The 288,358-nt window shown below is 40.0% G+C and overlaps 4 long non-coding RNA genes across 5 annotated transcripts; 3 read left to right on the top strand and 1 right to left on the bottom strand.

The window, feature by feature from the left end:
* Positions 1–17,158: 17,158 nt before the first annotated feature.
* Positions 17,159–28,167, top strand: LOC144588503 (uncharacterized). Its single transcript, XR_013544119.1, has 2 exons — positions 17,159–26,339; positions 27,137–28,167. It is a non-coding gene; the product is annotated as an uncharacterized LOC144588503 (long non-coding RNA).
* A 4,216-nt stretch (positions 28,168–32,383) lies between these two features.
* Positions 32,384–44,024, top strand: LOC140705439 (uncharacterized). The gene is made up of 2 exons (XR_012084824.2): positions 32,384–32,443; positions 33,568–44,024. It is a non-coding gene; the product is annotated as an uncharacterized LOC140705439 (long non-coding RNA).
* A 95,965-nt stretch (positions 44,025–139,989) lies between these two features.
* Positions 139,990–206,136, bottom strand: LOC140705764 (uncharacterized). The gene is made up of 4 exons (XR_012085261.2): positions 189,777–206,136; positions 144,747–144,811; positions 142,396–142,474; positions 139,990–140,163 (listed from the first exon to the last, which is right to left on the bottom strand). It is a non-coding gene; the product is annotated as an uncharacterized LOC140705764 (long non-coding RNA).
* Positions 184,142–277,019, top strand: LOC140705766 (uncharacterized). 2 transcript variants are annotated; one of them, XR_013544117.1, is made up of 3 exons: positions 184,142–184,326; positions 274,152–274,243; positions 276,134–277,019. It is a non-coding gene; the product is annotated as an uncharacterized LOC140705766 (long non-coding RNA). The 2 variants fall into 2 exon arrangements; XR_012085263.2 differs by lacking the exon at positions 184,142–184,326 and having other exon boundaries at positions 268,652–274,243.
* Positions 277,020–288,358: the final 11,339 nt, after the last annotated feature.

Here is a 288,358-nt window from a genome sequence, read left to right as displayed (position 1 = left end):
CTGGTTTGGGGACAGATGTGAACAACTAAGCAGCTGGGTGGACGAGAGCAGCAGGCAGTTGTGGCAGGGGGTTGTTTTTCTATTTGCCCATGGGCTGTAATCTCAAATTCACCCCCGCTCATAATTTTTGAAATGTTCTTAACCCTTGGGGGGGGGGCTGACATGCAAAAAAGTGTGGTCAAGATTCCAAGGATAGGCACACTCCCACCACCACTACTCCTTTCCTGCAAAATCCCACCTGGAAGCAAATTTTGCAAGTAAGGGGGTGGTTGTCATAGTGTTCCAGCTTTTAAATGATGTACAAAATAATAATAAAAAAAGGTCTGGTATCATGTTTAATATTTATGCATATGGAACTCCAGTTCAGAAGCTACTGTGCTGATCTGAGAAGGGGCTGGTTGGGTACCTGGTAGTACACAACCAAGACCGCATCATATTGAGATGGAAGCTTCCATAGTTGGGAGTTCTGTGCAAGCATCAATCCTGGACCGGATACTGTCCGCAAAAATATTTTCAACTGTCCAAGGTGACAAAATGTTTTATTTAAAGGGTAGTGAATCAGGAATCCCTATATTGCAATCCCCACTGTGTCTACCTCTTGGATGGACAGTCTGCCCTTCTTTAAGCATAAAAGTTTCTAGGATGAGCACCCTTGCCTGCCTCTTCAGTACTGCAGTGCCTCCTGCCACTTGGTCAGAAAGAAACAGGTGGCACTCCAGTCTCAAAATTAGAGTCAAAGCCTCTTAAACGCTGAAACATGTTTGGCTTTCATACAAGATCTTGACGCTCCCCAATTTTCAAGTTAACTTTGTTTTCTTCAGGAATTGGTCACCAGAAGGATAAGTAGGGGTTCTGCCTCATGTGGAGGGGCTAGCAACCGCCCCTCTTCAGACAGCCAGCTTTCCCTAATGAAACAGACAATGGAAAAGGTGGGACTAGAATGATCCCTTAAAGTGTGTGTGTGAACACCACCTGCTTTAAGGCATAACTGAATAGAGCTACTGTCTGATGTGCTGTTGGTCCAAAACATCATCGTTTTCTTTCCCTGTCTTTTCCAAGCCACCTAGGCCCTTGTTTGCAGGTCTGGTCACAAAGCAACCTCCAGATCTTGAAGGTCTAGTTTAGTCTACCTTCAAAGTCTCTGCATTACCACATTATAATTTTGAAAATCTTGTCTGAAACATTATCACTTGGAATGGGGAGTGGAGGGATGGATATTCTGTTTTAACATCTTTCTTCCTATTATTTTAAAACAGCACCCTGAGTCACTTTGCTTTCTGTACATGCCTTGGCTCCCTTGATCCATGTGAATATCATCTTTTCAGGTCAGGTAGCAGTCATCCCCCAAATGCCTCTGCTGCACCCATACATGCATCCACAGTGAAACTAAATCAAGTGGATCCAAATCTGTGTTCTATGAAAGAGGGACCTCCAAATTTCCCCCCTTGTTATCACCTTCCTATAACAATAATTCTAGAAGGAATGGATCCTCATCTATCTAGACTAGGGGTGGGAAATATTCAGTCCCCTAAATATTGGTGAACTAGCATCTCAGCACTTATTGCCACAGATCAGTCTCGCCGAGAATGATGGAAACTGGGATTAAACATTGTCTAGAAAGCCACAGCCATCCCAGGCATGACACAGAGGGAAGGCATATGGAAAGAGAAAGAAACCTCCTCCATTAAGCCCTTGTAGTAGTTTTTTATAGACTTTGTACCTGCTGGGGGAAGAGAATCTTTCACAGCCATCTTAACTGAGTCCGGCATCAACAGTGTTAATATAGAGGAAAAATTATAGCCTCGCCAGTCCATATGTAGAGCATCTATTTTCCATGATTTGGAAAGTATACATTGCAAGTGGCCAGCGATGAGTTTTCCACAAGCAGTGTAGAGACTCGCAAACATGGTGGCTCTTTCCACTCCTACGCCCTGTGGCTCTGAGTTGCTATTCTAACTGTTTCACTGGATTTTACTTGCACTTTATCTGGATTCCCCTTGGACCTATTTACCCCATCACTTCCCCTCCTAGTCTTCACGTGCCCTACCCTATACCATTATACAGGCCAAAATTCTGTAAGATCACAAGAATCCAGCCACTGGTCTCAGGTTTGAAATTCCAAGCAAAGAACATTCACCTGGCTATGTTACCTATAATGCATTACCTCTTTGGGTAATGAGGGGAAAGCAATGGTGCTAAGTTTTAGTTTAATTTTGGGGGTTTGTTTTTTTTTGTGAAGCATGACACGGTACTGCAACAGTGTCATTTTTATCCACACAAAAAAGTAACACTGCTGTTTACTACTCCACTGTTGTGGCTTTGGAGTTGATAAGCAACAGCTAACATTAATATGTCACTTAAAAAAAAACAATGTTCCAAGTTCTACTGCTTTCTGATTGGCTCTCTGGGATGTCTGCAGGAACCAGTTCTCTTTGACTTTTCATCCCCAGGAAGTTACATTTGCATCAGCAAAAACTTTGAAAAACATTAAATCTATCATTCTCTTTTAAAAAACATTGATACTTTTAGAAGTCGTAAACACCTGTGCTTTCCGTTTCCACCAGTTAGTATAGCAGCTGCGGAGGTAGGGGCAAACTGTGATGCTGTCATAGCAGGCCTATGGGGAAAATAGTTTTGTTAACGTTGATTTCAAACATTAAAAGGCTGCCGAGGTGCAGCTTGTTCCAATTTAATCCTAAAAAGAGAAGAAAAAACACATACAAGCCAACCCAATTGTGATGAGTTCTTCTTTTTGTTGTTGTTTTGTATTTATTTATTGATGCCCTCTTTTATATTGTGTACACAAGACAATCGGCAAACAAAGGAAATGTCAAAAATGTCTCTTTTAAAAGCAGGGATAAGGAAACACTTTTAAAAGCTGGGACAAGGTAAAGGAGAAATGCTCAGATCCTGAAGGGAAAAGGAAGCCAGGTATCTCAAAGGCAGGGCAATACAGCAGGTGACAGGGAGCACATTGCCTGGGGCCACTTCAATCGGCTACTCCAGCTTTTCTCACACGTTTCTTGAATGAACGGTTTCCTCCTGAGGCGATGCTACACAGAATGAGTTAAAACCCATTTTGGAACATGAGATGGTATGTCAGAATGCTTCATGTATACTGGTGCAGCACTGCTGTGCATATAATGATTTTTCTCTGATTCATCTGCCCTGTCCAAAAATGGACATGCAAGGCCTCAGATTGCCCACTTAAGTCCCAAGGGATCTTTGCATCTATATCGATAGACTTTTGGATTATGCCTTAAAATAATTACCGCTTGTTAAATCATTTTGTAGGTCACCAGAATAGACAGGGATTTTTTAAACAGATGCCCTGTTTCTTTCTCTGACAATGTTCCAGTTGCCCTCATGGTGACCATCCAGAAAGGTTATTGGAAGCTTCTGTTTTAGTAAGGTCCCAAATGCCTCAGCTCTTATACCCAACTAGCAAAGGTTTAGAGTGGTAAAACATCTTGTCTCTTTTACAGCTCCTGTTGGTTGCAAACCAAAACAGAACATGGGTGAGTTGGGAAGGAGGGGAGGGATTGTCAACAATTCTTGGAGTACAGACAACTATTCATCACACACTCACTGCATCTTTGTATCTGCTGTGTGGTCTTTTAGTTTCTTATCCTTTAAACATTATTTGGCAGGATGATTCACAATTGCAACCAAAGTCTCTTGGGATGAAACACTCATATCAGGGACATCAACCATCTGGGATAGCACACTAAATTTGGTGTGAAGTGCTTCCTGCCACTTGATCTATGAGACAAAGATATCCCTCCCATTACAACAAGGATGCAATGAATACTTGTAAATATTCTCATCCTCAATGAAAAAGGGTGTCTCGATACATCAAGACATCTCATTCAAAAAATGGCAAATTGCTATGAGAGTTCACTCCTCTATGAGAGCAAAAAAAGCAAAATATATATATATACTGGCAATGTTGTTGTTATGTATCATCAAGTCACCTTTGACTTGTGGCAACCACATGAATGAACAATCTCCAAAATGTCCTCTCCTAAATAGCCCAGCAATTGCACTAGGAAAAACTAGGCATAAGATTTTTGGACTTCCCCCCCACACACACAATAACTACCAGAATTCAGCAGGAATTCTCTCAGCTAAAATTCTGGTAGTTTTAGTCTAAAATTCCAAGTTCTCTGAGGAGTTTCAGGATTCTCACCTGTTCTTTGCCAAGGGAGGAATGACACGTCCACAAATTTTTTTGTTTAAAAGTGCCAACATTTTCTTAAAGGCACAAAAACTCTTATTATCATATTCAGAAGGCAGAAAATGTTTGAATTACACTTTCTCACCTGTGAGAATGAAATAGAGAAAGATCTCTCTTTATTTTGCAGCAATTTCCTAGGGAGGAGGTAGCTATGTTTGAGCACAAACAGCCTTGTGGCCCCTTAAAGACTAACAAGTTTTATTTTGTATAAGCTTTTATGGACTTCTGAAGTGCACTGGAGTCCGTGAACACTGGTGCCATACAAAATGTGTTACTTCTTAAGACATCATACAACTGTTTCTTATTTTTATTCCAATAAGAAGGTCTTCAGAGCAGCACAAATGTTTTAGACAAACATTCAAAGGAATACTTTGGTGTCTTACAGAAAGTAGCATGCCCCAAGCATGGAAATGAATATATATATGACTTCTATGTTGTGTTGAGCCAACACATGGTATTTTGTAGGGAATACACCCTTAAGTGCTATATTTGTATACAGATGTTCATGCTGTGTCCCCTTGTATGAGCACATGTATCTATAGTACATCTGAACATACACACATCTGTGCCAAAGATATGAATCCTTACAGTTACCCAATGTGGTGATGTAGTAAGTAAATAAACCCAGAATGGCTAAGATATTCACACCACTTAATTTTCTTTATAGATTTACTTAATTCATGCCACATAGACCAAGTACTAAACAGAGTACAAAAACTGAACAGGATATTTCTGGACATGCAATGCATGCTGCAAAATTAAAACAAACAAAAAACAAGCCCTAAAACAAGCTGGAGATGAAATTCTATTTCAAAATACTGAAGTACTGGACAACACCAGCAATCATTATGTTAGACTGCACAGGGAAGCCATTGAAATCCACAAATACCAGCAGAGCTTCAACAAAAAAAGGAAGAAAGTTTAAAACTCAACAAAGCCTGGCTCCCAGCACTGAAAAATACAGCCTGCAAAAGGTCAACAAACTCTACCCAGCTACAAGGACCGGGGATCACTGCACACAAAAGACCAGCTAAAGACATCCATCAATCACAGTGACAGATCATCTCTCCCGTTTAACACAACAATACACCCACAACAAAAACACGTTAATCAGCATAATCACCCAATCTCCTGATTTTTTTTAAACAGGTTCCATCACTCTCCATTCTGGATGTTCCACTTAAGAGACCCACACTTATAGATCTTGTGGCTCATCTGGAGAAACGGCCTAGAAATATTTCAAGGCTTAGTGGAGGCCTAGTTCTACACTAGCTTCCTATTTAGAAAGGAAGCTTCCAGCTAGTAGTTGGGAATGACACCTATCCTAAACCTCAAAACATTCCCAGCAAGGCATTTTCTCCTGGTGAGCCACGTTTAGGTGTCTGTAGTTGCAAGTCTGTCAGGTGGAACTTCCAGAATGGAAAATATGAAATTTGTCATCAAAAAAATAAAAAAATAAAAATCCCAAATTCTCAGGCCTACTCAGCATCATGACCAGAGGCATACTAAGTACCATATATGATTGCTTCTTGGTGCCTGGAGTTTTATAGATTCTTCACATGGAGTTATTTTTGTTTGTAAATAGATACTAAGCTGAACCACAAACTCTCACTTTGTGTGCTTTTTCTGGCTTGTGAAGATCACCCTTTTTGCCAATGGAGGGGGTGGGTTGGATGGGGTAGGGGCACTAGAAAGATGAGCAGAAGTCAGCCATTCATCTGCATTTTTCCAACTGAAATTCTAGTTTATTAAAAAAAATACACTGTTAGATTTAATAAGAATTTCCCCATTCATAGGTATAGTGAAATTCTTTCCCCTCTCTGAAATTTAGAAATGTGCCCTGGAACAAGTGTAAATGTGTGGTCACTATAGGCAGTCGTAAATAAATTACTGAAGGAATGGAGAGAGAGGGGGGGAGGGAGGGAGAGGGAGAGGGAGAGAGAGAGAGAGAGAGAGCACTCCCAAACAAAGTACTGAATGAACACCTCAGCTAGACTGAACTAAATGTATATTTTGAAAACACGCACCAGAGCAGATGGATTTGGCTTTCCTATCGCTGATGAACAAAAACATTCCTGCATGTCGTCCTTTGACAATCTCTTCATCCTAATCAAATTGTAAACCCTGTAATGTGGTCAAGGTCAGTGTCAGTTTGTGTTACATCAAGCACAGGCCGGCTGGCAAGGATTGTCTAATGGGGGCACCTTCGGTTTTCAAAAAAAGGTTTGATTAGGAATGCTTCATCAACAGCTTGCAGTCCCTGCCACACACCTTAAAAAAAAACCACACACAATCCTGGCTCTTTATTTCTACATTTTCTCTCCCCTTTCTCCTGGCTTGTCTTCCACCTCGGCTCTGCAACAGAGTCATTCCTCATTTCTGCCCTGACACCTGTGGTCTTGAATAGCACTTTGTTAAAAATATCCGTCATGCCCATGGCTCACGCGGCATGATTTTTTCAGTGCACCTACCCAATAATTGACCTCGCATTGACTATCAGTTATTCATGGCCCTTGCCTTGAAGAAGATCCTAAACAGCCAATCTCAATTTAAAAGTATATTATCCTGCCTTAAGCACATTTATTCACAGCCCCTTTCACGAGTTATTGGCTATTTTCTTTCCCAGAATTAAGGATTATTGAAGCATATATAACAAGAACTTTGTTCTTCATCATAACTCATCTCTTCCAGCTACTTGCTTATGCAGCAAAGCATTATTATTTGCAGGGAGTTGCTTCAGAGGACTTGTGACTCGTGCGCCTCTTCAAAGAAGGGGACAAAGACAAGTCAAGAGGAAGAAAAACATTTACAACCTAATGAGAAGGTAAATCAACTTACATTTGCTGCAGATAACTTGATGGGAAATATCACTAATGCTACCTTTTAACTCTGAGGATAAGGCACCTCTATATGTTTTCTTTTTAATAATGATACAGTATCTCCTCTGCTTTCTAATTTAAAGAATCAGACAGTCCTTCCTTAACCCTGACTTTTGAATTTTATGCTCCTATCAAAGGCAAGTGCTAGAAGGCATTAGGTAGAGAATAAATTAATTTGGTGCTATTAACCATCCATCTATATATTTAAGTTATTTGTTTACATTTAGATTTTAGTCTACTTCCCTTCTCCTTTTGAGGCACTCGGAGAAGATAAAAATGAGAGCGCAAAACAGTCACAATTGAAATAACCATAATCCATGCTACTAATATCATGAAATATGTAGCAGAACTGAAGGCTAGATCTTACTCATACTGAGAACAGTCACATTGATTTCAGTGGGTCACCTTTAAGTATTAATAAATTTACTTCCAACTCTAAATTTATAAAGAGTATAAGAAAAAGAAATAAGGTGACAGTACGGTCAAAACCTTGTTGAACAGTATTGATATCTGTGAAGCAGTAATGGAATAGCTGGAAAGAAGGTACAATTGCAGGGCTGGCAGGTTTCATATATGGGTTGCTATGAATGGCACAGTTTCCCTGGGCTACTTACAGTTGCCCATCTGTTTAGACTCAATATGGGAAGAAGGAAGTGCTTAATCCGTTTCTGAGGAAAGCAGTGGGTCTGAAGATAAACAAAAGGCTCCCCATTGCATGAGCAAGAACAGTCTGTGAAGAAACAGCTAACCCTGGTGACAGCTCTCACCTTCTGTGTAAGAAAAAGTGGTGTTCTTTCCTCATTGAGATTTCTGTATTATGCACATAATATTTGTCCCACAATACTAGTGTCATTTCCTTTTGTGAATCGTAGTGCGCACGTGCCCCTTCCAGGGACAGATCTACTATGAAACGAATGAGGCTTAAGCTTCAGGGTCCCTAATGCCTGAGGGGCCCCAGAAGTGCCTTTAGTCCACATTTTATTTTTAAATGTGGGGATCTGTCACAGGGAAAAGAAGACAGTGGTTACCCAGACCTTGTTCAAGCTTCGGGGCCCCAAAAATGTAGGTCTGCCACTGGTCCCTCCTCACACATGCCTACAGAGCAAACATGAAAAGACTGGGTAGTTGTTCAGGATGATACACCCAACCCACCCTCTCCTCTTTTAAAAGTCCATGCCAGCCAGGCAGCAGTTATTCTACTGTGCCATGTGCACCTAAGGCATTCTTGCAGAGGCAACATCTCTTACTGAGATGACAAGAAAAAAAAATCCACCATCTCACAAGTGAGAAAATTTCTCTTTCTCTCATGCAAGAACAAGCCAAGGGAGGATTTAGGGCCCTGTTTGTGTGTGAGAGAGTGAGTGAGTGGGTAGGTGAGTGAGTGACTGAGCATATGTCAGTGTAAAGTGGCAGGAATGGGAAAGGTACGTGGATGAGTATGTACAAATGGAAAAAGTATGTAGCTTTGGCCTTGCCCATAATTGGCTGGCAGTCCCTGAAGGCTGTTCATGAGCACATGCAGCTTCTGGAGCGAAACTTGTTCCCTGACTTTAAATGCACATATATTTGTCTAGTATGCCTTTCTATGGTTTACAGAAAGTTAGAGATGGCTTATCTTCCATTCAGAGCAAGAGGAGTTAAATGCATATTTGATTTATGGAGGTTTGAAGCAGAGCTGACTGTCTTTCATGCGGAGTGTGTGTGTGTATCACCATTTGTGCCTTGAAAAACAGAATGCAATGATTTCTAAGAATTATGCAAATAGAGAAAACTTGGATAACTTCTCTTTTTATCATGCTTTCCTCATTGTTTCTGGGTTTGCATAATATATTCTGGCTATACATTTTCAGTATTTCCACAAAATTACACCATACTATGATCCTGCATGAGAGTTAACCCACATGTTCTTTGGAGGTCCACAATACCAAGTGATGGCTGATATCCTGAACTGCCAAAACTCAATACTATAGCTAACAACCTTTGGAGTGGCAAAAGCAGCTTTCGTTACATTTATTTTTTCAGGTGTTTAACAGAAAATGGCATAAAGTATGCACCTGTAGACAGTTTTGAATGACATCAGCACATTCCCAATTCTGAGTAAATGTTATTATACATGATGCATTTGGGTTCACTACAGGATCCCTAGTTGCTTCAGACAGATCTACTGGAGTATTTCCAAGAAGGAAATAAGTTGGTAAAAATATAACAGACCTCCTGCTTTCCTCAGCAGCAGAATGAAAAAAGCACCAGGTCTGATGGCCAAAGAGAACATTTGTAGCATTAAGTGCTTAACTATTTCTCTCTCTCAAGACTCTTTACTGCTCCTTCCATGAGGAAGATATGGGCCCCTGTTTGGCATAGCCTTTGAATAAGGATTTTATTCATTGTATTTTATATAATATGCATTCATGCACGTTTGAAATGCATGGATCTTATGGTCAATCAGGAACACAAGGAGAGACTCATTAATTAGCAGCAACTTGCTGCTGTGAGTTACACCATTTCTCTTCTCCTGTTGTAATTAAGCAAGAGGATTTTGGCCAAGAGATTATAAAGAGGAAAGTAAACCTGCCAGATTTCAGACTTATGTCTTTAGGGTTTGCCTTTCCAGTTTACATGCTAGGTACTCTTAAAGTTTGCTTAAAAAAACAATTGTGGATTAAAGTAATTTTGTGTCCCAGCAGATTCCATTTGTGCTCTGCATTTAGGTCAGTTTCTAAATTCACTTTACTATTCTCCAGGTATGGATCTGAACATTTTGTTTCAATCAAGGATTGGTCCAAATTAGGTCAATTTGTCCAAATTCAGTGCACAACCTTACAGTTGGGGCAGTGCTTATGTAGTTGATCCCCAGATACTATGCCTATAGGGAAAATCGTCAAAAGAAAATTGTTAGACCCAACTAGAATAGACTCATTGAATCAATTGATGAATGGCAACTCAACATTTTATGTAAATCCAATTGATTCAATGCATCTGTCCTTTTAAAGTCTAGTAATTGTACTGAGCTCATTAAACACAAAGATTTTCTTCTTACCAGCTCTCCTTGGAAACTTGGATTTTACCTTTATGACAACATTTTAGGTCCAGCTACTAGTAGCCTGAATCATTTGGGTGTCTGGTAAAATACATGGTGTGTTCAATGCACTTCCATTTTTTTAAAGTTATAATGCACAATCCAAATTAGAGATGGACCTTTCCTGAAATCTACTCATATTCTAGTAGTTTTAGTTTGGACATTGATTGTATTTTTTTTTGCCTTTATTTATTTGCTTGCATTTCTTGGTTTTTGGGAGGGGACTTTCTGTCTCTGTCTCTGTCGGTTGGGAAATTCGATTCAAAAATGAAGATTGAAAATGTAAGATTATGATATGAAAATATAAGAAAAAATGCTCTATATATCCTTATTCCAATTCATTGCCTGTATATGATAGGGGCATATGATTTGGATCTATGAAACTGAGATGGAGTAATCTTCAGAAATTCAGAGATGCCAGTACCCTCTGAGACTCCATCAGTGACACCTCCCTCTCCTTTTTTAAAAATGAAAGCCTTGGTTCCAGCTTGACTCTGTGGAGGGACAGCAACAAGAGGACAGGGCTCCGTCCCCTGGGCTGAATTTTTACCTGTTTGGGATCCCCCAGGGGGTTAAAACCACCCTGAAGAGATAGTGAAATGGGGGAGAAGCCTGTTGATCACAGGGGAACGGCAGTTACACACGTTTGACCCAGGAAACCCCCCAATCGACCAGCGGGCGGAAGCAAGCAGCTGAACTAGCTTGCTTGCAAGTCGTCGGCAGTCGAGTAAAAGAAGCAATAAATCAGCCTAATTAACATTGTGCTACAAACAGATAAGAAACATCTTTAAAAACTGCATCTATTTACTATCCCTGGATAAGACAATTCCTACAGCAGAAATAATGTCTCATAGCTCTCCATCATCGTTGACTGAGCTGCGGAGGAGCTGGAGAGAGGAGGAGATGGAGGGAGACACAAAGAAAATAAGTTGGACATTAATTAGATGCTTAATTATACTTAAAGGAAGGAAGTTCAGTATTAAAACTTAAGATTTTTTTTTCCTTAAAACACTACTGACAACAACTTTGCAAAATTAAAACCTATTTATGTCATGTCTAACAGCTATCTAAGGCACTGGCAAAACGCCTAAAATCAATGGCCTTGAATGTTCTATGACTGTTTGGAATTCCCCTTCTTTCTGAGGATAGAACTGAACTACCCTAGAAAGCCTAATTTAACCAAAGTGGAACTTATAAACTGTATCCCGGATATTGAACTGGATGGGACCTTGAGACTTTAGGCAGTGGAAAACTATGTTGGAGACTGGATTCAAGTTTAATGGAACTGGATTGATTACTTTAAGTATATGGACAACTTTAATTTGGAATACATTTTTTTGACAATTTGAACATAATGATACAACAAGGACAATTTTGGGAGGAAACAAAATCTACTCTTCAAGCAATCTTAGAAATAGTGAGATCACACAACAAAGAGGCAAATTATTCATGGTGCAGTTAAAGAAGAACTATAGTCAACAGGAGATAGGAAATAATGAACAAGGAAATGAGAGTGTGGTGGGTGGTATCTGCCAACCTAAAGAGGGGTTGGAGGAAATTAATGGGGAAAATGTAGTGGAGTCGAGGACAGTTTTAAGGGAAGATAAGGGGAGAAAATCAGCAGAATTAATTAAAAATAGCCTGGAATATCTATTGGAGATAGACCAAGTGTACAAAGATCTGTTGGAAGTAAACCAAATGCATAAAATGGCCTCAGAGGACACAAAAAAATGGCAGAATGTTTAGAAAGACAGAAACAAAAATTGAAAAAAATAGGAGAAGGAATTACTTAGAAAGGTGAAAAAGGGAAAAACAAGAAGGTGGCCCTCAGTAGGAAAGTATGTATAGACCTAACTTCTGGAATTGCAAATGGGCTTATCTTATATATTTAAAAAAGAGAATTAAACTGAAATAAGGAAGCACTAATCAGGGTAAAGGCATAACATGGTGGGTTTTTTTTTTTAAAAAAAAAGACAAGTTGAAGCTAAATATAAGGTTGGGGTAAACAAATAGTACATAATGAACATACATTAGATATGATATTGCTACAGACAGGATAGAAAATGTGGAGATAGAAATGGCTAAACAACTATACAAAGAAAATCTGTATAAATGCTCCAGATAATATCTATTATGTGTTAAGAACTTATTCAATGATCATTGGTATAAATTACAAAGTTTGACAGGTACATCATCTTAAATTATATAGATTTGGAACTGGAATTACTTTTATTAAATATGTTATTAGAGGATTTTGAAAACACTGCATACTATAAGAGTAATATAATAGCCAACATTGTATACTAAAATACATACATTGATGGTCTGAATGATCGAAAGATGTGTGGAATTTGGGGAGATAATTGGGAAGAAACCAAGACACAAAAACAAATAATTGTAAGCAACCCGTGTAGCATGATGTTTGATAAGCATGAGCCGAATGTAGATAGACTGAAAAACTAATAAAATGTAGTTTTTTAAAAAAATGAAAGCCTCCATCTCCAAGCAATGTTCAATGTTTGATGGCTTGGACCAAGCCACCAGTGACATTTCCTGCAACATTCCATGGCAATGCTGCACCTGGAACATTATGAGGAATTGAAATTGTATTTAAATCATGCATGTCTACAGTGGCTCAGAGTGCTGCTGCTTGTCATGCCCACAGCAACTTATTTAGGCTTAAAAATAGACCAGGAGAATCTCACCAAAAGGCACTTCCCCCCTTGGATCTTGCAAACCTGGGATCATTCCTGCTTGAAATTAAGGCCAGGAAATTCCATGAGACACTGAGCAGTGAGGGGGCAGCTGGTCTAACCTGAGGTACTGGAAGTATATAAGCTTGCAACATTTGATTAAAAACCAGGTGTAATGTGTTTCTGTGTGTCTATATTTGTGTCTTGCTCTCTGTGTGTGCTTAGTTATATGGCATAAAGACTATTTAATGTTAATGATTGTTAGCCATATTTTATCATGGATAGCTGCCCTGGATGTCTGCACTTTTTGTACTCAGAAAACACTGTCAGAACAATTAATTATGGCAGCAATGCATTAAGAAAATTAGATGATATCTTGTACAGGAGAAGATAACACCAGCTATTTCCATATGAAATTCCTTCCATACTTGGCTATGTTCATCAAAGTGACCCTTATGTGGTGGGATCAGAAGGAATAATATATGATTAATTTCTTTTTGGAATCCCTGTTTGAAAGGTGCTTTATTTGCATTAGCATTCCTAATTACTTAATGACAAATCAGATATGGTTCATTGCTAGTAAGTGTAGAAACATGTTGTCTGAAGGATGTAGTTTAATTAGTAGACTCCTAAAAACATGTCCCTCATGACCATTGGATGTAATCATTATTTTATGTATTTAACTGTGAAATTTATATTTACTCAGCAGGCTAGAGACCTTCTTCTTCTTCTTCTTTTTTTCTCTCCCAGAGCCACTTAATGTAGCACATTTAAGACTTTAAAGGAATCTGCAAAATCTCAACAGCAGGTACTAAATAATAAAGAAAAGAAATTTCAATAGCTATTATTGCCATGAAGCAGATGTATTCGTTTCAACAAAAATATAACAAGAATAATATTGCTCTCATAAAACACAGAGAGTGGGATACATATATAAAGAAACTCATTTTAATTCCTCGGTTAATAACAGAGATAGAGGAGATGCATATTCTCTGAGATCAATGAGGCAATTTGGGCATTCCTTTATTCTCGATTAGCAAATCTGAACATGACCTCACTCCAAGGGCACAGAACGATTTCGTGCTTCCCTCGACTGCTGTGACATATGCGCCTTTGAAAAAATAATATATATATTTTTAAAAAAACTGAGAACTGAATTAAAGACTTCCCTTCCCTCAGAATATTTGTTAGGATTTAGACTCTTTCATATAATACTTATTGAGGCCTCATGCTGTGTAAAGAAGTCGACTTGGGAGTCAGGAAGAGATGGGCATCCAATTACACACAAGCATTTTCATCTTCTAGTAGTCCTCATCTTATGTTTTGTCTTACTACCTGGAGATCCAAGGAAGAGTAACGTCCTGAGACCTGTAACCCTGTGCTCACCTATTCGTGGGCAGATTCATTTATACCAAGGTAAAATCAGAAAGAAAATAGGCCATGCTAATATACAGCTCTGGTTGGATGATAGCTCTGTGAGTTATGTAGGGGTTGGGAGTTTGATTCTTCACTGTGCCTCCTGGAAGGAAAGCCAGCCTGGAAAAGTTGCACTCTCCCAGACCAACCCAAGGAGAAGGAAACAGAAAATGACTTCATAGTACTATAACTAGAAAATCCTGGAAAGGGTTGCAGTACATTGGAATCAACTTGACAGCATGTAATTATTCAATTTACAGCTACTGACTCTTTGGTTCTCTTCTTACAAGCAGGTATTGTGTCTCTTTGGTGCACTGTATCCATTTTGCAAACTCTGCTTTTTTTACCTGTAGAAAGAAGTGTGTGTGTGTGTGTTTTAATAGTCTTGTAGATGGTCTTTCTTTTGATCCAAAGGCAAGAGAGTTTAGGTTATGGGGTGGAGGTTCTGATAGTTCTTTTTCCAGAGTTGCTCTTTTGTGCTTTAGCTCAGCAACACCCTTACAAAGTCAGAAAAGGAAGTGCAATGGCTGTGACTGATGTGTCCAGTGTGCCGTGCTTAGGTCAAATATTAATGGATGAGTTTCAATTGTTGAGACCTGAGGATGTGGACGGGGTGCTTGGATCTGTCCGTTCTACCACCACTCTGCTTGACCCTTGCCCATCTTGGCTAATTGGAAGATCTGCCAGGAGGGTTCGCACTTGGGTCCAGGAGGCTGTGAACACCTCTTTGAGAGAGGGAGTGGTCCCTACCGCCTTGAAAGAGGTGGTAATTCGACCACTCCTTAAAAATCCTAACCTGGACCCAAGGCTGGTGGTTAAGTACCGACCAGTGGCGAACCTCCAATATTTGGGCAAAGTGTTGGAGCGGGTTGTGGCCGAGCAACTCCAGGCACTGCTGGATGAAACGGATTTTCTGGATCTATTTCAATCAGGTTTCAGGCCAGGTTTTGGTATGGAGACTGCCTTGGTCGCCCTATACGATGACCTTTGCAGGGAGAGAGACAGGGGGAGTGTGACCCTGTTGATACTCCTGGACCTCTCAGTGGCTTTCGACACCATCGACCATGGTGTCCTTCTGGATAGGCTGGCTGGGTTGGGAGTTGGGGGCACTGCTTTACGGTGGTTCCGCTCCTTCCTGGCTGACCGTGTCCAGAGGGTGGTGCTGGGGGACAGTTGCTCTGCCCCATGGCATTTATGTCATGGGGTTCCTCAGGGCTCAATACTGTCCCCCATGCTGTTTAACATCTACATTAAACCACTGGGAGAGGTCATCAGGAGGTTTGGGCTGAGGAGTCAGCAATATGCTGACGACACCCAGCTCTACCTCTCATTTTCCACCAATCCAGGTGAGTTGGTTTCTGGACCTAATAATGGAGTGGATGACGGTTAATAAATTGAAACTCAATCCAGGCAAGATGGAAATGCTGTTAGCAGGTGCTTTGCTGGACAGGTTGGAGGGCCATTTCCCTGCCCTGAATGGGGTTACACTCCCCCTAAGGGACAGGGTCAGCAGCCTGGGGGTGCTCCTGGACCCCAGTCTAGAAGCCCAGGTGGATTTGGTGGCCAGGGGCGCCTTTCTTCAGCTGCGGAAATTGTACCAGCTACAGCCCTCCCTGGATGAGTGCAGTCTCATGACAGTTACACACACACAGGTAACATCTCACATAGATTACTGCAATGCGCTCTACGTGGGGCTGCCTTTGAAGATGGTCCGGTGACTGCAACTGGTCCAGAATCGAGCTGCGCGGCTGGTGAGTGGTGGGGCCTCTAGAGAACCCATCAAGCCGATTCTGTTCAAGTTACATTGGCTACCAGTTGCTTCCCCGGGCCCAATTCAAAGTGCTTGTTTTGACATATAAAGCCCTAAACAGCTTGGGCCTGCATACCTGAAGGACCGCCTCCTTCCATATTAGCCTACCCGGCAGTTAAGATCTAGCCAGGGGGGCCCTTTTGAAAGAGCTGTCCCTCAAGGAGGTAAGAGGGATGGCTTGTAGACAAAGGGACTTTTCGGCAGCTGCCCCCAGACTATGGAATGCCCTCCTGACTGAAATTTGTCTGGCGCCGACTTTGATGACATTTCGGCGCCAGGTCAAAACCTTCCTGTTCCAGAAGGCTTTTAATTGAAATAACTGTGGGTCCTGGTGGCAATTTTAACTGTATTTTAATAATTTTAATTTTTAATTTATTTTAATTGAATTTTAATTGTTGTAAGCCGCCCAGAGACCTTTGGGTAGAGTGGGCAGCATATAAGTTAAATAAATAAATAAAAATAAATAAATAAGTGAAGTCTTATCGTTATTGGCCAGACCAGTTTATATTAATAAGTGAAAAGTAAATCTTTATGGCTAAAATCCAATGTGTGTGTGTGTGTGTGTGTGTGTGTGTGTGTGTGTGTGTGTGTGTGTGTGTGTGTGTGTGTGTGTGTGTGTGTGTGTGTGTGTGTGTGTGTGTGTGTGTGTGTGTGTGTGTGTGTGTGTAGGAGAGATTTTTAAGGAGTGGATTTATCAGTGCCACCCTTGCTCATAATATCCATGGATGAGCAGAGATTCAAACCCAGGTCTCCTTATTCCTAGTCTGTGACTCTACCCACTACAGTGGACCGTTTAATGACAAATCTGCATAGTGACGCGTTTTTTGCGATCGCTAATGGCCAAAATGGCCGCCAGATGAGCAAAATGGCCGTCTGCAGCATTTTCGCACCCTGCCCTCGCTTACCGGGCAGCGAAAATGGCGGCCGGATGGGGGAATCTTTGCTTACCAGTGAGTTTCCCCCCATAGGAACACATTAAACGGCATAGCGACGAATCCGGATAGTGACGTTAATCCTGGAACGGATTAACGTCGCTATGCGGGGCACCACTGTATTCTACACTGAATACTTCTAATATTAACTTACTCTTCAGCAGTCATTTAGTGGGTTTGCTCTAGCACAGTGGTTCTTAACCTTGGGTTACTCAGGTGTTTTGGACTTCAACTCCCAGAAGCCTTCACCACCAGCTGTGCTAGCTGGGGTTTCTGGGAGTTGCAGTTCAAAAACACCTGAATAACCCAAGGTTAAGAATCACTGCTCTAGCAGACGTGTAGTTGATCTGAGATATGTTTGGTATATGGAACATAAACTGTTCCATATACCATATTACTATTGATCAGCTCAGTATATACATTCTACCATAATGCTGTGCATGCTGAACAGCATTTGGACCAAGCAGCAAGTTATACATGTCCGCTACTTTCCACAAATGAGCAAATGTGATAAATTAAATATAAATGAAAGCTAACACTGTGTGTTGAACTGAAGACCTCATCAAGTCATGTCTGGGTCAGAACCATAATCCTTTTACAATTAGGTTATCTTTCTAATCCAGAGCCAAATGGCTGGTTTAATTTATTTTTATAAATACACATAATTGTATATCCCTTGCAGTATATTCTTCTAAAATAAGATATGATGTATCCAAAGCCTATCACACCATGAAAAGGAAGGAAGGTCACAAGGTGTTGGATCAAAATGACTGGTGCCATTTCAAGGATAATGAAACGTCTGGAGATGTAAAAAAAGGGAGGGGGGTAAATTGAGACAGCTGCTCTAGGATGCTGTGTACTGACACTGACTTGAATTGAGGAGAGTAAACATTGTTCTTCATCCATGATGACTCCCCTGTCTTTGTGACTGTTCATGTTTATCAGCAGCAACCACTAGGTTGCCTCAAAACAGTTCAGTCCAAAAAGAATGGTCATCAGTGTCAATGGGGCAAGCTTAAATGTCTAGTGCAAGTAATGTATCAAGGTGCAGGCAGAAGCCGGTGGTCAGGGAGTTCAGGTCATAAATTGTTTCAAGGAGCCCAGGCATTTATGAGACAGTTATGAATGACAGGCTGCTAACTGAGGTAGCTCACAGACTATACAGCTGCCAACATCCCTGTCCAGGGTATCCAGCTGTTTCCGATTAGTTATCCAGAAACCTTGAGATGATGACACTGCTTTTACTTGAATCTTCTAAGCCTTCATCTTTTTCATGGTACTTATACCTGGCAGGCTCTCCTCATCATCTAACACCTCAATGGAGGAACTGACCTCAATCGTTCTCCCCATGGCTTTCCTGAGGGTGCTATCAGCTGGGCCTCTAAGTTCCTTCTGTTTATTGGCTTCTGTTCACCTGGCTGCAAGATGTCCTCTTCTTTTCCAAAGAACACTGATCAAAGTGTGGGATGACAATGACAGATAGTTTGCCCTGCCCTAACAACCTTGTCAAAAGCCACCAGTTTCCTTTGCCTCATAGAACTGGATGGAGCCATGGACAATTAAGTCACTCTTAGCTGCATAATTATGCCAAGATTTCCATTTCTTTGTAGGACTAAAATGGTAGGCCCATATACATGGTAACACTAGCCAAGAGCTTGTTTCCAAAGCCAGTTCAGGTTGCTGTGCTTGTTTTTAAAGCCCTAAATGGTTTGGGATACAAATACAGTGGTGCCTCGCATAGTGAACGCTTCGCTATGCGATGAAACCGCACAACGAGGGGTCCCGGGCCATCGCTGGAGCGTTCGCTCAGCGATGGCCCCTATGGGCTTTTTTCGCTATGCGATGATTGCACGGATGCGATCAAAGCATAGCGAACAGCTGATTGGCGGTTCCAAAATGGCCGCCGCTAAAACAAAATGGCGACCGCTGTTTTGCCTCGCTAACGAGGCATCCAAAATGGCCGCCACAATGGAGGAAATTCACAGAATGGTGAGTTTTAAGTCCATAGGAACATATTAAATCAGTTTTAATACGTTCCTATGGGCTTTTTTATTTCACTTAACGATGGATTCGCTGAGCGAGGGTTAATCCAGAACGGATTAACCTCGCTAAGCGAGGCACCACTGTATTTGAAGAAGCATCTCTCCTTACAGTAGGCACATGTTTTTAGAACTTTAGAGAAGACCCTTCTTTGGGTTCTTTTTCCATTTGTAAGAACTAGGCAGAAAGCCTTCTTTCTGCTGGTATGGCATCTGTATGGCATTGGTGCTCTTCCTGGTGCTGATGTCGTCATAAGCCAGTGTCAGCTTTAAAATGACTTATACACCCGGGCATTTTAAAGTTGTATGTTGGTGTATGTTGAGTTTCTGTGCTGATTTTATCCCTCTCATTTTGTTTTAGGATTGTATAGTACTGCAGAATATTCTGACTTTTTATGCCTCTTACATGTTGCTGTGATGCCCTAGGAGACATCAACCTAAGGGGTAGACAAAGGGTGTCCCATATACCATAAGATATGTCATGGGCATTTCTTTCTTTCCTGAACCCTCCATGCCCTCCAGGGCACTAAAAATATGAACTAAAAATAGTTATTTTCTATTCCTTGGGGCTTTGTTCCCGAAGGCCCCGAGGGTCCTCAGTGCCCTCCACATCAAAACCAAAGGTGGATGGCCGGTCACTTCCATTTTAATATTTTCTTTCCTCCCTTCTTATCTTCCTGTCTTTTTTTTCTTTCCCATTTTTAGGATCTATTGTGGCCCTTCAGGGTGGCTACCAGCCCTACCAGAGTTGTAATTTCCACAACAATAAGCATTGCACCAGTAAGAGCAACAGTTGCCATCATCATAGCAAAATAGTATAGTGTATTCTTACCAGGGATTTTACACACTCCTCCCCAAGTTTTATTCCAGCATGCAAGCAGCACAGCCAGGATTTCTAAACAAGAGGACAATCCAGGCACCACACATGGCTAACGTGCAGTACTCAGCTTGGTCGGCCTTGGTTTGTTGGATATGGACCACTGTCCATTTGTGCCAGTGGTCTCAAGGTGGCTTCTAACCATGTCAAAATATTCAGAACATTGATGGCGTGTAAAACAATGGCAGCAGCAACAAAAGGAGATGATTCCTGGAGCAATGTGGATGCACATTTATCTCTGGCTGTCAAATGGCATCCTGAGTAGAAAAGCATAACAATACTTTCAAAAGACCTGGGAAACTGAGCTTAGGCTGAATTCCATTGCTGCAATGCTTTCCATAACCAAGCAGCCAGGACAGAAGGCATCAAGCTGTGAGCCCTAAACTGACCAGGAACCTTCTCATAAGTGTACAGAAAGCCAGGTTGAAGGACCTTAGAGGCTTTACTTATTGCTATGGGGTGCTTGTAGGGAAATTTGTGGGAGCTGAATGTGACTGTGAATGAATACTGAAGAATAAGAGTAATATTCAGCATTATAGCTGTGCTTTGGCCTCCAGCCCCAGTGACATCAATTAACACCCATGACATTGCTCTGTGGCAAAATCCATTTGTTGAAAGCCTTCAAATACCAAAAGGTGCAAACTCTTTCATTACTTTCAGAAGCCTGGGATAAAATTAAAATGTTTATGTTTGCCTGTGGTGACAGGACAGGATGGCTGAACATGCAACTGAAAAGGTCAGAATTGTGGCCATTGAGGTCTCCGCGGCACGAGTTACTGGGGACGTTTTGCATTACAAGATATAAAAACAATTCTTGCTTTTCCAGAAGTTTTTCTATAGTGAAAAAAGGAAAATGTGCCTCTATGCACCAAGCTACAGGTTGCATGAACAGTGAAGGCTTTAGCAAGAAAAATGCAGCCCCATTGTGTTTTTCTGTCTTGGAGGAAATGAACCTCATGGGATTTGAAAAATCCTCATTGAGGTGTTTTTGTTGGAAGAAGATAGCCCTAAGTCATGATAACAAAGAAGTAAGGAGAACATTTATTTATCTAAAATATTTTACCTCACTTTTCTCCTTAAAAAGGACCCAAGGCAGCTTATATCCTTAAAAGATAGTATCTAAAGCCCACAATGGTGAGTATACAAATAGAAAAAAAAGGATCCAACAAATAACATACTGAAAAACATAAGCAACACCAAAACACAGTCAAAGGAGTAAGGTACAACGATATATTTGAAAACCTATTCAGGCAGTCAGTCACTCAGGGAAAGCTCACTTATGGTCACTGATTGGCTTATCCAGCTGTGGAGTCAAGGGCGTGAAGTTCAATTCTCCACTGTACCTCCAGGGAGAAGAACCAGCCTGTGTAGCCTTGTGTAAACTGCTCAAGAAGGAACCAGTAAACCACTTCTGAGTACTTTATACCTAGGAAGCCCTGACAAGGGTGACTATGAGTCAGAACTGACTTGATGGCCCAGAATAGTTGTTGTATGCCTATTATTCCTTTAACAGTTCCCAGCTGCATGGTGCTCACTTTTTGGTGGATTCATTGGTGTAGCAAATGCAAATCAACCCCGTCTCACCAACCATTGTACCGACAACATTCTTTCTCTCCACATCTGACTGTGCATAACTGCTCCTGCCCATTTTGTGGCTTCCCAATGCATGGCCAATGTAAACACAAATGAAAACTCTTCTATACTGTCAACCTAATAATTGGGTGGGTCAAGGTATTTATATGCCTCTAACTATAAAACTACAATGGAGCATTCCGTGGTCTCCCCTATACCCCACCTTTCGAAAATGTCATCTTCCTTCAAAATATTTAATCGAGTTAACATAAACCATATTTGCTATTGATTCATTTAACAACACTGAGAAATACTATTTTCTAATGGCATTTTTTAAAAAAAACCTCTTACAACCCATTTGTGCTCAAAAGAGAAGGATTGGTATCACTTTATAATTTTATTCTAGCTAATGTCACAGCAGATGTTCTTCTTACTCATATAATAATTGCCTAATCCTTTTCTGAGATTTGCAAAGCAATTCTCTATTATAATTCAATAATAACCTGAAGCAGTTAGTTCAACAGGTTAATTCTATGATACATTGCAATAGAGAGTATTTTATTTTATCACTTTTGCATTAGGTGGTCTCATTTCATTTCATTTTATTATTTTACTTTTGACTGGAAGCTCTCCTCATTTTATTGTAGGACACTGTCATTGTAAATGTTCCACTGTACTATCCATGCAACAACAAGGCAGTCAAACATCCATGAGTCCAGTTTAGGCTCATAATTCAACTCTGCAGCTGTTCTGTTGTTTCCTCCTTTGGTGATAAGACAAAAGATACAAGAACTGGTAACACAGTAGGGTTGCACATGGAAGGTGATGTTGTTTTGGACCCACTGAAAAATGTGATGAGTGAGGCTGGGGAATTTATTTGGGAATATCCTGTAATTCTCATTAGTGTGTCATGGCTTGTGAGGGCAGCTGTTTAATAAAACAAGCCAAGGAGAAGCTCATTCTCTAATGAAATACTGAATGGCTATTCTATACAGATTATATAACATGTGTGGATAGGTATGTAAGTGTATGTGTTATGTGTACATGAATGTGAATATAGGGATATACAGTATATGTAAGAAAGATACATCAAAACACTATAGATAGATATATCTATAGAGGCTGGATAGCCCAGTGAGTTAGGTATCTGGCTGCGGAGCCAAAGGTTGGGAGTTCGATTCCCCACTGTGCCTCCTATGAGTAAAGCTAGTCTACGAGGCTTTGGACAACCTGTACAGTCCCAGGATGTCCTCAGAAGAAGGGAATAGTAAACCACTTCTGAGTATTCTCTACCTGAAAAATTTTGGAAAGGTTCATCATAAGTTAGAATTGACTTGATGACACATGATTATTATTATATCTGCACTAGGGATCTGTACTTGACTGGACAAGAAGTGGTCATGAGCAAACAATTCATTTCAGATCTTTTTCAGCAAAAATTCACCAAAACTCTCAAATCTCTTCAAATCTGAGATGGACATAATTAGAAATATGAATGTGGGAGAAGCCAGATGTTCAGATTCATTCATTCAGCAAAGGCTTTGAGTGCTTATCCTTGAAAAGTTTGATTTTGGGCCCCTGTCTGTTTGACCACATTAGAGCACAATTAGGCGTGCTTTCTATAGTGAGACCTCTCATCTTTTGACGCTTATATTAGAGTTTTCTTCATAATTGGTCCCCCAAAAGTTTTGGGTTTGAGCTCCTAGAAGCCTCAGTCCATATGCCAATGATCAGAGATTCTGGGAGATAAAGTCCAAAACATCTAAAGGGCCAGACGTTGAGAAAAACTGACCTATTCATTTTAACACCATGTTATGAATAGGATGATGGCTGGTGTCCATTTTGATGGGGAAGCAGAAGGCATGACCATATATGGATGGAACATGGATAAGAGACAGAGCTGGAGCAAAAGGGGGCATTTCACAGTCATGTGAAAAAGAAAATATACCCACATTGAATTCTACAGTTTTATGTATCAGAAAAGAATCAAGGTGTTGCAATGGTCTAGTCAAAGTCCAGTCCTCAACTCAATTGAAATGCTTTGGTGGGACCTTACGAGAGCTGTGCATGAACAAATGCCTTCAAACCTCCATGAACTGAAGCAACTTTGTGAAGATGAGTGGGCCAAAATTCCTCCACAACAATGTCACAGACTGATAAAATCATACAGAAAACGATTACTTCAAGGTATTGCTGCTGAAGGTGGTTCCACAAGCTATTGAATCATAAGATGTACTTCATTTTACACACATGGCTTCTCCATTTTGGCTTTATTTTTGTAAAATAAATCATGACATGGTGTAATATGTCATGTTTTTGTTCATCTGAGGTTGTATTTACCTAACTTGCAGACTTGCTAAAGACCAGATGATTTTTATTATGTCCTGATGTGTAAAACCATGTAATTCAAAGAGGTGGTACTTTCTTTTTCACATGACTGTATGTGACTGGTGCTGTCAGCCTTTGTTTTCCTTGAAACTGCTGTCTTTCTCCTCAGGATGAGTTTTTAGGGGGATGGGCTGGGCTGGCATTTGAAGCCCTCATGCAGCCCAGTGGATGACACTTGGGCACAGAGGGCAGCCAATGCACATCTAAATTTGGCATCCTGGGCCAAAATCCCAGTTGCCCCATTCTTGTTACACCTCTGGAAGCCTTTCTTACAGTCTTTAAAATTGCATCTTTGCACAAGCCATGGGTGGTTCAGATTTCTGATGTGTATATGCTGTGCTGTGGAGAAGATGGGAAATCCTTGCAAAAAGTTGGTTTGCCTCTTGAGAACAGAGCTTGGAAAAATTACTTTTTTGACTAAAAATCTCAAAGTCTCTCAACCTGTCTGATAATAATGGGAATTGTAGTTTGGGAAGTTCTGTGGTTCCACTTGTGGAGGGATGGGTCTGTACATGGACAAGAATTATTGCTTAAGAAACCTCAATGCCTCCCCCTTTCATAAAAAAAGGAAGTCCTATTTAATTGGCTGAGCTCTGTTTTTTGAAAACCACATTAATAATCTCATACAGATTGTGACTGAAAATCCTGACATCTAGATTGATAGTGTTTGAAATTAATGATACATTTAAATAAATAGCTAAATTGCAGTGGAATTCCATGTTAAATCTGCATTAATAATACCCAAAGAATTATCTGTGATTAATGTTATAGGAGATACCAAATGAATTAATAATGACTGTCCACTTATGCCTAAATGGGCAACCCGTTATAATAAGTGGCAAATCACTCTTACATCCTTTGGTATTTCTTGCAATAACTTTAATCATGATGAATTCTTTTGGTATTCAGGTGGATATAATGCATGATTCCATAGAAACTCCATTATAATTGAATGTAATATTGCTGAAATGATTTTCACTTAAAGTTCGCTAATAGATGTAGTGGAAATATTAAGAAGCTGCACTTGGATCTAAAAGAAGAGGAAGAGGATACAGTATAATACGAGTTTCCATACCAATCACTGACATTTCCCCCCCTTCCTTTCCTTTTTTAAAAAGAATTTTTCTCCACTCACAGGTGGCACAGTTAAAAATCTCCAACAAAAGAGTCCACCACTCTCTGAGCTAAGACATCCCACTGTATGTTGTTCTGCTTGTACAATCAGAAATAGGTGGGGAAGCACAAGAGGCTACATGGAGAAGGATGAATGAAACCCTAATCTCACCAATTGGCAAACACGTTCCACGAAAGACACACACTTCCTAGTGGGAGCAAATCCAAGATCCCAGATGCTACGCTGGAATATTCAAGATACAGATGTACCACAAATTGTTACTTCTTCCAGTGTGAAGATACTAACATTTTTTGTGTTTTCACAAGATGGAAAGGGAGTTGTGTTTAGATGCGTCTGTATTTTGGGAGTTGCCTTTATTTGAAATAATAAAGGATTTGTTGGCAGTCAAAGGATGGGCTTCTATGGCCTCCGTCACTTAGAACAGAGTGCTCTGTTGTGTGCATATGTGTGTTTGTATGTGTTAACAAACAGATTATTATTCTACCTTTAGTGTTGACTCTCTTCAATACTAAAGTATCCAAGGAGAAGAGACTAGCCCACCAGTATAGTTTTCAAAGTAACAGGAGTTGCAGTCAGTGGATAGTGAGGGAGCATAGTAAAAAATAAAAAAAAATAAGAAATCCGGTTCCTAACCATAGAAATGCTAGCCATGATACAAAGCCACTATTGACTGCAGCCTATGATAATCAACAAAATAGTTGAGAGCTTGCTGCTCTTTAATGGTGCTCTATAATCTTTATAATTTGACCAAACTCTGGGAGGCAGTGAAAGACAGGAGGGCCCAGCATGCTCTGGTCCATGGGGTCACGAAAAGTCAGACACGACTTAACGACTAAACAACAAAATAATCTTCAGGCCCACAATTGCAGCACCCTTGCTGTTCTGACACCTACAGAGGATCCCCCGTCCTTTAAAATCCAGAGGCGCTTCTGGTTTATATATTATTTATTTATTTATGTCTTATTATTTCAGGAATCTTGAACTTCCCAATCTTCTTCTCCATGCTTCTGAGCTCCATGCAAGCCCAAATGGTTGTTTTTTGTTTTGTTTTGTTTTTGAAAAGAAAAGGATGTGAGGCAGTGAAAGCTAACAAGCAACCCCACTCCCAAAAAACCCTACAACTGTCTGGTAAATGTGGGGAGGGGATTAGGGAGGTGCATTCTGGGATGAGGGAACATTCTGCATGGGAATTGTGTCTTGTTGCTTTACATTTTGGAGTGTCTGTTTTGCCTGCTTTCATACAAAGGGATGATGTATGTATGGTGGGAGTGTTTTGTGGGTAAAGGTGCGTTGTTTCCCTTAGGGGCGATTTTTGGGAAGGTGTTTTATGAACACCATTAGTTTTTATTCTGGCAAATTGTTACTTTGATCATGTCAGTTGTGCTTTGGCCCTTGGGGCTCAAACAATGTCAGACTGCTCTTTTTGTTGTTTTGTCCTGAACCCTCAGGGCATTCATTTTGTGGTGGCATAGATTAATTTCCTACTTATTAAAATGTGTCTGGAGACTCCAAAACATTAGGAGCCTCTAGAAATCCTTTGCATCAAAATTTACCTCATTTTAAGAGGTAAATTTTAGCTAGGGGTACAAGTCTTTGTTTGTCTCATTGTCACACTGGATGACATGACACTAGCAAATGGCGCAATTCACACAATTTTGTGAATTTTGCTAACTGCACAAAATTTGAAGATTTTTTTTAAAGAATCCAAAGCAGTTGTTGTATAATTCTTAATCCAGCTTTTCTCTGCTTGTTATGTTTGGGCTATTCTTGTGAAAGGGAAACAATAGAGAAATGAGAGGTATTCTGTGCAAATTACAAATATCATGGGGAGATGATGAAAGAACAATTCAAGGAATCTATTGGGTTTAAAAAATTCTTCACTGAAGTGAATCCTCATGTCAAGGCAGCACAAATTAACAAAAACAAAGAATTTAATGAGCATTCCTTCTACACTTACCTCCAACACAGGTTACACTGTGCATTTGTGAAAGAAATACAGGTCATGTTTATTTCACTCATTCCAAAAATTTCACTGTGAGACTTTGGGCCAATCACTCTCTCTTCATCTGATCTACCTCACAGGTTCCACAGAGAAAAATCTACCTCTTCTGGTTGTTGTCAAGAGAAAACAGGGGGAGGAGAGCCATGTGTGCCCACGAGAACTCAGTGAGAGAGGGGAAGATGTAATAAAAATGTAACTAATAAGTGAATAGCTTCGACTGTTCCTGTTCCTTCTAAAAATGCTATTTGTTTCAAAGGGGTTTAAAGGGGAATCAGGCATAAGCTTGCCATATAAAATTAAAAGCTAAGAAGCAGCTGCAATGATTACTGCACAGGCCCCACCTGTGCAGCACTTATTTTGAAAAGTAATACAACCTCTCTGCGTTCATTATTGATTCCTCTCTGAAGGTTTGTTTCGCTTCTGAATTGCGCTCTTCAGAAAATAAACCTTTGCCTTTAAAAAAAAAAAGGAGACTGGGCCCTTCTAAATAAATCAAGCAAGAGAGGGCTCTTCTTCAGTAGAATGAACATTGACCTGGTAGGGGCAGCAGAATAATTTGGAATGCAGATTTCTGAGATATTTTTCTTTAAAAGACGATCTCTACAAACTCTTAAAAAATGTTAATGAAAAGTTCTTTATTCAGAGCCACCAGTGACATGGGGGTGGACAAATCCATGCTTTCTGATCTGGTAAGGTCACCAAATGGCTCTTTCTTTGTACTGTGCATTTTCTTCCCCATTCTGGAAAAGGTAGCTGATGAATTCTAATGCTTTTTACACACACACACACACACAGACACATATGTATGTATGTATGTCCCACAGTTCTTAACTTAAAAAAGAATCTCATTCTTCCCTCATAATTTGTCCAGCCTTTATATATATCCCTTTGTCACTGACAAAGCATTGAAGTCTGAACACTTTCATATTTATTGTCTGAGACAGTTAGGGCTATTCATTAAGAAAAGTATCTCTATTACCCTGACAGAAAGGTGATATTCTTGCCTTCCACCAGCCTTTTTATTTATTAATGACTCCCCGATACCATTTTCCAGTTCTGTGCACCGCAGTATTTTAATTTAATGATATAAATTAGGGACCATCCCATGCCCTGGATCTGCACTCATCGTTCTCATTGATATCAATGTTAGCTAAGTTTTATGTATGGACAGGACTGGAAGCTGTAGCGACTGGGAACACCCAAGGTAATGTCTACAGTACTTTCAAATAAGAGGGGGAAGAAGATAAGCAAAAGGCAATTCAAGTCTCATAGGTTCAGAATAATTTCTGGTTGTATTATGTGGAATATGGATAGTGTCCATTAACACACCTATTTCCCTGAAGAAAGAGGAGAACATTTTAGGCAGCATCACATACTCTCTTCAAAAACTTTCCAAGCTTGAGGGTGTGATCATACAGGGAAACAGATCACAATCTGGATTGCTTGTGGAGCAGTCCAGTGCAATCTATTACCTGGCAATCACACGACATTCAGAGAAATGTGCTCCAGCCTGACCCTGACCCAAAGCTCGATGTTTTTGGTCTAGGTATAGGGTTACTACCAGAGATGGGGCTATTCGTATACAAACACTAATATTCCCATGCAGCTGGAGTTAACGAGGGTCCTGCCCCTGGGGGCGAACTGTACACTCACACGTCCACTGCCACTGCTGGCCCTGCTCATCTTTCCAATCACTCCTGAGTGCCATTCTCTTGTCAATCATCTAGCCACTCCTGGTACAGGGAGGGAGAACGAGTCTCCCTGCAAGGCTGCCGAGTGGCTAGCTGAGCAGTGCTCTGGAGTGATTGGAAAGAAGAGGGGGCCACTGCCACCGGATGAATGGGCCAGCCCCAGGGGCCGGACTCCTATTAACTACAGCTGTGCGGGGATATTCATATTTGTATACAAATGCGAATAGCCCCACCTCTAGTTACTACATTTTGGGTAGTGGCTGGAGAGATTCCCTGGCAGGTGGAAAGATCTCTTTAAGGTAGATCACTTCTGTTAAAGTGACACTTTTTGGCACAACCAGGCAGGTGCTTTTGCAGCCATCTGATCACACCTTACCTGAACAAAATTACTTAGATTGTCTATGTCATTTCAGACTGACAGTACAAGCTTCGAACAAAAGCTATCAGAAAAAAGAACTGGCACCAATATACACTCTCTTCAGAATTTTAGCCTGCTAAGAAAATGTTAAACATATAATTAAATATAGTAACAATATAGGCTACTCCTTTGGTGATCACAGCGGCCTCCCAAGGGGGCCATTTACAATCTCAATACCAGCTTTAAAGAACACACACTTCTTTGTACAGCCTGACAACACGAATGCTCTTTGTTCTCAGCTGTGAATTGATTGCTGATGAGCTTAGAAATCTATTCTTCATTTGCTCATTAAGTCACTTGAAAAAGTATTTAAAGGTTTACGGTTGTTTCCAAAACAGACAGACACACATCTTCATATTAAAAAATTACATGCAATATATTGCTTACAATGACCAAAATGGTCATGCACCCAGTTGCGCAACTGAGACAGCACCTCATTAGTTAGCCACCTTTAGCTGTGGTAAGTCACACAAACCTTACACAAGCACCAACAGAATTCTAGTCAATATATTTAGTATTTTTTTTCCTGAGAGTCAGAGTTCTGTTTGATACTGGAAGTTCACAAATGTGCAGGTTAATTTTTAGGGAAAGATAGTAAGAAGGGCAGGGATTCTGTATCTTTAATTGTTGTGCATGAAAGAGAGTGGGGGAAGTGACAAACGTGGGACCACGTTCTTAAGGACCTAAGAAACCATTGTATCTGACCACCCTAAAGCACTTCTATGTGATAGTCAATGGTTGGAAAGGCCAAACACCAGTCCCAGGGCTGCAACACTGCATCACAGCTATTCCTCTTATGTCTACCTCTGTTCTTCTGTCTTTCTCATTCTGTTTCAGTATGTATTTACACAACACTACCTTATTATAGAATAGCTAATGTTGCTGTGTGGTCAAGGGAAAGAAAAGTGGCTGCTCTGATCACCAAAGAATTTATATTGATACCACTTCTTCTTCTTCTGTCATCAGTGAGGGAGACTGTGATCCAACACATATTTAAGGCCTCAACCAAAACTCAATTAAGTGTGTACACTGCACTGGAGTTAGTCACAACTTTATTATCCTGTGGTTTATAATCAGGAAATAATATATTATTTTGTTGTGAAACAAGCATTGAAGATGTAAAGTGACAATTCTGCTCAAAAGCAGGTCCCACTTACTTCCCTGTTTCATAAGACTGCAGCCTTAAGATGCCTTTGTAAAAAAGTAGTGTGATTCCAAATATGCATGTTTGCACAGCAAGCACAAAACAGACAGAAACCAACCAACCAACCAACCAACCAACCAACCAACCAACCAACCAACCAACCAACCAACCAACCAACCAGCCAGCCAGCCAGCCAGCCAGCCAGCCAGCCAGCCAGCCAGCCAGCCAGCCAGCCAGCCAGCCAGCCAGCCAGCCAGCCAGCCAGCCAGCCAGCCAGCCAGCCTGCCAGCCTGCCTGCCTGCCTGCCTGCCTGCCTGCCTGCCTGCCTGCCTGCCTGCCTGTCTGTCTGTCTGTCTGTCTGTCCACATTTCCCCTAAATAATTCTTCCAAGGATGATCACCTTGCAGTTGTCCACATGTTGCTAGGTTGCTGTTCTAATCCTTTAGCACTGTGGTGTAGTGGATAGAATGATGGACTAGGACTCAGGAGTGGGGATGGGAGTTTTGTGGTTACATGAAAGAATCAAAACATGAAAAAGACCTTTTTTCTTTTTCATATTCTTGCATTGATTCTTGAAACAGAGTTTCTAAAATGCAAATGATCCATATTAACAGAAGATACATGATCGTTTCATGTTCTTTCATGTTTTTCTATTTCGTTTAACTTTTATTTCACCCTTGGTATGTCAAGGCATGATATGATAAATTTTTCATCATATTGCATCTTGACAGCTATTGCACAGGCTTGGTAGTGTGATCGGTGAAGGCTGTCAGCAGCCAGTCTGAATATCCTGGGGGAAGAGCAAATGTTGAATCTGTAGAAGGACATGGAACCTCCAACCTGGGGAGCAGCTAGTTGGCTTCTCTACATATGATCAGGCATCAGATGGGATACATCACCACCTCATGTCCTCCTTACTATCCCAACTGGAGCAAATTGATGGGAGATGGTTGTCCACTGGGCAGGGGTGACTGGTTTAACTCTCACAGTTACTTCCACTGGGCCCCTGGTTATGAGTCGATGCAAAGGACACCCTAGCCCATCACCCAGATGAGTCCATGGTCTTCCTAGTGGGGCCAAGCCCCTCTTGTGGGCTTAGCCTCCCACCCTATGGGGGCTGTGCCCAAACTGTCTATTTTGTCCTTCACCTTCTCCACAACTAATCTGGAGCAGCCCATGTTCTTGCCACCTTCAATTCTTCCTCCTCCTCTCCCTTTCCTGGATCTTCTTTGTCCTCTCAGTCCATCCTTCAATTTCTCCCACTGCCACTTACACCTAGCATTTCCCTTCTCCACCTTTAAAATCTCTTGCCCTAGCTTCTTCCTTTTCTCACAGCAGAGGTATTATCAGGTCACTTGGCCAGAGGCCCAGTGCTTCTCTCAGCTTTGCTATGGAAGTACAGACCAGCCTTTTTATAACCCAAGAGCTTTTTCATAACCCAGGCCTGCATGCCCAGCTACACTTACAAAAGGGACTGTTTACTTTTTAACTCCTAACCCATTATATCTGAACTCTGTGTACACTATGATTGGGTTTTTTTTTCTGCTGCAGAAATTTTTCTTCATTTGGAATATAGCTGAACTATTCTTGTATCAAGAAAATGACCAAGTAAAGCAAGTGAACACTTTCATATTTCAATGTGATCTAAATTAAAGCTCGAGAATTTAAGTCACTTTGTTGTTCATGCAAGAAAAAAAGAGAGATAAACTGAGGGTTACTAGAGGGCAGAAGAAGAAATACAAATAACACTGAGCCCAGTGAATCCAGATTCCCTTCTCTTTAGAGTATGCTGATTGAGACATTGTATTTGTATTAGAAAGTGTCCAAAGGATGTGCATTTTAAAGGAACATTTCAGTGCTTAGAAAGCTGCTATTAGCATATTCTTACTAGATTATTAGATGGATGCATTTATTCTGCTCCTGGTATTCTGCTCCTGTGATACAATCACAAATCTATGTTTTGGGCCAATATCTCTATCAGCACCCATGCATTCCAATGTAAATCAGTTCTGGCTAATTTTTATGTATATTTCTTTCAATATACATATACATACTCATTTATTTCCTTTTCTAGAAGGTGCCATGTCTATTTAGGCCCTGGGTTTGTCCAGCACAAAGGAGGCAAGGTTAATTGGTAAGTCTGTATCACCTGATTTTCTATCTCACTTCAGAAGGCTTTTGCCCAAATTTTTCAGGAGCAGCATCTAACTGTGGAACAAACTCAACAGAGAGACTTACCTAGAAACTTCTTCATTATGGCCCTTAGGCAGCATGATGTGGTGGGTGCACTGTGTAGCAGTTAGATGACAGAACTGTTCAAGTCCCATAGGTTGCTTGCACTCTCTTCTAGCAGCCTACCTTGCTGCCTTCAAGTCTCATTATGAATAGAGAAGTCATCTGACAATCCAGTCAGTTCCTGTATTTTGAACAGGGGACTCTCCTGCCTTTTACCAATGCAACAGAATATTTTGGAGATGATCTCCACATTCTGGTCTTTTCCCAGCATTAGATACAAACTTTCTATTTTCTCAGGCATGTTAGAAAAAATGTTTTAGTGCTTTTAAATGTGAGCTAGGAAACACCCCCCCCGCCCCACATGCCACATATTTATTTTTTGTTATTTCTTTTTTAAGTGGCTTGGAAAGGCCCCTTGTGTTTTCTAGGGAGGGCAGAAGGCAAAAAATGCTTGGACAGTAGAAGTTCATGAGGGAGCTTTTTCGGCTTTAAGAAGTCTTATATAATGAAAAATATCTGTGGGATAGGAGAGCATGGGGAATGTGGTCCTCCAGTGAGTGTAGTCCTCAAATCTTTGGATGTTGCCCATCTCTCTTGTACATCTGTATGCTTTGTATTATTTTGGTTTTGTTTTCTTGCAGCTTTATCTCATCATTTTATTCTCCCACCCCCACATATTTTATTATTTCAATATATATTTGTATATCGTTCAAACAGGTGGAGTTATTGGGTGATTTTAAAATGTAAAAAAAAAGTAATGAAGAAATAAATGGGTCCACATTTCAAGATCAACCATGGTTTCCTCCTGTGACTACATATATTAATAAACTTATTAATAATGTGGGCAGCCCTAGTTCCAATTTTAATTTTGTGGCAACCAAGGGCAGTGATAGACTTGATACAAAAAGAAAACTCATGGCCAGGACCTTTCCAGAAAGTGACCCCAGCTTTACAAACTGAATGGAAAACATTTTTACCTATGTCAAGGTTGTCCTTACACCATGTTCTTCCATATATATTTAGATTTCTTGGTACTTTACCTGTTGTTACCTTTTATTGAAGAACGTCAGTCTTCAGACAAGCAAGGATGAGAACCAGCAACATTCTTCTCCTCACCACTGAAAATGTTGAGGAACTGTCTAGTTTTTAATGAAAATTAAGGTATTAGTATAATTAATAATATGAATAATTTGTACAAATGCATATTCTGTGTAAAACTGACTGTTTTTTTGGTACAGAAATGGGCAATTCATAAACTTCACAAATAGCACAAATTGACCAAAAATAAAAATGATTACTGCTTTGTTCAAAGAAAGTCCTTGTAAGGAGGGAAACACGGAAGCTAACACCCCTGTGAGTGTGCCACCCCCCTTTCCCCCCCAGAAGCAATGGGAATACAAGCTTCTAGTTGCCCCATACACATGAGGGGAGCCCTGGAGGAGGATGTCTCACTGGTGAGGCCAGAAAGCCTGGGAATAGTAGAAAGCCCAGGAAGAGAACAACAGTCCAGAGAAGGAAAAAGAAAGAAAAGGGAAGGGATAGGTAGAAAAAGGAGAAATCTGGCAGGATACTGTGGGGGATTGTTACAAAATCCTGCCCAGGTGAAGTTGAAAAGATAAAGGAACCCAGTTTACCACAGGGATGGGAGTGGGTAACCATGGTGGATTTGTGGACTGGAGAGTTGGTACTGTTCCAGATCCTTAGGGATGAAGTAAAAAGACAGTGAAGTCATACACCTCCCCAAATCCTCTTATGGGGGGGGGGGAGAGGTGGAGCAGAGAGTGTGATGCTGGAGGGCACTGGATTGAACTACTGAAAAAGACTTTCCTTCTATGTACAGACTCAAGAGAAGGGTATCTTGTCTCCTCCTTCCAAGGGGGACAGGAGGGGGTGGAAGAAATTACAACAAACTGGGCTGGGAGATGAATCTATCGTACATGCTTGCTGCCAAATCCCATGTCAGGCTGGATGGTTTCTACCCTTTCAGCCAGTTTGGGAAGACCAGAGTGGAGAAAAGGGCAGAGAACAGAAAACAAAGAATAGACTGTTAAGGAAGGAAGATAATCAGTCTCAAGAGCAGTAAGGTTGATTATGAACTGCTGCAAGTTGTTGTTGATACGTTACCCTCCAAGTTAACAAATGTTGTTGATTTAAGAAACTCATCATCTCCCTGAGTTCAAATAAGGAGGAGGGAAGATCCAGCTATCCTGTAGAGACATGTAGAGGTCACAATCTCTTTCTTAAAAAAATCAACTAGTCCTCTGTGTTTACTGTGTCAATGTTTTTTTTTTTGATAATGAGAAAGAAGGAGACTAGAGATATTTTGGGCAAATTACAGATAAACTGTGAGAGGACAAAGAGCACTTTGTCTTAATCTTGGATGGAAGCAAAAATAGATGAGAATAAGAAATTTAATTCTTGGCATCCCTGTTTATATCATTGCCATGTTCCTTCCTACAGTTATTGATGCCTGTAAACTGGCTGAACAAAACTGCCTTGTTAATGCATAGGCAGATCATGTGTGGAGAAGGGGTTCTCCTCTCAAAAGATTTTGTGGCAAACACTCCCCCAGCCCATAAACTACTGCTATTTTAGGAGTCTGCCATAGAAGCTAATTGTCTACGTATTTGTCTAAGTCTGGATGTATGTATGTTTGTGTTCCTTTAACAACACATATTTATACAATTGTTTGTTCATTTAGTGTTTCTGTTTGTAAGAAATGGTGTTGGAGGATATATTGAAGAAAACATGCAAAACTGATGTAGATGGGTGAGTGCATGTGTGTCTGGGCTACCTAGGCATCGGAAATCAAGGTCAACCCCCCATCATCACCCAGGCAGCTCCTGTTGCAAACTCTTCCATCCCCTGTCCTCCTACAGCTTGCGTCTTAGAGAAAAAATTACCTATGGAATGAACATAATAAGAGGCCCTTTTCAAATGATCCCCACAGCGTGAAAAATATATGTCTCTATCTTTACTCTCAGTTATGTCATAGACTCTTGAGAGTCCCCTGGACTGCAAAGAGAACAAACCTATCCATTCTGAAGGAAATCAACCCTCAGTGCTCACTGGAAGGACAGATCCTGAAACAGAGGCTCCAATACTTTGGCCATCTCATGAGAAGACAAGACTCCCTGGAAAAGATCCTGATGTTGGGAAAGTGTGAAGGCAAGAGAAGAAGGGGACGTCAGAGGATGAGATGGTTGGACAGTGTCATCAAAGCTACCAACATGAATTTGACCCAACTCCGGGAGGCAGTGGAAGACAGGAGTGCCTGGCGTGCTCTGGTCCATGGGGTCACAAAGAGTCGGACACGACTAAACAACTAAACAATAACAATGTCATAGATAGAAAACAGGCACATGTCAGGAACAGAGGAAGTCACTTTGCAGAGTTAGACCATTGGTCCATCTAGGCCAGCACTGCAGCTTCATCTGGCAGCAGCTGTTCCCCAGGGTTTCCTGGTGGTCTCCCACCCAAAGACTTACCAGGCTCAACCCTGTTAGCTTCCAGAGTCAGATGAAATCAGTGCATTTAGGGTAGTACGGTGGCAGTACTGGCAGTGGAATAACTCAAGCTGACAGCAGGTGAACGTAGAGCCAGAGAAAAGAGGGAAAGAGGCTTTGTCATGGTTTAAAAAGAACAATAGCCGAAGTTAAGGTTCCAATATATAAGCAGGAAAAATGGCAAAAGAAGAAAAAAAGTGAGTGGAATGGAAACTGTTTGAGGGCATTTTGAATTGGGGTAGAGGAAAGAATACATGAAGGCTAGATTGCAGAAAGGTGGACCTCTCTCATTAAAATGGAAGTGATGGAAGAAAGGCGAGCATTTAAAATAGTCTCTTTACATCAGAGGGAGAGAGAGAGAGAGGGAGACTAAACCACTGAGAAGATGCCCCCAAGTCATCTTTTTGTAACCTACATTTTTGTGGAAGTAAAAATTAAACTGGAACGATGGTATAATAGTTTTGGGGTTGTTACATACATTTGATCATCTATGTTTGTTTGCATCCTGGATAATACCAGGCACAACAACTCAATTTAGCAAGGACAAACTCTTTTCTCATGTACAAGATAAAAGTATGAAGAGCTCCTTTGCAGTGCAGAGAAAATGCACATACATATATTCATCTTTTACATTCCTATCTAAAAGCATTTCATCTGGAAGTAGAGGCTATAATTTCTTTTAAAAGAATCCCTTGTAATTTTCCTTCTCTCACAACAGTTTTGGGGAGAACAGAGGGAGGGAGAATTACAAATATATATATATATAATTCTCCCTCCCTCCCTCCCTCCCTCCCTCTCTCTGTCTCCAGAATATATTCATATTTGAAAACAATTTTGGACTTGGATCAACATGCACTTTTTGAAGGCATTACAAATTGGAGCACGGTTGTTGGTGTCCTCCAAGCTACGTTTATAAAGCCAAGTACAAGATATTCATGTGGAGCCATAAATATTAATCTGAGCCTCACGCCAAGGATATCCACTAAGAGAGATCCAGCAACCTAATGCAGATTTATGACTAGCTTTGTACACAGCTGTACTAATTTAATTACTTACATTGTAAGTAGGAAGGCATATAATAATTTAAAATAATCCACGTGCTTTTTTTGAATGTCTGCTTCCACCATTACTAATCACTATGTTGTGGGTAACGAGAGAAAGCATATAACACTGGAAAGGGGGGCATCGCTCAGGAAGTAATCTCAATGTATTCAGCTTAAAATACCTATTTTATTTCAAGGTCAAGCTTTGGGAAGCAGGGCGAATAAAGCTCTGCATCTTTCAAGTAAAAAGAACTGTGCTTTCTGCTCTGGTCTTCGCCCCTTCCTCTGAGGAAACTGAGGTATCACCTAGAATGCCAGGCTTGGACCATAGCTGTGGAATGCTTTCTGTTCATCCAGAGGTTGGGGATCAGGTTGAAGTAGCATTGCATCTAGCATCAGATAGAGGTTTAACATTATTGGCATTTGTACTGGCAGAGTTCAGTAGACTTTTGCTATGCCCTTCTGAGAGTAAGAGTAATTTTTTCTGGATGTTCTTAGTAAGCTAAAAAGCAAAAAAAGAGAGTTACATCTCTCATTTTAGGTAATCCATTCTGGAAAGGACAGGACAAAACAAAAAGGACCTAGATGTAGTTCCTGAATGACAACTCGCTTCCATGCATTGGATCGGTAGCCATCATGGGGAAAAGACCCCTACATTTGTCCATCCTTCTCTCAAAAAGGGAGAAGGAAGATTGGTTTCCATACGGAAGGAGGAAACAGGTCTGAGAGCTGCAATCTAGGGATGAAACAAGCAATTATTTAAAAGGAGCAATAGTACCTCTGCTCCTCCCCTCACTCAGTTCATTATTACAGTACTTCTTATAGCATTGCTGCTTTAATTTCCAGTCATAGGATATATGGCCCATCAGTCTTGTCAGACGCATACTAAATTTGGATGAGGCTTAGCAGCAACTTATCTGAGTCTCCATTGCCCCTTGTCATTCCTCTTTGCCAAGTGTCTCAGTATCCATCTTCATGCCACGATGTAGGAACAACCAGTTACGTCAGTATCTAATTATAGATTGCAGCTGGCTAAGGTTCAAGTTGGACTAGGGATGGACCAAGTGGGGAAAAATTCTCAATGGTCAGAACAAAGTTGGATAAGAGTTTCCCAGCCTTGATACCCCTATTCTGGGCAAAACATGAAGAAGGAATTCAAGTACCCCAACCTGTAGTGTTCATAGGAAAGAATGGTAAGTAGGTTTAGCATGGCATGCAGCATTATTCCTCTCTGTGTCCGTTGCTTAAGATAGTGCAAAATGCTTAGGCTATTCCTGGACCCTGACAAGGCATAAGAAGTTACTAAAGAAGATTTCAGATGCTGGAAACTGGCAGAAAACCAATCTTATCCAGTTGAATTACCAGGGATACTTGACGAGGTACCAAGTTGTTTACTCCAGGTGTTCTAGGGTAAGAAGTTTGAAAAGAGATAAGTCATACCCAAGTTGGACAGACTTAGTAGGTGTTATGCTTTGACATCCAACTCTGCAATCTTTTGATACCTGTTCTTTTTTTTTCCCAGTCATTTTGCCTCTCAGTGAAATATAAACATCTAAGAAATAGGATAACAGAAATGTGCTTATTGAGCATGTGCCTAGAATTTGCCCATTGCTGAGTCTCAGTGTAGACCAGACTCTGGATGGCGCTGTGCAAATGATATTTCCAGGGGCTGCCCAACATCATCCTTTCAGAGCTTCCGGCACGCAGAAGGGGCAGGAGGTTTCTCTCTACTTCCTTGTTTCCTTGCATAAGCTTTCTGCTTTACCATCTCTTGTCTCTTTATTAAACAGTTTGCTCCCTGGGTGTGATCATTATCAATTCCAAAAGAACTCTTGTCTGCCTTGAAAAGAACACAGCTTTACCTACTTTTACATGTGACTCTGGTCACTGGGTAAAGACATGGCAGAATTAGGAAAGACAACAGTGGGTAAGTGGAAGGAGGCGAGTGAAAGCCTTATTGTACTTCATAGCAAGCGCAGAAACAAGACATTTGAAAACTGTCTGACTTATGCATTACTTTCAGAGCTCATGTACAGACTGTACCTTTGTCTGAATAGCAAAACACTCGCACATCATGTCCAGTGGTATAATACCTATTTCCACTGCAGGGTTTTCTCAAAATAAACTGGAAAACAGGCAACTTGTTTGCTTCCAATCAGTGCTTTTTAGCATTGATTATAGAGGAACCTATTAGCTATTTAAATGTATCAACAGCAAATGCATGTTGTTGTACATGCATTCTGCCATTTAATCTTCCCAGGAATCGATTTATGTAAGCCAGAATCCAGTGGCGTCCTTCTGCTGGATCCAATTACGGTACTTCTCCCACAATCAGCCACCCTTACTTCATCACTTTCTTCTGCACTCCTGTGCTGCCTAAAGCCATGTTCCATATAGGGCTGGAAGCCCCACTGGAACAGAGAGGCAGTTTTTGATTTATGGTTTTCTTATTTTTCTATCTTGTGCTAGAAAGGGTTGCAGCAGGTGCAAGAAGGGAAGGATATTCCCATTTGAATGGCATTGGATGGCAAGTGTACTTTTAAAACTTGACTTTGATTTTCAAAACATTAGAGAGGAAGTGCCAAACAAGATTGCATAAGCAGTCTGAAGGCCTGCAGTTGGCAAAAGCTTATTTTATAAATATTTCCTGGAGAGAGAGAGAGAGTGCTTATTTGTTCATCCTAAACTATCTCCAAAATGGTAAGAACCAGAAACACAATGTTTTTCATGGATACCCCAGCATACACAGTTTGAAATGAATTGCCCTAGAGCAACTTTTGTTGGTTGGTTATATTTGTCCCAAAAGATCTCTAACATGGTAAGAGCTAGAAACATGGAATTTGGCATGGATACTACCAAGTCCCCACACAGATCCCTGGGCAGATAATTATGTTTTGAAACCAGTTTTCCCAAAGCTCTGTTTGATTTATTTGTGTGTTGCAGTATACTGTATTTTTCCATGTATAAGACTATACTTTTGTATAAAATCTTTAGACTAAAAATTGAAGCTCATCTTATACATGGAAGTAAGCTGAGGAGAGAACAAAAACAAGTGGAGGGGAAAGCAGGGATTAAACGATTGATCTCTTTCCCCCTACACTTGCTAAGCCCCATTTATTTTTCTTAATTTTGGATTAGAAAATTGGGGGCATCTTATACATGAGGGTGTCTTATACATGGAAAATACAGTATCTCTGAACTACAGTTCGGCATAGTTAAAATGCATGATTTTGCACAGGTATTATTGATTTCCTGACTTAAATAACTAGGTAATAACTTGAAACCATTGTCCTCAAATCTCTTTCGCTCTCTCTCTCTCTTTTCCTGCACTTTTTTAGACAATATGTATTCAGTGCTCTGTTAGTCAGTATGTATGCCATGTACAGCAGTATCTCGGTTTACAAAAACCTTGGTTTACATAATTTTTGGTTTACAAACAGAAATCCATAGAAAATAATGCTCCTGTTTACAATTTTTCCCTCTTTTTCCCTCCGCTGTATGAAAGGGTTTCCCCAGGACACGTTGTGCCTGGAGGTTTCTAGTGCCGCCCCTGTTTCTAGCACAATCCGCATTTTGGTTTATGAAATTTCGGCATTATGTAACATCCTGGAGGATGCATTAATTTCATAAACTGAGGTATGCCTGTAGTGAGTCATTCATGAAGTTAGATATTAGACTCTGTCCATGTAATCAGTCATTATTTTTCTACAACATGCTGTTTGTTTTGATCTATTCAGAACTGAGAGTAAAGGGGATTTTTAATTCTTTCTCTTGCCAGTGTCTCTGAATTAATTATTGAGACAGTAAGTGTTAGTTGAGGAGAACAAACAATAAGGGTGGTGTACTGTGGGGGGACTTGATACTAATTCTGCTCTGTAGGTCCCTGAACTTCATCCACTGTGTAGCTTGACATTTTTAGCCAAAAAAATTTCACACACTGCTGTGTGAAATGCTGCTCCAAAGGACTATTTATAATGACTGATCTTCACAGTCTGTGGGGTGAAGGCCAGCCTGATGGAAAGTCAGCATTTGAAATAGCAAATGTATTAATTCAGAGACCTAATGTGAGTGCACAATTACTGTCAATGCATAAATAGAACAGGTATTATAAATTTGTCTACAAATTTCCATTCATGTTTTCAAATGTCCATTTACATATTTAATTACTTAGCTTAAGTGTTCAGTAGTGGTAAATGCATACTAATAAGGTAGGCAATCACGTACATATTTTAGGTATTTAACCACACATGCCCAAGTTTAATTCAGATTTAATATATGTATATGTCTATCTATATATCTGTAAACACATAAACCATATATAAACAAAAACAACCCAGTGACTTAGCTGCATACTAATTGCACAAATTGTTGTTTTGCTTAACAATTTATTCGCTAAACAAAAGATCTGCTGACTGTGATATTTTCTGGTTTGTGAGACATAAATTTAATCTCTCACACTCTTTTTTGTATGATATTTGGTGATTTTCTCCTCCCCCTCCCAGTTTTCCTATGCATGCTGCCTTTTTTTCCTTACTTAAGATGGGCTGGATCTAGACTTCAAGTAAACTTACTGAATCAAGCTAAGTTAACCATGCTAATTTAAATTCAATTCATTTCAGCGAGTCTACAATTTATATGATTAAGTGTTAGGTCCAAACTAGTGGGTATATCATTTCTTGTTTAGAAACATAATCAAGGACTCATTGTCGTCATGGGAAAATCAGCCAATAAACAGATCTGAATGTTAGGATTTAAACCTAACAGTTAATAGGAAAGAGAATAAGCTCAATGAGTCTATGACTTTTTGCCTCTTTCTGTGCAGGCAGGCTGTCCTTTTTGCACTTCCTGTGTGGTGCTTGGCTTGACTAGAGAGGTTTTGTGCAGTTTGCACAAATCATAAAGGGTCGAAAAGAAAATGGCTGCCTCAGTCTTGCAGTCGGAGATGAGGCAATTTACCTTCTCGATGGCTTGAGAAGCCTCCACAGTTCTGTCCCACTCTGTCAGGACAACAACCTGTTCCAACAACAGGGGCCCATGACATCCTAAGCCAAGACAGGCAAAAGCGCCATTGAAGGCCATTGCTTCATGTTCCTCATGAGAGTTCAGAAGGACTGGGGAAATTATTTTAGAAAGGTAATCAGGTATAACTCCAAGCGCAGGATATTTAATTACAATTATTTTTAAAGTGGCTCTTTACTGTTTCTCAACAGTAGCTTAAAAAAAGTACCTCAATAAAACCATCTGAAGGCTTAAAGCTACTGGCCTGTGAAGCAAAACAGCCTCTCCTTTCTGTCTGCTTAGCACCCTCAAGAACGTATTAGGCAGCACACCTTGTGAGCCAGCACTTCAACCATGTAGAAGTTCCCTTTCCTCCCATTACTGTAAAAGTAACAAAAAAGTTAGTTACATGACAAAAGAAACAATTTTATCTCATGTTGAGTTACAGTTCTAGGTGGCAGCATGACATTGGGGACCAGAAAGAATGCGCTCTGGTGTTCAACAACAGGAAAAGGCATTGATAAGTCATGCCAGTCATTCTTGATGCTGCTGAGGAATGGGTGGCTGATGATATTACAAATGAAATATGTCTTATTTTTGTTCTATGTGGCTGCAATCCCATGGACACCTGCAAGGGAGCCACTGAGTACAGAGGGATTTACTTACTCCTGAGTAAGCATGCACAGAATTGTGCTGTAAAATTTTCCTCCCTACCATTAATATTCTCATGATCACAGTTTAAAAAAAATAATAATTTACATTGTGAAAAGGAGTGGAATAGAATAAAATCCCTGATGAAGCTTTATTACAATTTTAATTTAGCTTATGCTTCAGTTTTAAACTTAAATTATTTGCCTTACTTTCCAATACATCAGCTTTGGGGGGGAAAAAAGAGTAAAAATATGTACACTCTGTTTTGTAATACTTTTAATGGCCCTGTAAAGAGGCTGTAGATCCATCAATCAGTTTTCAGTTATTCAGTTGCTAATCAGGTTTGAAAAAACAGCATTGCAATAAACCAGGCAGCAGCCATTAACTATTCTAGCAGACACTGCCGTCTGTTGAATGGAATCAAGATGCAATTAATCATGAAGCTGCCTCTGTTATCTACAAGGATAGAAGATCACCACAACTCTGGTGATTTGAATGTACTTACTGTAAAGTCATGGGGACATTTGAGAAAATTACTTTGCTTCCAAATAAAATAAAATAAAATAAAATGTAAGCAGCCATTATTTATTTTATTTTATTTATGGTATTTTGTTTCACCATGTTTTGAAGTTTGTGAAGCAATATATGTTTATAGTTGTTCTCACAATATTTCAGGCTATAGTGGGGGTGGTCCCACTTGGGCAATCCGGAGGGGAAAGTTTCACTGCCAGCACCCTCAGAGGTCTGCACACCAGGCCCAGAAGGGGAAAGGGAGATTTGGAAGTCACCAGACATCTATTACCAGTTTTGATCTGGAGAGGCCTTTGGAGTTTGGGAAAGTAGGAGGGTGTCCATTGCTCCTTCGGGGGGGGGGGGAAGGAATGACTCCTGGACATCTCCTGTTGCATGAAAAAAATTATTTTATGGTTAAAAAGCATTTCTTCCCTTTTTGGCCTAATGGTGCACAGATGGCGCTGAGGGGTTTGGGGGCTGGGAAACAGGCTTTTGGGGCCATATGTGACTCATATCGCCCTCCCTTGATTTAAAGAGAAGACCTTAAGTACCATCGAACATAGTGCAGGGCAGGTACAAGGGTTTACCAATAGAACTGAGACTTTGCCCGTGTGGTCAGGGAGTGGTTGAATCCCTGCAGCACATGCTATTTTACTGTACTCTGTACAAGGATATTCGCCTGTCCCATCTGTGCGCTTTTCTCTCCTCCCATTCCGGATGGGATGATATGAGGAAAATGCAGCATCTTCTAAGTGGCAATATTAAGGAACTTACCCTGTCAACTGCCAGATACGTATATGCCATCATGCAGAGACGTCGTAGCACGGTCTCGCAGAATGAAGAGCCCTTAAATATGCTCTTGGCTGGCCCTTCCTACCCGTTATCCAGTGAACATTTTAGTTGTATGTTATTGTATTTGTCTGTTTTACTGTACTCAGTATGCCAATAAAGGTTTCTGACTGACTGACTGACTGAAATTCAGCAATTGAAATTATTGAAATGCAAAAAAAACCCAAAAAACCAACAACAACAAAAAAACAAAAAACTGACATACAGTTTGGTATGAGGGTGATTACCATACAATAGGCCTGTTTCTAGAGATAGAAAGGCCTAGAAACAAAATGGAAAAACAGAAATAAACAGGTTTCTTTCCCGTTTTCCCACACACAAAGCCATTCTTTTTCTGGAAAATTTGAAAAAAAAAATGGAGTGTGGAATATATTCTTTTACAATGATAAATAATATGTCTATGACATGGTATTCAAACTATATAACACGAAGACCTTAATGAAAGAGGTATGGGACTTAATGTACTTAAGTTCTCTCTAGAGATGTAAAATTTCCAAAAACTCATTTAGGGGGCACTATTTCAAAATGCTATTCTATTTTATAGGTCCCAGCAATAATGACATAAAAAAGATCAGCAGCAGGGAGCCATGGGAAATACTTATACAATTCACAAAATCGACAGTAGAGGGAAAGCTTCATTTGCTGGATAGGAGAAGAAATCCAGGTTCTCCAGCACTGCCTGCTCAGAAATACTACCTCCTTCACATACAGATCAGGCTAGATGTGCAGAGCTGAACAGTTGTCATTACATGGATCTGATCCTCATGGACACCAATGAAGTGGAGAGCAATCTGTCTCTTAATTTTTAATGTTGCAAGCCACTTACTTCTGTTTCAAAGAACTTAACAGGTTCTCTAAGAGCTGTGCACATACGCACCTACACAACCTCACACAGGGCTTTATAATTGTGAAGTTTGAGAAATGGGCCAAGCCTGGAACTATGTTTTTGTAAACATGGTACCCTACAACGAAATGGATATTTTTTGCCCTGCTTTCTTTTCATATCCAAAGAACTACAGATTAAAATACTTCTTCTGAGATGTATTCCCAGCTCATCCAGTAAAAACTAATGTATAGTTGGTAGAACTGAACCTCTGAAGACGTTTGCATATTTCTCCAGTACCTCCATTCCCTTGTAGTTCAGAGTTGAAAAATAGAAAGCATAACTCTAAACTAGACACATTTGCAGCCAGCACCTTCTGACGATAGCTTCATACAACTATGGTTGCCCCCATGATAACTGTAGCTCATTTGCAGTGGCTTATCTGTGTCAAATGTCTATCACAAACCAACTCCCACCAATAGTACTGTCTTATCATGGGAATACAGCATCCATCAATGGCAACAAGCTTATCGCTGATAACATTATCGCTTGATACATACCACCCTAGCTGATCATGGGAACTGACCCTACGTACACTTGCAAAGTTGGGAAATGAGAAAACTGTGAAACTTTCTTGCAAGGTTGAGCTGGTTAATTTAAGAGAGGTAGCAACTCATATTTAACATGTGCAGTAGCTTATTGAAATAGTGTATCATGAAGAAGTTTAATTTCACTGGAATTACAGTTGTACAGAATCACAGTGCTTGTCCAATTAACATTATTTAGTGGAAGATGCCCTGTGTTATATCTCTGTGGCTCACCATGCCTTTCTTGCTGTGTAAACACTGCCACATTTGATTTATAATTAAGTAATGTTATGCTACAAAATTGTATAAAAATGGACGAGTTCTTTCCCCCATAGTGTGCAGTCCTTGCATGTAAGAAGTGGCACGGTCTCTTGTCCTCGGCAAGGGGAGGGGAAAAGGACGGATGGAGTAGCAGTATTTCTGAAATGGATTTCAAGGGTATCGTTAACTTCCTAGGCAATTTTAATTAAACTACATGTACTTTCTCAGTTTCTCTACCGACAACATAGTTGTTGGTTATGATTCAGATGTTGAAAAAGTTACTTTTTGAATGATGCTTCCAGAAATCCTCCATTGCCAGTTGCCATATGGCTGGGGAATTTAGGGAGCTATAGTCTGAAACAATAACTTTTTGGTGCTTTTGGTTAGTGGTTCCCAACCATGGGTCCCCAGATGTTCTTGGATTAAAAGTTCCAGAAGTCTTCGCCAGCTGTATTGGCCAGGATTTCTGGAAGTTGTAGTCAAAGAACAGCTGAGTATCTAAGTATGGGAAACATTGCTTTAGGTGATGATTATGACACTAACAACAAGACAAGGGTCCCTCTTCTAGGAGAAAGGCAGGATAGAAATGAAATGAAGATGATGTAGTGTGGTCACAGTAATGGCAATAACAGTAGTAGTAGGGTATTCAAAATAAACTATGTTAGTAATGCCTGTAGGATGAGCAAGATGAGACTTCTAATGAAGGTGTCAACAGGACGCAACATAAATAAGCAGTGAAAACGTGCACTCATTTTTACAGGGCAATGGCAGTTTCAGGTTGTTAAAATCAGAGATATGTTTAGAGAGGGAAAGTAAAAGAAAAAGTGAAGAAGCTTTTTAAAGGACAAAAATAATGATGGTAGCAGACAGCAACAAGAGGGAAATTTTACAAGTGCAAGTGAAAAGTCGAGACTGGCAGAAAAGCTAGTCTGAAATTGTTAATTGATAAATATTTTCCTTGCTGTTAGACAATGTACAAAAGGTTTGTCATTTGTGCACTTTGCACTTACCGTGATGAGGAACAAGGTAAATCCCCAGCCACCCTGATTCACCCTTGGACCATTTCATGAGTATTTCTTATCGCTCAGTTGAGCATAAATTCATAGATTTTACGGTTAAGGGAGCTTGAGATGGGCTGCCGTATTTTCTGCACTTAGTCCTGCCACTTCTTATTGGACCATCTGCTGTCACCTTAAAGAGACAAGTGTATATTATCAAGGTAAACATACAAATCACTCCTGCATTTGATCTGGAGAAGAAGAGGGAGGGAAAAAAAACCTCTTAAATGTATTGATTGGAAAGTGTCAATAATGCTATGGGGATGAGTCCTTGAGAAAGAAAATAGCACGAATATTGCTCTCATGAGTTCAGGCTGGAGAGTGACGCCAAGGGAAACAGCCGCTGCTCTGCATTGGGATTTCTGTTTGATTGCTTTTAGCAGAAAGACTGGACATGAATGCAAGTCCCATTTCTTTTGAGGAAGAAGCAGTTCAGTAAAATTTAGGGTACAGGAATTTCCCCTCAACATTTGTGTTATACTTAGACAAGCCTGCGTGCTAAGTATTTTTGGAGACCTTGGACAGCAATGACTGTTCATCAAGGGATCTATCTACCAACTTTACTGAATGCATGTGCTTCTTGAAATGTTGGTCAATCCCATAATGGAGGGCATTCAAAACACAAATTCTCCCCATTTGGATTTCCTCATCCTAAAGGCTTCCAGGCCTAGCCCTATAACTTTGCATTGGAAGGTAAGCTACCATCATACCCACCATGACTGAGGCCTACTTTCCTTCCTGAAAAAAAATTACTTGACAGTAGTAGCAGCAGCAGGAAACAACTTAAAGCCCTCCCTTCCTCTTTTCCTACCCTTGTTCCTTCCCTTCTTATTCTACTATCTGAAAATGAAAGAGGGACCAGAAGCAGAACCTTACAGAGCAATGGAGGGAAGGAGGGAATGGGGTCAGAGAAAATAATCTGTACTACCACCACTATCACTATCAGTGTTGAAAATGGGGACTTCCAGGAATGTGGACGCAGAGCAGACCAAAGATATTTTGCTGACTGAGGTACATATGGTATTCCGCCCCTCCCCCACAAGAAGTGAAGCAGACCATACTGGCAGTATCCTCCGTCTCACCTGAAGTTAAGAGGTGTAAGGGAGGACATGTGAAATACACCGCACTGTGTCCTCTGCCACTCTCACCCACATGAACTATTATCTGCTGCCCAAAGTGACTACCTCACTCCATCTCACGGTAAAGCCAGCACTTTCTAGGGATTCATCTGGATGATGTACACTAGTACAGTATTAAAGCTTTCCTTCCTTCTTTTCTTCCTTCCTTCCTATCCCTTGAGAATACATGAAATGCATGAAAAGGCAAAGCTTGTGAGAACCGCAAATAGCAAATGAAAATAAATAGGACAACCTAGAGAAAATGTATCATTGTGTAAGAAATTGCCTTCTTTTTGTGTGTTACAAATCTAGGAGACATTCCTATTTTAAATAGTCTGGTCAATGATTAGGATATTTTAAGTGTTGTCTGGAACGGGTTTTTAGAAAATAAAAAATATCCCTGGGAAATTCTCAGCCACAATATAGTAATTCTACATAGGCTTCCTATGAGTCTGTTGTTAAAAAAATCTACAAAAGTATAGTCTTGTTCATGTGTACTACATTATTAATATCAGTGCACTCTAAATAAGTAGAAACCTCTTTCCAGCAGGGTTTTCTGTATAATTTGTTCCCCTGTGATAATTACAGTTTTTGTTTGAGATGAGAGACTTTTTTTCCCTTAAGCTCCTGTGCTTCACCGAAGTCCAACTGTTTCACAGAAAAGCAAATTATAAAGGCTGCACTCAAGACCAGTGAGAAGCAGTTCTCAATATCTCTATTTGAAATATCCTAGTTCACTATAGGATTTTTTTAAAAATACGCTTTTCTTGATGATACTTTGTTGGATGTGGCAGTTAATGGAAGCTATCAAGTCCCCCCCACACACCCCTGGCATCTAAATCAAGGGCAGATGTCTTTGACATGTCTAAAGGGCCCACTATGCCCTCTTGAAGTCCTGGGGACCACAGCCAATTTGGATGAGTCACGCTGAAGCAGCACCTGAGGGAGAAGGTTTCAGCCAAGCTGTTTCAGATTGTGGAGTGTAAATCGTGAAATTATTCCAGTGCTTCAACTAGTAACTGAAGAAATTGTTTGCAGCTTCTGTTTTGAGGAGTGTGTGAGAGGGCGTGTCTGTGAGGCAAGGAGGGGCATATGCTGAACAGCCATTGCACAGGGATGCCAGGCAGAAAAGAAATGGAAGAAACCAGCATCTATGTCAAAATATTAGGTGAGTCCCAGGTTTCTGCGAATGAACTTTGCATTTTAGAGTTCAAAGGACAGTAAGAAAGACATGTCGAGTCATGTGATTTTCTTCTTCTTCACCCTGATAAATGGCAGGTCAAGGAGGGTTGTATTTAATAGTATATTCCTCAATGAAATGTCACTTTTTCCTCACTGTGTCCTCTGTGTGAGCTAATTAAAATGATGTTTTACTGCAATGTCAGCACACCAAGTTGCTGACTTTCTTGTTGTCGTATACATAGCGCAAAATGAATGTTGTCATTTGATACATTCAGGATCTCAAAGGCTCTTGTCTTATGAAGCCTAATGTATGCTGCTTTATGTATGCTTTGGTACTTGCATAGTATCTCTTTCCTCCCTCTCATTTTTCCAGTGGTGCGCTTTGTGTTGTGTTCATTTTCCTTTCCAATGCCCTTCCTGTTGTCTATACTGCCAGACAAAGTGTTATATACAGGCTAATACCACAGATGCTACAGTACAGCAATGATTTAATGAATACGCCTAACATTTGTTCAATGAAAGCAAGAGAGCTGAACTCACCAAATTGTTTCCTTCTGTAGAAGCACTGTTGACCTGTCTTCAACTGTGTGCACGCTGCTAACTGTGAGCCAGACATTACACTAACATAGACAGCAACAAATTCTGCAATTCCAGACGCATTTTTCTGCAGTTGTCAGAATTGCAATAATGCCTGCTGACTCATCTTTACAATTTTCCCTCTATGTGTGACATAGGATGGTAGTCAAAAGTATACAAAGACTGTCCACTAGCCTTAAATGTATTAACTTTGAATTCATTTCATAAAGGTAATGCTAAAGCTGTTGGAAGCCTACCAATATATTCATTTTCCCCATTCTTTTACGTATGATTCCAAATATGTATTAGCATCTCACTCATTTAATCAGCAAAATTTGGTTGATCTACCATGTTCTAGCTATAATACTGAAAACAGGTGCTAGTAAGGTCTATATAAAGTCTTCCATGGGAAGCTGGCAAGAAAATGTTGGACAGCCATCTGTCTGGACCCCATGAGACACATCAAGTTATGTTTTTGAGTGAAATGTACAGGTAGCCATGTACATTTCACTCAAGCAATTCAGCTCACCCAAATGCCCTGGTTTTTACCCTGGAATAACTTGCATGGGTATGTGGTTCATCTAGGTGGAAAGGCAGAGAGGTTCAAATCCTGCCTCCCCCCCCCCCCAAGGGATGCAAAAACTGCATTGAGTTTGACAGTGTTGGTGGAAGGAATGTTCCGAATAATCTGCCTTGTCTTAAGAGTTTGCACATCTTACCGAGCATTTCCAATTTAAAAAATGCAGGTAAAACAAAGTGCATGTTTTAAAGTAGCGCTTCTCAGTGATGGTTATATGTCCCCTTAGGGGGCCCTGGAACATTTGAAGGAAGCCACAGACTGGAAACAGTTCTTCACACACCACCTTATAAAGTGCATTATGCAACTTATATAATCCTGATTTGGCCAATATTTCTCTCATATTGCATTTATGGTCATGGCCAAAAAAAAGAGAGTTGAAAATGGCTGTTTTAAAGCATGCATAGCTACAATGCATACACAACTAGAAAATGCAAACAAACCTGCTTATATCAGTGGGGAAACATTGAACAAATTAGGTAAAATGCACAAAGACACATAGGTGTGAGGAGAAAAGAAGTATTGCAACCTGAAACAAAAGAAGGATGGAATGAAAGCGAAACAGGTGTGTTTTTCCCCTCACATTCCTGCCCTTCATGCACTGAAAGAATGTGTGAGAGGAGTCACAAAATCACAAGAGTTCTGAGCAGATCTGGGAATGGGCTTGATAATAAAGTCAGCACTGATTAATGAAATGTGTTGCTGGAAATGGGACTTAGTACCTGGAAACTGGCTGCTGGCATTCCCGTTGTTTCACTAGACATATCTGAGACCAGGACTGCATATTTTGCTGCTAGTCTTTCAATGGCAGAGAAATGAAAGATTGAGAACTGATAACTTGATACTTGTTTCTCATGCTGAATCAGCAAACTCCATCTTGGCAGCTTGGTTTCAAGACCAAGGTGCTGCAGTAGAGCCAATTTTTGGACTATTTGCCTTAACCCTGAATTTTATACCATATTTGCCTGATGAAGGGTGCTAGAGCATGTGGGAGGTTTATTTATTTATTTGATTTATACCCTGCTCATCTGGTCAAATCGACCACTCTGAGCAGCTTCCATAAAAAGTATACAGTGAAGCATAAAAAAAAAATTCAAATAAAGAACACCCCATATAATAAAACAAATAATAAATGGAAAGAGAAAGGAAATTAAGTATTGACAGGAGGGAAGGCCTGAACATATAGCCATGTTTTTAGTTGATTTTTAAATATGCCCAGCGTAGGGGCCGCACAAATCGCTGGAGGAAAGTTATTCCAGAGGCGATAACTTGTTAGTGATCTAATGAGGGTCCCCAAAGTATCTCAAATCAGAACTTAGATTCTACTAGCTGTCCCAGGGAGAAGGAGCAAGAGAGATTTGTAGTTCCCTGTACTGCAACATAGCATTGATACACAACGGTGGAGAGGTCTGAGAAAGGAAACAATGGCCCAACACCTATTGAACATTTACATACATATATGAGGAAGCACAAAAGTCACCATACCTAACTGCAGCTAATTGACAAGGTGCCAGGCATTTGACAGACTCGTACTGGATCAGGCACATGATTGGGCTCAAAACTGATGTGTGAACAGCATGTCATCAATTAGCCACAGATCTGTGATTGCTCTTATGTGTATGTGAAAAATCTAGCACACTTCTGCGTCTTTTTTTTGCCAATAATTTCCCCCATCAGAAGCCAAATCATTTCAGCACAGGGATTCCCTTCTGACCATTTTGTGAGTCATTTTCTGTCACTGAGAATTATAAAGGGTTATTATTATCATACATCTTTCTATTTTCTGCGCTGCTGCTGCTGCTGCTGCTGCTGCTGCTCATGAATGCGCTGCTACTATAGGTATATTCAATGATAATTCTTCCACTCTTTTTCAGCTTATATCATCCCTTACTTTTTTCTCACCATCTTCTTAGAAAATAGAGCAAGATATTGTGTCAGTGTTTACAGCAGATGACAAAGAACAAACAGGCTCAAATGGCCTGAAGCTGCCTAACCTTTAGCTGTGATCTTGACAGATTTTACAAGTATTGGACTGGGTTGGTTCATTATTGCTAGAATAACTCCAAAGTACACCTACCTGAAAGTATGAAGGGATTTCAGAGCAGAACAAAGTCTTGCTGAGGGGATCTGACTTCAACCTATAAATGGATTGCCCCAGAATGTTGTTTAGTTGTATTTTTGAAAAGGATGTTTGGCAAATGGCTGACACCCTTGAAGGCTTCAGCTTCAGCCTCCACCACTTGTGAGTTGCTTACCTTTCCTCTGTTTTATTCATTTATTTTATTTATTTGTTCAATTTATATTCCGCCCATCTGGTATATTCTACCACTCTGGGCGGCTTACAGAATATTTATTTATTTATCAAAACAATTAAAAAACATAAAAACATTAGCATACAACAATAACAAATAGTGCAGGAATAAATAAATAATAAATAGCAAAGCAAAAGAAATCAGTAGTTGACAGGAGGGAAGGCCTGGATGTACATGCATGTTTTCAGCTGGCATTTGAAAGTACCCAGCGTAGGGGCCTCACGAATCTCCGGAGGAAGGTTGTTCCAAAGGCAAGGAGTCACCGCTGAGAAGGCCCGGCTTCGACTCTTTTCCCTCCGGGCCTCCCTCGGTGTCAGGCTCCTCAGCCTCACCTCCTGATTCATGTGGGTGATCCGAGTAGATCTTGGTGGGAGCTGGCACTCCACCAAGTATCGAGGTCCTAAACAGTTTCGGGCCTTATAGGTAAGCATTAGAACTTTGAATTCAATGCGGAAATGGATGGGCAGCCAGTGCAGCATGGCCAGAACAGGAGAAATATGTTGGTGTTTTCTCACTCTAGTAAGGAGTCTGGCCACTGCATTCTGCACCACTTGAAGTTTCCGCATCAGCCTCAAAGGCAGCCCCACATAGAGCATGTTACAGTGGTCTAATCTTGAGATTACAAATGCATGTACCAAGGTAGTGAGCACCCTAGGCAGCCGGGCAATCCGCCAAAGGTGGAAAAAGGCAGTGCGAACTACTGACACCACCTGGGTTTCCATGGTGAGCGTCAGGTCCAGGTGTACCCCCAGGCTGCGAACCCCACTCTTAGCAGCCAGGGTCACACACACCCCAAATGTGAGAGAGCCACCCAGGCCACCAACTCTAAGGGTGTCCACCCTCAGAACTTCCGTCTTGTCCGGGTTCAGCCTCAGCCCATTTTCCTGCATCCACTGCAGCACAGCCCCCAGACCGCGCTGGAGGGACAGGACGGCGTCACTTGCAGTTGGTGAAAAGGAGATGTAGAGCTGGGCGTCATCAGCATACTGGTGACACAAGGCTCCACAACCCCTGATGACCCCACCCAGCGGTCTCATATAGATGTTAAACAGCATTGGGGAGATAATCGACCCCTGTGGAACCCCACATTTGAGGCTCCACGGGGCCGAGACACTCTCCACAAGCTGTACTCTCTGGGGTCGGTCCTCCAGGAAGGAACAGAGCCAGGCTAACACCAAGCCACCTATTCCCAACTCGGAGAGCCTCCCCAGGAGGATACCGTGGTCAACGGTATCAAAGGCCGCCGAGATGTCGAGAAGAACCAACAGAGACACTTTGCCCCGTCAGTCTCTCTCAACAGGTCATCGTACAGGGCGACCAATGCCGTCTCTGTACCGTGGCATGGCCTGAAGCCCAACTGGAATAGATCCAGGGCATCTGTCTCGTCCAAGTGGGCCTGAAACTGATCAGTGACCACCCTCTCGACCACTTTCTCATGAAAGGAACATTGGCGACGGGCCTATAATTGCCAATCTCATTCACCGCCATATTAAGTTTCTTTCTAATGGGCCTAAAGAGTGTCTCCTTGAGGGCAAATGGAAACCTGCCCTCAAGGAAAGACCCATTTATTATTGCTGTGGCCCATTCTGTTGTTTTTGGCCTGGCTGCTTTGATTAGCCAGGCCGGGCAAGGGTCAAGGGAGGAGATAGTGGCTCGACAGCGATCAAGCACCTTGTCCACAGAATCAGGCATCACAGGGTGAAAGGAGTCAAAAATCACCGGGAAAGACGGAGCGCTGGACATCTCTGTTTGACTCATTGTATTTAAAAAAGGAGAGAACTCCCGGCGGATGGCCTCCACTTTAGATTTTAAAAAGGCTGTAAACTGGTCAGATGAGAAACTAGGGGGAGGCCTATCATCTGAACCAGTTCCGGATAGGTCGTGCACTATACGGAATAACTCCGCCTGCTGGTTGGACGCTTCGCTTATCCGGTTAGCGAAGAATGATTGACATGCAGCCTTTACCTTATTCAGTTAAAGGTTAGTTGGACCATAGGCAGCTCACAATCAAGCAAGGAGACTCTCCACCTAGAAATTTTGAGGTGAAATTCTGTGAGGAGAATGGATGGCCTGATACCGTCCTGGTTTGAGTGCCATCCCTTCCCACTGAGAGATGGAAGAAGCCCATAGATAGCCAAAGGGGGGAGTCCTGGACAGTCAGAAAAGTAACCATTTCCATGGGGAGAGAGAGAAGACCAGAAGGCAGATAGACACGTGGAAGGACTCCTGGGTTCAAAGCCACCACCAGAGACCCATTGTCGTTGTGGTCATATCCATCAGGACCGGCGATATGGGACACTCACCAGGCTCTTTGTTTTGGACTGTTTGAAACACCCATGGACAATCCTTTTGTTACCGAGTACTTTAACCCCTTCCTCATGCCACTGTGTGAGGAGGAGAAACTGGAGATTCCTGTTGACATTAATAGTTTTTCAGACCTTCCTGAAATAAACGTTGTTGGTTTGGAATCTGTGGATAAATTCTTGTTACTTGGCCCTAAGGAGGAATTGAGAGATGGTTCAACCCAAGAATCCAGTGAACCCTGTCAGGCACCTTGCTCTGCGCTTGGGATCCCAAGCTGCCTCTTTCTCAGGGCACATGTCTGCATATCATCGCCAAGGGTTCTCAGTGTGTATAGATGCATGGGAGAGTACATGGATAGCGCAAATCCCTGCAAGGGATCAGGGACTGTCTGTACAAATTACAAAGACCAAGGGGGGGGCACTTGTTTTACTCTCACTTAGAAATGAGACAGTCCCTGCTCAAAACTAGTATCTTCTCCCTTTCAGAAGTAAATCTCACACACATAGGGCAGTGGTTCCCAACCTTGGATAACCCAGGTGTTACTGGACTGCTATACAGGACAGCTGGTGGTGAAGGCTCCTGGGAAATACAGTCCAAGAACACCTGGGTTACCCAAGGCTTGGAAACACTGCCACAGGGCACACAAAATATGCCTTCAGTGTGTTTGCAATATGTTGTAGATCAGCACAATGCAAGGAAGCACCAGGGTGGTATAGTGGGAAAGACGAGGGGGAAGGTGGATTGTGCGCATTGACAGCTTTAGTTTGAAATCTTGGGCAAGAATCTCACCAGCACTTCCCATTCACAGCATTTGCAGGGAAGGATTGTGTGATGCCACTGAAGTCATATATTCAGTTCTGCCATGCCGTTCTTGCTTCTTTTGCTTTTCTTTAACTGCTAGTAGCAGATGATTCAAAAAGCTGCAGCAAGTGTTTTGACTGTGGTTGATTGACTTGCTTAACCTGGATCTCTTATCACTTCGCTTCCAAATATTGTTGTGTCCCTTTGAATGGCCCTGCCTAATCCAGTCTCCATCTTTCTTATTAATTTGCTTCTGCAAGTACCGATCTGTTTACTGTATGTGAATATTAATAATTTACTCATTATCACTCACCCTTTGCCCTCACCTCACTCTTATTTCCCCTCTGAGCTGGGCAAGAATCTCACTAGCAGTCTGTCATTTTTGAAAGAATTGCTAAGGTTTCATGTCAGTTTTAGGTTTACTGAATCTTATTTTCTCTTTCATCCTTTCAGTGTCCACCCTTCGATCCTTCTTTCACAATTATTTCCTAATCCAGTTCCATCTATCCATATTCTTTATGTTTATTGCTTATTTGAGTTGCACCTAAAACTGTAGCACATTTTTTCATGCTAACATTTTGGCCCAGAATTTTGATTTCAATCTATGTTACTTGGCATGCTTGTTCTACCTTCATAGACCAACTCTCAATGTGCAGGCAGTAAACATGAATCACTAAAAGTTCTTTGATGTCGAAATGCAGCCCACATATTACCAAATTTTAAGCATACTTAAGTACATTTTAAAGGTGGATAGCACAAAAACCACCAGACTAAATTGCATAATAAAAAAATACAGGACTGATTTGCAAGGAATTAACACCTCAAAAAAGACTACAGTGCCTTCAAATTTCATATGCTTGTGTGAAACATACACAAGACATGGCCATTTTTAATGATAATGGAAAAATTGCAAGCAGGAAAAAGTATTTGTCTGGATCTCTCCCTCCAGAATTTGACAGAAATAGTTCTCTCTATGGTACTAGCATGTCAATCTCATGCAAATCTATGAGAAAACAAAAAGTGGAAGGAATGAAAATTCAGATTTCTCAATTTCTGTATTAATTTTGGTCTGAATTGGACCAGATAGGCTCAAATTGGTCTGAACCAAAGCAGGATTGAATTGTAATCATAGACTTCAGTTCCATACAGAATCAAGTATGCCTGCACAGTCCTAATTAAAAGTAAAAATGTTTCTGAAGTTTTTTTTAAAATTAAGTTTGAATGGTATTCTCAGACTGTGCTTCAAAAATACAGTCTATGTTTCTCTGCGGTTTTGACCAAAAAGTCATGCATAGCAGTCCAGCATTGCTTGCCATCCATGAAACTTAATATGGCCCAACAACTGAACTGTACAATTTGAATACCATCCTACTCATGCTCAGAATATACCCATTAAATCAATGAGTCGTGACAAAATTAAGTCTACTAATTTTAGTGAGTCTTAGCATGACTAAGTTGAGTAGAGCCCATCATTTAATTCTACCTTATGCTTCTTTTGCCCTGTTTTATTGAGATATAGAATTCTGCCATTGGTCTCACCTCAACTATTCTTTGACCCAGTGGAAACTGCCAATTAAAAAAATGACACTATTGCCATATGTTCTTCTTTCATCTGCAACACATCCACCCATAATCAGCTCTGTAGATTTGGGGAACACTGCAAGAGGTCATGTGGGGAGATTTAATTGGGAGAGAGAATCACCTCTCTGTTCTTCTGATGAAAGTCTCTATTATAGCAAAGAGCATTCCAGTTCTTTCACATTTCTTGCTGTTCTAAGCAAACACGAGGTGAGGGAGCTCCTTATCTCCACTGTCCTCCATCACCAGATCTGACACCCTCTTGAACATGAGACTGAAAGGGAGGGTCTCCTGTATCCTTGAGGGCTTTCCACAGGAATTTTAATTCACAAATAAAGGAGACTGTCTCTTTCAGACTTCTCATCCTCAGCACACATGAAAGCAGTGAATGTAATCACGTGCATGCTCAACAGTATAAATAACACCCAAACAGGGCTTCCATCTTCACTCTAAACTTTAAAAGAAGAGAATTTTGTAACAGGAAGTATAAATAGAAAGACAAGCATGAGCACTTGAGCATGTGCTTGCATGAGCACATGTACACACATACACATACACGCACTTCTGATGTAGGAAACTCCTAAACTAAATTTAATGTTTCTACTTGATTTTACTGCTGCAGAAGGAACATCAACAATAGCACATCAGAGCAGATTACCATGTTTCACTAGATAATTCAGGAGGTGCTGCATAATTTTAGTTTTTTGTATAAAGCATAAAGGGTGTTGTATGCAGGAAAGGAAGAGACAAAAAGGCAAAATGAGGATCATTTGTGTTTGTAGGATCTGCTGGCACAATTGTGCCTTTCTGATGAACTCATGGCAGTTAAAAATTTTAAAATGTCGAGCTCTTAGCTTTTGATATATACAATACAGGGGATATACAAGCAAAACATTCCGTACAATACATTTGAAAACTCCCTTGGAATCTCTTTAAACTTTCATAGATGTTTTCCCTGAGAAGAAGCCACAGCAGTTGCTTTAAGTGTTGTCATAGGTGCAAGCCTGTGACAAATGTTGAGATATGTAACCTGCTGGCCCTCCAAGGAAATGTTGCTTTTTTTAAAAGTACGGCAAGGTTTCACTCTTGAGTAAGGAAAAGAGGTGACATTCATTTTGAAGTGGCAGCCCCTAGTAGATCTCCTAGAGTAGAATGAAAAAGTATCACTAAAATTCTAAAACAGAACAGGTAGAAGAATATGCTTTATTAAGATGTGAGTCAATCTAGTCCAGTGTTGTCTGACTGGAACAGTTCTCCAAGATCTCAGCCATACATTTTTCATCAGCCACAGCTGTAGGACAGAGTGCAGAAAAAAATTCACAGACATGACTAGTTGAGTTTCTTAGGTGACATGCATGTTTGTAGTCCCATCTCAAGACAGGAACAAAAAAAAAAAGAAGAAAAAAGTATCCTCCACTTTTATTTGAAGAGGCTTCCAGATTCGTCCCTTTCTCTGGAACTTCATTCCCCCCTGAATATCTGACTGGTGGTTACATTGCCATAAAGGAGTTTATATAAGTGCTGCCCCATCTTTAGGCTAAAAATATATATATATGTTCATCCCACCCTCTCCTTGATGTTTCATTTCCCTTTTTTTGTATGTCAAGGGTGACTTTCTGAAGAGATGAACTTCCTCTGTCCATGGAAGCTTTGCAAATTGTGTGGAACACTGGAAAATCTGGGTTCCAAATTATGTGGAGTGCTTCCATGAATAGGGTCTCCTCCTCTCACCAGAATGTCACCCTCCATGGGCAGAAAACGGTGGAAACAGCAAAAGAAGACAGTGGGGTCAGCACACTCTCCCCTCATATATTTAGCCTACCCACTTTTATAAGACCGAAACAGAGCCACTATCTTAATACATTGTGAGGAGAAAACCCGCCCATTGCTCCAGCTAGATTCTCAGACTGTCACTGTCTATTGAGATCTCTAAAGGCAAAATGGAAAAGGCAGGGCAGGAAAGGGTTGGATGAGGGAAAGACAGAGACAGATTCACAGGCTGAAATCTTGTTGTTTAGCAGAGTAAGTCACACTCAAGTAGACCCATTGAATCAGTAGAGATGCAAGAAATTATTTTAGAATGTATTTACCACTACAGCTAACATTAAACATCTAGTAAACAATCAGTGGGGATTTGGTGTATGAACTCCACCATAAGTTCCCTCAATTCAGATTGGCCTACTTTAGTTGTGAGTTACTTTAGCATAGTAAATCACAACTACAGTAGACCCATTTGAATCAACAGAATATATGGAGGAGTTGAGTCACCTAATCCCCAACTAAGTCAACGGGCCTGCTCTAGTGTGACCTACTATGCAAAGCAACAGGATTTCAGCCATTGTGTTAGCCGTGTCAAATCAATTCGCTTTTACATAATTTTGTTGTTTAGTTGTTAAGTCATGTCCGACTCTTTGTGAACCCATGGACCAGAGCACACCAGGCCCTCCTGTCTTCCACTGCCTCTCAGAGTTGTGTCAAATTCATGTTGGTAGCTTTGGTGACACTGTCCAACCATCTTGTCCTCTGTCATCCCCTTCTCCTCTTGCCTTCACACTTTCTTAACATCAGGGTCTTTTCCAGGGAGTCTTCTCTTCTCATGAGTTGGCCAAAGTACTGGAGCCTCAGCTTCAGAATCTGTCCTTCCAGCAAGCACTCAGGCTTGATTTCCTTCAAGGAATAGACTTTAGAGGAATAGGAAAAGGCTCTCAATCCTATTAGTGTACTTGAATTGGAGGAAAAGGTTCCATACTTTCAAGCTTACATGTCAGTCAAAGGTTTCATAAAGAAAATATTAAAAGGGAACTTCAATCCCTTTATGTACATTATCTTCCTGCCTACCTAATAAAAGGCAGCTTGTCCTTCACAAATATATGTTAATTGAAAGGGTGAAAAAAAAACTCAGAACACTCAATTAATTGGCTTCTTGTCTTCATATTCTTCTGTGAGAGTTTACACTGTTTTACTCTAAAGTTCTTCTTATAATGTAGAGTAGACATTATAGACCAATCTATTTGATGATTAAGATTTGTCTGTTAGCATATATCTGTTACATCTGCTTCTTTTTACTTGGTATTGATGGTTCTTTACATAGGTCTCTTAATGGAGTTTGGCTTCCCAACACAGTTAGCATCAGTGATTAACTCCAGAGTCCTTTCATGAGGTATGTTATCTGGACGAAAGTCTTCTACTAGAATCCTTATTTTAACATTTTCAAGGAGGTGATCATGTTAGTCTGAGGCAGCAAAACTAACAATGAGTCTTACAGGACTTTAAAAACTAATATATTTTTATTTGGCATAAGTTTTTTGTGAACTGTAGCTGCCTTCTTCGGAGACATGTAGTATAATTTCAGTTGACAGACATAGATAACAACATGGGAAGTAATTATTTTAATATATTACATCATAAAGGAGAAAAAAATTAACAATCACTTCATTAAAATTCCTTTAATCAACTATTATCAAACAAAAGGGAAATCCAAAGTAAATACAAATACTAGATTTTGATTCTTCTTCTTCAGCCCTTGTCACAACCATATACTACACTTTCATATATATTTTAATAACATTCCGTTGGAATATGAGCTGTGCATTTTATGGTATGATGCACACAATTTCTATTAAAACCTGTTTGTGTTGATATAATCTGAGGTCCAGAGGCTCTACAGCCTCCTTTCAGAAAGCTCAACATATTTTTTTTAAAAAAATTCATAGATCAAATAGTACTGTGGCAAAAGTATTCCTATTTCTTCTCCAACTACTTCTCTTTAACATTACTTTAAAAAGATAATAACAGTGTTACAGAACTTCTTTGACTAATATGAAATACCTGACAAAATAGAAGTATCTTTGTTAAGGATATGTGTTTAAGGAGATACTTGTTGATATAAGCTAAAGGCCTATGCCATGGACAGCCTCTGGACACATTTCCGAGGTAGAACCAGACAGGGAAATTTATGAATTCTGAAGTTCCCCTCACCTCAGTATCCCACTACCATTCTCATCCAAATTCTGTATCAGATTTCAAAACTTCTGTTAAATACATTTGTTCCATTGACTGTAAAGTGTTTGCATATATTGGCCAAAATCCTGTTGTTTAGTTATGCCTGCAAGAGGCAAACAGCACAACCTGCAGAGGTTTCTTGCTGCTAATTAATGAATCCTGGCTTAGATTGTTGCAAATGTTCCAGTCTGGTGAAATGGTATGCGCCCCAAAATCCAAGAGGCTGCTGCAAGTTGTTCCATTTGCAAATGGCAGGTGTTACTAGGCAACAGGTTTTTAATCATGGTTTCAATTTTGTACATTTTTTATTTGCACCCACTTCTTTGTCTCCAATTCAGGGAGAGAGAAAAAAGAAAAGAAATCACATGAGCAGGGAAGAAAAAGAATGACATTGTTTCCTCCCAATGATAGGAAGCTGAAATATTGGTACACACTTCCAATAATAGTCTTGGGAGACCAAAATCTGAGAAATGTTTAGAAACAGAACAAAAACAAAAATAAAAACACTCCAACCCCTGACTTACTGCAAATTTCATTTCTTTTCCTAGCTAAAACATGGTGCAGGCTGCCCCTAGAAGATTTCCACAGGCATAGAAGTTCATAAATAGAAGACATTCTCACAGGTAAAATGGCCTCATGCTGTTTTAGGGTAGCCTTCCTCAACCTCCAGAAATGTTTTACTATGAGTCTTGCTGGTTGGAGATTAAATGAGTTTTTGATCGACATATCTGAAGATCCTGAACCTGAACTCCTCAAAGGCAACACCCATCATTTTGGATTGAACCCTGATTGGTAGCCAATGGGACTACCAATCAAGGTTCAAGATATTATATATTTCTTTTTTTTTACTCCAAAGGCCTTAAAGAGCAAATAAAATGTGGCCTGCACTCTCTGAACTCATTACTATCAAACCTGTCATTATATCTCTCTGCTTCTTTCAGAATAGCGTAGCATTTCTTTCCCCACAGGTTATAAACTGGGCAACATGTCCATGAGGCAAGCTGTCTATCCTGTTCCATGCAAGCGGTGCCAATGTAGCTAATATTGAAGTGACAGATACTGTCTGAACAGTCTGTGGCTTAGCAAATTGCTATGCGTTCCTTTAGCCACTATGTAACTGAACAGCCAAAGCAAAAAAAGGATGAAGCAAGACTTTATTTGCAGGAGGGAAATGCTTCTCGTAACAGTCCTCATTGAAACATCTTATGCTGAATTCTCTCGTACTTTGTTGATGCTCCAGGGTCTCTTCTGTATCAGAGCACCATCTGGCTCAGAGATTATGGACACTCTACTCTTTCTATCTCTCTATAGTGCTGAAAATTGCTTGTATAAAATAGTTGCTGAAAATTGACACAGAGCAGAAGTAATAGGACAGGGCCTGAAGTCGTTAGGTTAATTAGCTGGTTAATGCAGGGCTTGTAAATGTTACTTTTTCAGACCACAGTTTGCAGAGACTCCCATGGAAGACTGTTGTAGTCATAATTTTAAAAAGTAACGTATATAAACCCTTGGTTAAAAAAGAGACGTGTCAACAACTATTCACTGTTTCTGCTGTTATAAAACAACCAACACTCCTTGAGTATCATGAAGTCATCAGCACCCTTATAAGGAAGACAGTCACCAGGAGAAAACTCCTTTGTTTTCCTTGCCTTGTACACTTGGGGATGTGGACCGGAAACTGCAATAAAGAAGCTAAGATTGAATACGTATTTTTTGGAGCAACCTCCCTTAAACTTAGTGAAACATACTTGTGAGTAAACATGGAGTGGATTGGGTTACAAATTGATGGTGTTTCTGAAAGCTGAGTGTGACTGCCGAAGTATCTGAGAATATGGCAGGATAGTCTGTGTTTTTCCAAAACGAATCCTTATAAGTACCCTTATTTCTGGTATTAGAGAGGATCAGTTTGAGGGCTGAAGGACATTCACGTAGAGGAGGAGAAATGATTAAAGATTTTAAGTGAATGTATTACCTAAACAGTTTGGCCTGTAGTGCTGGATATTTACATGCATAGTACAAGAATAACATAGAAGAAAAATCCAAAAGCTGAAAATATGGATCTAAGTATACAGCTGCAATTTTCTTAAAGCTCCCCAAACACCAGTTGATTGAACCAACCCATTTCCAAGTACCACGTCAATCAATGCAGAATCCAAGGTGAGCAGAAATCAATTGTATCCATAGTATTTTCCCCCCAGCAACTGGGAGATGATGTGAAAACTTCAGGCCCAATGTTCTCAAGGCTGAAAGTTCAAACCCAAAGGTCTTTGCTTTTCAATGATACTAGTTTTGAACACATTAAAGGGAAAAAAAACATTCCCAGTCTCATTCTCATCTGGAAACAAGAAATCACATGGGACTTGAATATTCCTTATTGTGGTATCTTGTTAACTGAGATACACCTGAAATGGATGAATTCAGAAACTGTTCTTCATGTTCTTATTGTGTCCTCTGGAGATAGGGACACATTTTTTTACGAGATGATAAACCTTTATTGGCATTGTTGTTGTTGTTTAGTGTTTAGTTGTGTCCGACTCTTTGTGAACCCATGGACCAGAGCACTCCAGGCCCTCCTGTCTTCCACTGCCTCCCAGAGCTGGGTCAAATTCATGTTGCTAGCTTCGGTGACACTGTCCAACCATCTCATCCTCTGTCATCCCCTTCTACTCTTGCCTTCACACTTTCCTAACATCAGGGGCTTTTCCAGAGAGTCTTTTCTTCTCATGAGATGGCCAAAGTATTGGAGCCTCAGGTTCAGGATCTGTCCTTCCAGTGAGCACTCGGGGTTGATTTCCTTTAGAATGGATAGGTTTGTTCTCCGTGCAGTCCAGGGGACTATGCGGACCTTTGTCAGCAAGGTGATGTCTCAGCTTTTTAAAATGCTGTCTAGGTTTGTCATCGCTTTCCTTCCAAGAAGAAGGTGTCTTAATTTTGTCGCTGCTGTCCCCATCTGCAGTGATCATGGAGACCAAGAAAGTAAAATCTGTCACTGCCTCCATATCTTCCCCTTCTATTTGCCAGCAGGTGATGGGACCAGTGGCCATAATCTTGGTTTCTTTGATGTCAAGCTTCAAAATGTTTTTTGCACTCTCCACTTTCACCTTCATTAAGACGTTCTTTAAATCCTCCTCACTTTCTGGCATCAGAGAGGTATCATCTGCATATCGGAGTTTGTTGGTATTTCTTCCGGCAATCTTAATTCCAGCTTGGGATTCCTCCAGTCTGGCCTTTTGCATGATGTATTCTGCATATAAGTTAAATAAGCCGGAGGACAATATGCAGCCTTGTCATACACCCCTCCTAATTTTGAACCAATGAGTTGTTCCATCTCCAGTTCTAACTGTTCTTCCTGTCCCACATATAGGTTTCTCAGGAGATAGATAAGGTGGTGAGGCACTCCCATTTCTTTAAGAACTTGCCATAGTTTGCTGTGGTCCACACAGTCAAATGCTTTTGCATAGGCAATGAAGCAGAAGTAGATGTATATATATATATTTGAACTCTCTGGCTTTCTCCATAATCCAGCACGTGTTAGCAATTTGGTTTCTAGTTACTCTGTCCCTTCAGAATCCAGCTTGTACTTCTGGGAGTTCTCGGTCCACATACTGCTGAAGCCTACCTTGTAAGATTTTGAGCATAACCTTGCTAGCGTGTAAAATGAGTGCAATTGTACGGTAGTTGGAGCATTCTTTGGCACTGCCCTTCTTTGGGATTGGGATGCAGACTGATCTTTCCAATCCTCTGGCCACTTTTGAGTTTTCCAAACTTGCTGGCATATTGAATGTAGCACCTTAACAGCATCATCTTTCAAGATTTTAAATAGTTCAACTGGAATGCCATGACCTCCCTTGGCCTTATTGTTAGCAATGCTTTCTAAGGCCCACTTGACTTCCCTCCTCTCCAGGATGTCTGGCTCAAGGTCAGCAACCACACTACATATCTGGGTTGTCCGGGATATCCAAATTTTTCTGGTATAATTCCTCTGTGTATTCTTACCACCTCTTCTTGATATCTTCTGCTTCTGTTAGGTCCCTACCATTTTTGTCCTTTATCAAGTCCATCTTTGCACAAAATGTACCTCTAATATCTCCAATTTTCCTGAACAGATCTCTGGTTTTTCCTTTTCTATTATTTTCCTCTATTTCTTTGTATTGTTCATTTAAGAAGGCCCTCTTGTCTCTCCTTGCTATTCTTTGGAAGTCTGCATTCCATTTTCTGTAACTTTCCCTATCTCCCTTGCATTTTGTTTCCCTTCTCCTCTCTGCTATTTGTAAGGCCTCATTGGACAGCTACTTTGCTTTCTTGCATTTCCTTTTCTTTGGGATGGTTTTTGTTGCTGCCTCCTATACAATGTTACGAGCCTCTATCCAAAGTTCTTTAGGCACTCTGTTCACCAAATCTAGTTCCTTAAATCTGTTCTTCATTTCCACTGTGTATTCATAAGGGATTTGGTTTAGATTATACCTGAGTAGCCCAGTGGTTTTTCCTACTCTCTTCAGTTTGAGCTTGTATTTTTCTATAAGAAGCTGATGATCAGAGCCACAATCAGCTCAGGTCTTGTTTTTGCTGACTGTATTTAGCATCTCCATCTTTGGCTGCAGAGTATATAATCAATCTGATTTCAGTATTGTCCATCTCATGATTTCCATGTGTAGAATCATCTCTTGTGTTGTTGGAAAAGAGTGTTTGTGATGACCAGCTTGTTCTCTTGACAAAACTCTATTAGCCTTTGCCCTGCTTCGTTTTGAACTCCAAGGCCAAATTTCCTTGTTGTTCCTTTTATCCCTTTACTCCCTACTTTAGCATTCCAATCCCCTATAATGAGAAGAACATCTTTCTTTGGTGTCAGTTCTAGAAAGTGTTGTAAGTCTTCATAGAATTGGCCAATTTCAGTCTCCTCAGCATTGGTGGTCCGTGGATAAACTTGGATTAATGTGATGTTGAAAGGTCTGCCTTGTATTCATATTGAAATCATTCTATCATTTTTGAGATTCTATCCCAATACAGCTTTTCCTTCGAGTAATAATCCAAATCTATGCCATCAAAATTTGACAATAAAGCAGTATTGGAGGGAGGCAGTGTGTGTTGTGTTTTATTTAACCTTTTCTTCCCTCTAGGTATGGATGGGTGTTTTTATTGCTAGACTGGATTTTTCCAAAATGTGAAAAGAGGGGGAAAATTCTAATATTTTTATACTATTTGGGGTAGATTTGTTGAATTTGTATTAGTGAAAGGAAAGGGGAAAGCCTCTAAACAACTATCTATATAATTTTGGAAAGGAAATCCATAATAAAAATTGTTCAGTGGGGTCCCGTGGGTATGGGGCGCACGTTATAATGTAGTTTAAAACAGCACTATTATTTGTATTTTTGTGTTTTTGTATTTTTGTTGTAATTGTTTTTGTTTTAAAATTAATTTTAATTTTTTTTAAAAAAAAAGAATGTTCTCTTTCTTGGAAGTTGGATCTGTACATGCTGCTGAGATCTGTCTTGATTGTGCTTTTTCTCTGTGCCTCTAGATCCTTTCTGCTTTTTTTCCTGGATTTTACTGCAGGGAATTTTTTTTTTTTTGCTCCCCCTCCTTTCCTTTCCTGAATTATATTTTGGTGCCTGCTGCTGCTGTGATCAAGGAAAAGGAGAGAACATGGGGGGGGGGGGAGAGAAATCCACCCCATATGCTAGTTCTTTTGGTTTCCAGAGGAAGGACTTTGACTGTGTGTTTTTGCCATTATTTACTTCCTTGCTCCTTTTTGGATTTTTGGAGGGAGGCAGTGTGTGTTGTGTTTTATTTAACCTTTTCTTCCCTCTAGGTATGGATGGGTGTTTTTATTGCTAGACTGGATTTTTCCAAAAATGCTGTTAGTTGTTTATGTACCGTGGATTGCCCATTTTGTCCTTTTTTTAAATGAAGTACTGTAGTTTTAAAGGGTTCTTTCTGCCTTGTGAATAGGTTCTCGGTTGCTTGCTTTGCCCCGGCTTTTTTTTTAGTTTAAAAATGGCTCTTTAGGGCTTTTAGATCAGTGCCAGACAGAAAGGTACCCAAAAGGTACAAACCTGAAATGAAAGAATTCCAAAGAGACAGCTTTGTTCATGTTCAACAAAAGAATATGAAAGATATTAATGTAGGCACCCCCATCCCAAAAGAATCTGGAACAAGTGAAATAAAAATCTATGTTTATTTACTTTTTTTAAAAAAAAAAAATTACTCCCAGGGTGCCTTATGACAGTTAAAAGATAATATTTAATCAATACTAAAAAACACATTTAAAAACAACAGAACACAACAATCCATTTAAAAAATCCTCTCAGCCTGCTAGTCACCAAGGAAAAGGCCACCCAAAGATATCTGGCGGACGCCTACTCCCACCAAGATCTACCCGTGTCACTCGTGCGAGTCAGGAGGTGAGGCTGAGGAGCCTAACGCCGAGGGAGGCCCGGAAGGAGAAGACAAGAAATCGGGCCTTCTCAGCGGTGGCTCCTCACCTCTGGAACAATCTACCTCCTGGGATTCGTGGAGCTCCCTCGCTGGGTATCTTTAAGAATCAATTGAAGACATGGATGTTCCGGCAGGCCTTCCCACCAGACAATTCCTGATGCTCCTCTTCTTTCCTTCTTCACTGGTTTCCTGTCTTTGTAAGCTTTTTACTATTTATGCTGCTTTATATATGTTTATTTTTATTATTTGCTGACTGTTAGCTGCCTAGAGTGGTCCAAGCTGACTAGATAGGCGGGATATAAATAAAATAAAAGAAAAAGAAAAGAAAGAAAGAAAGAGAAAGGCCTTTGCCTGCTTGTGGAAGGACTGAAAAGATGGGGCCAGCTTGGCTCCCCATGGGTGGGAGTTCCAGAATCTGGGAGCAGCAACAGAGAAGGCCCTCTCCCATGTTCCTACCAAGCATACCTGTGAAGGTGGTGGGGCCATGAGGAAGGCCTTTCCTGATGATCTTAACACCCAATCAGGCTCATAGAAGGAGATGCAGTCTTTCAGAAAGAAAATCTTTCCCCATGCACCTCCCTAATCATGACATTTTAGATGGAAGGGAAAGATGGATATGTTTTGTGTTTCTGCACAGCAATAAACTAGGAAGAACCACTGTCAGAACACGGCCAAGAAGCCCGAAAAACCCACAACAACCAACCTAGTAATCAATTTATGGTGAATCACAGAAAACCTGTTCCCGTGCCCACCTTTCAGAAAGAGGTGGTGCTTCCAAGCATTTGGCTTGTGGATCAGCATGAACCCTGAAATGTTTAATTAAAAATGTAAGTGCTGTTCACATAACATCTGCTCACATGAGCAATGTTACATATTAACCTGGTGTTCATATATCTCAATGTCAGCAAGCTCAATCCTGTCCAAAATACATCTGAGATAAACTGAGGTTTGGTTTGGTTTTGCATGTTTGAGCTACGGTCTTGTATATAATGCCTGTAATTTTTTGCAACTTTCCACCATGCAAGTTAGGTTGATGTCATCATCTTGGGGGTGTGGGGAGAGCTTTTAATTGCCCAAAACCGCCGCCAGATTGCCATCATTGGGACTGGGACTGCCAGCAGTGTTCCAGTGGTGATTTTCAGCTATGAAAGGCTACCCCTACCCCTGTCCTGAGGTTCGCAAAGGCTTTCCCAGGGCAAAAGGTATCACTAGGGAGTCTTGAAATCTGAAAGGGGAGAGACAGGAAGCTTTCAATTAAATTAAAATTTAAAATCCTGGTTGCCAGATGATGATGTCATCTGGTTTATGCAGAGTAAGTTATGCCAAGAGGATTCCCGCCCTTTTTTTGTCATGGGTGGGAAGGTTTCCTACAAGTCAAGCAAAGCATCCAAAACAGCCACAAGAAGGATTTGTAGACATAAACACTTTATTTTCTTACCGATGTCTTTTGATCCACGGCATGTGAATTGCAGAGGAAAACGAAATAAATAAATAAAGGGAGCAAAATTCAACATTGAGCCTAAACTGGGTGTCAGTGCAGCTCAAATTTCAGTAAGCAGTATTCTGCATGCTGTGTAGCAGATCACATGAGAAATTTTGGTAATGTTTGTAAACAGATGATAAAGGCTTTGGTTATCTTCATGGTTATCAGGCTGTTCATGTGTGTAATTGCTTCATACAATGCTGTAATCCTCTATGGTCAGAGAAAATTGGGAATAATGTTGCACTTTATAGGGTTTCTTTTGTAAGGGAAAGAGAGAAGTAAAAAAATGATAACGATAAAATAAATCTGGATCGTTGACCTGACAGTAGCAATCATTTATTCTCTAAATGCTTTTCCTCCAGTGAGCATTAGGAAACAGGAAGAGATGAGACTAGCAGCAAAATAATGTGGAACAGGAAGGAAGCATACATCCCTCCCTCCCATCATTCAAGAAGTTAAGTGATGCTGCTTCAAAGAATAGGTTGGGTGAAATTGGAGCTAAGTAATGTCAAGCGCTTTCTGCAGGCAGCAGCCACCGTGGTAGGAAAATGGGAGAGGTCAGAGAAATTCACCCCCCCCCCAATGAAGAAGACCATTTAAAACTTTGGGGCTTTTTTCCCTTTCTAAAGGGGGGGGGGAAAAGAAAAAAAATCAATTTAATTTATCCTATTAAACAAACACTGCAAAGGCAGCACCAAACAGAAGACAGCTTTCCTTGCTGCGCAGTGAGGAAAATGAAGACCTTTCTTCCCCGCCCCCAGCCAGAGAAGCTTTCCTGGAGGAGAGTCTAGGAGTGCTTAGATTAGGAGAAGCTGTCTTTGTGAAGGGCAGCCTCTGTAATAGTATTGATTGGCTCCAAGGCCATATTAGAGATGAAGACAGGCCTCCAGAGAGAGGTTGTTGTCACCTTGACCTTGGGTCAAAGCCGGACTACTGACCCCTGACATCCAGAACTTTGGCGTTGAGAACCGCAATGTCTTTCATGCCTACAGAGTGTGTCAGCGGGGGGGGGACATGTGTCGATGTGGCTGTTGCCAAACCAGAATTGACCGGCTGGCAGGAAGCTGGGGGGCAGTGGGAAATGTGGGTTAAAGTATGTCAATAATGTTTCACAAGAACAATTTCTCCCAAGAATTGTAGCTGTTGGAATGTTTTGACATTTATTCGGTAGAGAAAATGTAGAATGTTTTGTTGAGGCACTTCAAGAGAGCGGCTGCTAACTGCTGTGGCGTATTGATCTTTCTGTTAAATTGCATGGGCACAGTTGGGAGATCATTGAGATTCAGGCTACGGGACAGAAAGGATCGGCTGCACCCGATGGTCACTAATGGTAATTGGTTTCGATCCTCGCACTTGACGAAGCCATGATTTACTCGGTTCACAGATGAATTGTAGTCACTAAATATTTTGAAAAGGGGGAAAACATACTTTGAGTTTTCTTCTCCCCCTCCCTTGTCATTTTACAAATTATTGTCTGTGCTTCTTTGGTTTATATACAGGGGACAGATCCATAGCCCTGAATTTATTATGATTAATTTCTTTAGAAGACCCTGAATTTTAGGAACTCTTGCCAGCTGAACTCAGATCTGGGGGGGGGGGGGGAATGTAACTATTATTTGTTGGTGTTAAAATGTAAATTAGTTAAAAAAGAGAGAGAAGAGTGCTTCACTCCAAATATACTGAGGAATGTCCAGCTGGTGAACTTCTATGAATGGAAGCTACATGGTGAGCACATTTATTATGGCAGTAATAATTCAGTGGTACTTGTTCCAAAGAAGCCTGGGCAGGATTGGGACTTAAATTTCTCTAAAGATGTCACAGAGATCTACTTCTGTGTAAAAATGCTTAGGATCTGACTGCACATTATATTTAATGCATTTATAGAAATAATAGAATTCCTTGATACATGCTAATATGATTCCCAGTACCCATCTCATACAGGCTTATAGAAGCAACATTTTGTCCAATTTTGCAGTACTATATTATGCACATAATTTATTTCTTGCACCAAAGGAAGAGATGGGAAGGAGATCTGGCCTATCAACTCTGCTGTGAAACACTAGTTCCCTTCCCCGCCCCCATCCCCCAATCTTCTGCCTGATCTCTTTCCATCCTAGGAGTTGTTTGTAAGAACTCTGTGACTTTTAATACTTAGGTCTGAGGATTTGTTTTTTTCTTCCTCCCCCATCCTCCTTCCCAATCAACTTTTTCCTTTCGTGTCGTCTGTTTTAGATTGTAAGCCAGAGGGCAGTGACTGTCGTGTTGTTTTGTTTTTATTGATCTATAAACTGTTCAGGGAGCTTTTTGGCTGGAGAGTAGGATACAAAATGTCTTAAAGAAATAAAGAAATAAAATGAAATTTGCATAGATAGACACATGGAGTCAATGATGTTTTATTAGTATAAACCAGAAAAAAAGTATATGAGGGAGAAAAGCCTACTGAATATAATTATTTGAATAATACATAACTTACAGATACCAGCGTGGAATGCTCTTCTGTCTTAATTTTATTTACTATAGATAAGAGAATAGTGGTGAATGCCATTTATACAGTTGGGAGCCCCAGTGCTTTCCCATGGACTGTTGAATAAAATCCATAAGCTTGCCTGACAAACAGCCAAGAATGCCATTCATCATAATGTCTTCTAGCGCTTATTTGTTTGCCAGATTCAGCTCTGCTGCTCTGTTTAGAATGGCTGTAAATAGGCTGTGATTTCAAATTATAGTAAATCATGCATTATAGGATTTGAATCACTGAGAATGGTAATAGGGAAAATAATGGTGACTAAATGCTGTTGCGCCAAGGTATAATAGCTGTAGGTGGCTTTTGAAAATGATTACTTGCACTCTAAGTATCTGAAATATTTACAAATGCTAGAAAATAACAACCTCTAGAGAACATCTAGAATATAGGAGGTGTACAGGAGATAGCCCAAGGCAATCAGTGATGAGGTCAAACCTCAACAGTATGTGTGCTTTACATGAAAAGCCTTCTGCTAACAGCATCTTTACACATAGTATAGGGTCGAAGGATATAGCAGCAAGTAATCACTAGGGACTGAAGAGAATTTATTTACTACTTGGATCAGGATTCAGGAATTCAGCAGTACTGATGTCAACAGAATGCTATAATCTTATCACATATTAAATTTGCCCCACTGGCTTGACAACTCTCCTGGCAAGAGATTCCATCCTGAACCATTCAAAGCAATCTTTCAAATTAAAGTCCATATGATCCCCTTACAGCACAGCTCTGTATTAATCAAGCAATATCGCTGCAGGCGTCATGGCTGACTCCATTCACAATATTCTGCAGGTTGCAGAAAACATACATCTTTGAGCATGTATGTTTTTTAAGGGGAGGAGCAGAAGGAAACTGAAGCACAGAAATGGTAATTTCCTGATCAGCATTCATCTACACAGCTGCTAAAATGCAACATCTTAATAATTGTCAGTATTGAATTTCAAATGTAAAAGCCACATTTAGAAAAACTGGAGTTCTGAAATGTTGTTAGACTTCAAATACGTATAAATGTTTGCTTCTAATTCATGTTTGGAGTTGTGGCCGTGGGGGGGCAGGTAGGAGTCATGGCCCTGAACTATCACAATAATTAGATTGCTAGTCCCTCTCAAGGAGAGTCTCAGGCTGATGGTGAATAGGCAATGAGGTTGAAGTGAACAGATACAATGCAAATCAATGGGCAGGTTTTTATTTTTCTTGGGTGCTTGTGTAGCATAGTGAGGAGCATTAGCATATGTTATGGTGGTAGGGAATTCTTTAACTATCCTGCCATTTGCTAACTCTGGGCTTTCTAATATAAAGAAGCCACCGGACACACAGGGATTTCCTAGCCCAGAGAAAACATGTCAACACGAGGTGAAGAACAATAAGGCAGTGCTCTCATAACTCTTTATCATGGGCTATGCTAATTAAGCCAGATGGTAATTGTGTTCCAGAAACATCTGGAGAGTGCATTTTGCCCATGCTAGCCCCTTCTGGCCTCATTCAAGTTGACCATTCCTTTGGCAGATATGTTTTCCGTGAAGTACATATAGCAAATGTACATTCCTGCTGGACTTTTTAAAAGCCCCACAAACATTTTTAACTGAAAAATTACTCTAGGAATTAGGGATTGGAGTGGAAGAAGAATGTGGGTCACATTGCAGGCCAAGCACTACTGTCCAGATTTCCCCCCCACAAATCGTGGCCAGCACAGCTATTGGCATTGGTTTCTAGGAGTTTTTGTTTCAGAACATCTGGGGGCCCAAGGTTGGGAACCACTGCACTAGGTCCCAGTTGTTGGGGTGGCCCAAGATGTTTTGCTGTCTGAGGTGAAGAACAATAAGGCGGTGCTCCATTTATTTCATGAGCAAAAGCTGCATATATATAATGGCTCTGTGTGTTTTGCTTCCATAACACACATTTTAAAACTCCAGTTCCTTTGGTTTCTGTGAGTCATGGGGTGGCTGGGTTGGAGAAACCCTAGAAAATTAAACTCTATGACCAAAGTTATGTTACGCTGATTTTTAGATTAGATTGTTGCAAGAGACCTCCAGTCTAAGCAGCTACAGTCTTTTGAAGTTGAAAAGATTCTGACTGTATGGTTATCGTACAATCTATCCTCACAGCACCACCTGTTTCAAGAGCAATATGGAATAACAGCCATTACGGGCAGAAATGCATCAGGAGGATACTAATGGCAACGGGGGGAAAAAGTATCATCTTTAAAGAGAAAGTGAGCAAAAAAATGAGCTTGAAAGAGAACACAGTTCAAAGAGGAGGACATGCTTACTTTGATGTTACCCTCAGGTGCACATCCATTCATAATGGTAGGTCTTCCGGGAGAAGGAGAGGGGTATGTGAGTGTGTGTTCATGCATGTAATATTGGGATAGCAGCTATCACTCTCTTCCAGAAGAAACAGTTGGAAGTTCAAGGATGAGCCTGATATAATTTTTAAGTCTGTTTCAAAGCAGCAGGAATCTATAAACGGGCTTTGGTAAGTCATTTCCTTTTTAATACCCCCAGGTAAAATCTAGAAACAACCTGTCACCAATGGTTGAAGGTAAATGAATAAAAATGTGTCTTCTTACCACCATCCATGTTATGTAGTGAGTGGGAACAGTTTTTACCTGTGCTGTTGGGTTACCAGGCAGCTGCAGGTAATTAGTGGGAGTGGGGCAGTTCCTTGGGTGAGCGTTGTATGAATGTGCGTGTGTATTTTAGTAAGCGTTCCTTCATCTTTATTTTGTTGACCGGGAATGCTAGATGAAGACATGCTGATTTACTCCTTCAAGTTATGAATCCACTATTTAACAATCCACATGATGGAGATAGGTGGAGAGACAGATTCTGGAGATAGGTGTTTTACATTATGCATGAGGGTACAATTACACAATGAAATACTACTATTTCTGCATTGGGGATGGCACAACTGAAATCAAATTAGAAATCTCCAATTACACAATGTACTACTAAGTGTGTATTTTTTCGGCCATGAAGTGGGATTTTAAAATTTTTCCCTGGGGGTTGCTTATTTTTAATCAATTCTGGATGTGCGTTATTTTACTTGATTTGGCATGCGCAATCATCTGTGTCAGAGGAAATAATGTCTGTGGTATCTGAGGGATTTGCTAAGTACAATGGGTTTTGGATTGCAGAATACCATGTAGTCTGAACTCCTCCTTTATTCCTATCTTTTTCTGTTTTAATGTTGCATTGACCTAGCGCTATGCCACTTTAAAACTTATATTTTAAAAGTTATATATTTTTAAAATGGCTGTTAGAATAGATGTGGGCTGTGTTGTAGGCTTCTGATGCTGGCTTTGCTGAATAAAAGCTGTTGAGTCTGGCATCAACTTTATTAAGGAAGACAAGCTCCACCTCAAGAACAGGTTGAAGAATTAAGTTCCTGGTTCAGAGCAAAAACTGGGAAAATGAAGACCTGGAACATCAGAGCTTGCCATCAGAGTTGTTCCCTGTGGATGTACACTCCAACAAAAAAGCATGTGGCTTTAAATAGATTTCTAAAAACCCAAACCCGTTCCTGATTTAATTCAACAGTGTAGCTGCACCTTGAGTCACTCAAGCTTTATGATTCTATAATGATCCTGTGCATGAAAGGCCAACAGAATGGAGAGAAATGAATAAATAATATACCACCATATAATGGCCAATGCTGAAAAAGGAGCATACTTAACAGATCAGATCTTGTGTTCTCAAGGGGCTGGGTTCTTTCTGAACTCTGCTGCCTCAAGCAATGAAATGTGAGAAGTATGGATCAAGGTAAACCTGAAATCAAAGAAAAAAAAATTGAATGTTTAAATGGTATAATACTCTATGTAAGCAAATTAAAGTGGATTTAAAGAGGACATTTTCAATCAGATAAACACAGAGCATTTTACTCTGAAATCAACAAACTCGAAAGAAACCCCTAAAGCTACTCCAGGTCTGTAACTTTAAAACATTATCTCTGTGTCCTCAAGTGTGGAAATGAGCTTCTAGGAAACATGGCAAATAAAAAAACAATTAAAAATACAGTACTAGAAATTTTCTTTGGATGTCTCCTGGATATTATTCATACAGGCAAAAAAAATACTTGACTGAATTGTGTCTACTATCCATTTGGATGTACTCTAATGAAGCTGGATGCCATGCATGCTTCGCCATTCATGTAATGTGAGAAGTGGTTGGACCAGCCAAGATGTTATGTTCTCAGACAAGTGGAGTGGAAAAAAAAAATTAAAATGTGCCAGCTCTCTGATTTGAGTGTACAAAAGTTGCATATCCAGAATGAGAACGTTGAGTCTTAGTTGCAAATATATAAATTCCCTTACAATAGTAAAATCACATATATTTGATGGCTCAGTGACTAGGAAGCTTGTAGGCCATTCTCCACACACAGCAACCTACCTTGATAAATCTCTTGATTTTTATTCTTACTTGTAACTGCCAAAACAGGTGGGGAGGGGATGTCATCCAACTGGAAGAACTTCACATGTGACTGATGAGTAGAGTTTGAAAAGTAACTTTTTCAGGCTATAATTCCCAGAATATTCTGTCAGCATGACTACTGCCCATGCTGTCCAGAAAGTTTTGAGAGCTGTACTATCTTTTCCAAGTTCTACTTGTAGATTGTCTGGGTAACGTGCTGTCACCTCCCACCTGTTCAACAGACTTGGGCTTAGAGACCATCATTATCCAAGGCCATCAGTGAACTCTATGCTTCAGCAAACATGGAATATTAAATTTCCATGTCTGAATACTACACTGATAGTCACAGAGATAATTCTAAGATAATGATTATGCCAGTTACTTTGTGAGCTTTGAACACCTGACTTTTTATTTCAATTTGGCTGTTCACTTTTAGGAACTAGCAGATACAGTTAAACAAAGTTCAAAAGAAAAGTAATTTTGGGTTGTGGATCTTTTTGTTTCCTGCATCATCTGAGCTTTTAATCTGGTATGTCTTGGTCTTGTTCTGCTTAGGTGAATATGCCGAACTGACCACCTCAAGGTCCATTTCAAATACTTGGCCATTTGCACTCCCTGCTTCCCAATCTCCCCAGCTTTTACAGTAAGGCTGACAATTCACTAAATTATTGTTTTGAAGCATGGACATGGCACTTAAGATGAACCTTGACATAGCAATTTTGCCTTAATTCTGCTACAAATTCATATCAGCAGGATTTAGAAGCTAAACAGTTAACCTAATCAGCTCTTTTTATTGCTAATTTAGAAAAGATTTCTCTTTCCCCCCACCTGCAATACACTCTCACTTTGCTGAATTCACTGCATGTGACCTCAAGCTTTTGTCCACTACACCATTACCCACAGCTAATCCCTCTTATTTATTGATAATTGGACCAAACTGAACAACATGCCAACTCCTAAAAACTGAACACCACTAAGGGGTTCTATTCAAGGTCCTTTTTTTAAAAAAAGAGGGGGAAACTCCACCACCATCACAAAAAAGCCATGTTAGTTTCCAAGTTTTGTTCCATTGTAGACTATCAATGGAGGAAAGAGGTGCTGATTTTCTCATTGCTTAGGAATTCCATTAAGCCCAGCCTGCACATTGCATAACGTTTTGGCAAGCAGAAATGCCATAGACAAGGGGCTCAGAATGGTCTCTGGACTTTAAAACGTTCAGGCAATTTGCCATTTCAAAGTGAGTGTTAAATAGAGAGTGTTAGATTGCCCTCTGAAAGGGCTACATTTGTTTTAACAGCCTTTGCAAGGCAAGTGCCAGAGGAGTACAAGAACCAGCAAAATTTGTATTCAAATCTTCATCTGTGTACCTTTAGTCCAGCCACAAAGTTGCAGCTGTGAAAAAGTGCGTTGCTGGCATCACTTTCATTCACCAAAATATCACTGCACACATAGTGAGGCAGAGCTATTTATCACACTTAACTACGAATTACTAACACAGATTAATATAGGTGGGGCTTGCAACAAAATGGTACAGAGTATCCTCACCTTCTAACAGGAGAGTAGCCATTCAGGATTCAAATTGTGTCCTCCTCCAGAATACTGTGTTCCATTTAAGGCTTGCACATATATACACTCATCTCCACACACCCAATTTTTCCTTCTCCGTTTTCCTTTTCTATCAGACCCTCTACATACTGTGGCTGCTGAACATGCTCTTTCCTCTTTGAGATTTGGTTTAGGTTTGGTTCTTTATGCTCTTCTTAGCTGCAGTTCAGAGCAGCACACTAGAGCTCTCGGGCAGAGAATTCTGACTTCATCAGAATACAGGACTTTGCAGGATGAAACAATAATAGTTCAAAGGCTATCAAACTGCTATAACAGTATAGTATGCAGATTAGAGATGGGAATGAATCCGAAATTTTTGATTTGTGATTCATCAAGGCCAATGAATAATGAATAACAAATTTACATTTTTTTCTGACAAATCAATGACTCAATTTGTTGGTTCATTTTTGCCTTTAAATCTTATAACCCCCCCCCAAAAAAAAATATCTAGAGACACCAAATTTGCAGGGAAGCTTCCTCTGGCTCTCCCCTACAAGCTTGGTGACAGGTTTTGGATGATTAAGTTATGCATCTACAAGTAGGGCTCCCCAAGGAAAGTCCCACCCAGGCACCTAGAGACATCACCATCACAGAGAAGCTTCTCCAGACTCTCCTCTACAATCTCTTCAAGTTTGGTGAAAATTGAGTTTGGACATCTGAGTTATATACCCACAAAATGGATCCCCCCAGGAAAGTGCACTTTAGCAGATGGCCTGGGGAAACTCTATATTCACCAAACGTGGCGGGATTGTAAAGGAGAGTAAGGGGAAGCTTCTCTGTGATTTTGGTATCTCTAGGTATCTGGGAGGAGCTTTCCAGGGGGGGAACTCCTTATGGGTGCATAACTTGGAGAGCCTTATCTTACATAGTGCCATGAATATGCAATACTAATTTTTAAGAATCAGAACTGAATGTAAAATAGGGTATAATAGGGTTTAGCTCTGAATCCCCATCATCACCACCCCAGAGGTGGAAACTTTTGTTATTGCTGTTGGATTTGTGAGTCTGAGCAGCCAGAATTTCAGGGTAGGGCTTATATAATAGTATAAATTCTAAGCCGGATTGTAACAAATACTGATATAATTTCTGCAACAAGCAACTGAGAAATTGAGTAACCCTTGTTCAATGGTCAGGGAACTTGTCTGTAATGATCTCTACTTTGCTATGCAAGTGGTTATTAGCATACATTTCAACATGTATTAGATACATTTATGTGTCTTTTTTCCAAGGGATAGCCAGCTATCTAAATATAAAAGCATACATTCAAAAGCAGAAGTCACTTAAGAAGACAAAGACAGTAAATCCAAATCTAATTCCATCAGCATTGGTTGCCCATTTGTTCCTCAGCTCAATTTCAAGAGCAGTTCTTGACCTCTAAAGTCCTAAAAGTGCAATCCTTTAACTGTCCCAGAAGTAAACCCCACTGAATTAAATGGCTCCTGTTCAAGTGTGTGTTGGGTGGCAGCCTTGAGGGTATAGAGACATGTGGGCTCACGAATTACCGGCTCTTACACGAACTTCTCTGGTCTATTTCTTTTAAAAAAATTAATGCATTTATATAATTATTTATCAAATTTTCAACCCTAAGGGCTCTCTTTAAAACTTTAGTATAGAAGTATCAGAGTGCTCATTTTCTGCACTTTTTAAGAACAAGACATAAACTATATATATATTTTTTAAAAAATGTATGGTTGGATTGCTACTACAAAAAATGACTTGTGCTCCTAGACTTTCTTGGTTGTAGGATGTACAGTAGGTTCCTCAAAGCCAATGGGCTTGTTCTACTGGCATGCTTACACTTTCTAATTGCTACTGGAATACTTGTTGCTTAGACAGCCCATATATGAGTTCATGGCGGGCAAATCTGAGCTGCAGAACGTTCTCATTGGTTCTGCCATGAGTATTAATCTCTATTCCAGTGGAAATTCACTACCACTCTTTCTATTGCTAGGTAAAGTCTACCTTCAAATCAATACAGTTTTTTGAACAGGTGATTTGTTATTAGCATTGTTAACTTAACTATTAGAAGGTTTAACCCATCTGTCTTTTGAATACTTTAATGACTATTCTTCTATTATTTTAACAGACACATTAAAAACACTGTCTTTCCTTTTTTGATGTAGCTTTACAGTAAGGAACTTTCATTATTAGATTTAATAAAAACATTTGGTTCATAAATAATAAGCTAACCGGAACCAAATGTAAGCCAAAGTATTCATATACAGCTATAGATCACCAGTTTCTACTGCACAGTTCTTTGCTCAGTTACCACTGAAAGTAAAAAAAAAAAAAACATAACCCCCTTTTCTTTGCATAACATTTAATGCACTTTTTAAGGCAATGGGAAAATATTATTCTAAAATTGCAAAACTCTTTCCTCCCTCCTCTTTTGGCAGTGGTGGGCGGGGAGAGGTATTAAAATGCATTCACTGTGAGTGATTCAATCCATCACTCCAAGAGAGTACCTAGATGAAATTGGGCAGTCTGCAGAAATTGAAGGTAACTGTGGAACCAAGCATCTGACAAAGCCTGCAATACAGAGGGAGGGAGTGAAGAAGAGAGAGCACACTGCATTAAATAAATTCCTATGAGCAGATCTAAATGGAAGGAAGGAAGGAAGGAAGGAAGGAAGGAAGGAAGGAAGGAAGGAAGGAAGGAAGTCCATATAACTCCCAGAATTCCCCAGTCACCATTGCACCTGGTGAGTTGTCTTGCAAAACCAGAAAGTTTTCCAGGCTTTGCCTTGTATGTTGGGTGCTGATACCTTGTGTCATTTCCCACACTGCACTCTGCCTCTCTGGCGAACAGAGTATATATGTGGCCTGACAATGGCACATTTCATTATTCTGCATTAACGGGGAGAGAAGAATTAGAGAAGTAAGTGCAGTGTTTTGGCGACACCTAATGCGGTCCTGAATTTCATGCTGAATATTAAGCAGCAGCCTTGTTAACAGATGCCAGAGACAAAGGGACAAACACCTGCTGCCTGAGCAAAGGGAGGCAATGCTGCTTCCAAAATGGGGCTGAAAGAGTTAAAGTAGTAAAACTGTTTAACAGGGTTGCAGAACTCCTATTAAAATGGCAGTACTATAAATGTTCTAGTATTGTCAGGAATGTTCTGTTGGATGACACTAGGCTGTGATTTGTACACACAGCGGACCAGAGCTGATGGGTGAATGAAATGATCCATAACCCTCACTGACACATTTAGAGCAGTTCAGCTGCACACAGAGAACAGTCCATCATTTGCACCCTTCTGTGAAAGCTGGCTTTACCAAGTGTTTCAATGAAATATGTGCAACTTCCCATTTAAATTAGTACCACATGAACCATGAAGAGCACCACAGGTATCTGTTGTAGTACCAGCCTAATGCAAAAGTGGCCTGTCTTGTAATGCTCTAACAGGAAAGACATACAACCATTCATCTGTAACATATTAAAACCAGAAGAAATAAATTACTCTATAGATGAAGAATTATGGCTCATGGAGAGAAATGTGCAAAGGTAGTTCAAAAAGCAGCTTTTACTAAAAAATTATTGCAACAGCATTTGAATTCCTAATGCATATTAAACCTCGTTTGCATAGCCATAAATCATCTCCCTTCCCCCCCCCTCAAAAAACATTATGAAAATGTGGCTCAAACTTTTTAGAGGGCTGGCTGGCTTCTTCAGAACCATCTGAGAACTAGGATTAAGGCATATTCCACTACCAATGAATGGAGTTGTGAAAGATAAAGCATAACGGAAAGGAAAGCCACAAAACTACATGATAGTAGGTCTCTCTGGGCAACCAGGAGTGAAAACCTCAAAAATGTTTCTGATTGCTTGGCTGAATATGAGAGCGGGATTTTCAGTGTGTTTTGGCCTCTCTTTGCCATGAATGTTCTAATTATTAATTTTGCTAGTGGAAATGTGCAGCAAATCAGTCTGTTTCCAAGGAAATGTTAATTGCTGTTGTTGTTTAGTCATGTCTGACTCTTTGTGACCCCATGGACCAGAGCACGCCAGGCCCTCCTGTCTTCCACTGCCTCCCAGAGTTGGGTCAAATTCATGTTGGTCGCTTCGGTGACACTGTCCAACCATCTCATCCTCTGTCATCCCCTTCTCCTCTTGCCTTCACACTTTCCCAACATCAGGGTCTTTTCCAGGGAGTCTTGTCTTCTCATGAGATGGCCAAAGTATTGGAGCCTCAGGTTCAGGATCTGTCCTTCCAGTGAGCACTCAGGGTTGATTTCCTTCAGAATGGATAGGTTTGTTCTCCTTGCAGTCCAGGGGACTCTCAAGAGCCTCCTCCAGCACCATAATTCAAACGCATCAATAAGCAAATATTAATAGAAATAATAAATTAATTGCCTCAGCTCCTCAACTGGTGTCCTGTAACTCTCTACTCTTTGCATTGTGAAAGCCTTTCCGGGTCAACATACATTCCCTTGCCTTTGCTTCTGTCATCTTTAATTTGCTTTTCGCTGTTGCACCTCTTCTTCCAACGTCCATTCAGTTTTGTCTTACACTGTTCCCCTCTTTGTTTGAGAAGCTGGAAAGAGCTACTTTGGGCTCTGCCATTTTAAACATTCACCTCTGGAAACACAGTGCCTGATACTTAACATTTCAACAGCAACCAATCACTCTCAGATCTCTTACTGACTCTTGTTGTTGTGCATAAATAAAGCCAAAATTAAATGTATTTAATATCGACTGTTTCAAGCATTAAGCGCGTGCATAATACTGACATTGAATTCAACAGGCCTCAACATACTTGTGTATGGCTGAACTGCAGCCCCTGCTGCTTCCCAAAAATTTCCAGTAAATTCACAGAACCTCAATAAAAATTCATATAATTTGCTTATCATAAATCTGAGCTGTGGAATATTTGGCCCTCTAGATGTTGATGGGTGGCAGCTCCCATTAGCTTCAGCAGCATGACTAATAGCAAGAGTGGTGAGAGATTGTAAATCCACAACATCTGGAGGCCACTCTTGATATAAATGGTGAAAGATTATAGTTGTACTGTATTACATTGTAGTTCAGTTACAGTGAAACATTTGGGCCTTCACTGCTCTCTTTCTCTTTCAATACACTTTCTCCCCTCCTCTTGCTGTTCCACCAAGCAATGCTCTGCAGGTGATAAGTTCTACTTCTTAAATCTCATTGGGTAAGGTCAAAGTATATGTCATGACAAATGTTGAAGCATGTTACAGCTTGTCATATGTAATAGTTGACCTGGGGTAGTGTCCTTTTTCTCAGGACTATAGCATATAGTATAGGAGGGAAGAATGTCTGAGCATCGTCAGGCTTTATGATTAACACTCCCCTCCTCCAATGATATTAATAATAAATAAATAATCATACACCACCAAGTCAATTCTAACTTCTGGTGACCCTTTTCAGGAATTTCTAGGTAGAGAATATTTACAAGTGGTCTGCCATTCCAGTCTTCCGAGGAATTACTGTCTCCTTTTCACTCTGAATGTGAGCATTCTTACAGTGCTTGGAAATTCCCACCAATCTCTATGCGCCCTGCCTTAAAGAGAAAGTAGGTATTAGTATGTATTTTTCACATCCCTCCTTATTCTACTTAATTAGTACTGCTGTCAGGATCTGGCTCACACCACCCCCAGCAGCTGCAGGATCGGGGCCAGCCTGACCCAGGAATGACCTGGTTTTTGCTGGCTCAAGCCCTGGCCTGTGTAGCAGCTGCTGGGTCACTCATGAGGCTCACCTGGAAACCTGGAGGGAAGACCTATTTAAGGAGTGGTTCTGCCTTCGAAAAGTTGCCTTAGCCGAAGATCTTCACCTGTGCCATACTGGTCTTGATTACCTGTGTTTCAGTGCCTCTGCCTGCCTCTCCCCCCACCCCACTTGTCTCTGCCATCTCTATATCTGGACTCCAGTGTCCCTGTTCCTGCCTTGGTGCCCTGCTTGCTTCTGCTGGTCTCCTGTATCTCAAGTTTCTTTTTCTGGCTCCCAGTCTGGTACTCCTGCCTCTGTTTGGTCATAGCCAGCTACACATCAGTGTCTTTGGATTTGATACCCTGTGTGGTGGACTGGGTCCTGGTGCTCTTGTCCATGGTGAGAGGCTGCCTGGGACATCTTTGACTGTGAGAAGTACCAATAATTTTACTGGTAATTTCCCCTTTCCTTTTTTGTGTTTTGCAGCTTGGCTGGTGTATTGTATTTTATATTTTGGAAGGTGCCTCATGAGAGAAAGTATTTCCCAACCCTGAGTAACCCAGATGTTCTTGGACTAAAATTCTCAGAAGCCTTCATCACTAGCAGTGCTTGCCAGGATTTCTGGGATTTGTAGTCCAAGAACATCTGGAGACCCAAGACTGGGAGCCATTGCTCTGAAAAGCAGCCTGTAAGAAACACAAGTCTTACTAGGTGAAAAGTAAAATTTACACACTTCACACAAGTATAAGATGAGCCCTCCATGTTAAATCAGACCAAAAGTCTTTGAGGCCAAGTGTTCCCTTAATGGAATGGTCAACAAGATACACCTGGCAAGCCCACAAACTGGCAATTAATACAATAACACCCTCTCTCTCTCTCTCTCTCATACAAATACTCTAGCAGTGGAAAGGTCTCCAGTGCTTGAGGTAACATATATTGACTGTGTCTAGAAAATATTGATAGCCTCATCCACTAAGAATATGTTGAATCCTATTTGAAAGCAATCCAATGATCCTTTGGTGGCCATTAGGGCATCTTGTGGTGGTAAATTCCATCATTTATGTGCTGTGTGAGCTGTGTGGTCATCATCCTCATGATGGGGTATTTAGTTTGTATTGGTCTTTTTACAGGATTGAGCACAATTGCAGAGGAATCTTCACAGCAGCGGCACATGCTTTTGACAGCATCTGGTTGCTAATCTACCTCTCTGTTATGAAAGCAGGTCTGGGTCTAACTGCTTTCCTCTATCTTTGCCTCATGGAACTTAAGTTGAAAATATTTTTTTAAAGAAAGCCATTGAGATGGCTCACAGTGTCAAATCTAGAGGCACCATAGGCACCACAATGACATAATTTGGACTCTTCTGTTTCTCTGACCAATGATAACTGCAAGATGATACTGTTCAATCACTGCAGAATGAGAAACAACCCCTTTTATGTGGTGCATCTCTACCTGTTTTCTGCATCTGTAAAATGCTGGAATTTCAGTGGCTCTCCACCCCACCCCCTCCAACTTGCATATTATTATTCTAAATGATAACAAATGTTGGTATGACTCACTTTGACCCTGTGAGCTTTAGCCTCTGAGATTGTATTTGTTACTTAGTTACATCTATATTGTTATTCAAGAGAGAAACATGAGTGCAGGCCCAAGTCAAAGGCAAACCATCACTAGTTATTTCGCCAGAGACAGAGAAATAAGGTTCTAGTAAATTAATAAGCAGATTTTTCCTTTCTTATAAAGAGTGTTGTGCCCCACTTTTAGGGGAAAGAGGAATGCTATTAATAACCTGTATTTAATATATGATTGTGCCTAATAAAAATAAAGTTCACTTTGCCACTGCAAGCAATGACATTATTCAAGTACATTTGGTTACTATTTAAATCCTTTTAGCATTGTTAAGTGGCTGTTGGTAAACCTTTTTTTTAAGGCTTGCAGCTAAGATAAATGTTATGTAAAATAAGGTCTACTTAAAATGTTCTGGGCAGTATTTTGAATATCATTCTACTAGTTCTGCCTGTCCAGTGGTGTCTGAGCTTGAGGTTTCTTGAACAGCTATGAATCATGGTAAATGGCTGAAACGGAAGGCATTTCCAGATTAGTTTGGGATGCTTCCAGATCTTTCAATCATTGCTGGTTAGAACTGCATATTTCAAAATCCCCAAACCAACATGGCTGCAGAGATGGATCCTGGAGTCCAGAAAAGAGACCTTTTATAAGCTCTGGATATTGCATGGAGATTTGTGATTTCAAAGATGCAGGCCGACTGTCCCAGGTGGTTTGCTGCAACTTTTGACATCCTTAAGTAGCTGTTTGTAGCTTCTTGACCACAGGCAACATAGTTTCTGTAAAAAGAAAACTTGGGTGATTCTTTCTAGCTATCTGCTGAGCTGTACAAGCTTTCACTTTTCCTATTTTGTTATGTCCCAGGCTCTCTCTCCCAGAGTTATGGGTAATCCAAAATAACTGGGTATTTTATAAGCCCTGTGCCTTGAGTTCAAATTCACCATCACCGCCATAGTAAACTGCTGCCACCAGGTATGCTGTTTGGTTGTGCAAATTGACAAGACTTAGGTTTGAAACGCACACAATAGTGCTACAAAAAGTTAAAGGCAGCAGGAAAAGAAGGCTATATTTGAGTTGGATTGATTCCATAAAAGAAGCCACTGCCTTCAGTTTGCAAATGATAGGACATTTTGGAAGTCACTTGTTCATAAGGTTGCCATAAGTCAGAGGTGACCTGATGGTGCATATTTACCGAATACAGTCATGCCTCACTTAACGATTGCCTCGCCTAATGAGGAAATTGCTATACGATTAGCTTTTTGCGATCGCAAAACGATGGTTTAAATGGGATTTTCCCACTTTGCAATGATCAGTTCCCTGCTTTGGGAACTGATTTTCACTTTACAATGATCAGCAAACAGCTGATCGTTGGGTTTCAAAATGGCCACTGGCTGAAGAAAATGGCCCCCCGCTGTTTTCTAGGACAGATTTCTCGCTTTACAGGCACCGAAAATGGCCGCCATATAGAGGATCTTCGCTGGACAAGCAGGTATTCAGCGCATTGGAACGCATTGAATGGTTTTCAGTGCGTTTCAATGGTTTTTTTAATTTCGTTTGACGACATTTTCACTCTACAGCGATTTCTTATTCCCTGGGCCTAGTTTCCTTTATTTCACCTTTGAAATGGACATTATATAACTGATGTGCCCTCTTCATGAACTAACTTGATCCACAGCATTTTAACCTAGTTTTTCTGTCTTGCCTCATAACTCCTCTACATGTCCTCCCCAAATGAAACATCTGCTGTAAGTCTATTCAAAACAAATCCCACTGAGTTAAATAAGGCACATTTTCTTCTAAGTGGGCACTGGACTGCACCCTAGCAATCCTTTTCAGCTGACACTTCCTATCTGTCACTCACTCTGGCTCATCCAACCATCCCTTTGTTGTATGGTGGGAAAAGGTAGATGCTGCTTTCTTGTGAAGAAGAGTGCATTTGCTCTGGTTCTACATCTGTGAGGAGTGGACGTCACTCCAGCAGAGGGCCTTACGTACCTCAGCTTCCACGTCCACTTTTAATGGCCAGTCTCTAATGTGTGCATGAAATCAGAAGCTGCTACAATGAATGAGCTACTCCTGATCTAGATGGAGGGGGGAAGAAGTGTCAACAGAATGAGTAAGTATCTGCAAGTAGATCTTTGGGTAATCTGCATTAGACCAGTAAGGGTTTGTGGTTCTTGATTATCAAACAATTATAGCAAGAGGTTAGGGGCATGGTGGCGCTGCGGGCTAAACCGCAGAAGCCTGTGCTGCAGGGTCAGAAGACCAAGCAGTCGTAAGATCGAATCCACGCGACGGAGTGAGCGCCCGTCGCTTCTCCCAGCTCCCGCCAACCTAGTGGTTCGAAAGCATGTAAATGCAAGTAGATAAATAGGGACCACCTTGGTGGGAAGGTAACGGCGTTCCATGTCTAAGTCACACTGGCCATGTGACCACGGAAGATTGTCTTCAGACAAAACGCTGGCTCTATGGCTTGGAAACGGGGATGACCACCGCACCCTAGAGTCGAACACGACTGGACAAAAATTGTCAAGGGGAACCTTTACCTTTACCTATATAGCAAGAGGTTGGGGGTTTGATTCCTCGCTGTGCCTTCCTGACAGGTGCTAGAATCAATGATCCATAGGACCCATCCCTGCTTTGTAGTTCAAAGATTATGATGACAATGATGATCAGAACACCCTAATGCACCTTAAATTATACTTCTGAAGGAAAGAAAGCTTGAGATGACAGACAGCAGATTTTTGTGTTCATTTTAGCTCTGGAATTGAACTTTTATATTCCAGGGCTCAACATTCAAGTCCTAGTGCATGGCTTTTGCACTGGGGTCCTGTTAGTGGATCTTGCAATTTTACTGAAAAACAAAGTGGACCCAGTGAGCCTCACATTCTCTCCTATCTACACCATCTAGTAACAATGTCCATGATGGATAAAAAAAAGGGGGGGGGTTGTTGTCACCTACATTCATTGAAAGGAACAAGAATGGTGAAATTCGGATGATTTTTTTAAAGACTATTGCAGAAGAAAGAATTTTAAGACAGGTTTAATTAACTTTTGTTAGTAAAATTCATTTTAAAAGTTCTTTAAATCTTTAAGCTGCTATCAAATTAATAATTGGAAGATAATATTTTAGGTGCTGCCTAGCATCTCTTAGATGTCTGAGGAGAAAAGAGAGAGAGAGAGAGAGAGAGAGAATGATGAGATTGGTAAAATTATTCAATGAGTTTCATATATTTTCAGATCAGATGGTATGGGTCTTATTCCCTATTGCTTTTATAATCTCCTGTTCTGTCTTTCTCTCTCCACCCAGAATCAGGTTATTTTATATTTTTTTACCCAGAAGTGCTGATCCTATTGAATATGCATTGACTTTGGGGTATGAGGCCATCTCATTATTTCATCCAAGGACCTCTACAGAAATCTCTCCGGAATCCTTGTTAGAAAGGATTAAGCTTTTTTTTTTCCCCCTCTTGGTCAGACGAGAGTGCATTGTCATACCAACGAAAACTGCATTGGAGGCATGTTTCCATAAATATAATCTGCCACAAACAAAAACAAACAAGATATGAGATTGGAGGTCAAACATTGGCAGCAGAGCACTACGTTTGCTGAGGATGGGCAAGCTTTCCCAGGGCTCTTCAGATCAGTTGTACGCCAAAACAAACAGCAAGATATCTGCATGAAACATAAGAGGCTGATGGTTAGGCATTTATTTACACGTTAAGGTGAGAAATAAGGTGAATATAAAGAGTTGAGAATATTAACCTGGAGGTAATCCTCATTGAACTTGGTGGGGCTTACTTCTGAGTAGATGTAGCTGGTATTGTGCACCTAGTCTTGTTTTAGCAGTGTAAAATAAAATACCATTGTTAAAAAATATAGAGTGTTTAAGAGAAAAAAGAAAAAAAATCTGTATATGTTAGCAAATTTCTAAGCTATTCACTACCTTTATGTTAGTTTACCCCTCCATATTTTCCTCTTGTATTTTTATGTAGCTTTTCTGTTTTCTGCTTTGTAGGAGCTATCCATGCACATGAAGAATTCTTCATTCACTTGAATGGAAGCGGTAGATACCTATGTATTTCCTTTAAACCAGGAGTGGGGTAAGGGTGTCTCTTTGGTGGTGGTTGTACTACAGCTCCCATGATTCTACAGACAGCACAACTTGACAGTGAAGCATGCTGGCATTTGTAGCCCATCCCCTGCTTTGAACACATCAAGCAACATCTTTTTTTGAAACAGGTAGGCAGACTGGCCTTTGTTGTAACTCCATGGACCAGCACAGCAGAGTGTTTACAGTTGAAGATGAGGGAAATCATCTGAATAATATTACAGATACTTGAACCCAAAGCACAACAGTCTAATCTTGTTTCCTTTGTTCTAAAAGAAATAAACCTTGACGTGAGTTCAGACATGCACCAATATTTTTTTTCTTTTTGATACACCATGACTGAAAAAAAACACCCCATGCAAATAGGAAAAGTTCACAACATTTAATGAAGTGTAACGCTTCTTATTTTGTGTTATAGTTACTAACACTCTGATCCCGTAAATCAGTTGGGTTGGATTTAAGCTATCCAGTCCAATGAATGCTATTTATTCTTGGGTAATTGGATTTATATGACTCAGACAGATTTTGTAGTCTAAAAAACTAACTTCTCCAATCCAAGTTGTTACAGTGTCTGTGGGCGCCTGAGAGCCGTAGCCCCAAAAATAACTTTTTTTAAAGCTCTTGCCATCTAAATACCTGAGGTAAATGAAATCAGTGGAATCCATTAGCAAAGTATCAATATTATAGGAAACCCAAATTATCTATCTACAGCTTGGTGTGGGGAGAGAAAATTATCCATATGCGGTATTGCTGATTTTTAGAATGGGAAATGACTGAAAAAGGAGGATTCATATGAATCTGGACAAGATGGAAATCCTGTGGGTGAGGGCCCCTAGTGTCTGTGGTCTGGGTGCCTCCTTGTCTTTGGGGGGGGCACTCTTTCCATGAAGGATGAGGTGTGCAGCTTGGGCATACTTCTGGACGCAGCGCTATCAGTGACATCACAGGTAGTGTCTCTGGTCCAATCCACTTATTTCCATCTAAAGCGGATTGCCCAGATGTGCCCCTACCTTGACACTGGCTTCCTCACCATGCTGGTTCATGCACTGGGAGTCTCAAGATTAGACTACTATAATGCCCTCTACATGGGGCTGCCTTTGGGACTGCTATGGAGACTGCAACAGCTCTAGAACACAGCAGCCAGACTACTGACTGGGGTTAAAAAATACAAACATATTTTCCCCATCCTGACCACCTTACACTGGTTACCTATTCACTTCCATTCCAGTTTCAAGGGTTCCAGTTTCAAGGGTATTAACCTACAAGGCCCTAAACAGTTTGGGACCTTGATATCTGGCCGAGCGCTTCCTTCTAGTTAGGTCTGCCTGTCCAGTAAGATTGTCACGGGAAGGACAGCTGAGAGTATTGACTCCGAGAGAGGCCCAGAAAACAGCCACCAGAAATCGGGCCTTGGCAATAGCTCCACAACTGTGGAATACCCTCCCTCCTGAAGTTCACCTGGCCCCCTCACTTGGCACTTTTAAAAAGCTATTAAAAACCTGGCTATTTAGACAGGCCTTTCCTGAACTAATAACAGCCTGATGCAATAGTGTCTCTGATAATTTAACATTTAACTTACCACCATGCTTTTATGTTATTAAATGTAATGCACTGTACTGCATTTCACTATGTCTCCCACTGTATTTTATGGCATTTTGTTTTGCAATTTTTTAATTTATTGATGTCATACTTTGTTATTCTATTATTTTCTGTTGGCCTTGGCTGCCAGATAGGTGGTATATAAATCAAATCAAATCAGTCAATCAATCAATCAATCAATCAATAAAAATGGACTTGATCCACAACAATTCATATGGAAATATAGCAGACTTTTAAGTGCCACTGTTTTTGTTCAAATTATCATTATCAACACCATCATACCCAGCTGATTATTATTTGATTTTGTACAAGTGTGTAAACCTTTTCTGTCCCATATTTTAAGGGACAGGTGGGAAACCTAAGACCATCCAGATGTTGTAAGACAACAGGTTCCATCATCCCTGACCATTGGCCATGAAGCCAACTCCAACCATCTTGAGGGGCACCAGTCCCACAACTCTCCATTAGCCTATACTACAATCTTATACTTAGCTTGCTGAAAGTGTCATCAAAATCAAGAAATTTACTTCTAAATACACTTGCACAGGTTTTCCTCACAGCAGAGAAAGAAGATGTGATAAGGAAAAAAGGTACATGATAAAGCTTGTTGGGTACTAAACTCCTCTTGACTTTAAATAGAAACTCAATAAGCAAATTCCTCCAGTATTTCCAGCTACTACCTTCAGTAAAAAGTATGCAAAAAGCAAAGGCAGCTGCAGAGAATTTATGTAGAAGATGATGAACAGGAGTAGTAGTCCTTGTTCAAATGCTGGAAAATGTCTGGCACGGTTCAGAAGGGCTTGAAGATATGGGACCATCTATGAGATACAGACAAGAGAAGGCTAAAAAAAACCACTACAGTTTATCAAAGTCTGTGTCTTTATCGGAGCTAATGTTTTCCTCAACAGGTGGTTGTATTTCTCCCCTGCTGAATGTTAACATAATTGTTTGGTGTGTCCTTCAACACATTTTGTAATCATGATGCATTATAACCAAGTGCTCCTTTTCTAGATGTGACCATCTGTAGTCTAAGAAATTTAAAGAAATAATTGAAATATCCTTGTTGTTGTTGTTGTTGTTTTTAAATAGGCACCAGGTTCATCAGGCATTTCACAGAGTTAGTGTTCTCAAGGTTCTGTGTCTAGGAACCATCAAAGAACTGAAACTGGTTGGCACTTAGACTATAATTATGGGATTGTATATAATATAATATAATATAATATAATATATAATATAATATAATATAATTTATTGTCATTGTAAGTATATACACAGTATACCATACAACGAAATTCACAGACACCCAGAGACCAGACACATGCACACACATAACATTCCCCAAACACTCCCCACCCACTAGAAGTCCCCCACTAAAAATACAAACGTCTACACCTCAGGCCAAGTAACACAGTTCAACTAATTATTCACTACTGGTGGTCTTTAAGCTCATTATTAATTGCAATTATAGCTCTAGGATAAAAACTATTTAGAAAACGTGTGGTCCGAGTCTTAATTCTATATCTTCTGCCAGACGGTAACAGTTCAAAAAAGTTGTAAGCAGGATGGGAAGAGTCTCTCAAGATGCTGTGTGACTTCCTCAGACAGCGGGATGTGAAGATGTCATCCAGGGCTGGTAGCTGGAGCCCGATGATATTCTGGGCAATTTTAATGGTTCTCTGTAGAGCTTTTTTGTCCGCTACAGAGCTACTCCCAAACCATGCCAGAATGCCATAAGTTAGGACACTCTCAATGGTACTACGGTAGTAGGACAGAAGTAAATGCTGAGATAAATTTAACTTCCCGAGCATTCTCAGGAAATACTATTTATTTATTTATTTATTTATTTATTTGATTTTTACCCCGCCCCTCTAGACCATGTCTACTCGGGGCGGCTATCATACAGCCTCTTCTGTGCCTTCTTTATTAGCATGTTGGCATTTATAGTCCATGAGAGGTCCTCTGAGATGTAAGTACCCAGAAATTTAAAACTACCAACTCTCTCCACTTCCTCACCGTTTATGTACAGTGGTAAATGTACATTTCTCTTCCTCCTAAAATCAATTATGAGTTCTTTAGTTTTTTTGATGTTAAGTGTGAGATGATTTTCTTTACACCATAGTATCAATCTTTGTACTTCCTTTCTATGAGCAGATTCATTGTTCTTATTTATGAGTCCCACCACTGTCGTATCATCCGCAAATTTAATAATTGCATTTGTGTTATATAGTGGGGTGCCTCTGGAATGCCTAGCCGCTGCAAATACTTGCGCAGCCATCTTGTATCTATTGCTGCTTATCTGCCAGGATAATGGGGTGCCTTTGAGGCTGATGTGGAAACTTCACGTGGTGCAGAATGCAGCGGCCAGACTCCTTACTGGAGTGAGAAAATACCAGCATATTTCTCCTACCCTGGCCGCACTGCATTGGCTGCCCATCCGTTTCCGCATTGACTTCAAAGTTTTAATGCTCACTTATAAGGCCCTAAATGGTTTAGGACCTCAATACTTGGTGGATTGCCTGCTCCCACCAAGATCTACTCTGATCACCCGCGCGAGTCAGGAGGTGAGGCTGAGGAGCCTGACGCTGAGGGAGGCCCGGAAGGAAAAGACATGAAATCAGGCCTTCTTGGCGGTGGCTCCTCACCTCTGGAATAACCTCCCTCTGGAGGTTTGCGTGGCCCCCACTCTAGGTACCTTTAAAAGTCAATTAAAAACATGGATGTACACTCAGGCCTTCCCTTCTGTCAACACTTGATTTTCTTTTATTCTCTCTCTATTTATTAATTACTCTATTTTTGTACTGTATTTGTTATTGATTGTCTCATCTAATATTTCTGTTATTTTATTTTATATATGTTATATTGGAAGCCGCCCAGAGTGGTCGTATAGACCAGATGGGCAGAATATAAATCAAATAAATAAATAATAGAAATACCCCAGGTCTTGCAAATTTGCTCTGGAGGTTTGCAGATATTGGGGTCAGAATTGGGTGATACATCAGCAAGGCAGAGGAAGGAAAGCCAGAGGAATTCTCATAGAAGAAGCAGGTGTCTGGTACTATTACACTGGATATAGGCAAGTACACCCACACAGGAATTTCTCCCTCACAGTTGAGTGATATTTCCAGAATTTTATTCGAGAACATTTATTACTTGGATGTCATTTTCAGCCCTTTCTATTCTTAATTGATTCTTCCATTCCTTCAGTAGGAAAGAATAATAAACATTAAATAATGTATGTATATAATATTCACATGAAATTACAGTGTATAACAAACAAGTCACAGGAACTGTGAAATAGCTCACAGTAATAAATCTATTCCAGATTTGTTATGAATGTTAAAAGTGTAGCATGTCTTCATTGATACATGTAAGCAACTGGGAGATTATTATTTATTACTAATTTTGATAGCCTTTTTCTTATGCAAATCTTATGTAAATGCTGAGCTTCTCTCAAAATATTAACTAGCTGGAAAATAGATCATATACATTTTGTGATGTTTAATAAATATAGAACAAAACACATCAAACCATTTAATGTCTTCTTCAAAGTCTCTTCTAATTCAATAATGAAAGCAACATTATAGCAATATTCATTAAACACTTACAGGTTATTGACCTCCATAACTGAACAGAACTGAGGCAGTCAGCCTTAAAGGACAAATATATCTTAATTTTTGCCATGGTTGGATTAATGGCTTGCCTTTATATGATAACATTTTCTATTCAGCTATACAGGAGATGTACAAAACAGAACATAAGAAAAGGACTAGAAACCAAAGCAATAATAGGACTAGCTGGACACACCAGTCATTCTTTTCTGTTCCTTTATTACCCAGAAAGGATTCATTTCAATATAGTTATGTGGTGACGTTTAAGAGTCAGAGTAACATAACATATCAGCAATGTTATGTATCAAAGGCAAATTTGATTTTTCTTTGTAATCTAGCCTACATTAGTAGAATATATTTAATATAAGCACCCCGTGGAATGTTACCTGGATGTTGACAGCCACACTCAATTATTATGATGATCATCATTATCATTTAAATTTATTTCACCCCTTTTCGCTGGAAGGTAGTATTCAGTATGGCTTGCAATCATACACATAAGAAAAAGAACAGTAAAAAAAGAATCAACTAGAAAATCAAAACCCTACTTCTGCCTTCCAGTTACCTATGATTATAATAAGCATATCTTGTTTTTATATGTGATCAAATGCTGACCCTTTTCAGTCTGGTTTCAGGCCTGGCTATGGCATGGAGGGAGTTTTGGCTGTCTTTCCGGATGACCTATACTGGGAACTGGACAGGGGGAGTGTGTCCCTGTTGGTTCTGCCAGACCTCTCAGCAGCTTACATTACCATTGACCAGGGTATCCTTCCGGACTGTCTCTCTCAGATGGGACTTGGAGGGAGTGCTTTATAGTGGCTCCGGTCCTTCCTGGCAGCAGCCAGACTACTGACTAGGGCTGGTTCTAGGGAGCATATAACACCCCTACAACAACTGCACTGGCTACCAATCCATTTTGTGGCTCAATTCAAAGTGCTGGTTATTACCTATAAAGCCTTTTACGCTTGAGTTCAGGCTACCTGAAGGGCCATATCTCCTCATATGAGCCTTCTCAGCATTGAAGATAATCAGAGGAAGCCCCCTCTTGATCCCATGGCCAATGGGCATATGACAGAGGGCCTTCTCCATGGCAGTTCCCAAGTTATGGAATGTCTTCCCTCAGGAGATCAGCCTGGCCCCCTCCCTTTTATCATTTTGCCAACAGCAGACTTTTAACAATCATAATTGAGTCCCTGGATGCCTTTTTAAAGTTAAGATAGTGTTTAATGCTTACTTGCTTTTAATTATTCAATTTAATTTTAATTAGCATATAGTTTTTTAAATGTTTAACCTATTAAGTTTTTAATTCTATTCTTTTTAATATTGTCAGCTGCCTTGGGTCCCTTTATTTTATTTATTTATTTATTTATTTATTTAATTTATATGCCGCCCCTCTACCCAGAGGTCTCTGGGCGGCTTACAATAATTAAAATTCAATACAATAAAATGATTAAAATACAATTTATCGGGAGAATGATACCCTATAAATCAAACAAACACCAATTTGAATTGGGGCCCAGTGAAGTAACAGTGAAGCAATTTTTAGAGTATCTATTTTAATTGTATTTTAATCATTTTATCTTTTGTTGTATTTTAATTGTTGTAAGCTGCCCAGAGACATTTGGGTAGAGTGGGCGGCATATAAGTTAAATAAATAATAAATAATAATAATAACTGGCAATCTGTGTAGGTCTTTCAGTATCTGGGTCATATGATTGCAATTCTGGGTACCCATTAGCAGCTGAAGCACCAGATACTGCAGCTGGTCATACCTGGTGCACTAAATGGAGATATGCAATGACCTGTCTCATCACTGCTTCCCCCCCCCCCCCCGGAAATGAGACAACATAGAGAGAGGAAGCACTGCCAGACCAGGCTGAATTCCAGTCTTTATTTATTTATTTATTGGACTTATATACCGCCCCATAGCACTACAAGCACTCTCCGGGCGGTTTACAATTTAATTATACAGGCTACACATTGCCCCCCCCCCCCAGCAAGCTGGGTACTCATTTTACCGACCTCGGAAGGATGGAAGGCTGAGTCAACCTTGAGCCGGCTACCTGGGATTTGAACCCCAGGTCGTGAGCACAGTTTTTTTAGCTGCAGTACAGCGTTTTAACCACTGCGCCACGAGGCTATTGGGCCCTTACTTTTGACTGACTACACTTCCATCTTGTTAGAACTTTTCTTTTTTAGTTAATTTCCTGGGACTCCTGAGAACATGAGCAATAAATAAATGGAAAAACAGTATATTCATACATACATTTTGTCATTGCAAGAGTTCCTATACATTCTTATTTGAACTGATGTCAACCCTGACTACTCTTAGCACATGAGTTCTCCTACAGTGGATCTGCAAGTAATCAAAATAGCACTAGGGTCAGCAGGTTGGGGGAACTCCAAGATTAGGGGGGAAAGAAGACCCATCTCCCTGGAGGAAGAGAAAATCTAAAAGAGATTTACAAAAGATGGAAGCATTTTCCATGAGCATTCCTTGCTGCCTGGCTGCCATGCTACCTGGCTTATTGAAGTGAAGAAGATGGAATGGTAAAAGGTATAGCTGTGAGATGGGAATAGAACCCTTAACTATAGCATTGCACAGAGTGACATTCACTTTAATGTTGCAGTAAGAAACTATCCAGGAAGTAGTACCTGCAGAAAAATGAGTGAAATTCAAGTTCTGCAGTCATAAGGGAGTGTATTATTAATTCCCTTTGATAATGAGCGGTGGAGGATATGTTGCATTTTCACATTTGCCATTTTTCGAATGCCTGTTCTAGTTGTGTCCCTGTGCCCCTGCTAGCCTCGCGGTGCTTTCTAGCAGGAACCCTCAAGCAGCATCATGCTGATGTCCCGGTGCTTGTTCTAAATCACTGTGGAATGCTTTGACATTTTTGGCTGAAATAATGTAGGTTGCACAAATTTGAATGCCCTTGATTTGAAATGCAAGGTCAACCCTTTAAATGTGCTTCTGCATAGTTTTCTGGGTATGAGATTTCCTTCTTCTGGACCTGACCTGTAAGAGTTCACCCAAAATTGCTTGTATTTTTTACTTGATGATAGACATTTATGGCTCCTTTGCTGCATGAGCTTTTAAATATATACAGTATTTAGGCATTTTGAAAATGAACCAAGATAGGAACTGTCAATTTTTTATGCACCTGTGTATTTAGGAGCACTTTCCAAAGGAGCTCTTTGACTTGATACAACTTAATAGCTCTGTTGGAGGGCTGGAAAGATGATAAAAACTCTTGGAGCTTTTAGGGCCTGCAAAGTCTGTGAAAGCCATCGAGGAGGGACTCTCTGAAAGGATTATTACTATGATAACCTTTAATAGCCTTGAAGGTTTTACTGCTCGGAAAAAAAAGTTTGGTCCTGATTCTTCACCCATTAAAATTAATGGGAAGAATCCCATTTCATTCAATTGGAGCTGAGGAGTCCCTCCCTTAATATACATGGGTATAAAATGCTTTTCTGGGGGACTAAAAAGGAAGAAGAAAGGGAAAATAAGGCTTGGGTTTTAGTTTTAACTAGTTTGTTGTTCCCTCCACTGTGTTTCAGCACATTCCTGCACATGTCAGATGTTTGCATGGTGTGGTTAACTGTGCAAAGAAATGTCCACCTCTTAATGTTTGAAGGGAAAATGATGGGCTGCTAATCCAAGTTACTCCATCGCATCTCAGTAACGTCTAGTTAATACTCCCTGCTGACCTCCGGTTTATGAATGTGGGATATTGTGCTTCTGTACCCATCATTTAAAACACCAGGAAAAGGCCAAATATTACTGCACAATATCGTGCCTGCATTGCTGACAGGAAAAAGGGTGCCAAGCCTTACCTAACAAAGTGCAGCCTTATTGTTGGCAACACCAATGGCAGCAGTAGTCAAGACAATCCACAGGATACCCTCTTCTGCTTACTGCAATTCACAAAGTAACACCAAGCAAGGGAAAATCCCAGAAGCTGGCTCCTTTTTTTCAGCTCTTCTCACCCAAACACGGAGCAATTGTCATAGCTGTTTTTCAGTAAGGGTGAATATTTTCAAAGTTATAATTTATTTATTTTTCAGTATTGGGGAATGCCCTCAGTTTTAGCATTGCCTTGTAGAATGTTGATTTGCTCTGCTAGATAGCCCAGTGGTTTAGGTTGGTTGGGAGTTCAATTCCCTACACTGACTCTTTGACAGAGGCTGGACTTGATGATCTATAGGGTTTAGAGATGGGTATGAAATGCTGGTGGTCTGTGGTTTAGCACCCTGCCCCCTCCAGCACATGCCCACTCAGAATCAGTGCCTGGAGGAGGTGGGACAGAGAAGCCAGGGTGCTGCCTCCGAGTGGGTGCCCACTGGAGGGGGCACAGTGCCAAACCACAAATATGGCCATCATCCAAACTAGCATGAACTGCTAAACCGCTGGTTCATGCCCACTTCTGCAGTTCTAAGATGATTATTATTTATCATGGCACTCTAATGCAGTGGTAATAGAGACATCTCACGTAGGCCAGTAAACCCAATCATTACAACATTTGGGAGGATAAACTCTATGGGAAGTGAACAGGAATCCTGTATGACATCTTGTCCCATTAATCTGTCTTCATTCCAGCTTACTCAACACCACAGCCGGCACTTCCTTAGCATGCAGGGTTATGCCAAGGTTGACCTGCTGGGGACTGGAAAAGATCTCTCTCCACCCCCAAACCAACTGAATTGGCAGAAAGAATTGGAAAGGGCTTTTGGCTTCCCATCAGTTATCACCTTTGGAATATCTTAGATATGTGACTTTGTTTTTGCATATAACTATCACAGCTGGGGTGGGGGTGGGGGGAAGAGGGAGAAATTGAGGGCCACGTTTAATGAAATCAGAATGCATAATTAAGCACAATGGGGCTGGCTAGAGACCACCAGGCAGATTTTGGGCAACTACTCAGGAGGTTATACTATGCCAAATCCACTGAGGCCATCAAATTAACAATTATGGTAATTATAGTATCAATTATAACCATCCCAAGATAAGAGGTTTAGGCATGAGCCAAACACTTGAAGATTCAGCAGCCAATTGCTTTACACTTGGGTCAGCTGGAATGCATATGGAACTTGTGGTCCATATAGGAGTAAGTTTGGGCCAGATGACATGATATTTTTTATATGGCAGTGGGGCTATGCGGGATATACAGAAAGGAAAAACATAATACGAACTGTAATGTAAATTGCATCTGATTTTGGGAAATCACAAAAGTACTTAAAGCAACTTGCAAATTGGTGGGTTTTTTGTCACTTTTTGTTGCCTTTCACTTTTTAAACTTCTCTTAAATACAGGTGAACTGCTGTCTTCAAAAACAAAGAGGTGAATTATGAACCTTTGATATATTTTTTTAATAATAGTCATTGTTTTTTATCTGGCCACCTGATCAATAGTGCTTGAAATGCATGGAATTAAAATGTTATTGGAAGGAGTTTCAAATATAAAGGGCATTTACAGCCAATGCCAACGAAGGGAGAAGTTAGCATTCAGTAGTCTTCTATTAGTGAAAATTGGATTGCAGAGTTTCTTAATGTGAATGAACTCCATCCTTGCTTAGAAGCAATCAATAAACACTGCCCCTGCCTCTAACACTCCATGATACCTTTCTATGCTCTTTTTTTCTAGGAAATAAAAATTACAATATGTTTTTGATCCAGTTCACATGGAAACCATTTTTTGTTGCTGTTTCAGGGGTGCATGCAGATTATTAGGGCAAAAAAAGCACTCTTATTATGCTTAACAAAACAAATTGAATCACATGACCCAGAAATCATTACAAACAAGGTGTGCACAAATAAGGCAGCCTGCAATCACTGACTTTATTTTGCAAAATGAAATTAGTCTAGCTAAAAGTAATCATGTGGCTAAATCTTTGATACAACATCTTCTACAACTAATAAAGTCCTTTGTCTTAAATCAATAAAAGTGTCCTGATGTTATTTAGTTAGGAGAAAGGGCAGCATTTGTATATTTCAGACTTAAATTCACCCAATCCTTCTTTTCTTGTTATAGCACCATTTATGGCCAAATGTTTCGGACATAGTGATCCCTTTTTTTTAAGGACATTTTCTCACATTTTCATTGATCTTCTCACATCCATGAAAAACAAAATTTGTCTGGTCCATAAGTAAAAACAAAAATAAGATTGGGGATGCTACCTTTATTAGGAGCTGTCGGAATGACACAAATGGATGAATCTGAGCTCTCCAGAACTCCTTATCAGGCAAGATAGTACACAGAATTTGGGGGAAAGGAAGGAGTAGGAATTCAAAATCTGGCGGAATGTTTTAGCCTCTAGGTCCGGCAGCTTGATTAACTTCTGAAGGAAGGATTGCAGACTGAGTTAAGTGTGAAGGTGATCTATTTATAGCTAGTGTTGTAATCTCTCTATTCTCTTTTGACCTGTTTTGATTATGCATTTTTCTGGTAACAGAACTCATCACCTTGGATTAATCACAATGTCTCAACTGAACATAACTCGCAAGGTTATTTTCAAAGATTATTTTGAAGGCGAAAAGCAAGGAGAATCATGTATGCCCCACTGAGCTCTAGGGTGGCTCTGTGCAACAAATAAACAAAATAATTTATGATTCATCAACCGAATGACTCAGAATACCCATGGTGCGCTTCAGCGTTGCATTTATAGACTGTGAGATCAGTGCTTTCTTACCCACCATCAAGGGCCATTCTGCACTACATTTCCTGCTACATTGCTTGACACACTATCCGTAACCCATGTCTGTTGATGACTAGAAATGAACAATTGAGCTAGTGGTCCAACAAAGTGGATACCTCTTTTGTTATGTATTGCTTCTTCATTTTTCCTGGTGTATGTAATGACATCAGATAGATAGAAGTTGGAGATAACTGAGATCCATTGCACTAAGAGTAAGAGGCATATATGGATTAATGGAAAATGAATGCAAAGAATGATTTGCAATATTATACTGCATGACCAGAGACAGATGGCAATATTCAGAGCCAGTGCTTTGCCATTGCCATGAACACTTCCTCTGCTTACTTAGCTGAGGGAATCCCCTATTAAAATTTGCCCACTACTTCTCATTGTTTGGCTTAGCCTGCAAAATCTGACAGTGTACAAAGATTTGAATCTAGTCTCCTGAATCCCAGGCTGCCACTTTATCCACTACACCACACTAACTCTGTGATATATGGGAAGTTGTGGTGTGTATGTGCAGGAGTGCAGAAGAATCCACAGCAACATAGCAGTGCAGAGGGATTTGTTGCAGAGTTTTGAATTTCTGGTTAAATCCTTCTAGCCGTGCAGCAGAAGTGCAGGGATTCATAAAGCAAAATAAATTCAAGTTACCTGGATTAGTCCATCAATTTTTTCTCATCAACTGACACTGTCTCAATAATTCACTCAGAGACATTTGTAAGCGAAAGAATAAGAGGTTTCATTTACTTACAGTGAGGAAATAACAGCAAGCTAAAAACATGACTGTTTTCAGCAACAGACTTTAACAGTCTCTGGAGACAGAAAAAGCTCTGAGCTGAGAGGCAGGGCTCTCTTTGAATTCAGAGGCAGGGAAGGAACAATTGATTAGCGCTGGATATATTGACAGTCGCTCCAACCCAGAAAGTCCCTCCCAGCCAAACCTACTAAAGGCAAAATGCAAGGCTGCAAAAAATCCAACAGGTTTGTGGCAATTTGTAGTTGTAAAAGTAATTTCCACAATTTCTACTTACGTATTAACAATTCAGGTTTTGAGAGTTCTCCAGAACAGTTACTCTCCTGTGCTTTTCTGCACCTTTCAAAGGCATGCGAGCCTGACTTTCATTCTTGTTTTCCTTGCCCACAAATGCACCCAAATTGCATTGATGATAGTATGGGAGGACATCCAAATCTCGGAAAGACTGGGAAAGCATACTGAAAAATGAAGATTTCTTCTCCAAAGTTTATTATGTGTCATCAGTGGTTCAGACGCCAAGATCCTTGTGCAATGAACACTACTGGCAGACGCTGAACAGTGGGATGGCTCCCAAAAGCAGATGGAAATGTCAAAGAAATGATGGAAGAAATCTGGTAAATAACTGAACAACTCCAACACTCACTCATTGGCCTAGGGACAAGAATTTAACTAACAGATTACATGGGTAGGGCAAAGACTCTAAAAAAGACTGTATAAAGAAGCATGGAAAGGAAATAAAACACCCTAAAGGCCACACAAGTGTGTGTCAAGCCACAAACATACACATCGGGAGAGTTAACAATCTCTTATAGCCTGGTGGAATATTCCTGCCTGTGTCACACACTGTGTGACATTTAGCAACTGTTTGTTAGAATCTACAGGCTCAGTTTTGATTAATTTAGAGAAGATTAGATAAAATTGAGGATTCTGTGTTGAGCTAGTTCAATTACACGTTGAATAGCTGGCTCATGTGAGGCTGTGCACTGGCAAAAGGGGGGAAAGAAAAACTATGATGAGTTTTGCTGATTTCAGCATTGCTGCTTAGAGAGAGGCAAGGTGTATGTTGCACCTTATTTCATTTTTTTTTTTACCTCTGGTTCTTTTCCAAAAACACTTATGTGTCTGATAATGATTTTGAGGACTTACAGAAACAACGACAACAAATGTCTTAAAAATGCAAGCAAGAATATATTGCTGCCATCTCTCTTATGGAGGCCCCTTGAGGAATCCAGGGCTTCTCTGAAGAGCAGTGTGGGGTAGCCAATTTACAGTCTTATGAAAACAACTGCTGTTTGTCTTCTGCTCTGTTTGTGAATAAAGGCAGTGATATTCCTTCCCCCTCCCCTGCCACACCACCACTACCTAAGTACTTACTCCTCTCACCTCCAAACAATGCCAAAAATGCTGTAGAGATATCCCCTCTATGAATTTTTTTACAAAGAATATGGGCAACACCTCACAATGTTTACAAGGGCATTTGCCCTTGGATCCTGCTGCTTGAAAACGTATTCACAATTACCATTCATCCTGTCTAATTTCAGAAGCTACACAGGAATGGGCCTGGTTAGTCTTTGGATGAGAGACCATCATAGAGTAGCAAGCATGTTTAGATAGAGTTTAAAAAGAAAAGAAGAAGAAAACTTGTCTGAAACTCCACAAAATCACTACTGGTCAGAGTGAAGAAGAGTGGCCTAGATCAGTGGTTCTTAACCTTTGTTACTCGGATGCTTTTGAACTGCAACTCCCAGAAACCCCAGTCAGGGCAGCTGGTGGTGAAGGCTTCTGGGAGTTGCAGTCCAAAACTCCTGAGTAACCCAAGGTTAAGAACCAGTGCCCTAGATGGACCAATGGTCTTACCTTGTGGTCATGAAAACTATAGGAACATATGTACATGACAAAGTGACTTGTCATGTACATATGTTCCTGTCTTTTCCATGACCACAAGGTGGAATATCATACTTAGTTAAGACACCAGGAAGCTTGTGGACAATTCAAAGGATGCTGAGTCAGTCTTTAATGGCTTCTTGGGTTGCCAATGAGAGACACTGGCACAACCCTCTGTGGGACTCAGATCTTAGCGGATCCACAGCTCCATCTTGACTCTGACCTGGACCAGACGAGCTCTACCTACAGGGCAGTGTTGGTACTATATTTTGCAATAATAGGCCATTCTTCTTCCAGAAGGTATGAGGAGCAAATTGCCCATTAGGACAAATAGCCCTCATCTTCTTAGAACATTATCTCTTCAGAAACACATTTCCTTCTGCCCTTCACGTATCCTTTTCTACTCCAAGCAAGGCAATAATGGATTTCAGTCAGTAGGCTTCCAGGCCAAGGAAACAGTGGGGAAGGGAAAGCAGATACCACAAAGCTCACCACAGCAGAGAACCAGGCAGGGCAAATTGGGCCCACAGTTCAAAAAGCCAACAAGAACCAAGCAGACAAGATACTTCCAGCAGCTTGTCATTACAACTGAAGGCTGTTTTATAGCTGTGCTGCTGGTCCTCAGGCCACAAGAGGAAGAACTTAGTCACTGGGTTTGGCCCTTGAGTCTCCCAGGGAGAAACAGCCTACTTGTGAGAAGACCACTTTTTCATTAGGAAGCCTCCCTTGCAGCTGAGCACTCTGCCTTGGGGCCTCAAGCCAAGCTTGTGTCTCCAGCCTTCTTCATGTTCAAGGGTTGGGCAGGGCACGGCTCTTGATTCTCGGGGGGGGGGGGGTCTGGGATCTGGAAGTCCAGGCAGTTTCTCCACCTGTCGGGTTTTGGAGTGTCAATTTCCCTGAGCTCATCTTCACTGGGGGACCTTTTCTGAGGTCATGACTCTTGCCTCAGTTATCAGACATGCAAATGAATCCTGTGCTTGCTTCCAATGACCAGTCATGAAACAAAAGCAAACTAGGTTGCTGCATTAAAAACTGATGCAAATGTATACTAGAACAAACAAATTTGCTTTATCTCACAAGATTTGCTTGTATGGGTGGGATTGGAGGTTAGTTTGAGGGAGAGGTGCTCTGACATGTAGTGAGGTCCCAAAATATTTAGGGCTTCAAATGTCAACAATAGCACCTTGAGCCTGGCCCGGAAGCACATTGGCAACCAGTGTAAATATGACAGGATTGGTGAAATATGATTATCAGCTTCCTCATGCTTACACTTAAGAGGAGCTGGAGGCAGATATACGCCATCAGAATCTGTTATACAGCTCCCTTAGACTTCAGGAAGGTTAGCAACATCCACTAAGCTGACCAATACTGTGATACAACAGAAAAGTCTCATCACAGTAAAGTCATGGATTTATGTCATCATAAAGATAGTGTTATGAATTCTACCAGCAAACTGTTACAGCTAATAAGCAAGTTGCAACTTGCATTCCTAGTCACGTGACAATGTCACGACTTGGCATGCGATTAGGCACGAGTGACAATTTGTTAATTTGCAGCAATTCACCAGCATAATCTCCGCGGTTACACTTACACCAGCATAAATCCACAATAGGATTCTGGCCACTGTTTTATTACTTTCCTTTCCTTTAGAGAAACTACTATAACGTTATGTTTTAATATATAAATTAGCTGTTGCACTTCAGAATTGTCACTACTTAGAGGAATGGAATTGCTAAAATAAGAACACGAAGTCCACGTCCGATTCCAAAATATGAGACAGGAGTTTTTCTGTCTCTACAATTGGGAGTGCTGAATCAAGTTGATGGCTGACTCAGATCAGTGGTTCCAAATGCTGTTGTGATTCCTGGCTAGTCTCCAGGTTTCCTAATAGAGTCTGCCAAGTTGGCAGGCTGAGGACATCACAGTGGCAATTTTTCAAAATGGGAAGAAATGGTCCAAGGAGGAGCTGTAACTCTATACAAACTGTCTAGAACTGATGACAGGAATCTCTGCTTCAAAGGGTCTGGCCAAGAACAGAACGTACGGTGGTGTCTTGCTAATGATGGACAGGCTGCTTGTATGACATCAAGTATCTAGGGGCACTCGGCTCCAAAGCACCAGTCAAACGGGTAAGGGAATTGCAAATCTCAACATGACTCAACAGCGAGTGCCAATTTATTGTATATCCTATTAGACATAGGAGGCTAGAATCTCCGAAGAGATTTTTTAGAAAAATCTTCTTGCTGCCAGGACGAATACTAGCAACAAGCAAGGAAAGCTAAAATGTTGAAGTAAGATAAGAGAGATGGGTATTGCTTCATGCATTTTTGCCACATGTATGGATTAGCTGCAGCAGTCCAGTTTGACTCGTGCAGCAAAACTTGATGAAATCCATCACACTTGCTAAACGTTGTGACAGCCTGTTACGAAAATGTATTTGGATCTTTAACATGGAGTGCCATGTTTTCAATTAGTTATGCTCTTTGATTTTATAATTCATCAACAACAATTTCTACAGCAGGTCCTTTCAAAACCTACTGGTTTGTGAGGTCTCTCAAGGTTCTCTTTTGTCTCCTATGTTATTCAACATCTACATGAATCCAATGGGAGAGATAATCCAGAGTTTTGAGGTTCGTTGTCACCAGTATGTGTATGACACCCAATTCTATCTCTCCCTCCCATCTAAATCCGAGGAGGCTGTTTCAGCTCTAGATCAGTTGCTGATGTCAATAATGGACTGGATGAGGGTGAATAAACTGAAACTTAATCCAGACAAGACAGAGGTGCTTTTGGTCAGCCGAAAGGCAGAGCACCTTTGTACAATTAAAACTAGTCTGTCAGCTGCATTCAACCTGGAGAGGACTGATCTGGCCACATGTTTTTGTTACACTCCAGCTGCCTAGGAAAAGTGTCCAGAAACTTAAGCAGGTCCAAAATGCAGCAGCCAGATTGCTGACTGGAGCTGGTTACAGGGATCACATAACCCTCCTGTTATAGCAGTTCTCCTGCTACCTATCTGTTTCCAGGCTCAACTTGAGACATTGGTTCTAACCTATAAAGTCCTTTATTGGCTTGGGCCCAAGATACCTCAAGGACAACATCTCCTTTTCTGCATCTACTTGAGTGTTAATTAGCCTTTCTCTCAGTTCTGCCACCTTCACAGGTGTATTTGGTTGGGACATGGGAGAGGACCTTCTCTATTCCTTCTCCCAGACTTTGGAACTCCCTCCCACAAGACGCCAGGCTGAGCTCATCTTTGCTATTCTTCTGCAAGCAGGCAAATACCTTTCTCTTCAGGAAAGCTTTCCCTGAGTGACTGGCTCCCTGAGTGGATGATTTTAAATGGATGTTTGTACTTTACTGCTTTGAATGAGTTTTGGTGCTGCTTCTGTTTTTTTGTATGGTATTTGTTTGATCCTTTTAAGTATTTGTATACTCACTGTCGTTAGGTTTTCTATTGTCTTTTAATAATGTAAGCCACCTTGGGTCCTTTTAAGGAGAAAGGTGGAGTAAAAAGCTTTTAAATAAATACAAACATACATAAGCCATTTTTGTATGCTTTTTCTAGGCCTGTGAAAATTGTGCCATGCTAAGTCAAAGGCCATATCACTTCATTCCACCTCATGAGTTTGGTTACCTACTATACTGTAGTGAATGGTACATAATCCATATAAGGTTTAATAAACATAATATTGTTGCTTTCTAGTTTAACAAAACACATCAAACTTCCAGAAAGCACTTGTTGATCTGTATTTGACTTTCAGGCTCAGAAGAATATACTTCTGACTAGAGGTGTCAATTTTTGCTTCTTTTGTACTTCCAGGTGAGAATGAAAATTTCACTGGAGAAGATTATAAGAGTTTTGGTTCCTTTTTCCTGTATTAGGCCTTTTCTGTGTATGAAAAAAAACATGAAAGTGGTTTTTGCCTAGAAATTTGGTATTTGTACAAAACTCTTGTTACCTGCACAAAATGCAAGGTTTCTAATACCAAATACAAACCTCTTGTGTGAAATACATTTTTTTAAGCAAAAGAGAGAGCACAAAAAACACACACACCCTTTTTAACAGATGGTCCTGCAGACACAAAAAAAAGCTCAGTTCTTTTTACTATTGAGTATGAATGAAAATCCTGTCAGGGGTTGATTATTGTTGTTGTTGTTTCAACACAGTATCTGTCTCTATGTATCCAGACAGATTTTTTTTTATTTTTTTGTTATTGAGGAAGAGAAAATTTGCAAACATGAATTATATTCTAATTTTGGCTTTCTTAGAATATTGAGCTAGGTTTGGAACACAATTGCCTTTTGGATCATTTTTAAAATAAGAATTTAGCAAAATTTGCAAATCTCTTCATATGAAGGAAGGAAAGAACGTAAGATTAAAAAAAAATCTAATGTGGGAGAAGTTAGAACTGACAAATTTCTTGATTCAGATCCAGGATGTGTCCACTTAATATAGTCTTCTCCAAGCAGGATAAAGTTCTGTTATTGAATTTGGCCAGTGCAAATGGAGGAGTACTTTGTTCCAGCTCATTTTTATATAGCCATATTTGCAAATTTCACATTGTAAGAAATTGGGTTCAAAAAATTCAAATGTGGCAGAAAGCAAAAATGTCTTCACTTTCCCATTCCTGCACTGCATTCAGTTCTGTTCTTCCTATCCGAGTACTTCCAATGTAAGTAATCCACTAATTTTGTCTAGGATATATGTAAATGTAAGTCTAACTCTTTTATAAACATCAATGCAATTCATAATTGCATCATGACCAATTCAGTTGATGAACCAATATACTAAAGGTGAGACTGCAATGTACATTTGAACAGGTATTCATATTATACCGTAGAAGGATCTGTATGATCAATTCTTTTCTCTGCCGTAATATGACAGTAACAAATCCACGCTGATGGACATTTGTTATGAATTTTCTCATTTTGCTTTCTGCCTCTTTAAGTGTTTAAATGTCTGAAGGCTGTTTATTTAGCATCTTTTGCTATTTGCATTCATTCAAGGCATTTAATTTATGCCCCCTCCAAAAATTAGGAGAATTTCATATATATTGAAATTTAAAGTGGGCATATTTGGCAAACTTCATTTGCCAAGCTGACTTTGTATTAAATTAAGAGGAAGAGATTGCTAATCACTAATCGGAGTTATATAAAAAGATATTCCTTTCACAAATGATGCTATAATATTTGTATGATATATGATGGGTATTTATATAGACAGTTTATCTTTATTACTACTTAACACTATCTTCACGTTTTCTACACATAGCATAATCCCTGACTGACTAAACTCTAGTGTATTCAAAAGTTAATTGATTTCAGTGGGGTTGCACACATTCACATATACAAACATACATGCACACTTATGGGATTGAGGATGTTCCCTGAATTCCAAATTAATATCTGTTTGCCTTTATGCATCCTTTACTCATTTCCATTTCCACACACCTACTTCCACATCATCCATAATGTTCTGAGCTCTAGATTCAGAAACAATTCAGTCTGAGGTGCTTTGAAGGTATAGAAATAATTAATGTTAAGTGGTGCCTTTTATGGTCACACCATCATTATTATCCCCAACCCCCCCCCCAAAAAAAAAGAGAGAGAGAGATCTACTTTCAGAAAGAGCTTTTGGTCAACACAGGTGGTTAAAAAGGGGTTGGCCAGTGCTTTTAAAAATATTTCCAAATAATCTAAGGCTACTAAAATCGAAGTTGCTTTGGGTTAAACGGTATGTAAATTGCAGCAACATTAATCATTGTTAAAGGACTCTGCAACGTAAATAGAGATTGCAGCTCAAATTTAACAAAGATTATCACTGTGGGTAAAGGAAGCACCAATTAATTTCTGTTTAAGGCATCAGAACTTGCCGTCGTAATGCTACTTCTGCTTTTTCCACATAGCACACTGCGATTAGAATTACCTCTGTTTTCAATCCTGCAAATTCCTCAGTGGGCTGACTTCTGAGTGGATTTATGTAAAAATAGCTGCATATTTAAATTGTAACCAAAGAAAGCACAACTACATTTAGGTCCCGGGTACATTAGAAGCAAAACTAGCAGGCATTTAAATATATGAAGAGCTGGAAGGGGACCCTAGGGACCATCGAGTCCAACCCCTGTCAAGGAGGCACAGGGGGGAACTGTAGGAGTGGGGGAGAAATCTTATTAGTTCACTAATCCTAGGGTGTTCTAGTTGGAAGATTCCTATTATTACCAATCAAAAGACATTGTGCAACTATTTTGTTTTTATATCTTTAACGGGGTTTTTTTAATGTTAGAAATTTTGGAAATAAAAGAGAACTTCAGATAGATGATCTGACTGGAGTTACGTCTTTTGGAACCAGACATGGTGACTATATGTTAAAAGTTTCATCCGAAGTCCAATATAACACTTCTAACCAAAATTGAAAACATTACTAGGTAATGTGGTGTCCTTTTAAACCCCCTCTCTAAGACTCAAGATTTTCCTTGCTAACATATGACAGAAGTCACTAGAACAGCATCAGCTGGGTGTGGTGATGGGTGCTTCAGTGCCACTGCCCAAGCACAAATGTGCATGCATGTTTTAATAGATACAAAGCCTACATAAATGTAAAATGATTGCCCCACAGGATGGGGAACTGCAAAATCATTTTCTTTGCCCAACAAGAGGGCAAGGTATTTGTTGTTAATGAGAGAAGAGAATAAGAATGAGATCAATTCTGTGTGTGTGTGTGTGTTTGTGTGCGCATGCGCGTGTGCACGCACATGTGCACACGCATGTGCAAAATAAGAAAGATGACAACGCTGACTGTTCCGTTGAATGGACACTGAAGGATCAGAACTGTCAGAGGGAGGGGTTCTTTGCATCTTGAGTGCATGTGAGGAAAACCTGCTTTGCCTCTCAAAAGGAAAGGACACTAATTAAGAGATGATTTGTGCAAATTGCAGAGACTTTGACAAAAAAAAGTATCCTTGGCTGAAATCCAGTCACAAGTCACAACTAGAGTTGTTGTTATGTGCCATCAAGTCACATCCAGCCCTATAAACGAGTGCTCTCCAAAATGTCCTGCCCTCAACAGCCTTGCTCAGCTCCTGTAGATCCAATCCTGTAGTTTCCTTTAGGGAATCAGTCCATCTCTCAAAAGGGGACGTGGTGGCACTGCAGGTTAAACCACAGAAGCCTCTGTGCTGCAAGGTCAGAAGACCAGCAGTTGTAAGATCAAACCCACGTGACGGAGTGAGCTCCTGTCGCTTGTCCCAGCTCCTGCCAACCTAGCAGTTTGAAAGCATGAAAATGTGAGTAGATAAATAGGTACCACCATGGCAGGAAGGTAACGGTGTTACGTGTCTAGTTGCGCTGGCCACGTGACCATGGAAACTGTCTTCAGACAAACACTAGCTCTGAGACTTGGAAAACGGGGATGAGCACTGCCCTCTAGAGTTGGACACAACTGGAAAAATTGTCAAGGGAACCTTTACCTTTACCTTACTCATATCTCATATTTGATCTTCCTCTTTTTCTGCCGTCTCCCACCTTTACCAGCATTATTGCTAGAGAATCCTGCTTTCTCTTCGCACCCCCAAAGTTGGACAGCTTTCAGTTTCATAATTTTTGCCAATTACATTTCAGACTCGATTTGATCTAGGACCCAGTTGCTTGTCTTTCTGGCAATCCAGGATATCCACAAAGCTCTCGTCCAGCATCATATTTCAAAGGAATTTTTTTAAAAAAATTCCTGCCAGATTTCTTTGCTGTACATCTTTCACACGCATACATGGTGATCAGAAATACAAGAGTGTGGTTGATTTTGGACTTGGTCTGCAGTGATGCATCCTTACTGTTGTGGCTTTTAATGAGTTAAAGAAAATAGAAAGAAGGAAGTAGAAGGGGTGGGATCTGTTTCTCCTCTATATATGAGCTTTATCAAAAAGTCAAACAAAGTGGGGTATTTCCACAAAGGACTTCCAATGTTTTCTTCAAATACTTAGCTCTCCTGTAGCGCACATATAGCTTGCTTGCAGGAGACCAACTAATAATTTCCCCTCGCTCTTAAATGAAGTGAAACCTCTCCTTTATGGGAGCTGATAACAAAACAATTGAGCTATTGTGGCTTTCTTAATGCCCAAACGTTCTTTGTGCTCCCTGTTTGAAGAGCATCCTATAAATATTATTTTAGTGCACGTCCTGGACAGATGTACACCAGCACTAAGGTTTGATAGATTGGTGAGGTTTTTGTGATACAATTACAGCTTAGTCAACCTCTCCTATTATGCATCGCTATGTGTGATAAATATTATTTTGCCCTGGGTGTTTTAGTAAAGTCATTGAGGAAACTGCAGTTCTGTAAATCACCAGCTAAGCAGAAGTGCAGCAAAAGCTGCTTTGCCAGAGTTACTACCTCAGGCAAGCCAAAGTGTGGAGCATCATGGGATATGTCCAGCTCTCCTGCTTTGCTGCCAGTAAATGGGTGATCTCACATTCTTTCCTACATTGTGCCTGATGTGTTTGCATTTTATAGGAGCAGCAAAAAAAATGCCAGGACTATATGAATTTGTCATTCTAGAAACTGAATTTCTTCTGTTCTTAATACTATTTATTTTATTTTATTTTATTTTATTGTTTTGTTTACAATATTTTTACCCCGCCTTTCTCCTTAAAAGGACCCAAGGCAGCTTACAACAATTAAAAGACACTGTTTAAAAGCTAAAACCAGTACGTATCCAAATATTAAAAAGGAATTAAATAAATATTATATCAAAAAGGGTAAATAGAAACAATATTAAAAACACATTTAAGAACAACAGAGCACAACAATCCATTAAACCCCCACCCCCAGGCTGCTAGACACTCAGGGAAGGTCTGCCTGAAGAGATAGGTGTTTCATGCTGTATATTGTCAAAAATTTAGAAACCTACAAGACAGCACCTTTAGGTCTCTAAATTTTTATAGTTTCCCCACGTGGCTAACCATAAACTCAAAAGCAGGGCATGAAGGCAACAAATACTGGTTTTCCCCAGCATCTGATATTTGGAGATAGATTAGCACTGAAAATGGAGGGTCTATATCTTTGGGCTATTAATAAAATATCTTCTATTAAACATAGACATTTTCTAATTTTGTTTTAATCCCATCTGAACTAACAAACCTTGATAAATTATGTTGCAGTGAACTGAAGTACTGTTTGGGGGGGGAAAAGTCATCCCCTACTCAGTGAAATGGTTTTGAGGTATTTTTACCCTGCTAAGGCTCAACCCAGCACATTTTCTTAGAATTTGGAAAAGTTACTAACATGGAGTTGTTGAAGCTGGGTGGAAAATTTCTGGAACTATAGTCTAAGTAATATTTTTATGTGCAGATGTTTTCTGTTGGTTTAATAGGTCTTGTCCCAAAATGATGGTTTATTGGAACATATGCTGGGATAATCCTTGAGGCACTTCAAAAAGCTTGCTAAATAATTGTCTTTTGCCTGTATAGGAAGAGCTGATGGTGATGTATGGCAAATTATGCAATAAAAATGCAATGTTTATCTGGTATAAAAGGATTTGTATGAGTTTGCATTATCTATTTATTATATTTTAGTTATCTGTTTACTGTAGTTATGTCCTGCCCTTTAACATGGTGGCCGCCATAATGGGATGCATAAAATGCAAAATGGAACTTGTAACACAAATCTGTAAAAAATATAAATGTCTAAAAAAAATCACAGTGGAAATATCATTTATCTACATTTTAAAAAAACCAATTAAAAAGTCTTTAAAAACAGGAAAATAAATCTTCCTCTGAGGACCAAAAGATGTAAAGGTGGTTACCAGGTGAGGCTTGGTAGGGAGAGATTTCCAACCCTGGAAAGCAGGAAGCAGGAATGCTCTTCCTCCATGTCTCCACACCACCTTTCATTTTGCTGGGGCTTGGGCTTTGGTGAAGGCTGTCTCCAGTCGCATGGGGCAATTGGAATCTTGTTCAAAAATCCTGAAGGACTCCAATGGAAATTAAGAAAGTCTGCAAGCACAGCTCATGGTAATGTGGAGATCTATGTGGAGAACTCCTATATATTTTCCTCGCTAGATTCTGTGTGCTCTGTAGAAAGCGACACTGGTATTTAGAATATTTGTAGGCCACCCAGACCAGAAAGATATTGGTAGTCCCAGCTAGAAGAAACCCAATAAATCCAAGGGACTGACATAAGTGTTGTCTCACCATTTTACAATTGATTCAGTGCTCCAATAGGTTTAGAAATGCCCCTTTTAAAAACCAAAATTGCCAGACAGCTTGTTTTGGTGATGAAGTGCATTCAGACATATGGAATACGCACCAGGTTGAACATAAAAGTCACTTAAAACACCATTTATCAGTTAGGATGTGGAAATATAAAGATTTGGAACCATTTTTGCTGAAAGTTTGTGTGTGGGGGGGGAGAATTTCACAAGAATTTTACAATGCAATCCATTTTTATTGGCTTTCAGGCAATGTTCCTGTGTTTAAAACCTCCTTCTGCTTTGAAGATTAGAAAGTTTGGCCAGTATCCTATTGTTTGAAAATGGAGCAGAAGGGTCACATACCACGAGCACACATTCCTCCAATCCTGGCAGGCACCAAGGTATGTGCCCATTCTTGTGTTGGTTGCCAGATGGGTGATGCAACTGGCATCACAAAGGACATCATGCCAGAGGGAAGGGTTACGGTTCTTCCAACTCCATGTTTAGGCAGCAGGATACCAGTGTTAGTGTTTCTTCACCAACAAATAGTGATTATTCTCATAACCTAATCTAAGTATAGTCATGGTCTAATATAATGATTAGAGATGGGCATGAATCTGAAAAACAATGATTCATTTTGATGTGTGATTCGTTGAGAATACTGAATAACAAATTTACATTTTTTCTGACAAATCAGTGAGTCAATTTGTCGATTCATTTTTGCCTTTAAACCCTATCAAATGCCCCCCTGCACCTAGAGGCATGAAAATTATGGGGTAGCTTCCCCTTGACTCACCTCTACAAGCCCTGCAAGTTTGATGTCTAAGTTATACACTCAGAAAGAGGGATCCCCCAGGAAAATCCCTCCCAGGCACCTAGAGACACAAAAATTATAGAAAAGCTCTTTCAGACTCTCCTCCACAATCCCCCCAAGACTGGTGAAGATTGGGTTTCAGACATCTGAGTTATATACCCACAAAGTGGGTCCCCCACCAAGAAAGTGCCATTTAGCAGCTGGCTTTGGGAAACCCAATCTTCAACAAACTTGGAGGGATTGCAAACGAGAGTCAGGGGAAGTTTCTCTGTGATTTTGCTGTCTCTAGCCACCTAGGGGGCATTTTATAGCCCAACAAATTGATATATCAAAAATTACTAAAAATTCATTGGTTCATATTAGTCGAGCACTGATTCATAAGAATATGAATTCGAGATTTTTAAATGAATTTGGTGATTCATTTTTAATTCGTGCCCATATCTAATAGTGATATGCTGTGGCTCCTTTTTCAGCTTATACTTTGCTGAATAATATTAATTACCAATTACGATGCAGAACCACCCTGATATGCTCTGGAGTCAGATTAGAGCTGACCCACTCTGGATGTTTTAGGAGACATTCCAACCTACCCTATCCCCAGCTCTGTGACATAATCTCTGCATTTCTGTTAAGTGCTGTCATGGCAGAACTGACTTATAGCGATCCCAACAGGGCTTTCAAGGTAACTGAGCTATTTAAGGAGTGGTTTTATCAGTTCCACTCCCCTGGTGAGTTTTCATGGCTGAGTGGAACTTGAACCCAGGCCTCTTGAGTCATTCTATCCACTACACTATCCTGGGTATCCAGTTATGCATTTCTGGTTCTCCATTAATTTTTTAAAGAGGGCAAAGTCAAATGGTTCTAACCTGGGGTAACTATACAGCAACATCAATTTTGGTGGATGTGTTAGACTCCTTCCTCTTGAGAGAAAGGCAAGATATACGTAAGTAAATAAGTAAGTAATAAACAATGGACTGTTGTACCTTGTTGCTCTTAAATGAGGTCTTTAGTATTGCTTTTATTTACTGTTTTCAATGTAACATTTTTAATTCTTTTAAAATATTTATATTCTTGCTGTTTTAAGCTTTTAAATATTGTCTTTTATTGATGTAACCCACCTTGAGTCCTTTTTAAGGAGAACGGTGGGGTAAACATTTTACTTACTTACTTACTTACTTACTTACTTACTTACTTACTTACTTACTTACTTACTTACTTACTTACTTACTTACTTACTTAGCAAGGTAAAATAGTCTGTGTCCTTTCACAAGTATTTCTCAGGTGTCATTTTTCACCCGTTTTCTTTTAGAAACATAGGAGTGGTACAGGATTTATGGAACCACGAAAGGAATGGAGCTGCAGATAAGTCAGATGTTATCTTGAATGTCAAAGTTTTCTGCTGTAGTAGACTAATAGCTTTGTTGGTCTAGCATTCTGATCACACAATAGCTAAGCAGTTCTTTACAAGAGGCCTGTAAGATCTGGGTGTGAGTATGATGAGGGTAACAAATCAAAACATTTTGAGGAAAAACCATTCATCAGATGCTTGGTATTGAAAGTATGGACAAATAATCATTGGTTTTCAAATATTTCCTATCAATAAGTGTATTTCATTATATTTTAATAGTGCCATTGTTATCCGCCTTTAAATGTCTAAATAAGTCATATTTTATGAGTCCTAGGCATCTCAGATTCTATTTCTCTTGCAATTTATTTTTCTCATTTTTATTTTTGAAATTATGGCAATACATATGGGTAAGCTATTCTGTGTTGGTTCAATGCATGTTATCAGGCAGCAGTTAAAAAGCGAAATGACAGGCTTATGATATTTGACTTTGCTTGCTACTTAGGAAGAACTTCTGAGGGGGAAAAAGATGGATTCTAATTAAAAGTGAGAGAACAAAGGAAATAATTAAAATTTTGATCCAATGATAAATCAATAAAGAGCCAGCCTTTAATTGGGATAAATTCCTAACGGGCTCAGTAAGGGTGGACCAGAAAGAATGCTGTAGAGATAATAAATTTTAGAAAAGAACTCAGAAGGGGGCAATCCTTGCTCCTTCTATATGGTTAGTGGTGTCCATTTTGAAGCTAAGGGGAGCGTAGACTTTGCCCTTGGACTTTTCAGTTAGATTTTTCAACAGTAACATTATTCCTTGGCAAGCATTTTCTATTTTTCTTTTTGATTCTTTGCTGCTGAATTTTATGATAGGCTTTTATGATATTGTTGTCCTGATTTTTCTCAACTCTTTGGAACTGGTCTTTTAAACTTTTGCCTGGAGAATTCCTTTACAACAATGGTTGTTGTTACATGCTGCCAAGTTCTTTCCAACTTATGGTGATTCTACTATAAATGAGTGATCTCCAAAATGTCCCGTCCTCAACAGCTGTGCTCAGTTCTGTCAACTCAAACTCTGGCTTCCTTTAGGGAGTCAATTCATCTCATATTTGGATTTCCTCTTTTCCTGTTGCCTTCAACTTCTTCCAGCATTATTGTCTTCCCTTCTCATGGTGTGTCCATATTAGGACAGCATGGGTTTTGTCAATTTTTGCCTTCAGAGATAGTTCAAGCTTGATTTGCTCTAGAAATCACTTTTTCATCTCTCGGGTGTCTAGGATATCAGCAAAGCTCTTTTTGACCACCTTATTTCAAATTAATACTTTTTAAAATCTACGATCATATGCATGTTTTGTTTTGGTGTCTGATCATTTTCCTCCTGGATGCTTGCATAAAAGTTTTCAGTTTCATTTTTTGCAGCATCTGAAGTTGGAGCATTGACTTGAATGATGATTATGTTGATGAGTTTTCCCATGAGTCTGATATTATGTGGTCAGAATTTGTATTATAGTCCCTACCTATATGTGCTATATCTTGTGTCAGCATCAGAGCCACTCATTTTTTTCTGGATTTATGATTTCCAGAGTAAAACACTTTGCAGTTGTCTGACTGAAAATGTCCCAATCCAGTGCACTGAAACCAAACACCATTTCTACTCTCATGTTCCACATCCCAATTGTATGTGTTGTGCAGCATCAGACTTTCTTTTTACCTATGTGCACCTCTTTGCACATCAGCCACTAGGTATCCTTTTGGCTTTAATCTAATTGCATGATTAGTGACAGTGCCAATCATACTTGTCATTTGCTGATCTGCTGTAGCTGATTGAGTGCTTTCTGACTTGGGGATCTCATTTATCAGCACTCTCTCTTGCTTCATTTTGGTCTATCTCACCATAGGATTTTCAAGGCAAGAATGGTTCAGCAGTAGTTTATTATTGTCTTCTTCTGCACAATACTACCTGAAAGTTACCTTGAGTGACATCGCCATTCTATGTGAAAGATCAGCTACCACTGTTTCCCGGCAGCTAGCCTCCAGATATTTCTCTGCCCCACATCACCACTGGAACAGTCCATTCTCTTCTGCTCATGTGGCTCTTAGCCCTGAAGTGGGCGGATGCATCTTTGTCTGGTGTCTCAGCTGTGACCATTCTGTCTTGAGTGACCCTATTAGGAGTCCAAACTCATAATGGGGTTTGATCTCTTGCTCACAGCTTCTCTAACACGCTCAAAACCTCAAACCTCCTCACCACATCAATTTGACAGGGTTTGAGTGTGTTAAGAGCAGCAGCAGCTCTTAACACACTCAAATTATTATTATTATTATTATTATTATTATTATTATTATTATTATTATTATTATTATTATTATTATTATTATTATTATTATTATTATCATCATCATCATCATCATCATCATCATCATCATCATCATCATCATCATCATCATCATCATCATCATCATTGGAATTCTCAACTCTCCATTGCAGCCATAAACATGCCTTTTCTTTTTTACTGTCAGCTGGAATGGAGGTAATATTAGATCATGCTGGGGTTTAATATGTAATACACTTTTCCTGCATGTTTTAAGGTAGTGGCTGGTGTAAGATATTAGGAGAATTTGTAGTTATTTTTGAATTTGTTTTCACGGTATTCTTGAGTCTTTGCTTAATATATATTCATTTTATATGGTAATCAATTTTATATTATTTCATTTCTTTTACTGCCATTGTTTCCTTAGTAATCTCAGTATAACTGCTTTGTCGGCTATACTTTAAATATTATTGCTTTCTTAGCAATATGTATATGCATACCTGCCTCATTAGCTATGCTTTAAGCCTTATTATTACTATTACTCTTAACGCAATATATAGCCAATTTTCACTTTTTATGAACATGTATCACTTTTTGCCATTTTGTCTGTTCTTTTAATACATTTTGTATTGGTTTATCTTTTCATGTTTTTCTGATTTAATGGTTACTCTCTATTAAGTTCACTGGGGGGGAAATGCTGACGTTAAAAAATCCTAGATATATAGCCTAAAGTTCAACAGTAACAATGCCACTGAACAAGAGGGTAAAGCAAGTTTGTCTTGGACATCTCTCTACAGCAGTGGTTCTTAACCTTTGTTACTCGGATGTTTTTGAACTGCAACTCCCAGAAACCCCAGCCAGCAGAGTTGGTGGTGAAGGCTTCTGGGAGTTGCAGTCCAAAACTCCTGAGTAACCCAAGGTTAAGAACCAGTGCTCTACAGTATGACTATGATAATGAGATTATGATTACAGTGTGGCATCCAGTTGCTTTTCATTTATGGTGATCGCAAGAATTAATGCGCTCCCCAAACCCCTATTGTTAACACCCAGATTTGTGGCTTGCAAACTGCCTTCAATTTTTCCTAAAAGTTGCTGTCTTTTCCACTGAGGGCCTGATCACACCAGCCAAATGTTCCCCAGTTCTAATGATACATTCCATGCCTTTGCTGTACTCAATTGCTATCACGTGGTATGTATATGCAGGTGAATATTCTCATTTGTTTAACGTTACTGATTCATTTCTTCCTGTTTGAAATGTTATGGCCAGCTAAACTGTAGCACTGATTTATTTTCCGTCTTGTCTCCTGGGGCAGTGCAGCCCCTTACTTTATTTTTTAAGTAAAAAATATAAAGCCCCTAGCCCATGCCCCCTCCCTCCACCAGCAAAGGTCTGGCATACCTGCCCCTGTGCTGAGTCTCATGGAGCAGGCACACTCTCCCTTCTCCATTTTCCCAGTGGGATTGCCATTCATACATGCAATACCAGCAAGGAATGTTCCAATGCATCACTGGAACAAAATAACACAACCCCCCAGTGAGGGGGAAATAAACCACAGATATACCACTAACAGGGAAAATGATTCGATAATGGCTGTGTGTCATGTGACCAGATATTTATGCAACACTCTAACTAGGATACACTGTAACTAGGGAACATTTGGCTGGTGTAATCAGGCCCTGAGGTTTTTTTTTCATGATATGGAATATATTTCCCATATACAGTGGTGCCTCGCTTAACGGGCACCCCGTTTAACGACGAAATCACATACCAATGAACTTTTTGCGATCACTTTTGCAATCGCATTGCAATGTTTTAAATGGGGAAAAATCACTTTGCGATGATCGGTACCCTGTTTCGCTTACTGATTATCAAGCGATGATTTTCCCCCAGCTGATCGGCGGTTCCAAAATGGCCGCCGGGTAAAAAAAAAATGGCCACCCGCTGTGTTTAGGGATGGATTCCTCGCTTACTGGGCAGCGAAAATGGCCGCTGTATGGAGGATCTTCGCTTAAAGGTCAGTTTTAAGCCCATAGGAACGCATTGAAGGCGTTTCAATGCATTCCTATGGGCTTTTTTAAATCGCATAGCGACAAAATCGCTTTGCAGCGATTTTTGCTGCACTGATTAACGTCGCTATGCGAGGCACCACTGTATATAGTAATGTGGAAAAAATCCTGCCCGAGGCTGTTAGTTGTTATCTGTTACAGTGATATGCAAACACTCATGGCAGAGAAGCAATAGCTCCCAGTGGGCGTGGTGACCTCTCATTCTGCCTTTCTGCTTAGAGTTAGATCATAAGTTCAAAGACTTTCTCCGGCCAATCCTAGTGGCGATTAGCTAACTAGTATCCTATCTGAATTCTTTCAACATTATGTGTAATCGTGCTATGTTAATAAAAAGAGTTCTCAAGGTGATACTTGAGGCTCTGCTGGATCAGACATCTGTGGTTGACTCTTCTTTGTAATTTCTCTGAAGGCTAATTGCCTTCCCTTTGTTCTGTGATCACATACACAGTAATATATTATGTCTCCTGTTTCACAATTTAAAATTACAGTATGTATGTGTATGAAATATAGGTAAAATAAAGACAAATAAAAATGTTAAGTTATTTTGGACCAGAAGCAGGTTTTCTCAGCCATTTCTGGACCTTCTTTTGTGGTGGGGTATAAATTGCATGCACGTAAGTGCTGCGTTGATTGAATTTTTCCACAGTCACAGAAAATTTGTCCTATATCCAAGTAGCCCCATTTTACTTGATTATTCTTTGATCTTCCTACTTCATTTCAAAGTCTATTAAGTGACTTTCAGATGGTCCAGCTAGAGTCTTGTCTTGGTGAGATATATTTTTCAGCATTAATCTTGTTATTGCTACTAAATTACCTTACACCCCACTCTTCCTCATGAGAGCCCAAAGTGGCCAACAATTCACACCGAAAACCCAGTTAAAATTACAATTAAAATACATGTGTAGTAAAAGCAATACAAACAAGCATTAGTCCAATCCCAACTGACCACTTACATATTCCCTCAAAAGCTTATAGAAATGAGTATAGAAAAGAGTGGGAAGCAAGTGGACCTCAAGCAGAGGGAAGTTTCATAGCTAGGATGCCAAAATAGAAAAAAAAAACTGGCATGTGTTACAGCCCTACAGACTACAGAACTCAGAGAACAGCAAACAGTTTCCCTGGCAGACCTTTGGATGAGTATTGACTCTGTAAATATTTTGTGGCACCTTTGTTCCTTCAAAGCATCTTTGGAAACAAGGAGTTCCTCACCAGAGACTCCTCCCTCTTAGAATTAGAAAACATTCTGTAATGAACAGTAAACCAGTGGTGATGCATTATCATTTTTCACAGTTAAGGATGTCACCATATTAGGATCACTTCTTTTAATTTGCTTCTAATTATTCTTAAGTTTATGGGGAACAGTGAGGTGGAAACTTTGCTGAGGATTCCAAATGAATAGAAACACAAAGAGTACTTGCTAGTCTGAGGACTTTGGCCAGGTGTCTCCTCCATGAATACAGCTGGACTCATGAGTCATGACACCATGGGCATAAGAGGACAAAATGGTGGACTACCTAGATGCCTGGTCTGATCCAGTATGACTGTTCTTACATTCTTATATCTGTTAAAGATGTATCCAGTTTATTTATGCAAAATTAATTGGCATTCCCTTTCTGATACTCCAAGACAAACTCCATTTCACAAGAGAGACATCTAACAGCTCCTTTGTACACTTTTCTAGGTCGGGCATGCCCTGATACTGCCAGCCCAGATGTTTAAGCCTGAGACTCTGGAAGCAAATGATTTTTTTTTTATTTTAATGAAACAGAAATGTATGAAAACATCAGATTGTTAAAGAAAGATAGCCAATTTTTTAAAAATTTCTTTCTCTTCCCCCAGCTAGTCTTCTTCAGAACCATTCCTTTTTTTAATAGATAAGACTTTAGCTTATTGTGAGGCCACCTGGGTGCTAGACTTTGAGCAGCCTCTATATGGATTGACGGGTGATAAATTAAGCAGAACATATTATTTGCCCATGTACATTGCACTGCTATGTCCTATAAACAGTATATAAGCCCTTTTCCAATAGGGGAAGAAAGACAAGCCAAAAGAAAAGGTGAAGGAGGGGAAGAAAGTTATTGAGCAGATTCTTAAAAGGAATGAAACTGAGGTGGGGAGGGGAGCCTGGCCTTCAGAGACAAATGTAAGTTCAAATACCAAAGTTAGAGGATTTGGGATTAATTGAAATCCTCGAGTGGTGCATGGTAAGTGACTGCCTATTTAGAACCAATAGATAGGTTTCCATGAGGTTAAGGAAGCGAAAAATCCCATACGAAGCTAGTGAGATGTTAAATTCTAATTAGAAGTGTTAATTAAAAAAAAAACATTTCCAATTTCATCAGTGAGAGTGCCTTTGTTGTTCTGATTCTCTTTGCTACAGTGAATCCTAAGTATCCTAACTCATTTTGTCCCAATATTATTTACCACTTCTATAAGGTATATAAAGTAGACTCCAACTATAGGAGAAAAGATTATTAAGCTGGCACCTGCTCTTGCCTGGGCAATAAGAGGGCAGGTGCCAGCAACACTTCTGTTGCACGGTCCTATTTTCCTGCGGTTTAAAAATCAGCTGTAAAAATTCCATGCCAGGCGAAAACTTTAGCATATAAAATCTCTAAAGGAATGGTCTATAAATCGCCTTGGTCACCTCCAATTAAAGTGGAGTCAAGAGTAGGCCTTGTGCTCGCATCTCGGAACTTCACTGTGATTTACTGCAACTGAAACCAGAATGCCATCATTTAGCTTAGCTTCTTCCCCCTGCAGGCTGTTAATCTGTAGCACAGGAATCAACACACTGGAGGGGTACCCTGCCTAGATAAGACATATGGCTGCTGTCAGGCAGAACTGTGGGTACCCAACACCCTTGAAAACGTAGGTCACTGCTGCCTGTGAAAATGAGCGGCTTGCACATATGGAGGGAATTTTCCTCCTAATTAGAAGGCCGGAGTGGTGGAGGCCACTTCGAAGTACTTTCCTGAGGTGGAAGCACTTTGAGAGCTCCAGACCACGAGTTTCCATCTCCTGCACTGTCAGACGTCTTGAGTACTGTAGCAGATCCCCAGCTGATGAGATTTAGCATTATGTGGAGTAAACAAGGTTAATATGCACCCTGAGGCTGGAATACATTGAGAAGTCTCCAGACATCTCCCTCCAGCCTCTTACACCCACAATAAGGCAGAAAGGTGGCTTTAAAAAAAAAAAGTATTTTAGACTTTCTTCAGGTTACTGTCTCTTAAATCTGGGCATCATAATTTTTATATTATGCAAGATCCTAATGGGGATATAAAGGAGAATACCAGTGCTTTATGTTTTTTTATAACATTGTACGTGCACAGTTCTGTTCTACCATGTCTGTTCTGGGATTGTTGAATAACAGGCACTAAGCTAGGAGACCCCAGAAAGCTTTCCTGATTGTCTGTCTTTCAGCAAAAGATGGCAAAGTCCAAAGAGAATAAGTTAGCATTAACGAAACTGTTTCTGCTTTTCTCACAGCAAGACTATTTTACCATTAGACAAAGTCAGGAGAGGTCTCAGGTGATAAATGTAAAGATGTTATAGTGAGGTAGTGGAGATTAGAGGATTATGCATATGTTGGTGTACTGATGGGACATGTCCCATTTTCAATGCCTTTTCTAGATTTAGCTGGTAGTCCACTTGTGGACATTTCTTCAAGATTTCTTCAACTAGTCATGGAATAGGACACGGTGCCACAATGTACCTCCCTCCCAGCACCAAAATGCCTTAGGCTAACCTTGCCTCAACGTTCTCCTGCATTTCTGTCAAGCATAGACTTCTATATTTGCCTCCATAATTAACAGGGGGGGTGCATGAATGGTAGAAGCTCTAGATACATAATCCATATGTGGTAGGAGTTATACTTCTAGGAGGGAATGTATGGATAGTGACTGACCAAAGGTACCTACAGACTGAAAGATTCCATTAATAGAGTCTGGGAATGTGCACTAGTAAGGAAGTGCACTGCCTCCTTGGACTCAGTCTTTGCTCAAATAAGGGGAAACAGCTCATTGCTTGACCTGCCCTATGCCCTTTTTGGAGAAACTCTGGCCCTATTCTTGCCCAGGTCCATATTGGTATCTCTGGGCTTCTGGAGCTCCAAGAAGAACCAAATTCCCAGGAATGGGGAAATGCAATTGTCTATGATGGGACGGGGTTTATAGAGGACCATCAGAATTATTTTTGGCAGAATTATTCTTGCCTCCAGCACAAAGAATAAAAAGAAAGAAAGAAAGGAAAAAGGAGATGGTCATTATAACCTTTGGAAAGTACGTCACTGCACCAGCAATAAAAGAGAAACCATAGGGATGAAGACCAGCCTAAGCATTTAAAACTGAATTATGCAAAATCCCATTGCATCCTGTTGAAATATTGGAATCGGTTGTTTTGGTTGAGCAGGAATAACTGCATGTATGGCAAAGATTTGTTTTACAGTCCATATTTATTTATTTATTTTATTTATTTAGAAGATTTTTTTTTCCTGTTCCCTCCAAGTCAGTTCTGATTTCTGATGGCCCTTTTCAGAGTTTTTGAGGAAGACAATACTCAGAAGTGGTATACCATCCCCTTTTTCTGAGGAGGCCCAGGGACTGTACAGGCTGCCCAAGGCCACACAGGCTGGCTCTACTCACAGAAGACACAGTCGTCGTTTAGTCATTTAGTCATGTCCGACTCTTCATAACCCCATGGACCAGAGCATGCCAGGCCCTCCTATCTTCCACTGCCTCCCGGAGGTCTGTCAAATTCATGTTGGTTGCTTTGCAGACACTGTCCAGCCATCTCATCCTTGGTCGCACAGTAGGGAGTCAAATTCCCAACCTCTGGCTCCACATCCAGATACATAGGCCACTGAGCTATCCAGTCGGTTAGAACATTTATAGCTTGTTCTATATTATAAGAGCTTAATAAAACAATTTTATTTTTAAGAAAAAATTAAAAACACTTATGTATAGGCAGGCCTTCCCAACAGCTAATCCCTGACGATCTTTTTTCTTCTTATATTCTTTGATCTTTATCCTTGTTTACTTGTAATGTTTTTAAAATTTATTGTTGTTGGATTGTAAGCCGCCTAGAGTGGTCGAATAAGACCAGATAGGCGGGATAGAAATGAAATGAAATGAAATGAAATGAAATGAAATAAATAAATAAATAAATAAATAAATAAATAAATGACATACGATATTTAAAACAATTTACAACACAACCAGTATAAAACACACAATTCAAACATTAAAATTATTGGACTAAAACCTACTTAGGTCATCATCCTCAACCCCAAAAGCACTAATAAATAAATATTTTTGGCTTGGTGATGAAATGATGCCAATGTTGGCCCCATCGAGCCTCAAACGGTAAGGCATTCCGCAATTGGGATGCTACAACACAAAAAGCCCACTCCCATGTCTCCACATAATGAATTGTTCTCAATGTGTGGACACAGAGGAAAGTCTCTGCAGCAGATCTTAGTAATTGGTCAGGCTTATGCTTTCCGAAGACTGAAAAAATAAATAATATGGCCAAATAGATTCCTAAAGGAGTAACAAAGTTCCTGTATTAGTAGTCAGATTTTAAAAAAATGAATATACAGTATCTTCAAGATAACTCAGGACGTATGTTGGTCAAGGAAAACATGCCACAGTAAACATGTTTCTATAAAACTCAGTGTTTCCCCCCCTGGAGAAAGACTCAAGTAGTACAGTATTAGTTTCCCCAGCCATCAATAAGGTTCAGGAGTTTTATTTGCTTATGATGCATTTGGTGTTATCTAGTCAGCATTTCAGTCATCTTCTAATGACACAAGGTTACACTAAGCTGTCAACTTTTTCAAATGCCTCAACTCTGCTGCTGCTGCTGAGAAAGCTACCCGCTCTCACTTCCAGAAGCTCTTCCAGCTATTGTTTGAAATGCCAGAGTTCAATAGCAGAAAGGAATTTGGCTACATTGCATTTCCACCATTTGGCTGCGATGGAAAGGTCAATAAAATGACATCAAGTTTATCCCAATCTGTTGGTCAGATATCTCTGACAATGCCCTACTTTCCCAAGAAGAACTGATTTGTTGTTTCCCCAACATTTGTAGGAATTTTATAGAAAACACAAGAGAGAAACTATCATGTAATTCACAGAAGACAAATTAGAGGGAGATTATTTTTATTTTATTTTCACATACACACAAATATATGTACTGTACATATATACAAAAAAGCTGCTGATAACTAGAGATGCACCTGTACAAATATAAATTAATGGCCATCACTCTGAGCAACCAATGTCACTTGAGTAGCAACAGACTCTCAAGTCATGCCTTGGACCAGTGGTCCCCAACCTTGGGCCTCCAGATGTTCTTGGACTGCAACTCCCAGAAGCCTTCACCACCACCTCTGCTGGTCAGGACTTCTGGGAGCTGAAGTCCAAGAACATCTGGAGGCCCAAGGTTGGGGACCACTGCCTTGGACGACCTTGCCTGTTTGATCTGTTACAGTTCACAATCCTTTCAAGGGATATCACCACTTGAGGCCCAGCCTGTCTGTGACCGTACCCCTGGCCTCTGGCCCTTGATTCCTGTTTTCCTGGTCTGATGTTTAATTTCCATTCCATTTGCAATAATGTGTCTCTGGCCCATCTTGTGCCTAGGTCAGATTTGGGCCCTACTGCAGCCCATAAGCAAAACTGATCCCGAACTCTGTTCTAGGTTAGACTGTTTTGCTCCACCATGACGAGACTTATTTTTGCGATGCAGAACAATTGTTTCACCAGCAGGAACCCCACGAGTGTCCACTGGGCCGTTGCTTCCAGCAATGAAGTATATCGTCACAGTTCATATTCATAATCCTTTAAGGAATGACAGGCCCAGGCAAGAGACTTCTCAGACATTTCTTTCCTAATTTTCTAAACATGCTTTCCTGACATTGATTGTCACCGTTTAAGCTCCCAATACTCTTTTCCCCCCTTTGTACTGAACTGCTGTTACAGAAATACAATTTATTGTTAAACAAAATTGCCAGGTTTTTTCTTTTAAATCTTTAGGAACAGATAAGGAAAGTATTAAACAAATATTTAATTAGATGTCTGCAAACCCTAAGACGTCAATATTGATTCCTTAAGATTTTCTTCCAAACTTCCACTTGAATGTACTGTCAGTTACTGAGTGCAAACAAAATCATTTTGTTCTAGCTCTTATCAACTTTGATGCCTTCCTTTGCAAAAGCTCTTGAATCAGCACTCCTGCCTCTGTGATTACGGATCCTCCTGACAGGAATGCTGTGCCAGCTATTCCTGGGTGGGCATCTTATTTCCTGTGCCACTCTTTCCTAAACGCTGAATCAGAAGATCGTGCCTTATGACACAGAGACTTCAGACGTCCCAGCTGCGCTATTTCCTCCCAAAGAGCTGCTTTGGCAGATTCAAGAAGCAAGTGAATCTTATCTATACCACAAAGTATTAGAGCTGGACTCAAATTTCTGGCACAACATTTTTCCGTGGTGGGGAAAGCAATTTTTATGGGTGGAAGAAATTCTTTAAGTAGTTGATCCTTGCAGGTTGCCATAGCTTGATGAGCAGCATGGTGGTGATTGTGCCGGTAGCAGCAGTTTTGAGTCTATGATCTCTTTTTAAACCAATGGCTCCACTGTTGTAATGGTAAATCAGGGCCCTGGAAGGTCACAATTTCTCCCACAATAACAATCACATTAAAAGGATACATTTTGGTTGCTAGATGTGTACCTTGCTTTCACCTCCCTCCCAAAGAAAAGAAAAGGGGAGCTTCAAGGCAGCTTACAATTGGATGAAATGAAACAACTGCAGCTAAAAAAACATAAAACAGATTAAACAAAATGTATGGCAATTTAAAAAAAGATGAAAAAAACATCGATGAGGGATTTAAAAGCTCTATACCTCTGGAAGACCTCCACATAATCATTTAATTGGTCTAGTGTGTTGGGGAAAAGATGGTCAAACTATCTGGCCTCATGGCTGAAATCTAGTAGTAAATCACAACTAGAGTAGACCCATTGAATCACTGGAACTTACAGAGAGGTTTACTCACCAAATCCCTGCTGATGCAATGGGCCTATTCTGATTGTGACTTCTACTGGGTTATCAGTCATTGAATCTCTTTCTCTCTCTCTCTCTCATTCCTTCTAAACCTATTTCAGAGCATGGTACTGGTTACATTAGTGGGAAAAAACCCACATTTGAATCGGGTTTTGCATGTTATAGATCGATTTTTTAAAATGATGCACATGGAAGCATGGATTGTTTCAACAGGAAATTGTGTTATTTTGATTTGAAGTGGGGTATTTTCTACCAGATGGTAGTTTCTCAGATGTCAGATGGATTTAATTTGGATTGATTTGACATAGGAGAACACCTCTGTTGGTATAAATTGTGTCTGTTGGGTTTGCCACTCCTTTTCCAGCCATGTTTGTGGGATGTCTTTCTGTAACTACATTTATGTCCTTCACAAACCTAGTCAATCATGGATTTGGTCAGTTTCAGCCCCAGAGCCCTTGCTTTCTCTCCTTCTCCACCCTCTGTCTGTCGTCTGTCTGTGTGTTGGGCTGTAGGCAAACCTCTGTTTTATTTTTTTTTTCCTATCTGTCATTCTGTTCTAGTGCTATTACAGATTACCAAAAAATGATTAAAAATAAAATAAAAATGACGCCACAGCAGCTAGTGGCTGAGAAGCAGCCAGTCTGAGGGTGGGGGTGGGCACAGTAGAAAGCCTCAAATACAATGATTCTAAAAGCCTGTGTAGCCTCCTTGGCTGATATACACAGCTTAAAAACAGCATACAAAATCCATGTGACTACCATGTGATTTTAAATTAAATTTGAAAAGCCTAATCCATTACTCAATTTATTTCATTAGTGTAACTATATTCTCAGAAAACACTGATAAGAAATAATGGGACAGGTCCTTTTAACTATTCTTAGGTGTTATTATATACTATGCTTTGTTATTTTATCCCTTTGTAGCTTACTTTGGGAGCTATTGTGGTTGTGGGAAATAATTCATATATTTAGCAATAACTAAACTAAGTAGTCTGTCAATGCTACTTATTTACTCTCTGCTAGATACACAGTCCAAAATTCAATGGACAGAGCCAACTAAAGTAGATCCTTCAAATCAGTTACTGAACAGTCAGTCAATATTTATGTAAAGCCCATTTATCCAATGATTTATTCTATTTGGGAGCTACCAGTCACGTTCAGGCCTTAAATTTGTTAGCATATAAGCCCTCTAGGATAGAATCTAGAAAGTGAAACATGGAATAGGATCATAGGGGCTACGAATCACTCCAGACAGAAGCCAACACGGGGCTGTTGAGAAACCATGACCAAAGCATCATCATGCTCAGGGCAACTCCAAAGTCTGCAGAAGTTCAACCTAATTTGGGGCCAGTAAGAAGAGCATGACCAGTAGCCTCAATTTTAGCACTGGGCCAGTGGGAGTTTAGGAGATACATTATATCCTGGAGAACAGCATGATTGGCCGTTTAGAATCCCTAAAACATGAACATTTCTATTAGGAAATGTTGCTCAATGCCCTTGAAAAGAATCCACAGTGAGTAACTTGACCAAATATATGTTGGAACAGTACACAGGAGTCGTCACTTGTAATTGCTGGTAAGCAGACTGTAGAAGGAATTGTGATTCTGGTGATACCACCAGTATCAGAGTTGTGACTTGCCATGTGCTACTTGCACATGCATGTGTTCAATTACAGTACCTTCACCCCCACCTCAAGATTTCACTGTGTAAAGGAAACTAATTAATCACCCTTGATAGCTCTTTCCTTGGTTACACAGAATACTGGACTCATGTAGCAGAGGCAGATTTACCCCATTTTACAAAAATGTTATTCTTTTAAAATATGTATTTGTCTTATTGTATGAAAATAGTAGATGGATTACTACTAGTACATGGAATGGTCATAAGAAAGGTCACTTATGCTGCAATTAGTGCAACATAAAATCTTTGGTATGTTGCTCACATAAAATGCTTCTCTGAATGCAACTCGATCTGTAACCTCAGAGATTAATACAAAAAAAAGAGAGAAAGAAAGAAAGAAAAATTCTCTCGCTTTCTTTGGTTTGTTTGTTGTGGTTGCTTTTATTCCGGTGATGAAAATAGAACAAAGCAGACCATGTTCAAACAGCAGTTATTCAGTAGTCTTTACAGATATTGTCTGAATCTAATTGGATTTTAATGAAATGATATTTCCTTTGTGATAAGTACATAAAAATTATGTTTTTAATTAACATCACAAGGTATAAGCTATAGATACCAACCCTCAACTGAAATAATATTACTTTAATGTTTGCTTCATTATAAGAACGACAGAAGTAATAACAACATAGCAAGGAGCTTGTATAAACTAACTGGACGATGATTGCCACAGGTCCCTCTTCATGACAGAGACAAATAATGTCGCCACTAATGCTTGTCCTCCATTTTCATTGACACACAACTCACCAAGAAACAGAACATGGGATCAGGCATGTGTCCAATCACTTAGCATAAACCAGAGAGGTCCTATCTCTCCATTATGAACACAGGAGAAGGTTTGCCATGTAATGCAGCACTAGCCCTATTCCGGTATTCCCGAAATTGTCAGTCGGAACACGACTAAAGGGGAGCACCTCCCCCAACCATGGTTTTTGCTTGTATGGTCAGCTTCTGCAGGAGCAAATGTCACTGTTTTTAGACTCGGCGTTAGAGGAATGAGGAAAGCAATGACAGAGGGAGATGGTGCTAAGCTCTCTAAGCCAGTTCAGAATGCCAGATTCAGTAACATCAGAAGAGGCTTCTTCTGTTCCAACAGTGTCCAGCTGGTTTCCTATGGGAAGCTCACCAGCAGGACATACAGTGGACCCTTGACTTACAGACGGCTTGACTTACAGACTTTTTGAGTTACTGACTTCTCTTGCCGCAAAATTTAGGTTTGACTTGCAGACTGAGAATTGACTTACAGACCAGAAAAAAACCAAAATGGAACAAAAACGGCCTGTTACGGGATTAATCGGTTTTCAATGCACTGTAGGTCAATGGAGACTCGACCTACAGACTTTTTGACTTGAGAACCGCCTTCCAATACGGATTAAGTTCTCAAGTCAAGACCCCACTGTAAGCACAAGGGCTCCCTCCATCTTGCATCACTCAGAAACTAAATATAGAGGTACTGTATATTATGTCTGATATGGGAGGGGATATGTATCCATCCTGACTAATAGTGACTGATGAACCTAAGCTTCATGAATTTATTAATCCTCTTTTAAATCTGCCCAAGCCAGCAGCCATCCATACATCCGGAGGCTGTGCATTCCAGTTTAAATAAGGACTTCTATAGTCCCAAAGCTGACCACTTTTATTTGATGACCCAGAGTTCTATTTGGGGCAGTGGATGTACGAAGTGAGGGTGGTGATGCATCACCCTCTGCTTTGGGGGAGATGGGCAGCCACATAGATGTCCAGTATTACAGGAGAAGGAGAATTTACCAGATTAACCTGTCAGTACTTTTTCCTCTGGAAGACTGGTTACTTGTCCTGCAAACTGTGTTATATAGTGTGACATGCAGTCTGAATGAGAGGAAGCCAGATGATTTTTGCAAGATGTCCCCAAGCACCTACCATGCCCCCCTAGAAATCCACATCCCAAAAAGCTCTAAGTCCTTCCTTCCTTCTGAAAAATGTTTTTACACAAGTTGATTTATTTAAAATATTTTTACTCCGCCTTCTTTCCTCAAAAGGACCCAAGGTGGTTCACATCGTTAAAAAGCCAATAAACAAATCTAAAAACAGTAAGTGTACACATATTAAAAAAAAGAATCAAACCAATATCATATTTAAAATGGTAAATAAAATCAGTACCAAAACATTTAAAAGCAACAGAGCACAAAACCCCTCTCAGACTGCCAGGAGCGAAGGAAAAACCTGACTGAAGAGAAAGGTCAGCAAAGATAAGTTCAGCCTGGCTTCCCATGGGAGGGAGTCCCAGAGTCTGGGAGCAGCAACAGAGGAGTCCCTTTGTGCCCTCCAGGAGCTGAGGAGGTAATTTTGTCATATTTTTAGGAGTCCTCAATGCCCTGGGGCACCGATATTACCCCCAATTTTTTTTTTTACAAAAATGTTAATCACTAAAGAGTGCAGAGAGGTTTGTTGAGTTTCAAAATATATTAATAACCCACTGGGGCCAATGCCCAGGCCCTAGCAGCAGTAGAAATTCCTCCATCCACAGACACTCGGAGAGTTTCAGGAGAGGAGAACAGCAACAAAAAGCAACAGGAGAAGTGGAGAGGAAGAGGAAGTAGACCTCTTCAAACTTATAGGAGAAGGTAAGGATGGAAGAAAGGGTGGGGCTGGCAATCTCTCCTCCTCATGTGTTTATTTAACCCTTGTGTGGTACCCTTGTATAGCACTTACAAAGGCAAAAACGGTAGAGAAACAAAGAAAGGTGGCATGGTCCCATGACCCCCTTCCCCATAAGACAGCATCCTCCCTAGTTCTTCAAAAGTGTCCTTATTTAGTACTCGCTTTAACTCCCATCCTTTATTCATAAAAATGCTCCTATCATTAGACATTTTGCAGAATCATTATGTGAATTTGGTATGGCTAAGACATTTTATAAACTGCTGTGCCAGTGACACTTTTATTAAGTAAAGTGAATGCTATTTTTTCAGGAAGAGTAGTAGCAGGCCTACGCCATTACTAAAGAGGTTCTGTCCTAGGGAGAAGACAGCAGAGCTGTCACCATTGAAAGAATATTGAGGTTAACAAAAAAAATGTTTGTACGGATGCATACATTATTAGGATTACTGTGCAACAAACAAGGCTAAAAACTCTGCTAAGTGCCACTGTTTTCATCTCCTTGGATTTATACTAGGAATTAGGCTTTGGTCTGCACTCAGCAGGGGCACGGAAATCAGTTATTTGATTCCAGTTGGCAAAATTGAGGTTATCAAAGAGCCAGAGTTTGCATCTCCTCTGAAACCAACAAGTATAAATGCTCCAACCCTCTCCATGTCCTAATAAAGGCCCACATATTATTTTCTGACCCACTCTGTGCTCTTCTGGAGATAATCCAACCTAATTCTTACGCAGGTTTGTGCCAGTATTTGTGCATTTGTGGTTCTTAAGAACATCCCATCCCCATCCCCATCAAGGGGGGAATGCAAACATCAAGACCAGATTCTAGATTGAAAGATGGGGGACACAAGAGCTTCTGGCAAGGCAGCATCTGTTTGCAAAGCTAGGTGCTTATTTTATTCTGATTTTCTCCCCTTTCCCCAACTAATGGGAGAAAGCCACAGTTGGGAGTTTGATCCCCCTCTGTGTCTCCTGGGAGAAGATGCAGCTTGTGTGGCCTTGTGCCAGCTGTGCAGTCCCAGGATACCCCCAGAAGAAGGGAATGGAAGATCACTTCTGAGTCTTCTCTACCCGGAAATCCCTGAAAAGGGTTGCTTTAAGTCAGACTTGACTTAAGAGCATATTTTAACAACAGCAAAAGCAACAATATGCAGCTTGCCCAAAACCACACAGGCTGGCTCTACTTGTGGGCCCTGCAGCCAGATACCTCAACCACAGAGCTATCCAGCCATCTGCCTCTGTGATAGACAGGTACAATATGGGTGTCTTGGGTTTGAGAAGAGCTATGTCAATTGAATTTGGCCAATGCAAATGTGAGTGAAATATACATAAATGTGGTGCAATAAATTAGTAACTGTTGCTAAATACAACTGGGAAAGGAATCATTCACCTCTTTCTTAGAACTGGGAAGAAAGCTCAGTTTTTCTATAGTTTGCACATCTTCCTAAACATCAAACAGTGTGCCCCCAAACATTTTCCTTTTTAAAGGTGGACTCTGCCCAGATCAATTCATGTCTGAAGTCACCATATCAAAATAAATAAATAAAAATAAAAATTGGTACTTAAATTAGGTTTGGTTGTGGCCCAAATGAGGTTGACAGATTCTGCTGGTTCCCAGTCAGTTTTGGCTGCTTGTAAATATACCTCTCTCAGTAGGTGTCAAAGTTTGCAGCTTCCCACCCTGAACTTGGAACAGGATGATGACAGCCTGTTGCCACTTGCACAGCTATCTTGCTTTTAAAAGCTGATGGTAAATATTGAAATTCTCAAGGAACTCTTCTCTGGAACCTCTGAAACAAAATTTGCACTAAATGATGCAATCACAGACTTTTAACGTTTTTCCTCACAGATTTCCCCCACAGTTTGCTTTACCCTATACTTTGTTTATGTCATAGTTAACGACAGGGCTCAGTGTGCTGTGACAAATTTGGCATCTATCTCTGAGGCAAATCATATGCTGACGGCTGCAGCCTTGAAACCTTTTATTTCCCTCTGATCTTGAACACATGTTGGTGTCAGTCAACTGGTGCCAATGGCAAGGTGAGGATCCAGCAAGGATGGAACTATTCCAGAGGCATTTGCCATGTCATCCTAAAGGAGCAGGTGAAGGGAAACAGCCTATTGTCAAGTTGTGCCAGTCATGCATGCTTCCCACACACCCGGGTAGCATGCCCTTAACAACTTCACCATATCACCATGGTTTCTTGGGCAACTTTTTCAAGATAGTCAGTTTAATGATATCATTTATCACAAAACAAGACCCCACTCATCATCTCAGATCATTGGTAATACCACATACAGAGTGGATGCCAAAGAAGGACATATTGTGATCATGAATAACCTGGGGTACACACAAAGAGTGTGGCATTTTGTTTCATTTTGGGGGGAGTTTGGCATTTTGTTTCATTTTGGCAAAATGAGATTCTGGTACTGAACCACGAACTGAACGATGAACCAGCCCAGTTTGCATTTTCTTCTGGTTCGTGGTTCAGTTTGTGCCGGTCTCTAGTTACGAATGCATGTAGAGGGCATAGAATGAGTGCAACGTGCGTCTGAAGAAGTGGATTTTCCCCCTTCAATGTTGCCAGTATCAAATGATTGTGCATTTATTTCATGATGTGGTTAGCAACCCATCAACACACATACAGACTGTCCCAGAGTATTTGTCATAGATGAGTTATATATTCTTTTTTCTTTCAATAGGAAATGAATATTTAGATCGAAATGTAATGCTTTGTTTAATATAATGCCAGTGCATTTTAGCTTTTAATCTGTAGGAATATATTAGTAAACCGTAATATAGTGGGTACACTAGTAATAGACAATAATTGTTATATAACAGTAATAGCCACAGGAGTAATCCAGCGGCACTTTTTCTTTCTTCTCAAGCACTTCAATTTCTTCATCATTCTCTGTTTAAATCCTACTGAAAGGGTTCTAGTTTCATTGCTGGCTATCTTGAACAGACTTCAAAAGGACTTTTATATGGTTAACAAACTAAGACCATCTTCCTGCAGTGGCTCTTGTATTTTTTTTTTTTTAAAGATCACCCATCTTAAGATGAATTTTCTCTTCACATTCCACTGTTTTCTAAGCATACAGCCATCTCCTTACCTCTTTAATTCTGGGCTTTGTAAGATGTCATAACCTCAACCTTCAACACAGAGTTTGGTGTTAATTGCGAGCGTCTAACAGTATGGGCAAAGAAGAAAAACAGCCCAAGCAAAGTAACAGTCACTGCAGCATTTGCTCTTTTGTAGATTTGCCTGCTTTTTATCAGTTCTCCTTGTCTTCTAAATTAACTCTGTATTTTTGGTGCCAAAACTGTTGCTGATACGCCTAATCCTTCTTGGTTGAACTGCAGGTTGGAGCCCATGACATCCTGTTCTTAGGTCCCACTTCAGCAAAACACTTTTCACCTCAGGTCTTTAGCTGCTGACAAAGATAAGTACCCTGTCTGTAAGAGGAAGATGCCGTCTTTGACAGCATCACAGCATTTTGCTTCTTCCGAGGTATGCATGGTGGTTGACAATAGTGGTTTTATATAAAAGGAATCCATCCTTCAATGAACTTTTTATACTGGAGAGATTTGAAAACAGCCATTAAAAAAAAGAGAGAGAAGGAAATATCTGAAGGATTAATTGGTTAAAAAGAGCACCCTAATCTCCTTCCGGTTCTGGCAATGTGATAGGAATATCCCGCTTTGGAGAACAAGTGGGCAAAGAGCCCATCGTGGATAAAAGAGTGAGGAAGCAAACGGTTTTTGAAAAGTGGCTCGTCTCCAGTTGTTAGCTACTCCGATGGCAGAGGACATGCCCGAATGAACAGCCGCACATGCATTGTGAGGAAACTTGGCAGAAGGCCTCAAGGTTTATTAAATCAATAGCTAAGTGTGTAAACCGATTATAGCACTCTTTAGTCAGCAAGTAATCCTTAAAGAGTAAAACTTCCACAGGTTCCATTCTGTGCCATGGAGTCAGAGTTTAGGCCTGCAAGATGGATGGCAACAAAGACATGCCCATAAAAGAAGGCTTGGGGACAATTCAGATATTGTGGCCCACATATGGAGGCTGCTGAAAATAAAGTATTTCTACACAAGGAAAACTCTACATAGATACGTGCTACTTTCAATTCACTGAAATGATCCATATGTCTCTCTCCCACCACACTCCCTCCCCTCCATTTCATGGGAACAGTGACCGAGGGGGAGAGCAAGAAGGTCTGGAACTTGGCAAGTGTGGGCATTTTTCAGTGAAATGGCCAATGCTTTGATCATGGTATGACCAAGATCAAAGTATGGGGCAAAACTGAAATGAGAAAGGGATATTCCGAAAGGAGATACATGCAGCTAATATGGTATGAAAAGAGGAGCAAACAGTTGTATTCCTGAGGCATCTTGAATAGGCTTCAGGAAATAAAAGAGAAATCAAAAGGAGTTGGGTGAGAATTGTACTCACAGATGCAGGTTAATTTCTGTTGTGCTACACACAGAAATTGTGGCTAGGTAAACTTTCCAAAGGACAAGAAAGAGCAGTGGCCTCTTATACTGGAAAGAAATAGAACAACAGCCAATATATCACAGTTGGGATTAAAGATGCTGATTCTTACTGGGAGATAACAGAATTCTCAGCTGATTTGCATCATTAAAAAATTACCCCCCCCCAAAAAAAGCACAGAGGCAACAATCAATCTTCTGTAAAAGCAGACAACTGTACATGAGAAAGAAAAATAATCATCATTTCCATATACCTTACTCACTCATTAACCAATTCAAAAAGCAGTAAAGTATTCAAAAATTAGAAATGAAACAGCAACAGTATGAATTCAGTACCACCCAGCCAGTACAACACAGATCCTCTGGCCCTGGGTAGCACAATGGGGGTGGGGGGTGGGGGGGAAGCAAAGAAGCAACCAGCCAGCTAGACAATGGCTGGCTGCCTGGCACACACCAAAGCAAGAGCAGCAACATAAAACAGTCTCCCCAGCACCACTAACATATATACTCTTAAAAGAATAAATACAGTACATAGTCAATTAACAACATAACAGTCTTTTAAAAAAATAATAAAACAGAACAAACACCCACCACCACCACTTGGGTGAAAACCAAGAAAAGCAAGCAAGTAAAGGCAAAAAGAAACAATAAAAGCCTCCCCTTTAAGCCCCGTGGACAATTGTTGTTGTTTTGTCATTAAGTCATGTCCGACTCTTCGTGACCCCATGGACCAGAGCACTCCAGGCCCTCCTGTCTTCCACTGCCTCCCAGAGTTGGGTCAAATTCATGTTGGTAGATTTGATGACACTGTCCGTGGATAGTAGGGGGGCAGCATATCTCAAGATGGAAGGGTCCAGTATGGAGTTCAGCAACACATAGTAGTTTTGCCCACAGGGAAGGACTGTCAGCCAAAGAGAATTCTTCTTCACTGGGTTCCAATCAGTCCAAGCCTGCTTATAGATTGAAAATTACTGCTCCTCCCTCCTGGGCATTCTGAATGGCCACTGACAGAAGTCCTCATAATACTATTGGATGAAAAATTTCCCATGTGGCTTGATAGACAAAGAGACAAAGAAAGATTAAACAAATGAGAGAAACACAGAAGTACACGAAACTTTCCTGTACCTTTATTTTATTAGTGAATACAAATAATTTGTGTTTTAAGGGCTCCATTTCAGAAATCAATGAATGAACATAAAAGTGAAAGAACAAACCTCTTCTGTGTTATCATCTTTTACATAAACAGTAAAGTTTCATCCCTCATTGAAACTTGCAGTTTAAATGCATCTATAAAACGATGGTTGGAGCCCACTAGTATAAATCTAGCTGGCAAAGGGGGGCATGGGTACTTCTCCCTTGTGGGGAGGGACAAATGGGCGCAGACATGTCTTATCTTACCTAGATTGCTCACTCAGATAAGGAAGCAGGACAGGCAAGCCCATGATCCTGCCAGGGACTGGTTGAACAGCTGAAGAGGAGGAGGAGGAGGAGAGGAGTGTGCTCCAACCGGTGAGAGGGCCATTGACCAGGAAGGCAGGGAAACAAAACATGCGACACCTGTGATGCTGTATGTATGAACCAGCACGAACCTCCAAATCAAGGTCCATGCCCATCTCTAATGATAATTGGTTACTGCTGGTAGAATCATTGTGAACCATCAATTGAACAAGAAATCTTCAATCCCATGTAACTACAGGCAAATCTTGGATTTCTCCCTTCTCCAGCTCCCTCCACCCCACCCCCTTATCTGCACAAAGGATATGGTTACCAGGATTTATAAGTGTAAAGGGAGCTCTGGCTCAACAATTCTTTTTTTCCCCTCAAAGCCTCAGTAATATGCTTCTGCTAGCTCTGGGGAGGTCGGTGAACCTTTTTCCAATGGATTGTCCAGCTGTGGAGAGGGGTGTGTGGGTGACCATGTTTTGCCGGGCTGCAGTCGACACCAGAAAACTGCTCCACTCTTGGATTGAGACACATACACACCTGGCTAGACTTGCAACAAAGCTCAGGCCAGTAGTGCTTCCTTCACTTCCCTACATTTAATGACCCACTTTTTCCTCCGAAGCCTTCAGTTCCGCCAAATACCACCACCACCCTCTCAGCTTTCCTGATAACTCTCCCCAATTTGCCAACAGGGAGGCTTTCTGATGCTCTGGCTGACATTATTCCACAGGCACTGCAGCCTTCTCATGTTCCATCCAGGCCTCTGTGACACAGGGAGTGGTGCCAAGCATGGTGCCTCTTTTTGGTAACACAGCAGGCTGCTCCTGGCTTCTCTGGAGCCTGTATAATTTTCAGGTGCCTCAGGAAGGAAAGTGGGGGCCCAGGTTAGACAGTAGACGTGCCTGCTGGCTGTCATCATATTGCGCAAATATAATGCATTATTTCCACGCTCTAGGCAGCACTGGGTCAAAACTGAGGCAGTCATGTGTGTTGGTATTGTAGCCTGCTCTTAACAACAACAACAACAACAACAACAACAACAATGATGATGATGATGCAACATTTTCAGGGTTTTCTAAGTAGAGGATACTCAGAAGTGGTTTACCATTCCCTTCTTCCACAGGCATCTTGGGACTGTGCAGCTTGCCCAAGGCCACACAGGCTGGCTCAACCCAGAGGAGGCACAGTGGGGAATTGAACTTCCAACCGTTAGCTCTGCAGTCAGATGCCTAACTCACTGAGCTATCTAGCCAGCTTCTTTAGCCCCCTCCCCAATTTTGATCTCTTTTTTTCTTGGAAATAAATAAGGCGACACAGTGTCATTAGTTGAAACTTTAATGTTTTTCATGAATCACATGTGGCACAATTTTTAGCCTCAGAAATCTTCAGTTTTAACAAACTTCCAAAACAATCAGATTGGAGGGAAAGTTTTCTTTCAGCATAGCAGCAAACTCTGTGGAGACTGATGAAGTGCAGCTTGGTTCTCTTATGAATCCTAAGAGAAAAGAAGCAGAATGTATCTTTGAATTCTTTATCTTTACTGAGCTGGGCAGCCTTCCATTTCCTATTTCCAGAGGTCACACAATGCATCAGCTCCTTCACTTTGACTCACACAGCAGCAAAATATTTGCTTTTAATAAAGTTTGACCGACTTCTCATGAAACACAAATGAAGTCCTCCCTCACAAGCTCTATTGAACTAAACCAGTGAGACTTACACGAAATATCTTCCCACTGAATTATGCCCAAAGTGATTAATTTGAGCAGTTCAACAGTGGTTGAGGTGTGGAGAAAAGTGAAATGTACTTTATCTTATTGTGAAATAGAAAGATTCTCTATATAGATCATTTTTGTAAGTCATACCCTGTTCCCCCCGAAAATAAGACAGGGTCTTATATTAATTTTTGCTTTAAAAATGCATTAGGGCTTATTTTCAGGGGATGTTTTATTTTTGCCATGTATAACCATCTACATTTATTCAAATACAGTCATGTTATCTTCTGGTTGCTGCACAGTGGTGGAGGGCGGGGTTTCACTTAACTAGGGCTTATTTTTGGAATAGAATTTATACTACGAGCATTCTGAAAAATCATACCAGGGCTTATTTTCAGGTTAGGTATTATTTTAGGGGAAGCAAGCTATTTTAAAAATAGTGAATGATGGAATCATGTCATCCAGTCACACCAGGAGGCGGTTAATTGTACGATAATATGTAGGAAATTGCAGGGTTTTTCAGTTGTACAAAGGATGTTTACCTCAGATATATCTTTTCAATGAAACCCTCCAAACAAAGCAATGGAATCTGAGATATTTAGGTCTTACTACATAGGCTTCCTCAAGCTACATCTTTATATTCAAATGAAATGAGAATTACATTTTGGTGGTTCTCAAAAAGAGTTTCAAAACCTTTGCTTTTTCAGATACCAAAGTCTTAACAAGCCTTTTTGTACCTATTACTATTACTGTTTAGTGTTATTTAGTAGATTAGATTAGTTAGCCGATTTCAGAAATGCTGTTCATTCCAGCATTTCATGCTTCCTTTATCTCCTGAGGTTAAACAAATGCATTGTGATCGCCTTAGCATGTGGACAACTGCATTAGTTATCTGTAAATCAATGTATTGATTTTTGAATAGCTTGCTTATAAGGGTGTAAAGATATTGTCTACAGACAAGTTCATATCTTTATATGTCCTTTCCCGGGTGGCAACAAACAATGTGGGCCACAACAAACATTCTTGTGAGGAAGTGGAGTCCACATGTTTATCTGAAACAGAAATATTTGAAATACAACTTAACAGAGCTCATCACATGTCCAGTGCTGTAGGTAGTTTTTTATGGAGGTGTGGCCAGCCCTACCTGGCTAATCACCTTCAAACTGCCCTTTTCTTTCACCTGGCCTGCCTTAAGACCAAATCATATGAGTCCAAGCAGTTTAAATTTGAAACTTAAAAATAAAATATTTTTTGAAAAACAAAAACTTGTTAAACTGCACAGACTTTAACTTGAGGTTATATTAGTCATGCATGCCAACTTTTGCACATCAAACCTTGTTCTCCTTGATATAAAGAATTTCTCCTTTACAGCCCACTCTAAAAACACAACCTCCCTCCTTGGGAAACAAACTAACTCTTTGTAAACTCCCTCCTCCAAAACAAGTTAACCCTTCCCTTCCCCTCGTCTTCTTCTCAGTTGGTTCTCCTTCTGCCTTCTCTCATCCAATAAGTTCCTTTCTGATGTTGGCAGGTAGATTTGGAGAGGCTTCTGTCACAGGAGGCTAATGCAAACATGGGTGGTGGAGATTTGTGGCCAGAAAGTGCAGAATCAAGAACCTAGTTTTGTAAGGAGATGGTGCTTGCTAGCTCAGGAGACCCTGAGATAGCAAGGTGTAGATAGCAAGATGGCCCTTTACCTGGGCAGATGCTCTTGGCAGTTATCTCTCCTAAAAATTCTCTTAGCTGGGTCAGACTTAACAGTATTACAGCTAATGCAGACAAATATTTTTCTGCCATGTTCTCCTAAAAAAAAATAGGTGGGTTAATTGTTGTTCTAGCTGAGAACATTTTCCAAAAACTTTGCTCCAGATTAAGTATTGTCGATACCACGGTGTCTCATATCTCCTTCAACACTGTTACCCTGGCTTTACTAGACCTGGATCAAGATCTTATGTGAATCTATAATGTCAGCATTCCAGACTCAGATTAATTTATGGACTTGGAGGAAGACTTACTTTAAAATAGGAGGAGCATCCCCCTGCCTGGGCTTGAGCCATATATGATCATACAAAAGACTCATCCGTTAATCTGTTGCTATAGAGAAAGAGAACGAGATGGCACACATCAATAATGGCTGAAGAACTCATTGGTCCAGGTCATTGTATACAGTGACTCGATGTAGGCAGAAAGGCAGCAGAGAAGACACTGAGGCATTACATACCCATAGAATTGGCTTCTGTTTTATCGTTCTGTTCCAGAAGCTTTGTGAATTTCAGTAACTAAGCACAAGATATCAGAAAAAGATTGGTGGGTGCTATTTTTGAATTCAAGAGCACCATAAAAATCTAGTTTTACCAGACTGCTGCCGCGCACTGCTAAGATATCACATCACAGCACAACACCTTCTATCGTAACTGGGTATCTCCACATTAAGAGCAGAACACAGAAAATTAAATCATCCTTTTTGTTGTAAAATGAAGTAGACAAATGCACCATTGTTACTTTGAAAAAGACTGAGAGTGCAACTACACAGCAAGGAAAATGTAAATTAACTTTCATACCAGGGTATTCAGTACTCTTTTCTATAAGTGGCTACACAAGCAGAGGAAACAAAAGACTTTCCAATTGCAGTTCCATTTGAGGTGCCTGTAGGGGGTGCTATTCAAAGGAACTACACTGAGAAGGTTTTCCTTCCTCAGTCACTCATTTCATCATCCTGTCTTGTCAGTCAGTGAAAGCTGCCCACTTAGAATAAGCTGAGGAGGAAGAAAAGTGCCCATGGGAGAGGAGAGGCTTTGAGGAGAGAGAAGGCTACTGTTGCTACATATGTGTATATGTGTGTTCACAAGCCCTTTATCCTTCCTCAAGAGGCAGTAGACAAGGGGGAAAGCACTCTGCTGAAACACTTTGTGTGTGCATGTGCACATGTGCTTACTTGGTCTTTCTGCATCAGTTCAAAATGATCACATGCTTTGGACCAAAGCGAAAGGATTCAATAAAAGCAGAAGAATCTCTGATGAGGAGGAAAAACTGTGGTTTGGAGCTATGGGACTTTGGGCTAATCTGCATTTTCTTTTGCATCAACTGATCAACGATAAAAAATATGAATGAACCTGTCCCCATTTTTAACATTTCTTTCATTTTTAGCATTGCCCACATGTTTTGGGACCTCAGTACTTGCTGGAGCATCTTTCCCTAAGGACATCTATCCAAACCACCCAGTCCTCACAGGTCACGCTCCAGATTGTCACACTGAGGGAGGCCAGGAAGTCATCAACTTGAAAAAGGGCCTTTTTGGCCATGGCCCCATTCCTTTGGAATGAGCTCCTAGTGGAGCTGCACTTGGCCTCCTCCCTTTCAGTTTTGAAGAGGATGCTCAAAACAAGGCTGTTTACCAAAGCCTTGGGAGCATCCTGCTTAGTGCTAGACTGACTGACCATTACAATGTCTGTTGCCATCGGCTAATTTTTTTAAAAAAATTAGATGTGGGCTGTTTTATTTGTCTGTATGTGGCTTAGTATTTCATATATTGTTTATGCTTTAGTTCAATTTATGTCTGTTTTATTTGGATGGAAACTGTCCAGATTAGTGTTTACCACTAAAAGGTGCAGTATATGAATGAAGGAGTGAAGGAATGAACGAACGAACAAATAAATAAATAAATTTATTGTGTCGTCAGGTTCTAAGAAACTCTCTTTATGAATCAGCTTCATTTGCTGAGGAATTATTTATTTATATGTTTGTTTGTTTGTTTGTCTGTCACACATTTAGGGAAATGCTATTCTGGGTGGTGTACAACACAAATAAAAAAACCAAAATTTATATAAAACATAAATTATACAAAAATTAACTACAACAATTCATGCTCACCTACAGTATCTCTTAAGAACTCTAAGCTAGCTACAACATAAACTTTTGACAGCGGCAGACAACACATTGAGAATACCTCCCTGGACTGACAGTGACAATGGGTTGCTTTTTCACCTTTTATCTCTTGTAACAGCATAGTATAATATTACCGTTAATGTTAGAAAACCAACCTTTTAAAATAATTACATTTCTCTTTTTAAATAAGAGAGAGAACGTGAAGACAGACCCACTGTAAGAGGTATATGAGGAATAGGATGACATGGTTACAGAATGCACTCATCAGTCTAATCTGAAAAGGACTATTATCAAGAGATCTACGCTTCAGTGATCTCTTTCTCCTTTTTGTTACCATGTTTCCTTTTTATGGTTAAGTGAACTTCAAAACAATGACAAAGGAATATGCTCAGAACCACATACAGTATTACATGCAGTAGACTGCTGTATTCCATCTAACTGATGGAGAGGCTGTTAAGTTCTTAGATTTCTCTAAACTTACTTGGTTTTAAGAATCTCCTGTTGTTTTCCCTTGTCATCTGTTCTGCTACATGCACATCTCAGTAACTAGGAGGAATATATAAAGGGCCATCGATAAGAACTGGAAGAATTCAAAATCCAATCAAGAGAAAGGACCAAAGACTTAACGTGTATTGTGAAGACATTCTGTGAAAGAAGCAGCTATGTTACTGATTATTCAAGGTTATGCCAAGTGGGGCAAAGAGATCATTATAATATCTGTGAAGTTCTAATCTCTCTGTGTATGTCTATATGTGTAATAGATACATATACTGTACAAATAATCAATATCCAAGTGAAATAAACTAATTGAATCAGTGAGATCTACATAAAAGTTGACTTACCATTCAGCAGTGTATTCAGTATCCTTATTCAGAGCAAAAAGAAAATGCATTTAGGGTACACCCTTTTTTGGTGTTTCAGAATAAAATTTGGAAGCATAGGTAGAAAAGACTTAGGAATATTTCTTCACCAGCTGGGTCTTTGTTTTCACCTGCTGTTGTTTGCATTGCTCACCTAGTCTTGTCACTGATTAGAGCTCCAGGTGGGCTTTCTGACATAGATGTTAGTACCTCATTAAACTGGTACTCAGTTGCAAGCAGAATTCTTCACATTCAATCGATGCACCTTGTGGTATGTCTCTCATTCTATCAGTCAGCTCCCAACCATGCCTGATGTAAATACTTAACATGAGTATTCCAGTGTTTCTGGAAGGCATGAATTGATATATATATACACAGTGGTGCCCCACTTGACACTTACCCCGCATGACGTCGAAATCGCTTTACGATGAGTTTTTTGCAATCGCTACTGCGATCGCAAAATGATGGTTCCAATTGGGTTTTTTCACTCGACGTCGATTAGGAGCCTGCTTTGCAAACCATTTGTTCGCTAAATGATGATTTTTCTGGTTCCGCAAAATGGCTTCCCTTCGTAAAATGGCTTCCCTCTCTTCTCAAAATGTCTGCTTTCCACACCCCTGCTTCAGAAGACAGCATTTTTAAACAGATGATCGGTGGTTCTCTATGGACAATCTTCGCTGGACGATGAGGTATTTCCTCATTGGAATGCATTGACCAGTTTTCAATGCATATATATGCATCCCAATATGTTTCTGGGTTACCAAGTCATTTCCTTCCAATTCAGTAAGTGCCCTAGAGCTTCCTGTTGAGGCCATTTGGCAGAAGTTAACTGATGCATTGACACAAATGCTGCAAAAATTTGAAAAAGAGTAAAAACATTTTAAAAGAACAGGCACAGTGACAGTGGTTCCAAAAGGTTGTGATAAGATTGTTCACACATGCAGCAACGCAACATTTTAAAAAAGGTCCTCAACTAAAATGTTAAATCCTCTAGCTGAGCAAGAAATGACCCACAGTTGGCATGCTTGCCAGATGGCCATGCATCATGTGACCGCAAATATGAATTGCGAAATCAAAAGGGGAGAGCTGGAAAACATTTTATTGGTGTGATCACAGCCTGAGTAGAAATATTCCCAGTGTGGTGTACTAGACAGAGTGATGAACTAGGTCTCTGAAGAAGAGTTTGAATCCCCACATTGCCATGGAAACTCACTGAGGGTGTAGAAGTGGTGAAATCACTCCTTTTAAAAAATCTCCCTTACCTTGAAAGCTCTGTTAGAGTCTCTATAAGTCAATTCAGACTTTATGGCACCAAACACACACAAGTAGAAAGTAACCTAAGAACTAAACAAAGTAAGTTTTCATATTTTTGAAAGGCAAATTTGAACTCTTCCTCCAAGGCTGTTATTTCCTCATTAATGAAATTAGAATGGTTAAACTCTCCTTACCAATCCTGTCACCCTGATAGAAATTGCCCCAACATCCCTGCCCCTGTCTTTTGAAAATGTTTAAAGAGCCTGGTTTTCGAATGAGAAAGATTTCCCTCAACTCTTATGGAAAAGGGCGACAGAATGTAGCGTCAAAGTTCAGTAGTGTTACCAAGTCCCTAAACTTGTGTGCTTATCAGTTGTATGAATATTTGGCAAGGGAAAAGTGGGGTAGATATCTGAAAACTGACTCATCTTTCAGCATCTCCCCAATCATTTGATATCAGAATTGCCCTGCAAGCCTTCTGTCATGTCATGTGGTCCTGTTGCTGATCAGTCCATAAGGGAATAACTTCCATCTATGATGTGATTATGGATGAGAGGACTAGCCTGGCAGATATTACCAAGACCTGGTTGGACAAGGTGAATGGGTTCATCTGGCCTAGCTTTGTCTGCTGAGGTATTCAGTGCAGCACCAATATAGACTGGTGGGCTGAGGTGGAGGTGTTACCATCATCCATATGGATTCCATCTCACCCACAGGGAAAACCATCCACCTGAGCACAGTTTGGTTTTACTGTGGAATGGTGAGATGGAAAGGGTTATTTACACAATTGTCCCTAAGCATCCACTAAAATGCTGTGGCGCTTATGATGGCTTCTGGTTCACAGAAGATCTACGGGCAATGAAAGAACCCAGTCAACAGAGAGAGAACAGGTGGTGAAAACTGATGGAATTACAGGCAGTTTAACATGCAAATAAATGCGTCTTCACCTGAGAGGAAGGGCTTGTGAGACTAACATGCTGGGTAGACTGCATGACCCCCCTCCCTCTCCTGAGCAATTGGCTAACACTTTTTTCTTAGGTGTGAAAAGATGACCCCTCCCCTATCTTCAATTGTTTTACTGCCTTGGTTTTGAGAGAACTTTTTCGGATACCAGAGAAGTAGGATGCTCATTTGAGCCTCTGCTGTCCTTATGTCCACCACTTTCTCACCTGTGCAGCCTTAGAGAACCCACTTTTGTTTTTACTATTTAAACCTTTTTTCTCCATTCCCTCTATTAACCTCTGAAGCCTCTGCACTTTATCGAAGTCTTCTGCTACCAAATTCACTCCTACAACTTGCAACATCAGTGAATAAAGAGCAATTTTCTTTTTTTATCTTAAAAGCAGTGTCTGAGTAATTAATTGAGCTGGTCGAAAGCCTTGGGGTGTGTGTGTTCGGGAACTTGAGAGTAGAACCCATGGTCATCTGCTGTGACAAATTTGCCGGGGGCTTTAAGGAGAAAGACATTCATGTTTGTCTCAACTAGACACAGCCATGGTAGGAGTCCAGAGTGCCATATAGTCAGGGCTCTTGGGGTCAACTCCAGTGCTTGTAATCTGATGATGTGGACAAGATACTTGAAGCTGTCTGCTCTGCTGCTGTCAGCCGAACCCTTGCCTGTCTTGGCTAATAAGAGCTAGCAGAGATGAACTGGCCAGAGGATAGAGAGTGTGGTAAATGCCTTGCTAGGCCAGGGGCCATACTTTACCACCTTGAACAAGGCAGTGGTGCATCCTCTCTTGAAGACTGGCCCCTCACCTATCCAGTCTGGCCTATGCAACATTTTACCAAGATGAAACCACTTTAGTAATAAAGGTGCCTTCAGTTTTGAATAATACAAGTGAGGATTTTATTTAAAAAACAAAGTCTAGCCACCTAGTTTCAACTATAGGCAGACACAAGACCTATTAGAGGTTTCCTAGCATTCCCAATTGAAACTGAAAGCTTTTATGTGAGCATCCAGGAGGAAATTGATCACACGCCAAAGCAAGAGAGAAAGCAACAATGACTTGAAATGACTTCTGATGAAACTGAAAGAAGAAAGTGGCAAAGTAAGACTGCAGTTGAACATTACGAAGACAAAAATCTGACTACAAAAGAACTAGACAACCTTAAGGCTGAAAATGAAGAAACCGAAATTGTTAAAGACTTTGTATGCATTGGCTTAAGCATCAATTGAAACGGAGACTACAGCTAAGAAACCAGAAGACTGAGACTGAGAAGGGCAGGAATCAACAAATTAGAAAAGATCATCAAGTGTAAAGATGCGTCACTGGAGGCCAAGACAAAGTTCACCTACACTCTTATGCTTCTGATCAGTATGTATGGGTATGAAAGCTGTACAGTAAAGAAAGCTGATGGGAAAAATGGCTTCCTTATAAATATGGTGCTGGAGGAGAGTGTTGTGGATACCCTGGACTGCCAGAAAAACAAACAAGTGAGTCCTAGAACAAAACAAGCCTGTACTATCTCTGGAAGCAGAAATGATGAAACTGAGGCTGTCCTACTTTGGGCACATCATGAGAAGGCAAGATTCTCTGGAAAAGACAAGAATGCTGGGAAAGGTGGGAGATAGCAGGAAAAGAGGAAGACCAAATATGAGGTGGACTAACTCTGCAAACGAACCCATGGACTTGAATTTATAAGAACTGAGCTGTTGAGGAAAGGACATTTTGGCGGTTGCATGTTTATAGGGTCACCATAAGTCAGAGATGACTTGATGGTAACAACAACAGCAGCATTCCTACCAGGTAATCCTAGAAGCAGTTTTTCTGTCATTCTCTGCCATTACACAGCCACAGTAGTGAAAAGCATAGGGACTTTATTTGTATCTGCAACTATTATTTACTTGTTGAGACATTGAGCTGAATGTCTTCTAAAACAACATAAACTGAAAGAAATATCCCTGGCCCAGGAAGGTTACAATCTGATATGTGGACAGACAACAGGGGGAAGATTTATTTCTATAAACAGAAAATATAAATAAAACTGATTCACTGCTTATAGAAAGAAAGTCAAGGATTAAAAGGAAGCAAGATTTCAAAGGTTAGATAAAAGAAACCAGTAGGACAAAAATTGTATTTGAAACTCCTGGCAATGCAAAAAGGTCTTTGCTGTATTTACCAGTAAAGGCAACATTGGCGGAATTAGAGGGGAAAGGGCATAGATAAGGATGAAGAGGCTTAGGAGGGCAAACTGGTACTAGGAGGCTTTCACCATCATGAAGAAGATTCAAGCAGAGGTGAAAAATTGATCCTGTTACTTCCTTTCAGTCGCACTAAATATCTGCTGGAAGTAGTGCCTTCAGAGAAGCCTTAACTTGGCCGGTGCTGAAGAACAAAGTTGCTGAGAGGATTCTAGTGCCAAGTGGAACATCAGATTTGAGAAGTCAGTCCCCCTCAAAGAGATCTGGAAGATCAACCAAAAGGAGGATACACATGTCTAATGCAGAGTGGAGATACATAGTTGGAAGTCTGGTCCACAGAAAAGAGACCAGAATGAAGGTACTTTAGGAGAACAACTGGAGATACAGGGCATCCTACGATGGCAGTGTCCAGCTGGGCTGGAATATTCATGAATGCTAAGGAATCAAAATTCAAGGACCCACAGTCGATGGGAGGCAAAACCTGTTGCTTAAAGACAAACCACTTGTGATCAAGGAGGTGGGTGGCTGGGTTGCTTACTGTGACGTTTACCACGGGGCCCTTGCTTGTTTCACCAAACAAAGAGCTCACACTATGTCATCCCACCAGCAGATACCAATTGTGATGTTCCCTCTTTTCCTCACTGCCACCAGTGGATTTCCTTTATCCACAATGTATAAAGAACTGTAGTCAGACACTTGTCTGGTTACTGCCAACAGAACTTATTTATTGAAAGGTGTTAAACTTAATCAGAGTCACAGATGTTCTTTATTCAGTGCATACAATCAAATCATTAAAATGTCATATATCTTGCCACATAACCAATCACCACCTGCTCTATTAACCTTGACCAGCTTATCTTTATTAGTATTTGTTCTCACTATCTCCCTGACTATATGTCTATATCTCTGCAAATTCTATATCTCCCCCTCATCTCTTCTGCCAAACCTTCTTATATCTGCTGACTCTGCCCCTCCACTCCTCTCATAGGCTCATGCAAATGAGATCCTGAATATGAGTGACAAGAGTGACGTGGGGCAATAGTCACACTTGCTATTTCTTTTCCTAAAGCAGTTACTGGGGAGCAGGAGTCTGATCATACCAGTCTGATCCTACATGTTGTGCAAGTTAATCCTTGGTCCCCCTCCATTTCATTTCATGACTCTCAAAAATTGCTATTAGCAGATGGAGATTGCAGTGACGAACAGTCTATGAGAGAGGGACCAATGGTAGTTTGTAGGGTGCAAATAAATAAGGTCGAGTTGCCATCTAAGAAGCTATTTTTCTGTTTTCCAAACTTCTAACCTAGTTTAGAATTTCACAGAAAAATCAGTGGTATGAAGGTTGAATAAATGATTTCATCTTGGTGTCATCAAAGTAATTTTTTTTTTGAAAAAATGAAAAGTATATTCATGTTTGGGCTATTTATCTGTGACAATATTAAATTTTTGGATTAAAAAGGAATGAAATTGGGGACAAAAACAAATACAAATATCTGCCAACAAGTAAAGTAGTCCCCCCCTTCCTTTAATGTATAAGTGTGATGATAAAATAAGAGTAAAGGGTTTAGACAGTTTTCTCCAGGTATTTGTACCATCTCCTTAGGAAATGGAATGCACCTTCTCCTTCTTTTACTTATATCCTTTTAATTATGGTTGCCTACATCTCTTTCAGCTGGCTGGATAACTGAATGAGTTAGGCTTCTGGCTGTGCAGTCAGAGGTTGGGATTTCAATTCCTTATTAGGCATTCCAAAAAGGCAGTCTGTATGGCCTTGGGCAGCTGCACAGTCCTAGAGTGCCCCAAAAGGAAGGGAATGGTAAACCACTTCTGAATAACCTCTACCTATAAAATCCTGAAAAGGGTCACCATAAGTCGTAACTGACTTGGTGGCACATAATTAATCATTATTACATCTCTTTCAATTACTGCAAAATGTTACATTTTTGAAATAAGAGATATGTGCAAAATATTGTATGTGCTTTTTTTTTACTACATTTTGTATTTTTCAAGCCTATTTTGAATGTTACTTTCCTAAATAGCATAAACTTAATATCCACTCAATAGCTGGGACACATCAATCACTTAAAAAAAAAAATCAAAACCAGAAATTCTCCACACAGGGCATTTTATCCACACACAGATCTTTCATGTTTAATGAGTACAGAGTTATTGAGGTTTACATCCAATGTTCTTTTCAAAAGCCAACTGCTCTTAAGAATTCATCTTGAAATCTTTAAAAATCTTGAATAAATCTTTTATAAAATGAGCTTCTCTACCAGATTTCTATTGTCATTGTAGAGTAGTGGTGACACACTAAATCTTCAGACTGGGATCCTCTCACTATGTATACCTTCCGCAAATGCTCTCCTTTAAAATGAGCATCCCTTTATAAAACAAGAATCTCCCTAAAAAGATCCCTTTATAAAACAAGAATCTCCCTAAAAACCTTGAAGAAATCTTGCCAAAATCTTTAACAAAAGTGAGTTCTCTGCTGGATTTTATTGTTGCTGTTTTTGAGCAGTGTTGCATTAAATGGAAGTTTCCAACTGAGAAGCTCTTTCCTTCTAAACTTTGCTTCTGAAATATGGCAATGGTAATAACAAACCTTGTTTTTTTTTTTTTTTTTTTTTTTTGAGGTTTAAAAATGAGCAAAAGATCCCAGAGAAAACACTGGACAAAGCAAGGTAAAAGAAACACTGTAGGAATGGTAGGAAAAACACTAATAACATCAGTCAGAGCCTGTTACTTTGAGAACAGCTAATGAACCATCAAAACCCAACACTTTAAAATAAATGTTTCCAGTGCTGTGTCATCTCATTTTCACATGGGCGGCAACTGTTCTGAGACATGTCTTCCTTGCTCTCTCCTCCATTGTATTAATAACAAAGTTTTCTCAGGGCGAGTTTATCAAGAATGAATAAATAGTCATTGCTTGTATGCACTTCCTCAGTCTAATTCTCATTAGCAGGGAAGCTACATTAACCTGTTCCGGCAATGTAAAAGGGGCTTGAGGTGAGAATAAATGCAATTTGTACCCACTTTAAGGCACTTTTCCACTGCCAAAGTGGTGTCACGTTGTCTTAGTATAAATGAAAATTAGACCCACTTTGGAGCTTTTAATGTGGTACTACTCATGTTTCAGTATAGACCATTTTCCTTTTTAGCAAAATCAAGGTAATAAGGGTCTGAAAGGTGTGCAAAGCATATGGCAAATAAAGTAATTTTCCTGTGAGTCTGCGATATTGCCATTTCCCCTAACAGTCTTGAGTCTCTTTCATAATAGAAGTTGCCGAAGGCTTAGAGTACTAGGAAATATAAAATACCTATGGGACATATTCCAGTACTGTACATTAAATTTGAGGATTTTACATGTGATAAAGTATGTCAGTGTTGCTTACAGGGAATTCCAGTGATACCTCAGCTTTCTTGGACTTATTATAAATCCTTTGTTGGAATTATTGCGGCTGGTTCAATAATTCAGATTAGCCCTCATGTTTATTAATGCTCTACATCTGTGCAAACAACATGTCAAGCAGAGAGTTTATTGTAATTGCCTGAGCAAACAGAACCTGAAAGAAGCAATTTCCAGTTACAATGTGCTATGACAAGTAATGAGGTAATTGGCATTCTGTCCTGATTACTTCCACCTTCGTTTTCATCAGGTCTATATTGTGTGTGATAGATAGTTTTATAAGAAATGAAGGTGTTTGATAATATGGTTTGCTGCTGCTTTAGGTTAGTGATTAAAGACAATCATCATTTTCTCTCAGAGATCTTATTAGCTTTAGCATTATTTATTCATACGTGTAAGATGTAGACCCCAAAACCTATCTAGCATGCTTGCAACATGGAGTTAAAAATGTAAAGTCGACTGCAAAGTCAGCACATGCAAAATATGTGTGAGGTGTCCAAGGCGGGATCACAGAGCAACTTTTCAGTGATGAAATCTGTCTGAAAACAGGAGGGATAGACAGAGCACTAAATAAATATGCATAGACGCTCAACGGTGTCCTGTGTTTTATAGGTGTATATAGCATGAATGCTTCCAGTGCTATATATTGTAACAATTTCATTCATTCAGTCTCCCTCAGCCTAGGATTTGTCAGAAGATAAAACATAAATTTGGTTTCATGCCTTGTAAGACATGAGAAGGAGAATTGTCAAACAGACGAATTAACCTATTTCCGGTCCATGTATCTTCTGTTCACTCGTAGGGCCTTGGCGTCCTATTTCTACTTTAATTTCAGATTTTAAAAAACAACAACAATAATAAGTGACATTTAATAAATACATGCCGAAATATCTATTTTATAAAAACACACTTTCTTTTACAGTATGAGTTTCTAATGAAGTTATTGTCCTAAAATGCACTTTTTATATTGTGTTTTTCAGCTTAGAGCTCCATTGGTATCTTTGGGCAGTGTGAGGAATGTTGGGCGACTACATCAAGGGTAACTCCATGAAGGATAGTCAAAGTGTAGGCAAATGAGCCCACCACCAGCACTGACCCACCCACCCTTAAAAATCTATAGAAATTTGGCGAATAGCGTAATTCTACTAGTGCAAAGCTTGCACTACTTTTGGAAACTGTCAAGTCTAACTCTTCGACATTGCTTGAGCCACATTTGAAAGCCCCTGGAAGCTGTTCCTACAAGCTGTTACACATGCTTCTGCTCATTACAACATTATTCGGCCAAGTATTGCTTGTGTTTTGGAGTGCTTGTAGAATCCTTAATGGGACACCACTATTTCTTGTCCCTTTTCTTCTACTCAGGGACTCCATAAAAACCATAAATATATGCCATCTCAGCTTGATGTCTTCATATTGTGGAGCAGACTTCCTTATTGTGGTAGCCTCCTGGTGTTCTGTAGAACAGCTCCAATCCAGTGTGACCACTGGCCAGGCTGACTGGGGCTCAGAGATTAGAGACGGCTCCTTCGGAGGGTTCTAGTAGATCTTACTGTAATTACTGATCTTACTGTGATTACTGTAATAAAACGAAACTGAGAAGCTTGGCTACCACATATGTTGTCATTTTAAGTAGTCAAATCAATGCAATATCTTATTTTTCAATTACAAATGTTTTATTGTGTGCTCAAAAGAAAAACCTGTACTTATTCTGAATCAGGCTTTATTACCTCTTGGCTAAATAAGAAAGAGAGGGCTTGAAAGGAACACATTATTTGTGATTAATTCATTTCCCCAGTAACAAAGCCTTAACTAAGTTACATTATAACTTCATACGGCATGCTAACTGTAACTTCTAAATTACTTGTAGTTATATGGGTGTGTCCTCAATTGGAATACTTCATGATTTAAGCAGTGGCTTGTGCTCCCACTTTTCCTGCCTCATCTACTATTGTGGGTGTTTTATATCACAAGCTGCAGCCTAAAGCACTGAGATGTGTGAGTTTTTATAAAGTAATTAAAAACTAACCTAGTTTCTTTTCCACAACTGAACAGACTTCCTTTCCAAAATCTATAATGGGAACACACTCCTTTTTGGGGACTTGATGCTATAATTGTAACTAATTCCTTTTAAAAAGTAACTTTCCAAGCTTTGAGGGAAATATGTTACATTTCATTAATTCTTCCCTCAACTCCCTAACCCATTGGAGCCAATAGGTGAGGCCATTTCTCACTGTTCCTTAAAAATCTTCATTGTTTATGGGTCCATTTCTGAAAAGGATTAAAATACAGACACTTGTTTACCTTTACACATCACCTTAGCTTGTCATTTGGTTACCTGAGGGTTCAGTATCACCTGTTCCAATGGGTAACTTCAGGTTATTTTCCTATGGAATCATTCACTGGCAGCTGGCAAGAAGGCCATTTCAATAATAGTGCCTTTGTTTACAGAATGGTCTCCCCATGAAGGCTGTCCTGTCAGGTGGAATGCATCTATACTACACAATTATAGCAGTTTGATTCCCTTTTAACTGTCATGGCTTCCTTCTATGGGATTCTGAGAACTGTAGTGTGGTAAATTACTTAGAATTCGATCTCAGAGGGCTTCAGTGCACTGAAGTGAACTATAACAGAGAATTCTAACTACTTCACCAAACTACAGATCCCAGGATTTCACATAAAATATTCCAAGGCAATTAAAGTAGCATTTGACTGCAAGAACTGTGTAGAGTAGATGCACAACTACTGTTTGAAAATCTTTCAGTGCCAGAGGTTTTTGGGTTTTTTGCCTAAGTATTTTAATGGTTAAACTCTAAAGTGTTTTTTCCCCAGTCTTTGATCTGGTGTTTTATATTTCTTGACCAAGTTATTGTTTCTGAAATAATATTTGTTTTTATGTTTATTGTCTAAGCCGCCCCTGGAATACGTGCACTGAAAGACGGCATAGAGATTTTATTGAATAAATCCATAAACCTTCTGGAGTGTTTAGCTCCATGGCAGGTTATTAAGATAAATCAAGTTAGTTAATCAAAACAGCATCATGTTTTTCAGTTTATTAGAAGAGAGCATAAGGCAAAGGTCTCGGCTTACTCAGCTAAAACCTTTGTGAAGATATGGAAGTTTCTGTTTTTACTTTATTGGAATGATGTCTGTAGTGTTGTGTGCCAGTATTTCAGAGATTCTTGTATTTTCCCCCACAGAGTCATGGAATTCATTGTATGGTCTAGGGCTGGAAGTCATTTTTCAACTGACAATTTCACAGATAAAGTAGGAAGGGGGAACCATGCATTTCACCTAGAACTCAGAGAGGAGAGGTAGGAGTCAAATACAGCAAACAAACAATATACGATTTGATTTTGATTACTCTGCTTTCAGTGGACTCCTATGGCTTCCCAACTCCTTGGAAAGGCCACTTTTCTTAAAAGAGGTCATTCTGGCCCTTGCAGGAACTCTCTGCCCTAGCTCTGCTTCTGAGGCACCAACTGCGAGTCGAAAAGGTGGAGCCCTTTCCCTCAGCCCAAAGCAAGGCAGGTGGTCAAGGAAGAGCCTGTGGGGAAGTCCTGGGGCCAAAAGCGTGCCCTCTGACACTTCCCAAATGAGGGGCTCGCTCTTTCTAGTACCAATGACCATATTCATGAGGTGGGCAACTCAGGCCCCACCCCAGGCATCCTCATCTTGGGCAGGAGGTGATGACTCTTCCAGGACCACCCTGAGAGCCCTGCTCAGGCTATAACAGGCGGGTGGCCGGAAAGCGCCAAGCTGGTGTGCCCAGAGGCAAGTGAGTGGGCGAAGAAGCTTTTAACATGTTGAACCCTTAAGAATGTTGCACCCAGGGCAATCATCCCTGTGGCCTAGCCCACACTATGCTCCTGGTTATACCTTTATTAAGCAGAGCAGAGGGTTGATCCAGAAAATATACTAAATAAAGAATAAATCATCCAGTCCAGGACCTAGGTCTCTCTTTTTAACAGTTCCTGACCAAACTTAGATAAATGAGCTTAATATTCTGGGAAGCACGCTTAGGACTTCTTTTTCATGACTACTGAAACAATGGCACGTATTGGAACACAGGTGCTATTTGGTTTATCAAATAAATATTCGCATTTTCTTTGTAATAATTTCTAAACACGATCATATGTCTATTGAAGTCAACTAGATGAGTTCACAGTATGAAGTCTCAGAAACTAACTTCCTTTGGCTACCTTACTTTAGCAGTTTGTCTAATAATGGGCAGGAAAAATATATTTATTTATTTAAAATGTCCACAGCTCACCTTTCTCCTTAAAAAGGGCTCGAAGTGGCTTAAAAGACAATATTCAAAAGCTAAAAACAGTAACTATACAAATATTTAAAAAGAATCTAACAAATACTGATCTAAGAAATGATAAACAAGGTAAAGGTAAAGGTTCCCCTTGACAATTTTTTGTCCAGTCATGTTCGACTCTAGGGTGCGGTGGTCATCCCCATTTCCAAGCCATAGAGCAAGCGTTTTGTCCAAAGACAATCTTCCGTGGTCACATGGCTAGCGCGAGTAGACACGGAACGCCGTTACCTTCCCACCGAGGTGGTCCCTATTTATCTACTTGCATTTGCAGGCTTTCGAACCACTAGGTTGGTGGGAGCTGGGACAAGCGACGGGTGCTCACTCCATCGCGTGGATTTGATCTTACGACTGCTTGGTCTTCTGACCCTGCAGCACAGGCTTCTGCGGTTTAGCCTGCAGCGCCACCACGTCCCTCTAATGATAAACAAAGGCAATACTAAAAACCCATTCAAAAGAATAAGGTACAGCAATCCATTTTAAAACTTCTCTCAGACAGCCAGTCATTAAGGGAAAGTGTGCCTGAAGAGAAAACTTGGACTCAACCCATTTAGGGCTGTATAGGCTAAAATCAGCACTTTGAATTGTGCCTGGAAATGGATCAGGAGCCAGTGGAGTTATTGTAATGGGAGTTATGTGATCCCTGCAGCCAGCCCAATTGGTTTGAAACTATATTTTTAGAAACACAGATGTCCTTTATGTTGCTCATCAGAGGCTTTTCAGTTAAGGTAGAAAAACTGCTTGTCCAGGTTTTCTGCTCTTCGCATGTAATATACCAGCAAGTGGTGACTGGGGGATTTTTACAACATGATTTCAAGCTGCAAAGCACAACACTATGCTCCAGTAAGCCCAGACAATACTCCACTTGGCTGAGAATGCATTGTAATGTGTAGTTTTCCATGGCAGATTCAATGGAATTCCTCAGTACAAAGGGTTAAAACTTTTTAAAATTTGCAAAAAACTTGACATTCAAATCTGTGAAATGTTCTGCCCTATTGCTCAGGCAGGAAGCCCCCCCCCCCCAAGATAGCAACCTTGAACACATTGTATTGGGACGTTTATTTATTGTAACCATAAGGGACATGATTCTATACCCCCCATTGAAATGGACATGTGAAATATAGAAGTAGCCTGCTTTCCTGCCTGTAAGACTAAATGGGCCATAGGATAAACTGATTTATTCTGATTTTAAAACAACATTCTTGGTGTGCCAAACAAAGACTGATTTCACTGGCCAGGATCTTGTTAAATTCAAACTGCTTGCACATTGGGTGTAGTGCAAGTGATTTTGACTTTTACACCACTTGCACAAGGAAGTATTCAAGGCCACTGCATTTATGCTTGACAGCATTTATGCTTGACAGGGTGATAACTTACAAAAATAAGAATCTTGTGAATAATATTTTGCACATGCACTCCTAACAGTGTTTATATGCTTATATTCTTACCATCTGTTCAGCACACACGCATGGACAAATGGAGGTATCTATTATCTTAGCATGAATTGTAGGCAGGACAACATAAGACAATGAAAATGAAGGTTTAACAGTGCAATATTATGCATGAGTTGCACGGGGCATATTTCCAGAAAGGTGTGTAAAGGGCTGTGTCTGAAAGCCTGGAAGGGAAGTAAGCTTTTATGATTGATTTCAAGATGTTGAACAACCCAATCAATCATGCAGCTATGTTGTAATGGCCACTTTCTATTGACCACTGGAATTAGTAGACAAGTGGTAAGAGTCAAACTGGAAATCACAAGCACTACACCAGAATGTATTATCAGTACTGCTACTGACAATCTTTTGTTAAATTGACTGGTTTCAAAAATTCAGAGGGCCAGAAATATCTTCAGAGTAATGCATCTTTCTTGCTCCTGCAATGTGCTCTCCTTTGTTATGCATTGCTCCACAATTAGACATTCAAAAGATGGCATTGTTTCCAGATTATATCTTAACAGCATACACTTGTCCTTTTAGTGTTTTCACAATCACGACTGTTTTATAAATTGAGAGAGCACTTTTTCTAGAAATTGATTTCTCTGAAAGTGTAACCTGGCCCTGAGATAACTGCTTGATGTTTCCTTTTTGGGAGGTAGTGACTGGAGAAGAGTCTTAGCTCAGTGGTGGAGCACCCAATTGACATGCACAAGGTTCAATTGACAGCATTTACATGTAGGACTAGGAAAGACTAATTTCTGACACTCAGGAAGTGATCTTAGAAGGGCTAATGTTTTGACCTCCCTATGTCCTGTCCAGGCAATTTATGTGCAAAAAGGGGTTACAAGGTCAGTGCCAGTTAGCTTAGCTGTGATATACAGTGAAAGGAGGCAGCTTTAGATGGTTGTACATCTAAAGCTGTTTGGGACGTGGTGGCGTTGTGGGTTAAACCACAGAAGCCTCTGTGCTGTAAGGTCAGAAGACCAGCAGTCGTAAGATAGAATCCATGTGACAGAGGGAGCTCCCATCCCTTGTCCCAGCTCCTGCCAACCTAGCAGTTTGAAAGCATGTAAATATGAGTCAAGAAATAGGTACCACCTCGGTGGGAAGATAACAGTGTTCCGTGTCTAGTCGTGCTGGCCACGTGACCACGTAAACTGTCTTTGGACAAATGCTGGCTCTATGACTTGGAAACGGGGATGAGCACCACATCCTAGAGTCAGACATGACTGGATTAAATGTCAAGGGGAACCTTTACCTTTACCTTACATCTAATGTCAACCAGACATGATGGATTGTATCATCCAAGGACTCTTTGAGTTTGCCGTATTGACTTGCTTGCTTATTGGATTTTGATTTCTAATTTAATATGGCAATTCAATTAGAAATCAAAATCAAAAATCAAAAACAGGATTGTAGATGGAGCACATTGACATTAGCCCAAATCCTGTTGCAGAGCTCTGTCAGCATAGCAAGCATCATGTCACTAACAATGCCAGGTTGCCACTAATTAAAGAGTTTCTGCTTTAATTTTGGTTGCACTTGACATCATCTCATTGTGTGTGAGTGGTTTGATTTCAGGCACAACCCGAAATCAAAGCAGCAATTCTTTTATTAGTGGCAATTTGCCACTGTCAGTGATTTCAGCCCTGTTGCACTGGTGGAACCACACAACAAGATACTGGGACCTCCCCGAAGTTCTGAAAGTGCAGGCAAGTTTATACGGCGAGAGTAGGTTGTTTCAACTCACCATGCCCACACTGCATAGGGCTTTAGAGAGTTTATTGAGAACTTCTAATTGTTCCCAGAAGCAATCCAGTAGCATTGATGCTATCAGAATATGGTGGTTGTGTCCTTCCTTTAACCTTCATCACGGCATTGAGGAAAAAGCTGGAATTCGTGACTCATCCAATTCTTCTGTCCTCCCTCCGGTTGAAGAGCAATGAGGAACAAAAAGAGGAGTTTTGGCCCTCCCCAACATATTGGGACTTCGTTTGTCCCAGGGGTCAGGGAGTACAGTGGCAAGTAAGCCAGCAGCTTCCTGGATCGGGGACTCCCAGTAGCTACAGAGCCTGTGTACTCTGCCCGGAGTCCAGCTGTCCAAGAGTTTTGGGCAGATGTGCGAGCTTCCTGTAGGGGTGGGGTCAGGATTGTGAAGTTTTCACTCTGGTCCACTTGGGGTGCTTACTCACTTTCCCACACTTCTCCAGCTCTGTCTTCACTGAGGAGAGGTTTGGGTGAAAACCAACAAGAACATGCCAAACTATGATCTTCAGAATTGACAGGAAAGTGTCCTCTCTGTGGTCTTCCCCCTAGAGGCTCTTCATTTTCCAGTCATTATCACCCAAATAGAGACAGTCAGATAGTAGCAGAAGTCTTTGGACCCATTGAGTCTATCTAAGGGAAACCAGACGATAGTTATTTGCCTCAGTACAGATTCCAGTTACTCCTGTTGTCATTTAAAAGTTGTGATTATGTATCTCATGTATGTCACCATTATCTTCATTCTGGTGCAGGGAGAGAGTTGGCCTGAAAGTGTCATTCTGGCAGAATTTGACCCTGAATTGTTTTATAGCTCATTTAAGTGTGCTGACAACAAATAAATAAAAATAAAAATAAAAATTAATGTAATGGCAAGTCTTCCACTCAAGGCATGTTACTTACCTTCTTAACTATCACAAAGTACAAACCGTCAGTTAAACAAACCACTATATCGTATCCTGACCTACCATTTCAACATCAAATGCAAGACAGAAGCAAATCGACCAGATATTATTTTGTACAAGACACCCTTATTACTATTCAAACCTAACATAGCATGTGTTTAAATTCAGCATATGCTAATATGTGTAACAAAATGTTGATATTTTTCCAAAACAGGAGAATGAAACCTAGCTGCAAGAACTCACTCGATTTGGATTTCATTTTGATTTAGTTTTAGAAAACTAAAGTAATGGTCAGGATAAATCACTTGGTTTACTTGTCTGGGTTTTGTTTCACATTGTGTTGCTTTTTTTAAAATCCAAGGGGAACTTGACTGAGCACTTCTTGTAAGCACTGCTGCCACATTTGACAAGGAGATCATTGGTCAGAGCTGTAAGGGAGGGAGGCTTTCAGCTTGTAGATTTGCTACTAAAAGCACGCAAGACTCCACCAGAAACATTGCTTTAACTGACCTACTGTACAACACTTGTTGCTTCCGCTGGGACTCTTGTCCTTTTTATTATCAAAAACAGTAGGCATTTTCTCAATTGGTAGGAAGGCTGGGGCTTGTAGGTAATGGAGCTTTAAATTGAATTCTGGATTTAATCCATGCTGGATTGCCAACCCAACTCTCTGTATCCTTTGCCAGTAGCTTTGGCTCAAGTGAAAGCAACAAGCTTTGTTCTAAACTGGTGCAAATTCCTTGGTTGCTGTGATTGTAGCTTGTTCAAAGTCAGTGATCACATATGTGAGTCTTAAATAGTGCTGCGCAGAGCTTGGCAGATGCAGTTCACGAGCGGTTTAGTGAAAGTTTCTTTGGCTTCAGCTCAGGTAGCTTTGGATTAGGGACACAAAACTTCAGTAATGTCAAAGAACAGGTCTTATATGTTTATTTATTTTTCTCCCCAAATGTACCCTAGTTTGGATATCCATTAAGCAGCAGATTAATAGCTGCTAAACATATTACCAAAAATGCACACCTCACTAAATGCACTGTTTCAATGCTTGTGTTCCTCATGATTCTGCTCCTTCTACTTTTCCCTTTGGATCCTACCATTAAATATAATTGGATGGCTAATGTGTAATGTGTACTGTTTACTAGTGTGTCTGACATAATCACCAGAAATATAGGGCTGTCAAAAACCGTATGCGTTGCCAAAGCGAGCAGAAGAAAATGTAGGTGAAGGTAGCCACATTGGAAGCACCTGGTAGAGACATCCAGAGATAGCTCAGTCAGAGATAGCATACAGGAATGGTCAGACTGAAGAAGGATGCAATGAAGAAACAGGGCTAGAAAGCCTTGGAACTACTCTTCATAAAAGGCAAGGTTGGGGATCAGTGGTCAGGCCTTGGCCTGGCTCCAGTCCTTCCTGGAAGACCACCCTCAGACAGTACATCTTGGGGAGATGCTGTCCACTCCGTGGACTCACAATTGTGGGGTCCCACAGAGGTCAGTAGTCTCCCCGATGCTATTTAATATCTATATGAAGCCACTGGGGGAGGTCATCAGGGGGTTTGGAGCTTTGTGTCACCAATACGTGGATAACACTCAGCTCTATCTCTCCTTCCATCCTTCTGCAGTGGATGCTGTCCTGTCCCTTGAGCGCTTTCTGGACGCGGTGCTGGGATGGATGAGGGAAAACAGACTGAGATGAACCCAGACAAGGTGGAAATCTTGTGGGTGGGAGCCCCTTTCTTTCAGGGGAGACACTCTTTCCATGAAGGATGAGGTGCACAGCCTGGGCATAGTTTTGGCTATCAAAGTCAACCTGGCCCCCACAGTAGGCACTTCTGAAAAACTACTAAAACCCTGATTATTTAGACAGGCCTTTCCAAATAAAGTAACATCTGATGCAATAGTGCTTCTGACAATGTAATATCTAATTTACCTTCATGTTTTCATCTTATTTATTTTATTGTATTTTATTATGTCTCCTGCTGTATTTTATAGTATTTTGTTTTGCACTTTTATAATTTATTGTTGTTATTATGTTTTGTGATTCTGTTATTGTTTAGCTGTTGTAAACTGCCCAGAGTGGCTTTGGCTGCCAGATGGGCGGTATAGAAATCAGTCGGTCAGTCAGTCAGTCAGTCAGTCAGTCAGTCAGTCAGTCAGTCAGTCAAAGAAAGAAAGAAAGAAAGAAAGAAAGAAAGAAAGAAAGAAAGAAAGAAAGAAAGAAAGAAAGAAAGAAAGAAAGAAAGAAAGAAAGAAAGAAGTGTGGCAGTACTGTGATGCTAAGATGTATTGTCTGAGGTGAGACATTTACCTGGAAAAGCAGCCTGGTATATGACAAAAAGCAATGCAGAGACCATTTTGTTATTGGGTCAGAAAAATGGCTCCATCAATGACAGACTTTTTTGCAAATAAATTTAAACACCCTATTTTCAATCAGATTTGTTTGTTTCCTAATTTGGAAGGCTTAAGAACAAGGTTTTCTTCTTGTTGTTGCTGCTGCTGTTTTGAATTGAAAAACACAGTAATGATATTTTTAATATGAAAAAAATTGTATGTGCTGAGGCTGTGGTACTTTGGACACTTCATGAGAAGACAAGAATCAAAGGAAAACATAATAATAACAGGAAAATTGGATGGCAGTAGGAGGAGAAGACCCAAGATGAAACAGGTTGACTTAATAAAGGAACCAGGTCATTATTTTCTACAAAGACTGAGCAGGGCTGATAGTGATATGACCTTCTGGAAGTTATGTATCCATGGGCTTAGCATAACTGACTTTAAGGCATATACCAAAAAAATTAAATAATGAACTGCACCATAGTGGATGACTGCTTCTCCTTTTTGGCTTTATTTTTGTTTAATAAATCATGATACGGTGTAATATGTCATGTGTTCATCTGAGGTTGTATTTACCTAATTTTCAGACTTGCTAAGGATCAGATGATTTTTATTATGTCCTGATACGTAAAATCATAGAATTCAAAGAGAGTGTACTTTCTTTTCACATGACTCTCTCTGTCTCTGTCTGTCTGTCTGTCTGTCTGTCTCTCTCCCTCCCTCTCTCTCTCTCTCTCTCTCTCTCTCTCTCTCTCTCTCTCTGTGTGTGTGTGTGTGTGTGTGTGTGTGTGTGTGTGTGTGTGTGTGTGTGTGTGTGTGAGAGAGAGAGAGAGAGAGAGAGAGAGAGAGAACATTTTCTTGATTTTTAGCTCCTCATCTGTAAAGCTACATGGCTGTTGGGAACAAAATTATCTGCTCCTTGCTGGGAATAGTCATACCTATGGTATTTGGTTAGGTGAAGGTGGTCTAGAAATTCATTTGGTTTAATGTTTGACCATAATTTATCAAAATTCACAGCTCTTACATGGGAAGGCAAGAACTTGATTTTAAAAATTAGGCTTGTGGTGTGGAATTAAACTCCTCTTAAGAGTATGTTTTATTTTGCTTTAGAAATATAAAAATGTGGTTATTGGATCACTCTGCTCAGTAGCTAACTAGTTACCCATCATATACCTAACTGGCTAGAATCCCATTGGGATTCTAGTCTGCATAACTTGTTGTAGCTAACTGACAAGGTGCTAGAGTGTGTCTTGGTTGTCTGCCTGGTCAAATGCCTGATTGTGCAACCTATATGCAGCCCTGCACCTTGTCAATCAGCTGTAATTATCTGAGGTAACTTAACACAAACCTTTCTCATAACCAAGAAGATTCTGGTCATTCAGTGATAAATGACAGCAAATTTGGAAATGTACAATTCATATTCTTTCTACTGTTTGTTATCCTGAGAAGATGCTTGTCCGAAGGATGGAACATGTTGGCGACATAGCACTACCCTGCGTTCTCATTACTTTCAGATCCTTCCAGGTCGTATACATTTTGTTGTGATTCTTTCCACATATTTTCCTCTCATTAGGGAGGTCAGTGTCAGGTAAGTTTATTCCCCTGTAATTTGCAGGGCTGGATTCTACTTTTTGGTGTATTAGTTTTCCTCAGGCATAAAGGCAATTCATACCTGGACAAAATCTTTAAATTATGTTCGTAAGTTCCTGAGGCATGCACAATTATCCCTTTTGTCAAGCGGTCTCCATACTTTAAACAAAATTAGAACATGTTATGTGAATATCAACATTCCGAGCTACTGACACACAGTTACTGAGTTCTTTCATCAGTGGTTGGTATTAAAATGAAACATTATTTATTAGATATCTAACATAAGCACCCTTTTAGAAAACATAATGCAATATATTACAAATAGCATGTGTTAGTTTACATGGGCAAGCATTGAGTTATTTGAGAAATCAATAATGTAGAAACCTCATTCTATTGTTAGCGAAATGTTCAGACTGAGTAAAATTAAGCCAGCCTTAATCATTTTAACTCACTAGTCTCTCCTGATTTGTTCCTATGATATTGCTAAGTAGTTTGATAGATTGTTGGAAAATGTTCTGTTAAATAAGTAATATTTACAAGAATTTCTCTACATCCCTGCAGGGATAATGGAACATTATAACAGTTCCCACACAGGAGAAAGCTTTCTACTTTTTAACTCCTGTTTCCATCAAATCTAAATATCATTTTCCTCTCTAGAAATATCAGTTTGTTTATTCAGTGCAAAATGGTTATGAAGCCAAAGAGCTACTTCTGGTGTTCAAAACCCAAGGGGACGAATTGAAAGAGAAGGTAACTCTCTTTGAACCCACTCACACATGAAACATTCTAGAGGGCAACAGGTGTATCTTTTATTTAAATACACAGTGATACTATAAACTTGAACCTATCATGTATAAAAGAGCTATGGATTAAACCATAAAAAAATAGAAAGGCTTACATTCATGCATGTTAACCTCTAGACTCTACTACAGGGGGAAAGAGAGGGAAATGAGCTAGATTTTCAGTGCTTAACATAAAATTTATTTATTTATATTTTTTTTGCTTTTACCCCGCCCATCTAGATTCAATGCATCTAGAATGATGGAGTTGGAATAGGCCTATAAGGCCATTGAATCCAACCCCTTGCTCAGTGCAAGAATCCAAATCCAAGTATATCTGACAAATGATTATCTAATTTGTTGAGCAGTACAACAATTGAACCAATTACCTTGGGAGGTGGTGAGCACTCCACCACTGGAGACGTTCAAGAGAAAAACATCTGTCAGATCTGCTTTGATCTACTTAAATTTGGTTTTTGTCTTCCAGTGTATTATCTATTCCTCCCAATTTTGTGTCATTTGCAAATTTGATAAGCGTTCCCTGCGTCCCCTCATCCAAGTCATTAATAAAAAGGTTGAAGATGCCAGGCTCAAGAGTGAGCCTTATGGTATCCCACTTGTTACTTCTAGTTCAAGAAGAAGCCATTGAGAAGCACTCTCAGAGTACCATTCTTTAACGAATTTTGCATTTACCTGAAAGTTGTTCTATACAGCCACACCTAGTTAGCTTTCTAATGAGAATATCACAGGGCACTTTGCTTTGTCAACGGATTTGCTGAAATCAAGATATATTACATCTACAGCATTCCTTCCATCCACCAGGGAGGTTACCTGATCAATACATGAAATAACATCAGTCTGGCAAGATTTGTTCTTGACATGTTCTTCGTGTAGGCTTCTAGTAATTATGGCATTTTTTCCAATGTTCTTCCACAGTGACTGCCTTATAATCTGCACCAGAATTTTCCTTGGGATTGATGTCAGGCTGACTGGTTTGTGTTTCCCTGGGTCCTTCCCCCCTCCCCTTCTTGAAGATAGGGACATTAGTTATCTTACTGGCAAAAAAAATACCAGAAATTAGAAAAGTTAATTTTTTGAGACTGGTTTGGGGGAATGTTCCACATTGTGGCCAAAAAAGGAAATTTTCGACTTCCAACTTGATGATGCAATGAAACAAGAGTAGGAGGATGGCACTCCATCCCCTGGGCTAAATTCCGACTTTTGGGACCCCCCTCCAGGGGGTTAAAACCACCCCAAAGAGTTGGTGAAATGGGGGAGACACCTGTTGATCATGGGGGTGATGGCAGTTGCCCCTGTTTGATCCAGGAAACTCCCCAATCAACCAGCAGGCAGAAACAAGCAGCTGAAAAGCTCGCTTGCAAGTTGTCGACGGTCAGCAATTGAGAAGCGATAAACTAGCTAATTAACATCATTATCATTGGGTGAGAAATATTTATTTCTACTTTATGACCTTCCCTAGACGAGACAATCCCTATAACAGAAAACTGTCTCTTACCCTCAACACTTAAAGAGCACTGGTGAATCTGGAGAGGGGAAGAGATGCAAAGAGAAGGAAAGAAAATAAATTGGACACTAATTATACATTTAATTATACTTCAAGGAAGGACGTTTGGTACTACTCTGGCATTAGAAACTTAAGAAATGTTTCTCCTAAAATTATTAAACAACTTTGGAATTAAACTGGTTATGTTATGGCTACAGCTATTTACACCTATCTATAGCTCAGAACATTGACCTTGAAGACCTTATGGAGATTCTGACTTCTTTTTTCTCTGAGGACTGACTGAAATATAGACAAATTAACCTTCAAAAGTCTAATTCTGCAAAATTGAGGGAAAAAAATAACTGTATCCTGAGCTCTGAATGTGATTGGAGCACAAGCAAGGATAGAATTAATACAAGAATGGAATGCTTCTGGGGCTGGATTACAAAAGACATCAGGCTATGAATACAAACACTGAGGAAACTATTTGATGAGCAAATGTCCTTCAGTCTACAAGCGAGGGAAACCCTACACGTCTGAGACTGGATTCAAGTTTAACCCTAAAGATGACCAATCTATTAAAATGGACCTATAGGAGCAAATATTGATAGAATTGGACTGATTACTATTAAGCAACTGGACAAGCACTTGGAATATAATCATTTGATATCTGGGACATAATGCTAGAACAAGAAAAACAAAATCTACTATTCAAACAATTTTAGAAATAGTGAGATCCCACAACAAAGAGGTGAAATTATTCAATGAGCAGTTAAAGAAAGACTATTGGGAATAACAAAGAGTTATAATAAAGAGAATAACTATAGGGAATAACAAACAAGAAAATGAGAGGATGGTGGATGATGTATGCCAATCCAAGGAGGGGCTAGAGGGAATCAGCGGAGAAAATTTAGGAGATCTAATTCTAAACCTGGAGCCAAGGAGAATCTTCATTGTGGCAAGGGAAGATAAGGAGAGAGAACCAGAAGATTAAATTAAAAATAGCCTGGAAGATCTATTGGAGATAGATCAAGTCCAAAACATGACCACAGATGGTACAAGAGATGGAATTTTTAAAGAGAGATAAGAATAAGAATTGGGAAAAGACAAATAAGAGAAGGGGTTACTTAGAAAGATGCAAAGGTAAAAAACATTAAGGTGGCCTTCAACATTGAAAACGTGTACAACCAACTTCTGGAGCTGTAAGGGGGCTTATCTTATATATTAGAAAAGGGTATCAAATTGAAATAAGGAATAATTAATCAGGATTAAGGCATACCAAGGTGGTTTTTAAGATAAATTGAAGCTAGACATAAGAAAGAGGTAAAACAAATAGTACTTAATTAAAGGTAAAGGTTCCCCTTGACAATTTTTGTCCAGTCGTGTTCGACTCTAGGGGGCGGTGCTCATCCCCGTTTCCAAGCCATAGAGCCAGCGTTTTGTCCGAAGACAATCTTCCGTGGTCACATGGCCAGTGCGACTTAGACACGGAACGCTGTTACCTTCCCACCGAGGTGGTACCTATTTATCTACTTGCATTTACATGCTTTCGAACCGCTAGGTTGGCGGGAGCTGGGACAAGCGACGGGAGCTCACTCCGTCATGTGGATTTGATCTTACGACTGCTTGGTCTTCTGACCCTGCAGCACAGGCTTCTGCGGTTTAGCCCGCAGCGCCACCACGTCCCTAAGTACTTAATTAACATATAATATATATGATATTGATATAGACATGACAGAAAATGTGGAGATAGAAATGGCTAAACAATTATAAAAAGAAAATGCTTTAGATAAAATTTATTATGTGTTAGGAACCTATTTAGCTATTATTGGTATAAAATGCAAAGTTGGTTGGTTAAATTGCCTCAAATTATATAGATCTGAAACCAGAACTCTTTGTATTAAGTACTTCATTAGAGGATTTTGAGAACTTCATTAGAGGATTTTGAGAACTTGTACACTATGAGAGCAATATTATGATAGTAGCCAATATTGTACACTAAAATATATACATGACTGGTTCAATGTTTTAAAAAATGTAAAGATTTTGAAGGGAGAACGAAGAAGACACCAAGATGCAAAAACAAATAATTATAAACACGATGTTTAACAGGCACGAACTGAATGTAGATAGATTGAAAAACTAATAAAATGTTATTTTTAAAAAGAGGAATTTTTCCAAGTTCTGGTTAAAATCACAACTATCAACAACAGACTCAATGCTGAATTGGTGGATAGAATACTCATATTTAGAGTTGAGCATTATACCTTCATCCCCTCATTGTCACTTTTTTCACCTTCTTATACAAGAAAGGTGACAAATCTGAAAATGGACAATGACAGCTCTCCATATGTGTCAAGATATGGGATGTATTTCAGCTTCTGAATTTATTCGGAATCTGAAGCAAAGCACGGGTATGTGTCCGTTTCTGAAGCACTCTGAAACTGGGCAAGGAAGGAAGAAACAGTGTTTGAATCAAACCAAAAATTAAAAAAAAACACCTGGAAGATGAAAAGTAATACTCCTACAGAATGAGGAGGGCCAAAACAGAAGGAGAGTGACAACTGAGTCACCAATGGAAAGCCCTAGCTCTCCCCAAAACCCCAATCATGGAACTCCTGGGAGGTAATTCCTTTTTCTGTGTGACCATCAGCAATTTTGTGATGGTGACCCATTCAGAACAGAGAGTGATTTGTACTGCTTTCATTTTCAGGATCTAAGAAAGATGATTTTATTATGTTCTCTTGAGATTGCAGATCTCAGTCCAATCTACTAAGTATATGTATGTGTGAAATTTGTGTGATCGTGCTGGATTTGAATAGGGCAAATCACAGTAGCATTAGGAATGGGACTTAACTGCTATTTAAACTAAATAACTTCTAGCTGTGGACAGAGAGGAAGGAAGAAGGAAGCAGGTGTCTGTATACTGGAGAAGAAGCTGTAATTAGAGATGGGGATGAATCAAAAAATGGCTATTTGTTTTGATCCGTTATTCATCAAGGTTAATGAATCAATGAATACAAATATACGAATATTCTTTGATGAATCGATTCGTCAATTTATCTACACTTTAAATGGCTATAACACTGGCCCCCAATGACCTACAGACACTTGCAAGGAAGTTTCCTCAGTCGCTTTTCTACAGCTTCTGAAAGTTTGGTGAACATTGGAACATGGACCCCCAAGTTATATAGTCTCAAAGAGGACCCCCCTAGGAAAGCTCCCCCAGGTATTTAAACACTCCAGAATCACAACAAAGTTTCCTGTCTTTCCCCAACACACCTGCCAACTTTGGTGAAGATTGGATATCGGAACTCTGAATTATTCACTCACAAATTGGGTCACCCCAGGAGAGTTTACCACATGACACAGAAGCCCATGGCATTGAGGGAGTTATATTTAGCCCCAGCAGAATGAGAGGTCCCTTTGGCAGAGGCATGCATAAGGCATCGAGTTTGTTTTCAGCTCAGCACAGCATTACATTTGCCAGTGAAGGAGAGTTTGCCCTCAGGAGGACTGGAGGCAAGGGGGGATTTGGCAGCACAACAGGCTTTTTGGCTCCATCGGGCAATGAGGAAGTTGGCAGCAGGAAAACAGGCTGTTTTGGTTGCATCGGACACTGAGGTAGTTGGCAGCAGCAAAGTGGCATGTGTTGCCCCATCGGACACTGAGGATGTTGGCAGCAGGAAAACAGGCTGTCAGAAACAGATCAGCTCTGCAATCTGAAGCAGGGCAATGCGGAGACAAAGATGCTCATTTACACTTTAGTTGTACAAGAGCTACTATTTATTCATTTTTCTTACTGCTCAGTCTGGGTCTGCCAAGAGAGCTGGACAGCCCTCTTTGCTTGTTCGGGGGTACCGGGACCGGCTCTAGGTGTGCCAGCCAAAAGGGTTACATGGCCCTCTTGGCACATTTGGATGATGCGCAGACAGGCTTTGGGTGGGTGGGGCAGAGCCCGGTGTCATGAGTTCAGCCAAAGATCCGGAACCTGAGGGATTAACTACAGCTGAGGAGAATGCTGAGTGATTTGAAGCACAGACAGCTGAATCACCATCGGATTCTCCTCCCCGAGTAGCCAGGATAAGGGCTAGATGTTGGCAAAGACTTATGATGCAAAGGTCAGAGGATCGCTTGAATGCTGCCCGCAGAAACATCAGGTCAGCTAGTCCTGAGTGTTGATAGAATGAAAGGCTTCCAGCAGTTCAATAACTGTTTTGCTATATAATCAGCTCCCAGATGGCTAGGAACCTCCTGGAAGCAACATGGCAAATCTCTGGCTCACATCCATGCTCCTGACTACCTTGAACCTTGTTCTCTGGACCCTTGGCTTTGGACTCTGACTCCAGACTACATTGTGTGATTTGGCTTTGGGCCCTGACCTTGGCTTATGGTTTGTGATTTGGCTTTGGCATTTTGGTATTGGCTCTGCATCCTCTGAACTTCTGATATTGGACTGGCTTATTGGACTTTGCTCTTGAAACCACTGGGAATGTGACAGATTTCTTCCACCCGCACTCCCCCCACAAGATGGAGGGGGAAGCAAGCGAAGGTTCGGGTCAGCTAAATGCTGTGCTTATTCAAGTGCTGTTTCTTACACAAATGGTGGCACAGCTTCAGCAGCAGCAACTGCAATCCCAAGCCAACACTGCTTCCCAGGTCAAGTGCCCTGTGCTTCCTCCAGAAAAGTTTGGAGGAAAGGTGGAGGAGTTTCCAGCATTCCTGGCACCGTGTAAACTGTATACTGAGCTGCGCGCCAGATACTTTCCCACGGACAAAACCAAGGTATGCTTCATAGTCAGCCTTCTCAAGGGACAGGCAGCAAATTTATTGACTCCCTAAAGGAAGCCACAGCCTTGACTTTTCAAGAACTGAGCAGGGTTGCTAAGGATAGGATGTTCGTACATTACTCATTTATAGGGTCACTGTAAGTCAAAAGTGACTTGACAACACATAAGAACAACATATGAAGACCTAAAAGAGGATGCCAAATTGCATAGTTTTGATTCAAAAGACAATTCAGATCAAATTAAAACAGATGACATTTGGACATCCCTAGTCTTGCAAAATGAAGGTGCCGAAGTACATGGTGACTCTCAATGAATAGTAGAGGTCTCTCTCTACAGGTTCATTGTCTCCCATATGTAGAAGAGAAAACCCTTGTGGTACTATAAAGACTTCTATATTTTAATGTGAGCTTTCATGGGCAAGTCCACTTCCTCAGACATAAGAATCCCATTGGCCATCCCACTCTTATGTCTGAGGAAGTTGACTTGTCCACAAAAGCTCACATTAAAATACAGCACTTAGTCTTTAAGGTGCAACAATGGTTTTGTCTTCTTCATTTTTTAATATTTCTGTTGTTTTTGCCTGATATGCTAGTTCAGACTTTCTACATACGTAGAAAGGAGATTAACTGGGGAATGAAATGGGCAAGGCTATGTGTAAGCATTCTGCATGGTTTCCAGGCCACTACATCCTGATTTAGGGATTTATAAAACAGCATTTTATCTGGCACAAGGCTTCGTGGATTGTAGCCCACTAGCATCTGGTGAAGTGGTTGACAGTTTATAAGAGGTTGTGTGAAATGTAATTTGTTATTAACATGCCACAAGTCTCTCAGCTATTCTACGTATTCTTAACATCATGAGACAATATTTATTTTATTTATTTAATTCATAATATTTCCCCCCCACCTTTTCCCTTAAAAATGATCCAAGGAGGCTTACATAATTAAAAGGCAATATTTAAAAACCAAAACAATAAGTATGCAAATATCTTAAAAGAATTAAAGAAATACCACACTAAAAATGGTAAAGAATATCAATGCAAAAAACAAAACAAAAAAAAAAGCAATGAGGCACAACACTACATTTAAAAACCAATCACTAAAGGAAGGCCTGCTTGAAGAGAAAGGTTTTTGTCTGCCTGTGGATGAATAGCAAAGATGGGGCCAGCCTGGCCTCCGGTGGGAGGGAGTTTGAGTCTGGGAACAGTGGCAGAGAAGGCACTCTCCAGTGTTCCCACCAAACACACCTGTGAAGGTTGTGAGACTGAAATATGGCCCCCCCTGAGCGATGATCTTAACACCCAGGCAGGCTCATAATAGAAGATGCGGTCCTTGAGATAGCTTGGACCCAGACCATTTAGGGCTTTATAGGCTAAAACTAGGGACGTGGTGGCGCTGTGGGCTAAACTGCAGAAGCCTGTGCTGCAGGGTCAGAAGACCAGCAGTCGTAAGATCAAATCCACGTGACGGAGTGAGCGCCCGTCGCTTGTCCCGTCGAAAGTGAGAGTGAGCGCCCGTCGAAAGCCTGCAAATGCAAGTAGATAAATAGGGACCACCTCGGTGGGAAGGTAACAGCGTTCCGTGTCTAAGTCTCACTGGCCATGTGACCATGGAAGATTGTCTTGGACAAAATGGCCTGGAAACAGAGATGAGCTGGCTCTATGGCTTGGAAACGGGGATGAGCACCGCCCCCTAGAGTCGAACACGACTGGACAAATATTGTCAAGGGGAACCTTTACCTTTAGGCTAAAACTAACACTTCAAATTGTGCTGGGAAATGGATCAGGAGCCAGTGGAGCTGCTGTAACAGGGTGGGTAGTGGTGGTGATGGTGGTTATGTGATTCCTGTAACCAGCCCCGGGTGCTGGTTACAGGAATCACATCTGGCTGCTGTATTTTGGACCCACTGAAGTTTCTGAAGACATATTGAGATGGGAATTTAATTCCTTTCTTTCTCCCCTGGCACTGGAATGCAGTTTTTTTAAGGCACTCCACTGCTACTTGGGCGTATCTCAGGCCTGAATTGAGATCATGACAGGATTCTAGACATTTTGGCCCCTGCACATCAATTTTGGATTAAACCAAGCCACCAACTTCTTTTCTGATTGTGCTCTTATCATACAACACGCAGTTGTGCAGGCATGGCATCTTTCCCCTTCCTTGTGTCTATCTGTCATGAAAAGATTCATTCACAGAATGTATGGTTCTTAAAAATATAGGAGCCTTGCCAAGAAAAAAAACCTAAAGATTGGCCATTTTAAAATGAGCACAGATGTAGGTGTTCAGGATTCAGGTGACAGAGAAGTTGCATTTGCAGAGGAGAGTCTCCTTCTCAAAACTGCATGAAATCCATTGTTGTAGTAACAAGGACAAGATCCCAGTCAGGCATGAAATGCCTTGGGCAACAAAATTTTGTCAGCCTGAAGTAATTTGGCAGAGTCATTAGAAGAAGGATGCAAACAAGAACTGTAAAGCACTTGGATTCTGGAAAGGATTCCTGAAATGATGGATAACCAAAAAGAAGAGGGCTGTCATCCAGTTGAAGAGGCTGTGAGTTATATGGGTTTACGCCAATTATGGCCTGTGTCCTATTGCTACTCTCAGCTATAACAGACCAACTGATTCAGTGGGATTTAGATATGGTTGACTTACTGTTCAGCACTTGATTCAATGGGTCTTCTCTTAGGTCGGCCTAGCAATATTGTGCTGATCTAAATTTGCACAGATTTGTGTACAGTTAAGCAAACTTTAGGGGGTAAACACTTCCCCTTTTTATAAATAATTTTAAACAATACATGCCAGAGCAGGCCACAGTCTAAAAAGAGGATGATGTCCCATGCAAAAAAAGAATGGGATACTATTTCAATATGGCAGTGGACATCTCCAGGGGTTTTTTTAAGCTATATTTACATCATGCATTGTATGATGTACCGGGAGAATCTCTTTAGTTAGATATCTTAACTTTAATTTAACTGTTTCAGCCTAAAAAAAAAAATAGTGTATTTTGGTGACAGAGAGTAGGCCTATTAACTCAAAGAGATCTATGGGTTTCCCACTGCCCATGCTGGAATGTTTTGCAGGCATGGGACAGTTCTCTTCAGAGGAGGATGACCAGGACAACCTACTTTAGCAGGAGAGAAACAGAGCAGAAGGAGAGACTTGAGGAACGACCAGTTGGCAGACCCCCTCCCAGAAAATGGAGAAAGTTTCTGGCCTTACCAGAGTGGACCCAGTCCCTCCAAGAGACCATAATAGCTTGACAAATACCACTTGCCCCAGGAAATGGAGATGATTCACACTGTTAAAACAGAGAATGCAACTGAAGCAAAGTTGGGACCCTCCAAGGCCAACCACCTGTATTAGGTAATTAAGGTGAATCAGCTGGAGAAGGAAGGGATCTCACACCAAGGACAATAAATACAATTAGCCCAGCCAGCCCCAACTGCTGGAGACAACAGATGTCTCTGGCTTTGGTGTGAACTGCAGCATTCCTTGCCAGCTGAACAACCAAACTTGCTTCCCATTATGCTTCTGTCTACTCTATTTGACCTGTCCTCTGGAATATAAGCTCTATTTGACCTGTCCTCTGGAATATAAGCTGCTTGGCTCTGACCTCTGACTATTCTTTGCAAACTTTGTGAAACTCTGTTCAGGACAGCTTTGGGCTCCCTAGAACTTCTGCCCATTAACATTTGCTGACTTTAAGCATTGCAATCACAAGTTCTGCATACATAAAGCTGTAAGATTCACAGAAAGTCCCCATTTCCAACACACTTGGCAAAGACGCAAGCATGTAACTGTAGTTACTTTCTTTGTTGTAGGGATATGATGGCCATGTGCCCTACTTTATGGAAGGCAGCTTTCTGTTTAGATCCATCTTCTGTTTGAAGGGCTGTCTATTCCAAGTTCATTTTTAAAGGAAGACCAGTCTTCAATTTACCCATCATCAGTTAGCATCTGGACATCAGACTGAGCAAACACATAGGACAGTTGACCATAGTTTACATTACTATGAAGAAATTTACCGCACTACTGAAGACTGTTTTTAAATCCTCGCCTCCATCTCTATGCTGACATCAACTTTTGCTCCTTTTTGGGGTGTGTGTGTGTGTGTGATCAATTTCATTCATTCTGACATTGTGTTGTAGTCATTCCATGCAAGTCCGTTTGGTACTGAGCACACAATCCCATGAAAAAGAAACTTGTGTCTTTGTAAGCCTAATTCTTATGGAGCTAGCCAGAGATCAGCAACACAGCATATAGATATACATATTACAGTTCTTGGTTTCAGTGCCCAGCATTTCCAGGTTAAATAATCTCAAACAGCATATCTGGAAAAGAAAAGAAAAATTACCAGCAAAAAGTGATGAGAGAAATGGAGAGTGGATGGCTCTATCAATGGTCATTCACACCCAATGGTCAGCTAGAGTTGTTCATGAAAATGTCCAACCTCTGAATATATATATATATAAAACTTTGAATACCAAGCATGGCTGAACTCTCCTTTTTTAAGGCTTCCATGTAAAGTTTCAAGGTCCCTCCATCTGACTCTGGCATCACAGTGTTGGATCTGATGAATTTGTTCCAATTTACAAGGCTTCTCTAAGAGTTCAAAACCCTACCTTCCATTTATGTCCAAGTTAATTTCAATAAATTGTTTTTAGAAGTCAGGAAAATTAGAGTTGCATGCATTGTTCCTCATATGGGACTGTCCACTGGGTCACCTACATCCATCCACTGCTTGACACCTCTCAAAGCACCTTGAAAGGTTACTGAGACAGGACATACATATCAAAAGATAAATCCTAGAATTCAAATCTACATATATCGTAAAACATGATGTCCAAACGACCAATATACAACTATTTTAGAAAAGATCCAAAGGACTTATTTTATTGTATCCTCTTTTGTCCTTCTTGGTCTCCTTATTTGTCAGTTGCCTTCCAAGTTGTGTTTTGTCACTGCAGTGAGTGGATGACATCTCCCCTTCTGCCAGTGCCTCGCTTTCTTCGACTCTTCTGGAACATGTTTCATTCCTTCCTTCTTTCTTGTTTAGGCTAAATTAGCCAATGAACAACCTGACCCAGCTGCTCAGCTGTTCCCTGATCTGCATTTTACTTCTTAATGAGCTCAGAGTGACAAGCTATTTAGGCTGCTTGTTCCAGCATCAGTTCTAACTCCATCTGTAACTTTAGTGCCACTTCTTTGTCAGCAATGCCAATTACAAATATGTGTCTTTCTAATTTACAGCGTTCGAGCTGCGACACCCACACTGCACGCTTTATGTTCTTCCTTGCCTCGTGCTGCTCCTCGTCACTTTTGCCTGCCTTTGGGTTCTTGCTTCCAGCACCTACTGTCGTTTTACCATTCACCACACACTCCACAAATCAATGTCCACTTTAAGCATTCTGCTGCAAACTTCATTACTTCTTATTCTCATATTCTCAATGATCTTCAATGTATTCTATCAGCTATTGTGCCTGCTCATCCCCCTGCATACATTACTTCTGATAACTCTTACAGCATTTTGGCATTTTCCTAATATCCAAGGCCAGAGTCCTAATTTGTTTTGTTTGCTTCCTGATTCTTAAAGCCAGATTCCTGCCCCATCACTTAGGCTAGTTATCATGGTTGCTGCAGCATACAAGGCTTGTGCAAGGAGGAGCTGGACAACTCCTTGAACAAGCCCCTCCCAAAAGCTCCACTATTTGCACAACAGAGTGTTGTCTGAAATGAGAAGAGGATTCCACCCTAAGTATTTGAAGACATGTGAGGAATGTTAGAATCTGTTGTCTTTTTGGCATTACTAAAAAGACACTATGAAATTGTTCTTTTTGTTACAGAGGTGGGAGCTCAGGCAAGGCCATCAATATGCAAGGGCAAGGAATCAGATGAACCAAGATCAGCATAAAACTACTACATATTACATCCAATGTGGGTAAGTGGCTGCTGTCAAGGCCTACTATGGCAATCGCTGGTCCTGTCATTAAGCAAAATGAGATAGCTGTCTGAGGGAGCTGATTTTGGGTGTCAAGTAAGGGCATTGCAGGTATACCATGAAAGGCCCACTTCCATGCTATATGACATTTTCATGCTTGTTGTTTGTTAGGTACCATCACATTGTATCTGAATTATAATGATCCCCCCAAGAAGTCTTTAAATTTTGTGAGATATGTAAGGAATGTTTTTCCTACTGCCACCCCACAGTGAATTTCCATGGCTTGGAAAAGATTCAGGCCTGAGGTTCCTGAGTCCTAGTTCATGACACTACCCACTACATCACACTGGCTCTAAATTTGCACAGTAATTGCCCACCAAACTAGGGTGAAAACCCCATCCTTTTTGAAAAATTCCACCACCCATGGCTGAAAAACACAAGGCTGTCCTTTCATAGAAAACCCTTCCAACAAGTAGAAAAATTATCAGTAGTTATTCAGAAATTGCCTTAAAATAAAGACAAATTAAAAATACCTTGCTTTAGTATGAATATATGTGACATAATTTATGACAAGAAATTATTACTGTCACGTGCCAGCAAATTGAAATTGACTTATATCAACCCTAATAGAGTTTTTGAGGTAACTGAGATATTTCAGAAGTGTTTTTACCAGTTCCACACCTCCAATGAGTTCCATGGCTGAATGGGGACTCAAACCCATGCCTCATGAACCCTAATCCATCACTCTGTCCACTATAACACACTGGGTTCCCCCCAGGAAATGTTACCCCTTAAATTGTCATCCAGTTCTGATAAACAAGGGAGAAAATGATATAACCATTTCATGGTTTATGGCATAATAAAAATTTTGTGGGTTAATCAGAAGGTTTCTATTTGTTTTGTTTGAGGTCTAGTGTACCATGTGGGTATCCAAGGGGATGAAGGAGAAGAGGAACGGGGAAGTAGATGGCTGGACCACACTTCTCTAGACAGACACTTATTTTGGAAAATTCTCCAATCAGTACATAGTAGGAGACTCAGTACTTGTATGATGCAATTAAACCTGTGCTGGAAGATAAAACAAATGCTTAGCCAAAGAGACTATAGTGCTGCTTTCTCCACAGTGATCATTTGCTATAATAAATGTGCATCACAGTAAATGTGATCAGAAAGTAAATGTACATACTAGATGGCCTAGCTAAATTGACCAGGACGTCCTGCCCATCTTCATAGAAGCAAAAGTCAGCATGTATATAGAGGAGAGGGGGAAAACCTGTTTTTTGCCAGACAATCTACTGATTACAGAGAAGTCACAGACTTGTTTAGGCCTCCCTTTGTATTATCTCTCCAATCTATTGTTAGGATCTACAAACTACTTTCCACACAAATAGTGCACTAAGTACAGCTAAAAGACAACAACCAAACGCAGCCACTCCGTCATCCATACGCTTTCAGCTAGGATCCTCTGTAGGAAGGGGATCCACCGAGAAGGGAATGTAAAGGAGAGCCCACACTAAATATATTCTAAAACATTCAGTGGATGATTGAGCTGATAGACAAGAAGATATGGAAATATGAATATTTCAGCGTCGACACCTTTAGTAACACCGATTATTACTAATAAAAAGATCATGCCAAAAGAAAATTAATGCTCAGAAATAAGCCAGGGTGCTACCAACACCCTTATTGCTCATTGCTAAGATCATCGTGCTCTTGTTACTACCTGTTTCCTGTTGTGAAGAGTCTCACGGTAGTGTTCCAAAATAGCACACCACCATGGAGTAGTACTATAAAAAGCCAAACTGTTTTCTGACTTACAGAAATCCCATGGATACAGTTTAGACGGAGGGATCTCCATAGGCAGCTCTTTCCCCACCTGTCCCCACATCCTCATCTCACATGGGACCTATGCTGAGACTGAAAAAGCCAAATATGTCAACACAGTTTTAGGAAGCATCTTTGGATCTAATAAGCTGGTACAGCAAGAGATCTCAGTGGTAGAAAGTGTATATATTTTGCATGCGATAGGTAACAAATTCTGTTCATGGCATCCTCATAGTTAAAACATTTCATTTCTGCAACAGACCCCACACAGTCTGGGGTTAAAATGAGCAAATAGACTTTTCAATAAAAAGTAGATTTTGCTTGTAGCAAAATAACTGAACAAGGTGATTTTTTTAGCAGTAACAAAAAGAGCTATCCATGTTTGATTAGGTGGGGAAAAGGGATAAAAACATACAGGAGTTAAGTATTGGACAGTATCTTAAAATGACAGCTCTAAGTACATTCTTTTGCAGAAGTATCCTGAAAAACTAAATCAGAACAAGTGATTCTTGAGGCTGAAATTCCTGCTGCAGCTGACAATTATGGCTTTAGAAGAAGGCAGAAAGCTGTTCTCTTGGTTGTGGGGAGGAGCTGTTTCAGTACCCAGAAATTCTAAACATTTAATTTATAGTTAAAATTGTCTTCATTTAAAAAAACCCAAAAAACAAAATTAAAAAGGTTAAAAATGACACAGTTAGTGCCAGGATGAAGCCAAGTCTATATAACCTTCTTTGTGTTCTCCTGTTTTCAATAACACCACAGTTTTGTTTGCACACCTTAAAGACAGGTGTCTTCTTATGAAACCCAGAGGTTTCAAAGCAAGGTACAGAAGCTACTGAGAAAGGTACAGAAGCTACAGAAGCTCACTCCTTCAAGCAGAGAGGAGACAATGATGGGAAGAGGGTTCTTTTCTTACTGCAGTTTCCAAGATACCCCACCCACTTGGGTAATGACAGCCTTGGCTGAGGTGTTTGGGAAGTCTGAAAAAAGGAGATACTCCATCTTTCACTGGGGAAAACAAACAGGTGTAACGGAAAAGAAGCCCTGGGGGAACAAAAGGAAAACACCTTGTGTTGTTGTTTTCAGCAAGCTCCCAAGAATATCATTGTTTCATGTTGTTGTTTAGTCGTTAAGTCGTGTCCGACTCTTCGTGACCCCATATTTCATGTTCCAATAGCTATATGAAAAAGATGGCTTCTCAAAGAGTCACACTTCACTTATTTTCTATTTTGCTTAAATTTTGACTCAGTAATGCAAATGGTGCTGCATGATGCAAAGGGGTGTTTTCAAACAATAACTGCGTGGTGGCATATTTCTAATTATACACAATTTTGAAGGTTAAAAAGATCGTATAAGATTTTGACTCAGTATGTTCAGTTTTTTTGCATGTTCAATACAGAGAACTTCAGACTTAGTAGAGGACATATATGCCCCATATATCTTAGCACAAGCATGGGAAATGCACACCCTGTAGACCACATGCAGTGTAAAATACCTTATGTGCAGCTGTAAGAAGCTCAACATTTTATTTACACGAGCCTCGCCCAGCAATTCACAAAATCTATATGCTGCTGATAGCAGTTGCCAAAACCAGTCCTTCTGTCCTCTAGGGCAGTGGTCCCCAACCTTGGGCCTCCAGATGTTCTTGGACTTCAACTCCCAGGAATCCTGGCCAGCAGAGGTGGTGGTGAAGGCTTCTGGGAGTTGTAGTCCAAGAACATCTGGAGGCCCGAGGTTGGGGACCACTGCTCTAGGGGCTTTTAATAGTGTGGATGATCTGTTTAGGTGTGTGATTTTTTTAAACATGTACCTATTCAAGGATTTATTCAGTCTTTTTGGTAGTGTATGTGATAACCCGTGTGAACGTGGCAGAACTGTATGACAGGCAGTGGATGGGAGCTTGTTGTTGGAAATGAATAGGGCTATTTTGGCTGTAACCTGGGTGGAAAGGAAGAGCCAGGATGGCACCGTCTCTTGACTTGGGAGGACACTGTCCAGTTACTTCCTTTTCAAAGCTCCAACTGGCTTCCGAATTTAAGGGCTGGGTTTTCTATTGCTGGAAACATTTGGGCTATTTCTGATGCCGTGGCTGAAATGTAAATAATTATCCTTAATATCCAGATTTTTGGGTGGTGTTTTAAAATCTTCTGTGGTGTCAACTAGAACTGAACATTTACACTCCCCCAAATACACTGTAATCTGGCTCTATTGATAGGTGTGGCCCCCATTTCCTGTTTATGCTGCTTTTTCTATTTTCACAGTATACTGTATATTAATATATTTTATACTTTTAAAGTACTGGAATCCAGCCAGAGAATATATATCATTGGGAGGTCCTACACAGTGAAACACAGGCTTGGTTCTTCTGTGGTGAAGGTGGAGTATTATTTGAAGGCTCAAGGTTATAAACAACAGTTTTACGGTAACTGATCGTACTTCACCCAAAAAAAGAACAAAAAAGGATACAGAAATGGATAAGTATCATGTATGCTAATCTAAATTTATAGATATGAGTTTAAAAATAATTACTATAATGTAATAGAAATAGGGATTCCCAGGGTGGTGTAGTGGACAGAGTGCTGGACTAGACTCTGGAAAACAGGGTTTGAATCCCCACTCAGCCATGGGGGTGTGGAACAAGGAAAACCACTCCCTAAATGTCTCGCTTACTTTGAAAGCCCTATTAGGGTCACTATAAATCATCTCCAGCTTCTTGGCACAGAACACACACAAACTAGAAATACAGTATATCTCACTTAAGATGATCCATACAGATGACTTGTGTGCATGCTCAGGCTGCCATTCTGGTGCCAACTTTTGACGGACAGCTTCACAACTCTTTCTCCTTCTTTAGGATTCTCTGTCTTTTACACCAGATTCAGATTCGGCTTTTCCCATAGTGGGTGCCTAGAAATCCAACTTGTCCTTTGTATGGTAGGACACAGGCCCATGCTCCCTGATGTCCTGGTCAAAGCAAGTTTCCAGAGCTAAGATTTCAGTTCCAGTGTGTGCAATAACGTTTCTGTGTGAAGAAGATCCAGGATGTGGAAATATTTGGTGTTGTTATGGTTAGGATTGCTTAATTGCATATTTAATTTATGTGTATATCAAAGTATCAATGCCAAAGATATCCATTGACTTTCCATGGATGTTTTTGATGACTGCTTTATTTGATTGTATGTGTTGTTTGTCTCTTATTGCATTTAAGGTTTATGTTATGTTTGTTTCACTCTGGGCGCACACTGCCTTGAGTAGTGTTCACCACTAATCGGTGTGGCATACAAGTTTAAGAAATAAATGATAAATAAAATAAATATCTATAAACAGTCGGCATTTGTCCCAATACTTCACAGCTTAGTCGTTATGAAGTAATGCCCAGCATCGTGCCATTTTTGTATGACCCTCAAGGCAATTTTATATTATCTTTTAAAATCCATGCTCTCCATTCTGGGACCCCATTTCTTGCATAGAAGTGTTGAGGGGGAGGACTTGGACAATAGCTTGATTTGTTCAATCAGTTTTGGAGGCAAGAGCTTTATTAACCGTGAGCTTCTAATGAAGTTTTTTCTAATCATCAGGCCTTGATTTTATTTATTTAAAAAGTAGCAATAATTACAGCAACTGCCTGTACATGCATATGCCAAAGATGCACTCACATCATGCCTGGCCTGTTCTACCTTTTTTTTTTCTTCCAGGAGCTGTTGTGTTATTACAGTCAGCGGGCTTTGAAGAATGCCTTGCATTTTGTTTATAGTCCTCTTGGCGTTAGTCAGTTCTTCTAATAAATCAGATACAAGTTGTGACATGATGCTAATTCGATCACTAATAACCTGCTCAAATTGCAAATCTATGTCAGCAGGTTGGTGTTGATTAAGTTGTAGTCCTCGCTAACATATTGTTTTAAATGACTGATAATTTTTATTTGCTGCTGCCATAGGCCGCCTGGTCTATTCCCTCTCTTTCTCTCTCATTCTCTCTCTCTCTCTCCCTCTCTCTCTCTCTCCCTCCTTGTCTTGTAAGCTTAGAAATTACACAAATGCCCCTGAGGTGGTGAGCTGTAGGCCCTTTGCTTTCAGTGTTGCTGCAAATAGAGCTGGTAGCCACTAGAGGGGAGGAGACCGCTGGCTTTTCCAAGTGCTTCACGGTAGAGCATGAAGGTGAAGAAGCTGTCACAGCCCTGGTTGTCCAAGGGAAAGGTTTAAAATATGGTGTGAAGGTTAGTACAGAAAAGAAGCGTGTTTTTTTTCCTTAATGCGTGCAGCTATTTCTTTATCTTAACATAGGCTTTTAAAATAAATCCTAACATACGACTTGCAGTAAAGCTACAGCCTACCAACATTTCTTTTTTTTTAAAAAAAAAAGCTCTCTGTGAGAAAATGTGTTTTGTGTGCATGTGTGGGTGCAAGTGTGTGTGTCCTGTGTCTATGTCTACACACAGAGACACACACAGACGTAAATGAAGGCATGTTTGTTTCTCTGCACATATAAAACATTGAATTAAAAAGTATTTGCTTAACAGGCGGAAATGTTTGCATTTTGATGTGGAACGAGAACTCTTTTTCCAACTGTTCAGTTATATCCTCACTTTCCCAACCCAGAGTGGTGGCGTGCGTGAGTATGTAGTTCTGAAGCGGCGTGAAAATAATAATTTGAGGCAGGTGGAAATTTCAGTGTCTTTCTCAGGAGCCTTATTCCATTTTTTGACCTGTACTATACAAAACCTATCCTAAAACAGCTTGATTATCCCCCCCCTCCGCTCCCCCTGTAGATAATTGATCTGTGGTTTGGTCTTTTTTATTTGTTTATTTGTGGAGAAAAGAATATTCGCTGCATTGTTAAAGAGCTATAATGTAGAACTGTAGCTTGTTACATTTACTCTCCTGAGTGTAATTGCACTAAGATCATTCCGTTTCCATTTGGAAAGCCAGTGGCAATTACTGGAATACAATGTATCATGCATTTGCTCACTGGATATAAAACGTATATACTAATTCGCAATAAAATGTAACAGCTGTCAGTGCATTTTCTGCTCTGTTACTTCAATAAATTGGAACTCTGACTAGAAAATGGGAATATTGCATTTTTACACACTTGGTAATGTGTTTGCTTTTTGCAAATGCAATTTATTTTTTTCCTGCAACAAAAAATTGTGGCTTTGTTATTACTGCTAGTGGATAAATATTCTTATATTAGAATGAATTACATATAGAATCTGTAAAGAAGTGATAATATTTTCTGTATTTTATTGCACCTTGTTTCCAGTAAACAATATGCATGTAACCCACTTCTGTCATCCGCTAGGCTTAGTTTGTTTATATCACAGTGACAGTAAAGATGAAAAGTTAATTTTACCATACTTTCCCAGGTGTTGTGAATACCTAGTATACACTTATTATATGATGCTATTATGTATCTGTACACATATGCATTTCACTGCTATACATTATAATATACAGTGCTTAAGTGCAAATAACATTTGTGTGAATATAAACATCCCCACAAATATGCCTATGTGACTTATTCTACAAGCACAACTACAAGATTTCAGACTGAGTTTTACTTAAAATGCAATTCCTACACATTTGTGTGATTTTGTTACTTGCGGTCAGACTTTTCACAGATAATTAGCCTTTTACACACTGTGAAATCAACCTGCATTGGTTTATTTGGCTAGACTCTGTGCTTCTGTTCTTTATTTCCCAGAAGGTTAACATGCTGAAAATCTAGCTGCAAGCTCAGGATACTCTCTCTTTGTGTTGTTAATTATCCCGTTGCATAATTATTAATATCAGGAGCAGGAAGAGGAAACAAGTATACCAAATAGTTGTGAATGCTAGTGTTCTGGCAGGAAGCGAGCCCTGCATTAATAAAATGTGCCTGTGCCAATATCAGAGAAGATAGGGAGTGTTCCTTGTTAAGGATCATTTATTAACTGAGATCATCTTTTAGTTCGCCTTGGGGTAATGACTAATGTCAATGGCAAATTTCACAGTTGTCTAGAGAAATGAATTAAATTTGTAATAAAAAGCCCTTCGGCTTGTTGTACATGTTCATTTATTGGAGTAGTTGAACTAGGAGAACTGTAAGGCAACCAAGAACATCGGCTTAATTTTCCTTACATATAATAGTGACCTTTTGCTCTGCATTGGTGGGGGGGGGGGGAAGTTGCCCGTCAAATTAAAAGAGAAGTTTCTTCTAATGCAAAATAAAACTAAGAACATGTGGTTAAGTAAAATTTAAGCTTAAGACCTTTTCTCACCCAAACAACATCTTCTGCTCTATGTGTTTCTCTTGCAGAGGTGGATTGGACAGTAGGCCTAGCCAATGAAGATCCCAAATTAGTAGCCAAAGGCACAGAGGGGGGGGGAAGTTGCCAGTTTTGACAAGGTGGCATTTATGCATCCAGTTTTGGATGAGCTTCCATATTACAACAGAGCTGAGAAAATGGGATGGCCATCATTGGGCTAGCCTCCCAATAATGTATAAGAGGAGGGAGAATAAAACTTTTGCCTGTGTTAACTGTGTAAACTTTCAAGTCAAGCAGAAGTCGTATAAGAATGAGTACATCCGTGGTGTTTCCTTCGTTTCTGTGAACGCTAAAAAACAGTAGCAAATTCCCAAGTTTCAGTGTAATTAAAGGGAAGAGAAACTTCTTTGTTTCCAGTGTATGTGACAGATTGACAGCGTAATTCATGCATAACTATTTAGACATAACTCCCACTGAGTTCTAGAGGAGTTACTCCTGCGTACCCATGTGCAGGATGCACAACTGGAAGCTACGTTACTGCTGATAGTCTCATATAGGATTACACTGTAAACCAAAACAGTAGATTTTGCATGCATTGCGAGGCAGCGAGGATATCAATGTTCTAAGGTCATCCAGCACAGTGGTACCCCACACTGTTCTTGAATTATTTGACTTCAAAAGGAACCCAGGGATTATCCTTTTAAGCAGCCATAGGCAACTTCATGGGCATGAAAAAAATATGAAGGAGGAATAGATTTGTATTAATGTCAATATTCAAAGACATTATGTTCACAATGAGTGCCAGGGTCAGGATCCTGACCACCAAAATATGCATTTTGCTCACTTTATAAAATGTGTAACAATATAATCTTCCATTCTGCTCTTGAAGGTTGCTAACTCATCATTTCAACACCAGTATAATTTATTCATTTAAGTCTAGTGTCACTGGCAGGTATCTTGTGTCCAGTAAAAATACGCATGGAAATGAGTCAGTTTTTGAAAATATATTTTTCATAGCAACACAAAAAGGTTATTTTCATTATCTTTATATTTCAAAGGAAATATTACATTAATTAAGAATGATCAGTGCTGATGCAAAGTATTTTTTAGATATGTAGTTATCCAATGATTCTCCCTCTCCCCTTCACTTTAAATTTCTATAAAATTCATTTATGAAATAAATTCTGTGGGAAATAGAATTTTGGATGGTGACGGGTTGGCACGGTTATCTCCTTTTGTACTTTTCTCTATTCTGAAGATACTCCAGAAACATAATTATATGTTTATAGTTTTTGAAGTTTAGTTGGACATAAGAGCATCGATATTTTGCATTTTACTGCAAAAAAAAAAGGAAGCGGGAAAAGGTGTCATTTACATTAAGTGGCAGTACTTTTGTGTAGAATGCAGGCATATTGTGATACCAGTAAATAGAGGAAGTACAGAAAATCATGAAGGGAGTCATTGTCTTTTAAAATTAATCCTGAGTCATACCTTTGGGACATTTTCAGATGAACTTTTTGTAGTACATATTTAAGCATTTGATTGGATACCTAGGAGTTTAAGGAGATTACTTTTTTTTTTAAAAAAAGTTTCTTTTCTGTACTGCTGTAAGGCATTCCTGTATTGTGTGTGTAGATAGATAGATAGATAGATAGATAGATAGATAGATAGATAGATAGATAGATAGATAGATAGATAGATAGATAGATAGATAGATAGATAGATAGATAGATAGATAGATAGATAGATAGATAGATAGATAGATAGATAGATAGATAGATAGATAGATAGATAGATAGATAGATAGATAGATAGATAGATAATGGAATAGAATCATTTGGGGGGACAGAAAATTGGCGGTGTCAGAAAATTTATGTAAACATAAAAAACACATATGCCTGAGTTTACAGGGAGATAAAAAAAATTATGTTGGAACTAATGGGGCATATGCATGACTTTCTCTCTTTTGTGGAAGATCAGAATGCCACTATACGACAGATCTCAAAAAATGAATTCAAAACGGGATACTCCAGATGATCATTAATATTTAATCCAGACATTTCTTTTTAAATGATTCCATACTCGAGTAACTAGAAATGCATTCTGGGTATATTCCTTCCCTCTGCCACAGTGGGACCCCCCATATGCCCGGCTTTCAAAACCAGCATCTCATAAAATTCTACTGTAAGAAGCATGAGTTTAGTACACTTGAGCTTTTGAAACATTATCCCCAGGCTTACATCCCATGGCATGACTAAAATGAAGGTTGCTTTGTTTTTATTTTTTTTCCTCCCCCTCCCTTAAGTGTAATTTTCCCCATATTGTCTAATTTTGTAAAAATAATCACAGCTGCATCCACAAAAAAGAAACATATTCTTTCTAGATTTTAGAACTAGCTTCTATATGTGTCTTCACAAATGCATCCCCGTACTTCTGTCAGTGACGTTGGTTTTTCATTTACATTTTTTAGCAGTTGGGGAGCACATGCACACAGTCAACCAACAATTCCTTCTCCTACTTCTTCTTCCTCCTAGCCATATGTGTATGCTGTATGTTGACATTAAACACTTTTGTTTCTGAGTTCTCTTGATTTAATTGGACTTCTACCCAAATATCTCATCTTTAGTGTCAGCATCTTTATGATTTACAAGCATGGGAGTTTGTTCGGGTTTGATGAAAGAAAATGTATGTCTGATTCACATTGGCCCATATTTACATTATCAAACCTACTAATTCCTATGTTACTGTGCAAATTGTCTGCAGTTTCGAACAAACAGCAAATGCAACCGAGAGATGAAAGATATAATGGGACGGTAGTACTTAATTGTTCTTGTAACACAGAACTAATACTCCACAAAAGGCCTTCGGTTTCCTGTGCTCTTACCTTCACTTAAATTCTGGGCAAACTGCAAACAGTAATACCTAACACCTATCACTCATCTGTTTATCGGAATCATATACTGATTTTGCCGACAGCAGGTTTTGAATAATGCCACAGTAACATTTCTAATAGCATTTTCAGTTCATATTTTATTGCATCCTTTTTTACGTCATTCCTTTCAGTATCAATGGCAAAATTCAGAGAAACTTCCAAGACACTGGTGTCAGCGTTAAAGCTCTTTGGTGCTATATAAAAAACAACCCACTAAGTATCATTTAAGGAATCTAAAAAAAAAACCTTGGATGACTATCCAAGCTGGCCTCTTAGATCATCTTTTTCCCCTCTCTGTCAGAGGGAAATTGTAACTGACAGTATAGACTTAAAGAGTTTGTCTGTTCCAATTTTTAATGTCATTTGCTGATGCCTGAAAAATCTGGCTTAGAAAGCAAAGTGGGTATTCTCCCTGCCTCCCCCCTCATTGCAGCCAAAAAGAGCCCCTCCTATATACTTTCATACACTTTTAGAGAAAATCTTATACCTTGTGGGAAAATTTCTCCCTTTCCATGCATTTCCCAAGTCCATGAAGAATCTGTATGTACAGTATCACGCCATAAATGAAACAGCAAGGGTGGAGCGCTCCCAAATGATCCTCTCTTTTTTTCTGCTGTGCTGGTATACAATTCCCACTTATTCAGGCAGACACAGTTTTATAAATGTGGGGTTTTTTTAAATGCAGATGTGCAATGCATTCTTAATAAGAACAGGAAAAGAGTTTGCATTCCCCTTTTAACCACTCTCTCACCTCAGCCCTTTTCAGCATGTAACCTTATTCTCTGTGGGATCACTTGGATGGAAACCAATTAGGGAACTGCTCAGACAATATAAATGCATTCAGATTAGTACAGATTGAACAGTACCATTGCCAACTAATCATACAGTATATAAAGCCCTAAACAATATAGATATTAGGGAGTGATGGGGAACCGGATTTATATTGTCAGAAAACTGAGTACAAAATGCAAGCTGTACAAACTATTTATTTAAGTAATAAATAAAGTATGGGTCTGTTTTCCTTGTTTGTTCTGTGGCAGTCTTCCCATAAGTAACTAACTTTGCATTCTATGTTGCTTCATATTTCTGCATGTCTGCCTGAGCCATTTCCCTCCCTTCCTGGGAACATCATTTTGTTCTTCCTCTCACTGCCTGTCTATTCCTTGATTCAGACATTATGTTTTTTGGCATGCGGTGTCTGTGCGCACGTGTGCATTTGTGTGTAGCTACACTCCCTGTCTGTCATTGCGAAAGTATTACCAGATGTGTTCTTCTTTGTCCAAACTGACTCCTATTGAGGATGAGGGTTTTCCTATCACATGTATATGGTTATGGCTGACTATCAAAAAAAAAAAGATCTCTCATGGCTTATGCAGACCACATGTGCTACCGAGTCCCGCATGAGCAGCGTGGTCCATGTACATTTTTAGGAGCTGGTTTTGTCACAGAACAATATTTTTGGGCTCTCCTGATGTGTTTCAAGGCAGTTCTGTAAAGTTGTGTTGATGGAAATTCCAAAATGCAGCTGAATGAACAGTCTAGCAAATTAGATGATTCTGTTAGGTCCATTTTTCCCCACATTTGAATTCTTAAAATCTTTTTTCCCCATCCTGTGCATAGAGAAACTTTCAGATTTTGAAAAGTTCTTACATTTGGTTGGTTCTTACAAATCAAACCAAACTTAATTCTCAAGCAGCTACACTGACTGAATATAGAGAATACAAATATTATAGGTACGGTGAGGATGTTATACCTGCCTTTTGTATAGCTATGATAGATGGGGAAACTGTCCAAAAGAAGGAGAGGGGGAAGAAGGGAGGAAGCAACAACTCTAATTCAGCATCACAAACGTTGTTGAACTTACAGAGATTGAAACCTAGACTTCAAAACATAAACAAAATCCCTTTGCTTGGTTTTTTCCCCCAACAACATTTATAAAAAAAACTTGCCAATTTTGGGAAGTTCTTACACAAAAAGTGCACTAAATTAGCGTTCCTATTTCTGAGATGACATTGTATTCTTTATTTTCGTCTTGAGTGAAGGAACAAGCAAATACAGCACCATTTTCCTTATTTCCAGTCAGGATGTATCACACCCTATGGCAAGCCTCAAGTATCCCAAGGCTGTTTATAGGCAAAGCACTTCAAATGACTCCATTTATATCATGTCACTGGGCTGGTGTGTAAGTTCAATCATATTATGTCTCGAGGTAGAATACTGCTTGGATTGGAGATACTCCATCTCCTATGTTCAGGATGGAGAGCTTGTGCAGATTGTCTCACGGAGATTTAAATGCTATTCAGGCATCACTTTGACTGCAAATACCCAGTTTAACGTGAGAATATCAGACCCGCATAAGGGAACTCTAACTTGTCCCCATGCTGGTATCATCTCTCCACAAACAGCTAGAGTGAGTGTGAAAAACTCACGGATGGTCCAAGAGTTCTCCTATTATTCCCCCTCTTGTGTGAAGGCTGCTTGTAAACAAACTCCCATGGCCTTGGGGTAATGGAAGAACTGTCCTCAGAAGACTATGTATTCTTTATTTTTGCTCTGAGAAAAACAAAACAGCAAACAAACAACTCTAGGTAAACATTTCATGATGCTGTTGTCTGCTAATTTTACACAGCAGGTATACTACTTAGTAGGAGTGTTCAATTTCCGGGGAATTTTTTTGGGTGGGGGCTGGTCCCAGAATTCTCCAGAATTCCCAAGATATATTTTACTCACCTGAAACAGAGCCCACTCCAGGCTCTCTTGTGCCCCATTTCCTATACCAAAAGGAAAGTGGCTCAGTGCTTCGGGGCGAGAAGGAGACTGCAAGTCTTTATGGGAGATGTAGTTCTCTGGGTTTTTTTCCCCCATCTATAGAGCCTAATGGCTACACCACCCATAAAGACTTAGGCTTCTCAGAGAGCAATGGCTCAGTTTACTCATTTTAGAGGAAGCAGGCTTGAGACAGCTTGGAACAATGGTTCCCAGCCTTGGGTCCTCAGCTGTTCTTAGACTAAAACTACCAGAAACCTTCACCACTAGCTGCGATGGCCAGGATTTTTCAGAGTTGTAGTCAAAAATATCTAGGGACCCAAAGTTGGGAAGCACAGGCCTAGAATATAGAGCATGTTTCAGATGAGAGAAACTGTAGGTATGTGTCCTTGGGCAGAGTTCTCAGAATTCTGTTTGAAGGATTCTTGGAGGATTCTAGAGGACAGAATGCAAAACAAAGAATCAAATGAATGACAGAGCCCTATTCCTTAGCATGTGGTATAGTAATGGATGACCATGTGGCCTGCTTTATAGAATACAATACTCTAAGAATAATTCTGTGTTTAACTGCATATTCTGGCCAGAATCCTGTTTATCTACAGTGTTTCCCTGAAAATAAGGCAGGGTCTTATATTAATTTTTGCTCCAAAAAAGGCATTAGGGCTTATTTTCAGGGGATGTTTTATTCTTTTCATGTACAGCAATCTACATTGATTCAAATACAGTCGTGTCATCTTCTTTTGGTTGCTGCACAATGGTGGAGGGCGGGGTTTCACTTCACTGGGGCTTATTTTGGGGGTAGGGCTTATATTACGAGCATCCTGAAAAATCATAGTAGGGCTTATTTTCAGGTTAGGTCTTATTTTCAGGGAAACAGGGTAGGCATAACGTATCAGAACTCCCTAGTAGCAAGAATTGTGCAGTGCACCTGTAGAACTGGTTTTCTACCAACTCTGTCCCCTTGATGTAAGCAGAGTTGCCATGTGCATAACATTGATTTATGCACATGTAGCTCTTCAATTGGATTTCATTCTTGGAACAGCTATCTTGTCCAAAGCCAAGATAAAGAGCTAATGTAGCCAACCTAACAAAAAAGTAACTTGATTTTTCTACATCCTATGCATTTACATGTTTTAGAAATATGACTTCAGATATTTAGGACTGAAAAATAATGTAACCTGAAAACAAATTAGTATGTTCCTGTGTCCTACTTTTGCAAAGGACAGCTCTCTGTTTAAAGAACTTACTTTTAAGTTAAAGTCCAGTTTAAAGATAAAGATTTATAAGAAGGTAGAAGAGGGTCACTGAAGTTGCCAATCAATGGTTAATACCTGGATAGCAGACTGAATAGGTGCACAGATTAATTTGTTACTTTTTTTCTACAGTATGCTGGAATCATGCATTTTAGTTCTACTTTATTGGAATTATTTCAAATTTTGCATCTGAACATATACATGATCCTATGCAATTTTTGTGAAAATCTGTATCTTCTTTGTCTTGTTCAGGGAATAATTCATTTCCTCTTCTTGAATAGTGCATAATTGTATCACATAGAAAAATGATACAACAGAACAATGTCAGATGAGCATTCATTAAGTAGTGATTTAATTTTTTCTATGTAGAATTTATTTTCTATATTCCCCTGCCAAGTAATAGGTCAATTTCCTATACATCAACTGAAAAGGGAAGATGTTCCCTTATATAGGCATCCTTTGTGAGATCTTGAACTGAGATGACAAAAGAGGACCCATCTTCATCCTTTAAGACACTTCTGGCTGCTCCAGAAGTGGCTTGAACATAACAAAGTAATGATGCAAAAGCTCTCTTAGCTCTCTTTCCATTTCTGATTTGTGTTCATGCTTATTTGTAAAGGAAGAAATTCCTCACTCCATGAATACCACCTTATTTTCACGTGAGCTCGGTGATGTTTATGTTTAGCAGCTGCAAACCACATCATGTGGATGCTACCATGTCAAAGAAAGTGCTAAGTATGTGAATGAGCTCACAGAGTTGTTTGGAAAGGGAATTATAGGAAAATATTCTAACGGGACATTTCTCAGTGGACAGAGTTTGATGTGCATGAAAGTCTGAAATAAAGTATTAATTAAGAATGCAACACATCTTCAGAATTGATAGTGCCACAGTTATATTCTGTTCCTCTCCTTTCCTTTCCTCAGCTTGCTCTGCATCATGTTATGTATTAGCAGCTAAACTTATTTTATCATAGAAAGTGCCAGGATGGGAACACTTCACATAGTCTTCCTTTGACTTTGTGACATTTGCTACTAAAAAATCTATTTGACTGGTTTGGGGAGGCTGTGCTTCAGCTGCCAGACGGCTGTGGGTTAATATTTATAATGTTCTTAAACTGTTTAATTGGATCTTAGCTTAAATTTTAGTGGGATGTTGTAATTGTTTTTAATCTAGTGTTACCCACAGTGAGCCTTCCGTATGGTGTGGTCTATAATTTTTAAAGGAATACTATTGATCTTATACAGCTACAAATTCTTGAAAATTTATAAGGCCATAGAAGTATTACTCATAACCTTCTGACATTAAAAAAAAATCTTCCTGTAATATACTTCAATTATTCTGCCAGAATTATACCTCATTGTTTTATTAAATGAAGTTCTGTGTGAAACTGGACTTAACTCTTACAGTTTCAGAGGCTGGGTGAACTATTTTTCCATTGCTTATCCACAAAGGTTTAAAGCTCAATAGTTTATATTCTCTAACTTGGGAAGTAATCATTATTTTTTTAAAAAATTAGCTGAAATGGAAGACATGAACAAAAAAAGATGAGTCACAGCACCATGAAAATTTCTCTTAGCTACTTAAAAAAAGTCTTTCAGCAGTGTTTATAATTTTTTTTCCCCAATTCTAAAACTGTTTACTACAGCATTCAGGAAAAGGCTAATTATGCACTAACTCTATACTATTTGCAGTCTTTTAAAAACATGTTTCAAGAAAAACAGAGGCAAGTAACATGTGCTACAGTTGTATTGCGTCTTTTTACTCTGATTATATTTCACTTGAGAAATTGATTGGTACCTGAAGTGGTAGGTTCTCAATCTGAGTCTGCCAGCACCTGTTGGTTAGGAATGGGGTGTGTGGTAATCACAATATGAATCAACTAAATATAAATCCACAGCACGTCCTTGTAAATACTGGTGACCATTTAATTATATGAAAAACTCACTACCATGCCAGGACATTGAAATATGTCCTGTTGAACGATGAAAATATTTTACTTCTGTTTCCTCTTAGCACAGAGCTTAAAAGATGCTGACTGTGTATTATCTTGGTGAAGGGATTTCTGATTCTACATGGGGTTTTGCTTGGTGGTTGTGGCTGCAGCTGACACCGCCTTTGACTGTCAAGTGTGCCCTGCAGTTATGGTGAGGATGTCATTCTACTGCCTTTGTGTGTTCTTGTTACTTTAGTTGAAATGCTGGGAGGACATAAATGGCTCACATGCTCTCATATGTAATCTTCTAGTGTATGACCACCTGATTTGTAGAAGCAGCCATTCATCCATTGAAGCACACCCATCCTTTTTATAGGATCAGAATGCGGCTTTAACTAACTGGACATAACCAGCTAAAATTGATCCAAAAGGGTGATGTATGAACCCCAGGGAGTCAGGCTGAAGTACAGGCCTGAATAACTAACTGGTGACCCATCAAAGCAGATATAGAAAACCAGACATGCATTGTGGCTTGACAATCTCCTGACATGTGGCATTCCAGGCTAATAATAAAGGAATAAGGTGAAGTCACCTACTATATAGGATTGGCAGCATGGGCAGCTCATGGCTGGTCCAAAGCAGGTCACTGTACCTAAAAGTTTGGGAAGATAGTTCCCCAACGTGGTCCATGGGTTGACCCTAATTGTAAGTTTGTAAGTAGCCATGCATAATCTCTGACAATGTAATCCTATGCACAGCTACTCAGCATTAAGTTTATATTAGTTCAATGGGTCTTATGTCTAGGTAACATGTATTTATTTATTTTATTAATTTATTCTATTTATATCCCGCCTATCTGGTCTTGCGATCACTCTAGGTGGTGTAATGGACCCTGTTATTTTAATTACTGATATGTTATCTAGTGCATTTTTTTCAGTGTTTTCAAATGCGTTTTATTTGACTGTTCTATTTTTGTTATTTTACAGTATGTCATAGTAGTTGCAATTAGTTTGGCCTTACCCTTTTTATACTAATGTGGTGTTCGTAAAGAGGAAGAGTGTGAGTCTTGAAAATATGTTAAATGAATAAATATTGCTTGATTAGCTGATTGATTGATTAGAAGCAGTGACTCCCAGCTTGTGAACGTTCTACAGAAGAAGAATTTGGAAAGTGTTATTTGAGGAAATGCTTTGATCTCCAGCAAAGTTTAAATTTAGATACAAGTCATGAAAATGTAATAGCTCCCCAAATTTCTGTTCATGCAGTAGGACAGAGTTAAAACCTCATGATTCCTTTACGGTAGTTGTAAACAGAGACTGATTTTTCTCCCCGAAAATGTTTTTACAGAAGAATAAAATATATACCATACATTTCAATAGCAAGGTTGCAAAACCACACCTCCTTACTGGATTGCTTGCTTACTGCTGTAGGTTTCTGAACTGGTTTTCTTTCTGCAGAGGCACATTTAGGATTGTGCACTAAAAATATGTCGTAAATCAAAACCGAGGATGCCAGTGCTAAAGTCAAATGCTGAGCTTCATTAAATAGCATATGAGAGTTTTGACTAAACCAATGTTCTTGGCATTAAAACTGAGCCATAGTAGCACTGGTTTGCCAATATTTTGGTGAAGCATGAAGACCATTTGTGTGTTGCCTCTCAAAGCAGAGAGAGCAGTTCCTTTATTTGACACAGTAACAGGGGCCTCAGAGCTATAGAGGCAAAGCATCATGAGTCCTGTTTCTAGTACTTTTATGGAAGAGGAGATTCCTGTTCTAAGGCAGAATGGTGACAGCTGGGATGCCTCTGTCTGCTGTTTCTTTTCATTCCCTGCCATTGCACAGCTTAGAGAAAGACTATAATGTTCCAAAATTTGAAGATAAGAGCTCAGAGGCATCTTAGCTCCGAAGTAACACTGACTACACCTTCACACATATCCATGTGTCATGTGTGTTTCTTGATCATTTCACAGAATCAAGAAGGAAAAAAAAAGAAGCACCTTCTTTATCGCTACTGTAAGATGGGTATCACATGGTTGGCCACCCCTTCCGGAGCAAAAAAGCAATTAGACAATAAGGGTAGCAATTAATTTAAAATCACAGTGTAATAATTATCAGGCAAATGCATTTGTAAGCCAGTAAATTCCAAGTCATAGTATTACCTCTAACCTCAACTCTGACCTTGAGTGCTAACTCTTTCTTTAGCTCAGCCCCATGTGAATCAAAGGCAACGGTTGTACTGGCAAAATGATGTGAGTGTAGAACTCACCCCTGAACCCTGAGCACAGCACACACGCTCCAATTGTTTGAGAGGAGTTTCAGTTCTTTGACAGCAAATGAGAAAATAATCTGTCCTAAACATCTGTTTCAGTATATTTCACAGACTAGGGTATTTCAACATCTGTATCTAATTTTTGTGGAGAAGAAAAGGTAAATTTGCATGTTGGATAGCCCTGTGGTTGGAGAAGAATGCATGCTTGAAGTTAGTAGTATGTTAGGAGGGGGAAAACCTGCTCTAACGAGTATAATTTGGTCATACATTCCTCTCTTTTTTTGCTGGTTTCATTAATCCTTTTTTTTTTTTTTTTGGGTTAACATTGTCCAATTTTTTCAGAATTCCCATTATCTGTTTCTGGTAAATAAGGGTGCAGTGTCTGAAAACGTAACCCAAAGACTCACACATCAAGTACTACAGATGGGATTTTTGAAGAACATTAATGCCAACTAACTTGTTACAAAATGAAAGTCAGAAGATTATCAATACTGAACGTTGTGGGTCACTGAAATACAGAGAGGGATTGTTGTACATGCTTTGAGGATGGGGAGAATAGTCTTTCTTCTCCCACCTCAGATTCCATGAAATGATTTCTTGAAAAGGAATTTCTGTTCTGGAATGAACTTTCACTTTCAGTAATTATAGAAATAAGAACTAAAATAATAATAAATACCATTTTATTACAGTATCTATGGATTTTCAAAAATCCCAGTTTCAATTTCTAGTTCAGTTTCTAGGCAATGCTGATAGATTACACAGACATTATAATTCAGATACATGGTTTTGTTTGTGTATGTGCTTCAACTTTATATGACATTGTTGTCATGGAGTTCTACTCTTTCTAAGGTGTAATAATGACCATAGTTTCATGTGTATGGTCCAACTGGTAATATTTAAAAGCAGAGAGGGGATGAGCTAAAGGGAAATGAAACTGGTGTCTGGTGATGGGAGAAACTGGTTTTGCTAAGAAACTGCTGCTATTGTAAGTCACTTTGAAAAATAATACTTGAATCCTGATACTTATGAATGCTAGAAAGAATGCTTGCAAATGTTCTGATCCCTGTCAGGCAAAGATAAAGCAGAATTTTTACTTTGTCTAATCAGTTACCCGCTTCTTGTTAGAGAATACCTCATCCATGTAACAAACTATATCACATTTCTATTTCCACTCTACTCTTGACCCCAATATACAGGCACTTACTGGTACCTTCAATATCAGATTCAATCTTAGCCATTCAAAATTTGTATAAAAATAACAGATTCAATCATCCTCCAAAAAGAGCCTCTGACCCAGAGAAGATAGAATTGCCAGCAGGAGACAAAAGAGAAAACCGGGATCTGCCTGTGGCTCTATAGAGGCAATGTCTGTGTTCATGCGAACCTATGAACCAAACCAAGGTCTGGAGGATTCGGGAGCAAACCTTGTGCTTGCTTGCATCCTTCCTAGGTCCTCCTGATTTGTGAGCAGAGGATGTTGTGAGTAATTCAGGAGGTAATTCAGTGAGATGTGTTAAGGAGGAGGAGGGAAGTGGGAGAAGAAGGAGCAGATGACTCATTTTGAGACTCTAAACAATTCTTTGTCTCTAATCTGGGATGAATAATATGTAGTCCTCCAGATGTTGGAATGCAATCAATGGCTTCATTCACCTTTGTCTATGCTGGGTAGAACTGATGGAAGTTGGAACCCAACAATGTCGGCAGGGACATATACACTACACCCCCTCTCTAAACCATAGTTTGATGGTTTATCTGACAATCAACATTAGCTTATAACATCTACATACACAACATCAGTATAACAATATTGTTGTTCTTTGTGCACCTGACAATGTTACTTCCAGTCCTACTGTAAACAGATTAAACAGACTTTCTGGCTAGGCTGTGGTCTCTTGCCCAAGCAGAGTGGTGGATTTCTTCTCTTCTATAATATGTGGTGAGAAGAGGCAATGAAACATTTCAGAATTCTCTAAAGCAGCCGTTCCTAACGAGGGAGAGGTACATTTGAAGGGAGCCGCAGATTCATCTGTTCATTTTATATCCTTTTTGCACACAGCCAAATTTTGTTTGATGCTGCTCTAGAGACCTGAGAAGAGCTCCTAAAAGGGACATGGCCTAAGAGAATGGCTGCTCTTAGACACCATTTTCCCAAGATCAGACTGTGCATTAAAAGAAGTGCTTATTCCCTGAGATTAATCCCATTGATGGGACTTTCTTAGAAAAAGTGCATCAACAGACCTGTTAATTCAGACCTTGTTTACTCTCCATTGACCAGTCCAAACAAAAAGTGCAACTAAATATACAGAGATGAAGAAAATCACAAACATCTTCTGTACACAAGGGAGGACTGCTAAATACATGCAAAATATATCTTATCATTAGACCCACCCAGCCCCACCTGTAGTACTGAGGATAATATTTTCTCTTGCATTTTGAGTAAGGTTGTGAGTTGTGACTCCATTTGGTGGCTGAGTAGAGAGGAACAATGACATGTCTTCACTCGGCCTGAAATCGCTTTATATTTCCAAACTTTCTAGCAATGCTAAGTGAACAGCAGAATCCCTTCTGGGATACCATGCTTTGAAACATGAAGATGCAAAAGACTCTGAATAAGGATAATGACTACAGAAGGGCATGATGATTACAGAACCACCATGCTTCATGACATCTAAAGTACTGCTCATTGTACAACAATCAAAGGCACCCTGTTTCAAATTGTGAATGGCCTTGTAAAAAGAAAGTGGCGCTAGGTGAGTAGTGTTTACCCTGGTGAGCAATTTGGTGGCAATATAGATTACTGGAAGGTTATCTGGAGTTAGGATCCATAGTTTGCCATTGCTTCAATGGACACCAATCCAAATGCCACAAAGAAGTGTGATATACAGTGGTGCCTCACTAGACGATGATAATCCGTTCCACTGAAATCACTGTATAGCGAAATCATTGTCTAGCGAAAAGCATTTCCCTATTGGAATGCATTGAAACCTGTTTAATGCTTTCCAATGGGGAAGAATCGTCGTTGTCTAGCAAAGATCGACCATAGGAAAGCCGGTTTGTGAACTGCCAATCAGCTGTTTAAATAGCTGTCTTGCAAAGCTTAGGTCCCGAAAACACCTGTTTTGCGAGCACGGAGGGAGCTGTCAAAATTGTTGTCTAGCGAAAATCGGTTTGTGAAGCACGGACCAAACATTGTCCAGCGAAATTCCCCCATAGGAATCACAGTTTTTCCGAATCGCTATAGCGATCGCAAAAAGTCAATGTCTAGTGAAAAAAACTGTCCTGCAGGGTAACTGTCTAGCGAGGCACCACTATAGTTTGTTACTAGGCAAGCTTTTGAGCTCTCCTGACTTAATATCTTGATTTCAGTATGATTTGGATCTGGGTGGAAACCCGAAAGCAGCTCGGGATAGAGGCAGACCAAGCCCCTCATTTCCACCTGGATTGTAGAAGCCCCACGAGAGTGTTTCCACAACAAGCATTTGCCTTGTATAGGAGTAAGGAAGAGATTCTTGCATTTGTTTGCACTGCATTTTTATGACATTTAAAAGGCATCCGAAAGGTGTTACACTGAGGATGTGCCTTCTTTAAGTATTTGCTTTCTTTAGTTTGAGTTGCAAATCAAGTTATTGTTTGCTTGTGCATCCACTTAGGGACTTCAGAGACAGAGACCGAGGGAGATGCTGTCTCCTTCCACAGAAGACTTTGCAGGGATTTTGTATTCAATTATTTCACTTCCTCCAGCATTTCCCTTGGTGAGAATTTGGATTTAGCTAAGGATCAAATTATACTTCTTTCCCTCTGCATTTAGATTGCACAGAGGCAGAGAATGGTAATTTTGCTTCCATCCTGATACCATACAAAGTAACCTCGTCATAGGAAGATAGCTTTGTCATTTTTTTAAAAGGCATTTGTAAAAAAAAAAAGAAAAAAGGGGGACACAGAGGTCAAAATCAATATGTATCCAAAGCGTTTGCAGCAACAAAAGATGGAAGAAGTGCTTTGAGAAGGAAAAAAAAATTAAAACAAACACTGCAATTAGCTTTTATTTAGTCTTTTAAAAGAAAGACAATGATTTTCATTTCATATGGAAATGTAGATTTCTTCAGAGTAATTTCATGTTCTTTTTGGTTTAAAGGAACTTTTCTCCTTTGATTACTGAGATATGCAGTTCTGCCTGTTTAACACGTAATGCAAAATCAACGCACTTCCTCCTCCTCCTTTTTTTACCCTGCAAACAGTCAGCAAAAAATTGTCTTTACCAAATGCCCGGAGCACAATAGCATCGATCTCAGCTTAAGTTGAGAGTTGCTTCGTGCCACCTTCTCCTTGTCACTTTCTCTGCTGTCATTTGTTAAAGATATCAGCTCTAAATTATTAAACCGTTTTATGAGTATAAATAATTCACTAGTCCACAAATAAAAGTGACAGCTAATTAATCAGTTTCTGAACATTGCTAAGGTGCCATGCCTTAGTCCATGTTGGGGCGCGAATCCTGCTGAGGTCCACATGTCTACCACCTCTTCTTTCTTTCTTTCTTTTTTTGTCGCATAAAAAGCTTCCTACTTTTTCCTATAGGCTTCCTGATTAAATGAAGGGCCTGCATCCTTGCTTGTTTTACTTGACAACTTCTCCCAGGGCTTGGGAGGAAGGGAGAGGTGAGAAGAAGGTCTAATTGGCCGTTGGTATAATCTTTGACCTGGGTGGCAGGGCAGGGCTGTCTTGGGTGGAGAAAGGGATTGGCCACTGGTCATGCTGCCTAGGGATTCTGGGAAATGGAATCAGAAAGGTAAAATTTCCAGGCCCTGTGGTGCCCTTGGTACACCCCCACAGAGTACAGTGTGCTGCCTATATATCGGCCCATAGTATTTAAATTGATGTTGATTCACCATTGCCTCTAGGTTTATTTTGTTTTGGGAGGTTGTTGTTATTGTTTGGATCTCATTATTTATGTCTTTGTGGGTTGGGTTGGGTAGAAATGTAATTAATAAAATAAATTAATAAAATAAAGCACTCTCTGGGTGGTTTACATTTTAATTATGGAGCCTCCCAGTGAGCTAGGTACTCAATTTACTGATCTTGGAAGAATGGAAGGCTGAGTCAACCATGTTGAGTTAGCTAACTGAGCCTATTGGGATCAAATTCAGATCATGAGCAGAGTCTTGACTGCATCACTGAAATTTAACCACTGTGCCAAAGGTTTACCTTCCTATGTGGCATCTGGGTTGGTGCCAATAGAAGTAGATCAGGATTTTCTGGTGAAAATTGATAGGCTGAGAGTTCAGTGGACTGGGGGCGGGGTAATTTCAGCTGGTCGGATATTCTCCTTACTCCGTTAACTGATGTGGGCAGAGAAATTTACTTGTCCTTATGTACTTAAAATCAAGACCAAAGTAACCTATGTATGTTAGAATGGCAAGATTATTATTTATTATTCTAAAAGACTTTTCAGATGCCTTAAACCCCTAATCAATGACTTACTGACAACAGAAGATTGTTCAAAACCAAACGGCTTGGCTGATCTGGGATTTCAGTTTTGCCCTCATACATTTCATATCATAATGACCTTCAGGATTTCTATTGCTAATGTCATATTTATGGTGAGCTTAATTAATGAAAAGCTGATGAGATTTATATTGTTTTCTTATATCACCTGACAAATATAGGTGATATAAGAAAGTTAAGTGCAACGATAGGCCCATTTCATTTACAACTGTGAGGACCAAAAGAAATTCTTTGGGGCTTATCCCACAATCTCAGCTATATGACCTTATTAACTGATCCTGTCTTAGTGGTCTGAGCCATGCCTGAACTGGATGGTTATGGTATATGCCAGATTTCAATGGATATTTTACTTGAAATTTTTTTAGACTTTCCTCAAGAAGGGTAGTTATTTGTTCTGTTTGGCTAAATTGTTGCTACAGATTTTTCTGAACACCGTGTCGATTTGTGTCCTAAATAATGACAGTAGTCCAGTCTGTCGAGTTGGAAAATTGATTCTCTTGTGATGAATATGTTTTTAAAGCTGAATATTGTCAATGAGGATGTTCAAGTTCTCAATGTTACCCACCACTTCCAGGATTTTCTTTGAAATGAATTAGAAACCATGTGGAAAATATGAGATCATAATTTGCAAAGTCTATGTCTTATGTCATGTAGGCTATACACTTTGAAGAATGCCAGCATTATCTACAGCAGGACCCCATAATTGACTTTTAAATAGATCTTGTTTGGTGTCACCATCTCTTCTTGACCCAAGTCTAGGAAAAAAAATCCAGATATTTGCAGATGTTGCTACCTGTTTGCAATATTTTGTTTAGCTTTGAAAGGATTTTCATGAGTAACATTAGAAATGCCTGTTTTGGCTCTATTCCATTAATTTAATGTAGCATGCAATACAGGTATTTTTCATTTCACTAATAGAATACATTTTTCTAATTAAAAATGGCACAATGGATAGATGTTTGCCCACTTCTAAAAAGAGAAACAGAATTTCTTGTTGTTGGTATTAAGAAAAATACACAGTGTACCATGCAAATGTAACATAATAGAAATGGTATTCCTAAGGACATTTAAAAAATACCACCTGTGTAATGCATCAAAAAGATGCAAAAAAGAAATACAACAAAATAGTGAACATTTATTTTGTAGCGCTCTGATCTAAATATTCAGTTGCCTAGATGTTTGAATTATTCCACTGGCCCAGCTGGGCTGAAAAAACGTTGTAATAAGACATTTCTCTATTTTGCAGATGTGGACATGGGGAAATCTTTTGTAAAGTATTTCGATATAATTCACCTAATGACTGTTGAGTGTTAACTACAATTACAAAATAGAATTCTTCCATCTCTGCTTTAAAACCACAACGCTGCAACTTGATTCCGTTCTCTTTAGACTACAGGTAATGAAATCAGTGGGAGCAGAGACACGACTAACTTGCCCCATGTATTTCAGTGGCTCTGTCCAAACAGTGACTGAGATAGCATCGAAGGTGTTGAGGTGAAGCAGGAAAACAGGATAGCTTCACTGGTCTTGCTAGATATCTTTTTGGTTTTTTTCCTAATGTTTGAAATAAAGGGGTATGGGAGAAGTCTGGTAAATGAAAAGTGAAATGAGCGTTTTTGTCATTGGGGCTCCAGAGAAAGCTGTCAAAGTCTGAAGTTGGTGTGCAGCCTCATAAGGGATGGTATGAAACTCAATGGACACAAGAAAACTGGAAGAGCTGTTTAGCACCACTGAAATGAATGCACCTGAGTATTTACTGGTGGACTGTGCTCAGTGTTAATGGATAAAAAAATTGTCTTTTAAACAGATCTAGGCACATAAAACAAAACTTACTCTATCACTTCAGGATGAAGAATTTATATCTATTCTTTTGGGATTTATTTTTGAAACATATTTAGGGTGTGTGGGTTTGGTGTTTTTCTTTTTTGGGAGGCACATCTGATTGCGCAGTAAGAAAAATTTATCTAACATGGGGCCAGGCTGGTGTGTAGCCCTTGAGATCACCTCTAAAACTGGCTTCTGCCTTGGTTTTGTATGTCAATAGCTTCATTTGTTAATTCTGACTCTAGCGCATGAGTAATGGAATGTTCATTTATTATATTTCTGGCCATTTCTTTAATATATCAACATTATAGATAGCTTTTGTAGTACATACAGCATGTTGCTTTTTTAGCTTTTATTCATTAGACATTCATTTTACATAAAGTAATCATACATTCAGGTTTCTCTTGTGTCCCAAAGTTTTCAGAAGGCCTGAAATGGCTTGGCTTGTTTTATTGTTTTTGCCCCAACATAATCAATCAAAAAGTTGCAGCTGCATTTCTTTCCAATGTAAATACCAAAGTCTGTTCTGATTTTTTTTTAGCATTGTTACCTTCACGATGTATTATTTAACCATAGCTGTTCATGGTGACAAAAAGGCAGAATGTAATCAAACCAATAGAATACCATGATCTCTCTTACTGCTACATGTGACAGAGATAATTTTGGATCCTGAAGCCCATTCTTCCCCCACAAAAGGAATTATCTCTTCAGGAGAAAAGTGAAATTAAACCCAAAGGTGTTCTTACCCTCATGGCAATCCCTCACACAATCTCTTGCACTAAGAGAAGTTAAGGAGTGCTGAAGTAGCTGTATATGTTGTGGTATAAATTGATTTTGCATCTTGTGCTAACTGACATTTGTACAATTTCGTTAGCAGCTATTTTCCTTAAAATTTCAACCAATAATGAATAAACCCTAGAATCAAAGAGAATGTTCACTTCTTTTCTCTTAGCAGGAAACAGTTGTTATCAGCAATGGTTGAGGAGAAAAAGATGGGAGGAACATTTGTCTTAATTACCTTTTTTTAATATAGAAAACTCTGAACATATAAAGAAGCCTACAAATATTGCTTGCCACAATATGGCAAGCCTCAAACAGCAATTCTAAAACAACTGTGGGATTTCAGTACTCTGGGAGAAAAACCCACCTCATCCTCATCCAGTTTACAATAACGTGGTGGAACATAACTGTCGAAAAGCTATTCATGGCACACTTGGTGTATTCCTCATTTCCAAACTTCCATTTTCTAACCTCTACCACCACAGTTGGAAAAGCTTGTGTTTCTCTCATTTTCTGGGATATGCTGGTATTCGCGGAGCCCCCTCGCTGGGCACCTTTAAGAATCTATTAAAGACCTGGATGTTCCGGCAGGCCTTCTCACCAGATTAGATTATTTTTGATTTTCTTTTCCCCTTTATTGTTTCTTTACTCTAATTCTTCTGTAATTTGCTGTTTTATATTATTGTATTTTATCCTTGTTGTTGGCCGCCTAGAGTAGTCCATTGGACTAGATAGGCGGGATATAAATTAAATAAATAAATAAATAAATAAAATAAATATGCTAAATACTCTCTCTGAGAACTCACGTTCATGTTTATATAATTCAGACAGGTTGGCAAGAAATCCTGTGGTAGAAAATATTCCACACAAACCAATGTGTCACATGGCAATGAAAGGGGGAAAGCTGTTCACCCCAGCCCAGAGCCTTCAACCAGCCTTCTTGTGGTTGTCATACACTTGAGAAGGAGTAGCATGCTCTACAGATTCATCACTTTAATCCTGTTTCTTATTAGGTAGCATGCACACTACTCCTGTGCATCCAGCAGGAGTGCCATAAACCTATACATGTACAGTAACTAAGTCAAGAAGTGGCATTATTTCTATTATTGCTCGTATTGTTCTGTTATTGCCTGCATTATTTACTGCGGTGGTCATTAAGTTCAGTATTGCTACCTTATTGTTAACTTGATAGATGAATGGGCCCATGCTTAATCCGAAACACTGCAATACTGGATAGTTGTTGCTTTCCCCTTACTTACTTTTGCAAGGAAAAAATGGAATAGCTGTTTAGGAAGCTATTTTCCATCACAGCCTATGTGTTTCGCAGAATTCTCTCGAACCTTATGAAAGGATTGATCACCATCTATTTGTTCTCTTTTTTTTTTAAGAGGCTACAGGTCTCTCGCATTTTTGTGGCATAAGATGAGAACTTGCTATGTTTGGGGTGAGAATAAAATATAGGAACTTAGCAGGCCACCTTTGTACTAGTTGAAGGATTTTGCCAAACTGAAAGCCCATTTTGGGGTGCTGAGCTTCTTTGGGCAGGTCTAATACAAGTGCCAGCCTCTACTCTGAAAAAATAGTTTCAGACTTCTCATGTTTGTAAAACTAATGTGATGAAACTCAGCATTCTATACTGTCTAGTAGAGAAATTGAATTATGTCCCATAGAAAATGAAGTGTCCGGTTCATGATCTGTGTACATGTGTGTGAATTTGTGTGTGTGTGTGTGTGTGTGTGTGTGTGTGCGTGCGTGCGTGCGTGCGTGTACGTGTGTGTTGGTGCACATGCAGGAATGTACATGTGTATGTGCTAGTAAGCAGGTTGCCCCTCTTTTTATTGGCCCTTCACTGACAAGTAAACATCCATCTTTTCAGGCAGACTGTGGTGACTGAAAGAGCAGTTGAAGAAGGAGCCTTCAGTGGGGGATGCTGTGCTTTTAAAAAAACATTTACCTGATCTGCTTTCAAATTGCTTTATGTTTTTTATATGTCAGCTGTTATTTTAATAGAATAATATATCTGAGCTTGAAAATTCAACTTACTGTGGTTTTTTTGTTTTTTGCTTAACTAATTTTTTTTTTTTTGGCTGTTTATAATTCACCTCAGATAAACGACATTGTTTTGGGAGAAAGGCTGGACTGGCCATATACAGAATGTTGTGTATGTCTATGTGCACATAAACAGTGGGTATATTGTTTCACATATATGGTAAGTATAACTTCACTTTCCATATGGCTCATTACTATTGGAGGTGAGAAAATTCCTCCTGCCATTGTTTTCTTCTCCAGAGAAGCCCTCCAATGAATGTAATTGTTCAAAAGTGTACTTCCTGGTTCAACTGCGTGTGTTCTGCTTACAGCCGTGGCCCTAACTGAAACCTGGTTGGTCAAGGCTTCCATTATTGTCTCTTCCCTGACTTTACAGCAGTACTTACTCATGCAGCAAGTTTATGCTGACATCTGCAAAAGGAATTTCATAGAGTTTTTTTTTGCGAGCTGACACTGCCTTTTTCCTTCAGACCTACAATATGTGCTTTCATTGTTCCCACACCAACTTATGAATATGTTGATGCCTTTCTCTCCCTCTCTCTCCTTTTTTTAAAAAAGCTCCCATCTGAGTTCTGTTCATCACAGATGTTTAGAAACACAGCTGTCCATCTACAGTGGTTCTGCATGAAAGACCATGGTTGTTGAGCACAAAAGAGGGGATTCAGCCAAATATGCACTATAAATAGATGGCATTGTCTGCCTCCTCATTTTCCACTAGAGTCCTAAATTCTGGCATCAGAAAATGTACTGTAGTGTCAAAGCAGTTTGTACCTCTTCCTTGCTTGGCTTCGTGAACATTGAAATACAAACCAAACCCATCTTGTTGCTATTGTTTCATGACCAATTAATCAGAACGTGTGTGTTCTCTCTCTCTATGTATATATATATATATATATATATACCAAGAAGATGGTCATTCTTCAATATCTTTAAATAGAAAGTACACACAGTACACAGATATTTTAAAACGTTTTTAATTTTATCTTTAAAGCAACCAGCAAACGTAGTAGTTTTACTGGCAAACTTTAGTGATGCCTTCAGCATGGAAATCTGTTTGGCCTTGAATGTGATTTCAAATCACGGAGCCACAAGCTTCTAACTAATAGGCAAGTTTGAAGAAAGAGCGGGAGAAATAAAGCTGTGGCAAAAATTAGATAGCAGCGCCATGTTTCATTGCACTAAAGACATGATATTCTGGCTGAAATCCTGTTGCTTAAGGTAGTAAGTCACAACTAGAGTAGTCCCATTGAATCAGTGGTGACTGAATGAGTGAATTCATCCATCAAGTCCTCTGATTCAACCAGCATACTCTAGACGTAATGCACTGGATTAAGCAACACGATTTCAGACTCCAAGTCAAAATATCTATCTGAAGTACTTACCTTTGAATCTACTGGGGTTTTTTAAATTATTGTTGGGGGTAATGCTTTTCCGACCAGATGAATCAGATTGATAGATCGAGATAAGGCCTCCTCAGCATTGACTCGTGCCTGCAGACCCAGGAAATGTATAACTGCCTCTACTCTGTGTTTTTTTTTTAAGTACTTAAATTGAACATGTATCTGGAAGGTTTCCCAACCCTCCAGTGTGACATTTTTTTAAAAAAAAATGAATGAATTGGAAATGTAAGATTACCCTGTCTCACTGGTGCTGAGTTCTGCTTTTCTGCTGGCCCACCATTGCATCCTACCCTTTTTTTTATTTTTCTTGCCTTCTAACTGAATAAAATGTTATTTTCATTCCTCCTTTATTTTTCAACCTAGCAACTTCTTCGATTGCTGCAGAATGATATGCTTTATTTTGTAAGTAACCTTTGAAAGGCTATAGTCTTGTAATATATTGAAGAAATGCATTGAAGAAAAAAAGCAAAATACATTCTTATAAGTCATATTTCCCTGAAATCAAGGTAGTTTGTAGGAAAAGGGAAAAGAGGGACTGCTTGGTGACCAAAGAATTATGGTTTGAACACTGTTTCTGAAGGAAAAGATGATATCTTTGTTGTCTTTCTTCATTTAAAGAATAATTCTGGAGTACCTTTCTTATAAGGAGCTTTCAAAAATGATGACAATAATAGCCCAAATAACAACTCACCCCTCCATTTGGCAGCAGTCCACTGAGTTATTGTGATGTCTGACTCTGAACATATAAAAAGCCTTCTGAATTAGTATGAAGAACCACATCGTGCTTCCCACAGTAGCCAAGGAGATATTTGCCAAAAGTCCACAACTGTGGTATAATGCTGATAGGGTCCTTTGCTGACACTCCCCAGCAGTTGATAATCAGAGGCATACTCTGCCACTGTATTTGAATTCATAAAACTATCATGCCAAGTTGCTGGGCCCGGCCGGGTCTCATTCTCATCTAATCCCGTGACTGTCACTCCATCTTCTTGTGGTGAATTATAATGTATTTCTTTTGTCAATCCTCAATGTAATTGAAGAAACTCAACTTTCAGCATTATGAGAGAATGAGTAAAGCTCTCCATCATCTTTCTCCACAACCATGCATAATTTTCTAATTCTCTGTCATGTCTTCTTCTCCAAGTAATCTCATTCCCTCACCCAAAGCTACCAAAACACTTCACTTGTTGTAGCCTTTCTTTTCTAGGGAAGTTACTTTGGTTCCTTGTTTATTTCACTTTCTCCTTTCTGTAGCTATTCCAGGTCTATATTACTTTTTACTTGAGATAGGGTGACTATAACTATACATGAGAACCCAAACATGGCCGTACCATAGATTTGTATAAGGCAGGAGTGGCCTAGAGTGGTCCGTTGGTCCAGATAGGCGGGGTATAAATCAATAAATCAATAAATAAATAAATAAATACAGTGGCCCGAGGCCGGGGGGGGGGGCTCCATGCCTATTCTGAATCCCTCAACACCTTCTGTCCAAAAACTATGTGTTGCAAAAATGGTCAGTTTCTGCTCCTGGAAGTCTCTGGAAGTAGTAATTTTAGATTAACAAAGTTCCATTTAATCTGAGAAAATTTCATGTAATTGTGTTTCTCATGGAATATCACGTTTTCAAATCCTTACTCTGTCGACCTTTGCACAGGTAGGATTTTCAGGACTGGCTGATTTTAATATAGTTCTTAGCTGAGTTTCTCCGATTGCTGTCACACACAGAGAGACATTATTTCCTTTTAAAAGCAAAATAAATATCTAAATAAACCAAATGGCGGTGGCGGCTTAAAATTGGTGGCATTGCTCATGATGAGCCAACATCAGCAGAACTGAAGGTAAGTAATTCTGACTCCCCCTACAATCAGATAGGGTCATGCAGCCTGAAAATCTGCTCTAGAGCCCTGTGAAATCTTCCAGAACAGATCCTCAGAGGTGCAGGAGGGAGGGAAGAACCAGTAACAGAGTTAGTGCACTGTATTCTTGCCATTCTGCTTTGAAGTTATGATTCTACGCATATTGAGATAATGGTAAAGCTCATTTAAGGTATTAATAGCCTTTGGGTTTACGTATGTACCTGTGTACTGACCTCTTATTTTCTTTTCTTATGTGAGCAACAACAAGCTTGAAGAGAAAGATCCTGCTCACATGTACGTTCTACTGTGTTTCCCTGAAAATAAGACAGGGTCTTATATTAATTTTTGGTCCAAAAATGCTTTAGGGCTTATTTTCAGGGCATGGTTTTTTCAATCTACATTGATTCAAATACAGTCGTCACCTTATTCTGGTTGCTGCACAATGGTGGAGGGTGGAGTTTCAGTTAACTGGGGCGTATTTTCAGGGTAGGGCTTATATTATGAGCATCCTGAAAAATCATACTAGGGCTTATTTTCAGGTTAGGTCTTATTTTCAGAGAAACATGGTAGACACAAGCAAAAACCACAATGTTCAGGTTCAGAGCAAAGTGACGATGCATACACAGAGGTGTTTCAGTTGTAAAAGATTTAACTGTATCTCAGTGAAATGTGCTTTTGGAGACATTGTTGAAAAGTTGTATCTATTTATTTATTTATTTATTATTTATTTATCTGTTTGTTTGTTTAATCTAGACCAAAGGTCTACCCTGGGCGGCATTACAAATTTTAAAAAAACAGTTAGACCAATAAACATATACATAAATCCAAGATGACAAAAATGTAGAATTTAAGATATGGCAGGATAACCTGGTCCTAACTTTACTCCTGAAGACACCCAGAGAGGGAGCCAGGCAGATCTCCATGAGCAAGTTGTTCCAGAGGTGAGCAGCCACTGTCAAGAAGGCCCAGTTTCTCGTTATTTCCTTCCAGACCTCCCTCAGCGTTAGGCAGCTCAGCCGCCCAGCCTGGCTGGAATGAGTGACTCTGGCAAAACTGGATGGGAGGAGGCACTCTGTCAGATATCAAGGTCCTAAACTGTTTAGGGCTTTGTATGTCATCGTTAGGACTTTAAAATCAATGTGGAAGTGAATGGGAATCCAATGTAAGGCGGACAGAGTGGGGAAAATATTGTGGTATCTTTTCACCCCTGTAAGAAGTCTGGCTGCTGTATTCTGCACCATCTGAAGTTTCCACATCAGTCTCAAAGGCAGCCCCATGTAGAGCGCATTACAGTAGTCTAATCTCGAGACTATGAGCACATGGACCAAAGTGGTGAGTGCCCCACATCAAGATAGGTATGCAGCTGGGCAATCCACCAAAGATGGAAGTGTGTGGAATGGACCACTGATGCCACCTGAGTTTCCCAAACCACTGATGTCTAGGCCACCCACCCGAAGGACCTCTGTCTTGCCTGGGTTCAGCCTCAGTCCATTCTCCTGCATCCATTGCTGAACGGCTCCTAGGCAGCGCTCAAGGGATGAAACAGCATCCACTGTTTTTGGGGAAAAGGAGATGTAGAACTGAGTATCATCAGCGTACTGATGACACGAAGCCCCATATCCCGTGATGACAACACCCCCCCCCGCGGCCTCATATAGATGTTAAACAGCATTGGAGATATGATCGAGTTCTGTGGAACCCCACAACTGAGGCTCCATGGGGCCAAAAAACTCTCTCCAGTCTGCACTCTCTGGGGATGGTCCTCCAAGAAGGAACGGAGCCAGCAAAAGCCAGGCCACCAATTCCCAACTCAGAGAGACTCCCCAGGAGGATACTGTGGTTGACGGTATCAAAGGCGGCTGAGATATCGAGGAGGACCAGCAGAGACATTTTGCCTCAGTTGGCTTCCCTCAATAGGTCATCAAACAGGGCGACCAATGCTGTTTCCGTGCCATGGAGTGGCCTGAAACCTGACTGGAACAGATCCAGGGCATTGGTTTCCTCCAGAAGAGCCTGCAACTGGTTGGCCACTACCCTCTCAACTACCTTGCTAAGAAACATTGGCAACGGGCCTATAATTACCAATATCATCTGCTGCCAAGTTTGGTTTCTTCCTAATGGGCCTAATGAGTGTCTCCTTGAGGGCAAGGGGGAGTGACCCATTAATTATTGCCATAGCCCATTCAGATGTTATAGGCCTGGCTGCTTTGATTAGCCAGGCTGGCAAGGGTCAAGGGAGGAGGTGGTGGTGCAACAGCGATCAAGCATTTTGTTCACCAAATCTTGCGTCAGTTAAGTTTCATCGGGCAAGACAGATCGCAGGACATCTCTGCTCAATCCACTGTTTTCAAATAGTGCGTAAGATCCTGGTGGATGGCCTCCACTTTTGATTTTAAAAAGTAATATAATGTTCCCAGACCCAGAGTCATGTACATAGAGAAAATCTCAGTGGTGGTTGCTAGTAAAAGAACCCAGTGCACAGGCAGCTTGATCACTGATAAGCAGAGTCTAACGGTAAGGGCATTTTCATTCTTTTTCCTGATATTTATACAACTTGCCACAATTATTATAAAAAGCTACATGGCACTGTGTGTAAGTAGGTCTGGTGCATGTGTATAGGAGTGTACTACACAACCCTATATCTTCTATTGCTCAAGGACCATTAGATTCTTTCTATCTGGTTGTTGTTGTTGTTATTGATGATGATGATAATAATAATAATCTTAGAACTGCAGAGCTGGAAGGGACCCTATGACTCAGCCATCCCCTGTCAAGGAGGCACAGCGGGGAATCGAACTCCATGCCCAAACCACTGAGCTCTCCGGCAGTTCAGTTCATGTGACCTGAAAGAAAATGGACTGTTCTTGCAGGACACTTAAAAAGAATGTGAAAAATAGGAAAAAGGAAGAGTCACTGAATAAGAAGGGAAGGATAAAAACAATCTGGATTAACCTAGTAAATTGTGGGCAGTTTGTAGAGATCCACAAGCTGTTTTACTGCAACCATATTCCTTAGGAATAATTCCTTAGGCAGCTCCCTGGCAAACAGATTAATCTCAAGAGACTAAGGTCCACAACAACAACAACAACAACAACAACAAATTTCCAACCCCTATTGCAAGGGTCATATGACATTTTAAAATTTATCCGTGTTGGTATCTGAGCCCCATGATATTTTCTGAATCTAGAAAAAACTGAAGAATAGAGCCTTTATATATATTAAATTAAAATTTAATAATTAAAATTTCAGAACAATTCCAAATCTCATACACACACTTATACATATACACATACATGTTTCAGAACAATTCCAAATTGGTGGCCTAAATGTTGGTGGCCTAAAGATATACGTATGAGATTTGGTATTGTTCTGAAATTTTAATTGTTAAGTCAGGTTGGTGGCCACATTTAGGCCAAAACGTGACTGATAAATTACAAATTATTAAATAATGACACATTTAACCTATATTTTCTCCCTTCCCTTATTTGCTGATATTTTAACCTATATATGAGAATATATATATGATTTGGAATTGTTCTGAAATTTTAAATGTTAAGTTGGGTTGGTGGCCTTATATATATGAGAATATATATGAGATTTGGAATTGTTCTGAAATTTGTTTGTATCTGCAAAACCATTAGAGTCCATCTTATGAAGGCAGAATGATGCCCTTGGAGTACACACTATTTCGCTATGTTCAACTCTCTCCAGATTTAAGAAGACAATGGTGAGAGTAATGTTCAGTCAGGGGTTTCATTCAGTTGCAAAGGGGAAAGGGCAGAAGACTCCTCTTGAGAAGAAGACTGTGTCAGCTTAAAGCAGTTGAGGACATTGATCAGTAGTAGGAGTGTCTTTTACATGAGTCTCCAGGTAGCTCATGCAGGTGTGAAAAGAAAAGGCACTCATTAAAAAGTTCTTCTTCTTTTTTTTTTTTTTTTTTTTTTTTTGGATGACAGAGAGTTTTTATTGGTTGCTTGTTGGAGTCACATAATAGAGTGCAATCTTTTTGGTTACCCAGAATGCTTTGTCAGAACAGTGTGACAATTGGAGCAAAAGTGGGCTGGTACAGAGAGAAAAAGAGTGCCCATTGTGGTGTAGTTGACAAAGAGACAGATTAAGACTCAGGAAGCCTGGGTTCAAATCTTTGCTATGGAAAATCACCAGGGATGGTAATGGGAAAACCGCTTCTTAAATATCTCACCTTGAAAGACCTATTGGGTTTTTTGTAAGTTACCTCTGACTTGATTGCACATCACACTCACACACACACACACACACACACACACACACACACACACACACACACACACGCACGCACACACGCACGCACACACACACACACACACACCAAAGATAAACACTGCTTGGTGTTAGATAGTGTCCATATTTTGTTACAGTCCTATGAGGATGAGAAGTGGGAGGATGTGGCAGACATTCAGATTAGATCAGATCAGCTCTGCTAGGTGCTGTGATATTTCCAGGTTGTCCCTAGGACTGCCCCAGGACTACTGGGATGAATAATCAGCAATTCACCCCCATTTACTAATATATAAAATCAGATGTCACTCAGAGATGTCTCTGCCCCCAGGTGAAAAGCACAGAAATTTTGATGAGTGGAAAACAGAAGTAGAAAGAAACTAGACAAGGGTTTTTGCATGAACAAAAGGAAATATTTGAAAAAACAGTAAATTAGGCAATTGTGTATTGTTTATTATTTACAATGCATTGGTTGCTTTCCCCCCCCCCTCTAATAAGCTCAGTTTTATTTTACTCTGTTTATCCTTACAACAGTTGTGTGAGGTAGAAAGAACAGGAGTATTCAACCTTTGCCTCTATGGTTATGCTCACCACAATTAGGAAGGACTTCCTAGTTTTTCTCCTGTCAGTCATCATTTTCTGTACATGGAAGAGGGAACACCTGTTGGCTGAATAGCTCAGTAATTTAGAGGATAGGAGTTCAGATCCCTCCTGTGCCTCCTGTGTGGTCTTGGCAAGCTGCACGGTTCCAAGATGCCCCACAAGAAGGAAATAGTAAACCACTTCTCAGTATTCTCTACATGGAAAACCCTGAATTGACTTGATAGCTTATTATTATTTCCTCTCGATTCTTTTATTCATGGAAATGGACATGTCTGCGGTGGAGAGGTTCCTGTTCATGTGTAGCCTCTACCTGTGAGGATGAATCTTCCCTATGGGAATCTTTTTCCCATATAGTGTACAACATAAGCAAAAACATCTCTTCCCATGCATAGGAAGCAGTAACATAGAAGAGTAGGGCTAAATAGGCCTCTCCAACCATGGCAAGAGTATCCATGGAAATTACCCTGTCAGTTTCATGGCCACTTGGGGATTTGACACAGGTTCATGAGCCCTCACCAGTACTCCACACTGCCTCTCTAAATAAATAATCAGAAGCTAAATTCAAAGAGCAGCTATTCCTAGTGCTTTCATGATCACAGTGACTGAAGAGAAATTCAAGAGACATTATAACCAGCTGTAGTGTATACTTAATAATTATTTCATACACACATCTTTGGTTTTTGTTAAATTGCTTTTATAACAGTTCAGTGATTTTTACTCAAGTTAAGCGGATAACGTCCTAGATGCCTCTTGGAACTACTTACTATCATTTCTGCTTGTTTCATAAAGTTGTAACACATAAGACTATGTGCCGGCATTGACTGAAGCCCAAATGACTGACCAAATTGGCTGGATTTGTGTGAACCCCAGACTGAAGCAAAAGGGTTGGATTCTGTTCCGGGGTGAAGCAAAGTGAATTTACAAAGTGTATCTGATAGGGCACAAATCATTCTAGATGTAATCACACAAACCCCTGAAGCGATCTACCAGAAATGTCTTAGGTTTACTCTGTTTATGGGGGTCTATTGTGTCTCCAAATTTCATGTACCCCAGGTACAACCATTTGGGTTTTTCACTGAGAGACTGGTGATCTGAATGTAAAAATCAGTCTGGGTCTCCAAGAAAGAAATCAAATTGGATGTGGTGCTCATTGATCCAGACTGGATCAGGATCCAATTTGCACTCACAAAACTGAATTGAGGAGGGAAGGCCTGCACAGTTGTATTCTGTATTCAGACTGTATTCTGAATCATTAACCCCTCTCCGTTTTCTCCCATACACTCAGAGAGCTCTCTGTGTGATACAAACCAATCAAAACAGAGTACTAGCATTGAATTGTTAAAATGGATTCCAACTCTCAAAAAGGAGGAAGAGTCTTTCTTGTGACTATTTTTATGTAAGTGTTGAATACAAGAGGGAAGGAAATATAAGCTGCTCAGTGTCCTCGCTACAGGGGAAAGTCAAGATAAATGTCAGCTAAATAAAGAAAAATAAAAAGAAATAATGCTGCAAATATTCACAGCACTTTCTACTATTTGGTTCCACAGGTTAGGGAGAGGGTGTTTTGTTTTTGGTGGAAAAAGTGGAGATTGGTTGTACAGAACATTGCACAAACCAACCAGCTCCACAATTGTGATCTGACTACATGCCTGTGCATTTGAAGAGCAAACAAGATGCACTAAAATTCAGACTATATATGGAATCATGTTCTGATGTCTCCTTCCAAATGAGTAAACCTCTTTGATTAAGGCACTTGTACCCATACCTGTACAGATTTTCAACATTCAATTTTTTTAAAAAAAGTATAAATAAAAGCACATGCCACTCTCTGCTTATTTTTTAATCAGTACAGCTATCTTCTGCATAGAATGGCCCTGCCATTCATTGTCTGCAGTTAACCTAACTTTCAACTCTAGACAATGAATATGAATTAAGAAAACATTTTGACTTAAGGAAAATCAAAAAGCTAAACCGACTCTGGAGCAATATCCAGTAAGGACAGCAGAATTGTAAAGGGGGAAAGAAAGCACAAACTCGCTTGAAAAATGTGTCTTACTCCTGAGTGTGCAGTGATGTTATTCAGAATGGAAACAACAGTGAATAAGAGCAGAAAGCTTCACACAATTCTACATGTAAAGATGCTTGCTGATATCAGAAAGCAGATCTGAAGTCATGGCATCCAAGTGTCAAGATCTAGGAATATGCCAGTAGAGTCTGAGTCAATCTGTATTAGAGTGTTTGCTCTTCAGATCAGGACCAACCCACACCAAGCTGTTATGGGGGTGGCCTGAATTGATTTGTTCATGGGTTTATGCATGTATCTATGTTTCCAGATCAAGGAAAGACTGTCACAAGAAAAGAAAAGGCTATGACCTGGAGTGGGAGGCACTATGCAGTGGCACCAATTTAGGAATGGCCAAAGCTCCTACTATCTTCCTTCGTTCTGTCTGCTCCCTACATCCAGAGCAATGTACTTCACTCCTTGCCCTGCTTGCACTCTTCCAAGAGTCCTGAATCACTCAGCAGCAGACATTAAAAAAGAAAGTATGAGACAATGAAGGGGAACAACCCTTAGCATTGGTTTGACCTATTCAATAAAAGCCCACAGAAAGAGTCAGCCATCCATCTCACATTCTCTCTCTCTCTCTCTCTCTCTCTCTCTCTCTCTCTCTCTCTCTCTCACACACACACACACACACACACACACACACACACACACACACACACACACACACACACACACACACACACACACACACACAATCTTAAATATAATGAAGAGTCAGTATAGCTACTTAAAAGAAAAAAGGAAGAACATTCTAGAACATGGTCAGTCTAGTGCATGATATTGCATCATCCTTTTGCCATGTCTAGACGCAAAATGGCTGCTCAGTCAGGTGGATGAGAATATTTAGATTCTAGTGAGATCACTGTGAGCCCTCCCCAGGGGCTCAGAAATTGGAATTTTCAGGGGAGGTTTAAGCTTCCACTGTGGCTGCAGCTCTGTCTCCTTTAGCCTTAGCACTGTTTTCTTTTGCTAAAGCACCCTGCCCTGCACTCCATGTCAGTATTTGTAACCCCAAAAATGACAGAACAAACTGAAATGACTTGTAGGGGTACACTGCTGGACAGCTCAGTAGCTTAGACATCTGACTGCAATGGCAGAGGTTCGATTCCCCACTGAGCCTCCTTGACAGGGCTGGACTTGAGGATCCATAGGGTCCCTTCCAGGTCTGCAGTTCCAAGTTTATTATTATTTTAAATTGACCCAAGGACATCCTGGTTTCCCGAACCACCCTGTAGCTGATCTGGAAATTAACAAATATCCATGCTCTGCCCTGTTTGGACCCGTTTCTCCGCAGCTGGTGTGCATCCCTGTGAGGATCTATCTGCAGTGAGCAGCCGTGATTTAAAACCAAAGGTTGTCCAGCCATTCGTGGAGGCCCATTTCCAAGACATGCAGTTCTGAATAAACGATAAAACAACAAAATGCTTTCAGAATGTTTACAGACCAATATGATAATGTTTGATGAGGCTGAGCATAGGAACACAATGATTTGGGTGAATCTACATTACTGGGGGGAAATAGAAAGAGAGAGAAATACAATCAGTGGCTGTTATCATCTCCCCCCTCCCCAAACAATACAAAATATTCATTGAGCAACTACTGAGTTGCACAGCGCTCTTTCCCAGAGGGGAGTTTAACTGTCCAAACATCTGTTGGATGACAAATAAAGCTACTGTAAATATGGATCAGCAAATAGCTTTATGGCCAAAAAAAACAACCACCATGGACTCCTGGAAAAAAATCCCAGTTCCTGGCATCTGTGTAGAGAGCGGAGTTGTTGTTTGGTCCAAACAGTGCTGTTACTATTATATTTTAGGGAAAACTAGTTTGGGTGTATTGCTTTTTCTTGACGTTAGCCAGAGGGGCTGAGAATAGGAAGGAAACTTCTACACATGTATCATTTGAAATGTAAAGGAAAGGTGCAAATGATGCAGGGAAGCCATAACATTATTAGGAAGAATCTTTATTTGGCACTCAACAGGGCTGGGCGCAGTGGGCAGCGCTCAGGATTCAGAAGCTCTCAATAAGAGAAATGTTTCCTAAACTGTGTGGCATCTGTTTCTTCTTTCTCACAATCTTCTAAGCAGTGGAAGAAACACATTCTTCAAATCCTGTATAGATGTAATAACAGCAAATATTTTCTTGAAGGGAAGGAGGTGCTGCTCAGCTCCATGGAGATTCTTTCAGTAGAAATGTTTGCAGGCTGTTCTGTATAAGTGCCTGAAGCATTATGCACACTGAGGCATTTGCCTCATGTGGCAGAGTGTTGGAGATAGTGAGTGCCCTGCTGTCTCACAATGTCGTCCCTGCCGCCTCAGATGCATTTGTTGTGCAAAAGTTATCTCGCTGCATCATCCAGCTCTCAAGAGGGAACAATTACTGTCACCTTCAGTCCACACCATAGTCTGTCATATGTTTTCTCACTGTGTGGGCACAACTCTTCCTGACCAGCTTTCAGGGCCCAACCAACTTTCCCACCCTCCAATCCTGCTTCACATTTTCTCATTGTGAGCATGGTGGGATGAATAAGAGGTTGGAAGGGGACGATTTGATTCAGTTCTTTAAAAAAAAAAACGTTGAGTAATTCATGTGGAATATTGTGCTTCTGTATCTACAGTTCAAAATGCCAGGAAATGGCCTGATATTGTTGAATAATATGTTATTGCCAGCTGGAAAGAGGATGCCGAGCTTTACGTAGTGAAGGACAACGTGAATGTTGACAACACCAATGGCAGCAATCAAGACGGTCTACTCTCTTGTGTTCACTACCATTCAGAAACTAATACCAAGCAGGGGAAAATCCCAGATTCCTTTCTTCATAAATTCACCATCTCTCACTCAAACAGAACATTTTGTCAGAGCTGTTTTTCAACATGTGAAAGATGCTCAATAAAGTTATGCTTTCAATAGAGCTAAAAGTAAAATCAGGCAAACCTATCACACACATATAACAAAAATGCAGAAGTCACCATGCAAAACAATATTGCTGCGAAAAGTGGGGGGGCAGTGGGAAGAGACAAAGACCTAATATGAGGAAAATTGACTCAGTAAAGGAATCCATAGCTGTTAGTTTGCTAGACCTGAGCAAAACTTACTGGAAAAGATAATATAGCCAGAAAGGGTGGCAGGAGGAAAAGAGAACAGTCTAACATGAGATGTCGTCAGTTTGCAAGATCTGAGCAGAACTGTTAATGACAGGACATTTGGGAGGTCATTAACTTGTATAATCACCATATATCAGAAGCGATTTGATGGTACATAACATCTTTGGAACATTTTTTTATTACCGGATAATTGTATAATGATAAGACGACTGGATTGACAATATATCGCCACCAAAACTCTGCTAAGGTAAAGTCAGACATCTCCAGCCACAAAGCAAAAAACAAAACAAAACCAAAAACCAGTAATTTCAAAACCTGAATGAGTGAGCTTTTGAATATTTGTTCTCTATCCTTTTAAAAATCTCTTATTTTTCTAACCAGACACAGAATCCCTTTGTCAGCACAAATGCCTATTTGACCAGGAAGAAGTTAAAAATTCTCTTCCAAAGAGTCAACTAATTGGGTCCTGACTAACCTGATCAAAAGTTCAGATTACCCTAGACATGGAGCTGATTTCCCCTTTGAAGACTTGTGTCAGAAATCCTAAGACAAAATTCATTGAAAACATTCTGTGCTGGGACAAACATAACTGTTCTTTGTTTTTGTAATGGAGAAATACCTCGATATGACTTACAAAACTGTATGGTAATTCTCAGGAGATACATAGCAAAATGTCCCCCTTTCGCTCCATTAGTTTCTTTAAAACAAGCCAGGTTTTTGTTGTTGTTGTTTTTTTGTCTCTTTTGCTTTTGTTTTTTGTTTTGTTTTTGTTTTGGGGGTTTTCTCTTCAAAAAAAATCTGGCTTTTGATTGTTTTGACACCTTTCATTAACCTCTAAACATCTCCCTTCCCAGGCCACAAAGCTGCAATGATGTATCTTCTTTGTAATGCTCCTACTGGTAAGCCTGTTCCACACATTCTTATAAAACAAGTCATTGTTTTCCCCTTTTGAAAGGTGTTTTTTGAGGATCAATATTTCACCCCCCACAACCTGGATTCTTTTCAAATTTTAAATAAGCAGGTGAAACCAACCATTTTCTTTCAAGATTAGCAAGATTGGTCTTTTCAATTTGTATGAGCTATTTTAAATATGGGTATGTTTAGGGCAATTTGTTTATGTGAGGTAAAATAGTTTTACTTTTTTTTATAAAAAATTATAACTTGAAAACTTGAAAATCCTGTGCTCAAACTTCCCCAAATTTGGTAGAGAGCAAGAGCAGAAAGTGTTCTATATCGGTGCCATACTTGGTGTTGATTCAAAGTCAAGTTTCAAAGTGATGGGAGTGTTGGGGGTTGGGGTGTCTCCATTTCTGGAATTGCCTTGTAAAATGTTGATTTGCTCTGCTGCACAGTAGCATAATACAGCCATAGCAACACAGGAATATAGCCCATGGGAGGGAGCCATTTCTCACACAACTGTTATAAGCTAGCAGTCTTTTAAGAACCACTAACACAATCTCTTTTTCTGGGCTCCTTCCTGAATCATATATTCCATTCTTCTCTGTGTGCTACATTGATTAGTGCTAACGGACTGGGATTTGGGAGATTCAGGTTCAGATCTTCACTAAGCCATGAAACTGACCTTGGGACAATCATTTTCTCTCACTGCAACCTACTTCACAGGGCTGTTGTTGTGTGGAGGAAATGAGGCAAAGGAGAGTTATGTGTGTTACCTGGGGCTTGTTGGAGCAAAGCTGAACTCTAGATCCAGAAGAAATGTCTGAAATCCTTCACAATCTTCTGGATTTCTGAATGGATTTTCTTGGTGAGGATGTGTTTCAGACAACCCAGATAGTCTGTGGTCCTACCCTTCAGTTGCCTAGGACTTCTAAGTGGACATACTATAGGACTGATCTGTTATTTTTTATAATTAGTGGCGAAGAGGTATGTTTTCTGTTAAGGCAAAGGCTTTGCAGAAAAAAAGTAAATATGCTTTTAAAAATGCAAAGGGGACATTAGACAGATAGCAAAACCAACTGAGAAAACAAAAAGCCCCTGCTTGATTCTTTCAGGAAAGTCTTCCCTGTTTCTTGAAGCAATTTTGGTTAAATTGGGAAGAAATATGACAATTGATAGCAAATAACAGCAATCAATTACAATTCGGATGTTTGCTCTGTTTGTTTGTATATTTATGTATGAGTTCTGTAGTTATGGTGTACATAACTATGGTGTACATACATACATACATACATACATACATACATACATACATACATACATACATACATACATACATACATACATACTTCGGTCAATGCGTTCCTATGGCTTTAAAACTCACCGTTAAGCGATGTTTTTCCATAGCGCCGCCATTTTCGCGCCCTCGGTAAGCGAGGGCAGGGCGCTAAAATGCGGCACGGACCTTCCGGCGGCCATTTTGGAACCGCCGATCAGCTGTTCTCCCCGCTTCGTTCTGCGAAAATCGCTAAGCGAATTGCTTAGCGATCATCGCAAAGCGAAAAAACACTATAGGGGCCATCGCTGAGCGAACGCTCCAGCGATGGCCCGGACCCCCTCGCTATGCACACACACACACACACACACACACACACACACACACACACACACACACACACACACACATAAATACATACAGTGGTGCCTCGCTAGACGATTGCTTCGTTTAACAATGAATTCGCTTAACTATTAGTTTTCCGGAGCGATCTTGTGCTCCTATGGGTGATTTTTGCTCTACGATGGTGGGGACCTTGCCTCGCAAGACGGTTAATTTTCAGGTCCCTGTGTTTTGCTTTACGCTGGCTTTGCTAAATGGCCGTTTGAATGGTCGCTGTTTTGTTAGACGGCTGTGTTCGCTTGGGAAACGCGTTCCGCTTAACGATGTTTCCTATGGCGATTTTCGCTTTACGATGGCAATCCGTTCCCATTGGAATGGATTATCAGGGTTTCAATGCATTTCAATGGAAAACCATGTTTCGCTTAATGACAAAATCGCTTGACAGCGATTTTTGCAGAATGCATTAACCTCATCTTGCGAGGCACCACTCTGTGTGTGTGTGTGTGTGTGTGTGTGTGTGTGTGTACACCATAACTACACAAAATGACTACAACAAAATAACTATATAATTCTCCCTAACGCAGGTAAATGAATTCTGTCATATCTTTTTCCTTTAAGCATTCCACAAAGGTGGTTTCAAGTCAACAAGGAAGGGAACGAGAAAGTGCCTTTTAAGGCATTACAGCATCACTTTTCAGTCTGCAGGGAACACTTACTGGATTTTGCTATTGTATTTCCATTTAGAGAAATATTTACATGTGCAGGAAAAAAAAGTACTCTCAAGCCTCACAGATAAGAACGCTAATACAACCACTTATATTCTATATTTATGCACGTATTTTGGAGAGGAAGAAAGCACTTGTCTATTATACTCAGGGTAAAAGTAAACACAGAGGGGTCCCAAGTGTATGGATTTTATTTTACCTTATTTGTGTGAAGTCTGGGCCCTCGTTAGCTTGTCAACAATGTCTTGATTTCACCAACAATCTCTAGGGTGAGATTTAAAGCTGCTTTCTACAATTTTAGGAATTATCTTGGAGAAGGATCTCAGCTTGCAGTCCTGTACCTGTTTTGCTTCCTCCACTGTGCTATCTAGTGCCATTCGAGTATAGAAGTGGCAGCAAAGCAGCACCAAAAATGGTAGACAAATCTTGGAATGAATTATGCAGAAGTGAACTTCTATTTTTAAAGGAGTAAAGAAAAGCAGACTCTTAAGAATGTTTCTTAGAAAAACATCTTCTGAGAAATTTTGGCTGAGCACTTGTTATCATTCTGCAGGATCCAGATGTCCTCAGTGTCTCCATCATGTTACATTTTTGAAGGGTCAGTATAAACAGTATTTTGTTTCTAGTGCAAATGCTTATAATGCAACTTCTTCCCGTAGAGAGCCTGAGGAGGGACAATTTTTGTCTCCAGTTTCAAGAAAAAAGATGAAGCTTTAGCAGGACTTTCAGAATTTGTTCGGGTTATATTTCAGTATAGGTAGCCCAGAAAGTTCTATTTTCCCCCCTTTCTTTCTGTGGCACATCTCATCATTAGTCTGTAGGTTCTCTGGCTGCCCGTACTTCCTGCTCTGAAAAAGTGATGTGAGCGGAGTTACCTGATACGTAGCATCTTCCTAAGGAGATATGGGAAGTATGGGCAGTTAGGCAGGGCTTAGATGCCACACAAGCTGCAGTGAAAGATAAGATGTGCTAACACACTGCCTAGACTCCTCAGAAGTAAGTTAAGAACAACAGTCCTGATGCTCTTCCGTGATAATTTCTCAAAAACGTCCTCTCTTCTAAAAAGATTTTTTCGAAAGGCCTATTTGATAGAAATTCTTTTCTATTAAATTGAATGAGAATGATGGAAATTCTCGTGGGTGGATTTTTCAGCACAGCACTGACTATCTGCCAGCTAGGTTTCACAACTCTAAGAATGGCAAATTAACTTGCTTGTTCTTTGTAATTACCCACCAGGAGGCAAACAATAGGCTTTGTTTTCCTATTAATTGGGCAGACACCAAGTTACAAAAACATGATTTTAGGGGGATGCTTTATCACCTTCAAATTGTGAAGCTCTTTCTTGTCTGCTTTTCTCCTCTCAAAGACTATGAAGAAGGGAGGTGGGTTGCTTTTTGTAGCTCATCTTCAAGAGGTCACCCTCCTATCTGCTGCACTTTCCTTCACATTTGTGGCAGCCTTAAAGGTAAAGGTTAGCCTTGACATTTAGTCCAGTCATGTCCGACTCTAGGGGGCGGTGCTCATCTTCGTTTCCAGCCCATAGAGCTAGCATTTGTCCGCAGACAATCTTCCGTGGTCATGTGGCCAGCGTGACTAGACACGGAACACCGTTTACCTTCCCACCGAGGTGGTACCTATTTATCTACTCACATTTTTGCATTTTGCATGCTTTCGAACCGCTAGGTTGGCAGGAGCTGGGACAAGCGACGGGGGCTCACTCCATCGCGTGGATTTGATCTTACAACTGCAGGTCTTCTGACCTTGAAGCACAGAGGCTTCTGTGGTTTAACTGAAGAAAAGTGAGGACTACCAATCTGTATTATATTCAGCTAGATGTTCAGTCAAATCAGGGCTATTTGGCAGAGATATTCATGTGGTGGAGCGGCACCTCACCCCACCCTGAGATCCCTCATGTTAAGGCCAATATTATATTCATTGAAGTTGAATGAATGAATGAATGAATGAATGAGAGGTACCATACAACAAAAGAGAAATCAAAACTAATACATAATACCAGGAAGACTAAGCTGGCACCAAAGAAGGAGACTGGCAGCCAAATCTCCCCCCCCCCCAAAAAAATTAAGCCCAAGAGCTCCTATGGAAATGCCAACCATTGAGGGCCTAAGATGGATCTCTAAAGGAGGCCATCATGCTGTAACAGTTGTTCTTCTTCGTGGCCTCTGTGAGTCACACCTTGAGTGATCCGCACCTGTGCAGAGCCTCATCAGAAAGTTCTAGAACTTCTGCGGTAGCAAAAAACACATTAGAATAAGGCCACTCCCCCCTTGTATAAGTACCTTGGCCATGGTGCCTAGTACACGTTGCACAGTCAAGGCAGGTACCATAGCATGAAGGGTGAAAACTTGAAGTAAGGTGATGAGATTTTCTCTCTTGTCTGGAGGAAGAAAGGTGTGAGCTTGTGTGGAATCTGTGCATGTGCCTATATAATAAATAATCTTTGAAGGTTTCAAATTTGATTTTTGTTCGTTGACAGCGAGACTGAGATCATGAAGGAGGGTAAGGGTGGAGTGTATCATTGGGCCTTGAAATGGCAATGAGCTACAATGAGCCAATTGTCGATATATGGAAATATGAGAATTTTTTGCAATCTTAGGTAAGCAGCTACTGGTGCCATGCACTTGTGAATACTCTTGGAGCTGTTGCAAGGCTGAAAGGAAGCCTTTTGAATTGGTAGGCTTGTGATCCTAGTTGAAATTGAAGGAGCCCTTGCCTTTAACTTCCAATGCACCCAACCTTTCAGACGTTCACCTCGACTTTTCATAAGTCACCAACCACCTACTAAAGATCACTAGGTGACGTCTCAAATTATATCTAGATAGGTGGCTTAAACCATTTACCTTGTGTATGAGCTGGCACACAAACCAGTTCCAAAAGTGATTCGCCCTCACTCTACCAGAGCAGTGACGACCTCTATGGCATTGCTCCGTGGTGTACCTCTTCTGGATGTCTGCGCCTCTGCCACATGGGCACAGCTGTCCACTTTCATCCTGCATTATAGACTCCAGCAGAAGTCTGATGTGGCCTTTGTACGTGCTGGTCTAGCCTCTACCTTGGTGTGACACCCTGCCTCCAGGTAAGACCACTTTTTAGTCACCCAGGGTGTGATTCACAGAGACCACAAAGAAGAATGACAGGTTGATCACCTGTAATTGTACTTCTTCAAATGGACCTCTGAGATTCACACATCCCGCGTGTCCTCCCCAGTGGCACGACATTCTGCTTAATGTAGCGGGGTTTTTACACAACTGAAAGGGGAGCCTTGGCACAAAGGTACTTATATGAAGGGGGAGAGGCCTTAATCTGATGTGTTTTTTGCTACTGCAGAAGCTCTAGAACTTTCCGATGAGGCTCCACGCAGGCACGGATCACCCTGGGTGTGAATCACAGAGGTCCACTCAAAGAACTCCAATTACAGGTAGGTAACCTGTCATTCTCCACATTTCTTTTTAGTTTTAAAGTGTAAAGTGAAGGATTTCCATGAGGGTAACATATTGGCTAAAATTCAGCAGTAAGTCGCAACTGTAGTAGGGTCACTGAATTAATGAAGCTTATGGAGGGACTGACACACCAAATCCCAACTGACTGAATGGGCTTACTCTAGTTGCAAATTACTACTGGATTTCAGCCATTGTTCTGCCCTTTCCCCCCTTTTTAAAAAACTTAATTACACTAATTGGACTCAGTGTATCTGCATTTATGTAGATAAATGATTGTATCCTTCTGGCTGCATCAGAATTTCACTTTAGCATGTTAAGTTCTGTCTGCCCCAAACCTGGTTTCTCTTTTCTTGTTACTGTGATGTCACTGTGAAATTTCATAATAGGTGTCTCTTGTTTGTCTTTTTCTTTTATTCTCTGGGTTAGAGGTGGACAAATAATTCTGCCAGAAGCAATTTCGATGGTGCATGTAATTCAAAGCCATTTGAATTTTCCCATTTGTAGAAATGAGGTTTTTGCAGGAGATCCAGAAACATGCAAATACTGGCATAGACAAGGATTAATTTGAAGTATCTCTGAGGTAATCCACAAGAATACAGGGCAAGGCAGTTCTCTGCTGTATGCCCTTATTTGATCACTGACTGCCCTTCAACCTAGTGTAACAAAGGGAAGGAATAGGTTGCTGCTATTCCTTCCACTAAGAGAGATTTCTGGGAGTTAGTCCATACATTTAATTTTTCCAAGCTTTGCTGAATGCTGGAAGGATGGATGGTTAATAGATTGAATGAGACCATAGACTGAAGCTTCTCTTGCCGTGCAGTGCTGCACATGTGTGCTCAGATAATCTAGGTAACTTTAGTGAGGCCTACATCTAGGAAAAGAAATTTCCTACTGAAATAACAATGTAAGCAATGCACAGGTTTCTGTGAAATTATTACTGTTTGTTCCTAATTCAATGCTCACGTTCCTCTCAATGTCGAAACAAAATCCAAAATCTGCAGGCAAGCAATATCTTTATTAGAATGAAGTACAGTTCTGCAAATTGGTGCAACTTCCAGATTACCCAGGATTCTTTCTTGGGCTAGGTGCTGAAATAAGACAGGGTAGAAGTCCAAGAATTCTGTGTGTGCAGTTTAACCCAATCCCCAAATAGGCAGCCTTGATGAGTCACTGGTAAGTGTGCAGGTGTCAGTTAGCACCTAGCAATGCCTACTAGGATAGAAAGAAAAAAGGCAGGTCCCCATCTGTGATAGCTTCATGTTGTCTATAAGAAACTAAAAAACTGCCGTAGTTCTTTGAATATTAGTTACCTCAATATTTGGCAGATCGCCTCCTCCCGCCCAGATCTACCTGAACCACCTGACATAGCCAGCAGGGACGGCTGGGGGGCCTGACGCCGAGAGAGGCCCAGAAGGAGAAAACCAGAAACCGGGCCTTCTCGGCAGTCACCCCTCGGCTGTGGAACACACTCCCTACTGAAATCCGGCTGGCACCCTCGCTGGGTGTTTTCAAAAGCCGATTAAAACCTTGGTTATTTAAACCAGTGGTTCTTAACCTTTGTTACGCGGATGCTTTTGAACTGCAACTCCCAGAAACCCCAGTCAGCACAGCTGGTGGTGAAGGCTTCTGGGAGTTGCAGTCCAAAACTCCTGAGTAACTCAAGGTTAAGAACCAGTGATTTAAACAGGCCTACCCCCCAGTCAATTAAGTGATTTTCTTTTTCTTTATCTTTTTTTTCTTTTGTGTATCACCATCTTGGAAATCTGTTGCTTAGAACTAATAGTATAACTGCATTTTTATATGTTATTTTAACCTGTTTTAACTGATGTAAGCCGCCCCGAGTGGACGTTGTCTAGAGGGGCGGGGTAAAAATCGAATAAATAAATAAATAAATAAATAGATTTCTTTGCTTCCAATCTCTTCCTCAAAATTCTTGTGGGATATCTCAGAAATTTGGTGGCCTTTTTCTTTTGGAAGAAATGTCAGGCTGGACAGGATTATTACAAATCTTCTGCACAACAGCATCTTTCCTTCACAGAATTCACTGGAAAGGACATTAAGCTGTGGAGTATTCGGCAGTTTCCTTCTCAGAAAACAGATGAAAAAAAATTAAAGTAATAATAATAATAAAGAGGGAAAATGAGACTGGAGTCTTGTTTTCACAGGAAGACAGGAAACCTCACTGATGCAGGAGGAAATCTCAGAGGGAGTGCCAGTATGGCAAGACTCAGAAAATAAGCAAGAAGGAGAAAGATTTTGAGTATTTCTTACACCCCCACTGAAAACAGAAAGCTGGTTTCTGTAATCTGCCTCTTCCTTTTAACTAGGTTCAAAGCCTTCTCAGGTGACATACAGCAGGAGTACAAGGAAGCGACACAGTCCTTATATAAACAAATCTGGAGATTATATTTTAAGTGATGCAGTAGGTTGGAGAGTCCATTGAGGCCAACCTAAGAGTTACCCAGTGGTTGGAGAGGGTGGAACCCTCAGTGCAGTCCCTCTTCAGGAAACAAAATGCCATTTTCTCCAGTGGTAGATTCTGCACTGGATGGCTAAATGTGGTATTTTCCAAATACAAAAGCAAAAGTGGCCATATTGGTCCTTTGGTTTTGCTTCAATGGCTCTTGAGTGAGTCCTGCTCTCTCCAGCATACTCTCTTGAAGTTCTTGAAGGTGTAGATGACTATATTCACTGTGCTCTAGGCAATTCTGATTAAGGATTTACACTGTCTTTAGACAACTGTGCAAGGAGTATTCATGTGGTTCCAAAGGGATGATGAGGCAGAGCAAGTGTCTCATGCTTACTTTTGAAGTGGGGCAACACCCCAACAGATCTTCCTGTTCAGCATTTCTCAGATCAAAAAGATGGTCCACGTCGATTTGAAATGGGGAAGGGGAAAATGGAAACCAGAATTATTGGTCCACTGGTTTCTTGGCACCAATGGAAAGGGTGGTTGAAGCCCCCGTTAAAGCCCAGGAACCATCATGGTCAGTCCAAGAGCAGAGCTGGTAGGATGGCTTGGAAATCCCTGACTGTATATATGGAATTGTAGGGCTTACATCTCTGGCTAGGCAGCCCTCCTTGCATTCTGAATTCTCTCTCTCTCTCTCTCTCTCTCTCTCTCTCTCTCTCTCTCTCTCTCTCTCTCTCTCTCTCTCTTCCATTCCCAATCTTTTCCTCACCAGATTTATTTTACAGATGAGTACTGGTTCTGAAATATTACTCCCTTTGAGTTGCTGCACCACACAATTTCCCAGAACTTGTGTCACTGCTTAAATGGCCCTTTTGTGTTCTGGCATAGTCTATTGCTTGTTTTTCCCCTCGCCTAACTCAGTTTACTAAACTTTACTGGAAAATGCTATTTTGTTATGGAACCTTAAGGAACGTGTCTGAAAGTGATTGTGGATGGATGATTACTATATGGACTTTGATTGGACAGGTCAAGCAATTAGGGCTTTAGGTTCTGTCTCTTCCCCCTTCCACACACAGAATTTTCGTATCTCTTCTCCCCCCCCCACACACACAATTTTTGCTGCCATGGTGCAAATACCAGTCAGTATTCACTCACCTTAGTGCTATGGGAAGTAATCCTTCCACTACATAATCCTTTACTCTTTCCTCCTTTCACCCATTTTTTTTTTGTGTGTGTGTGCAGTTTTTGGTGCAATGGTACAGCACCGATAAGTTCTGTTGGCCTCAGTGATGTAGGGCAGTGCTTCTAGGCATACAGAATGTTTAGCAAAGAGTTGATGTCAAAATCAGCTGACTTCCCAATGGTCTTGGAGGGCAGCTAACCTTTCAGGTCAAAGAATCAGACCAATAGCTGTGGTGAAAGAAAACAAAATCTAACCAAAGGATTTATTTTATTTATTTATTTATTTATTTATTTGATTTTTACCCCGCCCCTCTAGACCATGTCTACTCGGGGCGGCTTACAAAATAAAACAAAACAGTATAAAAATATATAAAATCATAAAATTACAAATTTCAATTTAAAACAATTAATTTAAAGAGAGGATTACCAAGATGGAAGAGCCAAAAAAAAAAAGAGAGAGAGAGACTTAATTGACTGGAGGGAAGGCCTTCTTGAATAACCAAGTTTTTAACTGGCTTTTAAAAACACCCAGCGAGGGTGCCAGCCGAATTTCTGTTGGGAGGGCATTCCACAGCCGAGGGGCCACCGCCGAGAAGGCCCGGTTTCTTGTTTTTTCCTTCCGGGCCTCTCTCGGCGTCAGACCCCTCAGCCGCCCCTGCTGGCTATATCGGGTGATCCGGGTAGATCTGGGTGGGAGAAGACGATCTGCCAAATATTGATTGTTGCAGGAGAGAGAAACTACCAAGTTTCTTGCGGAGTTAATGCCAAAAGCAGGTGATTTCCAAATGCTTCATGGGGGTGGGTGAGAGACTAGCATTTCCTCTCAAAGGATGAGATCAGAAACCATCAGTAGGAGCAGTAAGGACCTCCTCACATACAAAAATGGTAAAGAATGGTAGTCCAGGAGATTAGAAAATTTGAGAAACTTTGATATAAGGTGTGTAGGGATGCTTTGCCCTGCCAGCTGCAACAATCCGTGGGCCTTTCTGATCTACCACATTTTTCCCCTCCCTTGGGCTGTTTCCTGGTGTTTCCTGTTGACAATGTGAGCATGATATTATGCAGCAATATTGGACCATTTATGACATTTTGAATAATGGATACAGAAGCACAATATTCCATGCTTGTAAAACAGAGGTTTCTGGAGAACTGAAAATACTCAATAACTATTAGTAGGCATGGGAAGTTTTTGATTTTTTGGAGTATAAATCCCATACTTTCCCATTCTGGGTGTTCCACACTTATGGACAGTGAAATGTGGCTCACGCGGCAGAAGAGACCTAGCTGGGAAGACTTTGGGGCCTAGCACAGGCTTAGCTTCACCCTAACTTCCTGTTCGGAAGGGAAGCTCCCGACTCATATAGAGTGAGCCACGTTTCGGTGTCTGTAAGTGTGGGGCTCCATCCTATGGAACACCCAGAATGGAGAATTTTGCGATATGTAGTCCAAAAAAAATCCCATACCTGGCATCCAATGCCACGTAGTAGCGCTTTAAAGTGAGTGTGCCCAGTTAATGATCTGACCTACAACATCTGAAACATTCTTTTTGTCAGATGCCTTTGGCATCATCACATTCACAATTCTTTTCTGGTCTTTTTCCAATTCCGCACGAGATTTGCAGGGTTGGGGCTGGATTAGGTGAGTTGTGATATTCATAATGCAGGGCAAGGATTTATATTCCTTTTGTCAATGTGTAAAAGACTCCCAACATCTGCAGCGGGAGCCCAGCAGCTTAACAGAATCATCCCTGCCCCAACCACATAATTGTTAAATTGTGCATGTAAAATGGCTTCAGGATATTCTCTGCCTCTTCCAGTAGGTTATCAGGGAAAACCTGCCAGAAAACATAGCAGTGTTTATATATCCTCTACGTTAGGAAGTAAAGGTCAATAGTTGCCAAAAGCATTTTTGCTGGATAACTACTGCTTTTCTCAGGCTTTGCAACTTGCCTTAGCAGTGATCCTTATCACACACACACACACACACACACACACACACACACACACACATCTTGTAGACCCCTGTGGTATGACCAAGCAATTTTGGTTTACTCAAGTATTCCAATTCTGTTTGGGTTCAATTAATCATGATGATTAATTAGCTGTATAAGGAGGTATAACATGCTGCTGCCGCCAACTCATGACACATACCGTGGTGTATTTGTTTTGGCTAAACCAAACACAGTGAAATGTCCCTCACTTATTTTTACATTTAACAATGCTGAGACATAACTACATTTTCTAGGCTTTGACACTTAGATCTAGTTTATATTATGTATAATATTTATCCCACCATATGTACTGGAGTTCACAATAACAATGTTTATTTTATTTTATTTTGCTCACTACATGACATAATATTAATCATAAGAATAGTTGGATTTTCTTTCTACAATCTCTTTTAAGTGATGGGACACAGGACTTCTATGCTATGCCCAGGACACTATAAAAACAAAAAAAAGGAGTAGAGAATCTGTGACATCCTGGTGCTTCTGTGCTCCAGTTCCTAGTATCTTCTACTATAATGGGGAATACTGTAGGATAATAAAATCTGTAGTCCAAAATCTGAGGAGTGATAGCTTTCTACCCCTGTTTAGAGAAAGTGACACACTTTGTGACTTTTCACTACAGTGGGCTAAATTCTTCTAGATTGGTGTCCCATGAGAAAATCACGACATGTCTACTGAGAATTTATTTCCCTAGAACTAGAGGCATACAGAGAGCAGGTTATAGGCTAAATTAGGGCTGTGATGGGTGCTCTTAAAATTTTACATAGTCAGCAATTGCCTGAGTCTCATCATACTAGCATTCCTTGCTGAGACTTCCTTTGGTATCTTCATGATTTCCCAGATTCCAGTGAAAATGAGACCCCAGCTTCCCCCCACTTTAATTCTGTGCAAGGAAATGCCCTTTCCAGTGAATCCTGCACAGATAAGATGTCATTTTGCATAGGAACAGTAATGTTCCAGTGCAGGTTGGTGTTTCTTCTGCTTTTTCTGAGCGAAACCTTCAGGAAAGATACAGTATCTAGTGGTTCTTTCACCTATTCCTGGTGAATTTTCCAGAAGAGAATTCTGTGCAGGAATATGTAATATTCCAACAGAGCTTGGTGTTCCACCTGCTTTTGGCAGGGTCCCTCACTAGGAGAAAGGTGAGTTAGAAATGAAATAAGATTCCACGCAGCAAAGATACTACTCAGTTCTGGAATTTTAACAGTCTTACACAGCTTGCTGTTCTTTTAAGTCCTTTTAAAAGAGAAAGGTAGAGTTAAATTATTTTCAAAAATAATAAATAAATAAATAAATATATAAATAAGTAAAATAAATAAATAAATAAATAAATATGTGCATGCATGCATGCATGCATGCATGCATAAGGTAAAGGTAAAGGTTCCCCTTGACAATTTGTCTAGTCATGTCCAACTCTAGAGGGCAATGCTCATCTCCATTCCCAACCCATAGAGATAGCGTTTGTCCAAAGACAAATCTTCTGTGGTCACGTGGCCAGCATGACTAAACAAGGAATGACATTACTTTCCTACCATGGTGGTACCTAGTTATCTACTCGCATTTTGCATTTTGCATGCTTTCGAACTGCTAGGTTGGGGGAAGGTGGAACGAGCAACAGGAGCTCACTCTGTCGCATGGATTTGATCCTACGACTGCAGCTCTTCTGACCTTGCAGCACAGAGGCTTCTGCAGTTTAACCTGCAGCACCACCACGTCCCTGGGGCATGCATACATACATGCATACATGCATACATGCATGCATGCATGCATACATGCATACATGCATGCATACATGCATACATACATACATACATACATACATACATACATACATACATACATACATACATACATACATACATACATACATACATACATACATACATACATAAGTCAAGTGGTCTTTGTGTCAGTGTCATGGAACAAATGTTAGTCTGATTGTAGGCTGCGTGGTATATTTCCACTTCAGCACTCTGTATCACAGTTTTCCCAGTTTTTTTTCTGTATTGGGAAATTAATTATTTATCTCAACCTTGTGCCTTTCTCCAGGCAGAGCTTGCCTGGTTTGAAACAGGTAATACCAAGCTTAGCAGCTTTTATTCAGCAAAACCAGCATAAGCAGCCTACAACACAGCCCACAACTACTCTAACAGCCATTTTTGTCCTTTAAGAATCGCCATGCCTCGTCTAAATTGAATTTTTTAAATATTTGAATGTTCAAATGTAAGATCTGAAGTGGCACAGCGCTAGATTGATTCAGTGCTAAAATAGACGCAATAGAGAGACAAAAAGAAATAGTTCAGTCTGCAGAGTGACCTGCAGTCCGAAACCCACTGCACTTGGCACCCAAAACTCAGCAAACCCCACAGAATCCCAACAGACACTATTTACCCTGGCACAGGCCATCACACATACCAACGTGAGTTTTTTTTAAAAAAAAAAGCATGACCAGAATCAATTTAAAATAAACAAACCCTACGTGGGAGATGTGGTGTTTTTTTTAAAAAAAAAACACCAGATTTTTTAAAAATGTGCTTAGCTGTACATTGTATAATTGGAGATTTTTAATACACTTTCAAATGTACCAAACCTGACACAAAAACAGAGGCATTAAGATGCGTAGTCAAGCTCTAAATCTAATTGTTAGTCTGAACTAGAGTAACCTTATTGAATTTACAGGATTTACACACATGTTGACTTTCCTCCCATTGATTCAGTGAGTCCCATTGTCATTAGAAGTAAGAATGGGATTTAGCTGTATCTTGCCACATCACTTTGGGAGTGCTGTTTGTGTGTGACTAAAAAATTTCCTCCTTTCTTTTCAGCAGAGAGAACGTGTTCTGTAATTCTGATCCTTGCTTTGGATTTTTTTAAAATAGAAACTTGACACATTACTAAGTGCATCACACCTCAGAAATTACTTCAGCAGACAAAATGCCTCCTCACAACATGCAAGAACCTACAGTAATGCCAAAACCTTTTACTATGTTAACCTTTTAATATATTCAAATGAAACTTCCATACTAGAGCTTCTACTGGAATGTATAGTTCTAATATGTAAACAATGAAAGAATAGGAAATACTGCCAGATGTTGAACTACACTGGGAACATATTTTTGAACTTTTCCGTCACTCCTGTCAGAAAATGCTCATAAAGCAAATTACAACACCCTCACCCCCTGCTGGGAAAAAAAATCAGTACAAATATATTGGGATTGTGTTTCTCTTAATTGCAATGATATCATCAAATCAAATAATACAGCTTATGAGCATTAAAGCAATAAAGTTCAAAAGAAAAGAATTGGATCGTAATGTGAAAACGATAGCGGTAGTTTAAAAAAAATGAATCTAAGGAGATAAAAAAGATGAAATGCCCTTCCACATCTGAAAATAATTTTTTAAAATGCCAGCAGATTGCCATCTGATCTATTTGTGTGTGCTTTAAAAAGTTTGCTAGATATTTCCTTGGGGAAAAGCTTAGTAAATAATACATAGTTTGTGTGGAACACAACTATAAACAGATATGTAATTCACCTGGTTTACAATCTGCTCTATGAGCTTTGTTCATACTTTTAAAAAAAGAAGGAAAAACTTCTAACAGAACAGGAAGAAATAGATCCGAAGACTGATTCAGAGGAATTATATGAGCATGTTTCCCTTGTACTTAGTCTGTCTATTTCTGATACTTCTTTTGATTTCTTGTGTGCTTGTTAACTAAATATAGACACACCCAGAAATAATTTCTCCCAATGTGTATTCCGCTATATGCACCCGAGTCTGTGTCTGTTTTGTCAGGAGTAAGTCTCACCATGTTCAAACTGACTTTATCCAAAATTGCTGTGTATTGGATCATCAGAGCCTTCAGCCCATGCAGTAGCATGCTTCGGTTTGATGATCCATCAACCCATTGGGCTGAAGAGCATTCTTCTTGCATTTCTATCTTAGGTCATAGATTAGATAAATTACCTTGTTCAACTACAACCCTAGATTTCCCAATCAGCATGGCAGATTCTGTCTTGTCTTGTCTTGTTGTAAAGGCTGAGACAATATTTCCTGTCCCTGCTTAGGCTATAATCTGAAGCATACTTACCAGAGAGTTGAGTTTAGGACATAAATCTGAAAAAAATGTGTAGGGTTGTCGTATGAATGGATTCAGATTTTTTTTTTTTACAAGAAGGAAGGCCAAATTTCAATCCAATGGTGTTTTTTTAAAAATGCACGGAGAGAGAGAGAGAGAGAGAACCAGTAGCAAACCTATAGCTGTCTAATGCATTAGGAAGCAGGTTCTGTGTTTTGTCTGCAGCCTCTTACTGAGCACATGATGTCCTCAGGTTTGTAACTGAGCTGGTCACAGCCTTTTATGAATGTGGCTGTCTTCCCTTTCATCCAAAAGGGGATCTATGTGTGACCAACAAGGAGCCCCTCCTAGGAGCTGCTGTCAGAGCCTGGGAAAACAAAAATCCCATCGTTTCTCTTGCCCTTGTTCCACCCCACTTCACCCATACACCAGCCATGCATGGCCACTTGTCACTGACCCCTGCCTTGTCCCATTTTCTTTCTGTCCTTTGAGGTTGCACATGTGCGATAGGGCCGAGTGGCCCCACATTTTGAACCTGATTGTACAACATTGTCTGGCACAAATGATGCAGAAACAGACTGGCTCCACAATGCAGAGAGCGAGGGCTGGGAGAAGAGAGAGACGCCTCATTTATAGGTGGCCAGTAGCACAGAGAAGCATGGCTCTTGACAAATGTTATTGTGTTTCTATCTGGCTACAGAATCACTGGAGGAGAAACACAGGATGTGGAGTTTAGGTGAGGTGGAGAAGGCACTAGATCAGATCAGTTTGTCACACACACATGCTTGTGCATTGTGTGCGTGCGCACACATATGTACACAAATACAGATGTCTGTGTCTCAATTCAGTCTCAGAAGATAAGAAATGAATATTTTGCTAAGGAACTGTAAACATAATAACTTATAGTTTCTTTCCAAGTACAAATGTCTTGATTTGTTGTCTTTGTATATCCTTAGGAAGATAAAGATATTTCCTTATCCATTTCTTTTCTTATGAGTCTGGCAATGGGATGCACATTTTCCCTTGGAAATCCATACATATCTGGAGCTTGAGATGCCGTCCTCCCTGAACGTGTGAAAACCCATGTTCAGAATTTGTATATCTAAAGCGTGAAAAAAAGTGCACAAACATTATGAAAATATGTGGATTTCATATTCATAAGCATCTCATCAAATCTGAAAAATATGTACAAACTTAAGTCAGTGTGGAAAATGCATTAAAATATCAACTTGAGGAGGAAGAAATGGGCAACAAAATATGCTTTCATATCTCTGTCAGAAGGGGAAAAAAATCACAATCTGATATAAAAATGGGATGGGCCAAGGATGTTGGTGGGATCCTGAGAAACACAATGAATGTGTCTTTGATTTTCACATTACACACGCACATGCACATGCAAAACACACACACACACACACACACACACACACACACACAAACCAAATGTGAAAATGAAACACACATTCAGAAAGCAAGTCATCAAATGATACCAAAGAATAGTAGACAGACAGACAGACAGACAGACAGACTGAATGACTGACTGACTGACTGACTGACTGACTGTAAGGACTTTGGTATCATTTCACGATATGTGCCCAGAGAAATAAAATCAATGCCTGTTCTCTTGTTGGACTTCTTCAAAGGAAATTAGCCCTGTAAGAATTCAAACACTTCAACTTTGCTATTGACTTTTTTTTTTAATCCTACACAGAAATAGAAGGTTGGCCAGTATGGTTTGTCATAAGCAAGAGTGTGTCTTTTGCACAGTATAACACCTTGAGTCATTTTAAGAAGAAAACCAGGATAAAAATGTTTTAAATATATATTTTTTTTAAAAAAGTAAACTCTTGGGACAAAATCCAAGTGAGAAAAACTAAGTGCATAAGAGCAATGCACTTCTCTGAACTACATTACATTTATTTATATTTATTTAGTACAGCTGTTCAACATAGAAGTACTGTACCTCATTAAACACCAAACTACAAATCACAGAATTCCATAGCATGAAAGTATGGCTGTTAAGGTGGTATCAAACCGCACATTGTTTGTTTACAGATGTGTAGAGTCATATGTAAATGAAAGAGAATTACATTTGGGTTATTATATTTGCAAGAATTTTGCTAAACATTTGGCTTTGAGTCCTTGCATATTCAAACATGTCTGTGATGCTAAATTAAGAGTGTCACTTTTAAAATATTTTTGACAAGCTCCTTCTCTTTAACTGTTACTGGTACGAAGCCACCAAAAAAATCATCTCCATGTGGAGAATAACAAAATAATGGTCTTGGAAGGGGTCTATAAGGCCTTTAAGTCCAGCCCCTGCTCTATTCCAGAATCCAAATCCAAGTATATATGGCAGATGTTGTCTAATCTTCACTTGAACGCTTCCAGCATTAGAATACTCAGCACTTACTGAAATAATGGTTCCGTAGTCATACTGCTCTAACACTTATGAAGTTTTTCCTGATATTCAACAAAAATCTGGTTTCCGTTATTATGTGTCCTGTATTCTAGGATGATCAAGAACAGATCCTGCCCCTCCTCTGTATGACAACCTTTCAAATATTTGGAAAGTGCTATCAGCTTTCCATTCAGTTGTTTTTTTCAAGGCTAAACATGTCCAGTTATTTCAGTCTTTCCTCAGAGGACTTGGTTTCCAGTCCCCTGATCACCCTTGTTACCCTCCTCTGAACTTGTTCCACTTTCTCAGAATCTTTAAGTGTGGTATCCAGAACTGGACATAGTTGTCAAGATGAGGCCTTTGAACAGATGAGATCTAGTACTTCACAGGATTTGGAGACAACATTTCTGTAAATAGATCTAAAATTGCATTTGCCTTTTTTTTTTGGCAGCCAAATCATATTGTTAGTTCATGTTCAACTTGTGATCTACAACAATTTCAAAACCCTTCTTGCTCATTGCATTACTGAGCCAAGTATTCCCCATCTTGTAACTGTGTATTTGATCCCCACCCCTCAGGTGTAGAACTTTGCACTCATCCCTGTTAAATTTCATTCTGTTGTTTTCAGGTCAGGGCTCCAGACATTTTTTGGTTTTGCCTTCAATGCTATTAGCTATTCCACTCAGTTTTGTGCCATTGGATAAGGATAAGCCCTCATACAAGTCATTAATAAAAATGTTGAAGGCTCTGGGTCCAGGACTAAGGTTTGTGTACTCCAATTGTGAGCTCTTTCCAGATTGAGAAGGAGCCATTGATAAACACTCTTTGAATAAGATTCTGTAGCCAACTCTGTATGCATCTGAAAGTTGTTCTATCCAGCCCAAACCTAGTTAGCTTGCTAATCTGAATATAATGGGGCACCTTGTGAAAAGTTTTGCTCAAGTTATACTTTTTGAATTTGTCCAGTGCAAGTGGCTAAGCACTTTGTTTGACTTGTTTTTTTAATAAAATTACTAACATTTACACATTTCTTCATGTTTGTAAATATGAAAGAAAAGAATCTGAGGTAAAAAAAATCTAGAAGAAATCAGAATTCTTGTTGTTTTGTGTGTGTGTGTGTGTGTGTGTTTTTTTTTTTTTGCTTTATTTACATTCCTCATGTCTCACAGGAAAGGGACTCAGAGCAGTATATAAGAGCTAAACATAAATATTTGAATTAAGATATTAATATTAAAACATGATTAAATCTAAACAATATCAAAAATCATTATTTATAACAAGTTTAAACACATTTAAAACAAATTCAAAACACCTGATAAAAATTATGCTGCGTCCACTAAATAAATAAATAAAAATAAAAACTGCAATCCAGTGAGTGCACTCAGAGAGGCCAGCTTTAAAAGGAGGGGTTTCACCTGCTAGAGCAATGACTATAAGGAGAGAGGCGACCGATCCTCATGAGGCAGAAAATCCCATAGACAGGGAGCAGCCCTTGAAAATGACCTCTCTTGAGGTACCATAATATGCCCACAATGATGGTGGAACTCAGAGAAGTCTCACCCCGAAGCTCTCAGAAACCAGGAGGGTAAGGGGGTAGAATACATGAGGAGAGACAAAATGGATATATTCCTTCATCTTGAGTTCTTGGAATCTACCCTAAAGTAGTCCAGATATGGGTGAAATGAGCAATTTTGGAAGCAGTTTTGCTTAATATAGGACTGTTCTCCGTGTACATGATATAAGACATGGTGGCATGGTTCACGTGTTACGTTTTCTGTGGATCTTCAGCACCATACACATTTCATGCAGGTACGCCAAGTTTATTCTCTACCAGAAATAGATGCAGGATTAATTAAAGACCACATTGGACCTTATATTTTGAACAGACTCCAGCAAGTTCTGTATTTATGAATAGAAGATTGTAAAGTTTGCACTGACAATGCACTTTGACTCACACTCCACACCATTATTAACAAGTACTTCACACACTGAATTAATGTTAAAATAAATTAAGGCATTATCTAAATTAAAATGAGTATATGAAGGCTGCATACTGCAGGGAATAAGCACCTTATGGTGTTTTGCCTGGGGCAGGATCTGATGAATGGGATATATGCCGACATGCTTCTCTTCCTTATGCACAGCTGGAATTTGACTTTCTCTCTTCCCTGCTACAGCAGTTCCTGCCACCAAACAGACATGCTACTGTTCAGTTTAAAAAGCAGTCTTCCTGTTGGCAGGGGAGTGGCTGTGGAGAAAGGTGAAAGCAAAGCTCCCACTGTGTGCGTAGGATGGAAGGGTGTGTGCACCTATCTATAGTCTTTTGATCCCAGCCCTGAAGTATTTTTTTTCTCTTTCTTCCCTCTCCTTACATCTTACTTTGCCAACAAACAGATGAATCTTGGCCAATTTTTAGAGAACTGGATTTATTAGACTTTTTTCCCAGACTTCCTTTGACTTACTCAGGATGATGCTTTGACAATTTTATTCCCACAACAATCCTGTGGGGCAGGTTGCATGGCCCATCTGTTCTGGATACAGATCTCCTCGGTTCTAGCAGGCATCCTTCAGTCTCGAGAGACTCTGGTAACATGCTCTGTATGGAGCTCTTGGAACAGCATCTAGTGTGGCTGAGAAGGCCAATTTGAGAGTGACAATCCCTTCCAGACTCAAGACAAATACAATCTGTCCCCTGTCCAGCTCCCTGATTTTGGTGCTTTCAGGACTGCCTCTTTGCCTCAGCTAGCTGGACAAGGGTCTCTTCAAATTGGGAGAGGCCATGCTGCACTGCCTGCCTCCAGGCTGAATGCTCAGATGTCAAGGTTTCCCATCTGTGGAGGTCCATTCCTAAGGCCCTCAGATCCCGCATGCAGATATCCTTGTATAGCAGCTGTGGTCTCCTTCTGGGGTGATTTCCCTGCACTAATTCTCCATACAGGAGATCTTTTGGAGTCTGACCATCAGCCATTCTCACGACATGCCTGAGCCAACATAGACGTCACTGTTTCAGTAATGTATACATGCTAAAAATTCCAGCTCAATCTAAGACTACTCTATTTGAAACTTTGTCCTGCCAGGTGATACCAAAAATGCGTCGGAGACAGCGCATATAGAAGGTGCTCAGCTTCCTCTCCTGCCATGCACAAAGGGTCCAGGACTCACTGCAGTACAGGAGTGTGCTCAGGACACAGGCTCTATAGACCTTGATCTTGGTGTATGCTGTCAGCTTCTTATGGAGCCATATTCTTTTTGTGAGTCTTGAGAACATGGTAGCTGCTTTGCCAATGTGTTTATCCAGCTCAACATCTTGGGAGAGAGTGTCAGAGATCGTTGAGCCAAGGTAAAGAAATTCATGGACAACCTCCAATTCTTGCATGGAGATGGTAATGGAGGTGAGTCCACACCCTGGCCCATGACTTGTGTTTCCTTCAGGCTGATAGTTAGTCCAAAGTCTTGGCAGGCCTTGCTAAAGTGATTTATGAGTTGTAGGAGGTCTTCAGCAGAGTGGGCAACAATGGCTGCATCATCAGCGAAGAGGAAGTCCTGTATGCATTTCACTTGGATTTTGGTCCTCGCTCTCAATCTAGAGATATTAAAGAGCTTTCCATCTGATCTAGTCCGGAGATAGACACCTTCTGTTGCAGTTCCAAAGGCCTGCTTCAACATGACAGCAAAGAAGATCCCAAATAGGGTTGGCGCGAGGACACAGCCTTGTTTTACTCTGCTTCGGATGTCAAAGGGATCTGATGTTGAGCCATCAAAAACTACAGTGCCCTTCATATCCTCATGAAAGGACCTGATGATATTAAGGAGTTGAGGTGGACATCCAATCTTGGTAAGTATTTTAAAAAGTCTGTCCCTGCTAATCAAGTCAAAGGCCTTTGTGAGATCTATGAAGGCCACAAAGAATGGCTGCTGTTGTTCCCTACATTTCTCCTGCAACTGTCTGAGTGAGAATACCATGTCAGTGGTGGGTCTATTAGCTCAAATCCACACTGTGAATCTGGATAGACTCTGTCTCCAAGCACCTGGAGCCTCTTCAGCACAGTATGGACAAGCAGCTTCCCTACAACGCTAAGAGAGATGCCACAGTAGTTATTGCAGTCACCCCTGTCCCCTTTGTTCTTATACAGTATGGCAATGTTTGCATCCTTCATGTCCTGTGGTACTCCGCCTTCCTTGCAGCAAAGACAAAAGACTTCATACAGCTCGGTGGTGATTATCTCTTTACAGCACTTCAGCGCTTCAACAGGGATGTTATCCTTCCCAGATACTTTGCCAGAGGCGAGGAAATCCAAGGCCGCTTTTATTTCTGTTAAAGTTGGTTCACTGTCCAGCTCTTCCAAGACAGGCAGGCACTCAATGTTATTTAATGCCTCTTCGGTTCCATCTGCTGTGCTCGGTCCTGGATGATCACGCCTGTAGCAGACTTCAAGGGAGCAGATTTCTTCTGTATTGGACCTAAAGCCTGCTTGATCCCATCATACATTCCCTTGATGTTACCCGTGTCTGCTGCTAACTGTATCTGAGAGCAGAGCTGAAGCCAATAATCGTTGGAACATCTCCTGGCAGTCTGTTGGACTTGGCTACGAGCAGCTCGAAGAGCTTGCAAGTTGTACTTGCTAGGACAGGCTTTGTATGCTGCTAGAGCTCTCCTCTTATCCTTGATGGCTGCCATCAACTCCTCTAAATGGGCTTTGAACCAGTCTGTTGTATTTTTAGTCTTCTGGCCTAATGTGGACAAGGCGGTGTTATAAACAGCATTCTTGAAATGTTCCCATCATTCAGCTACATTTGCATCAGTTGGGCCTGGAAGGGTTTCCTCAAGTGCTTGGGCAAATTCCTCCACTTTTCTTTGATAGCGAGTCTTATTGATGTCAATACGTGGTCTTCCTTCCTTTTTCGTGTGATACAATCTCTTTGTTCACAGTTTTACTCTACTACACACCAGGGAGTGATCAGTACTGCAATCAGCACTCTGGTAACTGCGTGTGATTGTAATACTAGGAAAGCTCAAATGTCTAGTGAGGATCAAATCGAGCTGATTCCAATGTTTCGATCTTCATTGTCTCTAGAAAACTCTGTGTTGAGGCTTTGTATTAAATAATATGTTGCTGACACAAAGACCATAATTACAGCAAAACTCCAGCAAGCATTGGCCATTTTCGTTCATCTTCCCAATGCCAAAACGGCTTAGACAGGTGGGCCAAGAGTTGTGATCAGCACCGACTCTACGTTAAAGTCTCCGACTATGAACAGTGGCTTTCTCTCACTGACTTTTTTGACAGTAGCTGCCAGATCATCATAGAATTTATCTTTGACTTCTGTTTTGGACGACAGTGTTGGTCCTTATGCACTAATAAGGGTGACCACTCCCGCTGATGAGTGGAGCTGAAGAGACAGGATTCTTTCACTCTCCACAGTAGGTGGAACAATGGATCTCAGCAGTGTATTTCTAACCGCAAAGCCAACACCATATTCCCTGGTCTCATTCAATGGTTTTCCCTGCCAGAAGAATGAAAAGTTTTTTCTTTGACAGATCCCATGTCTGCCAATCTTGTCTCTTGCAGGGCAACAATGTCCATCTGCATTCTACCCAGTTCCATGTCGATGACAGCTGTCTTGTGCACTTCGTCTATTTCCTGCAGGTCATCAGAAAAGCCAGGGGTCATTGTCCGAACATCCCAGGTGCCCAACTTTAGGGCATAAGTTTTTCTTATGATTGTTGCATGGTGCAGGGTTATCAATCTGCTTGTCGGCTTTCGCCCTACCTAGTGAGGTGCAGTGACCTCTCCCACTGTCAGATGTAGCCCCTGGCGTCATGCTGTATGCCAGTGGTCGGGGAACAAAGCCTGGGTAAAATAATATGGAAGATAGGCTGTTACCCAAAAAGCAAACCCACCCTCTCCACGTCGCTGAAATAGTCCAATGGAAATAGTCCAATGGAAAGCCAATACAACTGATTCTAGCGACATCACAGGAGTTGCCAGAACGACACGAACTGCCTCCGGGACTCCGGCTCTGGATTTTGCCTTGAGGTTATCTCCTGAAGCCTTTTCCATCAGTGGATATAGCCACAAGGCAGTGGAGGCTCGAAATCAGAGTTTTCCTTCTCCTAGATGGGCTGCCTTCCAAGGCTGACGAGCCCTACCTACTCACCCTGCTCGGTAATAGTGCAGAAGTATGATCCTATTCCTAAAACATTCCTGTCCCTCAGAGATATGCAGTGCTATTTGGCTTTCCTATGTAGCAGATTACAGTCAAAAATAGAAGCAGAGAATTTTGCGTGCCATTAGGCGCGTGCGTCTGCTGGCACTAATTTAAAGCCAAAATCCTGTCCCCTCAGACCATGAGGTCAGGGGAGTACAAAGTTCAACCTAGCTGAAAAGACCTCACCAAATAAAATGTCCCCCAAGCACAGCTCCCTCCTGCCTCAGCTTACTCTTCAGGAAAGGGGCTTAGAGCTTCTGTTGGCACTAATTTAAAGCCAAAACCCCGCCCCCTCTGACCATGAGGTCAGGGGAGTACAAAGTTCAGCCTAGCTGGTTCCTCGGGTCTGTGTATCATGCAATTAGTGAATTTTGGTGCATTCAACAAGAATAAACTAGAGTGAAATTCTCACCCATTTGCACTAGCCAAATTCAATTGTTGTTGTTTAGTTGTTGTGTCTGACTCTTCATGACCCCATGGACCAGAGCACGCCAGGCCCTCCTGTCTTCCATTGGCTCCTGGAGTTGGGTCAAAGTCATGTTGGTAGCTTTGATGACACTGTCCAACCATCTCATCTTCTGCCATCCCCTTCTCCTCTTACCTTCACACTTTCCCAACATCATGGACTTTTCCGGGGAGTCTTGTCTTCTCATGAGATGGCCAAAGTATTGGAGCCTCAGCTTCAGAATCAGCCGAATTCAGTAGGTAAGAGCTATTCCCAGCATATGTTGTACTTATTTGCAATGTAGGTTTTAATGAGGAGCCTTGCAGGAAAAAAGGATGTAGTGACTCAAACTGAGCACTACAAATATAGCTGACTGCAAGCAGGCTTCAAAGCCAGAATTTTGAGTGCTAAGCACACAAAGCTCTCTGTCTTAATGTGTGAATGCATCTGTTTTGCTTTCTTCTGCATCCCCCCCCCCAAAAAAAAAGCCTCAGGTTCTTTCAATTTGAGAAACTGTGGGATATCTTAGTGATTTAGACCTCTGGTGTAGAACTCAAGAGTTTGATCCTCACTGTGTCTACTTAACAGGAGCTGGACCTAATGATTCATAGGGTCACTTCCAGCTCTGCAATTCTAAGATTATATAACTTTGTATATATATGAATGTTGGTATTTTACCAAATCCAAACTGAAATGAAACTTTCACTGACCCCTATTAACAAATTTTGAACTATGACCATCCAGAATGATTCATGATGACTGAAGTGCTATCAGTAAGAGACAGTGGCTTAATAGCTTAATGATCAACACTTCCCACATTTCTATTATGGTACAAAGAAACAACAACAAAAAGTTGCATAGTACCAATGTTAAGTAGAAGGATGTGTTTCTGTCTCAGAGATGACATGGGTCTGAAGTCCAGGTCATATGTTTGTTTGAAATAGCTGACTTACACAATGGGTTTATGATTTTTATGAAGCATGTACAAGAGTGGTCGACCAGACCAGATGGGCGGGATATAAATAAATAAATAAATAAATAAATAAATAAATAAATAAATAAATAAATAAATAAATAAATAAATAAATAAATAAGAATTCGATGCTATACTTCAAGTGTAAATAAAGAGACTCCCTTCATTCAGGTTTAGATACAAGTTTGTTTTTATGGAAGACAAAAGAGCCATAGATATGAAGATGGATTGAAGATGAACAATTAGGTAAAAGAACAGAGTAAAATGTAAGGTAAAGGTAAAGGTTCCCCTTGACAATTTTTGTCCGGTCGTGTTCGACTCTAGGGGGCGGTGCTCATCCCCATTTCCAAGCCATAGAGCCAGCTTTTGTCCGAAGACAATCTTCCGTGGTCACATGGCCAGTGCGACTTAGACACGGAACGCTGTTACCTTCCCACCAAAGTCCCTATTTATCTACAGTACTTGCATTTGCATGCTTTCGAACTGCTAGGTTGGCGGGAGCTGGGACAACCGACGAGAGCTCACTCCATCGCATGGATTCGATCTTACAACTTCTTGGTCTTCTGACCCTGCAGCACAGGCTTCTGCGGTTTAGCCCACAGCGCCACCACATCCCATAGAGTAAAATGTAGCTACACAAAAACCAGGAATGGCCAAACATATTTTGCTTTCTGAAACAAACAAACAAACAAAAAACAAGATGGCACCTACTCCCCATGTCATATACAGAACATAACTGGACTGGCTGATGAAACTTATTTAAACACTGAATATGAGATACACTTCTCCACAACACCTGAGAAAACAGTCTAGTTGAGAGGGCCTAGGCCAGGTTATGTGGCATACATAACTCCATCTTAAAACAGCCAGGGCATTCAAGAAGGACATCTGAGAGGTTCTCATTACTGCCCCACAGCATCTGCTGGCTGAAGTGGTTGCCTTCCTCTACCCAATGATAGAGCTGGCCTTGAAAATAATGAAGTTGAAAATGCAGCTGTTGAGGTGTGGCCCTTGTATTTTGTAGGCACATTGTATTAATTTGTAAAGTGCTAATTGAATCCTGAGTGTAAAGTTCAGATGGAGGTTGGGGTGGAAATAATTCCACCTACCAGTGGAGAAGGGGTCTATCACACCAGCCTGCCTTAGCTTATGAAAGAAAAAGCCAATTCCCTAACAGGCAGAAACTGTCATTCATATCTGTAAGATGACAGACTTTCCTGATGGATTACAAAACTGAAACAAACAGCTTACGAGTTGACTCCTTCATAAGCAGTCTTACAGAGGAAAGAACAGAAAGTTTTTATTTGGCCTTTTGAATACAGTGGTGCCCCGCTAGACATTTACCCTGCTAAACGATGAAATTGCTTGACGATGACTTTTTGTGATCACAATTGCGATCGCAAAACGATAGTTCCTATGGGGGAAATCCGCTTTACGTTGATTAAGTCCTTGCTTCGTAAACCGTTTGTTCGCTAAATGACGATTTTTCCAGCTCCGTAAAATGACTTTCCTTTGTAAAATGGCTGGCTTCCCTTCACAAAATGGCTGTTTTCCGGACAGAAGCTTCGCAAAACAGCAATTTAAAACAGCTGATTGGCTGTTCTCTATGGGCAATCTTTGCTGGACAATGAGGTATTTCCGCATTGGAATGCATTAACTGGTTTTCAATGCATTCCAATGGGTTTTTTTCACATGACGACGATTTCGCTGTATATTGATTTTAATGGAACAGATTATCGTCGTCATGCAGGGCACCACTGTACTTCAGTCTGAGGCTTTTTTCACTGTACAGCTTTCACATCTGAACATAGGATATTGGAAATACCATTGTATCAAAGACCTTGGCCTTGGTCTCCAGTAAGGCACTCCTTCCACTTGAAGATCTTTTCTAGTTCCTTCATAGCTGCCTTCCAAGCCTCACTCTTCTTCTCATTTCTTGGCAGCAGTCTCTGTTGGGACTGATGATTGAGCAAAGGTATACAAAATCTTTGGCACTTTTGATTTCTTCATTATCCACATTAAAGTTATGCAATTCTTCTGTAGTCATGAATTTTGTGTTCTTAATGTTCAATTACAGTTCTGCTTCCGAACATTCTTCTTCCATCTTCACCAGGAGCTGTTTCACATCATTGCTGCTTTCTGCCTATTATATGGTATTATTTGCATATCTTAATTTATTACTGTTTCCTCAACCAGTTTTTCACTCCACCATCATCTGAGTCTCATCCAGCTTCCTATATGGTATGCATACAGAGGTAACAGACTAGGAGTTAAAATACATCTTTGTCTTATACCCTTGCCTATAGGAAACCATTCCATTTCTCTATATTCTGTCCTAACAATGGCTTCTTGTCCAGAATACAAACATCAAGACAACCAGATGTTGAAGCACATCTATTTCTTCTAGAACAGTCCATAGCTTCTCACGCTGCACACTGTCAAAGGCTTTGCTGTAGTCTATAAAGCATAAGCTGATTGTCTTCTCAAATTCTTTGGTACAGTCTAGTAGTCAATGTATATTTGCTAAATGCCTCCTCCTTTTCAGAATCCAAGCAGAACACTGGGCAATTTTTGCTCTGTATATGGTCAAAATCTTTGCTGCAAATCCTTGAGGAACTTTTTCTTTGTAGGGGAAAGTAACGCAATGGTTCTGCAGTTACTAATTCATTGGTGTCTCCTTTCTTGTGGAGTGGAATATATTCCAAACATTTCCAGTCTGTGGGCCATTGTTTTATTTTCAGTATCTGTTGGAATACTCTTGTTATGATTTTGACAGATTCACTTTATGTAGTTTGAAACTGTTCTGTTGGTATCCCTCTTATTCCTGATTATTTGTTTCTCCAAAGCACATTTGGAGCAGCTTTCACTTCAATTTCTAAAACTGCTGGAACTTCATCCCACGATTCTTCTTCAAATGACTCTTTTCTTCCTTGCATCTCTTCTGTATAGTTTATTATATTGTTTCCACCTTCTCTCTCTATATATATATTTTCCTAGTCATATAGTATGTTTCCCTGATGGTCTTTCAGCATCCCTAATCTTGGCTTAAATTTCCCTTTGATTTTCTCAATTTTATGCAAAAGATCTCTCCTCTCCCTTCATTATTCTCTTCTATTTATTTGCACTGATTATTGTAACAGTTCTCTATGAAATAGTTGCTGAAAAGTCGCCTAGAGTGGTCATAGCGACCAGATAGGTGGGATATAAACAGAATAAATAAATAAATGAAAAGTTGCATTCAAAATTCCAAACCTATTTTTGTCACCTTTGCTTCTCATCTGTTCTTAACAATTAAAAGTGTATATTCATGGATATCTAGGTTTTCCTTTTATTTTTACTGCAGGAATTATCTTGCACTCTGCTCTAATAATATCTCTAGTGATTACCAAGCAGAATTCCCAGTCATGCTCATTCAGTCCTCTGTTCAGCCATTTTGATGGTTCAGTTCAATGAGAAACATCTGATTCATTTTTTCTGTGCATCCCCCAACAGAGTGGATAGCTCTGCCAGCATATTATTCAGCAAGCAAATTCCACATCAGAGGCATGTCAAGGATGGAAGACCATACCCTGGTTTTCTAACAACTACTACTACACTGTGGTGTGAAAATTTGAATCCATTGCATCCTATGATGATTTTGAGCATTTGCTTTCACAAGCCAACTAACCCTATTTCTTACATACCTGTCCCCTAAAACTTTCACTGACTATTGGAAGAAATCTTTGTATCAGAACAGGAAATGGTCCTTGGGGAAGGGGTTTATTCACACAAATCAAATGCCCAGGAAGACATCAGTAATTTTTCCTCTCAATACTACATATAACTTTCCTTCACAGTTCTGCCTTTTCAGTTTTTAAAAACTGTTATTTTACAAGCATGTCTTGAGAATGTTAGAGAGAAAAGTTATGTACTTTTTCTTTAAAAAAACAAACATAAACACATACTATAAGCAAGCCATTTTGATTATTTCTCTAACTGTCGTCTCAGTGTAATCATTTATTAATACATGCTAAGCAGTCATTACAGATTTTCATGGGAAAAAGATAAAATATTATGTATGAAATGAATCATTAGCATGGACCATTAAGTCCTCTATTTTCATTTAATTGAATTTGTCAGTAGTACCCTCTTTAACTGAAAGCCAATCATAACCACACAATTAAATAATAATTAAAGAAATACATACCCAAAGAGTTGCTCAGTAGCTAGCTAAGGTACCATTTAACAAAAGCATCATAGTTTGAAGGAACTGGCCCACCCAAACTGGTGTCATGCAGAAAATTCTACATCCTGAAGTTCATGTATATATATTTGCTTTATGCAATGATTTTTGGCTGCCATTGCAGGTCCTCATAAGCTGCTCTGTAAATATAAAAAAGGATCCCTTGTAGGCAACCATTTTTTATTTGAAAAAATATTATTTATATATTTATATATATTTTTCCCCCCAAAGATATACTATATCCTAGGAGGTAAGCACAGATACTGATTAAACATATATAACAGCAAACCATGTCATTTGAATATATTTATGCATGCGCTGTGCATATGCATTTTTTCGGATTCACAAACCAATGCTAAAGATTTCACAGAAACATTTCTATCTGGGGCTGGATAAAAAGCCAGAATGTTCTTAAAACCAGAGGGCTTGTAATGCTTGCTTCAGATACAAACTAAGCATTACAACCCCATAATGGTTCTCTAGCTTCCCACCTAGCAGTACAATTGCCACTCATTTCTGATATTCTAAGCCCCCTTTTTTCTAATTGCCTGCATACAGGTGTTGCCCCGTCTACAAGCAGAAATTATACTAAACGTGACATACAATAAGATATACAATACTGCAGTTTATGGAACATGCTTTTGAGAGCCAGGATGGCATTGCAGTTAGAGTGCAGGACTGGGGGCTTGAAAGATCTGGGTTCAAGTTCTCTCCAGCCTGTGAAGCTGACTGGGAGACCACATAATATCTCACCCAGCCAGACATTTCATTTTACAGTGCAGCTGTGAAGATAAGATGTGAGAGAAGAGAGCCGTGTGTACTTGGGGTCACTGTAGGAAAAGAGAGTATCGATGTAGGTAGCAATGAATGAATGAATGAATGAATGAATGAATGAATGAATGAATGAATGAATGAATGAATAAGTCCTAGACTGAGGTGCCCATGTATTGCCTGTGAAGACATAACTTGTGTTCATAAGGAATATCATTAATATCAATGAACTGAATGCAGGTACTGGTAATAGACTTGGGAAATGAAGCAGAGTCTGCTAATGCTGAATTTTTTTAAAAAAATCAGTTTTATTTAATATGAGGAGATAGAAATTTATTTGTTTGTTTGTTTGTTTGTTTGTTTGTTTGTTTGTTTGTTTGTTTGTTTGTTTGTTTATTTATTTATTTATTTATTTATTTATTTATTTATTTATTTATTTATATCCCGCCCATCTAGTATATTCTACCACTCTGGGCGGCTCTTAATTCTAGCAAGTACAGTAAGGTATTTCAGTTCTCTTCACTCTATATTTACATTCCACAAGGGGTAACTCAGGGTAGGAAATTTGTGGCTCCCCCAATGTCGTTGAACTGCACCTCCCATCATATCTCACCAATGGCTGGACTGATGGAAGCTTATAGGAATCTCTCTCTCCATCAGTAATAATAATGGCTGGACTTCAGTACCCTGTGGTAATGATTGACTGATGTTCCTTCAGTTCCTTTTGGTTACCATGCATTTCTGGTAACCTTATGCTGTAGGGATCTTTGCCATTCGTGGCAAGCCAAAAAGGACAGGGATGTGTTTTGTGAATAGTTTTGCTCTCCCTTCTTGAGAAAATGCAGAATTAGGTTTATTTTCAAATTTTATCTATTTAAGTACACAAGACCAGGAAAAAGCTACAGTTGTCACTTACTTCTGTGCCCTTTACAGAAGGTTCAAAACTAACTACAGCTGTTTTCTAGTTCCCTCTTTAACCATATTCAGCTGGGCTTCCTCACAGAACCAGAAACATTTTTGATACTGATCAGAGTCTAAAGAAATCCAAATTAAAAGTCAGTATAGGTATCAATATGGACGTTTTTTCTTCTGTATCAGATTATGAGCTTAGCAAATGCCTTTAGTTCCTCCCTAAGATGTAACAGCATATAGGCAGTCTTTGGGATGCATGTGACTTAGACAGGCCTAAATGCAGCCCCCCCCCCCAAAACACCCTAGTCCCTCTCATTTCAAGAGAAAATTAGGTACACATCTGTCAGACATACTTGGATTTGGATTCCTACATCCTTCAAAAGGCAATCACACAAGTATTTACAACTTGGCAAAAAGGCACAATGTCAGCAGGCATGATACTAACTCATGCTGGAAATATTAAGGGATGATGGGAATGGTCTATTCCAAGGTGTGTGTGTGGGGGGGTGGAACTGGGAGAAGTGTGACAATGACAGTGAGCTGATAATAGAACAAGCACATCATTTTGTATATCAGAATGATTAAAGCAGGCTACAAGGAGACGACTCTCACTGTGAAAGCTTGATCTGAATATGTCCTGTCTTCTACCATAATTCTTTTGTTTCATTATGGGAAACTGGAGCACTGAGAAGACATGGAATCCCTTCTTACGACTCTTGAGTTGCAGGCGCACATAAAATCCTATTTTCTCCCTGTTCTAGATATTATCCATTTCATTGGTGGATCCGTTTCTGACATTAGAAAATAATAAGTGACTGTGTTATTATCCACTCCACACGTTCCAAAATGTTGAATGTCTTTTCTCGACTCTAATTTCCTCAGGTGAGGAATTTCTCTACCATTTTTTCAGAGCCAGTGTTTGTTTCTCCAGTCTATGAAATGGGTACATCCTTCCTACCCTGGATGCAATAATCCACAATAGGTGTCATTTGAATTTACAGAGTTCTAGTTACTGAAATGGTCTTGAGCAGCAAACTTGCTCCCTCACTGGTGGATGAAATTCTTCATAAATCTCTGCTGGTTGTTTTAAAATACCTGAGTCTGGAAGCACCTGTCGTTTGGTTCCAGAAAGTTATGGCAATGTATTTAACTGAGGCAAAGAGCAATCTGTTGAAAAGACATTTCCACCATGTTTTTGAAGATGTAAGATTAGATGACATCAAAATAATTGTCTCTGAAACATCCTGAGTGTGTGTTTTCTCAAAATATTATCCAATACTGCTCCATCATACTTGATGATATCATGAAGAAGTAGAGACATTTAGCAGTATCAGGTTATATATTGCCTCTAAAAATGGTATAAATCACACATATATCGCCACTACTGGAGGATTCTTTAAGTGTTGAGTAATCATGGATGAGAGCGTCCTGAGTACTATTAACTTTGAAGTTTAAACAACACTTTATTACTAATACAAGCAGGTGACCAGTTCTGTCATCCTGAACATGCTCGTAGTAGCTGTCCTCAAAAGGCTTATTCTGCTGTTACTCACCAGACTGCAGGCAACATACAAGAAGGGAAAAGTTTAAACCTGTCCCTCCAATATTGCTTTTCTCATATGGAGGATGGGAGGGGTTTTAGCTTTCTTGCTCATGCGGAAGGCCTCCAGGCAACCAGGATTTTATCTTTTTCCATAGGGAGGAAATAATGGCAGAGAGAGGGGCCCTGGATCACATATTGCTTCATCATGGTGAGCAATATCAGCTCAGGCCTCTTAGCCATGCTGTAATTGTTGTAGGACATTCTTCCAGTCACATGTGTCCTTTCTACTCACAATAAGCAGATAACAAGAGAGGTCTACCTTTGCATAGTGAGCTGATATATATAACTGGTGGGTTAAAGCAGAGAATATTACTCCACATTGCCCAGAATGCTGCCATGGTGGTTTAAGTAGTAGACCATCGTTGTAACTATATAGCACAGATACACTGTTAAGCCCTATTAAGTCATTCAGTTCATGTGTCCGTACACATTCAGATGAAGTGATTAGCTCCACCTATTTTGCTGTCCTTTAATCATGGAAACAAAATAGTCTGAAAAGAGGGAGGCTGCTGTATCCAGAGAATGCTTCTGCATAAGCCAGAAACCTCGAGGGACCTGCCTCACCTAGAGAGGTTACCTGAGAACAGCAGCCTCTTCAGAGTGTTTTGTTTCCATGGTTAACGGGAAAGTGAAAGCTACCATGCTTCCCTCATGTAGTGTGGGCTCCATATGTGAAATGACTGACTGACTAGCGTTTCAGCAAACCTGTTCATATTGCCATAGTCCTGGGTCAGCATTCCACACTGTGGTGCCCTCCAATGTTTTAGACTACAATTCCCATTAGCCCCATTTTCATGGCCAGTAGTCAAGGATGGTGGGAGTTGCAGTCTAACATTTTTAGACAGAAGGACATTGGGAAGGGCTGTTCAGATAGCTGCATCAGAAGCATCCATCAATGTGGCTTTTAAATTTATGCTTCATAAACTCCTTCCTGCACAACCAGCAGGGGGAGGCAAGATGTAAGGAAATGTACTCCAAAACTCACTGCAGCCATGTTTTTTTTTAATGCAAGGTAAACTATCCAAAGTATGAAATAACATACATTTGTGTTTTAAGTTAATATTTTGACTCTTTGTATAGTATCAGTGAAGAGGCCCCAGCGTATAGACGCAATACAGCTGTGGCTTTAAACCTCACATTACCTGTGGCACTTTTTCCCAGCTGTGAACATATTTCAGTTGACATTCATTTTGAAGTACGTTAAAGGATTATAAAGGCATACCATTGCATTTAAACTAGGCCAGAGCATTACTAAGGAAATTCTTTGTTTCAAAAATCTCCCTAAATAATATATTCACTGACAGAATTTAGTGTCTGGTGATACAAAGGAATGAAGAGACCTCAGAGAAAATCCTGAAGTCCAAATTAATTTTAGTTCCCTCCTGGTTTATTTGTTTTTGTTTTCACCAGTAACATGTATTTTTTTCCCTTGTACTGGATATTTGGCCCACAATCCCGTAATGGTTAAGCTATATCATTCATTTCAGTGGAGCTTGTGCTACAAAACTACCTAGTGAATTTTTGAACAATGCTCAGGAACTGTTAAAAGACAAAAGGATAAATGTCAGTGACTGACGAGAAGTACCTTTTAACCTTAGGTTTATTAGCAGTTCAAAGTCCACTTCTTTAATATATTATGTGACTACATTATTTTTAATGCAGTTTCTGGTTTGGATCAAGATGACCTGGGTTCATATCTTCCTCAGCCGTGAACTTTAACTCATGTAGCCAAGCTAGTCATTGTTAAGCAGGGAAAAGAAATTTGGCATGGAGAAATTTTCTTGCTAAAAGTTTTTTGGCAAGTAATAATTCTGACATTCTCCCAAGACTTGGCCTCAGAAATCAGCACACCCTACAAGATTTGTACTGCATCTTGGGGGGGGGGCAAGGAAATAAAATGGGTCAAAACTATGCACACTTTTTAATGAAATGCATGCTTCTTAATGTGAATGTCTAAGAAGGTGTACAGTTGAAGAACATTCTTAGTTTTGTCCATGGGAGAAACCATCATTATCATCATCATCAAAGAACTGCAGAACTGGAAGGGACCCTATGGATCATTGAGTCCAGCCCCTGTCAAGGAGGAAATTGAACTCCCAACTTCTGGCTATGCATGCAGCCAGATGCATCCCAAGGTGTACACTAGGAAAAATATGTATGAGAAAGAAAGGCATAAACGTTTTCATGCTGGAATGGGGGGGAGGGTTTGGGGAGACAACAGTCTTATTGTCTGACATGAGTGAAGAAGGGTCAGGAATGCAGATGGAGATGGAAGACGCTGCCTCAGACTTAGTTCAGGCCATTGATCCATTTAGTCCATCACTGTCAACATATTTTTCCACTTTTTTTTCTCCTGGTGTGGGTGTTTGCATTCATGTGTACATGTGTGCATGCAGCATTGTTAAGAGTTCCTGACAGCATTCTTTCTTGACCCTCCCTGAAGATCCTTGTTAGGCCCTGCCGGTCTCCCAGCCAGGTACTTACTAAGCCCAGCCCTGTTTAGCTTCTGACATCCAAGAGAGAGCAGAGTATTCAAGGTAGTGAGGAATCTGAAGAAATGCAATGAAATTGAAATTCAGACTGACAGTCTTTATGCATCTGCAACCATTCTCTCAGCCTAATCTTTCTCAGGCGAAAGGAGGGAGACTCTCCTATAGACTATCATTAGCTTCTTCAGGAAACAGCAGGATAGAAAATAAAAACCCATATAGTTCTGGCTGTTGATTGTATCATCATCATCATATTAGTACTGCAGAGCTAGAAAGGACTCTATGGATCATCAAGTCCTGCTCTGTCATGGAGGAATGGTGGGGAATCGAACTCCCAATGTCTCGCTCTGCAGTCAGACGCCTAAACCAGTGAGCTATCCCTGCACCTTTATTGTGTACTTCTGTTATTTGAAATGTTGCCCTGATGACTTCCATGTTCCACTAACTGTGGCTTTACACAGCTGAATTTCTTAGAAAACAGATACTATTGGATTGCAGTTCCATCCTCCCTGAACAACGTAGCAATTGTGAGGGAGGGCATGAGTTGCAAGCCATCCAACAACACTTGGAAAGCTCCAGTGTTATCATCCAGGGAAGTCAGTACAAATACAAACTCTGGTATGTGACTGCCACTACTCAGTCATTAGGTGTCTTTCCCTTTAAGCATGTACATATCCAAGTACACGGCTGAGTGGGGAAATGCAACATAACATGAATGAATCCTAAAAGGGTGACATTTGCTATTTCCTGGCAATGGCAATATGTGACTGAAAGAATGGACAAATGAACAAAATACCCAAGAGTTATTGGAGGCATACACAGTAATGATTGGTAACATGCCTACTACCTACAAACATAATGCTGTGACAGTAGGGAGCATTGTAAACAAGAACAAGTTGTCTCTCACAACCACATTTCACATTGTGTACTATTTTTAATTATTGTTATTTACTGAAAAAAATATTTTTCATCCTCTGTCATGGTTTAGGCATCTGGTTGAGGAACCAGAGGTTGGAGGCTCAATTCCCCACTGGGCCTCCTGTGAATAGAGCCAGCCTGTGTGTCCTGGGGCAAGCTGCACAGTCTCAGGATGTCTTCAGAATGGAATGGTAAACCACTTCTGAGCATCCTCTTCCTAGAAAACCCTGGAAAAGGTTGCCATACATTGGAATTGACCTGATGGAACGCAGTTATTATTATTATTCACAAACACAGTTCTTTCAAGGTTGCTCACACATTAAAATCCCAATGCAAAATCCAAAACTCAGTACAATTAATAAATTCCAGCAATAATAATAAACATCCAGGCTGGAAACACTAATATAATTGCTGCAGAAACCCCAAAAGCCTGAAGTGCAACACAAGAAAAAGCCAAACAAAACAAATGGGAGAGATGCGCAGACCACAAGATGCAGTTCTGACTCCTATTAGGGCTTGAAAAAAACAGCTCTACTCAGCTCAAAGCAACACCAGTGTGATTCAAGTAATGAACCTCAGTCAAGATTCAGAAATGTGAAGGTTTGTGCCTCCCCCTGATTGTTACTGGAAATCAAAGAACTGACTTTGTCAGATTTGGATGAAATTTGCTGTTGTGATAGCCCATCTTCAAGTGCAGCGAGAGCTGTGATCCCTTTAAAACACAAGAGAAAAGGGAGAGTTAACTACCTAATAGTAAGGAAAAGACACAACTTTAGAAATCTCAGAGGCAACAACAAAGAGTTGCAGCAATTTGCTCACTTCCAGGGGCGAACACCCGGGAACAAAACTTGATATGGAGAATGGAAAGAAATAAGGGGAAAAGATGTGGTGTGGGGGGAAAGCCTAGATGATAACACAGAGATTGTGTGCATAAATTCTTGAAAATCCTCATGAAGACCTAGATGAAGTATTGAGAATTATAGAAGATTATGGACAAGTGGCAGGTCTCAAAATCAATTACCAAAAAACAAAAGTTATGATTAAAAACATAAAGAAAGAAGAAGCTGGAAATCTGGTGAAGGAAAATAATTTTGAAGAAGTACGAAAAATCAAATATTTAGGAGTCATCATCACCAAAAAACCCAGAAATTTAATGAAAGAGAATTATCTTAGAATACAGAAGGAAATTCAGAAAAACCTGGAAGAATGGAGTAAGCTACAATTTTCATTGATGGGAAGAATTGCAACGATAAAAATGATGATTTTGCCTAAACTTTTACTCCTCTTTCAAAATCTACCTATATTACTAAATTTCAAATACTTCAAAGAATTGGACAAAATTTGTATGGAAGACTAAGAAACCAAGAATAAAACTTAAGCTATTACAGGATCTGAAAGAAAGGGGGGGGGTGCAGGACTACTGAACTGGCTATTATATAATAAGGCGTGTGCTATGACATGGATAAAAGAATGGATAACTCTTGTAAACCAAAGATTATTAAAACTAGAGGGGCATGACTTGAGTATGGGCTGGCATGCATACGTGTGGTATGGGAAATATAAGGAACAATCACACTTTACAGAACATATTATAAGAAAAGCATTGGGTCTAGTGTGGCATAAATTTCAAGCACAAACATACAAGAACCTTCCAATATGGGTAGCTCCTATAGAAGCTTTTACGTTGAAAGTATTAAATCAGAAAGGAATGTTACTAACTTATAAAGAATTACTCGACAGAGAACAAAATATAAAAAACAAGCAAGAATTAGAGGAACTATGGGTGGCAACAGATTGGTGGTCATTGAATTAACTAGAATCAAGATATAAAAAAGATAAAAACATGGGCTTTTACGAGGGTGAAGTCCAGGTGGATAAATTATGGATTCATACTGATGAGAAAATAATAAAAAAATGTATACATACTTTTTGGAATATGAACTGGAGGATGAGAGGGTAAAGGAGATGATGATAAAATGGGCAAATAATTTCGGTTATAATATTGATATTGATCACTGGACAATGATGTGGAAAGATTGTTATAAAATGATTAAGCCAGTAAACTTAAGAGAAAATATCCTCAAAATGTTTTACAGATAGCACCATACCCCTGCAAAACTGGCAAAAATGTCAGAGGGTAGCAGCAATATTTGTTGGAAATGTAAAAAAAAAAAGTAGGAATGTATTATCATATGTGGTGGACATGTGAAAAAGCCAGGGGTTATTGGTTACAGCTGTGGGAAATAATAAAAGGGATCATGCAAAAGAAAGTAAATTTCAAACCTGAGATAGCACTACTAAATATTATGCCAGAAATTACTGACAAGAAAATCAAATATTGTTTGATGTACATATTTATAGCGGCTAGGTTACTCTGGGCCCAAAAATTGAAAAGTGAAGACATACCTACAATGGAGGAGTTCCTGAAGAAGCTGTTGGACATTATAGAACTAGATACACTCTCAGAAGCACTACGAGAACAACCAACATACTATGTAAAACAAAGTTGGAACCTAATATATGTTTGGGCCCAGGGACAGACCAAAGGATAGGGCAAATTGATTGATTTTTTTCCCTTCAATGCTCTCTGGAAACTTGGGAAATCTGGGACTCAATGAGGTCTGAATCTCTGTCCTCAAGGGGGAGGGGAGATTTTTTCTCTCTCTTTTTTCTCATTTTTTCCTCTTTCTTCTACTTTATCTTATATTGCACATTTGTTTGTAGCTGATAGATTTATATGTTCAAATTAAATAAAAATGATATTTTAAAAAAGAGATTGTGTGAAAGAAAACACTGTGAGAAAGTTTATACATGTATTTTCTTAGAAGAAAAAGTATTGGATATGGGGAACTAACAAGAAAATAATAGATTTCAGAAGAGTAGAGGCAGTTCAAGGAAGCTACATCCTCCATGGAACAAAGAAATCATTTTTAAGGAGAAAAGAGGGGTAAAGTATTTTAAATAAAAATAAATAAGAAATAATGATACTTTTGTGGTAAGACTGGTAAAATGTGAGTTAAATCATACTACACTGTAGATTTGTAGGTGGTTGACAGGCTGCACTCCAAGAGGGCTCTCCCATAGCTTCTCATCAGTATAGAGGGGCATGGCAATTAGAGTATTGTAGGGTTCTGTCCTAGGTCTCTCAACTGGACCTTAACCAGTTAGAGCACTGGACTAATGCAAACAAAATGAATTCCAACTGGAAAGAAGTGTAAAGTACTCAATTTGGATGCACAATTACAGAATGGATAAAAGCTGGCTGGGGAAAAAAAAAGAAAATGCTATACTAGGGTATCTTTATTTATTTATTTATTAAATTTGTATCACACCCATTTAGACAGCATCTACTCTGGGTGGCTCACAATAAAACAGACTTCCATGGTGAGCGCCAGGTCCAGATGAACCCCCAGGCCGCGAACCTCACTCTTTGTAGTGAGAGTCACCCCCCCCCCCCAAAAAAGAGAGTCTTGTCCGGGTTCAGCCTCAGCCCATTTTCCTGCATCCATTGCAGTACAGCCTCCAGACAATGCTGAAGGGACAGAACGGCATCCACTGTGGTTGGAAAAAAGGAGATGTAGAGTGTCCACTTCCAGAAGGGAAGTAATACAGTGGTGCCTCACTTAACGACGATAATCCGTTCCAGGAAAATCGCTGTTAAGCGAAAACGTCATAAAGCAAAATTTAAAAACCCATTGAAACACAATGAAAACCGTTCAATGTGTTCTAGTGGACTAAAAACTCACCGTCCAGCGAAGATCCTCCATACAGCGTCCATTTTCGGTGTCTCACAGAGTACTGTGTCTAGTTCTGAACACCACAGTTTAATAAGGCTATTGAGAAGCAGAAGAGGGTAACTAGAATGGTTAGGGTTTTGAAAACTAAGCCCTGTAAGAAAAGTTTACAGAACTTGGCATATTTAGTCTGGAGAAAAGAAGGCTAAGAGGTGATGGCATATCCATCTTCAAATATTTGAAAGGAATCTCTTATGGAAGATGGATTTTACCTTTCTTTTCTTTTCTTTTTCTTTTGTAATGGATTTAAGTTGCAGGAAAGAAGCTTTTGACTAAACATTAGGAAGAATTAACAGTGAGAGCCATTCAATAATGGAATTGGCTGTCCTGCACAGGACATATTTAAGCAGAATTTGGGTGGATATCTACCAGGGGTGCTTTAGCTGCAGATTTCTGGCTAGTCTCAATAGCCCTATGAGTCTAAGTAAGGAACAATCTAATATTTAACTAAAACACAATCATTCTCTGAAAGCACGGTGATTAAAGAAGTCCTGATAAAACATATCTTAAATTATAAAGTTTCTCTGCCAGCCTATCAACTGCACTCTTTCACATAAACAGAGACTTTCAGAGATATATTATTTCTTGCCAACCCCACCTCTCTCCCGCCAAAAAAAACCAGTAAAAACTCTTGCCCAAAAACCAAAGCACTAAGGAGGGCATATGTAGGGCCCATAACTGGATCTGAAGGGGTTGGAGGGCATGCCATTTTGAATTGGGAAGGACTGGGATCTGTTATGAGCTGAAGCCAATTCAGGTTCAGCTCTCGGCTTTGTGAGATTCCAGTGCACATTCCTACAATAAGTGGGCCTTCAGAGAATCCCTGGAGAGGGAGTCTTGAAATCCCTAAGTGGCAACGCATTGAAGAAATGTTAACATGTCTGCTAGGCTGTATCACTTTGGAAACAGGACAGAACTACAAATATAATAGAAAGGTGATGACTCACTGATGAGGAAAGATGGTTGAACAAGGGACCAAACAAGCAATACAAAGAGGCAATATTGGAGGAGGGAGGGAGGACTCTACAGCTGGTATAGAGTCAGGGTTGGGGAGAGGCAGAAGCCAAAGGAAAGGAAAGTGGAAAACAGAGATATGGATCTGAGCTGAGCCTCCTTCTCTTTATCCTTAAAAAAAAACACTGTCAGAATGATCTAACAATAGGAAGTGTCATTGTGTGAGGCCTTCTGAAGCCCAAACAAACAAGTGTGTGTGTGTGTGGGGGGGGTATCAGTCCCGTAAAAGGTGACAGATTCATGCAATCTGTAGAGAAACCAATGCTATTCTAATTTTTAAAAATTCAAATTAAATTGGAATAGTTGTTGTGAGTTTTTCGGGCTCTTTGGCTGTGTTCTGAAGGTTGTTCTTCCTAACGTTTCACCAGTCTCTGTGGCCGGCATCTTCAGAGGACAGCACTCCTCTGTCCCCTGAAGATGCCGGCCACAGAGACTGGCAAAACGTTAGGAAGAACAACCTTCAGAACATGGCCAAAGAGCCCGAAAAACCCACAACAATCATTAGATCCCGGCCGTGAAAGCCTTCGCAAATACATTAAATTGGAATAGTTTCCCATTTTTATTTGTTGAGAAACAATAAAATATTTTATAGTAAATTCATATTTAGTATTATTAAATACTGTTTCCCTTATTTTTCATGAGGATCAGTGATGTGCAGGAATTTCATATGGTCTGTTTTAATAACAGCACCCCAATATTCAAACATTTATTCACATGATCTACAGAAGGGAACTTGAGGATTTTTTTGTATATCTGACAAATGAGTGTACAATTTTCACTTGAAGCCTCCAGTGTTGAAAAGTGTTCACAACCTCCCAAGGTAATTAGTTCCATTGCCATACTGCTCTAACAGTTAGGAAGTTTTTCCTGATACTCATCCGAACTCTGGGTTCCTGTAACTTGAGTCCATTATCACATGCTGTGCACTTTGGGATGATTGTCCCTCCTATTTATTACAACCTTTCAAGCAGGGATAGGAGGTCGAGTCACCAGACTCACTCTCAAGCTGGACTTAAGTCACATCGATGACTCAACTCAGACTTGACTCAATGACGTGGACTTGACTCACAACTTGGAGTCCACCCACCCCTCCCTTTTTTTCTGGGGAAATAAGCTTATTTTTGATAGACTTGGACTGGGGGCTTGGGAATTGGACCCAAAGATTTGCTAACATCCCTGCTTTCAAGTATTTGAAGAGTGCTCTCATCTCTCTGCTCAGTCTTCTTTTTTTACGACTAAACATGTCCAGTTCTTTCAGTCTTTCTTCATTGGTCTTGATTTCCATCCCTTAATATCCTTGTTGCCAAGGAACCAAATTGTTCCATTTTGTCTGCATCCTTCTTAAAGTGCAGTGTCCAAACTAGCGCCAAAATGAGAATTAGTACTTCACCAGATTTGGAGACTATACTTCTGTTAAGGCATCTAAAATAGTATTTGCCTTTTTTGCAGCCACAATACACTGTTAGCTCATACAACAATTCCAAGATCCTTCCTGCATGTAGTATTCCTGGACCAAGTATATTATAACTGTGCATCTTGTTTCTTTTTCCTAAGTGTAGAATTTTGCACTTGCCTCTGTTAAATTTCATTCTGTTGTTTTCAGCCCAGTGCTCTGGCCTATCAAGATCTTTTTGAATTTTGTTTCTGTCTTCCAGAGCTTTAGGTCTGCCATCCACTTTGTGCCATCTGAAGATCTGATAAGCATTTCCTGCAGTCCCCTCATCCAGATCATTAATAAAAATGTTGAAGAGCACTGGGCCCAGGACTAAGCCTTGGGGTATCCCACTTCTTGCCTCCTTCCAGTTTAAGAAGGAGCCATTGATAAGCACTCTCTATGATTATGTAACCATCTGTGTATTCACCTGATAGTTGTTCTGTCCAGCCCATGCCTAATTTATATTTTGAACAAGCCTCATTCAATCACTTGTTTTTATCTGGAGGGATGCTGAACACTGCCCTTCTCAAATAAAATGAACAGCTGAAAGAATGCTCTGCCTACTCCGTAAAAATGTGGATTTTTCTGTTGATATTTAATTGCTGCAATGGTGATCTCCATGAATGGCAAAGGAGGCAGCCATTTTATGTTTCTGCAGGTTCAGACAACAGAATATTCTGTGAGGAACAAAACAAAATGGCGGCCAGTCCAATCCTCTAGCATCCAAAAGTATTTTGTTTCTTCCTTGAAATACAGCTGAACAAAACAGCCAGTTTTCATATCCAGAAAATGACTTTTAAATGTTTTTATAGATTTAGTCCATCTTATTTTAATAGATTAAAATAAACATCTTTGATAACATGTGTGAATTCATGCATTAATGAAACAGAATTATTAGTGAGAGCAGAAGTGCGCAGATTTACCTATTCCAATTCCAGAGCTATGATATTTGTCCAGGCTCCTTTTCAGTAGTTTGAGATTGTACCGCTCATAAACCGTTCAAAAATCCCTGTCAGTGTTTCCAGTTTATAGTGTTTCCAGTTTATGTTTTGAAGAACAAGCCCTCAGGAATAACCCCACTGATGACATAGAATCTGACCACATGATTTTGATTGCCTTATTTAATTCACCAAAACTCGCAGCAGTCTTCTTTTTATTGTGTATTCCAGAAAAGTCTTACTACATGATCCTAAATCATGCTATTTACTAAATTTATGCACATAAATATAACATAAAGTAATCAAATGCCATTACATATTCCCTTTGTTCTTTTATGTTGATACACTCTATACAAAAATATTTAATACAGTTCTGAAAAGTACGATGCCAGTGATAAAACCAGTTTACAGCTTCATAGATAATTTATGAAAGTTTTTAACAGTGATCTTTAATGTCATAACAATATGACAATGTGAACATTCATGTTTGCATAGGTGTCCACATACAATATGAATGCTGAATATTAATATGAAATGAGAATTTGATTTTTTTTTCCAAAGACAACACAGAGTGCAGAAAAAGTTGGCTCTTGCAACATAACTTATGCATATTATGCTGTGAAATGCAACAGCATCTTCCTTAATGTGGATTCTTTAACGTTTTAAACCACAAATCATGATATGCTTTGAATGCACACGGGGTCACACTTCATTTCATTGCTTTAAAGTTCACATACTTTAATCAGAGAGAAAGAGAGAGGTAGTTTATTATGGACATCATTGGAAGATACAGTTATTTGCATCCCAAGGACTCAAATGGGATGGATGAATAAGGGGCCACATTTTATCATGCGAAAGAATGACGCTACATATTACACTGAACATGAACAGTACACCTTGTTACAATTATCTACTATCTGTTTTTCACAAAAAGCAGCCATGCGTTTGTGCAGGGGTGACTGATCTGAATCAAGGCCAAGGTGCCAAAAGAAAGGGCTAAATCTTTTTTGGTGCCCCGCCAAAAAGTCTCTCTCTCTCTCTCTCTCTCTCTCTCTCTCTCTCTCTCTCTCAAACACAGAAACTCAAACACATTCACACTGCTACCTCCTCACCCCCACCCCCACTTGACTGCTATTCATAGAAAGTCTCATCTTCATGGGGTAAATAGAAGGACTGGAAAGCAAATTTTGTTCGGAAATGGCATAGGGAGGAAAGTGTTAAACTGATACTCCCAGGCCATATCCCTGATTTGGACTAACATCACATGTTGTACATGGCTGGAAGAAAAATCATGGAAAGAAAATCATGCTTAAGTACCTTAAAGTATGTGCTTAATGAATCATGTTTTGGCACCTTCTTCTGTTTCATTTTAAAAAAAATGTTTTGATCCATATTCAGAGGCAGAGATCTCTCTCTTATGCATACCTGTTTGCACACAACTTCTTTCTCCTCATCCACTAAGCAATTAGAAAAAAAAATCCCAGTACCCATATATCACAGAGATAAGGAGGTTCTGGCTCACAAATTGAAATTCACCTCTCCTAGTTCTGCAGAATGGGTTTCTGGGAGCTGAATTCCAAAACATTTGAAGGGCCACTCTTGTGCTAGAGAACTGTCCTGAACCAGATCAGAGATCATTCCAAGTGCCCCAACGTCATCGTTTAGTCATTTAGTCGTGTCCGACTCTTTGTGACCCCATGAACCAGAGCATGCCAGGCCCTCCTATCCTGTGATTTATAGTTTAGTGCCCCAACACTAAACTGCAAATCACAGGATTCCTATAAGCTGGAACCTTGAAAATCAAAGTGATAATAAAGGTTATAACTGTAGCATAGATAGATTTTTTGTCAACATATGGAGTTGTCATTGAGCTGATTTTTTAAAAAAGACTTGCATACCCCTATAAATGTCATAGTTACTTTGAGTCAGGTGACACATCCCTGTTGCACATCATTGGCATGGTTTTGACTACATTTGCTTGAGCATGGGGGAAAAACATGAATCAGTATTAGAAGCAGTTATGTCTCCATGGGTATTGAATTCTGTAACCCTGGTTCCACCTAAATGGGGTGACAGTAGGAATTAATGTGCCCTCAACAGGAAAACCTTCTGAAGTTTATATACACTTTGACAAATTGCTAGTATATTTTTTGTGTGTGAGATATGCAGTGAATTACAATTGGAAAACCCCTATTAAAAAAAACACAACAAAACCCTGACTCACCTAAAATTTAGAATGAGGTGGGCAGCCTAAATGAAGCAGTTAGCCTGGAGTCAAATAGAAATTGATTGATCTACAATGACTTTGAGGAGAAAAGAGCTCAACATTATAGGTGAACTTATCATCCATTGGATGTTTTGTTCCAGCTGCTTCAAAAGGCTGGTGAAAGTACAATGGATTAATTGCCTGTTATGTCTACTATGGTTTATTATTCCAGCCATTGAGACGTCAGCGGAAACACACACATTCATACCAACAGCTCTGAAAAAGATATTATACAATGATCTCCTCAGTTACCTTGTGCTACCGTTTCTACTCCATAGCATCCAATGCTTTTGTGTATTTCCATAATCCTATACGTTGGAATTGGTGCAAAAAATAAGGGAACAAATAAATATACATTAAAAATATGCAGCATGTGAGAACAGCAAGTTCGCTGATTATGTTCGCCTCGGACACACCTGGAAAAATGTATTGCTATCATGTTTTTACAGCTTAGCATTTTGGCATACCACATTGACCTCCACATGGGCAACAATATGGACCAAACAGCTTCAGAATGAACTGGATGCAAATCTGAGATAAAAGATAACACATGGTGGTTCCAACATGCAGTCAGTGTCAGCTCTATGTTTAGGAAGATCCTCAGCAGGAAGGGTGGAATAGTGATCATTTGCCCTCCAACCACAAAACAGCAGCTGCAGATACACAATGATTATGCATAGCTTGATTCTCTGTTGATGACCCATTTAATGCTGTGAAGGTATAGACAGAGCAGGTGCATTAGACCAGTGGTTTTTAACCTTTGTTACTCGGATGCTTTTGAACTGCAACTCCCAGAAACCCCAGTCAGGACAGCTGGTGGTGAAGGCTTCTGGGAGTTGCAGTCCAAAACTCCTGAGTAACCCAAGGTTAAGAACTAGTGCATTAGACAACACTGGAGGTGAGGTGAGGTGGGACAAGAATGAGGACCCTGGGATAAACATTCTTCCATAAGTACCATGCTTTGCTACTTTAAAAATCTATCTCACATTGGCTTGAATTCTGCTGCTTAGCATATTAAGTCACAACTGGGGTAAGCCCATTTGAATCAATGGAGCACAGAAAGGATTTAATCCCCACTGATTCAATGGGCCGATTTTAGTGTGACATAAAATACTAAGCAACTGGATTTCAGCCATTGGTTTTCAACCATCCTCACAGTTAGACTTGTGCACCAGAGCTTCTGAAATGTTGCAGAATTCTTGTTTATGGGCACCTCAGTAACATTTGTCATTTTCACACAACTTGCCAAAAACTGTGGGCGGGATATGAAAATGAACTGCTCGCCCACCACACTCATCCTTCTGAAACTTCATAGATTTGTCATTTAAGGTCATCTTCGTGTTGTCTGCTTGAACTGTGGGCCACAAAGAACCTGGAGATATAGAATTTTGATACCCTCATAATATAAAGGCTGTTCTTGCACAAATATATGAAATTTGTATAACATGTGGAGCCTTGACTCCCTCTGAAGAGGCAGTTAACACTTCTTTCCATTCTCTCAAGATTTTTTTTAAGTCCCTGTATTTTTAAAAATTATTCTAAAGATGTATCCCATTCTACCTGTATTGTCAATAGTTTGGGAAGCCCAAACTCTTCCGAGGACATATGATAATCTTCAGATTTCATGGAGTCCTGACAGGAAGAAAAGAACATCATGATCATCATTTATTTTTCAGTTGTAATCAGTGAGTCTTGAAGCTTTTCTGTTTCCATAAACTGGATTTGGAACCAAGGTAAATCAGAAAGTCTTTGAATGAGAATGAAAACACATGTCCTAAGAAATCTGATTCAGGTAGCACAATTCCTGCAAGTGTTATATTCTTGATTCAGCATATAGTGACATCCTGGACAATAGTATTATATCTATATTCACATTTATCATCTGGTAAGGTTATGTGTAAATATGAGATCTAAGCAAGAGTTGTCAACATTTTTCTTTGTTTTAAAATGGCTTTGCTTCCTGTTTTTCATCAGAGATGTAAAGATTTATCAGATACCTGAAAAGGTTTAGCGGATGACTCCTTTACTGATTGGGAGACAACTGGTGGCTAGCAACAACGGCAGCAGTTATCGTGATGATGATCATGAACATTACTTTTATTATCATATTCCCAAGCCATTTTATCTCCTAAGGTAAAGCAGCCCTTCAGCTACCCTCCAGAAATATTCCAAATGAGTCAAAAATAAAACTGCCTTTGTCATCAAGGAGAGGAGCTGGGAACGAAGAAGTAAGGCACAGACACCATCACCCTTCTCAAGATTCCTGGGTTCAATACTGCAGTTGCCTCCTTTGAAAAATGGATCTGTTATGAGCTGGAAAAGACCCATGCCAAAAATAATACAGGCAAGAGGATTTATAGCAAAAGCTTAAGGAAGGGGCCTTGGAGTCTACTTTTCCTTAATACCGCATGTGTACTTGATTCACCTTATTTATTTATTTATTTTGCAGCTGCAGTTTGAAGAGCAGTAGTTCGGGAGGTACTCAGCCCTTAATCTTTCTATTCTAGTTGGCTGACAGAGAATTTGAGAGAACAACCACTGGTCATGCACAGGCTACGATTAGGAGTAATGTTTTTGTCTTTTCAATACATCTTATCTTGTTCAACAGACTACCACATGCAGGGTTTTCAACTAAAAGGTGATGCTTGTATTCACCTTAGATGATGAAGAATGAAAAGAAAAGACCTGAGTACCCCACAGAGATTAAAGTCCTTATGACTTGCCTGTGTTAAGTTCTATTCAGCGCTTCAGTACAGTAGTGGTACAGAATTCTGGAGATCTTAAACTATGGATCATATCCTCCTAATGGTTCATTTTTATTGCCTTTCCTCCTGTATTCATGCTTTTAATTGTCCAGTTTAAAAAGTGTAGTTCAGACTGAAAAGGCCACTTTACGGCTTATCTGAATGTCAAAATTCTTTCCACGGGGAGCTGTCCTTTCAACTAAATGCAGCACTATTTGGTCATACACTCGGTATTTATTTAACATGCAGAGAAAAGTGTCCTCTATCTGAGTGAGCTGGAGAATATTAAAAAATGTCCAGATAATTAGAAGTTCAGATGAATGATGCTGCCGTAGGGGTACATGAAGGACGCAGAAAATTGGGAGATAAGTTTCCTCCAGTGTCAATCACTCATAACTATTAGTTTGTAACAGTGAAGGGTTCCCCCCCCCCAATGAAATGATAGAGTTACATCAGGCCATAAAGCCCCTGGGATAGAATGACCAAGTTATTTTCCTCTAACCCAGCAGGGTTCTTCTTATATTGTTACCAAAAGTAGGAAAAAGAGCAATAAACAATGCAGTGCAGGGAACTGAAAAAAAATACTTTGCACCTTGGACTACTTTGAAAAGCGTAGGGATAAGACAGATGGGTAATACTGATCTCAGCAATGAAAGAGCATCTCTTAGAGACTCTCCCTCTACAAAATCTAAACCAGAGAGGGAAAAGGTTCAAAAGTAAAATATTATGCAAACGCCTAGTGACAAATTGAAAACACCCAATTGAAAAGACCTGTGCACTGATTCAAGATCCTTTTGCTCCTGCAAGGCAGCAAGAAGAAACAACAACATCAGAAAAAAAAGGCAAAAGCATAACAATCTCCTGTATTTTCTGTCACCATAAAACAAAACCTACAAAGCTTTCATTTTGCACAATACACCAGGCTTTCTGTAAAAAAAAAAAAAAAAAAGCAAGGTTTCTGCAAAGTTTTTGAAAAACAATCCCCAAATGTGAAATTATTGTACAGAGGTAGGATTTCTCTGACTGTGTCTGTACAGGTGCATCTTAGTATCTGATCTTCACCAAGACACTGTTACAACACAGAGGAAGGAAAGCTGGATACCCTCATGAAAACAATGTTTTTTCTCCCTTTCCTGAGACTTTATTTATATATACAGTATATCACAGAAGTGAGTACAGCCCCTCACATTTCATAAATATTTTAGTGTATCTTTTCATGTGACAACACTGAAGAAATGACGCTTGGCTACAATGTAGAGCAGTGAGTATACAGCTTGTATAACAGTGTAAATGTGCTGTCCCCTCAAAATAACACAACACACAGCCATTAATGTCTAAACTGCTGGCAACAAAAGTGAGTACATCCCTAAGTGTACTGAGGTACAGAACAGAATATTTTTAGAGCTCTTTCTTGGACATGTTCACAAAAAAAGGTGTTTTTTTCCCCTGTACTGTGAAAATCCTTCTAGTCTCTTTCTCACCCAAAATCTTTAGTTCTCATTCATTCTATGGAATAAAATCGGATTTGCATCCCTACTTTAGAGGGGCGTAGAAAGGCACATCCTCATAAGCTTCCTTCATGCCCCTGCCTGACTGGTGAGGCTTGGAAGAGTTTTTATGAATGCTTCATAGTGTCTCCCATTTTTGCTGTTAATGTATTAACTTTGTTTCCTGCTGAACATATATAAGACATGGTAGCTCTTTTGTGGACATAATGTCAGATTATCTTCCACCTGATATATACATTGTGATTGGAGCATAGGATTACTCTATTGGTCTTTTTTATCTATGCTATCGGAAATATACTTTTTCATAAAATAAAGGACTAATCAGGTAAATTTAATACCAGGATAAATCTTTCTTTCACACTACAGAATGTTCATATTTCTGTACTGGCCCTGGAAATCTAAAGTAAAGCTTCTTATTTTTTAAATCTCTCTCTCTCTCTCTCTCTCTCTCTCTCTCTCTCTCTCTGTGTGTGTGTGTGTGTGTGCATAGACATGGCATTCCTACTGTTGACTTTATGGAAGGAGTTCCTGGCATGAATCCAGTTCACCACATGAAAATCTAAGCTGCCTGTGTAAGTGCAGAACTTCGCATTGGCTCTTAAGATTTTCTTTGGCGCTTTGCCAAAGATGTTATGTATTTAGCTGGGAAAATTGCCTAGGAGTTAATTGAGAGGAAAACACTAATATACATCCTCCCCCAACAGAAAGTGTGGGGGGCAGAGATACTATGGATATGCATATGTTGTTGATCCTTGATAAGAGCAGAGACGTGCAGTCAAGAATTGCTACTCAGCTGGTGCCAAATGTGGATAAGTCTGAATGCTATAGCTTAAAACTTGACACGATGGAACTTCTTACATTTTCTCCACCCCTAACTTTTCTGTAGTCACAAGTGAGCCATTCACTATTCTGCTTCCTGTATTTCATGGAGAAGCCCTTAGGATGTGTATGAAGATGCCAATGACAGGATAAGCCAAGTCTTTTCTCTTCAGGTTGCCGATACCAGTAACATGGGTTATATGCTTATTATCAGTCTCCAGAGTGAATAGAAATTTAAATTTTGGGAGACAGGTTGCTGGATTTCACAGGACATGGTGTCAAAACTTTAGGAGTCAGGGATTGGCAAATAGGGATGCATCAAATATTGCTGAATCTTTTTGTCTTTGATTTAAAAAGGGGGGGGGCGGTTTCTCAACACACTGTTGAAAAAAAAATAGGCATCTACTGTAAGCTTTTTCATTCTTACACAGTAGCAAAACAAACCAACCAGCATTTTGTTTCCTGCAAGAACATGTGGGATTTGTGTGCGTGTTTCCTTTTCCTTTTTTTTTTTTTGCACAACAGCCTTACATTTTCTGTTTAAGACCTTGTATTTTTCACATGCTTTCTCTCCAGAATACAAACACATACACACACTTCAGTGACTTTTTTCACTAAAAAGTGCCAAAAATACAAAAATGCACAAAAACTGTCATCATCTTGTGTACTGGCAGAGAAAATGTTTGAATTTGTTTTGGTTCAAAAGCTTTCCCTGTAAAAGTAACAAGTGAAGGTTTGCACCCCTAGTAGCAACCAGTTTCACCAGTCCCAGAAGGGATCGCCTGTGAATGTGGTCTTCATAGGAAAGGGGTGTGTTTTTTTTGGGGGGAGGGAGTGAATAAAACCTGGCCTTTCATCTGGGGATGAATGTGCCTGAACAGAGACTTTCATCTGAGGGAAAACTAACTTCCACAGGTACCCATACTAAAAAGCATCACTCCATATTTGTACTGGTAGAAATTAGAAATCATGTGGAGGTTTAGCCTAAAACAACACATTTATTTGTCCTCTAACTGAGCAGTGATGCCACAGATTGCCTTCTCTTCATTCAGCACATCTCTTCTTGGACCCCTTTGTTAAAGCTTTCTGCACTAGATACAAATGGATGTGATGTCACAGCTTGGATGACTGAGGTAAACCAGCTGGTATAAATAGAGTCATTTTTCCAAGTTGCTGCATACTCTTCCTAAGGCTCTAGGTGAGTTTACCCAGACCAGGTTCCTTCCAGTTGATTTGGACAACAATTTCCATTTTCTCTACCCAATTAACATAGTATGGAGGGGGGCAAGATTAGAGGAAGTGAAGGCTGGCAACTTCTCTCTCTGCATTTCAACAAGTGCTTTTTCATCCTTCCAGGTGTACAGTTGCTCAGCTCTGTGTATGACTCTGCACTATCAGGAAAAGGAAGGACTTTGAGGTGATGTCACAAGGCCCAGGAAGAGAAACGGGTGAGTCTTGCAGGTCTAACACATAGACTTCCCTATAGTGCTTGCACTGTCCGGGTGGTTTACAATTTAATAATGCAGGCTACACATTGCCCCCTCCAGCCACCGGGAACTCAATTTGCTGACCTCAGAAGGATGCAAGGCTGAATCAAATTTGGATTGGCTACTTAAAACCATTGGGATCAAATGCAGGTTGTGAGCAGAGTTTTTGCATATCGTACATTCAGATATATTCAGGCATATTCTGATAGCTGAGGAGAGGCTGAGAGCAATCCAATGAGTCCCTATACTGGCAAGGAAATTAGATGAGCCCCCACAGCTATTGAAGCAAAGTAGGAGAGTCTAGGAAAATACAGTATCATGCAAACAAGCCCATCACCTCCTAGGAAAAGATGGTTATCCTGACACATCTTCAAAGTGTTTAAATAACAAGGCCTGGAATTACAAGGCCTGGAAGTTACATTTATAAATTAGTGGATTCATTTTCACTCACCACAAAATAGCTATTATTATTACTGTATAGTTAAAATGGTTAAAGGAGGTCTTTATTCTACTGTTCTGAAGGACAGCTAAAATAATGTGTTCATTGTTATGAGCTGTCAAGTCTCATCTGAACTATGGTGACCCTTGTAGAGTTTTCAAGCTATGAGAGCTATTTAAAGAAGAAGTGGGCCAAACAGAGATTTGAGCCCACTTCTTCTGAATCCTATTCTGCCATTCTACCCACTACACCACACTGGTTACTTTTAATTTAAAAAGGCCTACGGTGTAAAACACAGTGGCCTCTTCTCCATCCTGCTGTCTTCTCAAAATCCATGACAGAACATGAACCAGGCGATATTCTCACGTCACTGTTCAGTGAGGCCACATTCCCATTACTGTACAAGTAACTAAAAAGGAACCATTACAACATGAAATGCAGTTGTCTTTCATTAGGTTGAAATTGGAATGTGATAGAAGTAGTTCTCAATTGTTAGGAAAAGGAATTAGTTACTAGTAATTGATTAATTATAACTTGTTATTTCCAAGTTACAGGCTTTTAATTGAAATAATATTAGCTGTGGGTCCGATGGCAATTTTTATATATATTTTAATTCTATTTTAATTGTTATGAATTTTTAATATATTTTAAATGTTGTAAGCCACCCAGAGACCTTTGGGTAGTGTGGGCGGCATATTAAATAAATAAATAAATAAATAAATAAATAAATAAATAAATAAATAAATAAATAAATAAATAAATAAATGCAAGAAGAAGGAAACCAATTATGCTTGAGCTGTATGAGAAGGCATGAAAAGACTGGGCCTGTATGATTCAAAATATTCTCTGAACACAAAGTATAACTGGATTATGTTCAAAGCCCACTACACAGATTACAATTAATTGTAGCAGTATGCCTGGACTAGGACTGTTAGCAGCAGCTATTTATTTTGCTTCTGTGTTCAGAAATCCTGTATGTCTAATATTGCATTAAATAGTTAGATCATGCATAATCCTAATATGCAGAACACTGTGCATTTAGTGAATCAAATCCTTATGTAAGTACTGTATTATTTTAACTTTCTGTCTGTAGGACCTCTTTCTCTCTCTTCCTCAGTGACCGTTTATTTCAGCTTGATAAGGGAAAGGGTTCCCAAGCAGCACTGAGCCAGCCGGCAGCAGTGAAGCCTTAGTGGTTAATGACAAAGCACATCTGTAAAGGGGAATCATTTTGTATAGCAGCTATTGTTTTTCCCCCAGTGTAAAGGGCTCAGGAGCCTAGGGAAAGAAAGAAATAAAACTGGGAGCACAGAACATTGTTCTTATTAGCTCTCATCATTCAATCCCGGCCAGCTGTCTTTTGCAAATGGATGGTGCTTTTTCTTTCCTTTTTTTTTTTTTTTTGTCTTTAGGATACACCAAGGTTAAGAAGACACGATCAAAGCTGGGACAATGATATTTTGCTACTGTATGAATTCTCCCTCAGCTGGCTTAATCCTCTTCTTAGGGAGACCTGGTGCTGAAAGCCGATCATTTAGGTGGACTCTAAATAAAGCCAGTAGCTTGAATTCCTGCCACCAGCCCTTTTATAATGAAAAGGCTCTAATGAATGCTGGTAAGTGGTAGGAATGTGTGACCAGCTGCATCAAGGCAGGTAATGCAGCTTGGATTTAATTGGGAGCAGGTATGGGAAGGCTGTATTACTTTAATTGGTGAGGGGGGGTTACAAATGGAAAGGACAAAGTATAATGGATAAATTGTGCTGTACAATAGCACTTAAGCTGGGATTGTATGCATTCGTTAATCTGTTGAGGAATGAGGCAATTCTAAACAATTTTCTCAGTGAAACCAACTCCAGAGAGCTGGTCCCCTTTTTGTTCTCCCTTGGGAAAATGCAAGATTGAAACAGAAAATACCTTTACTGAGGCAATCATTTGCCACGTGTGGAAAGCAGATACAGCTGTAAACTACAAAAAAGGGATCTTTGTAGTACAATAAAAGATGGAAAAAGAGATAAAGTTAGGGATAAGAGAGGGCCTGTCACGGCATCCAAAGGAGGAATAAAATGATGACATTTACAGTGACAGATGAGACTGTAAAGAGAACTCAGGACAATTTAGAAAGGGGAAATTTGATATTTAAAAGAAAGGGCTCTGATAATTAAAAGTAGTGTTACATTAAACTGTAATGCATGTCATTAGTGACAGAAGGGAACTGGTGCCTTTTGAAAAGTTAATGATTCGCATAGACCTGCTCATGATACTTTGTATTTCTAGTAAAGTTCATTTGCACCCAGAATACTTATCAGCAGATTTCTTTTCCTTTAAAAAAACTTTTGGAGGGGAAGGAAGAAGAAACATTGTCTAATATTGATACTCATGAACTTCCCGGCATGTCTCTAAGTACTTCTGCATAGGAAGAAAATATAAAGGCATGACCCACAGGGAAGTTCTCATGTCCACAACCTTGACTTGAATGCTTTTCCACAGTCCTTAGTTCATTTCAGAGAGGCAAACATTGAAGTAGATTGTGCCTCAGGTTCCATAAATGGGAAAAAAAAGAAAGCCTGTTTGTTATTTGTTCTCAAGCTAGTCAATGTTTTGGAGGTAACAGTCTGCTAGCAGCCCGCGCAACAGTGATGCAAAACTTTGAACATCAAGCTGACTAACCTTGCAGTTTCCTTTACAGGATACAGTGGGGAACTGAGAACTCACTTTTATGACTCCTATGATTCCCCGGCAATAATGAACTAAGGGAAGGCTTGTAACTGAGTTCTTCTAATGGGGCCTTTGCTCCTGTATATTTCATTACAAGTGGGGAAACCAGGAGGATTGGATGTCTGTCAGGGTTCACGTCCGCCCAGCAATGGGAGGAGAAAAACAAAACGAAGCATAAAGTGAGTGTTGAACGAGCTTTTCCCAGGATCCCCAAGTGGGTTTCATGTATTGCCTAATGCTGAAAATGAGACAGATTCAGCTTTCTCCACAGGTTGTAAAGGCTGAGTTATCTTACCACTGCAATTGTTTAGGACTACAAGTAAATGCACAAAGCCACAGCCTTTTTCAATCATTCTTTATCTAAGGGTCTATTTTGTTTTCTTAAAACCCTTCTTTTTATATTTTGAAAAAAAAAATCTTAGTTTGTTTCTGGGGAAAGCATGGCATGGCTGTGCACAAATGGCCATTTGAAATCCTCCACTTCCTTAGTGTGAAGAGAACTCAGGCAGGGAGGAACCATTTTACCAGATCTCTTTAGGGGGAGAAGGAGAAATTCTCTGACAACTTCTCAAAGGTTGGTCTCCCCATGAGCCGTGGTTGGGGCCCATCTGCAAAGGGGTCTTCTGTTTCTTGGGAGGTAAGAGAAAATAAAATCTGAGCATGTTTCTCAGAAAAAATGTCTTCTGAGAAATCTTGGCTCGTCATATGTCCTTCGTCAGGCTTTGGTGATGCTACATTTCAGAGGAATTTTATCTCTAATGCAGATGCTTAGGCTACAGCCCCTTTCCTATAAGCCATCTAACACATGTGATGGAGGGCAGTGCTATGTCCAGCTTTTGGAGAAAGCTGGAGCTGCTACTGGAGGATAATTTGGTCTTCAGTTTTCTTTCTCCATGAAAGAGTCTTCAGTTTTTCTGCTTCTTCCCAGGGCTTTTTACAGTTATATTTTTGAGTTTACAGTGTGGGTAAGGGTGCTAGCCTTTCCTTTCTGTTGTGCATCTCAGGCCATCACGATTTTGCAGCCTCCGTGGCTGTCCACACATTTATCTGGGGGTGTGGGGGGAAAGCTTTATGGAAGTCACCTTCTTAAGACAACCTTGTCCTGGCTTTAACTCTCACAACACATGAAGGTTAGCTCCACTGCCTGCTCCTATGCAAAAACAAGGAGGCAGGTGCTCAGTTTAGCTCAGTGGTTCTTAACCTTTGTTACGCAGATGCTTTTGAACTGCAACTCCCAGAAACCCCAGTCAGCACAGCTGGTGGTGGAGGCTTCTGGGAGTTGCAGTCCAAAACTCCTGAGTAACCCAAGGTTAAGAACCAGTGGTTTAGCTGATGCTGACCCCCGCCCACAAGCATTGCTCAGCTGTCATCCTACAAAATCAATGGCTATTCCAAAGTGAGGTCAAGGAGCCCCATCCATCTGCCAGCATCGCCGAGCAGTCCATCACACTCTCTTCTGCCACACTTTTGGCCAGATTCTAACAATGTAGTTACAGGTTAAGCTACAAAAGGTGCTCTGGATTAATTCCCTGCTTTCTTGCTAATTATAGGTTCTTTGTCATCATTGAAATGTGAGCTGAGTACAAAGTAGATGAGTGTTGGGTGACTATCTCATAAGCTTTAGTCAGCATAGTCCATAATAAGGGATAGTGAAAGCTGCACTACATCTAGAGGTCCACAAGCTGCACATCTAGATTTAGATTTGCTTTCCATCATAGCATTTATGCTGCATCTAGACCAGTGGTTTTCACCATTGGGGTCCCCAGATGTTCTTGGACTACAACTCCCAGAAATCCTGGCCAGCACAGCTTAGTGGTAAAGGCTTCTTGATGTTTTAGTCCAAGAAAACCTTGGAGACCAATTACTGGAAACTATTGATCTAGACATTTGTTGTTGTTTAGTCATTAACTAACCCTGCAGTTTCCTTTACAGGATACAGTGGGGAACTGAGAACTCACTTTTATGACTCCTATGATTCCCCGGCAATAATGAACTAAGGGAAGGCTTGTAACTGAGTTCTTCTAATGGGGCCTTTGCTCCTGTATATTTCATTACAAGTGGGGAAACCAGGAGGATTGGATGTCTGTCAAGGTTCACGTCGGCCCAGCAATGGGAGGAGAAAAACAAAACGAAGCATAAAGTGAGTGTTGAATGAGCTTTTCCCAGGATCCCCAAGTGGGGACTCTTTGTAGCCAATGAACCAGAGCGCACCAGGCCCTCCTGTCTTCCACTGCTTCCCAGAGTTTGGTCAAATAATAATAGAGACCGCAAATGGGTCATTTTTATTCATTCGTTCGTTCGTTCGTTCGTTCATTCATTCATTCATTCATTCATTCATTCATTCATTCATTCATTCATTCATTCATTCATTCATTCATTCATTCATATAGAAGCTTAGTTACTACCAGGGAAGATCTGGCATTTCTGGGTGGCTGCTCCTCGAAAGCATTGTGATGTTGAAATGTCTGCCTTGGATTCGTATTGAAATCATTCTATCATTTTTGAGATTGTATCCCAGTACAGCTTTTCCCACTCTTTTGTTGACTATGAGGGCTACTCCATTTCTTCTACAGGATTCTTGCCCACAATAGTAGATATGATAATCGTCTGAATTGAATTCGCCCATTCCCATGCATTTTAGTTCACTGACGCCCAGGATGTCAATGTTTATTCTTGCTGTCTCCTGTTTGACCATATCCAGCTTCCCAAGGCTCATAGATCTTACATTCCAGGTTCCCATGCAGTATTTTTCTTTGCAGCATTGGACTTTCCTTTCACTTCCAGGCACGTCCACAGCTGAGCGTCCTTTTGGCTTTGGCCAAACCACTTCATTAGCTCTGGAGCTACTTGTACTTGTCCTGCGCTCTTCCTCAGTAACATGTTGGACTCCTTCCTACCTGAGGGGTCCATCTTCCAGTGTCATATCTTTTAGCCTTTTATTTCTGTTCATGGGGTTGTCTTGGCAAAGATACTGGAGTGGCTTGCCAGTTCCTGCTCCAGGTGGATCGTGTTTAGTCAGAACTCTCCATTATAACCTGTCCATTTTGGGTGTCCCTCCATGGCATAGCCCATAGCTTCTCTGAATTACTCAAGCCCCTTCACCACTACAAGTTAGCAATCCATGAAGGGGGATCTAGACATTATGATGACCTAAATCCAATGTTCAGATTCAACCAGAGCAGGCCCACTGAATCAATAGAACATACATATATGCTGAGTTACAAGATTTCCACTGATTTGGTGGTACTTAAATTGAATTTAAGCTTATCAAAATATGAAGCTGGAGGGAAAAACAGATGTTACATATAATCCATCAATAGAAAGGGAATTCCTTAAGTGCTGAAAGCCTCTGAGTGCACAGCAGGAGTCTTTTTTCTTTGTTTGTTAATCTGATTTATTTTTACAAAGCAGCTTGCTTTGTTTTGTTACTGTTTGCCAGGATTTCAGAATAACATTTATTTGGAAACTTTATTTCTCAGACACAAAAGTCTAAGTGCAATCTATCTCTTTAACTTTGATATTCTCTCAGTTCCAATCACAGACATGTCTGGCTTTGCTCTACAGTGAAGACATGTAAACATAACCACTTTTACTGTGTTCTGAAAATTAAATTGTTAGGTTAAAAGTAGTGGTAAAATGTGCTTTCCAAGCAAAGGAGAAACTTCCATTCTCTTACACAGAGAAGCATATAGGCACGTGAGCAGTCTATAGAAACCCCACCATCGCCATCACTCACTACTGAAAGAAGTGCATACACCACCCACCCTCTGCTCTTCAGGAAAGCCTGAGTCCATGGCATTGCCTCTGTGTCTCTTGATCTCCTATAGTTTTTTTTTAATCCTGAGAATGGGGAGGAACACAAATAGTTATGATCCTGATGTCCTCTCTCCACCCAAAGCCTTTACAGCCATCATCCTTCCACAGTCAACATCATGCTCAATCCTAAACAAATAACATTTCACTAAAGCTGATGAAGCTAAGATGAGGGAGAGAACAATATGAGGGAATGCAAAACAGGTATTGAAAAGCCATGCAAGTCTTTCCTTTCATCCTAGATGGCTGCAGAATGGTTGGGGAGTGTCTTCAGAAGGATAGATATACAGCGTGATTACCTCGGCCTGAGCCGCCCCCCCCATCACCACAGCACCTCAATGATTGGAGCACCCACAGGAGATCTGGGGGTTCAGCTGTGACTTGATCCCTCCTTTGCTGCCAGCAGCTCAATCTACTGTATTGCTTTCAAGTTCCTCTTTCCTCAATTCAAATTAACCCTACACATGCTAAGTGGGTGTTGCTCTGCCCCGGGCTGAACAGCAGCAGCACAGATACCTCTGATTTGTCCTGGTTTTGCACTTTTGTCCAAAGTGCAAAACACTGCACATGCTTAATGCCCACCATTTTCTGTTCATGATATTGCGCAGGTACACATATAGGCAGGAATCATCTCCAGACTAGAATGTGAAAAAAGACAGCTACTACATGTTCAGTGAGAGGCATATTCATGCTTGTTTAGAGTTCAGTTCACTGGGAATTACCAGATAGGGTTGCATAGAAATCTGGCTGATACAGATTAGAGATGGATGGACATCCTGCATTTATTTTATATATTCAAAATATGCAGATTTCCTTCTAGCAGGATAGACAGTGTGCTGGAATGTGGGATAAAGTGACACTGACAGATTTGTCATCTCAGGGTTAAGATGCTTTTGTTGTTATGTGTGGTCAAGTCACCTCCGATTCATGGCAACTTTATGAATGAGTAATCTTCAAACCATCCTGTCTTCAACAGCCTTGCTCAGATCTTGTAAACAAAAGTCTGTGGCTTCCATTAGGGAGTGAATCCATCTCCTATTGGGTCTTCCTCTTTTCCTGCTGCCTTCAGCCTTGTTGTCTTTTCTGGAGAATCCTGCCTTCTCATTATGTGATCAAAGTAGGAACAGCCTCGGCTTCATCATTTTTGCCTTCAACCGTTTTGCCTCCAGAGATAGTGCAGGCTTGATTTGATCTAGTTATTTTTGCCATCTTGAAGAATTTGCTTATTGTTTATTCATTATTGTTCATTGTTTATTGTTTAATGTTGATTCCTGTATATTTTTAATTTTTGTTATGTGTATTTTATTTATTTATTTTTATTTATTTTTAATTTATTTAAATAAAATAAAATAAAATAAAATAAAATAAAATAAATGTTATATGTTATTGTATTTTTACCTGTCTGGAAGCCGCCTAGAGTGGTCGTATTGACCAGAAAGGCGGGGTACAAATAGAATAAATAAATAAATAAATCTAGAACCCGCTTGTTTCAAGATATCCACAAAGCTCTCCTCCAATGTATGTTTTGATTGTTTTCTTCTGTTTATGAACTGCTCTGAAAATATGATGAGAGAGAGGAAGGAAGGAAGGAAGGAAGGAAGGAAGGAAGGAAGGAAGGAAGGAAGGAAGGAAGGAAGGAAGGAAGGAAGGAAGGAAGGAAGGAAGGAAGGAAGGAAGGAAGGAAGTTAACACTCTAAATGGAAACCTCTATGATTAGGAGAGGAGTGTATTAGCACTCCCCTTTTGCTGTTGTGGGCTAGTAAATATTCTCATCCAATTTGCCTGGTGACAGTTTCTTTTCTTTTCTTTTCTTTTCTTTTCTTTTCTTTTCTTTTCTTTCTTTCTTTCTTTCTTTCTTTTCTTTTTTTGGGGGGGGTATTCATACTTCTCTATACTTGTGTGAATTGCTGATTGTGCCATGATCTGCTTAGTTGTAAGTCCCTGAAAAGCCCTTTCTACTGTCTGGAGCCTTTTGGCATCACCTTTTTAGATTTCTGTGGGCACCGGTGATCTCCGAGTTTGAGCCCTGGTCCCTCACCATTCATGAATTGTAGTTGCAACCCTGCAGAATCTGGAGGCAAAGTTTTCCCACCGGCAAACAACAGTGGCTAGAAACTGAATCCTTTGTTGCTTCATTTTGTACAGTATCCCTCTGCTTTCCTTCGAGATAGCCTCATCTCACTTATTCTGTTTTCTTCCAGCTGCTTGAGGATCCCTCCAGGTAGGCTGGCTGTTTGTACATCTCCAAAAAGAAAGACGTGTATCACCAAACAGAAAGGGGAAAAAAGGTTCAGATTTGCATAAAACCGAATGTGCTCACTTATGCCTTGCACAGGCAAAGCAAGAAAGGATTTTCACAACTGAAACAGATTTTACTATTTTGTGGCTATTGTCTTAACTCTTATTTTATTGTATTTTCATCTGTACATTTTATCTATTTTCTTCTGGAAAGACTGAGGAGGTGGCCTGTGTGCCTGCTGGTGACTCTGTAGCCCAAATCCTCTTCACTAAAGCTGGACAACTTTTAAGATCCCCGATCTAATTCCTTCTGCTGTTTATATTATAAACCAGATGTTGACTACCGTCAACAGAAGACACCACCAGAAGGGAAGACTGCCCTGTGGGAGCCTTTCCAAGGGAATACAGTCTTCTATAGTTCCGTTGTTTAGGCATCTGGCTACAGAGCCAACGGCTGAGAGTTCAGTTCCCTACCGGTGCCTCCCTGACTGAGTCTGGACTCAATGATCCATAGGGTTCTTTGTAGTTCAAATATGATTATTATAAAAGAGGACATGTGACCACCCTACCTTGAGAGACTATTTTCTTCTACAGTGGATATTTTTTTAAAAATATATATATTATTCAACTGGTATAGACAGCAATGCAAGGATGTAAAGTCACCTTTGCCACAAACCTCTAACGACACCTATAGGACTGTGCATCAACCGGCATCGTTATGCCACATGTTTTCCAAACTGCTAGTATGAAAAACAGTAGTTTGATGTTTTGAAACATTCTGGAGGAGACCCAACTGTCTGTCAAGGAGGCAAGCAATAGTTCTAGAGGCACTGAATTCCTAATCGGGGAGGACTTGGCTGGTGGAGGGACCTGCCTGCCACTGGACCTAATTAGCAAGAAAGTAAATTTGGGCTATTTTAATTCACCGGGATGCAAATGTCCTTTTCTACCAAGCTCCAAAGAGAGCTCTGACTCTTTGAAAAGGGCTGTCTCATTCTCAGCAAAATATCTTTTGTGGAAAGAGATGAACTTTAATTTGCTGCTTTTTTTTTGTTTAAAAATGCTAGGGCTCACATGATTTAAAGAAGTTGACACGACAGGTTGAAAAACCAAGATTGCTTGCCTGAATAATACCCAGTGCATTTCTGTTGGGAGATATATATGGAGGATGGTAGAAATTTTCCCTGTGGAGTTCAGAATAAGCTAAGAATCTGTGGCTAGTTGTGTTGCTTTATACATGGGGTGGGGTGGGGAATTGTATTTCTGCCGGTTCTCTTGAAAATGTGCTGGAATGTGCACTGCTTTTAGTGGGCTAAGCTTTTTCAAAAGCAAGGAGCACAGTGCAGTTTATTAACAGTTAACACCTTTTCTCTCCAACCCAGCCTTGTTGCGAGTGGCAGTGTGCCCTGCATGAAACTAATGAGCAAACCCCTGCCTAATGTGGACAATTAATCATGCATAAAAGCTTCTAGGATCAGGACCCATTGCCAAGCCAAGGAGCTCATAGAGACTTCAATGAACCAAGATAGGTGAACAAATTTGTCTAATTATATGTCCGTCTCATGGACAAATTTCCCACCAAAACACTTAATTATCTATAGCATAAGTAGCTATGCATCAACTCTGCAAGCAGAACAAGACTTTTTTCCCCCCTGAGGGTGGGTTTTTTTTTCTTTTTTCTTTCTTTCTTTCTTTCTTTCTTCTTCTTCTTCTTTTTTTTTTTTTTTTTTTTTTGGGTAACCATCTACCGTGAGTAATAAATTGAAGGAAGTGCTATTATGTTTCCTCAGCAATCTTCCTCTTTTAATTGGTCTTGTATAATGAAGCCAAAGTTTTAGCAGGGGCTAAAGTAAACGGAGAATGGTAACAGAAATGTTTAAAAGTGCTCATCAAAAGGTAATCTGAAATTAAGCAACTATCGTTAGAGATTTCTTACAACTTCTTTTCTTTGGGAAAAAAAACTCAAAGCAAAGCTTGTTAATATAAAATTATACACTTTTAGGGTACACTTTTAAAAGCAGTTTCCAGATAGATGCTTTTTAATTTATTTCTAGACCTCTTTGCTACCTAAGGAAAAAACACTCTCCCTCCACGCCTCAGATTTGAAAGAAAAATGGGGGAACTTTCTTGTTAAAATCATGGTGGAGCAGCCCCCTTTTCTAGAATTGTCCATTCAAGATCTGTTGCAAAATGGAATAATAAAAAAAACTAATAAATTGTAGCTGTGGATGTTTTGCTCCTTGTTATTAATGTGGACTCTTTGTTCTACCCTGTACTCATCCCACAAATATCCTAAGTTTGTTTTGATTTTATATGTTTGTCCAAAGACAGTGTATTTCCTCCTTTGAAGTATAATCTGATTAGAAAAATTCATGATGGAGAATTTAGTCAAGAGGGTTAGTGAAGTAAACTGAGAGCATACTGGATAAAAATAAAAAATTAATTAATTAATTAATTTCATATTGGATAAAAATAATTAATTAATCTCTATACATTTTTATGTATAGAGGTTAATTATACAACCCTTAAAAGAGGATGAGATGTTACAAAGTACTGGAAAAGGGTGACCTTTCTTCTGGTTTGAATAAAGCTCCCAAAGACCTGTATCTGTGCAGGACTTTTAACTTCCGGAATAACCACGATCAGAAAAGTTCAGACAAAAATAATATCTGATGTTTGTTTGGGTAATAAACCCTTAAGGTTAATCTGTGAAGAAAGTGATATACAATTTTCAATCTTGCTGTTTATTATAGGTTGAAGCTTTAGTATGTGAGTCTGGTCAGAGGAGGGATGTGCTATAGTTCCTGTAGGCATCCTTTAGTTTCGAGAGACAATGGTAACGTGCTCTGAATAGAGGACTTGGAACAGCGTCTAGTGCGGCTGAGGAGGCCAACACAAGAGTGACAATCCCTTCCACACTCAAGACAAATACAATATGTCCCCTGTCCAGCTCCCTGATTTTGCTGGTCTCAGGACTACCTCTTTGTCTCGGCCTCCTGAACAAGTGCCTCTTCAAATTGGGAGAAGCCATGATGCACCGCTTGCCTCCAGGCTGAACACTTAGATGTCAAGGTTTCCCATCTGTTGAGGTCTATTCCTAAGGCCTTCAGATCCTGCTTACAGATATCCTTATATTCCAGCTGTGGTCTCCCTCTGGGGAAACTATCCGTGCACTTATTCTCCATACAGGACATATTTTGGGATCCGACCATCAGCCATTTTCATGACATTCCTGAGCCAACGTAGACGTTGCTGTTTCAGTAATATATACATGCTTAAAATTCCATCTTGTTCTAGGACTACTCTATTTGGAACTTTGTCTTGTCAGGTGATACCAAAAATGTGTCAGAGACCATGCATATGGAACGTGTTCAACATCCTCTCTTGCCGTGCACAAAGGGTCCAGGACTCACTGCAGTACAGGAATGTACTCAGGACACAGGCTCTGTAGACCTGGATCTTGGTATATGCCTTCAGCTTCTTACTAAGCCATACTCTCTTTGTGAGTCTACAGAACATGGTAGCTGCTTGGCCAATGGATTTATCCAGCTTGACATCTAGAGAGAGGGTGTCAGACATTGTTGAGCCAAGGTACACAAAGTCATGGAGCAACCTCTAATTCTTGTGTAGAGATGGTAATAGAGGCAGGTGAGTCCACACCCTGGCCCATGACTTCTGTTTTCTTCAGGCTCTTAGTCCAAAATCTTGGCAGGCCTTGCTAAAATGATTCATAGGCACGCATTTCAGCTGGACTTTGGTCTTCACTCTCAATCTAGAGAGATTAAAGAGATTTCCATCTAATCTAGTCCGGAGATAGACACCTTCTGTTGTAGTTCCAAAGGCATGTTTCAGCATGACCGCAAAAAAGATCCCAAACAGAGTCAGTGCGAGGACACAGCCTTGTTTTACTCCACTTCGGATGTCAAAGGAATCTGATGTTGAGCCATCAAAAACTACAGTGCCCTTCATTTCCTCATGAAGGGATCGGATGATGTTAAGGAGTCAAGGAGAACATCCAATCTTGGGAAGTACTTTAAAAAGGCCATCCCTGCTAATCAAATGAATGCCTTTGTGAGATCTATGAAGGCCACAAAGAGTGGCTATTGTTGTTCCCTACATTTCTCCTGCAACTGTCTGAGGGAGAATACCATGTCAATGGTGGATCTATTAGCTTGAAATTCACACTGTGATTCTGGATAGGCTCTATCTGCAAGCACCTGGAGCCTTTTCAGCACAACACGGACAAGCAGCTTCCCTACAACGCTAAGAAGAGAGATGCCACAGTAGTTATTGCAGTCACCCCTGTCTCCTTTGTTCTTGTACAATGTGACTATGTTTGCATCCTTCATGTCCTGTGGTACTCCACCTTCTTTCCAGCAAAGACAAAAGATTTCATACAACTCAGTGGTGATGATCTCTTTACAGCACTTCAGCAGGGATGTTATCCTTCCCTGATGCCTTGCCAGAGACGAGGGAATCCAAGGCCGCTTTTATTTCTGCTAAACTTGGTTTGCTGTCCAACTCTTCCAAGACAGGCAGGCACTCAATGTTATTTAGTGCCCCTTCCGTTACTACATTCTCTCTGGAATATAGCTCAGAGTAGTGCTGCACCCAGTGTTCCATCTGCTGTGCTCGGTCCTGGATGATCACACCTGTAGCAGACTTCAAAGGAGCAGATATCTTCTGTATTGGACCTAAAGCCTGCTTAATACCATCACACAGTCCCTTGATGTTACCTGTGTCCACTGCTATCTGTATCTGAGAGCAGAGCTGAAGCCAATAATCATTGGAACATCTCCTGGCAGTCTGTTGGACTTTGCTATGAGCAACTCAAAGAACCTACAAGTTGTACTCACTAGGACAGGCTTT

This window comes from Pogona vitticeps, chromosome 3, assembly GCF_051106095.1.
Source record: "Pogona vitticeps strain Pit_001003342236 chromosome 3, PviZW2.1, whole genome shotgun sequence".
NCBI lineage: Eukaryota > Metazoa > Chordata > Lepidosauria > Squamata > Agamidae > Pogona > Pogona vitticeps.
The sequence above is the reverse complement of the archived record's forward strand: the minus strand, read 5'-3'. Positions and strand labels throughout refer to the sequence as shown.